The sequence below is a fragment of the Megalobrama amblycephala genome, linkage group LG19, assembly GCF_018812025.1.
Source record: "Megalobrama amblycephala isolate DHTTF-2021 linkage group LG19, ASM1881202v1, whole genome shotgun sequence".
In the NCBI taxonomy this organism is placed as follows: domain Eukaryota; kingdom Metazoa; phylum Chordata; class Actinopteri; order Cypriniformes; family Xenocyprididae; genus Megalobrama; species Megalobrama amblycephala.
Genome location: NC_063062.1, coordinates 28,726,473 through 29,009,113, shown reverse-complemented (window position 1 = coordinate 29,009,113; position 282,641 = coordinate 28,726,473). Strand labels below are relative to the sequence as shown.

The 282,641-nt window shown below is 37.8% G+C and overlaps 4 protein-coding genes and 1 long non-coding RNA gene across 17 annotated transcripts; 2 read left to right on the top strand and 3 right to left on the bottom strand.

Moving 5' to 3' along the window:
- Nucleotides 1-3,523: 3,523 nt before the first annotated feature.
- tnfaip8l3 (tumor necrosis factor, alpha-induced protein 8-like 3) lies at nt 3,524-62,648 on the bottom strand. Its single transcript, XM_048168584.1, has 2 exons — nt 62,316-62,648; nt 3,524-5,730 (listed from the first exon to the last, which is right to left on the bottom strand). Exons 1-2 carry the CDS (start codon nt 62,359-62,361, stop codon nt 5,168-5,170), a joined length of 609 nt encoding a protein of 202 aa, XP_048024541.1. The 5' UTR covers nt 62,362-62,648; the 3' UTR covers nt 3,524-5,167.
- Nucleotides 62,649-97,039: 34,391 nt separating this feature from the next.
- On the bottom strand, nt 97,040-107,776 carry LOC125254507 (aromatase). Its single transcript, XM_048169145.1, has 9 exons — nt 107,572-107,776; nt 106,900-107,050; nt 105,684-105,838; nt 105,326-105,502; nt 103,156-103,270; nt 102,810-102,921; nt 102,567-102,729; nt 100,566-100,807; nt 97,040-97,450 (listed from the first exon to the last, which is right to left on the bottom strand). The coding sequence occupies exons 1-9, from the start codon at nt 107,774-107,776 to the stop codon at nt 97,217-97,219; spliced, it is 1,554 nt and encodes a 517-aa protein (XP_048025102.1). The 3' UTR covers nt 97,040-97,216.
- On the top strand, nt 99,330-107,903 carry LOC125254508. Of its 4 annotated transcripts, XR_007181682.1 has the most exons (6): nt 99,966-99,988; nt 100,675-100,783; nt 101,072-101,158; nt 102,592-102,747; nt 106,969-107,077; nt 107,486-107,903. It is a non-coding gene; the product is annotated as an uncharacterized LOC125254508 (long non-coding RNA). The 4 variants fall into 4 exon arrangements; XR_007181680.1 differs by lacking the exons at nt 99,966-99,988; nt 107,486-107,903 and adding an exon at nt 99,330-99,381 and having other exon boundaries at nt 106,969-107,070; XR_007181681.1 differs by lacking the exon at nt 107,486-107,903 and having other exon boundaries at nt 101,072-101,179; nt 106,969-107,070.
- A 10,544-nt stretch (nt 107,904-118,447) lies between these two features.
- Nucleotides 118,448-127,181, top strand: gldn (gliomedin). The gene is made up of 10 exons (XM_048169170.1): nt 118,448-119,128; nt 120,134-120,185; nt 120,286-120,312; nt 121,802-121,900; nt 122,732-122,842; nt 123,120-123,257; nt 123,961-124,026; nt 124,122-124,247; nt 124,443-124,593; nt 125,584-127,181. Exons 1-10 carry the CDS (start codon nt 118,679-118,681, stop codon nt 126,047-126,049), a joined length of 1,686 nt encoding a protein of 561 aa, XP_048025127.1. The 5' UTR covers nt 118,448-118,678; the 3' UTR covers nt 126,050-127,181.
- Nucleotides 127,182-128,502: 1,321 nt separating this feature from the next.
- On the bottom strand, nt 128,503-227,496 carry dmxl2 (Dmx-like 2). 10 transcript variants are annotated; one of them, XM_048169254.1, is made up of 48 exons: nt 227,076-227,496; nt 207,065-207,190; nt 203,681-203,752; nt 203,356-203,434; nt 202,795-202,942; nt 201,497-201,563; nt 200,341-200,513; nt 197,325-197,502; nt 194,467-194,641; nt 192,627-192,830; nt 192,212-192,474; nt 190,342-191,047; nt 187,536-187,657; nt 187,325-187,414; nt 187,095-187,206; nt 186,893-187,012; nt 186,302-186,532; nt 183,747-185,423; nt 180,694-180,804; nt 177,164-177,333; nt 174,828-174,925; nt 174,509-174,674; nt 173,064-173,328; nt 171,574-172,337; nt 169,080-169,370; nt 168,785-168,976; nt 167,080-167,156; nt 166,835-166,965; nt 164,588-164,836; nt 164,189-164,338; nt 162,753-162,803; nt 156,189-156,224; nt 155,278-155,471; nt 155,020-155,153; nt 149,177-149,262; nt 148,882-149,083; nt 148,653-148,770; nt 145,383-145,448; nt 144,826-144,912; nt 141,967-142,088; nt 141,743-141,881; nt 138,871-138,931; nt 138,667-138,794; nt 135,510-135,587; nt 135,075-135,166; nt 134,917-134,969; nt 131,736-131,953; nt 128,503-130,115 (listed from the first exon to the last, which is right to left on the bottom strand). In XM_048169254.1, exons 1-48 carry the CDS (start codon nt 227,160-227,162, stop codon nt 129,906-129,908), a joined length of 9,369 nt encoding a protein of 3,122 aa, XP_048025211.1. In that variant the 5' UTR covers nt 227,163-227,496; the 3' UTR covers nt 128,503-129,905. The 10 variants fall into 10 exon arrangements, with proteins under 10 accessions (XP_048025211.1, XP_048025214.1, XP_048025212.1 ...); XM_048169257.1 differs by lacking the exon at nt 145,383-145,448; XM_048169255.1 differs by lacking the exon at nt 156,189-156,224 and having other exon boundaries at nt 227,076-227,495.
- Between the last annotated feature and the right edge of the window lie 55,145 nt (nt 227,497-282,641).

Here is a 282,641-nt window from a genome sequence, read left to right as displayed (position 1 = left end):
ATGGGGTTCAAAACAACACTGGACCCCACTGTTTTTCATTCCAGTGAGGTTCTGAGGAATTGCGTCTTGCGATTTTGAAACAACATGAGGGTAAATGATTTTCAATTTTGTGTAAAATCCATTTATCATGTTTTAAAAATGGTCCAGTTTGTCTCTGTTGTCTGTGGATATTATGCTGTGATATCCTCTTGGCAAGTTCATACGAGTTTGAAAATTGTATTACAACATCACTTGTGTTCAAGTGATTTTGGTCGGAATTAAATGGATTTATGGCACATATTTATATTTCTCTCTTTTTTCACTTCCCGCCAAACACAAGAAGCGTATTTAGCACTAATGCAACATGACGCTAATGAAACAAAAGGAATCACATTAGATGTGCAACTGATGTTTTATTCATGTATTTTATCATTCTTGAGTTGCCACAGAGAATGATGGGGAATGTTGGGAAATGGGAAACGTTTAGTCTCCTCATAAAGCTAAATGAATGTTTTCTGGCAGGCTTTTTACAAAATGTGTACAAAATAAATTGTATTATCAACATTCATACAGTAAGTACAACATATTATGATCAATAACAATATGCTTCCATAATAATTCTGTTTGACAAGCCCTGTTTCCCACTGATAATTATGACTTCATGTGCGCTCAACTTGTTTCATTCTGACATGACTTCAATGAAGCTTTGGATGATGTGTCTAATGGGAGTGCAGTTAAATCACTCTATTCTACCAAACTAAAGACACATTTCATACAACACAAAGACATTCTTGAAATATGAAGCAGATCCTTTTAAATTAGAAAAGACTATTTACTAACCATGTCTGTCAGAACTTTAAAACTTCCTTTTCTACTAACATAAAGAGTTCCTCTTTTCTGAACACATAAAGAGAACAGACTGACATTTCTACATATTTGAAAGACCAGGTTTGAAAAGCATTAAGACAGAAATGAATTGAAGACAAAGAAGCTTTTAACGATAAACATATGGTGAACATTTCCTGTATTTCTTGCCATTCATTCACTTTCAAAAGTGACTATAGCACTCATTGGTCCAAATGTTCTCTCATAGCTACAGTATGTGAGCCAAGGGGTCAAGGTTTGGTTGGTTGGCATGGTCCATTTTGTTCCCATTTGGTAGATGTTGTAACTACACAATTATGTGGCAAAAAGCTTCTTTCTCCATTGAAAGCCATTTAAGTATTTTGACAGCATAATAAAACTGACTTGATAACATGCTTCATGTGAAAGGGCTCTTTTGGCATCATTTGCTCTCTGCAACTCTCTGATTGGTGGGAATTTCTGTAAAGCATCATGGGAAATAGAGTAATTGTAGTTGTACTGCCTGTAAAGATTCTCGTGTATCCAGGTCATCCTTGTAGAGCTGTTCTAGTGAAAGCCGGGTACACGCTGTACGATTTCGGCCATGATTTGGGCGACACATTTTGTGAATTCTAATAGATTCCTCTAATCTCAGGCCAAAATGTGTAGCTTTGATCGCTAGTTTGACATGTTCTCTGATAGTCGATTAATGACCATTGCGATCAAATGCGACCAGTGCGACAACAACAAACCACCACTTGCTCCACTCACACCGTCTTCGTTTTTTCCCTCCATTTTTCTTTTCAACACAAGCCATGATCAAAATTAATGCTAGAGTTTGTTTTTGTTTGCCATATCAATCCCGCATGTAAATGCAGCTCATTGTAACTGAATGTGTCAAGGATTGATGATGAAAACTCCAGACGAGTCTTATTGCGTGTGTCCATTTTTAATGAATCTTGACTGTCCTACAGTCTGACATTAAAGGGTTATTTCACCCAAAAACGAAAATTCTGTCATTAATTACTCACCCTCATGTTGTTCCACACCCGTAAGACTTTTGTTCATCTTCGGAACACAAATTAAGATATTATTTATTGAAATTCAAGAGCTCTCTGACACCTCAAGGTTCAGAAAGGTACTAAAGACATTGTTAAAACAGTCGACCTGACTACAGTGGTTCAACCTTTATTTTATGAAGCAACGAGAATACTTTTTATACGCAGAAACAAAACAAAAATAACGACTTTATTTAACAATTTCTTCTCTTCTGTGTCATTCTCCTATGCTGTTTACGTTCAGCGCTTCCAGGTTCTACGTCAGAATGCAGACTTATTATTCACTGTAAACCTGAATAAGTTGGGCTAACTCAAAAAATTTGAGGTAATCAGTTACATCAAATTTTTTTTTGTTACGATGTTCCCAATTTTAAGTAAGCAGAACTATCAAGTTTTGAGTTTGTAGCACTCATGCATGTTAATTGCTCCTACTTGAAGTACTGAGTTAGCTAACTCATACATTTTGATAGCAATTAACATAAAATATTTAGTTAATTAACTTTCTTATTTTGAGTTCTTGCAAATCAAATGAGTTATTTACTTCACTGTAAATGCTAAGAAAATACAAAAAATGCCAACTTGTTAATTTGCTAACATGTTAACAGTAGCATGGTAGAGCACTTACTGAATGAGTAAAGCAACTTGTAACTTACCTGCTCTCACATGCGCTACTTGTCACCATGATGGTAACTCTCCAAAAACCCAACAGAAACTCTTCTAAATTAGCATAACAAAACATGAATCACTACTAAATCTCCCTTACCATTAATCTTGCGCAAAAAAAACATTATATAGCACTTAATTTTAGCATTTACTCTCCCTTTCGAGTGTCATGGGCAAAGCATGCTGGGAAATATAAATCCCAGCCCAGTTTCAGTTACATTTAAGTTAGTCTAAATTAAAAGAAATAAGTTCATACAACTCAAAACAATGAAACAGTTCAGTTTACTTGAAATATGTCAGTGCTGTGAACTCAAAAGAAAAAGAAAGTTCTAAATACTCATAACAGTTAATTTAACTGAACTAATTTGTTCAATTTCAGTTTGTCCTACTCAAACCAGTTAAGTATTTTGAGCATTAGGGTTTACAGTGTTGACCAGCTCCTGCATCAGCATCACACGCATTTGTGCGTAAATTTCTATGGAGGAGACAGAGAACTCTCGGATTTCATCAAAAATATCTTAATTTGTGTTCAGCAGATTAATAAAAGGTCTTATGGGTTTGGAATGACATGAGGGTGAATAATTAATGACAAAATTTTCATTTTTGGGTGAACTAACCCTTTAAAGATGATTGAGATCCCACAGTATGACATGGTTTACAGCGGGGATCATGTTTGTACAGTCTGGCAAGCAATAATCGTAAAAGACTAAATCGTGTGACCTCGGCTTAACTGAACATATTTGTTGAGTAAAATGTTGTGTTCCATTTAACTCGTCCATCCAAATTCCTACTTGGAGAATTGCAATAAAACAGTTTCTAAATTGTAACAGAATGCTTTATGGTTGGAGGAAAGATGTTGAAGTAGAAATATCCCATATCTGATTTTGTATGGAACACAGCATAGGCGTTCTAACTTGCTAAATATGGACTAATCAAACACAGAGCAAGCACAGTATTTGAAATGACAAAAAGACACTACAGGAAGTTAATATGGAACGTTTAATGACAGCTAATAGTGCTACACTCCGGGGTTACTGAACAGGATTATGGAATAGTCACATTTCTTTCCTGCATGTATACACACATTTACATGCTCTGAAACATCAGGATCTGGAAAAACCAAGCACTGCTGTGACACTGAGTCATTACAAAGGCAAAAGCCAAAGAGACCAAAACCCCAAAGTTTATTTACAATCTTTCTGCTGCACTTCAGATGTGTGTTTATTTTTCGGTGAACGCTCTGTTCAACAAAGGTTTGCGCCATATTTTTTTATTAAACTCTAAATTCTTTTGCAATCTTAAAGGGATAGTTCATCCAAAACTATAGAAATCCCGTCATCATTTACTTGCTTTGTTTTGTTTCAAACATGTATGATTTAGACGTGATGTTTTCCATACAAGAAAGTGAATGGGGTGGGACTTCAAATTGACGTAATGATATATTAAAGGTGCAGTGTGTAAATGTTAGGAGGATCTATTGACAGAAATGCAATATAATATACATAACTGTTTTCAAGGATGTATAAAGACCAAGCTTGCATGTTAAGTCGCCATTTTGCTGGAATGGCGACTTAATCTGCATTTTTCTGCAGTAGCCCTAAACGGACAAACTGTTTCATGTTTCATCACTATGTTGTTCTTCTTCGTTGATGTTTTAGAGGCAGCTTACATCATCATGCTCACGAAGAAGAAGTAGTATTAGTAGTAGTCTTCTGGTTTATTAGAAGCAAAGACCGTTCTTTGTTAGAAGTAAGAAGAAACCTCATTGCTTGACAGGCTACTCTCTGCTGTCTCAGACGACGACATCTTTGTCCTGTGTCGGCCACCGTAGTTTCTCTATGTGCTTCGAAAGGGAGGGGTGAGCATTAATAATACCAAATGACATTGTTTTTTGCATCTTTCGTCACTGATTGAGTTTCACCAATTTTAGTATGATGAAAAATCAGTTGTAAGAAGGGGAAATTATCAGTGAATACAGACAAATTTCAGTGGATTATTTTTACGGTACATTTACTTTTTTGTTCCCATTGATTTCATTTTATGGAAAAGAACACCTTGAAAAATTATGCTAAGTACCTCCCTTGTGTTCCACAATAAAAATAAAGCCATACAGGTCTGGAACATCATGAAGGTGAGTAAATGATGACAGACAGTTCATTTTGGGGTGAAATATATCCCTTTAACTTTCGAGTAGATTAACTGGACATCTTAACTGGTTCTTAAAGACATACAGAAGAGAGCTAGGGTTGCATTGCTAGGCCATTCTTAAAGGATAGATAGGTAGGTCAAATTTCATACAGTGCATATAAAGGAGCTCGTAATTTAAAACGTTCCTGCAATTGTACACAAAAGGTAGGTTTTCAGGACACTGACTTCATTCAGGTTTTCCACTTAAACAGATTTTCCCCAAACAATCATCCAGTACGTTGACAATACAGACCAGGATTTGACTTTAATCTGCGTCTGGGTGACCATCCCTACAGGTTGGGTTACAATCACATCATTAAGTTATCATGACAGCCTATATTTCAAACCAAAACCAAAAAACACAAGTTGTGTAAAATCGCTCAGTTCGCATCCCAGCAGCCTGATGGAGTCTCATCTGACGAACTGTGAACTGGAGGTTAAAGTGTGCCTTCATCTAGGAGTTTGTTTAGCCCATCGCAGATCTTCCTCAGGTTAAATCTGTATTCTTCAGATGGGCCGTACAGCTCGGTCAGGAAATCCACGTCTGCGAAATGGTTGAAAACATGGTCGATTCGGCCGTGGGAGCGCATGGTCAAGTGGTGCTCCACCAGCTCGTGGAGAAGGTCCCTACATTCCAGCAGCAGCTCGGAAAGAATGCCGCGGTCAAACGTGTACTCCACCTCGTAAAAGCTCACCACCGTCATGGCCGCCTGGTTCATCTTCTTTTTGAAGCGCTCAACGGTCTCCATCTCATCAGGACTGAACTGGTGGTTTCGGTAGAGAATGCCAATTTTCAGCGCAATCTTGATGACATCTTTGATTATCTTGTGGGCTTCCTTTTTGCTCTTGGTGTATTCACGACTGGCCTTGTAGAGTTCGTCCAGAATCTCGCTGCTGGTGTCGTCTGTGAGGAGGTTTGCCACGGCCATGGTGGCCATTTTACTCAAGATCTTCTTTTGGGCCTGAAGGGCCAAACTCTTGGAGTTGAAGCTCTCTTGCCCTATAAAAGAAAAACAGACAAAGAAAAAAAAAATCAAAGTTAGCCACTCAAAGATTTTTTTTCTCTCTCCCATATAAATCAGTTTGAATGTCAACAATGTTAGATTTTGTAGAGAACATTTTTCTGTAAATAGGTTGCAGTGTTTTGAGCACCCAGGTCAAGGACGGTCTAACAAACATCTACCATGCTGAAAGGCTTAAAACATGAAACATTCAAAGCATTCATCTGTCTTTCAATATATTTTGCTCAAAAAGAAGTGTGAATGTTTTTTCTGAACGCTGATTATTGATGAAACCTCCATTTAGTTGTTGTCAAATGAAATGTTCTAACATTTTTAAAAGACTGATACATTCCTTTGCTGTCGGATTCTGTATGTCATTCCATCTTCGCTTTTTTAATTTCAAATTTGAATGAAATAATGACAGAAAAGTCCAAAGTTCCAAGTAAGACTTAATAAGACTTAAAGAGATTGTTCAACAGGGAAAAAAATAAATAAAAATCTATTGAATGAAGAATTGATTTCATTGTGAAAAGTGGGAAGCGTGAAGAAGCTGAAAAAATAAGAGTGCTTAGTGACATCAAAAAAGGAAAATCATTTATGAGTTTGAACAAGTTTTGATGAAATATTACAAAGACAAACATTGCCACTGAATTTATGTAACACAATGACGTTAATACATTATTTAAGAGGAACTTTATTGAGCCACTGTAGGTGTGTCACCATAACTGTATTGTGTGCAAATGGATGGCAGCAAAGCTGTTGATTTACTGATGATTTATACAGTGTCTAATGGACTGTGATAATTTTAGAACAAGCTTCCTGGTCAGACTGTTATGTTTGACACTGTGGGCAGTACCCAGAGTTCCTCTGAGTGTGTGAGAGCTCTCAGTGTGTTCATTCTGCTGAGGTTTGCTGTCTGTCTGATCTGCTGTTGTAGAGGTGGAAACAGTACGTTCAATAACTCAATAATAAGATTTAGGCCAAAAATAGGAGAATGATATAATGGAGTGTTTTTAGAGAGGGCTGAGGGTTTATGGACCTGGCAATGAATCTCATGCGGGATTCTGTGATCTGGGAAACAAACTGATGATCTTTCTGACCTCCGATAGACTGCAACGCTATTACCACTTTCAAGGCCCAGAAAGGTACAGTATTTAAGAAATTGTTAAAATAGTCCATGTGACTACAGTTTTTCAACCTGAATGTTATAAACAGATGGGAATACTTTTTGTGCGAAAAAAAAAAAACTTTATTCAAACAATTTCTTCTCTTCCATGTCAGTCTCCTATGTTGTTTAACATTGTAAACACAGTGCACAAAAAGTATTCTTGTCTCTTCATAACATTAAGGTTAAACCACTGTAGTCACATGGACTATTTTAACAATGTCTTTACTACCTTTCTAGGCCTTGAAAGTAGAAATAACATTGCACATACCCGTTTACACCTGGTTTTATATTCTCTTTTGTCCATTTTCAACCACTTCAATCTTTCGATCTAATGGACAAAATAAGATTGCACAATTTACATATGAACATGCCTGCAGACAAAGGAAAAACATACTGGAGCATTAGCTTTTGTTTCTGCACTGATAGCTGAAAGACCATGGCGAATGTGGTAAGTGCATGTTAGAATCAGGAATGGTCAAACTTGGGTCAACAAAGTTTAAATCCCGCCTGGCAAGTGCACTTCCCATAATGTTTATGCATTAGGTCAGTAGGCGGTCTTTTGCGCGGTTCGAATACATTCGACCACATAACCATTTACACTACGAAGGCAATCCAGTTGAATGCATTTTTGACTACCTCTGGAAGTGGTCGAAAGTGGACAAGCTCAAAATGTTTTAGACCCAGTTTACACCTGTATTTAGCATCGTCCACTTGTGATCCGATCGACCAAATCTCAAATACCAGGTGTACACAGGTCCTTTGATTCAGACATCACTGAATGTGATCCTGTGATTCAGTATTGATTCAGTAACTGCTAGTGGTCTGATAGATTCAGACCCCTTATGTCCCAATGTTTATACTATCCATCCTAAATAGTATGTGAGATTAGAATAAGTGCTATAAGTTTTCCAAAGCATAGTATGTTAAAAAGTCTACTATTCCCTGTAGATTTTCTAAGTGTGGATCTGTGCAAAAACAAAACATTGCTCAAAAGCAGAGTTCTTCGCATGACAGACCCACGACTGGCAGATCAACATGCTACTTGTTTCTCTCTAATAAGGTGGCAATAATTGCTTAAATAGTGTAAATTTAATTAAATAAAATGTGGAATAAGTATATGAGGATGTTAGTTGTGACAGAATGATTGACATACTGGTTTACGGTGACAGAATGCACATAAACAATTTTATGATGAGGTAGTATGTCCCAAAGTTTGCCTACTCTTCTGACTGATTCAAACCACTAATTCCTGAGTTTGTGAGTCTTTTCAAACAATTAATTGAAAGAACCAGCTTGTGATTTTTTTTTTTTTTGTTGGTGAATCAGACTACACTGTTCGGGTTGGATGCAAAACAAAAACATGAGCACATTCATGAGGACAACTCAATAGAATGATGTGTTTTCTTGGCATTATTTAGCCTTTTTTAAAATTCACATTCAATTCAGACTATGTTACGAATGGAGACTCAGGCGGGAGATCCAAGTGCAGCATTTATTAGAAGTGAGAGTGGTCGTACAGGCAGGGTCAAAACAGGAACAAACAGGAACAGTGAGGAACAGGCAGAGTCGTAGTCAAGGGACAGGCAAAGATCAGGACAGGCAGCAACGGGTCAAAAACAAGAAACAGGCAGGAACGATAACAGACAGGCAGACAGGGAAATAACGCTCGGAATTGTCACAGGGTGAATCAGGACTTCGCAAATGGGTGGTGTGTGTGAGAGTCTTATATAGTCCTGATAATGAGCTGCAGCTGGGTGTGGTGATTAGTGATTAGTGTGAAGTGTGTGCAGGTGAGTGGCAGAGAGGATAATGGGAGATGTAGTCCGGGGAGTGACAGGAACAGACGGTGATCGTTACATAACGCCCCCCTCCCGGAAGGCGCGTCCTCGCGCCGTAAAAGGAACAGCTAGGGAGGGGGGGTGGGTGCATTGGAGATCTAACGGCAGATGGGGACGGAATCTCCAATGCAGCCCCAGGGACTCAGGCAGCCACGGCGGGTCAGGTGCCTCGGGCAGCCACGGCGGGTCAGGAGCCTCGGGCAGCCACGGCGGGTCAGGAGCCTCGGGCAGCCACGGCGGGTCAGGAGCCTCGGGCAGCCACGGCGGGTCAGGAGCCTCGGGCAGCCACGGCGGGTCAGGAGCCTCGGGCAGCCACGGCGGGTCAGGAGCCTCGGGCAGCCACGGCGGGTCAGGAGCCTCGGGCAGCCACGGCGGGTCAGGTGGCTCGGCCAGCCACGGCGGGTCAGGTGGCTCAGGCGACCACGGCAGGTCAGGTGGCTCGGGCGGCCACGGCAGGTCAGGTGGCTCGGGCGGCCACGGCAGGTCAGGTGGCTCGGGCGGCCACGGCAGGTCAGGTGGCTTGGGCGGCCACGGCAGGTCAGGTGGCTTGGGCGGCCATTGCAGGTCAGGTGGCTCAGGCGGCCCCGGCAGGTCAGGTGGCTTGGGCAGCCATAGCAGGTCAGGTGGTCTGGGTAACCACGGTAGGTCAGGTGGTTTGGGTAACCACGGTAGGTCAGGTGGTTTGGGTAACCACGGCAGGTTAGGGTCCATAAACGGCCATAATAGTTCAAAGGCCAATGACGGCAGTGGCCAGGCAGAGTGCCCACCCATAAGCTCCCCGCCCTCAGGTATACTGCCCCCCCCCAAAAAGTTCTTGGGGATTTCAACGGGGTCTGTTGCGGCCTCGTGGGCAAGGAGTTCAGGTGGTTCCGGCAGGGCCAGGCGTTCGGGTGGTGCCGGCAGGGCGAGACGCCTGGGTGGCGCTGACAGAGCAAGGAGTTTGGGCGGCGTTGGCAGGGCTAGGAGCTTGGATGGCGCCGGCTGTTACGAATGGAGACTCAGGCGGGAGATCCAAGTGCAGCATTTATTAGAAGTGAGAGTGGTCGTACAGGCAGGGTCAAAACAGGAACAAACAGGAACAGTGAGGAACAGGCAGAGTCGTAGTCAAGGGACAGGCAAAGATCAGGACAGGCAGCAACGGGTCAAAAACAAGAAACAGGCAGGAACGATAACAGACAGGCAGACAGGGAAATAACGCTCGGAATTGTCACAGGGTGAATCAGGACTTCGCAAATGGGTGGTGTGTGTGAGAGTCTTATATAGTCCTGATAATGAGCTGCAGCTGGGTGTGGTGATTAGTGATTAGTGTGAAGTGTGTGCAGGTGAGTGGCAGAGAGGATAATGGGAGATGTAGTCCGGGGAGTGACAGGAACAGACGGTGATCGTTACAGACTACAAGCTTAAAACTTGGGTAACATTTATTTTGCTGTGGCTCTGTAGATTCAGCAGGGATGGGAAAAGTGGTACAGGAAACATTTGTGTACTGTACACTAATTTCTGAGGAAGTACACACTTAAATGTCTCAGTGAAGAGCATTTTAAGAGCACTCATGGTAGCATGCTGCGGAAATGTTTTCTTTGTCCAGCCATGTTCCTTTTTGTACATATTTGTACTGAATTTTTGAGTCATCTATAATGGGCCTCTGCATATGAGTTAGAAATCAGTCAGGAACTTTAAAGCACATGCTGTCTGGAATAAAATCTCTGCAATATAAATTGGAAAATTGTTTGTGTTGTGAAATAGTTAAGTTCAGAATGTCTTTGTCTATAATTGGGATTTAGACCACATTTTATGTGAGTCATCATTGCAGAACTCTAAATAAACCCAAAGGGATCACAAACATATTTCAGTTAGGATGTTATCTTAGGCCCTGTTTACACCTGGTATTAAAATGCATTTTCGTCAGTGTTAAAAAGGTATAAACAGGGTCTAAAACAGTTTAAGCTTGTGCCATTTTTACCAGATTGTTTTTGTAGTGTAGACGCTCATGTGGTCGAATGTGGTCGAACAGCCACAAAAAAGACCGCCTACATGTTTTAAGAAGGTGCGCCAAAGCAATCGATTCTAAATTCGGTATGTTGTGCCAAAACACACAGATCTGGATCAAAATGGCTTCATTCATTCAATCATATTTGTGTGCTACTCTCTGCACTCCCTCAAAATGAGTGTGACAAAATAATAGGGGAGGGTCTAGACCAGGGATGTCCAATCATGCTCCTGGAGGGCCACTGTCCTGTAGTTTAGCTACAACCCAAATTAAACAAACCAGCACTTTAATAGCAATTAATAGGTAATTTTCTTTGCCATTAAAGTGGAATCACTGAACATAAACATACGAGCTTGATAAAAATGCTTATTTTAGAAGAAAATTTCAGACGGTACTTAGAGGCTTTTGCATCTGAAGACTTCAATTAGAGAATTGAGATGTCCTTTAAATGGGACCTATTATGCCCCTTCTTACAAGATGTAAGTCTCAGGTGTCCCCAGAATGTGTCTGTGAAGTTTCAGCTCAAAATACCCCACAGATCATTTGTTATACCATGTTGTAATTGCCCATTGTTGAGTGGTAGGAAAAACATGCTGTTTTCGTGCATGTATCTTTAAATGCAAATGAGCTGCTGCTCCCCACCCACTTTCCAGAAGAGTTAGAGCTTTACAGCTCTTGCCTCAGTATAATACCAAAAATTAAAACATATGTTTGGTTTTGATTATCATCTCTATCGCGGTTATGCTCACGTGACGTTGATGAACATGGCGGACTGTGTACAGCTCACTGAGGGCGGGGTTTATGCTAACAGAGCAGAGTCTGTCAGCTGCCGTGAGCGTGGTCTAGACATTTTGCGATGTCACAAAACGTAGAATCTACAAACAGCTTGTTCTGAGACACTGCTTATGATTTATGGGAATTAAAAAAAGAGGAGTGGGTGGATTTTAACCGCTATAGGGTGCTTGTGAACACACACTGCTGACACATTTATGTTCAAAAACCATGCAAAAGTGAATTTTGAATAATAGGTTCCCTTTAAGATGGCTGAGTTTGATCGGTTTCTGGGTCACAGGCTGGAGGACGAAAGAGCGAGGAAACATGGAAGTATCAGTTTGAGTACTGAGAAGCACCCCTTAATCATGATCTTACTAGGCATACTACAAACATTCCAGGCAGGTGTGTTGAGGCCTAACCCTAAACTAATGGCCCTCCAGGAACATAACAGAAGTGCATGTTAAGTCCACATTTAAATGATAATGCATCTAAGCTGACCACTTGTGATCAGATCACTGAAAACGGATCTTAATACCTGGTGTAAACAGGGCCTTAGATGGTATCTGCCAATGTAGACAGTAGACAACAAGGCAGCTTGTTTGGGAACAGAGCTATGGTGACCGTATAAGGCCACCATGATGTGTAATATCTCAGAGCGTGTGGGTTTATCTTGAGCTAAGCTGGTGAGATGGCACAGGGAGGAGGGTATTGTTTTGTCGTGTTTATCTGTAGGAGGCGTGGGTAATCTGAGAGCAAATTTTATTTTGATGCCTCCAAGTTCAAATTATACACTACAGAAGTGATTAACATTACAGAACCAAATACAGAGAAGCTGTTCCATCCTCGAGTCCTCTACAGAGAGCCCGTCACTCTCGTTTACTGCCTCACACAAATCACTGTTATATGTCAGCGGGGTGGTCTGGAAAATACGTCATTTGAGAATGCCACTGAATGCCACAGAATGACACGTGAATGCCACACAAATGGCCGACCAGAGCTCCAGTCGCACCATTTCTTATAAAGAAAGCCAGAGTGAAGTTCACTTCTATGCACACACGTCTGGCTGCTAGGTGAGATGACCGAGGCATGACCTTTAGCAAGTGTCTCTGACAGGAATGATGATGTTCACTCTGAATGACAAACTGGTTCATACAGTTGTTGCTCCTGTAGCTCAGCTGGTAGTGCTTGACACTGGCAGCACAGAGGTCCCTCGTGAAAAAGAAGTACACTTAGCATACTTTTAAAAATAGTGTTTAAATTGGAAAAAAAAAAAAAAAAAAAACTTAAAAAAACTAAATGTAATGTTTTCAAAGACTTAACTGCATGCTAATTGCAATTAAATTAAATGTATTGTAGATTATATTTATATTAAATGCAACTCGAACTTAAGGGTGCTTTTTTGATTCACTTAAGTAGGACTTGAGTACATCTTTATATGTAATTTCATAATTCTATTGTCTTTAAAATATGGTTGAACTGTGGAATGTACTGACAAGAATCTATGGTAAGATAAAATATACATACTTTATGTACAGCGGGTAAAATAATACTCCAACGCCTTTGAATACACCAACATTTTTTTTTATTAAACAGTTTCAATGCAGCAATTCACATAAAACTTTGAACAGGCATCGATATTAACTTAAGAAATCTACACAGACAAAAAAAATCCTAATTTTACAATCCATTAAAAAGCTATGTGTAATAAAGGGAAATGACTCAGGAAAAAGTATTGAACACACTAACTGAAATTGTATTTAATAGTTGGTGGAAATGTCTTTTTTGCAATGACAGCTTCAAGGCGCATCCTGTATGACCAAACTTTAAATCTTAAACATTCTGGGGGTCTCTCATGTGAATTTTGATCCTCAGTTCCTTCCATAAATGCTCTGTTGGGTTTAGGTCTGGTGATTTACTGGGACATTCTAACAACTTTATTTTCCTCTTGTGGAACCAGTTGAAACTCTCCTTTGCATTATGTTTTAAATTGTTGTCCTGGTGGAAGGTCCATCAAAGTCTCATCTTAGTGGATGGCAACGAATTCATCTCAAGAATTCCCAGTACATGGCTGCATTCATCTTCCCTTCAATAATATTGATTCTGTCAGTACCATGAGAAGAGAAACAGCCCCATACCATGATGCTTCCACCTCGAAAACATCACTGTTGGTATGGCATTTTTAGGATCACATGCAAAGCCATTTCTCCTCCAAACATGTCATGTGATATTGTTGCCAAAAGTTTGATTTTTGTCTCATATGATCTCACTAAATTCTCCCAGTAGTTCAGTCCTTTCCAAATGTTGGGTAGAAACTTCAAAAGAGCTTCAACATGTCTTTTCTTCAATAATGGAGCTTTATGTGGTGAACGTGCATTTCCTATTGTTTTCTCTGTGACAAATGTACCTGCTGCTTCCAAGTCTTTCTGGATCTCTTTCTGAGTGGTCCTTGGGCTACTTTTCTGACAAACCTTCTGACTCCCTGATCAGAAATCTTGTGAGGAGCTCCTTTGCATGGCCAGTTGATGGTGAAATAATGTTCCTTTTAGTTGTGGAAAAGGGCCCCAAGTGTGCTTGCAGAAACATTTAGGAGTTGGAAAATCCTTGTGTAACCAGTATTGTTGTTATGTACGGCAAAATTGTTGTTGTGAAAGTCTTGAGAGAGCTCTTTGCCTCTACCCTTCATGAGATGTCCAATACTTGCATTCAGAGGTGGGTAAGCCTTTTTCTAACCTAACAACATGCACTAACCCAACTGATTCTAATTTGCACAGGTAGGAGGTAGAACTACTTAGTGAAATCTGTTGCTTTCTTGACTTGCCTTGCCTTAGTGTACTGCTTTTTCTTAGTGTGTACAACATTTTTATCCCGTGTCATTTCACTTTATTACACATCGCTTTTTTATGGATTGTAGTATTATGATTTCCTTATTTGTATTTCTTGAGCTAATACCAACGTCTGGTCAAAATTTTATGTGAATTGCTGCATTGGAACTTACAAAAAATGATAATGTAAAAGACTTTTTCACAAGGGGCCATGGGTTTGATTCTCTCATGTACTGATAAAATGTACATTAGTTGCACTTTAAGTGGATTTCAATTTAATTTCTGACAAATGTAATGAGTCAGTAGGCTATAAAAACAGACTATAATAAGCAGTGCTATTATGTGTAAAAATAGTGGAAAATTAATGGCGATGCTGGCATTTGTGTTTCCTGTGAAGAGATCTTGGTTGGCATATCATGTGACTGTCATATTATAAAAAAGGATGTTCGCTTTGAAATAAAAGGGAATGATTTACTAGGTCAACATAGTTTAAGACCGTGTTCTAACCAGGCGCGACACAATAATTTTTCAGCGAAAAGTACTTTGACTTCCACGCACAAAGCGGAAATGATGTGTGACCCGAATCAAAGCTGATCAGAGCATATTTGATTTTTAATGTATTTAACAATTATGTTCTGATTCTGATTCCACTTTAATTTCATTAATCCTAACTTCACTGTATCATATGATATATTTTGTTTAAATATGTAAACAAACATACTCAAAAAATATTAGTTTTGGTAACAAGTTTTACAACAAAACAAATGTGCTAATTCATATCTTTAATCACATATTGTCCTATTCAGTAATTAACAATCTAACAAACCTTAAGTTTATTTTGAGTCAGATGTGATTGTAAGTAATGACAATGTTAATGGTAACACTTTACAATATGGGTGCACTAATATGCATTAATTCATACGTAACTAATGCACAGATAATCATGTGTTAATGTATGACTCATGAAGAACTAAACCATTAATTAATGATTACTACATCAGCAACTATTAAAGTGTCTATATGATTAAAAGATTAAGTAATATATAAATTGTTATTAATTAAATGTGTCGTAATGTATTAATTCCTTAATAACATATTTTATTATATATTGTTATTAATTAATTAAATGCGGCCTCGCGCCGTAGATGGAACAACCGGGGAGGGGATGTGGGCGCCCTGCAGACAAATACGGAGGTCTCCAGGGCGGATCTAGGGACTCGGACGGCCATGGCGGGTCAGAGGCCATGGGCAGCCATAGCGGATCAGAGGCCGAGGGCGGCCATGGTGGGTCAGAGGCCATGGGCAGCCATGGTGGATCAGAGGCCGAGGGTAGCCATGGTGGGTCAGAGGCCATGGGCAGCCATGGTGGGTCAGAGGCCATGGGCAGCCATGGTGGATCAGAGGCCGAGGGTAGCCATGGTGGGTCAGAGGCCATGGGCAGCCATGGTGGGTCAGAGGCCATGGGCAGCCATGGTGGATCAGAGGCCATGGGCGGCCATGGTGGATCAGAGGCCGAGGGCAGCCATGGTGGGTCAGAGGCCATGGGCGGCCATGGTGGATCAGAGGCCGAGGGCGGCCATGGTGGGTCAGAGGCCATGGGCGGCCATGGCGGGTCAGAGGCCGTGGGCGGCCATGGTGGATCAGAGGCCATGGGCAGCCATGGTGGGTCAGAGGCCATGGGCAGCCATGGTGGGTCAGAGGCCATGGGCAGCCATGGTGGATCAGAGGCCATGGGCGGCCATGGTGGATCAGAGGCCGAGGGCAGCCATGGTGGGTCAGAGGCCATGGGCGGCCATGGTGGATCAGAGGCCGAGGGCGGCCATGGTGGGTCAGAGGCCATGGGCGGCCATGGCGGGTCAGAGGCCGTGGGCGGCCATGGTGGATCAGAGGCCATGGGCAGCCATGGTGGATCAGAGGACGAGGGCGGCCATGGCGGGTCAGAGGCCGCGGGCGGCCATGGTGGATCAGAGGCCATGGGCAGCCATGGTGGATCAGAGGACGAGGACGGCTATGGCGGGTCAGAGGCCGTGGGCGGCCATGGTGGATCAGAGGCCATGGGCAGCCATGGTGGATCAGAGGACGAGGGCGGCCATGGCGGGTCAGAGGCCGTGGGCGGCCATGGTGGATCAGAGGCCGAGGGTGGCCATGGCGGGTTAGGGGCCTCGGACGGCCATGGCAGTTCTGGAGTTCTGGAGACCCACCTACAACTTGGTATATGCCCCACCCCCGGGGTCGTGCTCGTGGAAAGCTGGAGCGGGCTCGTGGAAGGCTGGAGTGGACTCGTGGGCTGCTGGAGCGGGCTCATGGGCAACTGGAGAGGGGTCTGGAGAAGGAGTCCAGGACATCCCCTCATATTCGATTAAAAGCCCCAAGGGTACTGGAGTGGGCGCCGCTAGGAGCAGCAGTTCAGGCTTGGAGGCAGGCTTCACTGGAGACTTGGGCTGGTCGGCAGCAGGCTTTGCTGGAGGCTCTGGTGAGGTAGCTTGGGCTTAGGGTCAGACAGGACCCCCGGGGAATGCCCACTGGAGTGGTAGGTGGAGGAAATCGGCGGCTGGTGAACTGGCCAGGCTGCCTGTGTTTCTGAGAGGACCGGACGAGGAAAATATGAAACTCTGAACCATTTAGAAAGAGAATCAGATTAATAGATTCAACTAGGGAAAAGAGACATGGTTCAATATACCGAATATAAATTCAATATAGTCAGGTTCAATATACCGAATCGTATCCTCATCCAGACCCCTCAGAAAACAGGTGTTAAGAATAGCATCTGGCCAGCTCACCTTGCAAGAAAGCTCAGCGAATTCCTCCACATACTTCTACAGTGGGCGGCCGTCCTGTTTAGCGGTCCTCTGCTGATAGCTTGCGTCAACGGCTCTTTGGGGATACCGGAACCAGGAATATACCCAATCTTTTGTAGAAGTCCAACGGTGCGGTCTGTTCTTCTGTTACGGTTGAGGTTGTGGCAGAGATGAGGCATACACGGACTTCCACAAAGTAGGGTATTTATTTAACAAAAGGAGTAGAACACAACCAAAACACACTAACTTAACAATAAGAACAGACAAGGGAGTGCAGGGAGTGAGTCCATAATAAAGGGTGTGCAGATGATGATGTCCAGGTGCAGATGATGAGTGATGATGGGGACATGACGAGGAAGTGAGTGCAGGCGATGACACAAGGAGGATGATGGGAAGTGGAGTCCAGGAACGAAGGGAACTGTGACAGTAAGTTGGGCTGCACACAAATATCAGCACACCAGAATCTGAACTACAGACTAATGTTGCACTGTGTTTAAACTGGATGCGACCATTATCAAATCATGTGACAGATCATTGCAAGTCAGTTTGTCCTTCATAACAAAAGTAGTGTTTTGTTGTGTTGTGTTGTGTTGCGTCATGCCGCATTCAGTGTAGAATCACTATCACTGATTATAATGAGTTCTATTCTCTTTGTCTGGTCTAAACACAGTGATACGAAATAGCAGTGCCCGGCCACATGTTCCACCCTTGAATTCTAGACCTCAAGCTTAACCTGACACATTCCTGTTATCGTTCTGACACATGCAGCAGCTCATCTAATACAATGGAATCACGGTTGTAAATAGTTGGAAATTGAAATCCATGGCTTAGTGTATATGTCAAAACCATAATGACATATTACTTATCAATTAGTTAAAATAATGATACATTTGCAAATCATTAGCTAATGATTAATTAATGCAGATAATTTGAAGTTAAAATACATGGTTTCAAACCATTGTGATAATTAACACATTCATTTACACTATTAGTTAATAAAATATGCTATTAAGGAATTAGTACATTACGACACATTTAATTAATAACAATTTATATATTACTTAATCTACTAATCATATAGAATCTTTATTAGTTAATGATGCAGTAATCATTAATTAATGGTTTAGTTCTTCATGAGTCATACATTAACACATGATTATCTGTGCATTAGTTAAGCATGAATTAATGCATATTAGTGCACCCGTATTGTAAAGTGTTACCATGTTAATTCAGCAGCCATTTTATACTTTTCACAGAGTTTGTCTATGACTCACATGTGACTTTTAAATGATTCATTAAAAGAGCCAGCTCATGTAAATCTTTTGTTCGTAATTCGAACTACATAGCATTATATATTTATGCGTTCAGCACAGCCTGCACAAAACAAGAAAGATGTTTCGTCTTTGTATATTTTCCACAATTATTGGTGCCAGAACTTTTAGATTAACCAACATGTTTTCAAAAAGCCAATTTTTAAACTATTAAGAATTGGCTATGACTCCCCTGGCAGTTGGTTTTGCAGTGCACAGGCGTTTGACTGTGTCTGCATCTGTGTCAGCGAAGTTGTTTGTTGTTGTTGTGAATTGGGGCTTTGTTTAGCATCACTCTCTGTGATGATGTAAAGTCAGTGAGTGACAGACACGACCTGAGGCATCAACACACACCAGACCAACCTGACACTGACCAGCTACACAGGCGTTTCTCCTTATTTGACTTTGGGCCATGCTGTTGTCAGGGGTAGTAGAGAGTCATACAGGTAAAAACAGAATATATATATATAAAAAAAAAACTCTGCTGTCTGAAGGTGTGTACTAGAGAGCAAGCGGAGTTTACTAATAATGAATTTCATTCACTGACAGTGTTTATGTGCATGAACTGTCTGCATTGTTTGAGAATTCACTGACGCAATATGCAAATCAGTTAAAGGCATAAACAAATCCAACTAAATGTGTGCTTTAGACTGCCAGCACAGTGCAGTTCCCCATCTCGCCAGTTCTGACTGAACGCTAAATTGGGGAGGATGCAGCAGACTATTTTGATATGGCATGTGACACTTTTCTCCATTATTTAATAAATAATTGCTCATGAATTATTGATCACTAAAAAAAAAAAAAAAAATGTGCACAAACATTCCTTTTTATAAATGTTCAGTTTACCATCTGCTTTACCGTGGCTGTGAAAAATTAATTGCACCACAAAATAATGCTGGCTTGAAACTGAAAATGAGCTATTTTGTATGAAAAAAATGTGATTTGTTTAAAAAAAAACGCAAACATGAAGCTGCAGCTCTAAAACTAATCCTCAGTAGGTATATTTACATACACTAGTTTTCATCAATCCGAATGAATCCAATATGATTTCATATTCTGAAAGTTATGAACACATAAACACTAAACTTCACAATCCGATTCACATTTCCTCATGTGCATTTAGGCATTCCGAACAAAACTTCAGCGCATGTGCAGTGCCCCAGTCAATCTTATCAGAGCTGCTATGAGTATAATGGTAGTACTTTACAATAAGGTCTCATTTGTTAACTAATGCTAACAAATGAAATCTTATTGTAAAGTGTTACCAGTATAATTATCGTTTTTGCCTTGAGGACATACCTAAAAAGTAGGGCTTAATCGACCAAATTTGAATTAGTTGGTTATGGTGCCTTCACATACTATCGGAAATTCCCTACTTTCCTAAGTCATGATTATGAGCTCGTCACATTCAAGTGCTTTGTTGTCTGAAAGAACAGGAATCATGGAGGACACAGTTTTATTCTTGGCTATTTATTGGGAAAATCTTGATTTTTAGTGTCCCAATCACTGACAACCATATAAACATTCACCACAGTGAGCATACGGATGATTCGGCAATTTCGGTGAAATACAGGCTATTTTTACAGTGTATAAAACATACTTTAAATAATTATTTAAATCATTATTCATGTTCATAAATATGCTCTACTTTAACAACAAAACAAGGTGATGTAGCTGTTGTGGGGAAAAAAAAAAAAAAAAAAAAAAAAAAAACTAATAAAGAATACCAGTCATAACAGCAATCGTTCTCCCCTAAGCCATGTTTTAGGGGTTAGTTCACCCTCAATGAAAATCCTGTCATTAATTACTCACCCTCATGTCATTCCACACCTGTAAGATCTTCATTCATCTTCGGAACACAAATTCGGATATTTTTGAAAAAATCCTATTGCTCAGTGAGGCCTGCATTGCCAGAACGATAATTAACACTTTCAGTGACCAGAAAGCTACTAAAGACGTATTTAAAACAGTTCATGTGACTACAACCTTAATGTTATGAAGCGATGAGAATACTTTTTTTGTGCGCAAAAAACCCCCAAAATAACGACTTTATTCAATAATATCTAGTGATGGGCGATTTCAAAACACTGCTTCATGAAGCTTTGAAGCTTTACAAATCTTTTGTTTCGAATCAGTGTTTCGGAGCACATATCAAACTGCCAAAGTCACACCCCCCAGTGGTGAACCATTGAAATTTCGAAACTCTTATGACGTAACAAAGCCTTGTTTACTGAAATCACACGAAATCGCCCATCACTAGATATTGTTGAATAAAATCATTATTTTGGGGGTTTTTGCACACAAAAAAGTATTCTCGTCGCTTCATAACATCAAGGTTGAACCACTATAGTCACATGAAATGTTTTAAATTATGTTTTATTAACGTAGTTCAGGAGGAAGAAGTCAAATAAGCTACCCAATCATTACATCATCTCAACCAACTGTCAACAATCTGTAATCAACATATCTACCTAATCGGCATGAGTTCAGGCCTATATATAATCACAGTCAAACCCACCCAAGGATCCTCGACAGTTTCCAGAATCCCTTCACCACCCCGTCCCCTCCTCCACTGGGGGGTAATGGTAGTGTCTTGCTGGTAATGGATTTGATCAAAAATATCTTCATTTGTGTTTTGAAGATGAACGAAAGTCTTACGGGTGTGGAACGACATGAGGGTCAGTAATTAATGACAGAATTTTCATTTTTGGGTGAACTAACTCTTTAAATTTTGTGGCCCACCCATCTCAGGAACTTTGGTATCAAAATTAGCCCCAAACTTACCCATGGTAAATATGACTTGAGAGGGCATTCATGTCTAATTTTTAACTACGAAACTCATATTTATGATCATTCCGATAACCCGTGAAGTGCAAAAAATAAAAAATAAAAAAACTCCACATGAATTGGCGAAGTCACACAGTCCGAGATAGATGGTTGACATGGTTGGTACATGCACTGTAAAAAAAAATCCCAGTAAAATTTACGGTAAAAAAACGGCAGCTGTGGTTGCCAGAACTTTACCGTAAAAAATACAGTAGCAACGTAAAAAAAAATCTGTTAAATTTACGGTAAAATAACGTATTTCATTAACTGATATAATGTTAATTTACCAACCTAATGAAGTACTAATATCTGTTTTGTACCTTTATAATACACTGATAGTCACCAAACACAGTGGTGATAAGAGTCACATGATGAATCAAAGTTCATCACAAGCAGATTTTCCACAAGCTGAGGAGGACAATACTAACATATAGAAGGTGCACAGTGTCATTCACACACACACACTAAACACCATAATGGTAACATGCATGAAATTTAAAAAAATGCAATAAACATTAATTTAAGAACATTAGATGTAACATAAAACCCTAATGTACATAACTGATTAGAAAAAAATGAGAAAAACTAAGAAACAGAGTTATTTCAACGAAATTATATCAAATGTGAAGTGCCACGCAGGGAATTGTGGGAATGTCAATTTATGGTTTTTTACTGTAAATTTTACAATGAATTGTTATTTTTCACTTCCAAAAACTGTGAATTTAACGGTATTTTACCGTAAAATTACATTAAATATACCGTTAGATCTATTACAGTTATTCACCGTATATAGTACGGAAACTTTCTGTAAACCAATTGACAGTTTTTCACCGCAGCATTTTTACAGTCTTTTACTGTTAAAATCACTGTCATTTTTTACAGTGTGTGGTAATTATGTCAGGCAGGAAATCCAAACGTTCGCCCATCGACTTCAGACATGGCTTATGATTTGAAACATGTTAGTAATAGTCTATCCTAGATTAATGTGCTATTATTAGGTGCATTTCCAAGTGTTCCTGCAGAGTATGGAAGCTGTAATGTAGAACAATGTTACATATAGCTCAGCACTGAAACTGAAATCATTTTCCGATGCCAGTCCTGAAGTATAATTAACTAATTAAGTAATATTATAAATGGCCAACTATTCAACTAATGGCTTAAATGAGTGACTACTAGTTGACTAGAAAAATCCATAGTCCTACTACAAGAAAAGCTAAAAAAAATATGTCAGAAGTTCTTTTTTTTTTTTTTTTTGGCAAATATATGTCTCCTCCACTAACCAGTTCCTAAGACATTAGTAAAAATTTGCATGATGGTAAGAAATCAAGCATATAGCGTCAGTTATATTGCTGCACTTCCTGCTTTTATCCATGCAAGGCTACCTGGATGGGCTGGGAGTTCTTGCGCAGAACAAAATCATACTGCCAATCCGAACTGTATGCTAATTGTCAGTTATCTTTATCAGAAGTGGTTCTGACAGAAGTAAAACATATGTAAACATACGCATCACGGCACTGCGCAGTGTGCATAGTATTTTTGAATCCCACTAAGTGTTTACATGCTTAGTTTTTTCATATTGTTTGGATTATTTCAGGCCTACACTATGCCCTTCCAATCCGATTGAAATTTAAATCGGATTGACTTCAGTTTAGCTTTAGACTTTTCAATCCGATTGAGTGTGATTCCTATTTTATTATTTGGGTCAATGTAAACATAGCTATTGAAGAACAACCAGAGCGTAAGAAAAGACAAATGAGATTGTACGATTTAAAAAAAAAATAAAACATAAAATATGTTCAAATTTTCATGAGACTGTGTAAATAATAAAGTGCAAAGATAAAAGCCTGTTTTGAATATGCATGATGCAGTGCTATACCCGTGCATATAGGGGCCTAGTTAAACTGGACTGCGGATGGGTGGTGAAAAAGAACCTGCTGAAATACTCCATGAAAAAGTGTCATGAGTGTTTAGTGAATTTCCCCTTAAGAAAGAAACACACAAGAGATGGGGAAGTGTATAACTTATTAAATAACAGTCGTTCAAATTCTATTGTAACCTATTGGATGGTGAACCAGTTAGGAAACAGTTACTATTTTCCGAAACACAGATACTAGCCTGCACTGGATTTTCCAGCAGGTAAATATATATTATCTCTCAACAAGTAGCCTGTGTATTTTGCTGTCATAATAGTGTGCTGGTTTCCTGTTAACCTTATCTTGTGTTTGGAACACAAGTGCACAACTGAAGGAGAAGAATGAGAAATGCTCTAGATGCCTGTATGACCTCCACATACACAGCAACAAACTAAACCCACTTACAGTAAGTGTATGACTGATTTGTTTGTGCTGTTTTTGAAAAAAATAAAATAAATAATCAGTCAGCATCCAACCAATTAAAACTCTTCTAACTCTCTCCCTTTCTTATTCTCATCTGACCATCTGTTTCTGTTTGTTGTGTTCAGGCTTATATTGAACTATAGCCATGGTTTTAGCATTTGAAACCTAACAGACTTCTTTTGGTGAAACATTTTGTTTGAAAAGTGTGTATAGGGACAGCCAACAGATCCTTTCAGTTCATGTGTTTGCATATTCACCTGTTTCAATCAGCCATCTGTAGGAAAATGAGGTGGGATGACTTTAAATACATGACACACCTTTCTTTGTACGATAGACATGTTTACGTATATTTCATTGATTTATGTCTTTGTAATACTTTTGAAATATACAGTACTTGAGCCAAATGGCTAAACAAAAAAGAAGAAAAAAAAAAGAAATATCATAATATTTGTATTTTCCCCTCATGATTTTCCGCTCTGCGCCATGTCAAATACTTTCATGAAGGGTATCCCAGTCCCAGAGGAAGATTTAATTTCTCATAGAACACTCGCATATAAACATGTAAAAATTGTACCTTTAGGGGTACAACAGCTTGTCACTGGGGCAGTACCCTTAAAAGGACATTTTGTACCTTTTTTACCCCAAAAGGTGCATATTAGTACCTTAGAGCAGCAATACTATGAACCTTTAAGTGGTAAATAAGGTACAAAGACGTCATTTTAAGGGTACTGCCCCAGTGACAAGCTGTTGTACCCCTATAATTTCTGCACATTTTTTTCTGACAGTGAATGCTCTTGCAAAGGTCAGGAAACTTACTTCAATGACAATGAAACATAAATAAAAATGATGTATCATCTCTTTGATTGCAGACTTTGATTTGTTATTTTGGTAGTTACTTACTGAACCAGACTTGTGTTTAGGAACATAATTGCATGTCAAAACAACAAAGTGGTTCACCACAAGTGCTCAGGTTCGTCTATGGTAATGAACTTCAGTGCTACATCCTCTAATATTTTTATCTAGAGCCAAACGCACTTCATTCAAGCCTTTTTCACTCTGTGCACTTTGCTACTCTCTCCCACTAAAGACGTAAAGCACCACATTAAAGGATTGGTTCACTTTAAAATGAAAATTACCCCATGATTTACTCACCCTCAAGCCATCCTAGAAGACTTTATTCTTTCAGATGAATACAATCAGAGTTATATTAATAATCACCCGGTGCACGGAAACCATGTGTTTAAAGCTAGAAAAAAAGTGCATCCATCCATCATAAACGAACTCCATACGGCTCCGGGAGAGTCAAGTTTTAAATAGGAAAAATATCAAAACTCTTTGGTTATTTTTGAGCGAGATGCTAACGGTCTAATCAGATTCAATGAACTATGCTAAGCTATGCTAAAAGGGGTACTGCCAGACCCGGAGATCGGCTGAATGGATTTGAAAACGGTAAAACTCAACTGTAGGGGAGTTGGAATATGAGCCTATTTTCAAAAAAAGTGGAGTGTTCCTTTAACGCATGGTGCCTTTAGAATTTTTTTTTCTCTCCATACATTTAGCATTATTAATTGGAATATTAAGAGCATTTCATCATAAAATAAAAATATTAATTTGGAAAATTATTTAGCGATGACAAGGGAAGACAAAAAACTTTGAAATTTATATTCATATCCAGTTGGGAGAAATATTTACTTTTTTTTTTTTTTTTTTTTTTTCGTAAATATTGATAAAAAATCATAGACATCACTGCTTTGGCTCTCAGGGCCCAAAATTCTCACTCAGAATTTTGAGTGCTTACGATTTTTTCTTTCACAAAGTACTACTATGGAAACGTATAACTGTTCCAAAAAAGTATTGTTCGCTGAGAAAGAAATATAAAGACTAGACCTCTTGGAACTTTAATTGAATACCCTGTACTCAAGCACATGTGAAGTATTTCATTATAATTTCAACATACAAGTTTACTATAAATGCTTGTCAGTACATTCAGCAGTACACTATTTCAAAGACAATAAAAGTAATCATGAAATTACATATAAAGATGTACTTAAGTCATACTTAAGTGGGTCAAAAAATAATGCATTTATTTAGATTTAATATAAATTTAAATTATGTGTCCACAAACAGTTTGCACATAGGTATATTCTTTTAATTTGTATTATTTCCATACGTACTTCTTTTTAAAAGTGTAGTTCTTTTTCACAAGGGATACCATGGTAAAATCATACCTATTCAAAAACATTGTACAATGTCGAAACCTATACTTTTTGTGTCATATTAACAGTGGGTTCTGACTGATAATCTGGATAATAATGACTGCAGTGTATCTCAGTGTGCAAGCAATAAGCCTGGGGCATTCAGTTACCCATAATCCTCCTGTCATACCAGTAATTTATGATGGAGACACACAGAGAGAACTGCTAATGACTACTGTGGTGTCACAACATCACACTTAAATTCACCTGACAAGCTCACAGTTTCGGGAAGTGGTACATGTAGCCGTGGGGGTAATGAGTGTGTGTGTGTGTGATTAACACAAGCTTGTCACAGTGTGTGTGTGCCACAAATAGACATTATTAGGGGTTATTTTTGGTCCTCCAGCAGTGTTTGTGTGTGTGTGTGTGTGTGTGTGTGGGTGGGTGTATTTGTGTCTCCTGAGGGCTTGCCCTAGAATCACTGTAAATTTAATCAGCATTGTCAGCGTGGCCAATTTAAATGACTGATGAAGGAAACAGGCAATAAATAAATAAAAATATCATATTGTAAATGTACTGTAATTCAGTTAACCTCATTGGTAGTATTAGGTGGTATTAGAAAACAAACCTTACTGAGGGAGTGTGTGGAAGTATGTGTGTGTACAGGTTTAGTTATATTAGTTATATATATGAGAGGACCTGTTTTTTGAAAATGTCCTCACATATTTAGTGAAACATCAAAAACCAACTTCTGAAATGTTCCACATTACTTGAAAGACTCATAAATCAGCCAAATCAACTTTTTCCTTAAAGGGACAGTTCAACCAAAAATGAAACTCTGTCATAATTTACTCACCCTCGTGTAATTCCAAACTTGTGTGACTTTCTTTCTTCTATGGAACATAAGAAGATATTTTGAGAAATGACTGATTTCTTGTCTCTCCATACATTGGAAGTCAATCATCACCAAAACTGTTTGGTTCCAAAAATTCTTAAAAATATCTTCTTTTGTGTTCCGCAAAAGAAAGGAAGTTGTACAGTTTTGGATTGACATGAGTGTGAGAAAATAATGACAGAACTTTCATTTTCAGGTGAACTATCCCTTTAAATCAATTGATATCAACAGGTTTGTGAGAAGGTTATTGTTAGTTACAGGGTTAACCAAATATCAACATTTAAAAAATAAATAAATAATTGTCTATGAGAACTATGCAGTAAGATGCATATTCTGTGTGCATTTTGAGTTCACTTAGCTATACATATTTATTATTATTATTTATATACTATTTATATTTTGAATTACCTTTTATTTTTAGATTCTCAACTTTCATTTTTTAGATTACATTTTAATGATTTTGTACGGAAGCCCTGAACCACATGGTGGAAAAAAAGAAGAAGAAAACTTATGGTGTGGAGAAAAAAAAGAAAGAAAGCTTATCTTATTTCGACATAATAAGTCATTATTTCGAGATATTAAGTCGTTATTATGACATATCTCGTTATTTTGACAAAATAACACGTTACTCATTAATTGTTAACAGTTTTTTTTATGCCCTTCCCTCGCTAACTTCCCTTAGTCTCGTTGACTCGGATGCACGTCATTGCTTACGTTGCATGAGTGCCCACTACTGGTGGAACCCTTGAAATGGGCTGAACTGGAACATCCTAAGCTCTTGATCACTTGGAATCCCCTATGGAGTTGATTTATTATTTAATTTTTTCCCTCACGAAATTGTTTAATGCACCATTCTATATGTATATAGGTGTGTTTGGGTTGTTTTAAATATTAAAAAAAATAATTAATATATCATAGAGTGGGATAAATTAAACGTGATATGTAGTGATGTCACAATCATGTCGCATTTTGGTATATGGAGCTGCGTGAAGTGTACATATGAAGTAGATTCAGTCAAAATCGAGGGAGCAAGGGTCTGTCCATATAAACTTCCCTTGTCCACTTCATGAAGTAGAACACACTTCAAAATGGTGGCAGGGATTCCCCCGAGGGGAAGTGTTTAGGGAAGTTTGCGAGTACATGTCTAAAATTGGAGTGGAACACAGCCTTAGAATGTTTTGCTAACATTTCCATTAAAGGTGCCCTAGAACTTTTTTTTAAAAGATGTAATATAAGTCTAAGGTGTACCCTGAATGTGTCTGTGAAGTTTCAGCTCAAAATACCCCATAGATTTTTTTTAATTCATTTTTTTTAACTGCCTATTTTGGGGCATAATTAGAAATGAGCCGATTCAGGGTGTGTGGCCCTTTAAATCTTGTGCTCCACGCCCCAAGAGCTCGCGCTTGCCTTAAACAACATAAAAAAAAGTTCAAACAGCTAATATAACCCTCAAAATGGATCTTTACAAAGTGTTCGTCATGCAGCATGTCTAATCGCGTAAGTACAGTGTTTATTTTGATGTTTACATTGATTCTGAATGAGTTTGAGGCTATGCTCCGTGGCTAACGGCTAATGCTACACTGTTGGAGAGATTTATAAAGAATGAAGTTGTGTTTGTGCATTATACAGACTGCAAGTGTTTAAAAATGAAAATAGCGACGGCTCTTGTCTCCGTGAATACAGTAAGAAACAATGGTAACTTTAACCACATTTAACAGTACATTAGCAACATGCTAACGAAACATTTAGAAAGACAATTTACAAATATCACTAAAAATATCATGTTATCATGAATCATGTCAGTTATTATTGCTCCATCTGCCATTTTTCGCTGTTGTTCTTGCTTGCTTACCTAGTCTGATGATTCAGCTGTGCACATCCAGACGTTTTGCCCTTGTCTAATGCCTTTCATAATGTTGGGAACATGGGCTGGCATATGCAAATATTGGGGGCGTACACCCGGACTGTTACGTAACAGTCCGTGTTATGTTGAGATTCGCCTGTTCTTCGGAGGTCTTTTAAACAAATGAGATTTATATAAGAAGGAGGAAACAATGGTGTTTGAGACTCACTGTATGTCTTTTCCATGTACTGAACTCTTGTTATTTAACTATGCCGAGGTAAATTCAATTTTTGAATCTAGGGCACCTTTAAGTTATAAAAATGTTATTTCTGAATATTTTTAAATTTTTTTTTTTTTTTTTTTTTATCTATTAAGAATGTTTTTTCCTGGTTTATGTGAATGTTAGAGGAACATTCCATGCTATCATTTTTAAAATGTTATGAAAACGTTATTTTTGAATGTTTTCTGAATGTTCAAAATGTCCAGTTTTAAAAGTTTTTCTTGGTTATGTAAAAATTCTCCAAACATTTGGACAGTTGTTTTCAGAAACATAGCTTATACTCATCCATCCATTCTCCATACCGCTTATCCTCTCTGTCCCGAGGTTGCTGGAGTCTGTCCCACCATCTCAGGCTACAGTCAGGGGAAACACCCTGGACAGATGGCCAGTCCATCACAGGGCTCACATACACAGACGATTTGGTATCGCCAATTTACTGCATGTCTTTGAATTGTGGGGAAACTGGAGGAAACTCACTGACACACGGAGAACCTGATAACTCCTGGCTCAGCTGGGACTCGAACCAGGGGCTTTCAGGAATGGATTTCAAAATAACACAATTTTTAACGAGCAAAAACTGTTAAAACACATTTTCCCAGAGTGTTTACATAAAGGTTTCTAAGTGCATTAAATACTGAATTTACGAAAATAACAGATGAGACTTTACTTTAAGATTCACATTTTACTGCAGTAGTACACTAAACTGTGTAATAGATTCTGGGAAGTAAAACATGGAATCATGAAGAGCAAAGCATTTTTCTCCCCTCTCCCCCAGAAGGGGAAGTTCAAAGTCCTGATTGCTTAGTGCAATGCAGAAGGTTCAATAAAGTCATTGTATTATACTTGCTTCTCTGTATATTTCATATACAACTTGCATTAAATGTTAGTTTTCTGTCACGTCTTTTTGCACTTGAATGCTTTAATTGGCAAGGCTAAATACACGTTCAGATGATAAAGTTTTGTGATGATTCCCACATGTCTTTAACGCTTGACCCGTTTAAATGAGAAGATATTAAAATAAAATGTCAAAATAAAGGGTGCCTCTACATTATACAGAAATGTTCCAAGCACCAAGTTCCAAACTAATCAAACTATGACATCTATGGATTTAATCAAACTATCAAATGTGGTGCATGAAAATTTGAAGAACCACTGCTCTATAATATACTGAGCAGTAGATATGACTCATATCCCTTCTTCTGTAGTCTAAGGGATTTTTTTTTCATCCATTATCATCCATCCAATCATAACAACAATCAAAATAAATCTTATTGCCTAAGAAAATAAAAATTGATTATTCCTCAATAAGCTGCACAACTTGAGGCATCATTCTTGACCTCATACTTCAGGTCCCTCTGCATGAGCAATATTAATAGTAATGCTTGACTTAGGAAACACCGCTAATAATATCCTTCTGTTTAATACCTTACAAGGAATCATTTTCCATCCTTGGAAAACTAAATCTATTTCTTTCCTCCTTGTCTCTTGCTTGTTTAGTATGGGCAATAAACATCAGGTACATTCAGTGATTGATTATTACACTTTGAACTTCGATACTGACCTTTTGATATGGTTACAGATGAATGAATTATACGAATGAGAACTATCAGGATGCATGACATTAAATGATGGGTCAGAATAAACACATACACAAACACAAACACACACAAGCAAGCAAGAGACTGTGCTGATGGTGTATTGTCTCTGCTTGTTGCTTTGAGCTGACAAAACCATTCACTGGTCTTTCAATGATATGTAAACACAAAAAGTGAAAAAGGGGAATGTAAAAAAAAGTCCCACACTATAAAGTGATAATATGTGACAAGTTCTTTCCAACTGCTGCGTCTAATCAGACCACAAACCGTCCTCCTATGATCAGTGCCGACCACAACTGGACGCAACGACACACCTGCTGTCAGATCCTGCTGAATTTACTCTCTGACACAGACCTACATCAAAAAGTATAACACTTCAGTGACTGTGACTTTTTGTGTTATGGTACAGGAAGCAGGAAAAGTTACAGGAATAGATCACCCAAAAACGAAGATTTTGTCATCATTCACAAACCCTCATGTCATGATTCACTTTCTTCTGTGGAACCCACAATGAGAAATTTTGCAGAATATTTCTGTTGGAAAGGCTTTTAGACTGTTAATGAGTAAATCCCACTGGGTCCCAATCAGTGCACAAATAATGAGGAGACAGGTAATATTCATATATTTCTGTTTATATTCAAAGATATAGATAGGCTGAAAAATATCAAGTGCAATAACAAATGAGATCACAATGACACAGCAGATAGCAGCAGGACTGTTTCCTGTTTCCTTTGTTTCCCGCCAGTCAACTGTTACCATGGATATTCATTTAATTATCACAGCTGATCATTATTGAGTTTGTTATCGTTGAGTATTTATGTTCCCCATTTCCTTTCTGTCTTGCTGCTGGTGCTTGCTATGCACTCTGTCTCGAGTTGTTCGCATTTGTTAATAAACCTTGTTACTATTATAAACAATTTTTGACTTTAGACATGACAGTCAAAGGTAGGCTTTTTTGTGATCAACCACTCTTACAATCTGTCCCAAAAATACAATTGTAGAAAAGATGTTCCTGTTCCTGAAAATCAAATCTTTTTTGACAAAGTGTACATGCATTACTATCTAAATTAAACCTTACTCTTAGAAATTCGTTACATGGATAAATGTCATCAATTGTTTTGAAGTGTACTACATTTTAGGTATCAACGGAAATGACAAATATCTAATAATGACATTGATAGTGTCAGCTTTTGAAAACCTTGGAGATAAAACTAATTATGCTGCATGCTACTGGGGTATTACTTCAACTATGGTTTCAAAATTATAGTCCCACTTGGAGTACACTTTTGTGTACTTAACCCTTAAATGCATACCTCGGGTCATTCACTACTCTCCTTCTCTTTTATTTTTTAAAGTTAGACTTCAACCTTCTTGGTATTCCTCAATCGATTCATTATAAAGAATATAACATTAAAAAAAATCATAAAATTATAAAAGAATGCCTATTTTTGAATTCATTTTTTGTAAAAATTGTATAGGGTCACTAACGACCCGAGTTGTGTATCAGTGTATGTATATTTTTTCTGCACAACAATAATTGAATCTTAGATGATGGAATAAGTGCAATTCACCTTTATTCCACAAGGTGGCAATGTCTGATACACAATGCTGAAGTGACGACTCTTTCAGACAGAAAACGAAATAATAAGAAAAACATGAAATGGCTCAGCGATTTACTGCAGAGCAAGTACTGAACGCAATCATATATGACTGTCACTGTTACAGGATGGATCTGGTGAAGCTGTTAGCGATCGAAATATTGATTTTGAAGATGTTGAAAATTATATAGTTCTGAGAATATGTTTGAGATTGCGAATAGGCTCATATTTGCGACCTCAAACATAAAACTAGCCTATTATTTGCTGAATTTACTGGCAAATGAGCTCTGACGAGGACAGTGATGATGGCATAAAACATCTGCTCAAACTGAACCCTTTCAAGCTCCAAAAGGTAACAAAATATGATTTATTTTATTCTTCTGTAATTGCTACTCTAATATCAGAGGAGTTTTATATTATCGCGACAGGTAGAGATCCTTCCGTGTTAGATATAGATCCGGGTCGATAAAGACCCGAATATGTAAGAATGATTGGCGAAACAGTCATGCATTTAAGGGTTAAAGAGCGAACACTTTTCAGACTGTTTCTTAACACACTTAAATGCACTTACTTTTACTTTAAAGTACATTTTAAATCATTATGTTTTAATAATCTTTGTTGTGCTTTAAAGCAGTACACTTATTTTGATGTGTTTACTAACATACTAAAGCACATGGGGTACTTGATTATATTTTTAATGAATTCTTTAATTTCTAAATACAAGAAATACCAGTTTCAATAGAAATTACTTTAAAAAAAATTGTTTACCATAAATTTGTCAGTACATTCACATATTTTAAAGACAAGTATGAAGTTACACGTATGTAAACAGGTTTGAATTAACATGAGGGTGAGTAAATTATGTCATTTTTGAGTGAACCTCTCTTTATTCCAATTTTAAGTGTGTCAACAGCAGTAAAACATCATGTTAAGTATATTTAAGTGCTTATATATAACTGAATTCAGCAGGAGTGGTTGAGCATATAAACACTTGCAAATGTAAACTGTAATAAACTTAATCACTGGCAGATGATGCTTTCCACACCAAGATTAAACTAAACGCAGCAAGATGGTGCATCTGATGAACATCCCCTCTGCACAAACACATACTAACAAACATGTACAAGCGTGTTTACTTAATCTAAATGTGACTTTGTAGACTTCTACTGTTTTTATATATAGTTATCAATACTGTAAGCTATCCCACACCCTAACTCTAAGAGACATAGTTCTGCATTTGTACATTAAAAAAAAAAAAAAAAAACCCACACAGGTTTGTTTTGCAATCAAAGTGAGGACATTCCATAGGAGTAATGGTTTTTATACTGTACAAACTGCACATTCTATCCCCCTACACTACCCCTACTCCTAAACCTATCCATCACAAAAAACATTCTGCATTTTTACATTTTTAATAAAACATTGTTTAGTATGTTTTAAAGCTATTTTAAATATGAGGACTCATTAAATGTCCTCATATTTCATATTTACGTCGTAATACCAGTGTAATACCCATGTCACTATACAAATTTGTGTACTCATAAATCACAAAAACATGATATTCTTTTTTTATGGGGCCATTCCATACTGTAAAACTCAATAAGTTCAGAATAAAAAACATTTAAGGAAACTTATTATCTCAAACAAGGCCATCAACAACATACAGAATATGTGGAAATAAAGTTTCGCAGCCCATCCTCAACCTAACCACAGGCTCTATTCTTCACCACAATGGTAACCCTACAAAGCTAACATAACAGAACCCCTTGTAAATTCCAACATAACATAACATTAAAGGATTAGTTCACTTTCAAATGAAAATTACCCCGAGCTTTACTCACCCTCAAGCCATCCTAGGTGTATATGACTTTCTTCTTTCTGATTAACATAATCGGAGAAATATTAATAAATATCCTGATGCATCTGAGCTTTATAATGGCACTATGTGTTACCAAATGAGTATGAGCTGAAGAAAGTGTCTCCATCCACATCCATCCATCACCTATGATGACTTAAGGGTAAGTAAAGTTTGGGGTGATTTTCATTTGAAAGTGAACTAATCCTTTAAACACTAACTTATGTCTTCCTATGTTAATCTTGTGCAAAAACACATAAAATAGCACTTCATTTCAGCATTTATTTATACAGTCTGATGCAAAACATGCTGGGAATTAGAAATCTGCTGCAACTCAACTCATATTAAGTTCACCTTACTACAATGAAATTTTGAGTTCACTCAACTTTTTTTTCTATCAAGTACAATGAACTTTCATTATTATTTAAAGCTGCCGTAACTATTTTTGTCTTCAAAATTTACAAAAATTATATAATGAGAATGTACAACATGAATCCATTTCAAAACAGTGTTTTTGTCTTATTCTGAATCATTATGGTACACTTATAATAAGTGTTTATATTCTGACTATGTTAGACCGGTCTGGTGGAACCGCTGCGGAGTAGCACAGTACCTGCGTGAGTCGCCATAGAGATAAACAGAGAGAAGTAGCTCCGGTTCATGATGTTCATGCATGCAGTTTTGTTTATTAACTGCTAGAGCGCCAGTGAAACTTTAAGTGAAACAAACTCATTTTATTTAATGAATTTCACTGTTCGGTTTTACAGTGTATATGTAATGATTTTTATACTGTAGAAATTGTATATTCTATATACCCTAAACCTAACCATCACAGAGAACTTTCTGCATTTTTAGATTTTCGAAACTCTTCATGATTTATAAGCTGTTTTCCTCATGGGGACCTAAAAATTGCCCCATAAGGTCAAAATTTACTGATATTACTATCCTTGTGGGTCCCCATAACATAGGGACACCTGGTACACAGAGAGACACACACGCACACCCATTATCCAAAACTGCTTCGTTTAAGTCAGCATATGTACTCTGACATTACAGTATTTGGGTTTGGTCTCATGGGTAAACACAGAGCCAGTTCGAAAAACAGGGAAGTTCAACTAATGATGAAATCCTTTAGTTTGTCTGCTCCATGGCCAAGATAAACAAAGCTCAGTTTTTTTTTATCCAAAATGTCTTTTTTACCCTTTCCATGCACTCAAAAAGAGCTACTTCAGCTGTACCCCAGCTAACAGAAAACGTTCCCATAACTTTTACTAATGACAAATGTTCTTAAAATAATGTTTTTGTAACATTCTTATAGTGCTATTAATAGTTAATATACTGTATGTTCTTGTAATGTTGAGAAAATTTTCTTAGAACAACATTCTGAAAATGTCATTATAATATTATTATTTACTGAATGTTTTCATAATGTTATCATAAAACGTTCTGAGTACAACCTTCATGGAACGTCCTTACAATGTAATTTGTACTTGATAACATACTCATAATCAACATTCTCAGAACTTCTTTATGGTGTTATTAATATTTGCTGAATGTTTTTGGAATGTTTGCATGAAACGTCCTTAGAGTGTCATTCATCAAAGATTTTGTATTTGATATAAAATTTCTTGTATAGCACTTTTCACAATACACATTGTCTCCTAGCATCTTTACAGAAAATCATGTTGTAATGTTTATAATATCTTAAAGGTGCCCTAGAATTAAAAATTGAATTTATCTTGGCATAGTTAAATAACGAGTTCAGTACATGGAAATGACATACAGTGAGTCTCAAACACTGTTGTTTCCTCCTTCTTATATAAATATCATTTGTTTAAAAGACCTCCGAAGAACAGGCGAATCTCAACATAACACCGACTGTTACGTAACAGTCGGGATCATTAATATGCACGCCCCCAATATTTTCATATGCCAGCCCATGATCGAGGCATTAGACAAAGGCAGGACATCTGGATGTGCACAACTGAATCATCAGACTAGGTAAGCAAGCAAGGACAACAGCGAAAAATGGCAGATGGAGCAATAATAACTGACATGATCCATGATATCATGATATTTTTAGTGATATTTGTAAATTGTCTTTCTAAATGTTTCGTTAGCATGTTGCTAATGTACTGTTAAATGTGGTTAAAGTTACCATCGTTTCTTACTGTATTCACGGAGACAAGAGCCGTCGTTATTTTCATTTTTAAACACTTGCAGTCTGTATAATTCATAAACACAACTTCATTCTTTATAAATCTCTCCAACAGTGTGTAATGTTAGCTTTAGCCACGGAGCACTATCAAACTCATTCAGAATCAAATGTAAACATCCAAATAAATACCATACTTACGCGATTAGACATGCTGCATGACGAACACTTTGTAAAGAACAATTTTGAGGGTTATATTAGCTGTGTGAACTTTGTTTATGCTATTAAAGGCAAGCGCGAGCTTCGTGGGCGGGGAGCGTGAGCATTTAAAGGGGCCGCAGCCTAAATCGGCTCATATTTAATGATGCCCCAAAATAGGCAGTTAAAAAAATTAATAAAAAAAAAATCCATGGGGTATTTTGAGATGAAGCTTCACACATACATTCAGGGGACACCTTAGACTTATATTACATCTTTTAAAAAGACGTTCTACGGCACCTTTAATATCTTCATCCCATACAGTCACATTTAGCAGATTCCCAGCTAACAGAAATGTTAGAACTTTAGCTAACATTCTCTGGCAAGGTTCTCTCAAAGTTATGAACAAACTTTCTTCCAGTATCATTAATAGATTGTTCGTTCAAAATGATCTGGTCTTTAAAAATGTTCTCAAAACACTAGCGCAAAAACATTATTTATACATCGTTCATGGAACGTATTTTTGGAATGTTTTAGTTGGATGTTCATCTATCTTTTTTTTTTTTTTTTTTTTTTTTTTAATGTTACTGTGTTCATTAAAGATAATTGAAGAGAAGAGAACATGAAGTCACAAGAAAAGTGCCCTGAAAAGTGTCGCGCTGGGCGCTGTCAGCTGTCACACAGTAGAAATGTCCCAAAAAAAATATGTGTTCAACATATTGTTGTCATTGTAAATATTCACTTTCCCATGGCCACGGAGATCAGAAGACCCAGAATCTACACTGTTCATGTGACAAACACAGTGCAGCGCTTCCGGGTTCTACATTAGAACATCGGTTCAGTATTGGCCAGTGGTGTTCATGCGAGCACCACGACGCATGCTTGTGATGCTAAAGCAGGAACTGGCCAATAATGAGCTGGCATTCTGATGTAGAACCCAAAAGCACTGCACTGTGTTAACATAACAACAGTTAAGAAGACTGACATGGAATAGAAGAAATTGTTGAATAAAGTTGTTATTTTTGTTTGTTTTTTTAGCACAAAAAGTATTCTTGTCATTTCATAACATTAGAGTTGAACCACTGTAGTCACATGGACTTTTTTAACAATGTTTTTACTACCTTTCTGGGCATTGAAAGTAGTAATAACGTTGCAGTCTATGAGAGGCCAGAAAGCTCTTGGATTTCTTCAAAAATATCTTAATTTGTGTTCCGAAGATGAACGGTCTTATGGGTTTGGAACAACATGAGGGTGAGTAATTAATAGACAGAAAGTTCATTTTTGGGTGAATTAACCATTTAGTGAAATAAAAAGCCAACTTACTTAAAGAAAGTAGACTTTCATGACCATGCTTAACACAATTAAGTACACGATCTCGATTTTTCCCTACTATGGTAGCCAATGGGGGGCGAGATCTGCTTGGTTACAAACATTCTACCAAATATCTTCCTTTGTGTTCAGCAGAACAAAGAACTAGAGGGGGAGTAAATGATGACAGAATTTAGATTTTTGGGTGAACTATCCCTTTAATGAGAGTATATTATTTCCATAATAAGTTCTCATCACTACTGGTAAGTGGTTTGAATCTGTTTCTCAATATATTTCTCTTTTTATTTTTATTTTTTCACACACTCTCTGTTGTATAAGATGCAGCACAGATATATTAATATGTGTGATTTCTTCAGCTCTATTTTTTTCCTTCCTGTGTATGTGTGTGTGTGTGTCTGTGAATGTTAGCTGTCAACTGGGATTTTTTTCAAACACTGAAGAATTAATTAAAAAGGTGTTGAAAACACATGACTCTAGACACAACACAGACCCTTCTTCTCCTCTGACACCCCCTCCACACTCGTTTCACTCGTTCACTTGTTTCTTGGCTATACCAGGATGACAAATATGTTATTTTACATAAACAAATAATGTTGAGTGTGCGTGGTGATTTGTTTGGACATGAATATATTATAAATATGAATGTAGAATGTAGCTCCCTTTCTATGAGTCAGAAATGATGATGACACATGTCCCATAAGACCCTTGGGGTCAATGCTTGACATTCTGGGGATGAAAACATTTTTTTTTTTTTTCATTAACAAGGGTAAGAGAGACACATAGACAACTATAGTGCATAATAAAGTGTCTTGAAAATTTGAAAAAATACTGTGGCAGTACCGTGGTATTATTCCAGGTACTATTCAAATTTTTTCCCCATTATGTCTATAAAAGGCATCTGTAACATGCTGGTTAAAAACAATAATTTGGACTTTCTGCACTGGGTATAAACAGTGTATATTTGCAGTAATTACAATGGACACATTTGTAATTTAGCAACAAGGTGCTAATTTAGCAACAATTCAATAAACAAGCAGCTAATACTGAATAACAGACATTTTCAACACAATATTGACAATTTGTCAACATTCATTTGTGAAGTAAAGCTTAATTCTATGAGGAATTACCAAAATCTCAATCATTATTTGCCATGCTCACATTTCAATAACAGATTTCAAATCAACAATAAAGTCTGCAAAGAATAAATGTTGTTGTTACCCTCAAATATCACTTAACAAACATTATATTTCAGGTCAGTCCATTCAATGGGCAGGTGTAGAGCAAAGGCTGAGCTCAAGTTTCAAGACACCAATCACTTTAAGGCTGTTTCTATGGTATATGGAGCTTCCAACAGCAGCTGCAGTGATGCTGTCATCAAAAAGCAAGTACTACTGTAAAGATCAAGTAAAGAATTTTGAATGGATATTGTCATAGACTGAATTTCTTAAAAAATTCCAATTACCAGTTAAACCACGAAACTTTGCTATTGTTCCGAAGAGTGTGATGAAACAGCAAAATCCCCAGAGTTAAATCAACTCTGCTCAGAGAACATATGTTCCCTCTCTAAATAGAGTTAAAATAACACTGAAGCAGAGTTAAAGATAATGAGATAATATGCTGTTTGTGGAGTTGTTTATTCAGATCTTGAAAGATTTAATGTCTTTTATCATCAGTTGATTTCATCTAAGGCTGTGGCAGGAAGTCATTTGAAGTTATTGTTTCTCTTCAGTGATTCTGCTTGTTAACAGCAGGTGTTCATCACTAATGCTCAATCATAACTTAATCACTTAATTATCCTATTAACTTTAACTCTGCTTCAGTGTTACTTTAACACTATATAGAGAGGGACCATATGTAATCTGAGCAGAGTTGATTTAACTCTAGGGATTTTGCTGTGTAGTTTTAACATTGATGATATTTGTGGAAATATTTATGTGTAGAATTTTTGGTCTTCTTTATTTGGTATTATCTATTTGAACAAAGCATGGGTTTTTGTATCAAATTTTGTATCAGTAAATAAATTAAAGAAGTGTCCTAAAACATACATAGGATTGATCTAGTTAAGCATATTTTGGAAAGATGTAAGCTGAACATTTCATGTACGTACCTGTGAATTTTGACTGGAAAAGAAACTATTTCAAATTTGTTTTATCCTTGTATTTACTCAAGCTTATTTTGGAAAGATTTAGAAACCTATATTAGCAAAAAAACTGGAGTGTATGATAGAAATGTGTGTATTTAATGTGCTTTTTTATTTTCAGAATGATGATGTGGAAAATAAAGAACAATACATTATACAATTATTTATTTTATCAGGAATATACCATATACATAAACAGATGTAGGTTCTTTATAAACACAGTTTTTCATGTTTTAGAAATGAGAGTAAATTATAGATACAGTAAACCATTTGTAACAAACTATTTAAAAAAGCACAGATTAAAAAAAAAAATAATAATTCTGGCAGCTATTGAATAAAAAAAGATCAATTGATGACTTGTTGAATGGCTCTTTTATTTGGAAGGCGGGACTTTACTAGATCCGCCAGACTGTAAACTTCAATTTAAAACAAAATAAAACCAGCTTTATTAAAATCTTTTTTATATGTATAAATTGTTCTCTCTGAAGTTGAATTGTTTTTCTAGGAGGAGGAACTTCTGGTGATGCATTATAAAAATAGTGTTTACAGTAAGTTACATCACATCCTTTCCTGGTGTAAAATGTAAAAAAAATGTATGTAATGTAACGCTATTTCATGCATTCTGACTTATTTACACTGTTAAAGAGTTGCATTATCATGCTAAACATGGCCAAAGTTTCAAAACACGAGTTGGATGTATGACGAAGTATTTCTGTACCAAATCCACTACTTCCGGTTTCGGTACAGGATTCAGAGAGTTTTTTCAAATGTGCCCTATATGACGTCAAAAGAGAGCGGAATTCCTTGTATAAGCACTTCTCCCTGATAAGCGTGCGCACACACATCACCCAGAGCAAGAGCAAGAGCACGCCCGTCAACGCATTTCGTTTAGGATACGGAAGCCGAGAAATTTTTCAACAATGGCTGTTACCCTTTGAAGGCTGCATACATCATCAAGGCAGTCTTATTTAAGAAAAATAACCGTTAGATTGCAGCGTAAGAAAGAAATTACAGTATTTTACACCTCACAATGAATATCTGTCAATTTTAGTCCGGTTACTTTTCTTAAATAAGACATCCTTGATGACATATTCAGCCTTCAATTGCGACCTCCGGAGGACGCAGCCTCCGAAATGAGACTCAGCTCCTGTCACCGAAGGAGTGTGTTTTAGGTTGTGAGGGAAAGATGACCTTTTTCAGCTTCCCAAAGAACCCAGCGTTAAGGGAACTGTGGATGAAGTTTGTTTTTCCAGGGCAGGAACGGAGTTGTGCATGTATGTTTGTTTGTTCCCGGGAATTCGGTGATGAATATTTCAAGGGTGATGAGTAAAGCTGCATCAGATGTCTGTGTTTTGTTGGCAATTGGTGCGCAAGTGCATATAATGTAAACTTTTCAGAGATATGAAGGATGCATTGTTACTCTAGATGTACTCAAGATTAACATGAGATTGGCAGAAACAGCGTGATACTCCCCCTTTAAATTCTGTAATCTGATTATACAGTATGTTTCTCCACATGTTCAGTGCACAGCAGCATCTCTTTATAACCCTCATACACTAATAATTTAATTAGCTTTAATAGAGATATGTTCAGAACACATGAAAGCTCTCTGCGCTTCTGAGAAAAGATTTGTTCTGAGGGAATTCCTGTTTCTGAGGAAGAGAAGACACATCTTTACTTTCCTATCTCAAACCTAATGTTGCCATAGGCTGCCTCTCTCCTTCCCACTCGTTTTGCTTCCTTTGTCTCTTTCCCTCTTCTGTCTTCCTCTGAGGAGAACACTCTGATTTCTGAAAGCTTCTCCAGTGAGGTCCCTAAGGGACAGACTCGACATGAAAACAGCTTCTTCTGCTCTTATATCTCTCCTACTCTGAATCAGCCATCATGACATGTATGGTAAACGATAAAAACAGAGACAGCAAGCGATGATCTGACTTTGGCAGCTAGAATCCTGTGTAGAAATTGAGAGTTATAATTAGGAAGTCAGATTGCATTTGCAAAGAAATGCAGTATCAGTGCTTGCAGGGAGGAAAAGAAAACTGCAAGTTCAATTCAGTTTGGAAGCACGCTACCATTCAAAAGTTTGAGATTTTGGTTTGTTTTTTTAAGCAATGAATACTTTTCTTGCGCACCAAATCAGCATATTAAATGGTTAATTCACCCAAAAATGAAAATTCTGTCATTATTTACTCACCCTCATGTCGTTCCAAACCCATAAGACTTTCATTCATCTTCGAAACACAAATGAAGATATTTTTAATTAAATCTGAAATTTCTGTCCCTACATTGACAGTCTATGACTCAATCGGACTTGTTCTGAAGATGAATGAAAGTCTTACGGGTTTGGAAGGACACGATGGTGAGTAAATGATGACAGAATTTTCAATTTTAGGAGAACTAACCCTTTAAGGCCTGTTCACACCAAGATCTATAAAGATAACTATAACAATAACCACACCAGCAGACGACATCTGTCTGATTAATTATAAGTGCGTTATGCAGTTTTTGTCATCTGCTGCTTTAAATGCTCAAGCTCCTAATCCAGAATGTATTTGTTTGACTGTCAATGTTTTTTTTTTTTTTTTTTTTTTTTTTTTTCATCATTATCGTCCTTGATGAGAATATATACACACAAAATGCTGTCATGTCATTACAAACTTGTATGATTTCCTTTCTTCCATGGATCGTAAAAGATATTTAGATTTTTTTTTAACTGTTATATTATGGAAGCTTGTTTCTGCCATGAAATAAAAAATAAAAAAGGTCCGAAATTCGCATGCGAAATTTTCGCACGTTAAAAAATAAATTCGACCTCACGTGTCAATCACGTTTGCACACTGCCTCCGAAACTTTCGTCCGTCAAAAAAAAATTCGGATCAGGTTCGATTTTCTGCGTTTTTCGCATCCGTGGCACGCATTTCGAGAGACGTTTTGACAATTCATAGCCACCGTACGCGAACGCAAAAATCCCGAATGCCATCTGACAAGTTGATCCACGTTGCCTACAGCACAAAACAGCAGCACTGAATGACAAACAACGTTAGGAATACAAAGAAACCGAATATAAAGACAGATTGTGCCAGTAGCAAAGCATCAAACTGAGCGTCTGACATCCTGAAGTAAACTGAAACGATCGGGATAATCACACAGCTCCTTGATGAGGTGAATTCTCCTTTCTCTCTATGCAATCTCGAAATTGGATGGACCCAATATTTCCTCTTTTTAAGGAGAGAGAGGACAACTAAATCGTGCTCACTGCTTGAACACTACATTTTGTTTTGCGATTTTTTCGCAACGCATTCATTAATAGCCTACGCATCGGACTCGGTGTGCAAGGTCTCTGTGCGTGACGACTTTTTTTAGGATTACGAATACGAAAAAACGCATTCGAAAATTTCGGACTCAGTGTGCAAAGGCCTTTATTTTCCTCTCAATTTTGAGTTTATGTCTCACAATTCTGACTTTTTTTTCCTCAGGATTGTGAGACTCACAATTGCAAGTTATAAAGTCAGAACTGCATGATATAAAGTCAGAATTGCGAGTTATAAAGTCAGAATTGCGTGATATAAAGTCAGAATTGTGAGATATAAACTCGGAATTGTGTGTTATAATGCCCAACTGTGAGGGAAAAAAGACTTCGGACTTTTATTTCTCAGAACTGTGAGTTTATATCTCACAATTCTGACTTTAACTCGCAATTGCATGTTATAAAGTCAGAATTGCAAGATATAAACATAATTCTGAGAAAAATAGTATTCCAAGTTTGTATCTTACAATTCTGAATTTAAGACACAATTGCGAGTTTATATCATGCAATTCTGACTTTATAACTTGTAATTGTGAGTTTAAATCTCGCAATTCTGAGAAAAAAGTCAAAATTGTGAGATAAAAAGTCGCAATTATTATTTTTATTTTCTATGTTTATTTAGTGGCGAAAACAAGCTTCCATAGTTGATTAAAGTTAATTGAATCCAAAACAACTGACTTGACATTTTTTTTCAGAATATCTTCTTCTGTGTTTTGCAGAACGAAAAGCATTCAAGTTCGAAATGACATAAGGGTGAGTAAATATTTGGTTTGAATTATCCCTGAATGAACAACAAAAGTTTGAAGTTTGAGTGTAAATGTTAAGCAGTATAATAAGTTTAAAAATCGAAGTTAGGGCATAAGAACAAACCTAAAGCAGAATGTTCGAGGAGTATCAATGCATTGCGGTCTTGCAAGCACTGTAATAAAGTTTGTGGTCTGATTAGTCTTGTGTGGTGGCGGCAACACCGTGGGCCTCCTCGTCTGGGATCGCCACCAACTCTGCAGTGACGTTTACTCCTGTGAGGAGCTGTCAACTTTTAAAAGACGCACAGCAGAGATGGTTCGCTTTGAGTGAACACTTGGCACAACGTTGGGAGGCTTCACTCTTTCCATACTGGAAACAGACAGAGAGGAAACACGGATGGAACAAAAATGGGCAAAAAGTGAAAAGAAAAGAGACAGAGAGGGAAATTGTGAGCAATGATGGAGAGTAAAATTCATTGGAAAGACTGATCTAGTCTGCTTTGTTTTCAGTTTGATGTAAAGGTCACAACTTCTTGTACAATACTGACCAAAACACAGATATCAGAGCAGAAAAGTGCATAGATTACAAAAGAGAATGTCAGGAAGAAAAAAAAAAAAAAAAACATTTGTTCTCAGCTGATTGTACACAGTACTGAAACTCCTGAAGGGATGGGAAATATAACTAAAACAATTTCAATATTTTGCCAGTTTTGTTTTTTCAAAGAAGAATCTCTCAAGCAAACAGCTAATTAGATTCAAAATCTTTAATGCAAGCAGTAAAACTCTAGTTAAATTTTAAACTGATGTTTTCCATACTGTTAACATCAGTTTTGCTACTCAAGTCTTTACAGTCTCATACTCGCAAATCATGAGGAAGGATTGTGAAACTAGTGGTGTAAAGTGTCTGAAAACATTACATTCATTGTGCACTTAAGTATATTTGTTTTTTAAAAAAAAACATTATTTCCGTAATAGATACTCATTTTAAAAGTATGGTAGAGTGTACTTTTTCACAAGGGCAACCATGCCCTAAGCAATAAAACATTCTTCTGGCTAGTCTGTAACTAGACCGGTTTCCTTATGTGAACTCTCTAACACACACACACACACACACACACACACACACACATACACACACACACACACACACCACTGCTCTTTTGTAAAAACCATGTGATCTGATCTCTGGCGGTGTAACTATACTAAAATGAGCTAGAAACAAAAGAAATCCCTCCTCTTCTTGTTTTTCTACATGGGATATGATTGTTTTCATTGTTTCTCATCATCTGCAGCCCAAACACACACTGACAGGAAACAATGATTCTGAATCAATACCTGCTTCTCTGACATCACAGTTCAAATTTAGCATTAGCTGTGTTATAAACCCTAGTACTCAGGTATCACAGATGTACTCTTAAAGCTAAGATTGATCCAAAGAGGCTGGAAATATATTATGCTATCTTAAAAGATAGGCTACCTCATTTTGGACTTCTTGGAGAAGCCAATCCCAGAATGCACTGCATTGAGTTTAGTGGAGGAAAAAAAAAAAACACTCAAATGGCTGATCCAAGAAGTTGATGTAAATGTTGATTAGAAAAAAGGATGTTGATTATTTAAATTAGGATTCTGAATGAGCTACCTTTATGAAAAATAAGTGCATTTAATTGTATTGTAGTGTACACTTGTAGTGTACTTCAGTTCTTATATTTTTAAAAACTGTACTTGCAGCTAAGATAATATTCATAAAATGGGTCATTTAAGTACTTAAAGAGAAAACAGTTAATATATTTAAAATGTACTAAATCAACATCATTACTAATGTGTAATTAGAAATGTTTAAATAAATGACATACAAGTTTCAGTAGAAATTACATAAAGGTATATTTTAGTTTACCATAAATGCTTGTCAGTGCATTCGGCAGTACACTTTAACCACATTTCTAAGACAATATAAGTAATTTTGAGATTACATTTAAAGATGTACTGAAGTCATACTTAAGTGAGTCAAAAAGGCACTCTTAAGTTCAACACTGAACACTATTTCACACAATATGTATGCTGTAATTTTTTTGTTTGCTTAGCAACATGCTAACATCAGACTTTATCGGATACAGATGTGTACTTGTCAAGTCATTCACATGAAGTTCTTAGTTAGGCCTTAAGGACACATTCTTGTGTTCCATTTGCACTGTTTTTTAATGACTGTACAAATGCATCAGACAGACGTTTTTTAAGAAATATCCGGATCCCTACATTCCGTTTCCATTCCATTGCCCTCCGTCAAGCTGTATTTGACCTCAAGAACACATTCAATGTGAATTTCCCAGTGGCTGCCTATGTAGTAACCAGTGAGGTGGCTCACTAGGATTTGGAAGAGAGCAAGTATCAATACACATATCTGTGCGATCTGATCTGATATCAGTCCAGCCCAACTCATACTGACCTTTGTCTGAAAGTGCAGAAGGTGCATGGGTTATTCTAAGTGTGTGTGTGTGTGTGTGTGTGTGTGTGTGTGGTTTGCACTAGCCTGCGTTTCTCTAATGTGTGATTAAACATAAAGGTCAGCTGTCAACTCTGAGATGTTGGATTTTGCCCTGTGGTTATTTTTTTTAATCAATTTATTGTGTGGGTATAGAGATATCTCTGATTGACTGACTAAATGTAGGTCATGTGATAACACTGCTACATTAAAGGGCTTGACGTCAGGCTTGTTAAATGTGTTTTGTTTGAGAGAGACAGATGTCCTTTGCTCTCTGAAGGTGTTTATTTGGCTTATGGTGTTTGACTGTACATAGACTGTTGCCCTGCGTTATGCTTTTATGATTTATTTTGGTAAAGAACAGTCAATTCTTTACTGAGAGTCGTGCCATGTGCCATGGAATGAGTCCTATAACCTGGAAATGAGTAAGCATTTATGCACTTCCACTTCCACCAACCCAAAGTCAATGGGGTTTTTGAATGGGTTTTTGGTTGAATGCCTGAAATAAGGTCTGTGGTTGACACAAGCACAATATATTTTTAACGGTTTATTCTATGACATAAAATATTTATAAGTCTTAGGCCGTCGCTTTGACTGTTGACTGTTCACCGGTCCTTAGGAATTTACCACTCTGAAACATCTTGTAAAATCCATGCTTACAAAGGTTCTGCATGATCCTCTTGTTAGTAAAAATTCTCAGGGTCCGAATCGGGCTCAAACTGGTATGGCAAAATTGACGCCATCGTTAACATATGAAACTCATAGTTATAGTAAGGGGCTTATTTTTCATATTTTGTTGAGGGAACCAGGGTGATGCCATCACTTATCATCAATTCTTTATAGTCTATAGACTTTGCTATCTCATGATTTACAGCAAACTTGTGGCCAAATTTGTGTTTTTCAGACCAAAAAAAAAAAAAATTACACAACTTGTGTTAATGCACACTGAAAGTGCTCTTGACTACATTGATGATTGGAATGCATACTAGAGAAAGCATTTGACAGCTAGGAATGAGTAGCATGCGTTCTGAGGGTGTGAAAAGAGCTGTGTCAGTTTGACACCAATTATTTCAAATGGGTTTATGCATCGTTTTATTCCAACTACTTTTTCAAAACAGCTCAATTAAAAATAATAACACAGCGTTCTGTTCTGAAGACCACACTAGTTTGAAGACAAAACTAGCTTAAAATGTGTGTAATTTTGGTCAGTTTCCTTCCATCTAGATGTAATAAACACTGAATATTTCAGAGAAATAACTCTTCTAGTAAGACGAGATACCAGGAACTTGTTTCCCACATCTAGCATGTTTTTGCCCTTTCAAGCGCTCATTGCAGCAACCCGCTATACTTCCTTTTTTATGATTTATGCTTTATTGGGTTGTCTTAATTTTATGAAACAAAAACCATAGACAAAGACACAAACAAAACAAAATTAAATTAATAAATAATAAAAATATTAGTATATAATACATTCACACAAAGAAATATTCTTCGTGCTTCAGACAAAGTTAAAATTCTTTGAAATTACACACCTTTTTAGTATTGACTGCATAACAATAAGTCTTCACTGTTTAAATATTTATTTTAATGTGTGTTACAGTGTATTATGCTCCAATAATTCATCAAAGGATGGCACCATACGCCTCCACAGATGTCTGGACTGAGCCCAGAATATCAACTGACCCTAGTAAAGTCCCACTGTGGGATTGCTCAATGTCATTTGATATCATAGGGAGTTTTTTTTTTAAATTACAATGATTAGTTCCTAACTGTTTAATATCTTGCATATTATTATCAGGTTTCAAAGACCATGATATTTGTCCAATGGTGGGGGCTCAACTAATGATCAGACACTTAGCATGAAATCAGATCTAATTATGGCTCTGAATATACTCAACGCTCCACTCATGACAGATTTAAAAAGTTCAATGTTCATCTGCTGTTTGTGATATCACTGTGAGCAGCTGCTCTATGATTATTTAAACTTTGGTGAGTCTAAAAAAGACAACAAAGGAAGAAAACCATGAGTAGAAAGATGACTGGCCGACCAATGTCAAATATAAGTGTTCTCCTCCAGAAGAGAAGCCAGAACAGCCCGGGGTGATTATGTGGATTTAATGAAGCCTTTGAGGGCAGAGTTACGCTCCCTCTCGTCTGGCACGCACGTGCGTTTTCCAGACTCGGCAGAAACCGCAGGAGGTTTGCACCCGGCAGCTGATTTTTAAATGGAAGCTAACAGTTTTTACGTCCCTCCCAGCAGATCTTGAAATGTCAGACGAACCCTGATACCTTTAAGTTTCAAGCTTTTCCTTCTGCTTCAGTGCTGACGAACCCAGAAAGCAAATATCGTGCTTAATATAATGCAAAAGTTGCTTACATAAGTAAAGAAAGTTTGTCATAATCTGATCTGCCCAAAATCACACTTCCCTAAGATGTATCAACAATTTGGGGTCAACAGAAAGTATTAAACTTAAGAGGAAATTTTCTTTCATTTCTTTCTTCTGTGGAACACAGCAAAAGATGTTTTGAAGAATGTTTCAACTGTTTTTGTCTATAATTTATTGGGCACTATTGACTTCCATTTTTCTTTCATTTCTTTGTTCTGTGGAACAGCAGAAGATGTTTTGATGAATGTTTTAACTGTTTTTGTCAATAAATGGAAGTCAGTAGTACCCAATACAACAAACACTGAGACATTTTCAAAATGTATTCTTTTGTGCTTCACAAAATAAAGTCGTACATGTTTGGAGTATTGTATTGAATGTGCACTTATAGTGAACTTCAAATCTTAAAGGTGCCCTAGAATTAAAAATTGAATTTACCTTGGCATAGTTAAATAACAAGAGTTCAGTACATGGAAATGACATACAGTGAGTCTCAAACTCCATTGTTTCCTCCTTCTTATATAAATCTCATTTGTTTAAAAGACCTCCGAAGAACAGGCGAATCTCAACATAACACCGACTGTTACGTAACAGTCTGGATCATTAATATGTACGCCCCCAATATTTGCATATGCCAGCTCATGTTCAAGGCATTACACAAGGGCAGCCAGTATTAACATCTGGATGTGCACAGCTGAATCATCAGACTAGGTACACTGCAAAAAATGCTGTTCTTACTTAGAGTTATTGACTTGTTTCTAGTCAAAATATCTTAAAGTTCTTAAATCAAGAAGCATTTTCTTGACAAGTAAAAATTATTTTCTTGTTTTCAGGAAAAATAAGTCAAAATTAAGTAAGTTTTTCTTTAAAACAAGCAAAATAATCTGCCAATGGGGTAAGCAAAATAATCTTATTTCAAACCAATAATAAGATATATAATCTTGTTTTCAGTTTGGACTAAGATTATTTTGCTTACCCCATTGGCAGATTATTTTGCTTGTTTTAAGGAAAAACGTGCTTAATTTTGATTTATTTTTCCTGAAAACAAGAAAATAATTTTTACTTGTCAAGAAAATGCTTCTTGATTTAAGAACTTTAAAATATTTTGACTAGAAACAAGACAAAAACTCTAAGTAAGAACAGCAATTTTTGCAGTGTAAGATGGAGCGATAATAACTGACATGATCCATGATATCATGATATTTTTAGTGATATTTGTAAACTGTCTTTCTAAATGTTTCATTAGCATGTTGCTAATGTACTGTTAAATGTGGTTAAAGTTACCAATGTTTTTTACTGTATTCACGGAGACAAGAGCCGTTGTTTTTTTCATTATTAAACACTTGCAGTCTGTATAATTCATAAACACAACTTCATTCTTTATAAATCTCTCCAACAGTGTAGCATTAGCCGTTAGCCACAGAGCATAGCCTCAAACTCATTCAGAATCAAATGTAAACATCCAAATAAATACAATACTCACATAATCCGATGTATGCATGCAACATGCATGACGAACACTTTGTAAAGATCCATTTTGAGGGTTATATTAGCTGTGTGAACTTTGTTTATGCAATGATAGAGTCGAGAGCTCGGGAGGGGGAGGAGAGCGCAAGCAATTAAAGGGGCCACAGCCTGAATCGGCGCATTTCTAATTATGCCCCAAAATAGGCAGTTAAAATAATTTATTAAAAAAATCTATGGGGTATTTTGAGCTGAAACTTCACAGACACATTCAGGGGACACCTTAGACTTATATTACATCTTTTAAAAAAACGTTCGATGGCACCTTTAACAATATATTTTTAAAAAAAATACTTTCAGATAATATAATATTAATGAAATAAAAGGAAACATGTATTTAGAGTTTCTTATGTTCATGAATATGTTTATTAACACACTTAAGAACACTTATAAAAAGTAAAGTTTGTAATGTCAAATTAATTTTTTACTTAAAATAACATTTTAAATCATTGATTTTTTTAGTTGTGCTTTAAAGAAGTACTCATATTTTGATATATTGACTAACATACTAAAGCACATGCAAAGTTCTTGATTAAAATTTTAACTGTAGGGTGTTATTCAGTATTACATTTAAAGTTAATATATTTAAAATGTTCAAAATTGCAACCTCATTATTACAAAATGTAATTACAAATATATTTAAATACATGACATACAAATTTCAATTGAATTGACATTAAAGTACACCGATCAGGCATAACATTATGAGCACTGACAGGTAAAGTGAATAACACTGATTATCTCTTCATCACGGCGCCTGTTAGTGGGTGGGATATATTAGGCAGCAAGTGAACATTTGGTTCTCAAAGTTGATGTGGTAGAAGAAAAATGGGCAAGTGTAAGGATTTGAGTGAGTTTGATTAGGGCCAAATTGTGATGGCTAGATGACTGGGTCAGAGCATCTCCAAAACTGCAGCTCTTGTGGGGTGTTCCCGGTCTGCAGTGGTCAGTATCTATCAAAAGTGGTCCAAGGAAGGAACAGTGGTGAACCGGCAATAGGGTCATGGGCGGCCCATGTGGTCCGATCCAACAGAGGAGATCAGAATACACAGTGCATCACAGTTTGTTGCGTATGGGGCTGCACAGCCACAGACCAGTCAGGGCACCCATGCTGACCCCTGTCCATCGCTGAAAGCGCCAACAGTGGGCACGTGAACATCAGAACTGGACCATGGAGCAATGGAAGAAGGTGACCTGGTCTGATGAATCACATTTTATTTTACATCATGTGGATGGCCGGGTGCGTGTGCGTCGCTTACCTGGGGAACACATGGCACCAGGATGCACTGTGGGAAGAAGGTCCTGCCATCCATGTGGATGTTACTTAGACACGTACCACCTACCTAAGCATTGTTGCAAACCATGTACACCCTTTCAAGGAAAATTATTCCCTGGTGGCCTCTTTCAGCTGGATAATACATTCTGCCACAAAGCAAAAATGGTTCAGGAATGGTTTGAGGAGCACAACAACGAGTTTGAGGTGATGACTTGGCCTTCGAATTCCCCAGATCTCAATCCAGTCAAGCATCTGTGGAATGTGCTGAACAAACAAGTCCGATCCATGGAGGCTCCACCTCGCACCTTACAGGACTTGAAGGATCTGCTGCTAACATCTTGGTGCCAGATACCACAGCACACCTTCAGGGGTCTAGTGGAGTCCATGCCTCGACGGGTCAGGGCTGTTTTGGCAGCAAAAGGGGGACCAACACAATGGTAATATGCCTGATCTGTGTATATTTTAGTTCACCATAAATGCTTGTCAGTTCATTCAACAGACTCTTTAACCATTTTTCAAAGACAATTAAAGTTGAAATTACATATAAAGGTGTAATTGGTGCTAAATTAATTCAGTTGATTTCTTTTTACAGTATGTAAATTTAAACTAAATTTTCATTTAATTGCAATTAAGTGTCCAAAAACATTTAATTCAGTTCACACTTAAGTATATTCTTTTAAAGTATATTATTTTAATAATAAGCATGTTTTTAAGATATAAAGTGTACTGCTTTTTTCACAAGAGTATACATGTACTGCATCTTATTCTGCACCCTGTATGCTACGAACATGAAAGATACCTGAAAATGCAGGTAATAGCATGTGCTATTACTTATCTAAGTAATCTTACTCAGTATAAAACAATATACTGTAGGTTAATGGAAAGTCTCCACCGTGATCGAAAATCATATGTGTGTGTGTTTGTATGCATTCCACAGGTTCCAAACCTGAATCTCTGGACGCTCAAGCAAAACCAATGTTTACTGTCTGCATCTCTGAACAAACCCCTAACCCCAAGTATTAAACTTGGGCTTGTTACTCATTCAGCACTTTTAGTATGTCACTTAAAATTGTGCAGCTTATTGAGGAGACTGGTACTATTACTTTTCTACACAATCAAACACAGTTTTCATTGAATAATGAAATGGATGACAAAATCTCATAGAATTATAACTCTTCCGCAGACAAAAAGTAAGTCATACAGGTTTGGAACAACATGAGCTTGAGTAAATGATGACAGAATTTCATTTTTCATCTTTGGGTCAACTATTCTGGGTGAGCTCTTATGACTTGGGAAACTAAGTAACCACCTAGCAACTACCCAGAACACCCTAAACAACTATCCAGAACAGTGTGCTAAAAACACATCACCCTAGCAATGGCATAGCAACACCCTGGCAACCACCCATGACACCCTAGCATCATGGCAGCAAGTTTTGCAGGATGTTAGCACCATTCATATTTAATTTTTCCCTGAACATTTAAATCAAGTTGTAACTGCAGATAAGCCCCAAGTCAAAACCTAAAAAAACTTTTAGCATTTTTAAAAAATAAAAGACATTATTCAGTCTCTCATGATGCATTTTTTTCTTTTTCTTTTGAGGATGTTAGAAAAGGAGGTTTTTACCAGAGTTAGCTTCTGGGGGCAGTTTTGTACATTAAAGAGTATAGCTGGGTCAGAAGCAAACAAAGCGAATGTCTAGATACAGACGACCCGTGCCACTAGCGTAGACGCTGCCCCCCCCTCCCGACCACAGTCTCAGTCTCAGTGGGTGACTTCCTGTCCAGAAAAGCTCTCAGCCTAAATCAGTCCTGCCAGCTTCCCCATAACCCTGATGTGTTTGTCTGAGGGTTACTGTCTCCACTCTTGGCTCACACACTCTCACATCTCTCCAAATGGATGCTTTTATAATTATAGAACCCATTTATTCTATGAGTTATGCATATTAATTTTGAAAATGGAGCTGTGGAGTACAATTCTGTCAGTTCATCTGCAATATTTTGGATACATAAAACATCAATCCCAGGAGCCAAAGGGCATGAAGACCTACACCAATACACACCCTAACTATAGACCCACAACACATACAAACAGAAAGAAAGGGGATATGATTTCAAACGAGTAGAATTCTGCACACTGTGCAATATATACTGTATACTGCCTACTATTTTTTTTTTTTTAGAAATTGTATGTGAAACAGTAGGCATTATGCAGCAATTTGCAATAGTATATGTTAGCGTCAGATGTAGTATATACTGTAGCAGAGACAGGACATTCATATTAAAATGAATTAAAAAAATTGGAACACCCAATATGGCAGCTCTTTGAGGTCCAGAAAGGCATTAAAGACATTGTTAAAATAGTCCAAGTCAACCTTAATGTTATGAAGTGACGAGAATACTTTTTGCGCGCAAACACAAAACAAAAATAATGACTTTATTCAACAATTTCTTCTCGTTTATGTCAGTCTCCTATGCAGTTGAGGTAGTGAACGCAGTGCAGTGCTTCCGTGTTCTACGTCAGAACGCCAACTCATCATTATTGGCCGACACTGTTCACGTGAGCAGCACAACACATGCGTGTGATGCTGCTCACGTGAACAGTGTCGGACAATACCGTAAACACGGAAGCTCTGCACTGCTTTCACTACGTCAACTGCATAGGAGACTGACCAAGAAGAGAAGAAATTGTTGAACCACTGTAGTCACTTTGACTATTTTAACAATGTCTTTACTACCTTTCTGGACCTTAAAAGGTGCAATGACGTAGCTGCATGGTTCAGAAACCCTCAGATTTCATTAAAAATATCTTAATTTGTGTTCTGAAGATGAACGAAGGTCTTATGGGTGTGGAACGATATGAGGATGAGTAATTAATGACAGAAATTTCATTTTTGGGTGAACTAAGCCTTTAAAGGGATACTCCATCCCAAAATGAAAATTCTCTTATCATTTACTCATCCTCATGCTGTCCCAGATGTATATGACTTTCTTTTTTCAGATGAACACAAACAAAACACTTTAGAAAAAGAATCCATCTCTGTGAGTTCATATAATGTAAGTCTATGGGACCTCCAAAGTTGACACTTCAAAAACCACACAAAGCGAACACAATGGTACAACCCCAGTTGATGAATCAACGTCTTCTGAAGTGAAACTGTAGGTGTATGTAAGAAAAAAACTAGTATTTTATAATTTTTTAACTATAAACCATCACATCCGGCCAACTCATTAGCAGATAGCATTTCCCACATTGTACATTTGAGCAGATGTTGTAGTTGTAGTGTTGGGGAGATCAGATAATTTCACTACTTGGATCTTGGAAGGAAGGTGAACTGATAATTTCAAGCCAATTCAGAGCCTGTCAAATGACAAAGAAGGAAAGACTCGGACCAGCAGACTCAGAAGGTGAACTAATCAATTCTGTTTCCTGTACAGAGCATATGCGTTTTTCACATTACGAAACAAATGAAAGGTTGTTGCATAAATGCGCATGTGTGGCCAACACAAAATGAATGAATCATTCATGATCGACCCATCATTAAAATGTTGGTCATTCTTTATACATAAAATTCATTTTTCCTCAGTATACCTCCTGTGTCACCGTGATTTTGCCAAGTAAGACATGTTCCTGGATCAGCATCTTTGTTGATCCTGGAACAACATTTCAATCAACCAATCAGATTTGAGGGACAAGTTTACTCTTTATGTCAAGTTTAGGCTTGCAACCAGGGTTAGGTGCTTCTACATCAATGTTATTCACCTATCTTTTCCCTCTGATTTTAGGGATAAGTTATGGGTAGGATTAGGATTAGGGGTAGGAATAGGGTTAAGACTAAATTTTCAGACAGGAATGTTGTTCCAGGATCAACAAAATATGTTGATCCAGGAACATGTCTTACTTGGCAAAATCATGGTGACCATACATTCTGATACTACAGAAACATAATATGAATAGTATGGTTACATGCTGTTCACTATTGAGAACACAATCAAACTTTGTTATAATACCTTAGGTACAAAAATGGATAGCACCTTTCTATCATACATTCTAAGAAACATAAGATTAAAATTTTATTAAAGGTGCCCTAGAACCAGTTTTTACAAGATGTAATATAAGTCTAAGGTGTCCCCTGAATGTGTCTGTGAAGTTTTAAGTTTTAGCTCAAAATACCCCATAGATTTTTTTTTATTAATTTTTTTAACTGCCTATTTTGGGGCATCATTAACTATGCACTGATTCAGCGCGTGGCCCCTTTAAATCGCGCGCTCCCTGTCTTGAACATGGGCTGGCATATGCAAATATTGGGGGCATATATATTAATGATCCTACTGTTACGTAACAGTAGGTGTTATGTTGAGATTCGTCTGTTCTTCTGAGGTCTTTTAAACAAATGAGATTTACATAAGAAGGAGGAAACAATGGAGTTTGAAACTCAATGTATGTCTTTTCCATGTACTGAACTCTTGTTATTCAACTATGCCAAGGTAAATTCAATTTTTGACTCTAGGGCACCTTTAAAATCCATTTACTTACATTGAATGTTCAGCATTCAAAATGTAATTTGCATACTGAAATGTTCTTGCATACATCATGTCAAATTATCTTAACTTTAACAAGTCTTTTGCTGCCTTTTGATCACAACTATTTCCCTCTGGAAATGCTAATGTCGTTATTAGTATTGCCATTATCTGAATACTCTGGCCACACTGTAAACATAGAGGCTAATAAAATACTGACAGACACCAGGCAGTTCAATTAAGAATGCTTTACTATAGCATTCCTCTGTTTAATGGGAGAGAGCAGTGGAAATGGCTGTGGTACGCCTCAGGGAGAGTTTATAGTCACTCATACTTTTGTCTGTTTTCACTGATGTGATTCTTGTTAAATGTGGATGAGAAATATTCCCCTATTTCAGCACAATTCCTCTCTTTTTCTCTCTCTCTGCCCCCCCTTACTGTCTGTGAGCTAAAATTATGAGTGTTTCCCCCTTTACGGAATTAAATATAGAGAGCCAGAAAGCTCAAAAGAGTGTTTAGATGATTATTTTTCTCATTTACGCACACATTCTTCATACTGAGGGAGGAAAAACTCTCTTTCATTCTCTCTCACTCTCTCGTTTTCCTTTTATCTTTTTGGTGGGGCTGATTTTCCTCTGGCAGGACAGCAGCACAAACAGAGAGAGGTTTGCCTTCATTCTGGTCCACACGTGGCTTCACTATCTCTCTCTGCAGTGTGTTAGTTGTGCTGGTTGGTCGTGTGGTGCTACAGGTCAGATATCAGTACAAAGAGATCAAAAAGAAGCTTGTTACTGTCTCGTGGATTAAGGTGATGATTCTAGAACAGATGGATCTCACGTGGATCTTTACTCAACTTGGATTTAACTCAGAAGTGAAGTGTATAATTAGGCCTGTCGATTTAAAGCATTAATTTAGTGAGTAATTATTTGGAAAAAAAAAATTATGGCTTTGCTGCGAAAAGCCCCTTTTTGAACCTTTATTTTTAAGAGTGAATCTGACTATATTTCCAGCTAAGCCATTTAAAGGTGATTTTCAGCAAAACGTTGAACAGAATTTTAATGCTAAAGTGTGAATGGTTGAAATATGTTGTAAAATCACTGCATGTATAAATGACAAATGTGGTACATTCACCGGGAAAGGCAATTTTACTTCAATTTATATGTGTAAAAGTGGCTGTTATCTGTGTGTCAGACTGCTTTGGTTCAGAGATAAAGGCTAAAGCCTGCTGACACAACAAACACACACCCACGCTTACCCGTCACATTTCTTGAGAATCTAAAGATGGACACATGTCCCAGGAAGGAGATCAAGACCTTTGATTACTAAAACACACACCCTGACCCAATGCAAAACATTTCAGCAGTATCCACTGAAAACTGCTGGGTTTCGGAAAACAGACATTCCAAACAGTGTCTGCAGTTTCGAATTCCCTACTGACTTATATTGACACACACAGCATTATATCAACAAACAACCTGAATAAATCTGTTCCTCTTGGTACCTGATGCCTAAAGTCAGACATCGGTCTTTACTCAACCCTTGTGAAAAAGAAGTACACTTTTAGAAGAAAAAAAAACCCCAATCCTTCAATGTGAACTGAATGTAATGTTTTCAGGCACTTGAGAGCCTACAACATAGTTTCAATGAAAATGTATTGTAGTTCAATTTTATATTAAATGCAATTAAATAAACTGCTTTTCTGACCAACAAGTACATCTTTAAATGTATTTTCATAATTAAATTTATTAAAGTATAGTTAAAGTGTAATGCCAAATGTGCCGATTTATGGAAACTAAAATATACTTTAATGTAATTTCTTTTGAAACTTGTCATGTAAGGTAAAACTGTTTGTAATACAAAGTTCTGTCATGAAGCTCTAGATGGCGGAATTGGTTACTGCTCTGTATCAGTAGCCAATGAGTTTGGGTGCTCAACCTTCAAAATACTTTGGTAGCATTATTTTGCCTTAAGCCCGGAACACACCAAGCCGATGGTCGGCCGTCGGGCAGTTTTTATTCGTCGGCCGACTAAGTTTTCTCAGTGTGTTCCACACCGTCAGCTAAAGTTGGTCCTCATTGGCTTTTTTTCGGCATGTTGAATTGCCGTTGGAGCTCGTCGGTAAGTCGGGCCATCTGATCATTCTGATTGGCTGTTCAGCTACTGCCACCTGCTGGTACGGAAAGACATTTTTTCTTACGCAGGCGCAGAACAGATGTGCTACTTGGCCGTCGGGTGTCGAGCGTAGGTTTAATGCGTCAGGGCAACTTTGGACCCAGATGCTGCCGACGTGAGCCAACCCCGCAGTACACTTTTGTCGCCACTAGTTCGTCGGCGTTGGCTTGGTGTGTTCAGGGCTTTAGCAGTGCAGAGCGCTTTCAGAAACCCTCCACCTTCCCCAGCTCCACCTTCATAGATCTACTATGGGTAATTCATGTACGCTATATTGTACAGCAGCAGCATGTCTTACGTGCTCACAGTCGTGTATTGGAAGTAGCAAGTCCTGTACTTGCTCTGCAGCAGCAGCAATAACCTACAGCAGCCGCAACAGCGTAGCAGATCTATTCTACCAAGACCAAACATGCAACACTGTCTTGCATTACCATACCAAACACTCCGAGAGTTGTCATGACAGAAATTATGAAGTTGCAATTTAGTCTACTCAAAATGTATTAACATGTGGTTTAGTATGTTAGTCAGCACATTGAAATATCTCTATGTCAAGCATGACAAAAGATTATTAAAACATGATGATTTAAAATGTACTTTAAAAATGTACTTTTAATATGACATTATTACATAAGTGTACTCTCTTTATGTACACTTAAGTGGTGCTTTTATTTCATTAATATTATATTATCTGTAATTACAAATATACTTTCAAGATTTGAAGTACACTTCTTTTTCACAAGGGAAGACACGTTGCAATGTGAATACTTTTGCTATATTGAATTTATCCCTGCTAATCTAAAAGAAGACGGGAAATAAATGAGATCTATTTGATGCCTGATTCACACAGCACACATAAGCAGTGTGTAAGTGAAGCAGCAGAAGAACTGCAATAGCAGGCTCACATTGTTCTTTCAAACAACATCTTCAACTTAAGAAATCTGTGCTATCCTTTAAAAGCCTGTAGCTGTAGATGTTGCCTTGCAAAGTCACATGTGGCTTTGCGTTGTAGTGTCTCTAATCAGCTCTGCAGTTACTCATCATGAGGAGAGCATGTGTATGTGAGAAAGAATGTATGCGTGTAGGGTGGAACGGAAACAGTTGGCCACTATTGCACTGCTCAATGTGCTCCTTATGCTACTGTATACTTTATTGAGATTGTACAAACTCTATAGCATCTGTCCAGCACGGCAGTCGAGGCATGTTTAGGCAAATTCACACTGCACCGAAAGATGCCGACCAACGGCAACAGACACATCGTTGGGTTTTGTCAGATCAGTGTGTTACCCCATCAACGTCTGTTGGCGTTGGTGGGTGCTTCTTTTGAATGAACATGTTCAGTTGTCTGGTCGTGGAATGAAAAGTGACATAGGGGGATAGTGGGGTAAGATGAGCCTCTTTTTTTTTTTTTTTTTTTTTACTTATGTGGTCATCAAGATAATTAAAGTATCTAAAGCAATTTCAGGATGTTTCCTATCTTTTTAAATGATCCGAATTCATCTATGACAAAGAGTTCTAAAAATATGGCTTCTTATATAAAAGTGTTTCTGTGGCTCAATTTACCCCAGGTTAGAGGTAAGCTGATCTGAGTCAGTGGGTAAGTTGCACCACCTGTGTGTAAACTGACCATCTAACTGAATCTTAATCAAACGTGGAATTGTAAAGATAATTGACCTGTTTTAAAAACAAATTTAATAATCAAATTTCCTTTTACACATAATCATATTTCTTTTCTTAAAGCAAACTTAAACAACAACAAAAAAAAAAACAAATAAGGTTGAAATTTCAATATCTTTAATTGTTTGCATTTCTGAAAAAATATGTTGAATACCAAAGTTGTATCCTTCTCAAAAACAGACAAAAACAAAGTTTGTTGAGTAAAATTAAATAAAAGCTAAATTAGAATGAATTAATACATTTCACTGAAACTAATAAACATTTTAGTCAAAGTTGCGTGGTTTAATACCTTGCTAAGACAGCAACATACCTCATAAATATCTTAAGACCTGGACAAATTTGCTTTGATGTAACAGCCATTACATCTGTTATACTAAATTTTTACTTTGACAAGCCAAAAACAGTTTTTAAAGTAAATGGGTGCCTTCCAGTCCTCCCATGTGCTTCTCCTTTTTACAGTCTGGCAGAAATTATGGGTAGTTCCAAAATATATAGTCACATGACAATAAAAGTGTAAAGTTGCCAAGAAACAGGGGGGTGGGTCAACTTACCCCCTGGCTGATCTTACCCCACTCTCCCCTGCTGTAATCTGGTGATTGTCCCAGTTGGTCAGCATCTGTCGGTGCAGTGTGAATTGGCCTTTAAATTAAGTTTCTAAACATAAGTTCTAGGAGAGTAGGCCCATCTAATTTTCTAATTAACCAGAGCATTCAAGCAGCCACTTACATTACTCTGGTGTCAGTTGTTCCGGCATCTCGCCACATCCCCAACACCACCTCTATACTTTATGTGTCTTGCCTATAATCATCTCATGTATTAGTAGCCCCATAGGTAGTCCATATTAGAGCTTGAGTTGACCCTCCTCCATCGCAGACAGCAAGCTAAACTTGTTTAGCCATCCATCTATTCTCCGCATACCCTAAGTAGGATTGCTTGAGCCTGTCGCAGCATCTTGGGCCTTAGGCAGGGCCAGTCCATCACAGGGATAAAAACGTGTTTAAACTTTACAGTTCAATGATTAAATGGGTGTCAGAACTCATGAAACTGCCATTTAAAATGCCAAAAGTGCACTCAACTACACTGCACATCCAGTTATAACAATCTTCTCCATCATATGACAAATTAAAATAAAAAATAAATCAAGAAATAAACCTGCATGCCCTTGTTCCCCAAAGTTGTGCAGACTATCCGATCAGACTGAAACCATCCAATCAGTTCTGCCATTTCTGGCAGAACTTGCCTTTTTTTTTTGCCAATGGATTTGGGTGCTCCATGGCCATGCAATCTGAGGCAAACTGGTAACTTATTCAGCAAAGAAAATGGAGCAAAAATAAACAGCAGAAGTTAATCAGCCAATGGAAGAGCAGAAACATGAAAGAGCATCTCCTTCTCCAGTCCACAGCTGGAGAGAGACCTTTATCCAAACCTCACAGTAGCCGAAGACCTCAAGCTTTCCCTCAGAGGGCCATACAGAGCAGCTCTCAGAGCACAAACATACAAAACTGAGACAGCCTGTCAGACGCCCCTCTAATGTAATGACTTACACATACAACTGACATTACCACATTTAAGCCTCATCAGCAATGGATAGAGGGAATCCTGCAGGAATAGCTCTGCCAAATGTGAAGATTTAGTCAGTATTTATTTACTTATCTATATCTAGTGGTCACAGATTCTCAGGAAGTTTGTTCAGGAACTCAGGAAGTTTGTGGGATTTTTTTTTTTTTTGTGTGTGAGGACTCTTTGCTAAATACAAAAAAACTGCAAAACATGTATTTAATTGTAAGAATACTTGCATGTCATTCAGAACTTCTAAGCTATGTATATCTTTGAAGGTTGATATGTTGGCATACAGTATGAGTATAGAGATATAAAATGAATGTGCATAGTGTAGTTCAGATCATTTGGTCTAGGGAGAATTTGATGAGGAATGTTTAATTTCAAATGAGATTTCTGACTTTTGATGGTAGCCTTTGGTTTCTTGGCAATTCTCAGCACAGTTTGTTGAAATCTCTTCTGGAACTCTAGAAGAGACACGTTAGGTTCTTTTTCTCAAGAAAAAAAGCAGGGGAATCTGTCTAGAATAAACAACTGATATATTAAAGAGACCTCATTTATCTTGTGTCTTTGCTTTGGGTCTTTTCACAACTCTTTTAGGGAGATTATGCTTAGTCTTTATCGTAATCACAAGGTTGTTTTAGGTTTGTCTGCCAGCTTGTATCATAAGCAGTTCAAGTCTGTGAACCTTGCCAGTCATAAACCAAAGTGCTGCTGTTAATTTTTCCACCACCCTTGCGCTCAGCCAGCTCAAATATCACAGATTAACTTTTCCTCAGAGAGCAAAACCACAGATAAAAAAAGCTCTGAAGAGACGAACGAGCACTTAGCGGACGGACGCCCTGTCACAGGCTGTCACGCTGGGCAAGGAAGATGGGTACTATGATGAATGTTAAATGTGTTAATGAGAAAAGTAGCAGCACGTGCCTGTGCTCGCCTGCACTGCCAGAAGCTGCAAACCAAGTTTGAGAAACAGAAGACGAGAAAGGGAGGACTGATCCCTTACCTGGAGAGAGCTCTCCTTCACTCTGATCCCCAGAATCTGAGTCCATCTCTCCACAAAGAACCTCTCCTCTTTTCAATCCACTTCCTCTGTTTCTGTCTGTCTCTGTCCTCTCCCTCTGCACTGGAAACTGTTTTCTTGAGCTCAAATGCACCAGCCGTCCGTGTTCAGAATATAACTGACTCAATGAGTGCGTGCTGTTTGCCGAGCGCCTTTTCTGTGCAGTCAGGCTGCCTTCTTTCACTGACACTCTCTTGCTTCCACTTTCTTCTCTCGTTTGCTTCCTTCCCCTCCCTCTCCTCTCTCTCTCTCTCTCTCTCTCCCTCTCTCTCCCTCTCTCTGTCCCTCCTCCCCCTTCTCCCTTCAGCTCGACATTGTGATGCCTACAAAAACATTAAGAGGAGGAAAACTCTGTCTCTCTCTCTCTCTCTGAGCTGATCTCTTGCCTGTGTGGAATGTTTTGTATGTTGGGGAGGTTTTTTCATTCAGGCATTTTCGTGTGCTATTTTAGGGGCAGGTTTAGTTTTTAATGTTAGAAAATGCTTATTGGATGGACAAGTGACTGACAAATGACAACAGTTCTGCTTTAGATTGTCTTTACCATACCATCCAGCTCAAAAATTAATAAAGTAACAGAGGGACTAGGCACCATCAACAGGTCAAGGTTTGGCTGGTTAGTGTGGTTCAGTTAGCCCCTGCTGGTAGATGACGTAACTACACCATTATGGGGGCAAAAAGCATCTTTCTTCTTTGATGGTCATTTGAAGTGGCTTTTTATTGAGATGAAAGAATTACTTTTTCATTATATAAAGTAGGTGCCATACAGTTTTCTGAATTTTTTTCTCGTCTCCTGCCTTTGACATACAACTCTGTATCATCTCTAGACAAGGGTTTGAAACTGTGTGCATTCTCATTGTGCCATCAGTCAGTTTGTGTTATGATGTAATTTTCCTGCACCTTTAGATTGATTAGTCATAAATCATAAGCTTGAATTTAGATTGATTTTTGTCCCTCCCAAAGTAATAACTACAGATTATTTCATAGATATATCCAAATACTTAGTGCCATATTTGACAGCTCATATCTACTTAAGGCAGGAACACACCAAGCCGATGGTTGTTTTCTCAGCCGACTAAGTTTTCTCAGTGTGTTCCGCACCGTCTGCTGAAGTTGGTCCTCGTCTGCTTTTTTTTTTGGCTGATTCGAAATGTTGAATCGGCGTCGGAGCTCGTCCGTCCGTCGGGCCATCTGATCATTCTGAATGGCTGTTCAGCTACTGCCACCTGCTGGTTCGGAAAGGCATTTCATCTTACGCAGGCGCAGAATGGACGTGCTACTTGGCCGTCGGCTGTCGAGCGTTGGTTTGGTGTGTCAGGGCAACTTTGGACACAGAAGCTGCCGACATGAGCCAACCCTGCAGTCTGCTTCCGTCGCCACTAGTTCGTCGGCATCGGCTTGGTGTGTTCCGGCCTTTAAATGGAAAGTCTAAATCATTGGTAGTTAACATTAGTTAACATGAAATAAGAATTACCAAAACTTCTACAGCATTTATTATCTTAGTTCATTTTAACTTCAGCATTTACTAATGCATTATTAAAATCAAATGTTGAATTTGTTAACATTAGTTAATGCACTGTGAACTAACATATACAAACAACGAACAGCTGGATTTTTATTAACTACAGTAACATTAACAAAGATTAATAAATACTGTAACAAATGTATTGCTCATTGTTAGTTCATGTTAGTTAATACATTAACTAATGTTAATAAATGAGACCATATTGTAAAGTATTACCAAATCATTTGTCGGAATTACGTTTCTATAACATTTAAAATCAGGCATAAAAATCTGACAAAAACAGTGCTCGATTTGAAGGGGGTGTGAGGGGATGGCAACCCCTTTGTTGAAAAAAAAAAAATTGACAAAAATCATCCCCTCTGTAAAACCACCCCCTTACCATCCCATTAGATTAATAGTGTATTGTATTATGTAAAGCATATCATGCAAATTAAAAATTACAATTTTCTACATATGACAATTTACAAACTATAAATAATGGTGATTGGGAAAGCTATGGGAAAAAGTCAAAAACAATCTGGAAAAGACCATCAGTTTTCTCAGTAATAAAGCACCTTTGCTAACATAGTTGGTTCACAAATTAGTACTAAATCGCCGTTTAGTGTTCAAATGTACGATACTTGCAAAATGCCTTTATTCTGTTGAGGAGCATCGGGTCTGCAGGCTGTGGAGAAATCCTTGATGGTTTGGTCCGAAGTTGTAATCAGTATCTTCTGCGTTGGATGAAGAAATATGAAACAACTTAAGCTGTTAATTTGACTCTTGTAGTCGGAAAAAGTTCTTTCTCCCTTCTAGATGAGCACATGGCTGGGGTGCACGTTTAGGACTACAGGCCTTGGCCTGAAGAGGCCTGCAGCAAAGGGGGTCTCTTCAGTCCGTGCAAAGAAGCAAGAGAGAGAGGGAGGGGCATTGTGCAATGACTTTTAACCTCTGGTCAAAGTCTCTTAGGGTTGACCTGAGTTTAATTTCCGGGCGACAACATTCCTCCTGTCGGGGCTTTTACAACCGAGCATGATTAAACTGGCTGAGTTGATGAAGAAGAAGTATTAAAGATTCTTGTAATACTGATGTGTTGCACAGCTATCAACATATCGTATACACAAGCATTTAAATCTTCTCGATACGAACCCATAGACACTAAACATGGCATAATTGAAGTTACATTACATGTATCATAAAATATGTGAATACAATACTGAGTACAATACAACAAACAGTAATAATGGATACCATTTCCTGAGGATATATGTCTTGAAAGTATGATCAATATAAGAATTTTCACTGGAAAATATTATCTGAACATGTAAGTAACATTTCTGCCACTTTTGTTCCGACCAACTGAGGAAAAAAGCATTAGGCCTACAATAAATTGCGCTGCCAATGATGATTAAATCTAACGATCGCTTAGTTCGGATCAAGCCAAACTGTGCAAATTATTATTACTGTTATATTGTTCTCAAATTGTTAATGTTAACAACATCAGCATTGCTATGACTATGTGTATATTAGTGTTACCTGTAGATTTCAATTTCTGTAGCCACTCAACAGTCCAAAGTCTTTTGCTTTTTGACTACGGGTGAATCCCCCGTAAGTCGCTGTTGAATGTCATTTGGATCTTTCTGGATTACAATCCGCCATCAAAATGATGTTTAATTATTTCAGCTGCTGTGAGAAAAGGCTATAAATGATTCGCTACAAGCAGCATCCTCACATCATAAAACCGACTAGCCTGGACTCCTTCCTTTCTGTTTATGGACATGACGTAATGATGCACAGAGGAACTGCTGCATGCTCAAATTTCCCGTGGAAATCCACCATGTCGCTCTTATTATAAAACATTATTACAAGCTTACCATTGTGAATCGAGCTAAGATAATGAGATAGTTTTGAACACTGGCTGGTTGTGTACTTGCTCAAAAATTGATTTTGGATAATTTTTAACCGAAAAAAGTTACGGACTGCAGCTTTAAGTAAATGTTAGTGTGTTTATTTACAAAAAATGTTTAGGTTTTATTGCCTAAAGTGTTGAACTATTTCCTTTCACCGATGTTTACGCAATATGCACAGAAACCACCCAAGCCAAGATTAATAGTTCAACATCTGCACTCAATTTTTTATTCATTAAAAAATATGATTAGAATGACTGTAGAGCATGGCAGTAATGATGGATTTTTAAACCACGTTCCTGGATTTTATACATCTAGGGGGGGATATAAGGATGTAGCAGTTCAGCTAAAAGGTTGTGAGCTTGGTTATGTAGGGATTTGTACACAAATAAGAGAATTAAAAATCAATTCTAAATTGGATAGGCAGCCAATTGAGAGCCCTCAGAATGGGAGTGATGTGATCGCTTTTATGGCTTTTCCATCCTGATCTCACGACAATTTGTACGTATTTTATGAGGTGGCTAATTCGTAAGAATTCATACGACCTCACTCATACAAATTCATATGTTTTTTTTTGCTAAATCCTACGTATTTTACGAGTTGCCAAATTCGTATGAATTTGCATAAATGACCTAACCCTAACCTATCCCTAAACCTACCCGTCACTGGGGTTTAGACAAATCATATGAATTCGTACATGTGAGGTCGTACGAATTCTTACGAATTAGCCACCTCGTAAAATACGTACAAATTGATTGTGAGATAGCATTGGCTTTTCTGTAGCACCATCAGTCTGTACCAGTTGGAAGCAAGCAATTTGTGACTTAAAAATACTGCAATATAAAGAGTTGTGGTAATCTAAATGAGAACTAATGAATGTATGGATAATAGGGGTGTAAATTTACACAAACATGACGGTTTGGTACGTACCTCGGTATTGAAGTCACGGTTCGGAACAGGTCCGGTACAGAAGTGATTAGAAAAATAAACATACAATTGCTTGTAATTTCTTCTTTTTTTTATTAAAGTGGGTTTTTTTTTAACAAATTGTGTCTCTCTCTTTAAATAAATACAATTATAATTAACATTTTCTTAAGGATTAAAAACTATCATAGCTAATGCTGTAAACTAAAATTTCTAAATGTAATTATAAAATTATTTACCAATAATTTTTTCTACTCCAATTCATTTTTGAAATATGATCATTTACACAGTTCCTGTCATAACTAGACATTACTAACAGGAAATATAATGAATATAACCTAATTGTCACAGTCACCAGCTCAGTCACCCTCAGCACTACACTTCTTATCATTCGCTCTGGCTCACACCTGCTTTCACTCCCCAATCACCTGCATCTGCAAACCATTATCCTAATCAGCACTCACTATATTTGCCGTCACTTTCCTCTCCTCAGTGTCTGGTCTTAATGTTGTTGTTATCAACCATACAAGGTACCCGACTCCTTTCCTGATCTTTGCACTAGTGATGGGAAACCGAGGCTTTCTGAAGCGTTTGAGGCTTTTATCAAATTGTGCTGAAAAATGGTTCATTACTCGAAGCTACAGTACACAGTACACATTAGTGACATCTGGTGGTCAGACTTGTTTTCTGCACCATATCTAAATCATCGCGGAGCAGATCTACGGTTTGAAAAAGCACGTGACCAAACAAAGCGTCAGAAGTACGTGACATCTGATCTCATCTAAATTAATTTGTGACAATGAGACCACAACTCATGTCATGTGTAGCCTGGTCAACGGATTCACATATTGATCAAATATATAAAATATACAATGATGTGATCATAATTGACGTGAGTAGTTGAAAAGTATTTTGTTCGGTGTCTCTGAGACCCCAGCAATAAAACATGATTGAATGCATTTTCCTTTTATGCATCAGGTGAAACGCCATTTTTCAAACCAGCTGTCCCAACTTTCCGATACTGCATGACGTTCGAAGCTTCAAACATCATCAATCACGTGGTATTGTCATTTCGATACAAGCATCGGTACAGTGTGTGATACAATAGTGCTATGAAAACTGCGTCGGAGCATCGGAGCCCCAGTATCAACCGTCCCATCACTACTTTGCACCCATTGAGATTCCTGCCCTGTCTTCGTCCTTCATCGTCATTCGTCTTCTCTCCAGATCTTCTGCTTATAATAAGCCTTCACAATCCCATCACCTTCAAAAACACAGAGACTGTTACCTACCAGCTAAGCGTGCTATACTAGCCATTGATACTGAACTCTCACCTGTTTATCCTGCTTGCTCTCTGCCACCTGCAAATATACTGTCACTAGTCAATTGTCTCTTTCTGTAATGCTAACACTAATATAGTGCATACATTTAGTGAAATGCTCCCCTCTAGAATTAATTTTTTTAGTGAACTAACATGCTGTGGACACTAAATGACTTACCTGAGGTAAATGTATTGATATGCTGGATATTACTCTCAAGCTGTTTTATTGATGTCTTTCTGCAGTTGAAACACTAGTTGAGAGATTACACGTAAAAATATCTATGCATAGACTCTGTTCTTTTTCTGTGCTTTTTCCTGTTCTGGTGGTTAGCAAACAGCGTTGCATTACTGCTAGTTCCCCCTTCTGGATTGGAGTGTGGATCACCTTTGACTGACTGTATTCGTCGTCTGACTGTGTGAAGCCGAACCTTGACGTCCGTACTGTGACAGTTCAGGCTGAATAAATGTACTGTTATACCTCTAATGGAAAACCATCTCTAAAGTTTTAGCAGTTAGGAAGTGTTTAGGAAGATATGTTTGTCAGGTTTTAGATAATTACCAAAAAGAACGCTCCCGATCACACAGAGAGTCAGGGGTGTCAACTACCTCCAGCGAAGGTACCTCTTTCCCTCCAGCCAAATCGTTACATAAAATGAAGGATACACCTTTCACCGGTAAAACAGGGCATACTCCTACCTCCACAAAACCAGACACCATGTCTGTCTGCAGATGAATACGGTGAACTGGGACTCTCATGACCTTCATGCTGAAACTCTGTACGAGTATACTGGATCCAACTGATGTTTGATCTGAACAGGGCAAAACATCTGCAAACACAAACGACTGGGCAGCGCCCGTGTCTCTTAACACCTGCACTTCTACCTGATCTTCCTCTTTACCTGATAGTGATACATAACCTTTAAAAAGAAACAGTAAGTAAACACTGTCAACTTCATCTTTAGTCTGTTCAAAATGCACACTCTGAGTAACGGCCTTCACAAATGCAATTTCTTTTGTTTGGGCCTGCTGGGTACACTTCAGGGACAAACACTCTGCTATAACATGTCCTTTCTTATGACAGTAAAAGCATTCTTGCATTTCTTTAGGCTTTCACAACTCAATTTGGACTGCTGAACCTTCGCTGGCGCTTTCAAAAAACTCTTTTCAACGCTTTCTGACTGAAAAACATTTCGGTGCGTGAGCACAAATTCGTCTGCTAACACCACTGCCTGAGGTAATGGCGTTACTTTTTGTTCATTCAAGTAATACCAAATTTCAATCAAATACCATTCTCTCTGGAAGACACTGTTTAAAGTCTTCAAGTAACACAAGCTCTCTAAGCATTGTAAAATCCTCCGCTTTACTAGAAGCACACCATCTATCAAAAAGAATTCCCTTGTCTCGGACAAATTCAATGTATGTTTGACTGGTGTTTTTCTTACGAGCACGGAACTGTTGCCTATAGGCCTCTGGGACTAACTCATAAGCTTTGAGTATTGCTAACTTAACCACATCATACTTAAGGCTGTCTTCTAAAGACAGGGTTGAATAAGCCTCCAAAGCTTTCCCAGCCAATTTGCATTGCAACAACAACAACCGTACATCTTTTGGCCAATCCAAAGAAGTTGCAATCTTTTCAAAAGCGTTAAAATAGCTATCCACTTCCGATTCACGAAAACTTGGCACTAAAGCAATGTGCTTGCCCACATCAAAAGTGTCTGAACTCGAATTAGCTGAATTGTCACTTACCGATGAGGAGTTCCGCTGGACGGAGGAAACCACTGCGCCTTTGCCGCCTCGACGTCCAACTGTCAAAGCTTAACTTCTTCATCGGCTTCAATTTCAAGCTTGAGCACTCGTAGACGCAGATCTAGCTCTGCCTGGTGGACTTGTGCTCTCTCTTGAGCTTCCATATGGAGCTGTGTGATCCGCACTCTCAACTGTGCCTCCCCTGTTGACCTGGGAGTGCCTGGTGAAAAAGGTTCGAAAGGTGGAAGAGTTGCCCCAACGTTAGCCTCCACCTCTGCTGCCACTAACTCGCCCTTACCTTCACCTAATTTCCCAGCATCCTGCTCCTCGCAAGCAAGATCTGCCCCTCTGTCTACATTAGGCAAGCTTAAAACTCCAGAAAGAAGCAAGTTTGTTTTGGAATCGCAATTGGTCAGCTATTTTTAACAACTCGTCCTTCCTGCCCTTTAATGAGGGATGATTAACAAAGCTCTTTGTAAGTTAAACGCCATCAGACCTCATCACAATGTGCCACAAGACTAAATTAGCTCAACCTAACATACACAAAATTCTACCTGTTACAAAAATAACACACATCTCATTCCTCAACAAAAAGAGACAGCATCCGCTTTTTAGGACGAGCCCCCAATTATGTTACGTACTCAAAACGAGCTATAAGCAGATAAGCTTCCCAAATCTATGTTGTTGGCCTAAAAAAAGTCAGTGGGACCAAAAATAATCAACTCAGTTTTATCTTTAAATCTTTAAAGATTACATATTTTGCTAGCCAAGTTTTGACCTCTACCGAGCACATTAATAGAGACTTTATTGCCGAAGGATCATTTCTTTTGATCGATAAGTAAATCTGGGTATTATCATCATAAAAATGGAAAGACACCCCATGCCTTATAAGTATGGAACCCAACAGTAGCATGTACAAGGAAAAGAGAGTTGGCACCAGAATTGAGCCCTGATGGAGACCACAGGTGAGATAAGCAACAGAGGAAGAATGATTACCTAACCTGATCAAGCACTTTTTGTTTGATATGATTGAAACCACTTAAGGACAGTTTTAACCCCACCCATGACTCTAATAAAGATATCAATGTAGAGTGGTCAACATTATCAAACGCTGCAGATTAATCTAAAAGAACTAAGACCACAAAGTCACCAGAGTCAGTATAGCTAATAAAATATAATTTAACACTTTCAAAAGAGCAGATTCCATGCTATGCGCAAACAGTTAAGAAAAGACCGAAGCTGCCCAAACACAGTTTTTCCCCAACTGAATACTTATTATAGAAAATAATATACTTTACAAGAATATACATAATCCTACTGAATGGAAAGTTTGATTGTATGTTGGTAACAATTAAATGAAAATGCATTATAGTTTACATTTACATTAATTGTAAATAATTGTAAATAATTACTTCTATTGCCTTTGGAATACTGTATGATTAAAGCTTACTGCTGAATGTGCTGACAAACTTTTATGGTAAACTAAAATATACATAGTCATGTATTGTAAGTTTTATTTATTGTATATATTTAAATATATCTGTAATTACACATTTGTAATGATGAAGTTGCAATGTAGTACATTAACATAGCCTATATTAACTTTAAATGTAACATCAAATAACAAAAAATTTACAATCAAGTACTTTTTAAAGCATGAAAAATTTTTTAAAACTTAATTATTTAAAATGTACTTTAAAGTAAAACTTTTAATTTGATATTACAAAGTGCACTAAGTTTGTTAAAATAGTCATGAAAGAGGACTCTCTTTAACTACATTTAAGTGGCCTTTTTCATTTATATTATTTTAGTTTTTAAAGAATCTACTTTTAAGATTTGAAGTACACTACAAGTGCACAGGCAATACAATTAAGCACACTTGTTTTTTCACAAGGGCATGACAAATTGCTAGTGATGTTCCTCATTTGTAAGTCACTTTGGATAAAACGTGTCTGCCAAGTGAATACTCGTACATTTTATTTTTTAGTCTGGTCCAGATAATGCGCATGTGTGTTCTAAAGTACACAAACAGAAGTTTGGCTCTTTTAGCTCTTTTCTTCTTTGGCTGCTTCAGCCTTCATATTGAGCATTACAATTTTTCCTATTCATAAATCTAAGAGGACCACATGCCGCCTTAGTCTCTGATATAACAGAAAACAATTAAATTCAAATAAACCTCTGAATGTCTTTCAGAACAGTCTTACAAACACAAATTTGTCTACAGAGAACCCCACCCATAGTGAAATGTCATTGGTCCATGATCCTGTTCCACATTACTGTAAACGTGTTCTGATTGCTGTGAAACTTGCAGATTTGAGTTTTCTTTATTAGCTTCATTCTATCTGTCTGTCTGTGCAGCTGTCATTGTGTCTGTCTTGTGATCTGTTTGTCCTTCAGGAGTGTCTGATAGCTCGTGGCTCTCAGCAGGGTCAGTGTGGTGGCAGATGGTGTGGAGGTGCCTCAGGCTGAGGGTGTGTGTGGTCAGCTGTCACATCTTAATAGACAGATGGTCATGAACTTTCTCTCTTTGAGTCCAATTTATGTCCCAGTTCAGTCCAGTGAAGCAGTCAATCATCTCGACCCACTCACGCTGAAGCTCAGTTTAAGATTGATGGTAAAAACGCTCATACTGTTGTCGTTTTTGTCCAATCAAAGCTGACTCTTCATCATTCACGGCATTTTCTTTTATTTGGTGGAACGTGTTTTATTCCCTGTAGGGTTTTCAAAACTACAAATGTTTTGGAGATATATATATATATATATATATATATATATATATATATATATATATATATAAATTAGAAAATTAGAAAATTAGAATATTGTGAAAAGGTTCAATATTGAAGACACCTGGTGGCACACTCTAATCAGCTAATTAACTCAAAACACCTGCAAAGGCCTTTAAATGGTCTCTCAGTCTAGTTCTGTAGGCTACACAATCATGGGGAAGACTGCTGACTTGACAGTTGTCCAAAAGACGACCATTGACACCTTGCACAAGGAGGGCAAGACACAAAAGGTCATTGCAAAAGATGTTGGCTGTTCACAGAGCTCTGTGTCCAAGCACATTAATAGAGAGGCGAAGGGAAGGAAAACATGTGGTAGAAAAAAAAGTGTACAAGCAATAGGGATAATCGCACCCTGGAGAGAATTGTGAAACAAAACCCATTCAAAAATGTGGGGGAGATTCACAAAGAGTGGACTGCAGCTGGAGTCAGTGCTTCAAGAACCACTACGCACAGACGTATGCAAGACATGGGTTTCAGCTGTCGCATTCCTTCTGTCGAGCCACTCTTGAACAACAGACAGCGTCAAGAGTGTCTCGCCTGGGCCAAAGACAAAAAGGACTGGACTGCTGCTGAGTGGTCCAAAGTTATGTTCACTGATGAAAGTAAATTTTGCATTTCCTTTGGAAATCAGGGTCCCAGAGTCTGGAGGAAGAGAGGAGAGGCACAAAATCCACGTTGCTTGAGGTCCAGTGTAAAGTTTCCACAGTCAGTGATGGTTTGGGGTGCCATGTCATCTGCTGGTGTTGGTCCACTATGTTTTCTGAGGACCAAGGTCAACGCAGCCGTATACCAGGAAGTTTTAGAGCACTTCATGCTTCCTGCTGCTGATCAACTTTATGGAGATGCAGATTTCATTTTCCAACAGGACTTGGCACCTGCACACAGTGCCAAAGCTACCAGTACCTGGTTTAAGGACCATGTTATCCCTGTTCTTTATTGGCCAGCAAACTTGCCTGACCTTAACCCCATAGAAAATCTATTGGGTATTGTGAAGAGGAAGATGCGATATGCCAGACCTAACAATGCAGAAGAGCTGAAGGCCACTATCAGAGCAATCTGGGCTCTCATAACACCTGAGCAGTGCCAGAGTGGCATGGCATGTAAAAGAAAATGACTATAAATATGATACAACAAACAAATGTACTGTAAATACAATGCCACAAATTTCATATTTATAGACATTTTCATATTGGTACACTTTCTTTGACATATTGGATACTTTCTTTGACAAGTCAGATATTTAGAATTTTCTCTGCAAAATTTTGGCAGTTTTTGCCATTACCAGACGTTGTACTTTAACTCCTCCTCCTAGAGTTTTTATGAGATCAACATCATATTTGGTCAGTCTAATCTAAAGGCCTTTGAGACATTCATTCGCAAAGATCTAGAGTTTTCCCTGAAGGGCGTGTCTGTAGCGGCCTGACAAATTTCGATGTTTCGCCATGAAACAGGAAGTTGTTGTAACTCAGGCATGCAATGTCTGATTTGCCCCAAACTTCACATGTTTTATTAGACCCTGCGTTCCATTCAGAAGGGCTCATCCCTATGCCTAATCCCTTCAAAGGGTTTACCCTCCTGAGTGAGAGCTTCGAAGGGATGAAGGGTGTAGGGGTAAAAAAAAAAGTGCGTTCCTCTTCTTTTGGAACGCACTTCTGAAACACATTTGTATATGCCACGAAGTACCAAACATGCTAGAAACACGTTGCATCATACAACACTTGGCTAAGTGCTAATGTATGCGACTGATGCCACGAAACAGGAAGTTGTTGTAACTCAGGCATGCAATGTCCGATCTGCCCCAAACTTCACATGTTTTATTAGACCCTGCGTTACCCTGCGTAGACATGCTAGAAACACGTTACATCATACAACACTTGGCTAAGTGCTAATGTATGCTACTGATGCCACTTGGCTAAGTGCTAATGTATGCGACTGATGCCACGAAACAGGAAGTTGTTGTAACTCAGGCATGCAATGTCCGATCTGCCCCAAACTTCACGTTTTATTAGACCCTGCGTTCCATTCGGAAGTTGTTGTAACTCAGGCATGCAATGTCCGATCTGCCCCAAACTTCACATGTTTTATTAGACCCTGCGTTACCCTGCGTAGACATGCTAGAAACACGTTACATCATACAACACTTGGCTAAGTGCTAATGTATGCGACTGATGCCACGAAACAGGAAGTTGTTGTAACTCAGGCATACAATGTCCGATCTGCTCCAAACTTCACATGTTTGAGAATAGTACTGGCCTAAAGACATCTACATGGCAATGTTTAGTTATTATAAAAGCGCCACCTGCTGGCAGCAGGAAGTGTGGTGCATCAAAATGACTTTGCCATATTTCTCCTCTATTTATCCGCTTAAATGAATGTCGCCCACTGTTCACAGTTTTCCTAAGGCCACCAAATGGCGGTGAGCCCAGGTGTGAGGGACCTTTCATCGCTGCTTGCTGCTTTAATTTTGTTTTATTATTTTACAAAACTTAAAAACAGCTGGACAATAAACTATGCAACATGGGAAATGTCATAGCATATTGTTTCACAAAATAGGAGGCAATACTGTACATTAAACAGCACGCTAGTATCCCATTACAAGCACAGCCAGGGTTACTGCCTTGTGTGACACAGCTAACAACATTCATTAATTACCATTAATCCTGTACACATAAATACAGTCTATTATAGTGACACACACACACTTATGCAGCTTGCCAGTGAGACAGAAAGAGATGAAACCACACTTTAATGGGAGTTAATTGCTGTCTAATTCACTCTGAGATTAAACCCTGGAGGGAACAGCAAGGCTCAAGGAGTTATGCCAAAAACATTCCCTGAAACCCCACCATAAAAAATACAATTCAAAATCTGCAATGCCAGAACAATCCTGAGAACAGGCGAACCACAAACTGCCTCTGATTTTCTGGTAAATGGCGAATGAACGTGCATGTGGGTGTGCGACTGTTATTATATCTGATAGATTTCCCGGTTATTCATAGAACTGCTTTTACAGGTCGTTTAGTTTAGGTAAGCTTATGGCTCACTTTATATTTCTGTGTGCGATTTTCACAGCAGGGTTGTTTTCTTCATTGAGGCAAGAGAGGCAGTGCTACCTCAAAAAAATCAGATGAGAAAATAATTTAGAGTACAAAATAAAACAATTATGACAAAAAATGAGACTCAGTTTTTCATAGAGATGCGTCTGTGAAAAGTGGCATCAGTAGCTATGTTACATCCACCTATTTGAATGCAGTTTTGGGATGTTGCATTAAAAATATGCAGAGAAACACATAAGTTCTAAAAATACGCATAACTGAGATAATAAGAAATGCGCGCTACGATGGAAACGTATACCAAATAAAACCCCCTGATGCACAACAAAAACTCACATGACTTTCCCTCAACAGAGAATGTGATTGGTCCACTAACCAGCAGACCAATTTCATTGCACAGCATCTCAAATGTTGGTTTGGTCATTCTGAAATGCTTGAGCCTAAGCATCAAAATGGTTAGGTATTGTTTTCATCCAGAACTATCTCACAGCATTCCCAGCATCTTCATCTGAAAGTAAGATAACACGAAAACGTTTATTGCACAAGTCATTTATCATCTAAAAAGAGTCACAGTTGTTTCCCCAGTTGCTGCAACTTCCATTTTTATTTTATTGATACTTTATGCCAGTTTCCCAGAAGTCACAATTTTGTTCTCTTGAACACATGGGATGGAGACTGTGCTTTATTCGCAAATAGAGGGACCAAGGTCCACCCACTACAGTTTCACAAAATCCTGTGGGAAACACTGGAATGAGTTGTCAGAAGCTTGGTGGTGGTGACGTTGAAGTGAAGAGACTGTGGTATGGTTCGTTTATAGCCTAAGGTTAGCTTTTTATTTCTGCCGATTTAAGCCTCAAATTTCATTTGTGAAAATGTTCATGATGGACAATGTGTGTATCAAGTTCTGGGTTGGCCTACAAAAATATGTCATCCCTCCATCACTACATCCCATTACAGAGTTAAAGGGATAATTCGCCCAAAAATAAAAAATTACCCCATACTCACCCTCAAGCCGCCTTATGTGTATATGACTTTCTTCTTACAGACGAATACAGTCAGAGTTATATTGAATAATGTCCTGGCTCCTCCAAACTTTATAATGGCAGTGAATAGAGGATGAGATTTTGAAACCCAAAAAAGTGCAACCATCCTTCATAAAAGATATCCACATGGCTCTGGGTGGTTAATAAAGTCCTACTGAAGCGAAGTGATTTTTTTTTTGTAAGAAAAATATCCATATTTACAAACTAAAATAACTAGCTTCTGACTAGCTTATGCATCTATTTATGGCGAAAGAGTGAACTGACGCATGACGTATTGTAACGCCAGGCCAGCAGAGGGAGCCGTCACCGGAATACTGACCATGTTCCACTCCCTCAGCTTCCTCTTCAGTCACTTCCTGTTTGTTGGCTTTTTAACCAGAGACCATGCTGAGCCTCATTGTGAAGTATTGCCAGTTTACCTGCCTTACCAAGCGTTATTTTCCCTGTTGATTTTGTCTGATTACCTGTTTATGATTTTGCCTGCTTCTCTGTTTACCGATTACCTTGATTATCCCTTTTACTTTGGTTGCCCTATCGGACTGATGTTTTGGTTTAGACCCATTGCCTGCCTTCTCACTATTGCTTCTTGGACTAACCCTTTGTACGTCGACGGATTGGACTGCTCCTTTGGTTTTGACCCTCTGCCTGTTTTTCTGAATCTGTTTATTGCTATTGTCTACAATAAACAACCGCACATGGATTCTAACTCAGTCTCACTGTCTACGTTACACGTATTGAGAGGAGAGAGCAAAACAAAACACCATTCATGAATTAGAAGTCTAAAACAAGAATTTTTAAAGAGAAATGTTCCCTTTTGAAACTACATTCGTACTGCGTCGCTAGACGCATATGAGGAAATCTCCTTTTTCTCCAATTACTGAAGCCTTTTTCAATTACGTTGTGTAAATGCACGGCCATTGGTTCGGGCACTAGAGAAAAATTAACCGATGACGGTGCGGTGGAGCTGCACAAGCCCATGGCGAGAGCCTGCCAAAATGGGTGGGGCATCTGGCCATATAAGCAGGCATTTCGCCATAAGATCTCAGATCATTTCTCCTTCAGCGACGACAGTCATCTCTTCGCTGTTACCAAGACAACTCGCAGTTAAGATGCCTCACAGCGGATATGGCTGATCTTCGCCTGCCTGCTTCAGCTTCAGCCCTCACGCAGCCAGCTTGCTCTCTGGCGCTGCTCGCGAGCCGCTTTGTCGCCTGCAAGTAGCCAGTCAGCGCTTCCCCTGCTTCCCCTGACTCTCTATCTAAAAGAATAATTTCAGCGGCGTTGTTTCAAATGTTGTGCCATAACTGTGGCAGCAGATAAAGCGTCTCAGCGCCTGCTCTGCTCTAGTTGATCGCCACTCTCAAGCAGCCTGATCAGCTCACCGCTCACGAGGCGCCTTCAGCATCTGAGAGCACCTGTTTTAGCTCATCTCCTGCCGTCTTCCATCAGGTGAGAATACAGAACTTATTTTTGTAAAAGAGCATATTTTTGCTGGCGTAATGCCGAGCCTCTGAGCACATCATTTGCCAGGTTCCTCCCCCACAAGCAGCGTACATTGATGATGAGCGCTCTCACTACGAGAGCACAAGAGCGAGCTCAATGCTGACAGTGCTCAGCTGAATATGACATGATGCTCTCCCCTGACTCAGGTGAGACTCATGGAATATATTCACTCTAGAAGAACATATTTCTCCGGTGTTTGTTGTAAAATGCCAAACCTCTCAGCGTGTTGCTTGTCGGCTCCGCCCCTGCAAGCTGCGTTCATTGAGGACAAGCGCTCTCACTAAGAGAGCAAACTCAATGGTGACAGCGCTCAACTGAATGACATGATGCTCTCCCTTGACTCAGGTGAGACTCAAGGAATATATTCACTCTGAAAGAGCATATTTCTCCAGCATTTGTTGTAAAATGCCAAGCCTCTGAGCGCATCGCTTGCCGGCTTCGCCCCCACAAGCTGCATTCATTGAGTTCGAGTGCTCTTACGTCGAGAGCACAAAAGCAAGCTCAATACTGACAGTGCTCAGCCAAATATGACATGACGCTCTTCCCTGACTCAGGTGAGACTCATGGAATATCTTCACTCTCAAAGAGCCTATTTCTCTAGCGTTTGTTGTAAAATGCCGAACCTCTGTGCGTGTCGCTTGCCCCCGCAAGCCACGTTAATTGAGGACGTCTTGCCTTGCTGCGTTCACGGAGTGCTTTTTCTAGAAAGTCTCTCCTTCCCTCGTTTTCCTCTGTTCTTTCACACAAACTGAGATGAAAAGCAAAAGGTTACAGGGTGTTGGAAATCTCAGAAGCACAGACCAGGAGACTTGGATGTATCTTTATAGCAGGAATCTTTATTGAGAACACGTGCTGTCGGTAGCTGCAGTCATCAAGCCTAACTAAGGCAGTGTACATTGCAGTTTATATACATTCAAGGGAGGGATACATACAGTAGAGGTTGAGACAATCTAAACAAAGCATGCAAATGCAGTGCAGGAATCAGCCCATTCCCGGCTGATTCCCGGCAGTGTAATTCAAATGCATAGGTGCTAATCCAATCAGTATAACTATTCAATAAATGGGACAGGGGCTCCAAGAGCCATTAAAGACAAAAGGTGAGAATCTCAGAAATCAGACTCATTAAACATACAATAAAGAGAACAGGAAGTTCGGGTGTTGGAAGCAATGTGTTTGTTGCAAACATTGGGCCCGAACATGTTCACGTGCCCATGCAGCCTGTCGCTGCTATAGCAAATACAATAAAATACAAACACTCAAAAAGAGAGCAAATTTCCTCTTCCGCATTTCACGAACGCCAGGCCCCTACACAGCGGCCTGTCATCCGATCTGATCCAACACCTTGCCACGCGGGCCGAGGTCTGGCAGGCCATCCCCGGAGTGTCAAGCTGGGTGTTGGGGATTATAAAACGAGGTTCTCCACTCATGTCCTCCACTCCGAGGTGATGACTTTGCTGGCGAAAGGATCCATAGAAATGGTTCCCCCAGCCCAGAGCGAGTCAGGCTTTTACAGCTGCTACTTCCTCGTCCCCAAAAAGGATGGTGGCCTCAGGCCCTTCCTTTATCTCAGACACCTGAACCGTAGGATGACTACACTAAAACAGATCCTCAGTCAAATATGCCCAGAGAACTGTTTTTTCTCGCTGGATCTGAAAGACAGCATTGAGCTACTTTCACATCCAGATAGCCCCCCCATCACAGGCGATTATTTGGATTCGCCTTCAAGGAGTGGTGTATCAATATACAGTCCTATTGTTCGGACTGTTCCTAGTTCTGCGCACTTTTACAAAGTTTATGGAAGCGGCTCTTTCTCCTCTGAGACAGATGAGAATCTGCATCCTGAATTACCTCGACGACTGGCTCGTTTTGGCCCAGTCAGAGGCCGAGCTAATGACACAAAGGTCTGTGCTCCACAGCCACCTGGAGTGCCTGGGACACAGGTTCCACCTCGCACCTGGTGGCACAGTCGCATAAGCATCAGGGTGAGCCAGACCTGCTTGTGGCCCTGACAAACTGGAAGGACCCACATTGGTTCCACCGAGGTGTACCCCTGGGAACGGACTCCAGAAATAAGGTTGTCTTGACTCATGCGTCCAACACAGGTTGGGGACGGTGTTAATTTTTGGCAGCCATTTTTGATTTAGTCTTAGTCTTTATCTTCAGACGAAAATGCTCTTTAGTCTTAGTCACTTTTTTATAATTTTTGTCTTTCATATTTTATTCTTGTGTATTTCAACACTAATGCATCTTGTTTTGAAGCATCTGGAAAGCCCCGTTGCCTATGCTAGGTTGCTTTTTATAGATTTTAGTTCTGCGTTTAACACGATTCAACCACATATTCTGCTGGAGAAATTAGTTAATTTAAATGTTAATTCTTCTTTGATACATTAGTATTATTATTTCTTGACAAACAGGACACAACAATGAACTCAGTCTTATCTGATGTTGCAGTAAGCAGCACAGAGGCCCCACAAGGATGTGTAAGTTCGCCTTTTCTATTCACTTTATACACAAATGACTGTATTAGTCACCAATCAAATCCATTATTATTGACATTTTCAGACGAAACGGTAATTGTGAACCTGTCAACAAGAGATTCCAGCATTGATGAGTACAGAGCAGCTGTGGAAGGGCTTGTGATGCTCATCACCTCCTGATCAATGTTAAGAAAACTGAAGAAGTCATTATAGATCCCAGATCAGTGGGTGACAGGAGCTCTGTTGTAATATATGGACAGGAGATTAAACAGGTGGCTTCTTACAAATATTTGGGAGTCCACATTGACAGCGAGCTCAAGTGGCACACACATGTCTCAAGTGTTTGTTCAAGAGTTCATCAGCGATTACATTTTTTAAGAAGACTAAGATTATTAGGAGTGAGTATTATGCATTTTTTTTTATAAAGCTACGATAGAGCATGTCTTGCGTTACGGAATCATCATTTGGTTTGGGAACCGAACTGTGAAAATGAGAGCTCAAATAACTAACTTAGTTAATGTAGCAGGAAAAAAGTATGGGGGTACGGACACTAAACACCTTACAAGATATTTTTGAGATGTCTATGACACAGCAGGTTAATAAGTTTATACTAGATCCCTCATATGTGTTGTACTCTGAGTATGTGTTGATGAACTCTGGAAGGAGAGCATAATTGTAACATGTAAGCATAATTGCTATAAACTTAATGAGCTCCAGTAAGGTGGTGACACAACTGCATGTACCGTTGGCAGTTTAAAATAGATGCTGTACACTTTTAAGGTAATTTATGTGTTAAATCAAAATTATTTAAATTATTTAATTAAATTTGTATTCTTTTTTTTCTTCTTCTTTTTTTAGGGCAGAGTGTTTTATGTGGAATGGATGTATTTATGAAATGTATGTTTTAGTGGGCTGATGTGCAGCAGTTCTCTCACCCAAGACAAATTTCTCCTAAGGGAGACAATAAATAGTACTTTGTACCTTGTACCTTATAAAAGAACGATTTGGCACCCCCAGCCCAAGCTGTGGGCACGGCACCTTTGGCCTCTCGATGGGAGCCTGTGGACCTCCCTGAGAACGTTGAACACTATCTCTCAGGCTAGAGCCCCATCTACAAGATGCTTCTATGCCCTTAAATGGACTGTCTTCTCCGCCTGGTGCACAGCTCGGTATGAAGACCCGGCCTCTTGTGACGTATCATCGATCTGTCTTTTCTCCTGCACCGTTTTGATTAGGGCCTCACCCCTTCCACTACCAAAGTACATGTGGCAGCCATAGCAGCCTTTTACACTCCCATTGCCGGCCAGTCGGTTGGAAAGAAAAACTTAGTTGTTCGGTTTCTGAGATATTCCTGGAGGCTCAACCCGTCTCGTCCTCTTACCATTCCTACCTGGGACCTTTCCACGGTCCTGAGGGCTCTCAAGGCCACACCAAGGGGCTTCTGGTCACTAAGAAAAGACTTTCCCGTTGGATTGTTGACTCAATCGCTCTCTGTTACTCTTCTATGGGCCTGCATTGCCCCATTGGAGTAAGTGCCCATTCCACTAGGGGTATGGCCTCATCTTGGGCCTGGTCCAGTGGTGTTTCCATTAGCGATATCTGTGAGGTGGCGGGCTGGTCCTCGCTGTCCACTTTCGCTAGGTTTTATAACTTAGGCAATACATGCATGGGTCCTTTCCTCAGCTGAGCCCGTCTAATATGCAATATTGCTTCACAGAAGCTAGCTCTCCTATATCTGTGCAACCCTGAATACTCCGGGTCACACCATTAGGGCCTCAGCCCCTCTGTTACACGCGCTGGACCCCGAGTACTGCGTAACTTGTCGTGCTATGAAGCTGCACGACTCAGAGTCATTGCTTAAGTCGAAATGACCTGAGATCCTATGGCGAAATGCCTGCTTATATGGCCAGATGCCCCACCCATTTTGACAGGCTCTGGCAGGCTTCCTTGCCATAGGCTCGTGCAGCTCCACCGTGCCATCATTGGTTCGTTTTTCTCTACTGCCCAAACCAATGGCTGTGCAGTTACACTGTGTTATTCAAAAAGGCTTCAGTAATCGTCTAGCGACACAGTACTCATTCCCATATCCCAGGGGACCAAGGTTACGTACGTAACTGAGTTTGATTTCGATATAAGAGAAGAGGAGCTTGAGTTTGTTGCCCAGTCCTATTTGTTTGAACAGCGAGAGGCATCAAAGCTTACGCTACTCCTACATCGCCTCAGGGGTTATTCTTTTGGCGCAAGTCGGCATGTGTACGGCTGTCTGCCGGAAGCCAGTTATTTAAGTTTTTAACATGGATATTTTTCTTACACAAACACATTGCTTCGCTTCAGAAGGCCTTTATTAACCCTCACCCACTTGGAAATCACCACATCATCACGAACACAGAACTGAGGAAACGGAGGGTCTTAAATACACTGGGGTAAACAAGGAAACTAAATGAGGAACAGTTGAACTTAATTAGAGTATAACTGGCACACACAAGGAAACTAGGTCAATGTACAAATGCAGGGAACAGAAACAGAACAGAACCAAACCAAAACACAATGAAACTAAGCAGAACAAAACATAATCCTTTTATCGTAATGCTACAATTATTATTTTAAGTAAAGTAACGTTTGTTTAAAAAAAGCATAAATCTGATGAGATTTTATGTGTCTTAGTTTTTAATATACTGTATTATATATATTGTAGACCTATATAAATGCTGTTTTATATGCCTTTAAGCGAGAAACATCAAATGGAACTGAAACGTGAATTTATTTGACTATGTAGAGAGTGGACTTCCTAATTTCATAATATACCACACCACTGGATCCCAGAATATATATGGATTTAATTAGAAGGCAAATTGCTTCTAAAGGGTTGTGACTCTAGTCTCATAAATTAAAATAATAATAATAATGATAATATGTGGGATGTTGTTCTGGGTTAGTTTCACACAGAATCAGAGGGCTCAGCATTTATAATAGGCTTTCTAAAACCACAGAGTATCTTGAGGATTTGACCTCTCTGACGCCAAAGCCAGATCTGAAGTGAAATGTAACTTTGATGTGATCTCAGAGCTGGAAAAGTGCCCATGCTGAATGAAAGAGCTAATGGTTTTTTATTTCTCTCTGTCTCTCTGTGCCAGTATGATTTTAATAAAAGGAAATATGTCCCTTTGCTTTGATTAAATACAAAGCAAATGTTCCTGTTTGTCTTTGCCACAGAAGACAAATATGTTAGGCAAACTTTACTTAAAGGAATAGTTCATTAAAAAAATTATGGTTTTACATTTATGGTGCTTTTTCAATTTTTTGGAGCTTAGCATCCCTCGTTCCCCTCGTTGGATGAAAAAGAGCAGCCTGGACATTTGACTAAAATTCTCAACAAAATTAGGGTTTTCATTTTTGGGGGAACTTTTTCTTTGTCAAAACATCTGTTTTACAAGAAACACCTGTGATGCTCAGAAAAGATTTAAGGATACAGGAATCATTCTGCTTTCACTTCTCAGTTTTCAAAATGAAACAATGAGACAATTCAGAAGACTCAAGGATTTGTTATATTCGCAGATGCCGATGATCTCCATGGTAACCAGCGCTAACATTCCTGCAGCAGTGCTTAGATCAGTACAGCCCTGTATTAATACAAAGAAGAGTCATTGGAGGGCTGTGCAATAATGCTTACAGGTGTCCAGCATCAAAGTGCAGTGTGTGCTTGAATATACAGTAATGCTTGAAAGTTTGTGAGCCACTTGCAGAATCTGTAAAAATGTGAATAATTTTAACAAAATAAGAGGGATCATACAAAATGCATGTCATTTTTTATTTAGTACTGTCCTGAATAAGATATTTTACATAAACAATGTTTATATAAAGTCCACAAGACAAAAAATAGCTGAATTTATAAATATGACCCCATTCAAAAGTTGAAAACCTTTTGAATTTGAAGATCAAGGAATATTGTACTTAATTTGTCTTCTGGCAAACATTTAAGTGTCTTCTGTTGCTTCTGAAGGGAAGTACTAAATGAAAAAAAAAAGATATTTAAACAAAATAAGAAAAATTTGGACATCTTTATCCTGTTCAGAAGTTTTCACCCACTGACTCTTAATGCATTGTTTTTCATTCTGGAGCATCAGTGAATGTTTGAAACTTTTTTAATACTTGCATTTGAGTCCCTCAGTTGTCTCAAAATCATACAGTCACTGCTGGAAAGGGTCCAAGTATGCAAAAGATGCTGGAAATCTGAAGAATTTTCAGGACCTGGAGGATTTTTCTGAAGAATGTTGGGCAGATTAACTGCTCAAGACAAACAAGGGACTCATGAACAACCATCACACAGCAAAAAAACAGTCATGGATCATCCAGGTAACCACACACAGTATTAAGAATGAAGGGTTCACAAACTTTTGAGAGGGGCGTTTTTATAAATTCAGCTATTTTATCTTGTGTACATTTTTTATGTAAAATATCTTACTCGGGACAGTACTAAATAAAAAATAACATGCATATTGTATGATCCCTCTTATTTTGTTAAAATTATTCACATTTTCATAGATTATGCAAGAGGTTCACAAACTTTCAAGCAGCACTGTATGTGTGTTTGTGTTATAAAATACTGTTTCTCTGTGTAATCCATCCCTTTCACTTCACACACTCTGCACGTTACATCGCCCGCCACCCATCACATTATGAAAACACATACAAGCGCCTCGATCAATTACTATCAGTACAACTGAAGATGTTTTCTCTTTCACATCTGCAAAATTTCATGAAATGTGAATGTATAAAGCAGTGTTTCCCAGCCCTTTTCCTGGAGGCACACAAACACTATTTTCAAACTTTTCCTAATTAAAGGTAGGGTAGACAATTTCAGACAGACTAGCAATAGCAAGCTAGCTTTGAAAACATGAGATCCCACCCTCTCTTCAGAGCTGTCTCCAAAGCCATGCCTCCCCCAAACCACATGAACAAGTACAGCCAGAGTCTGCAAAGTGTCACAAGATGAGAGTCAGCATTAAATTACCTGTCTCAAAGCACATAACATTACAATTAGGGGTGTAAAGATATTCAAACTGAACCAAAAAACTGCAATACACCACCCACGGTATGTACCACGGTACTCTCATGGTGTACCGAACGCACCACACCCCCTGCTGCCCCTGTCCAGCCTTGGCCCATTGTTGAGGTTGGCCTCACTTATGTCACAAAACTAAATTCTTCCATATTTGATTAAATAGTAATTAGGGCTGTAGGTACACGTATTCATCCTGCAGATTTTCTGTATGTGTCTTATGTGTACACGACGAATACAGCGTTGTAGCCTATAACTAGTGATGTTACGGTCTGTGCCGAGGCTTCGGAGCGTGTGTCGAGAAATCCCGGAAGCTTTCAGTGAAGCGCGTATCGAGGCTTGTATCGCTTTAGATCAATGACGTCATTGATGACGTTCGAAGCCTCGCTTCTGCCTGACTGGTTCGAATGGTTCGACTGGATGTGGCTCAAATCGTGACGCGACATTTTGACAGACATATAAACCATGGGATCCCCTCAGAATTTGTGGTTTTAGAATAATAATATCGCCCCTCCTGCCTGTTATGACCAAAGAATTTGTTTACACACATTTGATAGCCCCATTCATTTGAAGCCAATACGTTTATTACACACTTATGTTATACAATCATTATATACAACCAGAAAATACACATTACATTCAAATAAATATATAAGTCTTTGTGGAAATTGATTTTTTCTTCACCGTTATTTCTAGGCCATAACTGCCGCAAAATACAGTGTATCACAGATCACATCGGGTCATCTGTAATGTATCTACTTGTTTTACACTCTTTGACCACCAGGTGGTATTGTGAGCAAATGAAGCCTCGAGAAATGAACCTTTTTGTGAACCACTTGGCTGAAAAGCTTCAATGCTTCATGAGGCTTCATCTCGCCATCACTACCTATAACCACCATTATATTTAATTTATTTAAACAGTCCCAGGTGAAAAAATACTATAGTAAATACTATAGTGTTTTTGAACCATACTATAGTAAAGTACTTGAATTCATTTGTTGTGGTAATTCTGTATTTGCTGTGGTAATATAACAACTATAGTAATATAAACAAATTACTTTACCCAATACTGTAAGTTTTATACAACTATAGGGTATATTATATGACAATACACTACAGTTTACTGTAGTAAAAACTAAAGTATTTATTACGGTTTATCAGTTCAATATAGTTAATACTACAGTATGCTGTAGCATTCATTAAAGGTGCCCTCGAATGAAAAATTGAATTTATCTTGGCATTGTTAAATAACAAGAGTTCAGTACATGGAAATGACATACAGTGAGTCTCAAACTCCATTGTTTCCTCCTTCTTATATAAATCTCATTTGTTTAAAAGACCTCCGAAGAACAGGTGAATCTCAACATAACACCGACTGTTACGTAACAGTCGGGGTGTACGCCACCAATATTTGCATATGCCAGCCCACGTTTCCAACATTATAAAAGGCATTAGACAAGTGCAGCCAGTATTAACGTCTGGATGTGCACAACCAAATCATCAGACTAGGTAAGCAAGCAAGAACAATAGCGAAAAAAGGCAGATGGAGCAATAATAATTGACATGATCCATGATAACATGATATTTTTAGTGATATTTGTAAACTGTCTTTCTAAATGTTTCGTTAACATGTTGCTAATGTACTGTTAAATGTGGTTAAAGTTACCATCGGTTATTACTGTATTCACGGAGACAAGAGAGCCGTCGCTATTTTCATTTTTAAACACTTGCAGTCTGTATAATGCATAAACACAACTTCATTCTTTATAAATCTCTCCAACAGAGTAGCATTAGCCGTTAGCCACGGAGCACTATCAAACTCATTCAAAATCAGAAGTAAACAATATAACAGTATACAATACTCACATAATCCGACGCATGCATGCCGCATGCATGACGAACACTTTGTAAAGATCCATTTTGAGGGTTATATTAGCTGTGTAAACTTTGTTAAGGCACTATTCAAGGCAAGCGCGAGCTCTGTGGGCGTGGACCACGGGATTTAAAGGGGCCGCAGCATAAAATTGGCGCGTTTATAATGATGCCCCAAAATAGGCAGTTAAAAAAATTAATTAAAAAAAATCTATGGGGTATTTTGATCTGAAACTTCACAGACACATTCAGGGGACACCTTAGACTTATATTATATCTTTTAAAAACATAATCTAGGGCACCTTTAACAAAGTGTTGTAAATACTATAATATATACAGTATACTACAGTTTACTATAGTATGGTTCAAAAACACTATAGTATTTATTATAAATTACTATAGTATCACCTGGGGTGAGACACAATTTGTTCAGTAAACCACTGTTATTATTAAAAAAATAAGCAATTTTATGTTTAGTTTTCTTCCCACTGCTGTACTGAACTGTACCAAACCGAGTGACTTCAAATGACTTCAAAACCGAGGTACGTACTGAGCTGTCAGTAAACAACTTACAGAGCTCTTACTTATATCCCCTGACTGCTGCAGATTAATTTTGGTGTGTTGACATAAAAACGCATAAATCCGAGTCCCAGGATGTGAACAGCTCCGTCACGGGTTGCCACCTCGTAATTACAATGATATGGCGTGAACGCAGCATAAGCTCGTTGTTTTGGTTCAGGAGGAACAGTAAAAGGTGGTTGCTGTTTGTTTGTGGCTCTTGGTGACTGTCTGTCCACAACTCTGCATAGCCTTATAGAATGTGAGGATATGGGATGTCTGCAAGAGCAGGGTACGTGGAGGTATGGAAATACATATGTTGACAGGCAGGTAGGACATCCTTTTATTGCATTTGGATCGAATGCAATGTTTAGACTAACATTTTTTTTTTTTTTTTTTGGTCCTGAGACTTCCACAGAAGACATACAGTATATATATGTTTTAATATTTAGACCACTTCTATTATTGATTTCTATCAGGATATGAAAAGAGTTTTAACCAGTATAACAAAAGGTACTTATGAAAAAAATGTTTGCCTACCCTACCTTTAAACACACTAGTTTATCATCTCATTAGTAGAGACTCCAATACCTAAAATAAATGGGTTAGACAAGGGAGACATGATCAGATATCCAAAATGTGTACTGCAGTAACAGGGTTGGGAAATATAGGTATAAAGCACTGAGCATCTTTGCCTTTTCCCATTAAAACAAATACACCAACCAACCAACAAACAAACAAACAAAAAATACATACAGTCAGGGGCTTTTCTTACCCTAGCCTACTGGCGCAGGCCCACATGATTCACCTGTCACCTCTGCACTACATTTCCCATCATCCTCCCTGGCTTCCACCTGCACACACTCCACAATCACCCGCATCTGCCAGCAATCACCCTCATCAGCTCCACACCATGAAAGCACACACCTCGAGCTCAGTTTGGTTTTGTTTAGAGAAGAACTGTTTTCTCCATATTCCAGTGACAAATTTCCTATGATAAGGTTTGGTTAGGTTCTGTTCTGTTCTCCATTTCTAAGCAACTTACCTGGATACCTGCCTGGATCTCAACAAGGTGTGTGCTCATTCCTGGTTTTCTATGTCCACGATTTCCACTCCACCTGCATTCTATCATCTTTCTAAACTGTTCTCAAAGACTCACTTACCTTTTTATTCCTGTACATCTGCTGCAAAAAACAATCACTGTTATTCAACATCCTCTGAGTTGTTCCACTAAAGCCCCCATGTTTTATTTATTTATTTATTTTTTTTTTTAATCCTGTTATGGATACATGGATATAAATTGTCTTTACCTTGTCATTCACAAGCTTCACGCAAAAAGATCTGCTTAATTGCAGACAATGATAGAAAGCGTTTCCAAGTTTTGTCTTTTATCAGTAATTATTTGGCAGCAGTATTTTACTGGGGTTCGTACCCCAGTCAAAGGGTCTAACGATGACCATGCATACAACAAAATTAAAACTTAATTAGTGGGGTTTGCATGAGGCAAATACCCAGCTAACAAAAATTTGTTCTAAGAGCATTTGCTAATGCCCCCAAAAACTTTATTTCTGAATGTTCAAAATGTCAGTTTATTCATAACTTTAGGAAAACTTGGTCAGAAGTTCTGAGAAGTTAGCTATTGTAGTTATTGCTCTTACTAAGCCACCTAGAAACCATTTAGAAATAGCATAAACGCATTTGTAGTCACTGTCATTGTCAATTTAGTCAAACTATCACCGTGTCATATTTTGTTGAATAGTGTATGGCAACACTGTTTCCTTGTGCTTTGTAAAGCACATTTGGCAGAATTGTAAGGCACATTTTCAGTGAAATCATTTTTAGTTTTTTTCTGTTTATCTTATCGGTGAGTTTCTTTCTGTTGAACCAGATAATTCTGTTTTCTTGTGCTAAAATGTATTTGCTGCATGATTGGTGTTTGAGTGTGAAACTGATCTGGTCTGGTAAATGTTATCTGAGAGAGCAGCAGTCTAGCAGGACATTTGTAGATTTCATCTTTCAAATCATTGTGGGATTTACTGCATATTTAAATAGAAGCTTAACAGATTTTTTTTTTTTTTTCAGGTTCAAGACCTCTCTCATCATAGTTTCCTTTGAATTGTTTCTCACTATTTTCAAGACAAGTTTAAATTTAATTACTCTGAATGCAAAGTAATAACCTAACACCTTGAATACATGAGTGTAGGCCTACACATCCTAGTCATTATTTTCAAGTAAATAAATATTTTAAAAGCCTTAAAACATAAAAGCATTGTTTTTGGTGGTTGTAACATGACATTTTACAAACTGAACCAACCTTATCTCGCCACAAAATTATCTGATATTTTAAGAGGCTTTACTGACCTTTTACACACAATTATAGAGTGCCTCGGAGATGACGTGTTTTTGTAGGCCAACCCGGATGTTAGCACGGGTTCCCTCGTTCGAAAGCCTATGCATTTTTCCCATAGACTTTTGGAAAATCGCAAAAAATAAGCTCTGTGTTTAACAAAGGGTTACACATTTTGTCTATCAAGATAATCTTTATAAGTTAACACAACATTTATACATTTTGAAGCCTAAATAAAGTCGTCAGATATAAAAAGCTAACAGTAGGCTATAAACGGACTACAGCACACCATGGTTGCGGATCAACGTCACCACCACCAAGCTTCCTCAAACTTTATTTAGAAAACAACTTTATTTAAAAACATGCTCGCTGATTATGATCTGTGCTGTGTATAAATACTTATCCACTTGTTCATGAGAAATGCTGTCCAAATGTCCTGTTTGTTATGACGTCTCCGCCAAAGGAAGTAGTCACTTTTAACAACTTGTTAGCAACCGCCGTTTTTAAGACACAATAAAGGTTTAAAAAATAACAAGCGGGTTCTAACTGGTGTTTTATGTCATAGATCAAAACGTGAAAATATTTAAAGGCTTTAACTACAGACCTTATTTCAGGCAATTTAGCAAAAAACATTAAAAAACCCATAGACTTTAGGGTGATGGAACCGGAAGTCCTGAAATGCTAACTCGCTTCCAGGTTTTGCATACAAAAACACGTCATCTCTGAGGTACTCTACAGGTGCTGGTCATATAATTAGAATATCATCAAAAAGTTGATTTATTTCACTAATTCCATTCAAAAAGTGAAACTTGTATATTATATTCATTCATTACACACAGACTATATATCACTTTCAAATGTTTATTTCTTTTAATTTTGATGATTATAACTTACAACTAAGGAAAATCCCAAATTCAGTATCTCAGAAAATTAGAATATTTTGAAAAGGTTCAATATTGAAGACACCTGGTGCCACACTCTACTCAGCTAATTAACTCAAAACACCTGCAAAGGCCTTTAAATGGTCTCTCAGTCTAGTTCTGTAGGCTACACAATCATGTCCAAAAGACGACCATTGACACCTTGCACGAGGAGGGCAAGACACAAAAGGTCATTGCAAAAGAGGCTGGCTGTTCACAGAACTCTGTGTCCAAGCACATTAATAGAGAGGCGAAGGGAAGGAAAAGATGTAGTAGAAAAAAGTGTACAAGCAATAGGGATAACCACACCCTGGAGAGGATTGTGAAACAAAACCCATTCAAAAATGTGGGGGAGATTCACAAAAAGTGGACTGCAGCTGGAGTCAGTGCACAGTACTACGCACAGACGTATGCAAGACATGGGTTTCAGCTGTCGCATTCCTTGTGTCAAGCCACTCTTGAACAACAGACAGCGTCTGAAGTGTCTAAAGACAAAAAGGACTGGACTGCTGCTGAGTGGTCCAAAGTTATGTTCTCTGATGAAAGTAAATCTGTTCTCTGATGAAAGTAAATTTTGCATTTCCTTTGGAAATCAGGGTCCCAGACTCTGGAGGAAGAGAGGAGAGGCACAAAATCCACGTTGCTTGAGGTCCAGTGTAAAGTTTCCACAGTCAGTGATGGTTTGGGGTGCCATGTCATCTGCTGGTGTTGGTCCACTGTGTTTTCTGAGGTCCAAGGTCAACGCAGCCGTATACCAGGAAGTTTTAGAGCACTTCATACTTCCTGCTGCTGACCAACTTTATGGAGATGCAGATTTCATTTTCCAACAGGACTTGGCACCTGCACACAGTGCCAAAGCTACCAGTACCTGGTTTAAGGACCTGTTCTTAATTGGCAAGCAAACTCGCCTGACCTTAACCCCATAGAAAATCTATGGGGTATTGTGAAGAGGAAGATGCGATATGCCAGACCCAACAATGCAGAAGAGCTGAAGGCCACTATCAGAGCAATCTGGGCTCTCATAACACCTGAGCAGTGCCACAGACTGATTGTCTTCATGCCACACCGCATTGCTGCAGTAATTCAGGCAAAAGGAGCCCCAACTAAGTAATGAGTGCTGTACATGCTCATACTTTTCATGTTCATACTTTTCAGTTGGCCAAGATTTCTAAAAAGCCTTTCTTTGTATTGGTCTTAAGTAATCTAATTTTCTGAGATACTGAATTTGGGATTTTCCTTAGTTGTCAGTTATAATCATCAAAATTAAAAGAAATAAACATTTGAAATATATCAGTCTGTGTGTAATGAATGAATATAATATACAAGTTTCACTTTTTGAATGGAATTAGTGAAATAAATTAACTTTTTGATGATATTCTAATTATATGACCAGCACCTGTATAGGCGCATTGCCTAATTTTTCTTTTAAAGTGACATCGCCAACTACTGGCCTGGCAGCATAATACAATCATTTTTGCGTGGGAATGTTTTGACAATAGTCTGTATGCAAAAAATTCAAAGGAAAAACTTCAGTTTTTATTACAGCGTTGTCGTGTAAACGTACCCTAGACTATGTTCTGCTTTGATGCTGCTACTATTTTGTGGAGCGCTGCAGCATCCATCCATCCCCAATCACCTTTATTGTATGGAAAAGAGCAGTGTGAGCATTCTTGTTAATAATTAGAGAACTGTTAAGAAAATGGTCAAATTACACTTAAATTGATGAGAAGAGGTAGACAGACCTGAGCTCTCTCTCCTTATTAATGTCTAGTATTCTGCTTTTGTGCAACTCTGGAGGCATGAATATCTCAATGTGTTTGGTGATAAACGTTTTCCTGTTTCCTGTTTAGACCGCATTGACATGGAGATCTCTGGATCAGGCAGGTGTGCGATTTGTTTGACCGTAACAATGTGTATTTGTCTACAGTGACGTCTAGTTGCCACTAACACAGCTGTGCAGGTTACCACGGCAATAATGTGGCATGCGTCATATTTATTTCCATGTTCGTCTAAGGGTTGGCCAGTGATTCTCACAGAAAACAATAAGCAGTTCAGATCCGGTCTGTCTGTCTGAATTCTGTGCTTTAGGCAGCCTGATTATGATAATAATACATCAAAACAACCAATGCAAATGTATCTTGTGAAATAATTCGATATGCATACCAAGTATTCTCTTAAGTTAATCTTGACTGTTTACAGCTCATGATATATTAAGCTAAGCAGTGGTGTGCGTATGTGTCCATGCTCTCTACGTGTTGGCTGATGGCTTTATGGGCCCCATATGGAAGAAATGGCCCCTGAAAACTAATGGACCCTAAGACACTTATGCTGCCTGCCAGCTAAACACAGAAGCTGTTCAAATGGGGTGTGCTGAACATCTGTTTTGAGTTCAACTAGTTTTGAGTTCATTGAACTCATTTAAAACTCGACAGCTCTGAATTCATCTAATCATCTAAATCAAACAGTTGTGAAGTTTGGATGATTTATTTACAGTATGCAGCACTCACAGTGTCTTGACATGGAGTGACAGTGCCCTCTGCTGGTGAAAATGACTTTATGGCTGCCTACATATAATGCTTCTTCTGCTTGGAATAATATAATGCTTCTTCTGCTTAATTTACAAAACATCTTAAAACTGACTATGCTTCCATCACTAAACAAGTTTAAGTTACTTTTAACCAATTATGTGTTTTATCCTTTGGTAAAATGCTGTTGTGATCCATGATTGTGTTTCTATGTTTTGATGTGTATTTGTATGTTTGTTACTGTAGCTGATTTCTTGGCCAGGTTACTCTTGTAAAAGAGATTTTAATCTCAATGAGTTTTTTTTACCTGGTTAAATAAAGAATAATGATACACAAAATACAGATATAGGCTACTAGAGGTGTTTTATCACATAGGCTAAATAAACACATGCAGCACATGTGATAATTTTAAAACACTGCTTCATGAAGCTTCGAAGCTTTACGAATCTTTTGTTTTGAATCAGTGTTTCGAGCGCGTATCAAACTGCCAAAGTTACGCCCCCCCAGTGGTGGACCATTGAAATTTCAAAACACTTATGACATAATGAAGCCTCGTTTACTGAAATCACGTGACTTTGGCAGTTTGATACACTCTCCGAACCACGGATTCAAAACAAAAGATTCGTGAGGCATCGAACAACCCCATGTAAGACTTTCATTCATCTTCGGAACACAAATGAAGATCTTTTTGATGAAATCTGAGAGCATTCTGTCCCTCCATAGACATCTACATGACTACCACTTTGATGCTTCATAAATCTAATCTATTTTTACATTGTAAAAACTAATCCATATGAATTGAGCGGTTTAGTCAAAATTTTCTGAAGAGACACGATCGCTTTATATGATGAATAGTTTGAATTTAGGCTTTTATTCAGATATAAACCTTCATCAACTCTCACATCAGTTGTAGTAAACAGAAGCTCAGAAGCTTGACGTGTGCGAGAACCAATGAGGTTCGTTCTTGTGTGTTACGCAGAATGGTTGAGGCCAGTCATTCGTTCTGTGGAACAAGTTTTGTACACACTTTTCTCAAGTTCAAATCACTACTTCATGAGCAGTTGACTTGGTAATTCCCATTTCCTCTGCAATCATTCTGATAGTGAGCCGTCAGTCACAGTTGACAACAGATCTCACTGCATCCACATTCTGTTCCATTTTTGAAGAAGAGGAGCGTCCTGATCGTTGTTCGTCTTCAACACCTTCTCGTTCTTCAATGAAGGCCTTGTGCCATCGGTACACTTGTGCAGATGATAGCCCAGCTTCTCCATAAGTTTCTCACCATTTCCAAAGTTTCTCTACCCAATATCACACAAAATTTCATCGCGTACCGCTGTTCCAAACTCGCTTGCATTTTTATTAATACAAATCACTTGAACAGGGTGTCACAAAAAAGAATGTGTCGACTCTGACAGGGCTGGAATGCAGCTGGTCAGTGTTGTACCGTATACCTAGCACCTCACCCCAAGTGACCTTGGCCAACTTCTCCCTTCACAGAGCCCTTCTCGAGCACAAGAACTTAATTCTCATTACTTTCTGGACACACCTTGTATATTTTGTAGTATATTGACAATTATCCACAAATAATGCCTTTTTCATGCAAAAACTGTGGTGCATAATCTCAGATCAGTGAGGCCTACAATCAATCAGTTCCAAAATTAAATACAAAACCTTTACATGCAAAAATGTTGCTTTGTACTTTTCTTTAAACACAGTAAAATTACAATTACAATAACACCATTTGAGAATACTTTTATTAACAAAAAAATAAAACAAAACAAAAAACAGGCTGAAGCAGTAATTCACAGGATGCCACAATATCATTAATTATTACAGAGCCCCTAAAAGGACATGGTGAAGAAAAAAAAAAAAAGAGAAAAATTTGCCTATTTGTCAATGCTTTTGCGTTCCCCCAAGAAACGTTGCGTTCGCTCACAAAACTTTTGAGTCTTTGCAAGAGAATGCATAAGCATTGATATATTTTTACCCACATCTCATATTTTTTCCATCGCCATCGTTTCAAACTCAATTCCTGGAAGGCCACAGCTCAGTTTTGCTCCAACCCTAATCAAACACACCTGATCCAGCTTATCAAGGTCTTCACGATTACTAGAAACTTCCAAGCAGGTGTGAATTGGAGCTGGTTGGAGCTAAACTCTGCAGGGCTGCGGCCCTCCAGGAACTGAGTTTGAGACCACTGCTTTAGGGACTCTGTACTTTATAACAACAATTACATTCACACTAAATACAAATTTAAACACAAACATCCAAAAGACTGATAATTAAAAGCAGTAGATAAATACATGGTACACTCTTAAAAATAAAGATTATTTTTTGGTTTCTTTTGTTCCATGAAGAACCTTTAACATCCATAGAAACTTTCCAGTAGCCTATACAATTAGTTCTTTATAGCTAAAAGGTTCTTAAAGGGTTAGTTCACCCAAAAATGAAAATAATGTCATTAATTACTCACACTCATGCCGTTCAACACCTGTAAGACCTTTGTTAATCTTCGGAACGCAAATTGAGATATTTTTGTTGAGATCCGATGGCTCCGTGAGGCCTGCGTAGGGAGCAATGACATTTAAACATATTTAAATCAGTTCATGTGAGTACAGTGGTTCAATATTAATGTTATAAAGCGACAAGAATTTTTTTGGTGCGCCAAAAAAACCCAATATAACGAATTATTTAGTGATGGCCGATTTCAAAACACTGCTTCAGGAAGCTTCGGAGCACAATGAATTAGCAGTTAGGAGCGCCAAAGTCACGTGATTTCAGCAGTTTGGCAGTTTGACACGTGATCTGAATCATTCGATATGCTGATTCATTATGCTCTGAATCTTCCTGAAGCAGTGTTTCATACTAAATAAGTCGTAATTTTTTTTTTTTTTTTTTTGCCGCACCAAAAATATTCTCGTCGCTTTATAATATTAATATTGAACCACTGTACTCACATGAACTGATTTAAATATGTTTTTAGTACATTAATGGATCTTGAGAGAGGAAATGTCATTGCCGGCTGTGGAGGCCTCACTGAGTCATCGGATTTCAACAAAAATATCTTAATTTGTGTTCCGAAGATCAACGAAGGTCTTACGGGTGTGGAATGCCATGAGGGTGAGTAATAAATGACAGAATTTTCATTTTTGGGTGAACTAACCCTTTAAGATTTTTAAATTCTTCTTCAAACTAAGAAAAATAATGCCTCTTTTAAGAACTGAAAGGTTATTTGGGGAACTAAAAATGGTTCTTCTATACCATTGAGTGTACTAGAGCACATATGATATGGTGAATCAGAGAGTGTTTCTCAGGATGAGCTGCACGCTGAGGCTTGAGGGCTCCTCCACCGGCTGCTGCGACAGGTTGTTGGTTTGCGGGATGCTTTCTACAGTACAGCCCTTCAAAGGACACACGGAGAAACGAGACAACAGCGTCACAAGAATGGACTTCATCATCACCATAGCGACGTGCTTTCCCACACATGACCGCGGGCCTGATCCGAACGGCTGAAAGAAACGACTCGGCACCTTCAGAGAGAGACAGAGAAAGGTATTACACTGTTGGTGTTGCCATGGTCACAAAACATTGTTTCTACTTTTTATGTATCGATTTAATGTACAAAAAAAAAAAAGAAATATTAAGAAAATGTATAATTAATTTAGTTTTTATTTTATTTTATATTTTCTACTAAATATATAAATATAAATATAAATATATATATATATATATATATATATATATATATATATATATATATATATATATATAAAATATTATCAAATACACATTGAAAAAAATGGTAGCATCTATATTAACTTTCCAAGTCAAAAATATAATTTAACATCACTGAATCAACCTAAATCCATTAATTTGTACCAATAAAACTAATTTTACAGGCTAGACTTAGGTTACTACATTTTACAGTGCATTAGTAGTAATATTAGTCCTAATACATACATACATACATACTAATTTTCCTTATTTTATTATGATTTTACAATAGTAACAATAACTTTTATATGTATGGTACTTTGGTGAAAAACTATAATTACCACAGTGCATTTTTGTAAGTTTGTAAGAGAGATACACATTAAATTGGTAGATATTATACAACTGTTGTATAAAATGATATTAATGAAAAAATTACAGTTTTTAAAGTAGTGAACATTGATTCTTGAACTATATATTTTACGAATTTTCTATTATAAAATCAAAGTTAAATAGCATAACATTTAAATACAATCACAAAAATAAAATAATTATTTTTTAAAATAATACATTTAAAATGGGATCTCCATTAAATAGTCTCGGAACCTTTCTTATTTGTTTGTTTGTTTGAATGATGCCTAATATAGCATGGAAAATGTTTGTAAGGCCATTAAAGGGGTGGTATAATGCCATTTTTACAAGTCTCTGATGTCCCCAGAGTGTGTATCTGAAGTTTTAGCTCAAAATACCCCACAGATAATTTTTTATAGCATGTTAAATTTGTCACTTTTTGAGGGTGAGTAAAAACGTTCAGTTTTTGTGTGTGTCCCTTTAAATGCAAATGAGCTACTGCTTCTAAGCAGAGGTCGGAGTTTCAAGAGCTTGCGTTAACAGTGCCGATTACCTCACTGAAAATGTCAGAAACTGTTCAGCTTTTTATGTTCAAACCAAAGTCTGACAATGATGGAGAGACTCAAGAAGAAGTGACAATATGGAGTCAAATTAATGCCTTAAAGTTTTGCACAAAAATAAAGTTTTGCAAAACAAAAAAAAGAATTGAGCAATAAAAAAATGTTTTGCAAACAAAAATAAAGAATTGCAAAGGAAAAATAAAGTATTGAGCAGAAAAAAATAAGTTTTGCAAGCAAAAATAATAAATTGCAAAATAAAATAACGTAGTGCAAAAATAAAAATATAATCAATTACAAAAATCAATGACAGCTGTAATCCTATTTTATCTTTGTCACATATTTTTCATGCTCAAACCTACTAAATCATTTGCAACGCTCATTTTATTCTGCGTTTCAGTCAAGCGTGCACTCACGATACCGGCTTTCGTTTGCGCTGCACTGTTCTGTGCGGTTCTCTTTATGGCACTGGTTTGACGTGGGGGTGGAGTCAAGAAACGGGGGCACGCCCCCGCGAAACACGTCATCGGCAGGAGACGCAGATCGCAACAGAACAGATCAAGCATAGAGACAGAGCGCATTTATTATAATCTGAAAACCATGCCCACCGGGGGAAAAAACAATCCAACCGTCTCCATTGACTTTGTAATGCATGAGACTGCCTCCTTGTCTTTTCTGACTCATTACAAAAAACAGAACAATGCCTAAAAGCTGCTGTGTGACAAGGTGTATAGCTAACAAGCTAAAAAACCCAGAAATAAGTTTTTATAAGCTGTCGACCCCAAAAAACGAATGTTTAAGGACACAAAAGTGGATACAGGCAGTGAGACAGAGCACAACAGGTAATATTACTATAAGAAATGCATTGGAGGGGGTCGTAATTGGCGACAACATATGCTAAACAAACCAACAAAAACAAACCATTCATTATTTTTAACCATGTCAAAGAATTATTTCACCTGTCGCTGATTACGTTCCCCTCCAATGCATTTCGTGGGGGCGTGCCCCCGTTTCTTGACTCCACCCCCACGTCAAACCAGTGCCATAAAGAGATCCGCACAGAAAAGTGCAGCGCAAAAGAAAACCGGTATCGTGAGCGCACGCTTGACTGAAACGCAGAATAAAATGAGCGTTGCAAATGATTTAGTAGGTTTGAGCATGAAAAATATGTGGCAAAGATAAAATAGGATTACAGCTGTCATTGATTTTTGTAATTGATTATATTTTTATTTTTGCACTACTTTATTTTATTTTGCAATTTATTATTTTTGTTTGCAAAACTTATTTTTTTCTGCTCAATACTTTATTTTTCCTTTGCAATTCTTTATTTTTGTTTGCAAAAAAATTTTTTATTGCTCAATTCTTTTTTGTGTTTTGCAAAACTTTATTTTTGTGCAAAACTTTAAGGCATTAATTTGACTCCATATGACAACATGTAGAATGCAACAGGTAATTTCTGAATGGTTAGTTGCTTAATTTATGTAACTGATGTGGGATATCTTATAGTCATAGATTAGCATATTCTGTCATGATAATCTATAAATCGCTCATGTGGGAACTGTTGTAAAATGCCTACAGAGACAGAGAATATATTCTGCATGAAGATAGAACAGGTATAGTTTAGTTTAATTATGGTTATAACTTATGTTGGCATCTTGCTTTTATGACATGCTATTGTATTTGTGTTATGTACTGTATTGCAATAACATGGCCTCACCCCCTTTGTTGCATGTTCTCAGGGGCAGGGTTTATGTAAATTTTATGGTTAGTGATGTCACCAACCCGGGAAGAAGCTCGTTGTAGTCCCTACCAGTCGTTTGTTTGTAGTCCTTAAACAGAGATTCTTTAAAAGAAAATATCTCCCTTTGCTTTGAACTTTGAGCATCGTAACTTTGCAGATGTTGTTTGTGCTCTAACAGCAACATTACACACTAACTAAAGTAAAAAAAATTGAAATCATAATGAACCACCCCTTTAAAGACTGAAAAATAAGACATAAAAAGAGATTTTATAATAATAAACTCACGTTCTTCTGGAAGTTGTCAAGACTGAACTGATTCGGTTTGGGGAAGAAATCAGATCGGTGCATTCGACCCACGTTTAATATGATGTTTGTTCCTTTCTTCACTTTGTAGCCCTCGATGACATCATCATCCAGCGCCCGCCGCATGGTGAAGTCCACGACCGGGTGGAACCGGAGCGACTCGTTGATAAAACTCTCCAGAATGTTTAACCTGGACAGATGTGAGTTCTGCAGGCTCCTACCAGCTACAAAGCACAATCAGAACATAATGTTTAAATAACCAGAGAAACATCTGGATGAAACAAACACTGACTACACAATCAAACATGAATAATTCATCCGAAACTGAACATTCTGTCATTCACTTATTTTCATGTAACTTCAAACTCTAATAAAAGAACATGAGCTACTTTCATGATACTTTAATGTTGTCTTTAATGAAGTCTGTCATTAAATGGAAAAGAGTTACAAAAATATCCTTCAACACTTTTCTTTTTTGTGTACCACAGAATATTTCTGGAAAATACTGGTTTGAAATGACATGACAATGAGTAAATGATTCCTTTAAAGAAGATGAAGATGAAGATGAAGATGAAGTAGGACTTAGAACTTTATATGTAATATCATTATTCTATTGTCTTTAGTAAATGATTAAAAAGTACAGTAGTCAACATTTTAAGTGGATCAAAACCTTTCAGCAAAGTTGTCATAAAACTTTCTTCTTAGAACAGCTTAGTTCTTAGGACAACTTTGATTAACTTTTTTGATCCACTTCAAATGTTGACTACTATATTACCAAATACACTAAAAGCATTTATGGTAAACTAAAATATATTTTAATGTTTCTAGTGAAACTTGAATGTCATGTATTTTATTTTCCTTCTTTAAGTCCTATTTCAACAAATTGCATTTAATTTAAACTGAAATTCATTTAACTGTAAATAATGTGCAGTTGTCTGAAAACATTACATTCAGTTTGCACTTTCTCACATAAGTACTCTTTTTAACCCTTATAGGGTCTTTGGGGTCTTATTAGAAAGTTGTTAACACTTTCTAGATCTACAAATAATAATAATAATAATAAAAAATAAATAAATAAATAAAAAAAAAAACATTGGAGCGATATCTTGTTTTTATGTTAGTGTAGAAAAAAAAAGTCACACTCAGGGTCTTTGGGGTCTCCAGAGACCCCAGGCAACAAAATGTAATTTTGTAACAAAATAATTGTTTTTTAAAAAGCAAATGTAATTTTACTCTGTTTATTAATGTTTTTACTTCATATTTGTGCAGTTTTTGGAGGATTTATCATATCTTTTAAATTTATATAAATAAATAAATATTTTGTTGAGTAGGTTTTTATTCAAAAACAGCTTTTTATGTAAAATTCACTTTATAAAAGACCCACATTTCTAACTTTCATTCATGGGGATAACATGGATAATTTGACATGGTTTAGTGTAAGATTTTTGCCCCTTTTTTGGAAAATGCAGTTTTAAAAGTAAAAAAAAAAAAAAAAAACTATCACTTTTACCAGTAAATGCTGTAGAGCTCCACTATTTGCTATGTGCTATTTGACAAACTGAAAGATATGTTTTCACAATTATTTTTCAGTTGGATTTGTATCTAAATATTATTAAATCACAATTATGACAATAAAAAATACTTTTTGTCAAAGTTTAGCATTTTTTCATACTTTATTTTTTGTACTTTATTTTTTGTAATTTATTTATATAAATGTAAAAAATATGATAAATCATCCAAAAACTGCACAAATTTGGAGTAAAAACATTAATAAACAGAGTAAAATTACATTTGTTTAAAAAAAAAAAAAAAATTATTTTGTTACAAATTACATTTTGTTGCCTGGGGTCTCTGGAGACACCAAAGACCCTGAGTGTACTTCCCAAACGAAGACCGCACAAGGGTTAAAAGTATGCTAAAATGCACTTTTTTCACAAGAGGTGAAAAAGACTGAACGATTGAATCTTGTGTGTGTGATCAGACCTAAAACAGTTTCCATTTCCTGCAGGATCTTCAACTCGACGTCTGGATTCTGTTTGAGTAACAGCAACATGAAGAACAAACTGATGGAGAGAGTATCTGGAGCCGCGATCACCATCTCCAACACACACTGCCTGACGTTCTCAGCGCTCAGCTCCCCGTGGTTCTAAACACGCATACATAGGTCAGTCATTCTCATGTATGCTTCATAGGTGTTTGTGTGACGTACTGGCATGTCACATTCACCTGAGCGAATATCAACTCTGCTGTGAAGTTGAGCTGGTCGAGTTTTTCTGCATGTGTCAGCTGAACTTTCTTCTGCTCGATCAGAGCCGTGATGGCGTCCTGTAACTCCTGACTGAAACACACACATACATAATAAATAAAACACTCACTATAAATAAATAAAAAATCACTTTACAATTCAGTCCTAAAAGTAGGACGGAAGGACTTTCAAAGCTAGATGCAGCATTTATGACAAAGTGTTCCTTACAAAAAAAAGCACTGTGGTGGTACCAATATCATGATTATCATATTCATATATGATGATAATTTACATCTCCAAAACAACATGACACTAGCATGAACTCACGCTTCTCTCTTGTGCTTCTTGTGCAGCCAGTGCAGTCTGAAGTACACATCGGGTTTGATTAATACTGTCTGCCAGGTGTCAAAATATTTCTGAATCTTCTGAAGCAGATCACACTCTACAACACAGCAGCAAGAAACCAGCAATTATATATTAACTATATCAGTTATTAAAAAGCAATATTAACCATATGATCACAAACAATAGAGAGAACAAAATGCCCTTAAGCACATGCTTATACACTACTGTTCAAAAGTTTGGGGTCAGTAAGATTTTTTAATGTTTTAAAAGAAGTATCTTCTGCTCACCAAGTCTGCATTTATTTGTTTAAAAATACAAACAAAAACAGTAATATTGTGAAAAATTATTCCAATTTAAAACAGCTGTTTTCTATGTCAATATACAGTAAAGTGTAATTTATTCCTGTGATCAAAGCTGAATTTTCAGCATCATTACTCCAGTCTTCAGTGTCACATGATCCTTCAGAAATCATTCTAATATGATGATTTGATGCTCAAGAAACATTCATTATTATTATCAATGTTGAAAACAGTTGTGTACACTTTTTTTTTCAAAATTCTTTGATGAATAGAAAGTTCAAAAGAACAGCATTTATTTAAAATAGAATATTTTCTAACATTATTATTGTCTTTAATGTAACTTTTGATCAGTTTAACTCATCCTTGATGAATAAAAGTATTGATTCATTTTATTTCTATCCCCCAAAAATAAAATTAAAATTCTTACTGACCCCAAACTTTTGAACGGTAGTGTTTAATGTTACAAAAGATTTAGATTTCAGACAAATGCTGTTCTTTTGAACTTTCTATTCATCATAGCATCATGAAATAAAATTGTACACAACTGTTTTCAACATTGATAATAATCATAAATGTTTCTTGAGCAGCAAATCATCATATTAGAATGATTTCTGAAGGATCATGTGACACTGAAGACTGAAGTAACAATGCTGAAAATTCAGCTTTGATCACAGGAATAAATTATACTTTACTGTATATTGACATAGAAAACAGCTGTTTTAAATTGGAATAATATTTCACAATATTACTGTTTTTGTTTGTTTTTTTAATCAAATAAATGCAGGCTTGGTGAGCAGAAGATACTTCATATAAAACATTAAAAAATCTTACTGACCCCAAACTTTTGAACGGTAGTGTACATTTTGCCAATATATATAGCATATAAAAGGGTTCACTTTAATTTCGATGGTCCACTTTAGACATTCTATTAACTATAAGTAACTTTGCAACTACATGCCAACTAACTCTCATTAGAGTATTAGTAGACTGTAGTAGACTGTTAAGGTGATGATACACGGGGCAACTTTTTGAGCAATGTTGCCGGGCAGTGTTGTTGAGCGATGGTGCTTTGGCATTTTCCTTTTGAGAATGGGCAACAAATTTCGATCTAAAGTATCCAGATAGAAATCTGTTGCCATCTGGATACTTTAGATCAAAATGTGTTGCCCATTCTCAATGGGAAATTGCCCAAGCACCATTGCTCAACAACACTGCCCAGCAACATTGCTCAAAACGTTGCCCCATATATCATCACCTTTAGTTTAGGGTTAGGTGTTATGGTTCAGGTTAGCAGACGTGTAGTTGCAAAGCTACTTATAGTCAGAAGAATGGGGAACCATCACAATAACGTGTTAACAAATGTTAAGTAGACAGTCCACTAATACTCTAATGAAAGTTATTTGACATGTAGTTATAGTTAGTAGAATGTCTAAAATGGACCATCGAAATAAAGTGTTACCTATAAAGGACACACCAGATTGGAGTATAAGTAAGTTCCCTTTCAGTCGGTCACGTTCGACGCCACATCAGAACTGAACAGACAATTTGGGATCCCAATTCGTCGTTTCAGTTACGACGTGACGTCTCCATTCTCTCCTTTAGAGAACAAGGGTTGCATACGTAACCGAGACGATTTCATTGTATGGACAAAAAAAGAAAAGAAAAGAAAAAGACATTTTTCTTTTGTGTTCTGCAGCAGAATAAATGTCATACCGGTTTAGAATATGGGTGAGTAAATGATGACAGAATCAAAAATAAATGTAACAAGACACAAACAAATTATTAGATGTGGTTTAAGTGCCTATACCTTTTTGAGCTGTTGTATGTTAGTGCAAATGTTTCTCATGACTGACCATTAAGAGGAACTCCTAGAAACAGTCTGTTGGAAATGTCCACCACAATGCAACGCAGTAAGTTGAGAATGTCCACCTGTCCCCGAGCATCCGTCAGGTGAGACAGATCATCCAGGTGTGTGGTTGTGGAAGTGGTGCAAATCTCCAAAGTTCTCTGAAGCCCTGGACCTGTTAGAGCTGATAACACACAAAAACATGCTTAGTACCTCTGCTAATGCAAAAAACAATGATAAAATCCAGTCAAATGAAATTAGACAACTAAAATAATAGCACATAGAGATGTCAAATGTGATCATGCAGTTTAAATAAAACATCTAATGCACTTTTAATACCTTGCATATTACCAAAGCATGCCCACCTTTAGCATAAAAGGTGCGGATTTTTTTCCAGAGCACCACATTTGAGTTGAATATGATGCCCTGTTCATGCATCCCAATACACTGCAGACCTAGTTTGCTCCCAAAGCGTGAGGTGTACAGAGATCTCCTCAACACATGATGCACAGCAGATGGCCTGTAACGCACACAGCATCAGAATAACACATTCATGCCACATTTGGGTTCATTTGTCCTGGAATATTGTATGATTAGTGCTGGTATGTTCTGTCCCTCATGAAAGAGACATTTAATTGTTTTGAATGTGCACTTATAGTAATTATATTAAATAGAAATTATATTAAAGCATATTTAATGTTCGTCAGAGGTACACTTAAACCATATTTCAAAGTCAATAGAAGTAATTATGAAATTACATATAAAGATGTTTTTATGAGTCCCACTTTCAAATGAAAATTAGCCCAAGCATTACTCGCCCTCAAGCCATCCTTGGTGTATATGACTTTCTTTTTTTCTGATGAACACAATCGGAGAAATATTAATAAATATCCTGACGCATCCGAGTTTTATAATGGCAGTAAGCGTTACCAAACGAGTATGAGCTGAAGAAAGTGTATCCATCCACATCCATCCATCATAAACGTCTACTCAACACGGCTCCGGAAGGCTAATAAAGGCCTTCTGAAGGGAATCGATACAAAAATATCCATATTTAACAAGTTATGAAGTAAAATATCTAGCTTCCACCAGACCGCCTTCCGTATTCTACTTACGGAGCCGTGTGGAATATGTTTATGATAGATGAATGTGGATGGATACACTTTTTTCAGCTCATTTGGTAACGCTTACTGCCATTATAAAGCTTGGATGCGTCAGGATATTTATTATTTCTCTGATTGTGTTCATCAGAAAGAAGAAAGTCATATACACCTAGTATGGCTTGAGGGTGAGTAAAGCTTGGGGTAATTTTCATTTGAAAGTGAACTAATCCTTTAAGTCCTACTTAACTAATTGAAATTAATATAAATTTAAAGTATAGTAAATAACATGCAATGCATGCGTGTCTGTCTGAAAAGATTCTAATCAGTTCACACTTAAGAATATATATATATAAATATATGTATATAATATATATCTATATTATTTAAAGTATATTATCTTCGCAATAAGTACCTTTTTTAAAGGAATGCAAAAGTGTTCTTCTTTTTCATAAGGGGTGATGTGTGTGTTAGGACTTACCTGCTCAAGATGAGAGTTTCCTCACCGTTGATCCAGACCCGCACAATGTCTCCATATTTGCTGTTGTAGTAGTTGCTGGCTGTCCCGATCCCAGACCAGATGAACCGACAGTAAGAGAGAAGAGGACCCAGACCCAGGAAGAAACAAGGACCTGAATGAAACACATTGCAGCAAACAAGTAATTGACATGATGAGCATGTGACAAAATATAATTCATCTAAATCAAATTCAAGCAGAGAATTTATGACCTCATTATGACATAATTATATGTGAAAAAGACATCAATGTTTAGTAAATAGATGCATTCATTGCTAATTATTATGTTTATAGTGGCATTTAGCAAAACAATGTATCAATTTAGTGCATTAATATTGAATGTGCTCACAGGTGCCTATTTATAGTCATTTTACATTTATTGTGAGCATTTGATTATTCAGTCAGAATTTATACCATCCGTTTGATAAGTATACTTTACATGTGACTACACTGTTTCCCCAAAATGTAGATAGCATAGTCAATAACAAATGATAAAAAGGCAAAACACCACATGACAGGAGATGTAACTATTTGAAAATCCTCTCTCCAGCAATCATCAGTTCAAAAATGATGAATGTAAATCAAGAACATGCTGCAAAATAATAAAGGACAAAATTCCAAAAAAAGCCTACCGACCCGGCATATGAGATTTCTCTGGCCGGTGGTGTCTGATGGCCAGCAGCAGGCAAAGTAACATCAGCAGTAGTGTGGCCGTGGCTCCACACACATTGTCTTGAGCCCCTTTAGTGCCATTACGGGCGCCTTCGACCAGAAGATCAACCGCAGCCTCGCCGAGACGCACCGGCTTCATTCCACAGGGCTGGAGCAGTTCAGCTGCCATAAGAACAGATGGGGAATTACAGTCTCTTCAAGTCTAAAGCATCAGACTTGCAGACATACACTTTTATATCTGAGTGGTTGCATGGGATTGGAGCAGGATAATCCAAAAGTCAAAATAAAAACTCAGCGTAACCTTGTGTGATCCTCATGTCCTTGCAGTTTGAGTTTCCAAAACATTATCATGACACTCGAACTCTCAGCTGTGCCTAACTCATCTCTGCATTTTCATTAAGACATCAAAGACTTTAAGAGATATGAGACATCTGCGGCATGGCCTTCAGGCATACGGGCTGCAAAAAGGGGCAATTTTTTATTGATGGTGCTAGCTTAGACAGTAAGCATATTTGGGGTTACTCACTTAAAGGGTTAGTTCACCCAAAAATGAAAATTCTGTCATTTATTACTCACCCTCATGGCGTTCCACACCCGTAAGACCTTCGTTAATCTTCGGAACACAAATTAAGATATTTTTGTTGAAATCCGATGGCTCAGTGAGGCCTCCATAGCGAGCAATGACATTTCCTCTCTCAAGATCCATTAATGTACTAAAAACATATCTAAATCAGAATATTTTTGGTGCGCCAAAACAAAACATAATAACGACTTATATAGTGATGGCCGATTTCAAAACACTGCTTCAGGAAGCTTCGGAGCGTTATGAATCAGCGTATCGAATCAGCGGTTCGGAGCGCCAAAGTCACGTGATTTCAGCAGTTTGGCGGTTTGACACGCGATCCGAATCGTGATTCGATACGCTGATTCATAACGCTCTGAAGCTTCCTGAAGCAGTGTTTTGAAATCGGCCATCTCTATATAAGCCATTATTTTGTTTTTTTGGCGCACCAAAAATATTCTCGTCACTTTATAATATTAATATTGAACCACTGTACTCACATGAACTGATTTAAATATGTTTTTAGTACATTGATGGATCTTGAGAGAGGAAATGTCATTGCTGGCTATGGAGGCCTCACTGAGTCATCGGATTTCAACAAAAATATCTTAATTTGTGTTCCGAAGATTAACGAAGGTCTTACGGGTGTGGAACGGCATGAGGGTGAGTAATAAATGACATTATTTTCATTTTTGGGTGAACTAACCCTTTAAACCCAATGCAGCTTGTTGTGAAGTATTACTGTACTTTTGTTTTTCTCAACAAACAAACTTACAATTTTCCAATGGTGGAAAATAAAACAGAATATCAAAGAGACTTGAGGGTGGGCACTTTTGGCCAGTAATCAACCACTTACAGTAGCTATGGTGGCAATAGTCTCACGTACAGTGGCCAGAAAAAGTATGTGAACCACTTGCAGAATCTGTGAAAATGTGAATAATTTTAATAAAATAAGTGAGATCATACAAAATGCATGTTATTTTTTATTTAGTACTGTCCTGAGTAAGATATTTTACATAAAAGATGTTTACATTTAGTTCACAAGACAAAACAATAGCTGAATTTATTAAAATAACCCCATTCATAAGTATGTGAACCATTGATTCTCACTACTGTGTGTGGTTACATGGATGATCCACAACAGTTTTTTTTGTTTTGTTTTGTTTTGTGATGGTTGTTCATGAGTCTCTTGTTTGTCCTGAGCAGTTAAACTGAGCTCTGTTCTTCAGAAAAATCCTCCAGGTCTTGCAGAAATTTCAGTTTTCAAGCATTTTTGCATATTTGAACCCTTTACAACAGTGACTGTATGATTTTGAGATCCATCTTTTCACACTGAGGACAATTGAGGGACTCAAACTCAACTATTAAAAAAGGTTCAAACATTCACTGATGCTCCAGAATGAAACAACGCATTAAGAGTCGGGGGGTGAAAACTTTTGAACAGGATAAAGATGTCACAATTTTTCTTATTTTGTTTAAATATTGTTGTTTTTCATTTAGTACTGCCCTTCGGAACCAACAGAAGATACTTGCTTGTTTCCCGAAAAAAAAAAAAAAAAACATTAAGTAGAATTTACCTTGATATTTGAATTTCAAATTTTTTATCCCTCGGCTCTTAATGCATCATGTTTCCTTCTGGAGCATCAGTGAATGTTTGAACCTTTTTTAATAGTTGAGTTTGAGTCCCTCAGTTGTCCTTAGTGTGAAAAGACGGCTCTCAAAATCATTCAATCACTGCTGGAAAGATTGAAAACTGAATAATTTTTGGGACCTGGAGATATTTTTTCTGAAGAACAGAGCTCAGAACTCAGAACAAACAAGGGACTCATGAAGAACCATCACAAAACAAAAAAAAAACAGTTGTGGATCATACAGGTAACCACACACAGTATTGAGAATCAATCATTCACAAACTTTTGAATGGGGCCATTTTAATAAATTCAGCTATTTTATCTGTCTTGTGAACTAAATGTAAAAATCTTTTATGTAAAATATCTTACTCAGGACAGTACTAAATAAAAAAATAACATGCATTTTGTATGATCTCTCTTATTTTATTAAAATTATTCACATTTTCACAGATTCTGCAAGTGGTTCACATAATTTTTCTTGCCACTGTAGCCAGACCTACAGACTGACAGCAGAAGGTCTCTATCGCAACTTTCATTGGCCAAGGACCACCCAAAAGGACGTTTGACTGACATGTAATGCAACCAATCACAGTTCATTTTGTTTTGCATTATGTTTAGGGGCATGAAAATGAAAGTCGATGTCCCTACAATAACAGACTGGCATGGATCTAATAAATGATTCATTCAAGAGCGTTGTGCAAGTTTACTGCAACAATGGAGCCGTGAACATCCTGGAGAGCGCTCATTGTCAGAAGTGTAAACATGACAGCATTCTTCTTAAACTAGGCAGACCGTTAAAGAACATGACAAACACGTCTCCCGTACGTCCTGTAGAATTCAACCAACCAGATGACGACTTTGAAAATCCTGAAGTGTTTCCAGTCAGGTGTTCCATATGCATCAGACGTTCAGCCAACGGTCCATGGGCATGACATCTGAGGCTGAGACTATGGTGGCCGTAACAAAAGAAGGACACTTTGCAGGATAAAAACTTGAAAATAATCCCAAATAGTTTTTTCCTAACCTTATTAAATGTGTAATCTTTTATGTTACATTCTTACATTTAATTAAAAACAAATTTAATGAATTTGTAAATGCATTTACACTGCAATTACAAGTGCATGAATAATGTTATGGTGTTAATGTTTTAAATATAAATAAAATGAATATAGAAATATGAAATGTTGAAATATGAAATATCAAACTAAACCATAAGTAGATGGCGGCAACTCACTTTGAGTCACTGAATCATTCATTTAACCGATTTGTTCAAAATGGCTGATTCTTTCAAATGACTGTCTAATTGACTGTCTTTATTAATTGAATCATTAACTCACCCAATTCATTAAACGCAAGATGCAAAGGTTTTGCGTTTTGTTTGGAACTTTTTTCCTTGGCGAAATAGAACAAAACCAGTGAATATTGGCACTGTTGTAGATGTATGTCACATGATCTTACCATTATTAACTTAATATTAACACACCCATGAACAGCTATTTATTTATTCATTCATCTCGCTCAAGGCTGGTAATGGTATTTCGAAATCGGACAGTCCGACCTAAAACCAGACGAATGTCAACTGATTCCTAGAACCCCTGTCTCAAATCCATTATTATGGTTATTTTATTATTATGTACAGTTCAGACACACTTTACCACTGAATGTTTACTTACATTTTGTGTAACATGGACACTTACATACACCAATATCATGTGGACACAATTTAAAATGTTACCAGCCATTTAAATTTGTTTTTATCTTCAACAATCTCTTCTCAGATTTATTGTATTAAGTCTTAAAGCATCAAGATAATTTAGGAATTTGATGGTTTTTATTATTCAATTTAAAACAGAAACAAATTGTTACAGTGAACACAAAAGCTATTTTGTGTCTTCAGTTTGCCCTCTTTGTGTGTCTCTATCAGATTCAGAGACGTTGTGAATTCACTGAACGCCCACTTTAATCGCTAAAGAATTTATGGAAATAAGCTGACATCTTAGTCAGAGCAGATGCATGCAGCATTCTGGCATTTTCTTTGTAAAGGGAGGGAAACTTTAATCAATCCCCCATAGTTCATGTGCCAAGAGGTGAGTGTGTGTGATACCTTCATTTCACACATAAATTCTCTCACATTGAACTTCTCATCTACAATCCCAAATACAATTTGATGTAACCCTGCACCATTTGCTGCATTGACTCTCATTTTCCTCAATTGTGTTTTGATTCTTAGTTATGATGTACAATTAACTTACATAACTAGATTTTTGCATTCATCCATGCAAAACTTTTAGCATGTTTCTCCTGTAAGTGTGTTGATTCTGTAAGTGCTTGTTAAAGTCTTCTGGGTGTAAGTCAAGTATGCTTATCTTTAATGTAATCTTCTGGTCCAAAGATATAGTTCTATGCTTTTTTTTTTTTAATTTTTATAAAGTAATAGTAATAACGCATCTCTACTCATTGCCTTCTTAAATCATATATCAAGTAATGTGACTACATGGAGGTGTACAGGGGGGATTTCCTTAGATGTCAGAATCTCAGGGTGGTCCTGGTAAAGACTCTGACCTTCTCATAAAGGAGGAGTCAACCTTTTTGAACATGCAGCAACGTATTTGGGGCTGGAATGTCTTTCTCGGAAAGAAACAAGGAATCTTTAATTCATTGGAGAACAAAGTGTCTGCACATTGAAAGCCACGTCACTTAAATATGTTGTCACTTCAATACAGCCTTTGTGGTCCTTGAGTTTCGCAATTCTTCAAATAAGTTGTTTGTCCCCTGTAGCAAAACTGGGCAGGAAGCCACAATGAAGGGAATTGTGGGTACTGTCAACTATAAATTTATAGATCATTTACATTTATGTTGTTGGCTGGTGCTTTCTTACTAAGACATCCAAGACAGTGCTTATTGTGTTTGTGGAAACTGCATTTTGTGATTAATATTAGTTACAAAACTCAGTATAGGCCTATGGGTTCATTTTTCATGATTGTCACACATGTCTGTAATGTCTTTCTTTATTGTCTATCCGCCGAATTACTTTGGCAGCCCATCACAACACACCTAGCATCCTGAGGAGACTGTGTGTTGATCTCTGGGATGGTTGTGTGTTCAGCCTAATGAAAACAACGCTAGCCGTACGACTTTTGTGGGTGGACGTTTGTTCGGTTTCTCATGAGGAGTGCCAAGTGACAGAGAATAACAGCAATGTTTGAGACACAACGCACAGGGAGAGAAGCCAAACCACTTCCCTTTACTGAACACAGTCCAATGTCCACTCTACTGACCCCTCTGTGGTCTGAGGGCCTGTTATATAAAAGTCTTGCATATATTGCAAGTATCTTATTTCATTTTACATTGTTTAATAATTCACGTGTCACCAATTTTCATTAAAGGTCTTGCTTTTCATAAAAAAAAAAAAAAAAAATGTGAAGATTTTAAATTGAAAGGAAAATATTAGTTAATGCCTACTTGTTTCCTAATGTAGGTAAAATATGGAGTGCCCTTTGTGCATGTTCTCTTTAGGTGATGTTATTATAAAACATGGCATTAGTGTTAATTATTATATAGATGACATACATCTTTACATCTCCCCCAGACCCTTTCCAAAGCACTGTGTTAAGGATGTTAAAAAAAATGTATCTCCTTCAGCTAAATTCCAATAAAATGGGAATATCAATCTTTGTACCAAATCCTTCAGAAAGTATGCGGTTTGACTACCATCTGTGCCTAAATGGCACCACTGTTAGGACATCAGTAGAGCATGTCAAACAGTCGAACCATCTAGATGCATGTCATTTTAAATTGGACATTTTTTATGCCTCTAGTACAGCACAATTTAACTTTATTACCCTAAAGGAACATCCTCTCTATTCATGATGCTGAAAAGTTAGTTGACATTTTCAAAACTTAAAGATATGATAATTGAAGAGAACTATTGCTGTCTCCATAAATAAGTTGCAGGTAGTTCTAGCAGCAGTATAAGCAGCCCAAAGTGTAACTGTATCAGCCAAATTGAATCATTCACTGGTTATGTGTTAGGATCTGTATCAGTTATAACCTACATCTAAGCTTTTCATGGTCTAGCCCTTCATTATCAGTCAGGGGAGTCAGTGAAATATAAAACTCTTGGCTGACCTCAAATATTTGAGCCTTAAACCAGTTTAAAAGGTTAGTTCACCCAAAAATGAAATTTGTGTCATTAATTACCCTCATGTCGTTCCAAACCCATAAGACCTTTCATCTTCAGAACACAAATTAAGATATTTTTGATGAAATCCAAGATTTTTTTAATTGCTCATAGAAAGCAACGTAATTACCGTCATTCAAAGTCCAGAAAGGTTTAAAGTTGAATTTAAACCTTAAAAATTGTCCATGTGACTACAGTGGTTCAACTTTAATGTTATGAAGTGAAGAGAATTCTTTTTGTGCACAAAAAAACTAAACAAAAATAACGACTTTATTCAACAATTAATGATAGAAATTTCATTTTTGGGTGAACTAACCCTTTAGGGTTACTACTTACTGAGGGGAACTAACCCCTCAGTAAGTATTGCAAGTTAGATTTAGCCAGCATAAAGTCTGCCCAATAATTTGGCCAAGAATCACCCAAGTCAAGTCAAGTCAAGTCAAGTCAAGTCACCTTTATTTATATAGTGCTTTTTACAATGCAGATTGTGTCAAAGCAGCTTTACATTGATAACTGGTACATAATTTGGCTGCACAGCAGCTCTTAAATAATAGTGTCAATGCAGGCAGATCAGAAGCACTGTTGAATAAATGTCAAGAATACTATTGAATATCAAATGTCAAGTGTCCCCAACTAAGCAAGCCAAAGGCGACAGCGGCAAGGAACCCAAACTCCATCAGGTGACATCAGGTGGCAAACAAGTGGCAAATAGGTGTTAAAATGGAGAAAAAAAAACCTTGGGAGAAACCAGGCTTAGTCGGGGGGCCAGTTCTCCTCTGGCGAACAGTGCTTTGTTACAATCAGGTTGCTATCATAAGTCTGATAGGATCGCAACAATCAAAGTATTTATTTCAGTTCCATCCAGTTGAGGATCATATTCATCATACCGGTATGGACGGTCTGTTGAGGAACTGTGCTACTGGCTGTCGTGTCGATGAGGCCTTCACAATGGATGATCTAGTTGACTCGATCTCTGCTGATACTTCAGGGCTGCTTTGTGGTCGTGTCCAGTTGAGGATCGTATTCATCACGCCGGTATGGACGGTCTGTTGAGGAACTGTGCTACTGGCTGTCGTGTCGATGAGGCCTTCACAATGGATGATCCAGCTGACTCGATCTCTGCTGATACTTCAGGGCTGCATTGTGGTCGAGTCCAGTTGAGGATCGTATTCATCACGCCGGTATGGATGGTCTGTTGAGGAACTGTGGCACTGGCTGTCGTGTTGATAATGTCTTCACAATGGATGATCCAGTTGACTCGATCTCTGCTGATACTTCAGGACTGCGTTGTGGTCGTGTGAAGGCGCAGATCCTTGGTCTCAGCTGGATACGGCCCAGATCCGGTTGACTACGGTAAACCTTGGGATAAACAGAAAGACTAATATTAGCGTAGATGCCATTCTTTTTCTGATGTAATGAGTACATCTGGTGTTATAGGAAGTGTTCCCGGTTCCGGCTGACCTAATTTATGCAGCCTAATAATCCTTTAACGGATTTGAAAATATAAATTGATAATGTGTTATGTGTATGCCAGGTTAAAGATCCCACTAAGATAGGAAGAGACATTGTGACTCGTGTGCAGACTTTCTAATCAGGATTTCTGAAGTAAAAAGTAGTAATTTTTCACAAACATTACTTGTAAAATATACAGTTGTGAGCAAAAATATACAATTGACTTAGTTACAAGGTGTCTCAAAATTATGTTTTTAATTTTTAATTTAGGGTATGTTTACACGACAACAATGTACTAAAACGGCAAAGTTTTCCCTTTGTGTTTTTCACCTACAGACGATAACGTTCACACTGATCTGCAAAAACGTTTAAAAATGCTGTGTTATGCTTGCCAGGCCAGTAGTTGGCGATGTTACTTTGTAAAGAAATAGTATGTGCTTATAGACTGAGCAAGTAATATGCATGCACATGATGTCACCAATTTCACAAATTTGTGTTTTTGTAGTTTACACTGAGGCAATAAAATATTGTTTTCAAAAACCTACACTTGAAACCCGTTTTCTAAATTTTGCATTTTCAGACCCCCAAAACGCCATTGTCGTGTAAATGAGCGGCCAAAACACATAAAAAGTTTTCCATTTTTAGTTGAAAACGGTGTTGTGAATTTACAACACCGTTTTATTAATTACACAAACCTCACAAATTACACACCCTTAATTACACAAACCTCACAAACTTTCTTAACTCCAGAGATTAGTTACTTCTCTTAAATACTTATTGTAGCAGCAACACAACTGATTTATTTATTCGCCTATGCACCACACTGTAAAAAATGACCGTGATTTTAACAGTAAAAGACTGTAAAAATGCTGCGGTGAAAAACTGTTGATTGGTTTACAGAAAGTTTCCGTACTATATACGGTGAATAACTGTAATAGATCTAATGGTACATTTAATGTAATTTTACGGTAAAATACCGTTAAATTCACAGTTTTTGGAAGTGAAAAATAACAATTCATTGTAAAATTTACTGTGAAAAACCGTAAATTGACATTCCCACAATTCCCTGCGTGACACTTCACATTTGATATATTTTCGTTGAAATAACTCTGTTTCTTCTTAGTTTTTCTCATTTTTTTCTAATCAGTTATGTACATTAGGGTTTTATGTTACATGTAATGTTGTTAAATTAATGTTTATTGCATTTTTAAAATCTCATGCATGTTACCATGATGGTGTTTAGTGTGTGTGTGAATGACACTGTGTGCACCTTCTATATATTAGTATTGTCCTCCTCAGCTTGTGGAAAAGCTGCTTGTGATGAACTTTGATTCATCATGTGACTCTTATCACCACTGTCAGTGTATTATAAAGGTACAAAACAGATATTAGTATTTCATTAGGTTGGTAAATTAACATTATATCAGTTAATGAAATACGTTATTTTACCGTAAATTTTACTGGGATTTTTTTTTTACAGTGTACTGAAATCCAATGTTAAATATACATATTTAAAATGTAAAATTCACATGTAACTCCATAAGTATGTTTACGGTTTGATGTCATTTTTACAGTATTGTTCTGGTAACCACAGCTGCCGGTATTTTTCCGTAGAAACAACGGGATTTTTTTTACAGTGCATGACTGTCAAAAATTATGTACCAGCCAATCAAAAAGACATTATGTAAAGTAAAATGTGTTATTTTGTCATTTTAAGTTTTGTAACATATGTATTACCTTCAATTGCTGATACTAACTGCCTCATATATAAACCTCTTTAAAGGGTTTAGATTATTTGAACAAACAGTTGCCAATCAAAGTGTTGTTATAATATCCAAATCATTGTGACTATTTATTTACCATTTTTAATTGCTTTAAGTGAAATATAACTATCTTGAAAAGGAACTTGGCTGACCTCAAAAAAGCCAATTAGTCTCACAAGCCAGACTTCTGGCAACTGGCACCTTGTTTGTCAGTGAAATTGTACCCAAGTAACTACTTAAAGGAATGACAGAAATACTTAACTGTACTGAAATGACCTCCACACTCCCCTCAGCTTAAGCACATGCTCAGTACAGTACAGACTCTAATCAGCACTGATACCTTGTTCATGGCTTGAGTGATCACACAAACCCAACCAAGGAGCTTGTAGCCCAGCTTGTATGTTTTATTTGGCAATGACCTACAACTGCAGGGCAGAGGAACACAAAACGCAACATACTTCACGGCTTCAAACAGCAGTGTACTGTACCAATGTTTATCTTTTTTAATGCACAAATCGTATGATTACATGACTACATATATTTATATATTTTTATATATATATATATATATATATATATATATATATATATATATATATATTTGTACAACCAATACTGGCAGTTCCTGCTATTTCCAATTATAGCAAGTGTGGAAGTATTCCACATTCATTATATAACTACAGAAAGTGAAGACTCAGTCTCAGTGAGAGCGAGGTGCTAACTGACATCAGATCAAAACGAGAATTAAAACTACAGAAGTGGGTCATGTTGCGTGATAAGGGCAATATAAGAATTGCATGTCAGGCCTTAAACTCCAGAACCAGCCTGAGTTCCCTTAAGGGTCTCGGCTCCTTTAGCCGCTGACATTTACTCACTCTGACATGTTCATGAAATCACCTTGGAGCTGAATAACTTTTTTTGTCAGCAGTGTTTTGTCTATATTGTTCCATTGTCTCATATATGGTTATAATTTCAGATTTTATCAACTAAAATGTTTAGTACAATGTACATGTTCCGGTGTTTAGCAACCTCTGCCAAGAAAGCTTTGAATGGTCTAATAAAAAAAGTATATAAAAGCACTACACATGTGATATGTGGACATAGTCTTCATAGAATTTGGAAAACTGTTTACTGAAATCTTGCTCTGGCTCTCAAATTGTCTTCCACATCATTGGCTGTTGGTGTCGATGTGGATTATGCTGGTCAGCCCACGGTCATGCTGAAGAATGGACTCTACTGCATATAAATCAGGTGACTGCACAAGTGGGGGGTTCTTCTCCAGCGCATCAGGACGGCACAAAGCCGAGCAGCCCTCAGTCGCACATAGACTCGACTGGAAACAAGGACTTCAATTGTCTTATCGCATCTTCTTTTTTAGGGGAATATTCTAGACTTTTATTATCCAGCCTTATTGTTGAAAGTGTTGATTTGTAGTAAATTTTGCTTTTAACACATTCCGAAATTGAATTCCTGAGAAGTCAGAATGCTGGACCCACTGGCAGAGTTGAGAAGAACCGGAGGATTTAGGCAATGTGGTGGCCGGTTGTCCTGGCAGATACGTTGGGTCTTGTACAGCGTGTGCGTACTGGCGGTAATAAACTGTGCCGGCCTGGTGCTGCTCCTGGTTCAGCAGAGAGAGTTGTGGGCTCATCTGACAGAGCTTGAGAGGCAGATGGTGGAGATATCTCAGAGCTCTGTGGTGGAGTTCATGACACAGGTGAATGAAGATGAGGCAGAGTATCAATACTCCAGAAACAAACGCAGACGGCAGCATCGAGGGACACGACCCTTAGAGGAGCATGAGGGGAGTGTGGGAGAGGAAGTCTTGGGAGATTTCCAGTATCATTATCAGCAGACGCATGGGCCGGTTTACCAGCACAAAACAGAAGAGCAGGATGGAATGATGATGATGATGACTTACTCCATGGTCCCAGTAAGAAACTCATGCTGACATGATTGATTTATTTATGTATATTCATTTCAATTTTCCACAGCAAAGTGTGGATAAAATGTGGACCTGTGGTTGTCAATCATTCAGTTTCAAAAACACGGTGAAGTCAAGTACGACATGTTTCTGGATCAACATCTTTGTTGATCCTGGAACAACATTCCAATCAACCAATCAGATTTGAGGGATAAGTTATGGATTAGGTTTAGGGGTAGGAATAGGGTTAAGACAAAATTTTCGGACAGGAATGTTGTTCCAGATACAAAAAAAAAAATGTTGATCCAGGAACATGTCTTACTTGGCAAAATCACGGTGTCCCAAAAACACCTTTACAGCATCATCATGCTGTTTTCCAAGCCGAAAAAAAAACCGTATAGTAAAGCATTTTTTTCTGTAGGTTCTTTTTTCCCTCTGCTTTAACTGCACCTAGCTTTTAACTGTATTATGTCTGAATTTCCTGATAAATGGAAATGTTTCTTTAAAAAACAGATAGTTACTATATACACTAATATTTTGCATTTTAACATACACTCTAACAAAAACATCCATATGAAAACAGAAAGGTACTAAACTACTAGTAATTTTCTGCCAGGACAATTTCCATTAAGTTTACAGATATTTTCTTTAGCACAACACAATGCAACAAAATGCAATGCATAATTTAAAATATGGATAAAATACTGGTAAAAAAATCTGTAGCCAACGGTAAAAAATGCTTCATATGAACACAGTACATTGTGCTAGACTTTTCTTCAAGTTTAATGAAGAAATAATATATGATTTATCTGTTGTAGATAGCTTTTCATTAATACATTTACAGCTTTGTTTTCTATGTCTTCTATTCACAAATGTACTTATGGTAAATGTTGTTTCACTCCTTTAAATTGATGTTTCTAGATTTGCTTCAGTGGTTACATAATTGGATTCTTCTAGATCGTAAAGACTTGAAAAGACTTGACTACAATTATAATATATATATTTTTTAAACAGGTAAAGATTCTGCTGGACATTTGCAACAGTTCTAAAGGAGTCTGTCTGACTGGTGAGCATTAGGATATATTGGGTCATTTTTATTTTCATGACTTTTCTCCTGAATCTATTGTCTTTAAGTTTACAATTTGGTTTGTTTTTGGCTTCCACAGGGCCACCAGGACCACCAGGAATTCCAGGTAGGAAATTAAATTCTAATTTTGTTTTTATGGGTTATATACTACAAGAAAAATAAAATAAAAAGAAATACAACAGATATTATACACTCTAAAAAATGCTGGGTTAAAAATAACCCAAATTGGGTTAAAAATGGACAAACCCAGTGATTGGGTTGTTTTAACCCAGGAGTTGGGTTAAATGTTTGACCAACCTGCTGGGCAGTTTTATTAAACCCAACTATTGATTAAAAATGAACCCAAAATATGTTGGAAATTAAAAATCAGACACATAATTACTAGAGGCAACAGTAATAATCAAAAGGTGAACATTTATTAATAAGCATTTTAATGAATGTTTATTGTTTAATCATTTTTAAACTTATTAATATTAATAAATGTTAATTTCCAACCTATTTTGTGTTCATTTTAAGCAAGCAATACAGTAATTTTTATTATTTAATACAGTTAAATAAAACTGTCCAGCAGGTTGATCAAACATTTAACCCAACCACTGGGTTAAAACAACCCAATCACTGGGTTTGTCCATATTTAACCCAACTTGGGTTGTTTTTAACCCAGCATTTTTAGAGTGTATTTTGCATAAATTAAAGGCAGTACAAAAATATCCCCATGGTGTATACATCTTTAATCTTTAAAGCGTTAGTTCACCCAAAAATTAAAATTCTGTCATTAATTACTCACCTCGTTCCAAACACGCAAGACCTTCATTCATCTTCAGAACACAAATTAAGATATTTTTGATGAAATCCGATGGCTCAGTGAGGCTTCTATTGTCAGCAAGATAATTAACACTTTCAGATGCCCAGAAAGCTACTAAAACATATTTAAAACAGTTCATGTGTTCATACCTTAGTATTATAAAGCAACGAGAATACTTTTTGCGCACCAAAACAAACAAACAAACAAACAAACAAAATAACGACTTTTTAACAATATCTAGTGATGGCCGATTTCAAAACACTTTTATGAATCTTTTGTTTCGAAACAGTGGTCCGGAGTGCCAAAGTCATGTGATTTCAGTAAACGAGGCTTCATTACATCATAAGTGTTTCGAAATTCCAATAGTTCACGTGACTTTGGCAGTTTGAAATGCGATCCGAACCACTGATTCAAAACATTCGTAAAGCTTCGAAGCAGTTTTTTGAAATCGGCCATCACTAGATCACTTATCTTGCTGGCAATGGAGGCCTCACTGAGCCATCGGATTTTATGTGTTACCATTTTGTTACCGTTTTTTTCTTTTCTTTGCATTGCGGTAATGAGAAATGGGAGAATGTCATAATGGAAAATACATTTTTTGCAGCCATCCTCATAATAGGCTTCATTGTATTTTTTGTCTTCAGATTTTGTTGTGAAATACAGTATGACACTGTCATGTTCTTGACATGTTTCATTCGATTCATCTGGATACATCATTGAACTTACACATACAGTATGTAGTATTCCAAATAATGTGTTCCTCAAATAATGTCATTTTGTGGAATTCTAGGCTTGCCGGGTGAGGACGGAATGCCGGGGTATAATGGAACAGATGGAATTCCAGGGTTGCCAGGAGAGCCTGGAGCACATGGAAAACGAGGAAAAAGAGGTCAGCTGTACGCAAAAGAACATGGAAATCCATCATGCACATGAATGAATTTAGTCAAAAAAAGCCTTCTGAAAGAAAATGTTCTCTTTTCAAAATTCGGCTGCTTTCCATGGCTTTTATTATCCACTCAGGAAGAGGAGAGGGGAAATTTATCCTGCTTCAGTCACACAGCAGGATTCAGAGAGACTCAGAGATTTCCCACTGAATAAAGTAGAGCTCATGATAACAGCTGACTGACTGCTCTGTTCTGAGAGCACAAGAGCCCACAGACATTCTAGAAGTATCATTCAGCAAATCAATTATGAAGAAACTGAATGAAATTCTTTGTAATGTGGTGGAAAGGATACCGGAAAATATTTGAATACAGTTTAACGATGATTTCATACATTAAGTTTCACTTTTACAACAACATAGCAAGTGATTGTTTATTGACTAGTTAGATGTTACAATGCCTAGCAACCAACCACCACTCGCTTCAATTCAGAAAATGTATCTAAATATTCATGCAATGTTGGTAAGTTTATTTTAAGGTGTAGTTACATGTTACATGTACTTACTTAACAGTAATTTATGTGTAATTACAAGTGACTAAACATAAACCAAAATCTAACCTAACTCTATAGTAAGTCTATGTAGTTAATTATCCAGTAATATTACCCAGTTCCTATTTATGTAATTACACTGTAACAACGTCACCATAAAATAAAATGTAGCCTTAATGTTTATTACATGATTGTAATAATGTAATAAACCCAGGGCTCTGAATGATTTGAGAACTGTGTAGCATGGAGCTATGAATGTGATTTTTTGCTTCTTTGTGCTTGTATGCAGGTCCTCCTGGTGAGAACGGTGAGTCTGGTGAGAAAGGAGAGCAAGGAAATCCTGGACCCCCAGGACCTCCTGGAGAACCGGGTGAACCTTCAAATGATGTCATTGTAGAGGGTAAAGACCATTCTAGTTCTGTGGGAAAAAGTTAATTCGATATTTTTAAGCAGTACAGTATGTGAAGCTGTGGATAAGTAGTTGTAGCTAAAGGGTCTTGTTAGACATGACTAAATGAGTAGCACTTTGTTGCTTTTATAAAATGGCTTCTGCATTATAAAGTTGTTCAGAACACATTTTCATTACTATGTTATTTTATTATGTAAGTCCTGCCATCCATATGGATGTTGATCGCAACAATGTTGGTGTGACAAGTAAGCTTTGTTTGAATCTGCAGGTCCACCTGGTCCAATGGGTCCATCTGGTCCAATGGGACCCCCTGGCCTCCCAGGTCCTCCAGGTCCCCCTGGGCCTCAAGGGCCACCAAGACACAGGAGCCACCGAGCACATCTTCACATGGGGAAGGAATCTGTGGGTGAGTGAGTTGGGACTGAAAATGACTAAATTGGTGAATTGTGCATATTCATATTTCAAAAAGAGCATTTTATGTTTCACAATTTGACATGTTTTGCTTTAAATCATTTAAGAAATTATGAAAAAGATACATTTAAATTGAAATAAAATTGTAAACTACAGTTATAAGTAGTTGTGCTCCATTATTTTTTTTTTAATTCTTGTATTACAGTACTGTAATACATTTAAAAAATATATTATTTTGTATTACAGGAATGAGAATTAACATTGATAATAATAAAAGTTGTAAAACACTAAACATCCGAACTCATTGCATTATTTACAATAAAATTTTCTCCACAGCATTACATATTATGATTATGATACAAATTTGATTTTGTCACAATGCAAAAGATCTTTAATCTTTTTAATCTTATTTTTTTTTTTTGCTGTTAGTCTTTTTTCCCTTTTGAATTTGGGTTGAAAGAACCCCACCTGGCAAACAACCACCACTCACTTTACTTCAGAAAATATATCTTGATTATTATGTAATTTTGATTACATTTTCTTTAATGATTCAATAAATTCATATTTTCCCCTTTTGATTTTGAGGTGAAATTTCACCTCAGCATCCAAAATTGGAAGCCTTTTTTTTTTTTTTACTTTTCCCCTTAAGATGCATCATAATATGTAATATTATATGTTATGTCTTTGTTTATCTTTAGGTCACCTTAATTCAGTCCCAAATGATGATACCATCAGCCAGAAAATGGCATCATGGAAGATAAATGGTACCAACAAGAGCAAATTATTAGGTGTTCTTGTACTTTTTACACTAGTACAGCCTTTATTAAACTTTATATTGGACTGTGTTTGTGTTTGGCAGACTGTGTTATAAAGGCAGTGCAGAACCCTAGACATCTAATGAAAATGAGCAGCACGTTTGGAGCGTGGATGATGGACACTGCCGCTCATGACGATGAGAAGATTTGGGTAGCAGAACATTTCTCAGGTACTGAAGAAAGAACAAATACAGCACTTAAACCCTGCATTTAAACTCTTGAAGAGCATGACCCCATTTGCAAGTTGTAAATTTAACCAGAATTTTTTATCTTTAATCTAAATGCCGTCACAGAGCATGTCTTGTGTTGAACCTGGAGCATTCCTTTGTTCCCCATTTAATGTTTACGAATGCCAAATTTTTCAGGTCGTATCATAAAGCAGTACAACAGTATTGCAGCGTTCCAGAACAGCAGCAGTGAATCCATTGATGTCCGGAAGTTTTTCCAAGGTTGTGGCCACGCTGTACATAACGGTTCCATATTCTACCACATCGCTGGAACGTCCAATATTGCTAAGTATGGTTGAAGACAGCATGGGTAGATTTCTTTGATTATATTATCATGGTTATACATGATTTAATTGGAAAAAAAGAATGAAAGAAAATTCCTTCATAATCGGAACAACATGAGACAGAAAGCTTTTTCTTAAATATATCTGTAATACGTAATCTTCTTATTACAGAAGAGGATTAGGGCCAAGCAATAATAAAAAAAATTAAACCATCTCGAGATTAAAGTTGTTAAATTTCGAGAAAAAAACTCGTTAAATTTCGAGAAAAAAGTCGAGATAAAATGTTGAGAATAAAGTCATTAAATTACGAGAAAAAAGTCATTAGATTATGAGAACAAATTCGTGAAATTATGAGAAAGAAGTTGTTAAATTTCGAGAAAGAAAGTCGAGATAAAATGTTGAGAATAAAGTCATTAAATTACGAGAAAAAAGCAGTGTGATTATGAGAACAAATTCGTTAAATTATGAGAAAGAAGTCGTTAAATTTCGAGAAAAAAAGTCGAGATAAAATGTTGAGAATAAAGTCATTAAATTACGAGAAAAAAGTCGTTAATTACGAGAACAAATTCGTTAAATTATGAGAAGTTGTTAAATTTCGAGAAAAAAAGTCGAGATAAAATGTTGAGAATAAAGTCATTAAATTACGAGAAAAAAGTCGTTAAATTATGAGAACAAATTCGTTAATTTACGAGAAAAAAGTCGTTAAATTATGAGAACAAATTCGTAATTTAACGAATTTTTTGTTCTCGTAATTTAATGACTTTTTTCTCATAATTTAATTACTTTATTCTCAACATTTTATCTCGACTTTTTTCTCGAAATTTAATGAGTTTTTTCTTGCAATTTAACGAGTTTATTCTTAACATTTTATTTCGACTTTTTTCTTGAAATTTAACAACTTTAATCTCGAGATGGTTTTATTTTTTTATTATTGCTTGGTCCTAATCCTCTTCCGTATCTTATAACTCATCGTGTCAATTCTCCAATATTTTTAGGTTTGACCTCCAGACCAAGATCTTACACATGCTGGGCATTGACAACGCCCTCTATCACAATCTGTCCTACCTCCTTCAAAACTCAAAGACGTACTTCAAATTGGCAGTGGACGAGAACGGTATGTGGATCATATTTGCCTCCAACATTGACGACAACATCATGGTGGCGCGACTGGATGAGAAAACGTTTTCCGTCACCACCTACATCAACGCCACCTATCCCAGGACCAAGGCCGGTAATGCGTTTATCGCCTGCGGGATCCTCTACGTCACGGATACTAAAGACACAAAGGTGACGTATGCCTTTGACCTCCTGAAAGAGAAACCTGTTGGAGTCAGTTTGGATCTGAGGGCACCTGGAGGGCTTTTGTCCATGATCTCCTACAATCCCAGAGACAAACATCTCTACATATGGGACAGCAGCTACGTCAAATCATACCAAGTTCAGTTCCTCTCAGATGAGTAATCAGAACTGAGGGTGTGTTCACACTTGGCAGGTTTGGTTTGATTAAAACCCTGACAGCAACATAGTGTCAGCCTAGATCCGGCCCGCATCTGGTCCGTGTGAAATCCACATGTACCAGATATGGGCCGGATCTGGGCCACACTATGTTTCTGTCTGGGAACAAACTCAAATGGTGTGATTGTTCTGTTAGTGCGGTTCATTTTAATAAGTGTGAACGCCAAACCCTATTGCGCACCAAACAAGCAGACCATGACCCCTGAAAAGTGGGGTTCAATCCACTTCCAAACGAACTCTGGTTCGACTGAAATATGAACGCAACATGGACCAAAGACATAAATGAACAGAATGAAACAGAAGGACAGAATGCTCAAGGGTACATGTTTTTTTCTCATCATAGTTGTCCCATTACAGTTCGCTGTAGGTGTCAGAACCGCTGGCTCCTTGGAACAGATCTTCGTTTGTGTGTAACGGAGGAATTCCTGGTGCTGTTTTGACTCTTTTACATGTTTCATAAGCAGTTCTCAGCTGGTAAAATACCATCATATTTATGCATATACTGTACAACAAACGCATTTAGCCCATCACACAGTTTTGGATGTTTGGTAAGTCAGAAAATGTACATCATAAAGGAACCAAGAGAACTAAACTATAAGTGTGAACACACCCATAATTGGAATGCTTTGTGTTTTTTGTTTTGTTTTGTCATGTTCATGTATATTTATAAGCAAATAATAACTAATGCTTCAGTTGTTACCCATACCATTTTAGTGATACCGGTAAGATGTTCATGTAAAGTAATATGGACACTTAAGCCATGCTTAAATCTCAATATCACTGCATTAGAAATATCAAACCTGCAAACAATTTTGTAACGAGAGCTTGCTTTTCTTTCTTTAAAATAAATGCCACTTGGTTTGATAACTGTTACCTAATGTAATGATATTCAGGCATTTTTTAACATGACTTGAGTATTCAAAAACATTTTGGGGCTATATTTAAGTAATATTTGGTATAATGTTTCACTTTTAAATGTTGGATTTTCCTTCTTTTTGGCTTATATGCATTTCATTCTCTTGTTAAATGAATGAGGCCAAATGTGTGTATAATAAATGGAATCTCTATGTGCGTCCTATGAATTTAGTCATTTTATGTAAAGTTTGTCTGTCTTTCTTCAGTCAAAAAGAAATTAAGGTTTTTGAGGAAAACATTCCAGGATTTTTCTCCATATAGTGGACTTCAGTGGGATTCAACGGGTTGAAGGTCCAAATTGCAGTTTCAGTGCAGCTTCAAAGGGCTCTACACGATCCCAGATGAGGAATGTGTCTTATCTAGCGAAACAATCTGTCATTTTCTAAAAATTTTTTTTTTAATATACTCATACTTATATAACTTATATAACACGTGTGATGTAGCCGGAAGTACTGATCCAGTGTTTAAAAAGCGAATGTGCAAAGACCAAATCAAAGGTCCTTTACAAAAAAAGATAAAACAACGATGTCGGACGATTTTGAAGTTGAAGGAGAAAATGAGATGGTGTTTTTCGCTCTACCGCGATATTTCCTACATCATGCGTGACCTTTCCAAAGTGATTAAGTAATGCGCATTGCAGAGCAGTGCAAGACGAGCATTTGTGGTTAAAAAGTATATACATTTTTCTTTTTTTTTGGAAAATGACCAATCGTTTCGCTAGATAAGACACTTATTCCTCATTTGGGATTGTGTAGAGCTCTTTGAAGCTGCACTGAAACTGTAATTTGGACCTTCAACCCATTGAACCCCATTGAAGTCCACTATATGGAGAAAAATCTTGGAACATTTTCCTCAAAAACCATAATTTCTTTTCAACTGAAGAAAGAAAAACATCTTTGATGACATGGGGGTGAGTAAATTATCAGGAAATTTTAATTCTGAAGTGATCCTAATCCTTTAAGTAAGGATTTTCAAGTAGAAAAAGTCAACATGAAACAGCCGTTACAGTGCTATTTTTCTTCCTTAACTTGACCCATCTGAGAAAAAACCCCACCGGTAGACTATTTTAGTGGGACATAGTCTGATGGTCAAACTAACCATCCAAAGAATCTTCACAAACCTAAACGGCAGTGTACCGTTTTCAATTATTTTGCTATTTTCTAGTATTGCTTTATTATTATTATAGCCAACTGGAAAGAGGTGGAGTAAGACAAAAATTATATTTCTTGGGAAATGCACTGCTGAACTCTACATAAGATCAGACACGTACATTAAGTAAATAAGGTACATTTTGATTTCATGTTGACTTATAGATGTTGTGTTGCACTGCTAGCATGTATGAAACAAAATTTATTTGCTAAATATTGTTTAATTTATATTGCATGAATGGATGTGCATCTACAAATGACTGGAAATCCTGAAATAAACCCTGAAACAGGTTAATCTAAAGGTGTGTTGAGTTGAAACAGTAAAGGTGAAATGGCTTAATTCAAATAAAAAGAATTTATTCAACTTACAAAGGTAAAACTTTGACCATGACAGAACTACCTGTTCCTTCGGAAATATCAACCAGTGTTTTTGGGGTTTGCATTTTCACACACGCAGACAGATCAGGCTGTTCAATAAATACACATCAGACCATCAGTTGAACATTTAAAATACGTACAGTTGACATGGTGCCCAGCAAATCAGACAGAAACACAAATATGATTTTAATAAATACCACATACATCAAACCAAATATACGACTATTCCAGCAGTTAAGATAAAATCAAAAAATAAACTAAAAGCATTATTATGTTTGTACAAGCTATTGTTGTAGTTCAATCTTATATTTATATATATATATTTATATATTTATTCATTTAAAACTATTTTCACTTTTTACTACTCGGCCACACACAGCCAGACATTCATTTGTAAATAACAGTTTCCTCTAATAGAGCTTTTACCACTTGTAACGTAAGATTGTTATTGTTTCCCCAGATCTGAGTGCAAATATTTAGAATAGATAAAACATGAAAAAATAAATATGTAAATAAATAAAACACAAACCTATTCAGTGTTGCACTTTGTCCCAGACATCTAAAACAAACCATAAATTCCTAAAGCTAAATATAAATACAAGCTTTTGTAAAAGAACAAACAAAACAAAAACAAAAAGAGACATCAAGTAAAACAAGCAAACAAACGAACAAATATTTTGTGCAAAAACGAAACGTCGTCTGTTAAAAGTGAGAATTTCAGGGCTTGAAAGATGAAGAGGTGAAACACGTCATTTCCAGAAGCAAGCATCGTCGTCTCGCGTGGAATGTTTAGCTGTTTGGCTGCTACGGAAACAAGCGTGTCAACAGCAGCATGTGTGCGCGTGGAAGGAAAGGGGGTGTGTCTCTGGGGCCGCGGCGAACCGCCGGGCCGCCAGGGTACTGTGCCATTTTACACTCCGCAAATACATTAGCAGCCAAGGAGAAAACGTACAGTAAAAACAAAATCCAACAACTGGACTTACACTGATAGCAGAAGCACAGTGCTGGTATTTTAGATGCTAAAATGGCCACAAAATGAAGACACACACATACACACTTAAAAATGGAGCTTTGAGCACTTTTACAGAGCACGATCAATAACCTGGGAATGGAGTGCGATGACTCAAACAGCTCATGCATACGGCTTTCCTACGAACACATCATCCGGATCCGTCTCCGGAGATTACAGTAGTCGACTGTTAGAATCGAGTGACCTCGTGCGTGTTTTCCAGTGTCTCTAGTGGGGGCGGGGTGGTAAAGAGATTCTGCAGCGCGAGATATTTGTTACCGGTTTACAATTCACAGCTAGGGAAACGCGGAGGTGCCGATGAAAGCGTTAGTGTTCTACGGCAGCTCCCGTGTTAGAGGATCTGGAATATACTGGCCGGAATGTTGTAGCGGTCGGGAAGGACCCTCATCTTCAGGGTCCCGTCGGCTCCGCAGGTGAAGATCCGGTTACCTGGACAGGTTTCGATCTGCATCACCCCAGCGCCGATGTTTCGGAATATGGACTGTTTAGCGTGCTCGGTGCTGAAGGAGTGCATGAGACTGTTACCCGCAAACTTCCAGACCTGAACCAGAACAGGAATATCATAATTAGTAGTGATGTAACAAAATGCACTTTTTGCTGAAACACTTAAATTAACGTTTTCATTAAATCATTGATTCAAACATACATTAAATAATGAAAACAACAGGTTAAGAAAAATAAATAAATAAATATGTACACTCTAAAATGTAGTTCAGGGGACCGTTACCACAACTTAAATAAATTCATGGTTGCAAGTTAAACATTCAACAAATTTATTGATTTAATTAAACCTTTTAAGTTGCAAACATTATTTTGTTGAGTTCTGTTAACGTAATAATGTTGATCATTACATTAACTTATATTGTAACTTAAACTTAATTTTTTTTTTTACAAAAATCAATGCAAAAATTTAAGATGTAGTAACTTCATGAATTTTTTTTTGAGAAATCAACTTAAAAATTTGCATTCATGCTGCAAATTATTAAGTTCCTTTAACTCAGTGTAGTTTGTTGGATGAACATAATTTCATTATAAGTTGAGTTATAACTCAAAACAATTGATGCAAACTTATTTTTTTAGAGTGTAATGTAGTGCTTTGGCAAAATGCTCCTCTCTAGAGTACTGGATATTGAGTGGCTTTCCTGAGGTAAAAGTAACATAATTGACGTCTTTCTGCAGCTGAAACTCTGAGCGATTACATGAGACATGATATATTTTGGTAAGTTGTACTGTATCTTTCAACATATCTTTTGATGTTCATTCATGTTTATTCTGTGCTATAAATAGTAGTAAAGTAAAAGATGATAGGTTATAGTGCGCAAAGTACTGCCACTATGCTTGAACTGAGGCAGCAGCAGCAGCGTTCTGTCACGCCACATTAAATAGTGTCAAAACATATATTATTTGAAGTTTATTATAAAAATGACAATTTGAAAGTTGAGACTTTTTTATTCATATCAAAAGTAACAAAGCACAAAGCTTATTGCGTTTAGGATAAAAGGTGCTACCAATAATGTTTAGTGAAGTTTTATTCATGCATCAACTGAAAACAGCATAAAAGATCTTGGTTCATCAAAATAAAGATGTATTAAAAATGACAAAGTGATACTGTCAACTCAGCCCTAGCGTCCACACAGCTGACATGTTTACCTGTTGATGCTTATCTGCATTGCTTGCACAAAATAGACACTGACGCAGTCAAAGCATTTAATTGGAGAAACACTAATTAAACAGCACCATTTTGATCACTGGTTTCAGTCCTCCAAAACAATTTAATTGCATTGTAAATAATTTGTTATAATAATTAGAGACAAATTTAGAGAATCTACTGATAGTGAGCCATAGACAAAACATCATAAAAGGTACTGCTTGCTAGTTTGTAATTTGCATAAAGATAAAAGGTAGGCTATTGCTTGCTAGTTTGTAGTTTTCACACACCCTACTGAAGACGACAGATTCTGAGGAGGAGGAGATCGCAGCACCGACTTAGTGAGAAACAAAAAGATCATTCATTTGGTAATTTGGCGATACTTTAAATTCAGTCTATTTTTTTGTTATCAAATATTAAATGTAACTGCTTTTTATGCTTTTAATCTAAATATCCACCTTGTGGCAACATGAGATGATTTAAGGTAAAGTGCGTCATTCTAGGGAAATATACCTTCATGTTCCCTTCGGCTGAGCCGGTGACAAAGAAGTCCTCAGTGGAATCCATGGCCAGTGCTTTGATGGCCGAATCATGTGCCTGGAATGTGTGGAGCAGCTGTCTCTGACGGATGTCAAAAATACAGATGAATCCCTTCCTGCCGCCCGTGATGATCAGCTGCTGTTTCGGAGCATATTGAAGAACTGTTGCACCATTCTCATGGCACTGGAATGCTGGATATAAAGAAATACCAGAATAAAACCCAAAAAAATTTGTACTGCATCTCAGATTCTTAAAGGTGCAATAGGTAATTCTCTCTTTGTTACACTGTTTGAAAGTCTTCACACATCTTGATAGCAGTCACTATGTTTAACAGTCTAAATGTAGTTTTATAAATATATGTTGTCTGTGGAAGGTGTAGGACCATAAAATGTTCATGCAATCTTTATATTCATTCCGAATGAAATAATACAATGTCCTACCTGCCTGTCAGCTTATGTTTTTACATACCCTCACGCACCCTGTTCGCACAGACATCATGTTATCAGCGATTTTCATGCTATGTAGATCGATACTTAGTCACAAGTAGGCATGTGACGGTATCAAATTTTCAGGTTGCGATTAATTGATGAAGCTTTTATCACGGTATACAGTATTATCACGATATAAAAAAAAACAATTTTTGTCATAGTTTAACAGGTTTAAGAACTCTTTTTGTAATAAAACAAAAACAACTGACTGAAATTTTATTATAAAGAACAACAGATAACACTTTACTCTATTTAATGCATTAACTAAGATTGAGCAATAGCTACATTTGTTACAGAAAGTGTTATTTTTTGTTAACGTAAGTTTAGACAACTGATAATTGATAGTTTTATCTCAGGTCCATTAAATAATTTATTTTGATTTTAGTAATGTTATTAAACAGTAACTAAGAAATTAACATTAATTAATAATAATTAATACTTTATAAGTATTTTTATTGTCAGTTTAGTGATAATGAATTAACATGTTAACTAATGAAGCTGTATGTTTTCAAAGTTTTACTGAACAATAACAAATAATCAGAACATTTCTAATCATTAGGGCATGTTGTAGTCCAGACTAAAATATAAAAATGTTTAGGTCTGAAAATAAATATCCTTTTAAGTCTTTTTTAAGTATTCAGTATTTGGTGCTGTGATGAACAACACTGAGATTACAAAAAAATGAATGGCTGTTTGAAGCATTTTAAAAACTTCACTAGCGCAGTTACTTTGTTTGCACGGTTTCCGTGGTAACCGCTGCACGCTGCTGTTCCATCAGCGCCCTCTGCTGTCAGAGAGTGAACGCGCACTTTCATTCAGCTCGTCTCCTTCACTCGTTCTGCCTTGTGCCACATGCACGTTGGGATAGTTTACATCTGAGCGCGTATCCTTTTGACGCAGAATACAGCGGTGTTGTGCATTTTATACGACTGATGGGCAAAGTATTCTTAATTGCCTTATAAAAAAAATATAATTGGTAATAAATTATTATTTATGGTATTCTGAAGTGCCCACGATTACAATATCGTGCATATTCATTATCGCGATTTATCGCATTACCGAATATCGGCACAAGTCTAGTCACAAGCATCGCAAACAAACAGCAGCCACCTTTTACAGTTACTACCAAATCAAAATAACAAGCCTATGCTGCGTTCACGCCATAACTACCATTCTGCCATGACAACGGGATATTGATATGATAATTGAGATGTATTTGGTCTTAACGGAATAGATCTGCTACGCTGCTGCTGCAGAGCAAGTACCGAGACTTGCTACTGCCAATACATTCACAGACATTGCTGTGAGCATGTAAGACATGCTGCTGCACATGTAAGACACATGAATTAACTCCGTAGCAGATCTATACAGGTGGAACTGAGGAAGGAGGAGGGTTCTGAAAGCGCACTGCAGACTGCTAACAGCAAACAATGCCAAATATTTGAATGTTTGAGCAGCATGCTCACACCGATCAGCTGTGCTGTGTAGATAATGATGCTACCAAATGAGTTAAAGACAAAATCAGCCTGCATCACCAAGAGTTTCAAGCCAGAACTAGGTAATAATTAAGAGATGGCAACCCATGACATTTTAACCGGAGCTATTCACGTCCTCAGACTCGGAATTATGCAATCCCATGTCAACAGAATCAACACCGAAATTAATCTGCAGCAGTCAGGTACAAGCTCTCTAAGTTATTTACATTCATTATTATTGTAATGTTATGTGCTTTGAGACATAAGTTAGTTTTTAACGCCATCTCTTGTGACGTTTGCCGAGAGCAGCTGTGTGTGTGTGCGCGTTCATGTTTTGGAGGAGGCGTGGCTTTGGACAGCAATTTGCAGGGAAAGTGGGATCATATGCTTTCAATGTTAACAGGCTAACGTTAGCATTTCCCAGATCTCCTATTGCACCTTTAAGTAAAAAGGCTGGGGTACACATTCAACTGTAAAAGAGGGTAACTGCAAGTTTAAAATTCTAAAGACACGTTTTATTCAATATTTATTGTACCAATAAATCATTACATGTGAATCAGAGGATGATCGATATTTGATTTTGCTAATATGGTAATAATGTGTTTAAAGAAAGGCAATAAACAGTTCTTAGTGCAGCCCAGAACGAAGCCACAAGAGTTTCTGTTAAATTAAATGCCAGATACAGTTTAATTGTGTAACCTAAAATACCAATAATATCCAGAAAAAAGTATGCATAATGATTCCAACTGCTCATTCAAAAAGATGAGGGAGCTAAAATACAGTATACACTGTCACTCTATCATAAGCAATCTCTCGGCATAAATGAACAGTATTATTGATTAAAATATGCTCTGAAAGCACAAGCCTGTAGAACGTGCAACAACATCGCTTTTTGACCTTGTACGACATGAAGCTCTAACACTTATTATTAAATTATTAAATCATCGCCTTTTTAACTTTAATATTCACATTAGGCAGTATCCTCTTCTTAAAATGATAAATCAGACCTTTGTTGTACCATTTAAGATTTTAAGACCTTAAATTTGATCAAACTGAATTTAGGACTTTTTAAGGACCCGCAGGAATCCCTTAAACCTTGAATAACAATATATTATATATAACAAAATAAAATAATAAAATAAACTCCCTTATTCAACATTTTTTTAATAAACATCTTTCCTAAAAACTCACCGTGTATCATAGAGTTACTTGGAGAGATCAGAGTGTCCCATAAACAAACATTCCTGTGGAAGAAAGGGAAACATTTCCTTAAAACATTATATACAGTCTATTTCTATATATTTCTATTATATACAGTCTCTGTATATGACATTAATCATTTAACTGACCTGCCATCGTTGGACTGTCCTGCTGTGGCGATCAGACTGGAGGATGTAATGAAGGCAAAATCACCACAGCTTTTACTGTGGCACTGCCAGTTCTGAGACAGACACACAGAGATGCTTATTCCTTCATATTATACAGTCACACTGCATTACACAAACTATGAAACAAAGTGACTACTTAATAGTAAAGTTAGTTTCGAGAAAAGCTCTAGTATCTTTTGTTTGCAGATGACACATGCTTGGATATTACAAAATATCTAATTCAAAGTGTGGCCTAAATGTCACAATATTTTTGGCTACTGTATAACATATAGTCATTCATAAAATAAACATTCTAGACATTTACAAGTGCATTATTTAACACTATGAAGGCAGACATTAGATGTTAGTGACTGTCAGTAATAGAAGGCTTGTGTGATACAAAGATAAGGCTCTTACCAAATACGGTTTGGGGTTTGAGGAAGTCTGATTGACTTGCCAGAGGCTCAAAAAGCCCTCACCATCTGCAACGCCACACTGCAGACAGACAGAAAGAATGGAGATATTTAAGAGTGCAGACAGTATTTTCCGCTGCATATTGCATAATGATTCAAATACAGTACAGAAGAAAGAACAGGATGCCCTTTCCTCTCATTACATAACACCACAGACATTAATAAACAGCACTGACATATTCACTTTACTATGTAGACAACAGCACATAAAGAGACACTAAATGAGCCTGGAAATTATTGTATAATACATAAGTAACAGTTACCAGAGGTCAATATTTTTGGTGTGCTCTTTCAATAAATGCTGTGTTAAAATTTAAGTTTAAATTTAAATTAATTACATTTCTGTAGATCTTATTGGTTGTCAATAAATTATATCATATAAAAACAATAACATAAGGACGTATACTTTATTTACATTTTTTGGTTAAACTTCAGAGTGCCAATGTGTGATGTCAACTGGTGTAATGTTTTTTTAAAGTGTACACTAAAATCTAACTCAACTTAAAAACGAATGAATGAACCAGTAATTGATATAATAGTCTTATATTAATGTATTTATTATATTTTATACTTGGGAGTTGTGGGAGCTGAACGAGGCCGCTGGAGCGATTGTGCAACACACGCCTCACGAGCAGCGGAACTTTTATTATGCCACAGTCGCTGATGCCGCTTCCGCTTTTCCGGTCATGAGTATGAGGTAACGCAGCTCTGTTTATCATATTAGATACATTTGAGAGTGTCGAAAATAATGTTACAACATTACTCGTTCGCTTGGTGGCTGCTGTGAGACACTTGTTGCACACTGCAGTAAGCTAGATCTCGATTTTAGAATGTCATATTAAATGCTGGATGGCTTGTATTGTATGATAGAGAAAATGCTGTATTACTGTTACTAAAAATAAAGCTGCATCTGATTATGCTATGTTAGCTACTTCACAAAATAGTGTTTTTCTCTGAGGCATGGTAAAACATGGTACTCGCAAAAAAAACAAGAAAATTAGATTTAAACAATAAGACTAAATGTGTTGAGGTATATAACAATAATTAGTTTTCTGTCTATAAATATATCAAAACAGTTGTTCCCTTGTCTATTAAAACATGTAAATATTAAAGCGACAAAATAAAACCGGAAACCGAGGGTAACGTGGGTATGATGACGCAATTGACAGGGGACTCCTCACATGTCCCGGAGCCTTGGTTGAAATTGCAGTTTTCTCATGCTTTACAAATAGTTGCAAAAATTTGGGATTTAGTAAGTACTCAAGTGAACAAAATATATAACACTAGCCTAGTGGTGTTTGGATATTTTACTGCAAAATTATTACATATTGCACCTTTAGTTGATGCATCCTTGCTGAATAAAAGTATTAATTTCTTTAAAAAAAATCTAAATTTTAAACAATAGTTTATGTACACTGCATCCCAAATTATTATGCAAGTGACATATCAGTAAGATTTCTGTACAAAAAAACATTCAGATTTTAGTTTTTCTAAGAAAATGTATGTTTGTTTATTTATCCATGTCTTTTTAGATAACTGGTATCAATCTCAGACTAAATAATTTGCCAGGTCTACTTAAGTCTACGGAAACCTTACTTAGAGGTTGTTCCACATTATTACGCAAGTCACAGTTATCATGCCATATGGAGAGGAAGAGAGATCTTTCTGAAGATGAAAAGCATGAAATGGTCCAATGTTGTGCAAAAGGCATGAAAACAACTAATATTTTGTGAAACTGAATGAAGATTATCAAATTATCATAAGATTTGTGAGTGATTTAAAGCACAGCAGAACTTGGTCAGATAAAGGCTTATTAATGAAAGTTCCTGTCAAAAAAATTAATTGTATTAAAAGAGCAGCTATAAAAAAGCCAGTGTTGAGCGGCAAACAGGTATTTGAAGCTGCTGGTGTCTCTGGAGTCTCAAGAAGCTCTCCATGCAGGCTGGCAGTTGTGCGTAAAGATGCATTTTAGCCACTACAAACCAAACCTCACAAAGAGAAACATTTACAGTGGGTGTAGAAATACAATTTCAAACAGTTTTATTGCTGTGGTGTTTTTTTGCAGCATGGGATAGTGCATAGTGCATTGTATTTCAGAAGGCACTATCCTCCTTTTTATATCATTAGCTGAAAATGGCCAGTTATGAACTTCACATATCTTGCAAAAGTCATTTTAATACCCTCAGAGACCCTAAAGGGACTTTCCATCTCACTTCCCAATATTCCAGCCCAAATCATCACCCACCAGCTCCTTGCTGACGTCGCAGTTTTGTTGGAACGTGGTGGCCATTCACCAACCATCCAGAAATCCATCCGTTTAGACCATCTATTGTAGTACGGCATTAGTCAGTGAATAAAACTATTTAAAAAATGAGTCTTCATGTATTTCTAAACCCACTGTAAATGTTTCTCTTTGTGAGGTTTGGTTAGTGGTGTCTAAAATGCATCTTTATGCACAACTGCCAGCCTGCATGGAGAGCTTCTTGAGACTCCAGAGACACCAGCAGCTTCAAATACCTGTTTGCTGCTCAACACTGGCTTTTTTTTAATTTTTAATTTTAATTTTTTTAATTAATTTTTTTTGACAGGAACTTTCCCTAATAAGCCTTTACCTGACCGAGTTCTGCTGTGCTCTAATCACTCACAAATCTTATGATAATTTGATAATCTCCATTCAGTTTTCACAAAATATTAGTTGTTTTCATGCCTTTTGCACAACATTGCACCATTTCATGCTTTTCATCTTCAGAAAGATCTTTCTTCCTCCCCATATTGCATGAGAACTGTGACTTGCTTAATAATGTGGAACAACCTCTAAGTAGGGTTTCCATAGATCTGGCTTTTTTTTTTTTGTCTGAGATTGATACCAGTTATCTAAAAAGACATGTATAAATAAACAAACAAACATTTTCTTAGAAAAACTAAAATCTAAATGTTTATTCTACTGAAATCTTACTGATATGTCAATTGCATAATAATTTGGAACACAGTGTATAGTCAACAAAAAGTGAATAAAATGCATGCATATATATATATATATAAACACACTTGAGTCATTTGGTTATGAGGTTTAATAATTCTGGTAATGGATGCTTCAATACCTTGTTGCCCTGTGAGTTGAAATAGAGGCGTGTGACCCGAGCATTTCCGGCCTGTCTGAAACAGATCAGCTGCTGTGGACGATTCCACTCAAACATCCTCACACTGCCGTCCTGAGCTCCCGTCATATCTTCAAATATGACAAAGAAGTCAACACGAGTTTCATCAAAACACTACTGTGTTTGTGTGTGAAATAAGAGACTTACAGTACTGATAGATGGGATGAGATGTCATTCTCTTCACGTTATTCAGGTTCCTCTTCATGATCTGACAGAAATTACATACACTGTTAAACACACCAGAGATTCTCTCAAACACACGCACAATACACCGATTTTTACTCAATTTATTCATATTTTACGGTAAAATTCACTGTACTATATATTCTGATTTTGCAAGTGATTTGTTTGCATAGCTCATTTCAAATGAACCATAAATAAGTATCAATACCATCTGATATCATCCATGTACCATATACCACCACAATACTCTGCAAGGTTATCAAGGCTGTTTTTGTGTTTGTTAATAGTTTGTAGCATAGCTAATTACACAAAATGATAATTTGTCTGATAATTGTACTACTTGAATCGATCAGTAGCATGTAGGGCTTGCAACTACAGTTTGAAAGTAGTTCCCCAACTTCATTGTGTCATCTTTATCAGCTGTGAATGAGAAAAGATTGGAGGTTGATGACGCAGGTCTGTACCTTGGGCAGCTCGGACTGTCTGCGGTTTACTCCACTACCTCCAAATGCTCTTATCAGCTCAATACAGACTCATCAAGAGCTGTGTTGAGACCACGACTCATTGTTTGTGTTCTGCTGATAATAGCCAAAAGAAAACACTGAGTAGCCGCTCTTCATCTGTGGATGGAGCTCTGTGGGAACGTGACCGGCATGAACCTGCTTCAGTGTCCAGGACTAACAAAAATGCTTGTTTTTCTAATATAATATAAACTATACTTTACAAATTATATTGAACTGAAAAAAAATAACATGAATTTGTTTGAGTATTTGGTTTGCAGTATCAAAACTGCATGAACAAAACCCGAAGATCATGTTCTCCAGCATGAATTGAGAACCATTTAAGGAGCTTATTTAATTAGTCAACTAAAAATGTCTTCATTTTATATAATTTATTAATTTAAAGGAGATATATGTAATAATTTTCATGTATTAATCGCTTTTTTATTGCCAAAGTGTGAACAGCCTGTAACAAAACTTAAAAAACGAGACCTTCTATGTGCTTGTCTATGAAAGCCTGTAGACTGATTTTTATGTGAAGGACTTTTTTGCCACGAAAATCAAAAGGATGTAATGTTTACGTGCTCCCGAGAGCCTATATTCAGTTCAATGAAACATTAAAAGGAATGATTAATACAATGTCGAGGATAATGTTGATGTTTGTTAATAGTATATTGCTGCAAAGGCAGTAGTATATTGCTACAATAGTAATAGAATATTAATAATATATTGCTGCAAGCTTCTTTTTACTAAGTGAAGAATGCCTTGAATTATGTTCAGTCTCTTGTACATTACGTGTGCATGAGTGTGAACATGAGAAATAAGCAGTTCACTTAACAGCCACCAGTGTTGGCAATAACAAAGGCTTCTGAATTCTATATACAACCTCTTTACATTTTTCTAAATCTTAAAATGCTCTTTATTTACAGATTTAATTTTTTAAAAAAAATCAATTTTTTTTTTATTGTGGTCTGAAAATTGTTGGTCATGACATAGTAATGTTCCAATAACTATTTAAATACTTTCTTTTTGTAGCAAAATAAATTTTGTTGGTTTGTTAGCACGTGCCAGCATCCACAGCTATTTCATATCAAAAATCAAGTGAAAATGTAATTAGTTATTAGTTCTTATGTAATTAAATTATTTTCATTAAAAATTAATGTAAGTTAGGTTAAAGAGGCATGGGAAATAGAATTAGGTTAAAAGAATGATTCAGATAGTTGGGAAAAACGCCTTTGGAACATGCATGTTCCACACACACACATTATACACACAGTACAGTCCAAAAGTTTGGAACCACTAAGATTTTTAATGTTTTTAAAAGAAGTTTCGTCTGCTCACCAAGGCTACATTTATTTAATTAAAAATACAGTAAAAAACAGTAATATTGTGAAATATTATTACAATTTAAAATAACTGTGTACTATTTAAATATATTTGACAAAGTAATTTATTCCTGTGATGCAAAGCTGAATTTTCAGCATCGTTACTCCAGTCTTCAGTGTCACATGATCCTTCAGAAATTATTCTAATATGCTGATTTGCTGCTCAATAAACATTTATGATTATTTTCAATGTTGAAAACAGTTGTGCACTTTTTTTTTCAGGATTCCTTGATGAATAGAAAGTTCAAAAGAACAGCATTTATCTGAAATACAAAGCTTCTGTAGCATTATACACTACAGTTCAAAAGTTTGGGGTCAGTAAGAATTTTTATTTTTATTTTTTTGAAAAGAAATTAAAGAAATTAATACTTTTATTCAGCAAGGATGCATTAAATCAATCAATAGTGACAGTAAAGACATTTATAATGTTACAAAAGATTAGATTTCAGATAAACACTGTTCTTTTGAACTTTCTATTCATCAAATAATCCTGAAAAAAAATATTGTACACAAATATTTTGTACAATTGTACACATTAAATGTTTCTTGAGCAGCAGATCAGCATATTAGAAAGATTTCTGAAGGATCATGTGACACTGATGTGACTAATGATGCTGAAAATTCAGCTTTGCCATCACAGGAAAAAATTACTTTGTGAAATATATTCAAATAGAAAACAGTTATTTTAAATTGTAAAAATATTTCACAATATTACAGTTTTTTACTGTATTTTTAATTAAATAAATGTAGCCTTGGTGAGCAGACGAAACTTCTTTTAAAAACATTAAAAATCTTAGTGGTTCCAAATTTTTGGACTGTATATATATATATATATATATATATATATATATATATATATATATATATATATATATATATATATATATAAAAACTTTCATATAGGTTACATTTCAAATAGGTTATTTACAGACCGAAAACAGTCTAACATACCACACTGGCACCCATGCTGGTCTGTCCGCTGCCCAACCAGGGCATGGAGGACGACGCTGCCATCTGTTGGGGGGCAAAGGGTCCGGTGCTGGCCTGGGCGATGTTGGTGTGAGATGAGCGGTAATCCACGTCATCAGAGCTACACAGAGAAGACAAGATGCTCAGAGCAATCCCTTCAAATCTGTCAGCTGAATGCTCCAAACACACACAGACAGGTGACAAACCTGCGAGACTCCTTGTCAAATTCTTCTCCGATCCAAGTGTAAGGCTGAGCTGCGAGAAGCGTGGACACATCCACTTCCTGGACATCATGAGTGGACGCCAGCACTATTTCATTAGTGTTAGCCTGAGAAAAAGAAGACAAACACAAGTTAAATGGGACGTTAAACCATTATTTTTATTTTTTCTCTTTCGAAAGAGTTTGTTGTAGCATGCAGAAATAAAAAAATTGCATTGTTGAGAGAAGAGACATTTTATTATCACATCCAGAAATACACTACCTGTCAAAAGTGTGGAAACATTTATTTATTTTTTATTTTTTTAAAGAAGTCTCTTATGCTCCCCAAGCCTGCAATTATTTTATCAAAAATACAGAAAACAGAAATATTTTCGAAATATTATTACAAATTAAAAACTGTTTTATATTTGAATATATTTTAAAATGTAATTTATTCCCGTGATGGAAACACCTCTGCAAAAAAGTCCGATTTAGAAAGAGATTTGGTCCCCCTTTGTACTAACATTTAAATTAATCATTTTGTACAATGCACTTATTGTAAATGTGTACATACATGTTTTTACATTGTACTTGTATTTAAAAAATAAAATAAAAAAAACAGCTGCATGTAATTACAGCTGTAATTTCTGTAATTAAATCTACACACTGTTGACCCTTCCCTTACACCTTAACCCACCCTTAAACCTACCCATACCACCAAACCTGTCCTAACCTTACCCGTATCCCACCTCAACAGCAGCAAAGTGTACTTGTTCATAGTAGTTAAAGACACCTAATATAAAGTGTGACCAGAGATTCAACGTGTAGTCCATTGGAAAAACTCGGATTATTGTTAAAATCATGAAAAACCAGTTGAGCAGCTCACAAAACAGAATAAATGGGCTCACATTCCTCTCATTCGGCATTCATTTATTATGCAAACAAGGCTTTGTACTTCACACGTGCCCCAATATATCTACATAAAACAGCAACCTTCACATGCAAAAACAATGTGTTTGGCATATCACCATGATGGGCCAGCTGTCACGCTGACCGGCACAGCCCCACTGTACACCTTTTTATGTTTGGCATTTTGACAATGAATAGGCTGCAATGTGAAATTAACAATGCTAAAACGGATATGTTGTGTGTGCGTACATATTTGTGTGTGCTTTTTGATGTAATTTCATTATATAGCTAATGTTGCAGCATTTAAAAAAAAAAAAAAACGCTACTATTTTCTGGAAAATACAGTAGTTGGAGAGTGTCACATGTATTTTATAATAACATTATTGATAATGTTAATAAGTTAATACAAAGCATATATGCAGACAAATTTATACAGAAAAGTTACCAAAGGAATAGTTCACCCAAAAATGAAAATTCTGTCATCATTTACTCACCATAAATTTGTTCCAAACCTGAATGAATTTCTTTCTTCTGCTGAACACAAAAGATTTTTTAACACACATATATATATATATATATATATATATATATATATATATACATTTGATGGGCCCATAAACTGACATTCTTCAAAATATCCTCTTTTGTGGCAGAAGAAAGAAATTCATACAGGTATTAGTAATTAATTAATGAACTAATCAACTATATATATATATATATATATATATATATATATATATATATATATATATATATATATATATATATATATATACACATATACACACACACACACAATTTTCACAACCATGAGCTTATTAATAAATGGCTGCCCACATTTACATTACATCTTTTTAGTATTCAGCAACCTGGTCTCTATCAACAACAGAGCCAGTTAATAACAGATGTAATTTGCATAAAGTTGTGTTAAAGTTACATTAGCAAAAACAATGGGTCTCGTTCACTAATAATTGCATGCATTATTTCGTATTTGTACGCACAGGGAAAAATCTTAAATCTTAATTCACAACACGTACATAAGCACATGAATTTGTCCTTAACCTCGCTCTTATTTTAGGAGTACTCTAAATGAGCGGCCACACGCATGAGGTTAGTCATTTGCATAAAACACGTCCAAACCATGTCCATATAAGGACTTTCCGCACGCTTTCCTTATAGGCTTGCGTCACTCTCGTCAGACATGCCGCTGTTTAAAGACACGCTCTCGCCTGATCTTTGAACAATACACCTTTTATACAGACCCAGATTACAGACCTCTCATGAGCCAGCTGTCATACGTGTATATCTGCGTTATTCAGAGAAACTTTGGAGATACTTTAATGTAATTATAGTCTTGTTAGGATTAAATTTCATATACAACTTCTTAACATGATTATAAGGCCGTAAAGACTAAGTCCTTTTTTCTGCATACAAGTGCTTTCAGTTGTTTGCCACCTGATATCACCCGTTGGAGTTTGGGTTCCTTGCCGCTGTTGCCTTTGGCTTGCTTAGTTGGGGACACTTGACATTTGATTTGACATTTGATATTCAACAGTATTCTTGACATTTATTCAACAGTGCTTTGATCTGCCTGCATTGACACTATTCTTTAAGAGCTGCTGTGCAGCTGCTGTGCAGCCAAAATTATATACCAGTTATCACTGTAAATCTGCATTGTAAAAAGCGCTATATAAATAAAGGTGACTTGCGTTGTTCCTATATTTTGTCATAAATTTAGAATGATTTTTAGTACGAAATATTTGGTGAATCGTGATTGTTCTTAAAACCATTGTACGCATGCTTAGTGAATGAGACCCAAAGTGATGACTTCTAAAGGTCTGAGAGAAGGCAGACAAAGGTCACAAAAAAGTTATTGTGTAGAAAACATTAAAAGTGGACTTCAAATGTCTAGAACAAACTCTCTCTATAATAGAACTAGATATAAAAATGTCCTAACCTTGTTAATTGCAAATGCCATGATGATGTCAGATTCTTTATGGATGATTTTGGCTTTGCCTCCTGGGTAACCCATATCAGCCTCCACCTGTAACACAACACACACACACACGTATATATATAAACACACACTCATATTAGTCTGTTCTGCTGCACTGCTGTTTTTATAATAATTCCCCAATCACATCCACACACACATAGCGGCAGTAGCAGGAAGTTTGCTGACATGCAGTTGAGACCATGTACACACCTCCACAGAAGGCAAAACATGAATTAATCGCTGTTATTGCTTGATCTTCTAAACAAGGTGTCTGAAGCAGAATCCGTCTGATAAACCACTTTCAGTGCCATCGGCGGTTAGTGAGGAAGAGCAGTGCCGAGCCAGACGAGTTAGGGAACGTGAGGAAAGAGATGAACGTGTGTGTGTGTGTGTGTGTGTGTGTGTGTGTGTGTGTGTGTGTGTGTGTGTGTGAGGTAAAAGCAGGTTAACAGAGGACAGAAGCCCAAAGCTTTAGGAGGGTTTCACAGAGAGACGAGTCCCATTCTGTGTCTCAGTACCTTGTTGTTTTTTCGAGCTCCAGTAATGCCGTTTTGTATGAGGTGGTCCACATGATCATCTAAAGACTACACAATACACACCACAACACACACAAACATTAACAAAAACACATGGGGCACAGCAAAAAACACATGCCCGAGTGACAGACAGATGGAGAAAAACAAATGAAATAATAAAGAGCAAAATGAATCTCATTTGGAGCTCAGACAGAAAGAGATTGTCTTGAGATAACATGCACATTCCCTTCAGTACTTACCCTCAACATATAAGATGGCAACTTTCTACAGTTCTATATTTATTTATTAAACCACATGAGCACACAAAACAAGCTCCAAACCTTTAACAACAATTCAATCTCACCAGTCATACATTTTGGTTTGGGACTCATACTTCTAAAAAATATTGTCTTTTTAATGATTTTATCATTCTGGCCCCATCCCCAACTCCATTGCCCCACCCCTTTTATTGCTGCAGTTTGCGGCACTATTCAATTCCTTCACTCTGGGCCCGCTATTTGTATTCATAGTTTTCACGTGACGTCACACCCTTATAGGAACGGTCCGCTGATAGACGCCTGCTTTCAAACGCACCCGTGTTTATCCGTGTAAAGCCGGGTGCACACTGTGTAATTTATAACAGTCCTTTACGATTGTTGCTTGTCAGACTGTGACAGTCAAGTCACGTTAAAAATGGATGCGGGCATGAAAATTTGTCCAGAGTATTACCATCATCAACCCTTACACGTTCGGTGACTGTGAGCTGCATTACACGCGGGACTGAAATGGTGGCTAACAAAGATATCTCTAGCGTTAATTTTGATTACAGCTTGTCTTGAAAAACAATTTGACATTCGTTTAGGAGAAGTCACACTGCAGGACTGTGTGCCAAATCTTCTGACACTGCCAGTAAAATTTGATTGCAGCGGTCATTAATCGGCTGTCTGTGAACATGTTAAACTAGTGATCAAAGACTACAGATTTTAGCCTAGGATTATAGGAATCTTTCAGGATTCTCAAAATTTGTCTCAGACGACCAAATCGTGGCCAAAATCGCACAGTGTGCACCCGCCTTAAGCGCTCGGTGAAGAGTGTCATTGATGTGTTTTTACAACATGTTTTGAAGCGTTGATCATTATAGCCAATCACAGACATATACTGTATGTTGAGCACGTGAACACAATGGCCAATCAGAGGTGTTTACGAATCCACTCAACAGCGCTCAAAGGGTCACATTTTTTGGTATCAACACTAGCGTATAGTTAATCTGATATTTTAATACCACTGTTTTAGTACATTAAGACACTTAGGTGATTTTCACGTTAAGCATTTTAGAATATGTTTTTAGTGATTGAAATACTGCAGCAGGTGCTGTATATGGATCATATGTAGCCAAATCTTGCATTTTACTCATATTCTTATTTTTCTTCTTTTGAGATAGAAAATTGACAGGTCTGTAACACAGTTCTGTTGATGTTTTGTCCGGCAGGTCTCTGTACCAGTTACTTGACTGAAAACTATGTATTACCTCTCATCTGTCCCAGCACATTTTGTTACCTAAAGATTAGGGCCCTATGAAATCCGTTTAATTTTTCCCCAAATTCTGTTTTTTCCGTTTTAATTTTTCTGGACTTTTTTCAGTTTTATATATTTTTTTGTGAAATTTTAAATAAATTTTTAGTAATCAAAAAGCATGTCTAATTAATTGAAATAATGAAACATCCAATTTATTAAAAGTTTAACAAAAATTATATTCTTTAGGGCCCTATGATATACATTTTATTCTTTACCCTCAAATTCTTTTTTTTTTTTTTTTTTCTATTAAATTCTGTTTTCTGTTTTAACTTTCCTGGATTCCATTTTAATGGTTTAATCACATTTCAATAATCAAAAAGCATAAAAATAACAACAATAATAAAATATTATTATAATAAAACATGTTATAAAATGTTATTATAATAAAAACAACAACATTTATTAATTAAAAAAGTATTTTTATGAAATGTTTTGTTTTTCAGAAATTCTGTTCAGTATTTTCATTTTTCCGGCAATCAAATCTTTTAATCATGAAATTAAACTTTTTTGTCAATGTGCTGCACAACCAAGCTTTACTTTTAAAATTAAAACATGGAAGAAAAACTGAGATTATTCCTTAAAAGATAGTTTTAATAATTTATTATTAAATTAATTTATCTAAATTCTACTGTGCAACACTAATAAGTTTCTGTCAAGTTAAATCGAACTTTTATTTTGACGGGTTGCCGAGTGTGTGTGTGTGTGTGTGTGGTCATTCATTTCAGAGGCACACAGACATTCAGGATTCATATTTAAATAGTCTATTTGTGGTTTAATGTTCATGGACACTAGTCTATATCGCGATTTGATTTAAGTGTACTGACCTGCTTTTTATTCATTCATCAAAATTAATTTGACAAATTCCGTGACATTCCGCGTTATATACTAAATAATTTTTTTATGACTGGATTCTGCAATTACGTCCACGTTTTCTGCATTGCGGAAATCATATGGCCCTAAAAGTTGCAGTCATATTTACTGTTGTTTGGCAAATTTTTGTGGGAGAAATCCAGTTGTTTCAACTAAAATCCACATGATCAGGAATTTCATGCGAGGCCAAAAGATTTATCCATGCAGATTTCGTTCGCTGCACTGACCAACAGAAAGCTTCTTGATTTGAAAGTGACTTCTGCGTGAGCTGTGCTTCATATATTGCTACATTACTGACAAAGGATTTTTGTAACTGCAAAATTTGGCTAATTTGAGCACCTTAACTCTTACAATGTATCCACCCCTTGCCTTACGTCACTCTTGCATCATCCCCACCTCTTTAATTACCTCACTCTGGCTCCTCCCATTTCTCCCTAAGGGGGAAACCTTTTCCCATGCAGATTTCACAATAAAGTTGGTCACTTTCATTTCTCCACATTGACCAACAGAAAGCTGCTTGGTTGTAATTCATACATCGCTACACTATTGACAAAATTTTGCTAATGTGATTGCACCCTCAACCCCTTTTCTTTTCTCTTGCACTATTCCCACACTTTTTGCTGCCTAACTCTGGCCCACCTCACTCCACTCACCCTTCGTTGCCTACCTCACCCTGCCTACCTCATTCTTTACCTGGTTCCACCCCTTTAACGACCTCACTTAGCGATTTGGTATACGGTACCTCACTCTGTGACTGGTCTTGCCCCTTTAAATATCCACCCATTTATTCTATCAGTGTGTGGTCCCACCCCTGTGTTCTATAGTTACCTCACTCTGCTTCCTTTTCTTAGTGAAGATGTATCGAATCAAAGTCTCTTGAAGCACCTCCTGTTTGACCAGGAAATGCCACAGACGGCGAGCAGGGAAGGAGAGATGGTGCTTTGACCTGAAGAGACAAAAAAAAAAATATCACGTACATTTGTTCACATTTTTACATAATTATTTAAATATTCTGTAATTATTTGGTGTAATTGAGATATTTGGAGCAAGTACTCACTTGAACGGTGTGTTCTCTGGCTCTAGCATGGCTTTGTGTCGGAGTATAGCCGGCCCCCCACCTGAACTCAGGTCCGTCGGGTAGGTGTTTATGTAGTTTGGTGGAGGGCCGTCAAATTTGTTAATCTTTTCCAAGAGAATCTGCTCCCAGTTTTCCAGTGTCTTCAGCACAGCATTGGCCAGGGGAGACGTCACTGGCAACTCTAAGATAATACAAGGGATGCACAGGAAGTTAATGATTTAGTTTACCTTCTGCCAGTTTGCACGTTAAGAGTACCTTTATACTACTCCTGTACCTGTAAAGTCCAGTCCTGTGAGTGGCAGGAATGTCTTGACATTGTGAAGGGCAAGTTTGACCATCACTAGGCGGATCAGAGACCAACTGCAAAAACACAAACACACAATCATCAGGATATATACGTATCCTGACCAGTGTCTTTCGTAGTGCTCTTTTTCATGAATAATTACAATTAACTCTTTCCCTGCAGCATTTTTGATAATTTTCACAAAAGTTTTTGTGAAATGGAGTTCTGGAGTTTTTGGCCTCCAGAATATTTTGTTGTATGATTATTGGAACATATATCAAATGATAAAACAGACACTCTGCTTAAAAAAAATAAAATAAATAAAATAAATAAATAAATAAATAAATAAATAAATATTCTAGCTTCATGCATTCTTTTTTTAATCAACACTTGAATGTGGGCGAGTTTCATTAAAAAAAAAAAGCAAAAAGCTGAGAAAAATCGTTTTGTCAGATTACGTCTGGATTGGATTCAGAATGATGATCAAAACACAGATGGAGCAGATTGAATCCATCAACACCCCCAAAGCTTACACAGTCCTATACCTCGTCCTGGGTCGACATTTCATTTGGTAATGTTAGGCAGTTTTGATTTATATGCTGTTTAATGTTGAAGATCACAATATATATAATTTTTACATTTCATTTGTGCTTCTTCACCTGTGTTTTGATCCAGAGATTCTGCACTCTTTCAGAAGATGCGTAATAGTGCCCCCTATCATATAACAGTGAAAACATGGAAAGCCAGAAAATTCCGTCAATGGCGGGGAAGCATAGTCTCATAAATGACGGAAAATTCTGTCAATGGCGGGGAAAGAGTTAATAATTATTTTTTGTCAATAAAGGATTAGTCCACTTCAGAATTTATTTATCCTGATAATTTACTCACCCCCATTTCATCCAAGATGTTTATGTCTTACTTCAGTCAAAAAGAAATTAAGGTTTTTGAGGAAAACATTCTATACATTTTCTCCATATAGTGGACTTCAACAGGGTTCAAAGGGTTGAAGGTCCAAATTGCAGTTTAAATGCAGCTTCAAAGGGCTCTACATGATCCCAGCCGAGGAATAAGGGTCTTATCTAGCAAAACAATTTTCTTAAAAAAAAAAAAAAAAAAAAAAAAAAAAAAAAAAAAAAAAAAAATATAATAAAAAAATATATATATATATATATATATATATATATATATATATATGAAGTACAGCAAATAAAGATAATATTAGGAGAGGGACCGACAGTAGCACTGGCTGCGAGATATGTGTGGATGTGCCACAGCCTGATGGACAGCAGGTGAATATGTGTAATGTGTGTGTTTGACCTCAGTATGTTTCCCTACCATCCACTACAATGTTAGTGTGTGTATATATTTGTTTAACCACTGTGGTACTAAATGTTCAGACATGTTCTATTGTGTTACACTGTTAATTTAAGTTTAAGTTATGTTGTAATATTTGATAGCATTATAATATTTGATATTATACAGATTGTTTATTATACAGTTTTTATTATTGTTTTATGTATGCTTTGGCAATATTGTATGATTTACAGTCATGCCAATAAAGCAATTTTGAATTTGAATTTGAAATATATATATATATATATATATATATATATATATATATATTTTTTTTATACACTCACCTAAAGGATTATTAGGAACACCATACTAATACTGTGTTTGACCCCCTTTCGCCTTCAGAACTGCCTTAATTCTATGTGGCATTGATTCAACAAGGTGCTGAAAGCATTCTTTAGAAACGTTGGCCCATATTGATAGGATTGCATCTTGCAGTTGATGGAGATTTGTGGGATGCACATCCAGGGCACGAAACTCCCGTTCCACCACATCCCAAAGATGCTCTATTGGGTTGAGATCTGTTGACTGTGGGGGCCATTTTAGTACAGTGAATTCATTGTCATGTTCAAGAAACCAATTTGAAATGATTCAAGCTTTGTGACATGGTGCATTATCCTTCTGGAAGTAGCCATCAGAAGATGGGTACATGGTGGTCATAAAGGGATGGACATGGTCAGAAACAATGCTCAGGTACTAAGGGGCCTAAAGTGTGCCAAGAAAACATCCCCCACACCATTACACCACCACCACCAGCCTGCACAGTGGTAACAAGGCATTATGGATCCATGTTCTCATTCTGTTTATGCCTAATTCTGACTCTACCATCTGAATGTCTCAACAGAAATCAAGACTCATCAGACCAGGCAACATTTTTCCAGTCTTTAACTGTCCAATTTTGGTGAGCTCGTGCAAATTGTAGCCTCTTTTTCCTATTTGTAGTGGAGATGAGTGGTACCCGGTGGGGTCTTCTGCTGTTGTAGCCCATCTGCCTCAAGGTTGTGCGTGTTGTGGCTTCACAAATGCTTTGCTGCATACCTCGGTTGTAACAAGTGGATATTTCAGTCAAAGTTGCTCTTCTATCAGCTTGAATCAGTCGGCCCATTCTCCTCTGACCTCTAGCATCAACAATGCATTTTCGCCCACAGGACTGCCGCATACTGGATGTTTTTCCCTTTTCACACCATTCTATGTAAACCCTAGAAATGGTTGTGCGTGAAAATCCCAGTAACTGAGCAGATTGTGAAATACTCAGACCGGCCCGTAAGGCACCAACAACCATGCCATGCTCAAAATTGCTTAAATCACCTTTCTTTCCCATTCTGTCATTCAGTTTGGAGTTCAGGAGATTGTCTTAAACAGGACCACACCCCTAAATGCATTGAAGCAACTGCCATGTGATTGGTTGATTAGATAATTGCATTAATGAGAAATTGAACAGGTGTTCCTAATAATCCTTTAGGTGAGTGTATATATGAAGAGTTCAGATGCAAAAGCTGCTAAACGCCATCTCTGTCAAAAATGAGATAATGACATTGAACGAATGCTTACGGCACGTAGTACACGTTCAACAAATCACGTGCTTCAAATCCTCTAAATCGCAGCGTCAGCCCATTCAGAAATATCGGTTTGTTGGCAAAAGCCTCTAGACGCCACTTCCCTTTGGCAGCAAAAGCCGCTATATTCCGAGAACCAATCAGAAGGCGCGAATCGAATCATATGATTCTGAGCGGTTTCAATATAGCGGCGCGCTGAGGAGATTTTTTTTAGAGTCAGATTCAGATTGAGATTTTTAAAATAAAAGATGGAGTACGATGAAATGGATCAGCCTGTCCTACTAATATTGAATGGCAGAAGAAAACGTTATTTACCTCAAAATCCACCTCTCATAAGGCATAATAGCCTACAGTGGAAATGGCTTGGTCGCAATTGTATCATGCACTCATAACAGTTCTACGTGCAGTGCCGTTACTTTGAAGGAATCGGATTTATTATACATCAAACAACAGCTCTATTTCGCCAAAGACAAAGTCAAACAAGATGCTATTCTTCTGTCTCATATGGAAGCTGTGCCATTTAAACGGAGGAGGCAAAAAGTGGAGGCTGAATAGAAGAGACGTGTTAGATCCCTGTGTAAAGAGGTTTGTCTACTGTTTAGTTTTTAAGTGATAAGTGCTCTCATCTTTTTCAGGGTTTCTAGTTGCATCTTTAGTGATTTTTCAACTATTTACTATGTCTTGCCCCAAATAGGTGGATTTCTAGGTTTTTGCAAAATAAGCACAAGTGGATTTAGCTGGTTTTGACGCAAAAGAAAATATAACTTGTTAAAAACCAATAAATTGTCTAGAGTGACATTTTTGAAAAAAAGTTATTTTATTCACAAGCTAATAACCTTATCATTACCTTTAAAATGAAACTCCTGAACTTGATCGTAAAAGCCTGGTAAAAATGCTAATTTTAAAGAAAATAAGTCTGATGGATTTAGAGCATCTTTTGCATCTGATACATATATATATATATATATATATATATATATATACATATACATATATATATATATATATATATATATATATATATATATATATATATATATATATATATATATATATACACACACACACACACACACACTTTTTAACCACAAATGCTCCTCTTGCACTGCTCTGTGGTATGCCACGCATTACGTAATAACTTTGGAAAGTCACGCGTGACGTAGGCGGAAGTACCATGATAGGGTGAAAAATCTCATTTTCTCCTCCAACTTCAAAATCGCCTGACATCGTTGTTTTACTCCTTTTTTTGTAAAGGCCGTTTGACTTTGTCTTTGGACGTTCCTTTGTAAACACTTGCTTGGTACTTCCACCTACGTCACGCATGGCCTTTCCAACGTGATTATGTAATGTGTGGCGCATCGCAGAGCAGTGCAAGACGAGCATTTGTGGTTAAAAAAAATTAGATTTTTTTTTTTTTTTTTGAAAATGACCAATTGTTTTGCTAGATAAGACCCTTAATCTAGAGGGCTGCATTGGGTTTGGGCTCCCGCGGGACCCGCGGGACCCAACGCAAATCTCGCGGGAGAGGGCGGTTTTACCTTTGCTGCGGGCGGGAGTGGGCGGTCAGAAAACTTTGCGGGAGACCCGCGGGGAATGGTGGAATTTGGCGAGTAATAGAAACGGTCAACAAATGAAGTTGAGAGGAAAATTAAAGCGGCTCTTTAATAACAAAAGCAAAGCAAGACAAGTCAGACACTTGGAAACAATTCTTAAAATTCGCACGTTTTATTTTGAGCATTCTCGCATGATCTAGTGCACCGTCAGAGAGGGCATTCGCGGGATTGGGACCGCAGTCGATCAGCAACATTCTCTTCCTCCACAGCAATATTGCAAAGTGATTCATTTGTTAAATTCATTCGTTAACGTTGTTTATTTTATGTTATTTATTAATGTTGTTTTTTGAGCACAGCCCCTCGTTGCCATTTGTTAATTAGGTCAAGAGGCGTGATGATGCCAGTGTTATTGAGCAGGCTGCCTAAGTTTGAATGTTTTTATTCTTATTTGTATTTTTCAAACAGAATACCTGCGACATTTGGCTAATAATTGTAAAACTGCTGTTTTTCATGTAGCCTAGTTTATCATATTATGTATATTTTTTTTGCAAAGCAGTCTATTTTTATGTGCAAAGTTTTTGATAAAAACGAAATTATATTTGAATGTATTGTGTGTTTTGTCTTTTTTTTTTTTTTTTTTTTTTTTTTTACATGCAGGCCAGGGAAACGAAACAAACAACCCCATGAATCTCTTTAATAATATCAATACAAATACATGTTTTTTTTTTTCCTGCGGGACGGGAGAAGACACAAAATCAATGTATCTCTATTATTGTGCGGGAATAAATTCTCAGAGTTTTGCGGGTGCGGGCGGGAGTGGACATACATATTGCGGGAGCGGGCGGGAGTGTAACACATACGTTGCGGGAGCGGGCGGTAATGGTCAGAAATTCGGCAGGCGCGGGCGGGAGCGGGATGAAGAAAACAGTCCCGTGCAGGGCTCTACCTTATTCCTCAGCTGAGATCGTGTAGAGCTCTTTGAATCTGCATTTAAACTGCAATTTGGACCTTCAACCTGCAAAACCCCAGTGAAGTCCACTATATGGAGAAATATCCTGGAATGTTTTGCTCAAAAACCTTAATTTCTTTTCGACTGAAGAAAGAAAGACATAAACATCTTGGATGACATGGGGGTGAGTAAATTATCAGGAAATTTTAATTCTGACGTGAACTAATCCTTTAACACATATTATGTCATATTTCATTAATTTCTTTAACCACTGTTTTAAGTTTTTTTTAAACTTTTCAATTAATTTTCACATTGTTAATTAATTTCAGTTTATAAAATGCATCACATTCATTTTTAGTTTAGTTTTACTTCTCTCTGTTGCAACCCTGCTTAAGTCTACTTTTTGATGTGTTATAATCTCACCTGTAGGAGTTTGGATCGGAGTGTTCTGTCATCTGTGTGTCAGAGAGGAAGGCATCATCATCATCCTCATTGTCACTAGCACCGCTCTCATCTGAGTCGTACAGCGCCCCGCTGTCAGAGAGGGGAAGGAAAGGCTGGAGGAAACACACAAACATACACACAAACAGAAAGCAATGAGACACTCTGACAAATGCTTTCTAAACTGAATAAATAATTCAGATTTGCATCAGTGTAAATAAGCAGTTGTCGTGGTCTCACTTTGGCCACAAAGTAATCCCACATGCTGAGCTCAGGTGGGATGAACTTCTCCTTATAGGTGGGCCGCTCTACAGGGACGGGTGGAGGTGTGGCTGGAGTCTCTTTAACGGGACGTCCAGGAACAAGCATGCGCATGTTAAACCTGCGTCGCTGTCGGTCCACGTCCTCAGCAGGAGGGGTCGGGGGAGGGACTGCTGGAGGACAGAGAAAAACAGAGTGTGAGAGACCAGTCCACTACCTACATAGCAAGTAAAGGAGAAAGAGGTATGTTTGGAATGGCATACAACCTACTACTTCAGAAAGAAAGTAGTATGCAGTATTTGTACTGTTCACAGTATGCACAGAATACCCAGATAACTTACTATATGCCCAAAAATATGCCCAGATTGTGAATCTCACAATGCAATGGACTCAAATCCCTTTTTTTTGACAAAATTTGATGCCATATGATCAATGGCCACCACTTGCTGACTCGAAAAACATAGCATACTACTGCTTGAAATGTTTAGGGCAGCATACTGCATATTGTTTCACATACATTTTTACATAGCAGTATATTACTACTCCATTCCGAACACAGCCAGAGAGGTAAAATATTTTTTAAAAATGGAAAAAGTCATGCCAGTAAAGTACTCAATTTAGGAGAGAAAAGACAGAGAAACTGAAAGAATCCTATCTGAACACACACTGATCCTAAAATGAGAGTAGATGGTCATGATTAAACACATCTACTGAACAGAGATGTGAGGTTCATCATTGGATTCAGGTTCATTACAGATGTTAGTAGGTCGTGCAGCTGCGTCATGGGTAATAAAGCTGAGAGGGTCCCTGTGATCTTACAGAGATTACAGAGTGATATCAAACTGCTCACACACATACATACGACACAGCACACTATCAAGAAAACAAACCTTCTCCATTATCCTGTTTCACTTCATCAGGTACAACTAAATATCACAAACATAAAAACGTATTTAATACTTTAAAATCACCATTAAAAAAAAAAAAAAAAAAAAAAAAAGATTTTTTTTTTAATGGAATACTGCAATATTTATTATAAATGATTTATCTGTGCACATTTTTTTTTTTTTTTTAAATTCTTGTGCCCTCATAATCTTTAATCAAAATAATTTCCCCTCACACTTGCAATGACATCTCCTTCTCCTCTTCTCTTCCTGCTTACAGGCAAAAGGTCAGGACAACCTGTCACTCACAATAGCAAACCACAATGATCCAACAATCTAATTTCCAATGGACCAAATCAAGTCCTGCCCTACATTTTTTCTTGTTTGAGAAGCTGTTTCACATATGTCAGAATAGGAAAGAAAAGACTACCACAGCCTCCACTGCATGCAGACTAAAAGTACACTGTATGTTACTTTAGTGTCACAAGCCTTAAAGGGTTAGTTCACCCAAAAATGAAAATTATGTCATTAATAACTCACCCTCATGTCGTTCCAAACCTGTAAGACCTCCGTTCATCTTCGGAACACAGTTTAAGATATTTTAGATTTAGACCGAGAGCTTTCCATTGAAAATGTATGTACGGTAGACTGTCCATGTCCAGAAAGGTAAAAAAAAACATCATCAAAGTAGTCCATGTGACATCAGTGGGTTAGTTAGAATTTTTTGAAGCATCAAAAATACATTTTGGTCCAAAAATAACAAAAACTATTACTTTATTCAGCATTGTATTCTCTTCCGGAATCCTTTCCATTGAACTGATTCCACTGAATCCTTTCATCAGCAGCATCACTGTGGAGTCATGAACCACACTCCGGAGCAGAAGGGGCGGTAATGCACCAATAAGCTGGATGCCAACCACCGTAAAACAGGAAAGAAGAAGAAGAAGCGGAGTCGTGAACGCGGATTGACAACAGACCCGGAAGAGAATACAATGCTGAATAAAGTCGTAGTTTTTGTTATTTTTGGACCAAAATGTATTTTCGATGCTTCAAAATATCGCGGATGTCCTAATCGCCAAAAACAACCACAGCGACGTAAAAGTGCATTACCAATGCCGACAGATGAAAGGATTCAATGGAATCAATTCAATGGAAAGGATTCCAGAAGAGAATACAATGCTGAATAAATTAATTAAATAAATTAATAATTAATAATAAATTAAACAAATTCTCACTAACGCTCTGATGTCACATGGACTACTTTGATGATGTTTTTATTACCTTTCTGGACATGGACAGTGCACCGTACATACATTTTCAATGGAGGGACAGAAAGCTCTCTGGCTAAATCTAAAATATCTTAAACTGTGTTCCGAAGATGAACGGAGATGGGTTTGGAACGACATGAGGGTGAGTCATTAATGACATAATTTTCACTTTTGGGTGAACTAACCCTTTAAGTACACATAACACAGCTTTCACACAGCTGTGAAAGAAAAGAAATGTGGTTCAGTTGGTCAAAAACTGCTGGTGAGTCGATGAGTTTATAAATCTTTATGATTGATTAATTTATTTGTGGAAAATGCAGATGTTCAAGAACCTATTTGTGGAACCTGACACATTTTTGAAATCATTTGATTCCATTATTTTTGAAAATCGTTTATGATTGTGGTGTTTCAGATTACTTTGTATTATCATAGATGGGGTGGGGAATGTAACAAGCCCACAAAAACACACATAACTAAAAGCTTTCATTTTCAAACAGTTTTGAAAAATGCAGCTTACACATGAAGTTCAGTATCTCATCTCTTCAGGTGTCTGTTGTATAAAGATTCTCTCTATCTCTGTATTGATGTGTTTTCTTTTGAGCTGGAGCGCATTTTATTAGCATTTAAAGCATGTTTTGATTCAGATAGTGTGGAATGTTTATCTCAAATGTAAAGGAGGACACATTTGAAGAGAAGAATCACCTCAAAACATAATCCTTCAGAAGTCATGTTCAAAGAGAAATTCCTGCAGTAAGATGTGAGTCTGTGAGTGTGAGTGGGGTTTTATTTTGGAACAAAGAGCTGATAGGAAAACACAGACAGATTAAATTTACTGTGTTGATGATCAAAGGATCCACTCTTTGAGCACTGCCAGACAACACCTTGACAAAATGCCAAGAGCCGACAAGTATGAAAACAAAACCTTAATCATTGGGTTTTTACTTTGTTTTATGAATGTGGTCCTTTTATGTGTCACCTGAACCACCTTCCAAGTTTAGAAATGCTAGATTTTGGAAAAATAAAATTAAATGGACCATTTTCTTCACTTTATAACATTTTCTGTGAAGTTTACTTAAAGGTGCCCTAGAACTTTTTTTAAAAGATGTAATATAAGTCTAAGGTGTCCCCTGAATGTGTCTGTGAAGTTTCAGCTCAAAATACCCCCTAGATTTGTTTTTAATTCATTTTTTTAACTGCCTATTTTGGGGCATAATTACAAATGAGCCGATTCAGGGTGTGCGGCCCTTTAAATCTCGTGCTCCACGCCCCAAGAGCTCGCGCTTGCCTTAAACAACATAAAAAAAGTTCAAACAGCTAATATAACACTCAAAATGGATCTTTACAAAGTGTTCGTCATGCAGCATGCCTAATCGCGTAAGTACAGTGTTTATTTTGATGTTTACATTGATTCTGAATGAGTTTGAGGCTATGCTCCGTGGCTAACGGCTAATGCTACACTGTTGGAGAGATTTATAAAGAATGAAGTTGTGTTTATGCATTATACAGACTGCAAGTGTTTAAAAATGAAAATAGCGACAGCTCTCTTGTCTCCGTGAATACAGTATAAAGATTAAAAATATCATGTTATCATGAATCATGTCAGTTATTATTGCTCCATCTGCCATTTTTTGCTATTGTCCTTGCTTGCTCACCTAGTCTGTTGATTCAGCTGTGCACATCCAGACATTCTGCCCTTGTCTAATGCCTTTCATAATGTTGGGAACATGGGCTGGCATATGAAAATATTGGGGGCGTACACCCCGACTGTTACGTAACAGTCGGTGTTATGTTGAGATTTGCCTGTTCTTCGGAGGTCTTTTAAACAAATGAGATTTATATAAGAAGGAGGAAACAATGGAGTTTGAGACTCACTGTATGTCATTTCCATGTACTGAACTCTTGTTATTCAACTATGCCGAGGTAAATTCAATTTTTGAATCTAGGGCACCTTTAAAAGTTAGACATTAAAATGGTAATTCCACCAAAAATCTAAACTAATTTAGATTTTTCTTTTTCGTATTTTCTGACCCTTAGAATTAAACAGCTGTTATTAGTGTACCCTTAAAGGTGCAGCATGTAATATTGACAGCTAATGGTTAAAATGGGTACTGCAGTCCAAATTCAAAATATTGGAGAGAGTTGTTTCTCCCGCCCCCTCCCTCTCAGACTCGATGCTCACGCGAGTTGCCAGATTGACACGCAACAGGAATGAGTGAAATTGACAATGGAAAGCAACAAGCCTTAAACTGTAAGCTGATCAGCTAATGCAGTGGTTCCCAAACTGCGGTACGTGACGTGACAAAAGGGGGTACGCGAACAAAATGTTGAGTAGTTCATTTAATTCTACCTTAAAAAAATATTAAAATCGAGCATGTATTTCTAACTGCCAAAATGTTGTAAATCTAGTACATTTAATCAGATTACCTCATGATTTGCAGTCAAAAATGAAGTATCCACACAAGCAGCATGGCATGCGTATGACAGATTGCGTAGACTGCACGCTGCCGCTAAATTACTGTCGTTCTCGATAATGCACCTTTGTTAAAGTGGGGATTCAGCACTTACTCGCATGAAGAACAAATACAGACACAGATAATGGATTAAATTCGATTTAAGACTCAAACTTTCTCCGATACAAAAACATACTTTGTGTGAGGACTTGTATTTAACGATGATAACGAGCAAGAATGCAATTGTTCCCAAATATCCACATGACTGCAAACGTGACATTATACAACAGGTCAAAAAATAAAACATACATTTTAAACACAGTACTGTCATATTTACTCTATTTTGCAATGAAATAATAGTTCTAACGAAAACCACAGCAGAACTACAACACATTTTTACTGAATGAATGACTCGATGACTCACTCATAAAAACAGTGACTTGCTGCCACCTACTGGCGGTTTTAGTTTAATATTTAAAAGTTTTACTTAATTTTACCATCATTGCATATTTCTCTATTGAACATTTTTTATTTAAAACATTATAAAATAAATAAAGTTATTCATAAAGGTAAAAAAAAAAAAAAAAAAAATCAATTTAGGGGGCAAATATTGTCCCTTAATGGTAAAGGTGTGACTGCAGTCGAAGTGGAAGAGAGGGGGTACGCAGAAGGATGGTAATCCCTTCAGGGGGTACTCCAAGCTAAAAAGTTTGAGAGCCACTGAGCTAATGTATTATGGTATTTTTATGCTTTAGTACAGTCAAAAAAATACATACAGCACCTTTAGGAGTTCTACATGTAAATGACATCAATTATGATTGGCTAACCTCTTTTTATGTGAAATGACAACGCCCCCACCAAGTTGCTGAATATTGAATAGCCATTCTATGTTAATGTTGACGATCCTGTGTAAATGATCTCATGATTGTGATGGCATAAACCATGACAATTACTGAATAAACCATTTTTGGAGCTTAATTTCAGTAAACAATCTGGGTTGACTGGGGGAAAGCTTACACTTACAGTAGCGATAAAATGCTACCAGTGTTGTTCTAAAACTAAATCTATAAAAAATAGTTTTTGGTAACTGAAATAAAAAAAAAAAATAAAAAATATTAGTGTGTGGTGACAATGACACATACAAAGTCAATATGCAAAAGCAAGGTTACAGCCTCAAAATCAGCTTGGCATCATGCCACCAATTTCATTGATTCATTATTTAAGAACTGTTTGGTCAATCAAAAATATTTTAATAACTTTTTTGTAGGCATGGACTCACAATGATCTGAGCTGATTTTGGTAAAAATCAGACCAACAGTGTAGGAGTCAGAAAAAGTTGGTTTTCAAGAAAATTCAAAATGGCGGACAGACATTTTGACCGACTATGGCATAATTGGTATCATTGTTTTAGATATGACTCAAGAAATCTATCAACTATAGTTTCATTAAAATAGGCAAAATTAATCAAAATCTATTAGCAATGTTGGAAATGTCCTTATAATTTTTAAACACAAGGTGGCGCTATCTCAAAACGTTTTGAATACCTTCGTGGCATGTTGCCGCTGACATATTCAGAGTTTCATAACGATACATTAATGAGTTCATAAATACAGCATTTCACGACAAAATTCAAAATGGCCAACACCCAAAATGGCCGACACGATCAGAGCCAATTTTTGTGAAAGTTGGACTGTCTAGGACAGTGGTCAGGAACCTATTACTCACAAGCCACATGTGGCTCATCATGTGGCTCACTAGTTGTCTCACCATTCACCAGCATGAGATCATTAAAAACTAAGACACATCACTAGAGATCAGTTTCCTGCCGAAAATGCAGTCAATTACAATTCCTTTGTTGTACAGCCTACCAAAAGTTAATTTAAAGTCAATTTACAATAATATTTCAAGTTGTTCCGACCAATTTGCGTATTGCAGTGTTGTGCACAACATCAGTCAATGGCAAACCATTTACCTTTCAAACGGGTATGCTCACATTGTTCGGTAATGACCACATTTACTTGCATATCTGATTCTCAAAATGTTCTGTTTATACAGCAGCTTACTGTGGCAACTCGAACACATTCTGTATGAATGAGCAATCAAAGTCACAAGCTATTCTATTCTATTCTAGCACTTACCATGACTATCACCTGTAACCGTGACATGATTAAAGTAAATATAAAAGACGTCCATAAAACTGGAAATTATCACAGTCAACGCGGCACAGCTTTTATACAGACAGAAGCATTTCAGTCACACACAGATCACACAATATTCAGCTCCGATGGAAGACAGAGACTGAATCTGAAACCTTCACGACACAGCCCATTTCTCCATCTCTGCAAGTTAACGAAACGACACACGAAAACACGGCACATACACACACAAAACATGTTTGTGTGCAGCACAGGGCGGTTCTTTCGCACTGTATGACGTGACAGACAACTAGCTGCCCAGTCTGGTTCACACAACAAGGGTTTGTAGAGACTGCGCTTGTGAATCACGAAATTTACTGTGTGAACACAGTATCTGTAAAAAAAATAAATAAATATAATAATATATATATATATATATATATATATATATATATATATATATATATATATATATATATATATATATATATATATATATATATATATATATATATACAGAACAAACTCTGAATGTTGACCTCAGACAGCTGGTGTGCACCTGAGCCTGAGGCACTCACTGTATCTCTACACATGCAGCGGGGAGGTCGGCTATCTCACACACACACACAGACACACACATGTCCACATTTAGACTGGAGTTTAAAACAGGCTAAAAGGCTAAACAGTGAGACAGGTGGAGGGAGACAGTGTGTGTACCTGATTTATTCTCAGACTGGAGCTCTGCCTGCCTGTTTGACTCCACATTTGCTGTGATGGTCACACACACACACACACATACACATAAGATGATGAGATGAAAATGAGACACAAAAGCAAAATATGCACACAAACACAAAAAAAGGCCGAATGAAAACACACACACAACAAACTAAACATAATAAAGTAACAAATGATGATATATATATAATATATGAAAAAGAACAAACATCACCAAAATCACACATAGCACCTCTCCACACACTAACAGGGACTGACACACATGGCCTGCCATCTAGAATATATATCGGTAACACTTTAAAATAAGGTACAATTAAAGGGTTAGTTCACCATAAAATGAAAATTAAGTCATCATGTACTTGCCCTAGTGTTGTTCTAATGCTGTATTCTCTTCTTTCTTTTTCGGGCCAGAAATGGAGTTTTTTTTTTTATTATTATTTCAAGTCACACTCGCAGTCGTCGTATTATGATCATGTTATGGCAGTTAATAGCGACCAGCCTCAAGCTTTAAAAAGGATGCAAGTATCACAAAATGGTCCCATGCGACACTTGCTGTATATTCCAAGTGTTCTAGGGGTATATGATTTGGTGAAAAACAAACTGAAATTTAATGCATTATTTAACGAAAACCCAGAAAAAGCACACAAGTTGCGAGAAATCAAAACGAATAAAAACACGACATGAAATACAATCCATGTACTATCTTCTCTGAGGTGAATATATCTGTTGTGTTCGTTGCAACAAGAAGTAATCACGTTCACAACTGTCATTCTGACTGTCATCTAACAACCGGAGTTCCAGTCAGGAGATATTCAACTCAATGAAGAAAGTACACATACTTTACTGTGGATTTGTAGGCATTGTATTCCATGTCGCATTTTTATTAATTTCTCACAACTGTGATTTTTCTGGGCAAGTTGGAGTGAATTGTGGCGCTAATAGAGTCTCATGAACTTGCACCGTGCACAGAAAGACCAACAGCCAAGGTCAGGATTTTTGTTAAATAATACATTAAATTTCATTTTATTTTCCACCAAACACATCAAATATATGATGTGTCACATGGGACCATTCTGTGATAATGTTGTGTCATGGTTACGATTCACTGCCATTATATGGATGACCGTGTGCGGGACATTTTTTTAAAAAATTCTCCTTTTGTGGTCCAAAAAGGAAAGAAGGGCATACAGCATTAGAATAACACCAGGGTGAGTGCATGATGACTTAATTTTCATTTTAGAGTGAACTATACCTTTAACTAACATTAACTAACAATGAGCAATACATTCGTTACCATATTTAGTAATCGTTAGTTAAAAAAATAACACTTTCTTGTGCCAATTAATAAAAACTCCATCATTCACATCTTATTTCCTGTTCCTGTGTGGATGAAGTGCCGATGAGCTCTTACTCACAGCTCTCTGGCTGTGCTGTTTCAATGGTGACGTTACCGTGGTTACCAGCCTCAGTCTGAGGTGGTGCTTGGTTGACGGTCAGGGTAGGGGGATCAGAATCCATGACCTTTACAACCTCTGACCCCTCAGACCCTGCTGCCTTGAGAGCAGCTGACAAGGGAGGAAATCTTATCATCAACTGGAGGACCCAGAGACTGTTTTCAAGATCATTTTAAAAATCACATGGAACCAAAAACAGTGCTTGTCTGAACATGAAAAATGTAAAACTCTAACATAAAAATATTTAAAAACTTCTGACAAAAGCTGTATGTAATGTACTTATTATGGAAAAATACTTTCTTTACAGATGTAATGGGATACCATATCATCAAACCCCTCTGGCAGGGGTAGAAGACTCACCTGGAGTGATTTCAGGTGCCCGCTTAGGTTTAACAATGAGTTTGGCTCCGCCCCCAAACACGGCAGCCCACATGCGGTTGTTGAGGGGGTGAGCGGCCAGCCGGAAGAGCTCGTTTCCAGAGTGTGTGCCGAGACCGTGAATCAGCAGACTGAGATACACGGCCACCACGGCCTCACATAACATGACGTTCAGACGCACGTGATCATCACCCTGAGCACACGCCAACAGATTGATCAGAGACGACACACCTGGGAAAGAAAAAACATACACAATGAGCAAGTGATGAGTGATCCATATATCCTGCATCTATCTGTTCTTTCATTCATCCATATATCAATCCTTTCTTCTATGCTTCAATATATCTCCAGCTATATGTCCAACCAATTTATGGCCATCCATTCAATCACTACTCTATCCATCCATCCATCTATCCATCCATCTATCCATCCATCCATCCATCCATCCATCCATCCATCCATCCAAACATCCATCCATCCATCCCTCCCTTCTTCGGTCCGTCCATCCATCCATCCATCCATCCATCCATCCATCCATCCATCCATCCATCGGTCCATTTATCCATCCATCAATCATTTTATCCAACCATTCTCTCCTCCATATATCTGTTCATTCATCCATCCATCCATCCAGCCATCCATCCGTTCCTATGTCCATCTGTTAACTCATCCAATCTCTCATCCATCCATCCATCCATCCATCCATCCATCCATCCATCCATCCATCCTTTTTATCCAACCATTCTCTCCTCCATATATCTGCTCATCCATCCATCCATCCATCCATCCATCCTTTTTATCCAACCATTCTCTCCTCCATATATCTGCTCATCCATCCATCCTTTTTATCCAACCATTCTCTCCTCCATATATCTGCTCATCCATCCATCCATCCTCTCCTCCATATATCTGCTCATCCATCCATCCATCCATCCTTTTTATCCAACCATTCTCTCCTCCATATATCTGCTCATCCATCCATTTATCCATCCTTTTTATCCAACTATTCTCTCCTCCATATCTGCTCATCCATCCATTCATCCATCCATTTTATCCAACCATTCTCTCCTCTATATATCTGCTCATCCATCCATCCATCCATCCATCCATCCATCCATCCATCCATCCATCCATCCATCCATCCGCTCATCCATCCATCCATCCTTTTTATCCAACCATTCTCTCCTCCATATATCTGCTCATCCATCCATCCATCCATCCATCCATCCATCCTCTCCTCCATATATCTGCTCATCCATCCATCCATCCATCCATCCATCCATCCATCCATCCATCCATCCTCTCCCTCCATATATCTGCTCATCCATCCATCCATCCATCCTTTTTATCCAACCATTCTCTCCTCCATATATCTGCTCATCCATCCATCCATCTATCCTTTTTATCTAACCATTCTCTCCTCCATATATCTGCTCATCCATCCATCCATCCATCCATCCACCTTATCCAACCATTCTGTCCTCTATATATCTGCTCATCCATCCATCCATCCATCCTTTTTATCCAACCATTCTCTCCTCCATATATCTGTTCATTCATTCATCCATCCATCCAGCCATCCATCGTCCCTCCCTATGTCCATCTGTTAACTCATCCATCCATCCATCCATCCATCCATCCATCCATCCATCCTTTTTATCCAACCTCCTTTTCATCTTATCTCCTCCATATATCTGCTCATCCATCCATCCATCCATCTTATCCAACCATTCTCTCATCCAAATATCTGCTCATCCATCCATCCATCCATCTGTCCATCCATCCCTCCATCTGTCTGGCCATCTACTAACCCATCCAATATCTCCACTTATCTGACCATTCATTTACCCATCATGTATCAGACCATTCATTCTTCCATCCATATACTTATCTATTACTATACTATAACTTCCATAATGTGAAATAGGATATTCAGTGCTTACAAAATAAATAAATAATAAAAAATAATCAATTTTTATTTAATCAAAAGGTACCAATATAGAATCAGATCTGGATAAGAGTTTGTATTGTGCGAATATTATTGATTAATATTATTTTTCACCAAAAGTCTGAACACCAGAGATTTTATGAAGAAAGTGAATAGGGCAAGTAGTCTTTACAGATGTTACTTTCCTCTCCACATAGAATGACTCATTACTAGATGAGGATGATTTTGAAATTGCTATTTCTCTGCATATGTTCCATGCAGTCTGATCTGATGTTTGTTACCTGGCCACTGTGCAGGGGCAGAGGTGGGTGTTGCATGTTCCTCGATGCTCTCGGTGCGAAGTCTACGCCTGTCGCTCAGTAACAGCCCCTGATACACCATCCCAGTATACTGATTGGCCTCCGACTGGCTGCTAAACATGCACATCAGCAGGAGGGCATTCATAGTAGTCAGACAATCGAAGCTGGTACAACATCAAGCATTTTAAGGTGAATAACCAGTGAGTTTATCAGTAGTGTGTTTGTACCTGTAGCTGTGGCTGTCACACAGTGATTGGTAGATACAAGCCGATAGAGAAGCAGCGAGAGTGTGTAAAGCATTCACCTGAAATACACATGCAAATATTAGTAGAAGCACATACAGGTTACATCTACATTTATCCAGATGCATTTGAAAAACGCATTTTAGTTTCAAAACGCTCACAGTGTTTTGAAAATGTTTAAATCATCTTAATGCACATGCATAAAATGAAATAAAAGCTTGCTGAGCTGATACAGAGAGACAATACGTAATACATTTCTCACACTATTCTTCTGGCACAATACATTTTTTTTAGCAAAATATCCCACTAGCCTATTTACTTGTGTGTCCTAGTCACTCAACTCGCACCAGTTTTCAGAGAATTATTTATTCCAGTGTCTGTTTAGCTTTAAAACACGAGCTCTGTCATTTTCTGTCATTGTTTCTGAAGAGCGCACACCCTTAAGCCGCGCACACACTTAACGATTGTAAGGCCGATTATGAATGTAAATTGATACTTAAGACTGATCGCGCTCAAACGCGTCCAGTCAGAGCCAGTTGCATTCAGTCTGCGATTACAGTCGGTGTTCAAATTCCATGTGTGAGTATATAAATCGGCTCCAGTCGAAGGAAACAATCGGTATGTGTGTTCAGTTCAGTCTTAGAATGTTTCAGCTAATCTTTAGGTGTGTCCCCGGTTTTAGGCATTGCGCTGTGTGAAATACAGACTGAATGGGATGTCAAAACATCCCACTGCTATATGGCTAGATGATACGCAAACTATGTAAACCAGCCTCTCGCTACTAAAGTTTAAATGGATGCAGATTGTAATCAAGGTAAAGATGATTGCGGTGACATACAGGAGTCATATACTAGCCTAAGCATGCATGAAGTCGTTATATTGATCCACAAACAAACTATGTATTTGCGCTCTCGACACACTGATCGCACATTGTATTTACATACAGACACATTTTAGTACATTCAGTACATTGTTTCCACACACATTCAGGATAATGTTTTGATTTGTCATGTGTATGTTGCTGCGTTTAGTAATTCTGAATGGATCCGTGTATTGTAGTAGGTATATTCAGTCAGGTCAAGGAGGTTGGTTTAGGGTTTTTTTTTTTTTTCCCTGCATGTGGTCTAGGGCTGTCAAATGATTAATCGCGATTAATCGCATACAAAATAAAAGTTTGAGTTTGCCTAATATATGTGTGAGTACTGTGTGTAATTATTATGTATATATAAATACAAACACATTCATGTATATATTTGAGAAATACTTACAAATATATGTATTTATTTATATTTTTATATAATTTCTATTATATATATAAATAAAAATATTTTGTACATAAATAACACATTTCTCTTAAATATATACATAAATTTATGTATTTATATATACATAATAATTATACACAGTACTCACACATATATTAGGCAAACTCAAACTTTTATTTTGTATGCGATTAATCACGATTAATCGCGATTAATCGTTTGACAGCCCTAATGTGGTCCTATTCAGTATTCACATGTCTAAAATGTAAACAAGCTCTAAAACATCCTAAACAAGCTCTGTTGATGTTCACTGAATTCTGAAAAGTTTTGTTCTGGAATTTTTTTTTTTTTTTTTGGGTAGACATAGCCACAGTTTTAATTTTCACAGCTTACAGTTTCTAATCTGTGTGTGTTTGTGTGTGTCTCACCCGGTCGTCCAGTATGTCTGGGTGTGGCGGAGCCTCCATCTGGACAACGGTGTATAGGATGTCATGTATGTGGTTTCCAAGGTGCAGGACGGGGTTGGCAATGACGGTCTTGGTGGGGGCGATGCTGGCCGACAGCAGGGGCAGAGTGGTGGGGAGGGGGAGTGGCGACTGAAGCTGCTTCACTGTCATTTCCTGAGGACACACAACCAATCAAATATGTGAAAAGATAATCAACCAACCAGTTGCTTGAGAGCACAATATAAATCAATCAACATGTGGAGATGTAAGGACATACTTGCTGTGATTCCTGCAGCAGGAAGAGCAGTTCCATCCTTACAGATGTCACTCCTCCACCCTTGGCCCCATGCAGACTGCAGTAACTGAGGAATACTCTGAGCAGAGCCTGATTCTTTCTCAGCCAGGCTTTCCTCCGCTCTGCATGCAGCTGCTTCGCTTGCAGACGCCGTCGCTCCATCTGGTGACGTTCATATGCACCTGCTTCACCACGGATTTGTGAGTCTTCCAGGTCAAGAGATCCATCTCCACCCCATTTCTCCAGCTGACCTACAAGCGCTTTCCCCTCAACCTGACACATTAGAATATTGAAAACAGACAAGATCAGTATATTTAATGTTTAGTATTAGGGCTGTCAAAATGAACATGTAAACACATACGTTTTTTTTTTTTTTCTTCAGTTTAATGAGTTAAAATATTTAACACAATTAACGTAGCATCTGTTTTTTCCATCATCTTTTAGCCAGCGTTACATTATGCTTTTAAACCATACAAGCGATACCAAATAAGACAAAAGAGAACTGTGAATCTCAATTGTGAAGATGACCGGTGAAATCCTGTCACCATTTCCACTGGAAAATGTAGTTATGACATTTTGATTAAACATTACAAAGTCATGAAAAAATAAAATAAATAAACAAACATATGAATGGATAAATTGTTCACAATAAGATTGTTCACTACACTGCATTCCAAATTATTATGCAATTGACATATCAGTAAGATTTCAGTACAATAAACATTCAGATTTTAGTTTTTCTAAGAAAATGTTTGTTTGTTTATTTATCCATGTCTTTTTAGATAACTGGTATCAATCTAAGACAAAATAATTTGCCAGGTCTATGGAAACCCTACCTAGAGTTTGTTCCACATTATTAAGCAAGTCACAGTTCTCATGCAATATGGGGAGGAAGAAAGATCTTTCTGAAGATGAAAAGCATGAAATGGTGCAATGTTGTGCAAAAGGCATGAAAACAACTAATATTGTGTGAAACTGAATGGAGATGATCGAATTATCTTAAGATTTGTGAGTGATTTAGAGCACAGCAGAACTTGGTCAGATGAAGGCTTATTAATGAAAGTTCCTGTCAAAAAAATTAAGTGTATTAAAAGGGCAGCTATAAAAAAGCCAGTGTTGAGCAGCAAACAGGTATTTGAAGCTGCTGGTGTCTCTGGAGTCTCGAGAGCCTCACCATGCAGGCTGGCAGTTGTGCATAAAGATGCATTTTAGACACCACTAACCAAACCTAACAAAGAGAAACATTTACAGTGGATTTAGAAATACATTTTCAAACAGTTTTATTGCTGTGGGGTTTTTTTGCAGCGTGGGATAGTGCATAGTGCATTGTACAATAGTGCATTGTACTATGCACTATCCTCCTTTTTATACCATAGCTGAAAATGGCCAGTTATGAGCTCCACATATCTTGCAAAAGTCATTTTAATACCCTCCATCTCACTTCCCAGTATTCCAGCCCAAATCATCTCCCACCAGCTCCTTGCTGACGTCGCAGTCTTGTTGGAACGTGGTGGCCATTCACCAACCATCCAGAAATCCATCCATTTAGACCATCCATTGTAGTACGGCATTAATCAGTGAATAAAACAATTTAAAAATGAGTCTTCATATATTTCTAAACCCACTGTAAATGTTTCTCTTTGTGAGGTTTGGTTTGGAGTGGTTGAAATGCATCTTTACGCACAACTGCCAGCCTGCATGGAGAGCTTCTTGAGACTCCAGAGACACCAGCAGCTTCAAATACCTGTTTGCTGCTCAACACTGGCTTTTTTATAGCTGCCCTTTTAATAAAATAAATTTTTTTGACAGGAACTTTCCTCAATAAACCTTTATCTGACCGAGTTCTGCTGTGCTCTAAATCACTCACAAATCTTAAGATAATTCGATAATCTCCGTTCAGTTTTCACACAATATTAGTTGTTTTCATGCCTTTTGCACAACATTGCACCATTTCATGCTTTTCATCTTCAGAAAGATCTTTCTTCCTCCCCATATTGCATGAGAACTGTGACTTGCTTAATAATGTGGAACAACCTCTAAGTAGGGTTTCCATTGATCTGGCAAATTATTTTGTCTTAGATTGATACCAGTTATCTAAAAAGACATGGATAAATAAACAAACAAACATTTTCTTAGAAAATCTAAAATCTGAATGTTTATTGTACAGAAATTTTACTGATTTGTCTCTTGCATAATAATTTGGAACGCAGTGTATAACATGCATTTAAAAAAAAGAAAATATATCTTTATTGCATGCCAACTTTAAAGCTTAAGATATACTGCACTATACTGTCAAAGAGCTGAATAATAGTTTCAGCGCATGCATTGGATTTTTCGAAGTGAAGAACCATTGTATTCAATTATCAGGTTCAAGGTCAATCTCAATACTGGTCAGCTTTAGGTTTTTGGTTCATCAAAATCCCAATAAAGGTTCAATCTGAGATTAAAATCTTGCAATGAGATGGAGAGCACCAACCTTATAGTTGCAGATGTGGTGCACGGCCTCAATCTCTTTCTCAAGCCAGTTGTAGAGCTGAAATCGCAGTTTGCCACCATCCACCTCATATCCTGTCGCCAGTGTCCGCAGCTCTGTCATGAGAATCTTCAAACAGGCTCGGAACTTGAGCTGTTCGGCGATCACGTCCACCTCCGACTCGCCCCCTGAGTCTTCACGCTGCAGGGCTGCTGATTTGGATGGCTTTTTGTCCTCTTCATCCTCCACTTCCGGCTTTTTCATGGTCAGCCCGCCCTCTTCATCCTCATCTTCCTCCTTATCATCTCCCCAGTCCAACTGTAGATTATCATCCTCCAATTTAACCAGTGGTTGACTCCAGTCCAGGCTGGTGGAAGAGTCGGCTCCCCAGGCCTGGCTGGGGATGGAAGGAGCTCCCCAGTCAAGTTCTGAAGCCTTTCCTCCATTCTGCTGTGGTTGGCCGGCACTGATGTTGGCCACAGATGAGCCCTTACTAAGAGAAGATGCTTTCTTAATGACTTTGGGGATTTTGGATAAGACCTCAAGGGCCAGGAGTGGACAGCCCACCTTAAAGTGAGCATTAGCAGTGGTGAAGAAGAGCTTTCGCTCTATCAGATTGATTTCGTCTGCACTGTTGCGTTCTGTTAGACCAACTGCAGCCACAAACCCCTCGGGGTTGGCGAAGTGCCGGCGAATGATCAGAGGGTGCGTGCGCAAGTAGTTATAGAAACTAAAGACGACAGGATTGCACGACTTCACCAGGACATCTGAAAGAAAGAGAAATGTTGTTTTTTGTGATTATTACTCTTAACATTTTTAAGTATTTATTGGTAGCTATCATATTGTTATTTTATTAACCCTATAAAGCTATTGCATCATAATTGATCCGCATTTTTTTAAGGCCTCTAAATTATCAACAATCAAAACTTCGTCATGGTTTCTGTCGTCTGATTAACAGTTTATACTTATAGCAAATAAAAGGCCTTTTACATGGTAAACATGTCTTTTTATTAAGTAAACATAAGAATAAATTGTATCCATACTTCACCTTTAGAAAAATCATGTTAAAATGAGATTATCAAATATGATACAATAAGCTTTTGATGATTTTTTATTTTCACATCTTTCAATCATCATTGCATTGCGTTGCATTATTTGTTTTGCACTCCACAATAAATACTACAGAGCCTTGATCATAAAACTAAGCATTTAATATCATCTAAGACTAATAGTGACAACTGATTTCTATGCATTTTATGTAAATAGTCCTCTATACTGTTATAAAGATCTGATTGATTTACATTACAATCTGTCGGAATTTCATCATACTTTTTGGCCATATAAATATCAGCAACTGCACCAAATTGCATATCAAATATGATACTCAAAAAAAAAGCAAACTTTTCTTCTTTTGTCTACAGGATCAATAAACTGTTTTGGACCATTATTTCATATGTAAGACTTTACAAGGTTAAAGCAATAAAGATTCTCACCAGGGTTCTCATCATCCTTTTTGTAAATCTGTTCCAGCAGTGTGTCCAAGGCTCTGGTGTAGTCCTTCATGATCCAGTATGCAATGCTCCTCAGGAACGGGTCGGGGTGTAGTTTGGTACATGAGAATCCACTTCCATCTCTGCTGCAGCCAAGAACCTTCTCATACAGGATACCCTGACAGGTGGATGAACTCTCATAATCAGCCTCGTAAAGACGAGCAACAATCATCGCAAGCTGGATGTCCTCCATTTTCTCCAGACAAACCTACCAGAGAGACAGACCAACTTGTCAACAACATGTCCTTTGCACTTAATATGCACATAAAAGTGTTTACATTGTACTTACATTTAAAAATACAGCTGTTACACCTGTAATTAATTTCTGTAATCACATCTATATATATTACACTTTTGATCTTTTTCTAACACCATAACCCACCCTTAAACCTAACCATACCACCAAACCCATCCCTAACTTTACCTGTATCCAACCTCAATAGCAGCAGTGTTTTGCAATTCAAGTACAGTGTACCAAACAATTTTTTTAATTACATAGTAAAGACACCTAATATAAAATTGTGAAACTTCATTCACATTGTTTTTGCATTATGACATTATTTTAATCATAATTAAGCATATTTCGACCTAAATTCTCACTACTATGTAAAAAAATACTAAAAATAATTTAAAAATGATTTAAGTGGTAAACATTTACACATTGTTGTTTTATTTGTAATGCCTTTAAAACATGCTGATTTAAAAAAAAAAAAAAAAAGTAATTATATTTTTATGAAAATCTAAAGAGAATCACAATAAAATAATACTACCAAATGAACGTAACAACAATTATTTTCAAAAATAAAATGTAAAATGTCCAGACACATTACAATACAGGAATTTGATGGTTAAACATGCTGAACTGTCATGAAAATAATTACTATTTTTACCATTTTAATATGGTAATGAAATATGACCCAGACATATATTCATGAGTTTAATAAGTCACACAATTATAAATGATCTAATATTTGTGAATGCTAGACTGAGGAACATTAATGATTTTACAGAACACTTTTCATTAATCTGTTCAAAATATAAATAGACTAAAAACAGAAAGCTCATTTATATTCCTAAAGTATCTCCATTTTTACAACCTATCAAATGGTGCAATCTTCACGAGTGTTGCTATCACTGTTTTGACTGTTTGCTGTCAGACATCCAGCCCAAGGTAAACTAAAGTTGTCATATGTCCATCAAGGGAGTTTATCAGTGATGTTTAGACTAAACCAAACCACTCAGGGCTGTTATATCACACTCCACTCTTCACAGACGACCACACGCTCTATGACGTCACAAAGCCAAACCAAAAGCAGCAGACTCCACATCTAAGAGATCAACAACACACGGTTTCCTGAGAGTGAATTTCGAAATAGGATGATGCAAACCTCAATGGCGTCTTTCAGGGAGCCAGCGAGCAGGAAAAACGCAGCCGACTGCTCAAAGCGCTGTTTTCCCAGGAGAGAAAAGGCGTTCTTTAAAGCCGCTTTCCTCCAGCGGTCCTCCCTGAAGTTATGACTGAAAAACTGGGTCATCTTCTCATCGTGTTGAGACCTACACAGAAATCAATATATAAATAAACAAGCAGAAATTTTACAGCTCCTTCAGCAAAGAGCTTCAAGCAGCATTAAGAGAATAACTGCATATGAGATGCACCTATGTGAAAGTAACTGTGTATCTATGAATAAGAGAGTTTGAAGTCAGTACCTGAAGAGACCCCAGAGAACGGCTTTCTTCTTCATGGCCAGATAGAAGAGAGCTGCATCCAGTGGATCATTATTCCTCTGAAATGCTGCTTTGGCTACCTAATGCAAAGTAAAGAGGCAGAGATTTTCTTTTCTTTTCTTTTTTTTTTAAATCATATTTATGAACTGTAATATCACCAATGCCATATATACTTATACACTTGGAATAATAAAGCTTCATTGAATTGAAATTAAATTAAAATGAAATTAACTACAACTAAAATTAACTAGATTAACTGAACTACAGTGAAATTTTATTGAAGTGAATTAAAGCGAAGTTTAATAAGATTAAAGCAAACTGAAATTTCAACTGTACTAAGCTACAGTGATGAAAACTCCCTTTATTATTGCATTATTATATTTATTCATTTATTCTCTTGTACAGCACAATGGCCAACTGCTGTTGTATTTATTGTGCTATATAAATAAAAAAAAAAAAAAAAAAGTTTGATTTGTGGACTAAGTGTGCACAGAGCGCCCTCCGGCTGCAGGTATGAGTTGAGAAAACAGTAGATCTGTATATACAGCGCTCATATGATGACAACAGCGCGTTTTGGGTAAAAATTTAATAAATATTACTCCTCTGTATAGAAAATTGACATAAACTTATGACAGTCCATCAATATTTCTCCAAATGTGCATGCTTTTAAGCTAAAAGCCCTGAGGGATGCTATTTTGTCGAGTTTTTTCATGATGATCTCACAGGAGTTTTTTTTCTCATTGGCTGAGGCTGATGCTCATATTTCAATGAAAAGATAACGACTCCGTTTCTCATATTCATAACTCCCAGCGCATATTAACAAATAACGGACACCATGCGATATTAAGAGTAAAATAGAGATTAAAAATTGAAGCTTGACTCTTAGATCTTTTTAATGATGTATAGTTTGTCAAGGTAATTACATTACATCTAACAGTACATTTGATCTAATTTAAACAAAGAAGCGTCGGTGCACCAGTGAAGGTTAACAGGTTAACTGAATTAAAATTAATTGAAATTTCAAAAGAACAAAATTAAACTAACTAAAGTGAACTGAAATGAACTGAAATTAGATTAACTGAATTGCACTGAAATTTTATTAAACTGAATTAAAGCAAAATGAAAAAAATATATATATATACAAATGAATTTCAAAGCTAAAATGATTTAAACTAAAGTGAAAATGAATTGAATTGCACTGATATCAACTAAACTGAATTCAACTGAATTAAAAAGAACTGGAATTTCAAAAGAACAGAAAATTAACTAAAGTGAACAAAAATGAATTGAAATTAAATTAACTGAACTGCATTGACATTTTATTGTACTGAATTATATCAAAGGTAAAAAAAAACTAAACTGAAATTACAACTGAAATAAAATGATCTGAAGTGAAAATGCATTGAATTGCAGTGATATCAATGGAACTGAATTAAAGAGAACTGACATTCCAAAAGAACTTAAATAAACCGAAATGAACTAGTGAACTAAAATGAACTGAAATTAGATTAACTGAATTGCAGTGAAATTGAATTAACTAAATTAAACCAAAGTAAAATAAAATTAACTAAGCTAAAATGATTTGAACTGTAAAAGTAAAAGGTAAAAAGGCATTGAACTGATTAGAAATTGAATTAAATTTGAACTGAACTTAAGTGAAATTAGCCAAACTGAATGCAAGCAAAATTTGTATTGAACTAGAAAAAAAAAAAAAAAAAAATTAATGGAGACTAAAAATCAGAGCACCAGAAAAAAAAAAAATCACGTTTTTGAAGGAGGGAATCAGAAAAATTGAATTGTGTTAATGCAATTCATGAGCACTACTGGTTTTCTTGGAGAACAACTTTTTTTTATTTTATTTTTTTTTTATTGAAGGAGTAAAACAACATACATTAAAACAATCAAAGATACATTTTAGTTCCTTCTATTTTAAATATAACAACACCACCCCCTCCCCCCACCCCACCTACCCAATCCTATCACTTCCCTAGACAGCTTAGCTACAACAAATTGACATAATGTCTGACATCTTTTCAAGGCATGGACCCATGCATACCACTACATAGTGATGATTCTTGGAGAACTTCTAATCATCAAATTGCAGATGTCTCCCATATCTGGCACATCCATTTCAGGTCTAACAAGCTGACTGATTAAAATGCTGATGAGTTCTAATAAGAATGACTATCAAGTGTGCTTAATTTTGGAGACATCCTTCAGAGACAGGATTGAGAACCTGGCTTCTATAGAAACGTTGATCCAGAAACAACTTTTGTGTAAATAATGTTATGCGCAAGTGTGTTTGTGTGTGGTCTCACCTTCTCTACCATCCGCCTCAGCGTGTTAATGTTTCTGATCCACCAGCCGACGCCCACCGCCCTGAGTTCAGACCACTGTGGATCTCCTCTCTGCATGGCAGGAATCATGTTCAGCATCTCCTCCTCAGCTTCGGAATGGAACGCCCACGCAAAGTGACAAGTGGACACTCCTGGACATACAAACACAGTATAAAAGCCTATTCACCCAAGACCAAAAAAAAAGATATACAACAGGTGAGTGCTGAATGCAGCACTCAGGACCCCCTCACAGACAAGGCTTAAGCTAGTAAGCTAGTCCCAGACTAAAATGTATATTTGAGCTGTTTTAACTGAAAGCAACTTTGTTTTGTCTTAAGATGCACATCAGTAATGTTTTTTTTGTTTTTTCATAAGACATTTATAAAAGCTACTTAAGTGAAACTGGGCCTAAAACTTCTACAGTAAGTAGGGCTGGATGATATCACCTTATGATTTTTATGAAATCAAAATCTCGGTTAATTAAACATTTGACCTCAATTAAATTAATGAACCATTGTTTTGTTTTTGTTTGTTTGTTGCTTTTGTTTTGTTTTTTTTCTTTGCCCTCACAGTTCATTGACAAGGTTTGTACTATAAATATGCTTGACTATTAAAGGTGGGATATTTGAATGAAAAGAGTGCTCCGACATAACAGCTCATTTTCAGCAGTTATTGTGTCTATGGTTTGTAACATTTCTTCCAGATTTCAGCTCATTGTAAATCATTTGAATGCATTAAGGAGAGTGATTGAGTGTGAATTAGTCATACCGTCTCTCTATTAATTGTGAAGCAGTGGGTTGTAAGTAGTTACTTCAAAAGTAGAAAAATATATGCTGTAACTTTTGAGTTTCTAAGCTACATCGGTGATAATAAATCACAGGACAGCGTTGACAACGAGTTTCTGCGCTCCTCTCTGTGTGCGCGATCTTCACGTGATGTGCAGCTACTATATGTATGAGTGTTCGTGTGCCACAATGCATCAGCACAGTAGCTATCTCAATATAATGATACACATCCAATGGTCTAAAATCGCTTGAATGTCCAAACTAGCAAGCCTTAAAAATACATACAATTGACAAAGTTTAGTGAAGATGCAAGTGAAAGTGATCTCAATGCTGTCTGTGTGTGTGGACTCGGCGTTTGAGTCCGCCTCTGTGTTGCTTCAATATCGCTGACTGGACGGGGTGGAGTCACGTGACTACACATGCAGTAATATGTTTTTAAGGGGAAAAGTATTAACAGAATTTTAAAAAAATGAAATAACAGACATGGGAAAATTCTGTCGGTTAGAGTTTCTGAATTTCGGTTTCGATTACTTTTCGATTAATCGTCCAGCCCTACTTCTTAGACTCATGATTCTCCTGATTTCTACAAACCTGATTCCAAAAAAGTTGGGACACTGTACAAATTGTGAATAAAAACAGAATGCAATGATGTGGAAGTTTCAAATTTCAATATTTTATTCAGAATACAACATAGGTGACATATCAAATGTTTAAACTGAGAAAATGTATCATTTTAAGGGAAAAATAAGTTGATTTTAAATTTCATGGCATCAACACATCTCAAAAAAGTTGGGACAAGGCCATGTTTACCACTGTGTGGCATCCCCTCTTCTTTTTATAACAGTCTGCAAACGTCTGGGGACTGAGGAGACAAGTTGCTCAAGTTTAGGAATAGGAATGTTGTCCAATTCTAATACAGGCTTCTAGTTGCTCAACTGGCTTAGGTCTTCTTTGTCGCATCTTCCTCTTTATGATGCGCCAAATGATTTCTATGGGTGAAAGATCTGGACTGCAGGCTGGCCATTTCAGTACCCGGATCCTTCTTCTATGCAGCCATGATGTTGTAATTGATGCAGGATGTGGTCTGGCATTGTCATGTTGGAAAATGCAAGGTCTTCCCTGAAAGAGACGACATCTGGATGGGAGCATATGTTGTTTTAGAACTTGGATATACCTTTCAGCATTGATGGTGCCTTTCCAGATGTGTAAGCTGCCCATGCCACACGCACTCATGCAACCTCTTTAGTCCGGATGACATGGCGTCCCAGTTTTCCATAAAGAACTTCAAATTTTGATTCGTCTGACCACAGAACAGTTTTCCACTTTGCCACAGTCCATTTTAAATGAGCTTTGTCCCAGAGAAAACGCCTGCGCTTCTGGATCATGTTTAGATATGGCTTCTTTTTTGACCTATAGAGTTTTAGGTGGCAACGGCGAATGGCACGGTGGATTGTGTTCACCGACAATGTTTTCTGGAAGTATTCCTGAGCCCATGTTGTGATTTCCATTACAGTAGCATTCCTGTATGTGATGCAGTGTTATCAAGTTATCAAATTGCTTAAAGCTAAGAATCACTCTTACTCTCCCAGTTATTTATGACAGCTCGAGAGGTCTCTCAAGTGGTTAGGAGTTGCCAGTAGGGGCTTGTCATGGCACTGAGCAGACAGAGACATAGTGGAAAACGTGTTTATCTTTCATTTCCAATGTGTATATCATAATGTGTTCTCTTGAAAATTCTTAATTGTCAAATGTGCGTTGAATGTAAACTCATCTTAGGAATTTCACCATCCAATGTGAATTTATCTGAGAATATTCTTAAATAAGGAAATCTATTCAGTGATTGGTCCATGCCTATATCGTCATCCAAAATCCCGTTTGTGGCACAGCGTCTAAGGGCCCGAAGATCACAGGCATCCAATATGGTTTTCCGGCCTTGACCCTTACGCACAGAGATTGTTCCAGATTCTCTGAATCTTTGGATGATATTATGCACTGTAGATGATGATAACTTCAAACTCTTTGCAATTTTTCTCTGAGAAACTCCTTTCTGATATTGCTCCACTATTTTTTGCCGCAGCATTGGGGGAATTGGTGATCCTCTGCCCATCTTGACTTCTAAGAGACACTGCCACTCTGAGATGCACTTTTTATACCCAATCATGTTGCCAATTGACCTAATAAGTTGTAAATTGGTCCTCCAGCTGTTCCTTATATGTACATTTAACTTTTCCGGCCTCTTATTGCTACCTGTCCCAACTTTTTTGGAATGTGTAGCTCTCATGAAATCCAAAATGAGCCAATATTTGGCATGACATTTCAAAATGTCTCACTTTCAACATTTGATATGTTATCTATATTCTATTGTGAATAAAATATAAGTTTATGAGATTTGTAAATTATTGCATTCCTTTTTTATTCACAATTTGTACAGTGTCCCAACTTTTTTGGAATTGGGTTTGTAAATATTGAAAAAATCCTAAACCAGTGGATATTAACCTCTTTGACAAAGTTGAATTTTACAACATTAACACTTATTTTCTTGTGTATTCATGTTAATCTGCTTTGAAACAATCTGTATTGTATGAAGCACTATATAAATGTGACTTGACTTGATTGCCTTTGTTGGAAAAGCTTTAGCGCCACCTTATCTGAGGGAATCACTTAGCACTGCATGTGCACATGGGAGTGTGATTTGTGTATATGTTTATGTAGGTTAGTGTGTGTTACCCTGATGCAGTAGCTGCATCCTGTAGAGGGGGGGCAGGGAGGTCAGCAGACAGGTATGTAATCTCATGGCCAGCAGGTAACGTAGGCCACACTCATCTAGAGCATCTCCACCTGCAAAAACACGCATTTACAAAACTATAACCCGAGTAAACCTTGCATTTTTAACATCTGATTCCTTTTCTGCATGGTGATTTCATTGCTTTGGAGGTGTTTTGAAAGCGTACCATGTGATTTTCACTCTCAGTCATATAGGTCTGTCATCAAAGAGTGTTAATGATGTTCAGAGCACACACAATCGTGAACATATTCCCGACCATGATCTGCATCACCTTCTAATGACTCTGATCACAGCTGATCCAATTAAACATTTAACAGCACAAAAATCCAGCACATCAACACTCAGAGACTAATTAAAAATGCCTCCTCTAGGGGGAAAATGAGGATTGAACTCTGAAGTTCATCAGCAACCCAATTTTATGTGAATTAGAAAGTATAAACACATAAACACGAGCCGTATGATTTATCCTACTGTCCCTGAACCTTTCTCCTTGCATTTTGGCTCTAGCAAGCACTGGAACACTGTGTTAAGGTTTAGTACTAAAGAGACTAAATAAAAAAGATCGGAGCTATAGGTAACATGGATAAAGCCTGATATGTTCAATGTTGACAATAAATAATAACATCAAGGTCATTATCAAGTTTTATTATGGTTCTCTCTTCATGTACTTGGTTAACCCCACTGACATACTAGACAGTAAGCCAACACAAGAATTACATCACATTCGCAAGATATTCATGTGTATTACAAGAGACAAAAATTTTAATCTAACTGGATTGTTAGTTTATTCATTCAATGATATTTAAATGTATTTACTTGAACATTTGGCAATATAACATATTGAACTGAAATACAGTTTCTATTTTAAACTTTGTGTTCTTTGATATGTTAATGTGGCTTATACTGCCAGTCAATGGAAAACGATGCTAATTGCTGCCAGCTGGTGTAATGACTAAATCTTCCAGCAGGGGGTGACAACAAAACCTAGACCTTAAGACATATGCTTCAGTATGTATAAATTGTGTCTTGATACCACAGGCACCATTGTTGTGTACCTTAAAATACATTTTTTAAAACTGCCAAGAAACAAGAGGCTAAATGTCACCGCACTTTTACACAACTAAAAAAAGTAGAAAGATTGCTGCCAAATGGCAATATCTTTAGCTGTTTGTCTGATAGATCTGCTAATCATAGGTCATTATGGAAGGAGACACCAGTACCAACAAAGAAAGGATTCATAATGTCTGGCTGTTTATGTGCTGTGCTCACATCATGTTAGAATTACCATAATAGAGTGCTGCAGGGATGACATATTTTTGTAGGCCAAAACCTGGAAACAAGTTAGCATTTTAGCATGCCCGGTTCCATTGTCCTGAAGTCAATTTGAAAGGATTTTTGGCTAAGTGCCTGAAATAAGGTCTGTGGTTAACACAAGCTCAACAAATTTTCACATTTTATTCTACAATATATCAGTAATAACCAATTGCAATTTTTTCAAAAGCTTTTACTTGTCTTGAAAAAGACAGTTGCTAACAAGTGGCTAATGGAACTACAGAGGTTGTAGGGAACATTAAACGTCATCACACCGAACAGGTACACTCATGTATACACTACTCCACTTTCACAGCCTCACTAGGTTTATAATCGTGCTCTTGGAAACTATTATAACTCAAACTTTCATGGAAAATGTTTTTAAATAAAGACTAAAAGAGTTGTCGGAAGTTTAGTGATGGTGACTTTGAAGTCACGCGAACGTTGTGTAGTTCGTTTATAGCTTACGTATATAGCTTTTTTACTTCTGACGATTCAAAATTCATAAAAGTTGTCTTCAAGTTGTGTGAAGATTATCACGATGAAAAAAAAACATAAGAATAATAAACTTTTGTTAGTCACAGAGTTTATTTTCTGTAATAATCCAAAAACTAATGGGAAAATCCTTACGTTTTTTGTTGAGGGAACCAGGATGATACTAACTTCTAGGTTGGCCAACAATACCCTATCTAAAATGGCAGTAAAAGGTAGTCAGGGCCTGTATTTATCAAGTTTCTCAAAGTGCCATTTTAGTCTTAAATGCTTAGAATTTATGAAATTTACTCCTACTTTCAAACTTGCGTTTAAAAGCAAGTTATCAAATTGCTTAAAGCTAAGAATCACTCTTACTCTCCCAGTTATTTATGACAGCTCGAGAGGTCTCTCAAGTGGTTAGGAGTTGCCAGTAGGGGTTTGTCATGGCACTGAGCAGACAGAGACATAGTGGAAAACGTGTTTATCTTTCATTTCCAATGTGTATATCATAATGTGTTCTCTTGAAAATTCTTAATTGTCAAATGTGCGTTGAATGTAAACTCATCTTAGGAATTTCACCATCCAATGTGAATTTATCTGAGAATATTCTTAAATAAGGAAATCTATTCAGTGATTGGTCCATGCCTATATCGTCATCCAAAATCCCGTTTGTGGCACAGCAAAGTGTCGTGAATCATCTCTAAGACTGACACTTAAGATTTAGTCCTACACTTCACTTAAATTACGACCGAGATGCTTGATAACTAACTTTTAATCGCAGCTTTGAGACAAGATTTTTTTTTACTCTTAAGTCAATTCTTAGCAGTGTTCTTATGAGTAATTCTTGATAAATACGGGCCCATGTACGAGAATACATGAATAGCTCAGAATAGAATCTTCAAGTTGATATTGTGGACATAAAGTGGACATCTTGACATAATTTTCAAAAAAACATCTTCACTGTACAGTACATCTCTATCCTACTCAAGGTCCACTGCCCCAAACCTAATCAAACACACTTGAAAAATCTAACCAAAGTCTTCAGGGTTACTAGAAAATTACTGAGGTGGGATTTGTTTGTTTGACCAATAATAGATGGGGGAATGTTTAGGAAGCCTGTGAACCCGTCATTATTTTCTTAGTTTAGTGACACTAGTGGTGCAGAAATTACATACTTCAGTTTTCAAGTTAGTACGAGAAGTAAACTCACCAGAGTACTGCTTATCCGTGGGTCCTGCAACCTCAGCACTAGTGGTCGCCACAGTATCGGCAAGTGCCACAAGGAACATCTGCTCGAGGCGCGTGAGTCCCGGCAGGCTAGAGTGCATAAGATGTGAAGACAGCACCTGTGCGTGTTCAGGGCCAAAGTATGTGGGGCCGTACTGTGATAGGTTAATAACACGAGACTTCTTCTCTGGTTTCTCTGCAGCAAAGCTCACAAAATCATCGGTGGTGACAGCCTGCACCTGAAACAAATCAGCATACTGGTCCTCTGACTGATTCTGCATCTCATTTTCTGCCCCTTTTCCAGCTTTTCCCATTTCCTCTCCTGCCTTATAAGATGTGTCCTGGTCTGCGGACAGCAGTGCATATAGTGGAAGAGGGGGGATAGAGTTGATTTCAGTGTAATCTCGGCCACTGTCTCGGCCAGCAACGATAATGTCTTTGGCTGTGCTACCCGTCACGCTGATGGTTCGAGATAAGTGCCTCCTTGCACCACCTTCACCTGCTTCTACATCCCTCACCACCGCAACTTCTCCAGCAATGCACTTGACTAGGTGCGCCAAGATAGCCTTGGCTCGGCGTACCCTTCCGAGGTCCATAAGCTCTAGCAGCTGGGATGGATGGTATTGTGGGAGAGTGGGCGACAATGAATGGGCTGCCTCAAACAAGCCGCCATCTTGGATTACAGCTGGGGGGCGGAATGCATCGTCGATTCCCGCACTGCCCTCAAAGACACTCTTAGATCGCGCTCTGCCCTCATTTGAAACGGAGACAGTACGACCTCCAATGGCCTCTGGGGATAAGATGCTGTTGTCTTCCGAGTCACCCGGTTTCTCGTCCTGCCTCCACTGCGCGTAAACCTGCATCTCACAGTCCATGCCCACCACCAGGATGCCATCACGCACCCAGGATAGGGACACTGGCAAGGATGGGGTGCCATCCACAGAAGAGACTAGGTTTACAGACCTCAGCAACACCCAACGAGAGCGAATTCCCTGTTTTATGCTTCCCCCTAGAGGCAAAGTGACTGCCATGCCATCCTTCACTCTTGTCTGCTCGGTGACGACCCCTGAGATGCGTCCGTACATAAGGATGTTGGATCCAACCCCAACTGTCAGGATGTGGGAGCCATCTTCTTTAGACAGCCAGTCTAGGTGCACAAAGTGCTTGATATTGGGGCTGTCTTTGGTTGCAAACAGATCCAACTTGCTATAGACAACCAAATTGCTATCGACACTAACACGTGGATCTAGCGTTTTCGCGGGTTTGCTAAAATCATCAAGGTGAATCGTCTGTTCTAGGACCCACTCCGAGCCGCCCGTTGACTCACACTCATAGATTGATACAAGCATGGAGAAGTCCTGAGACATATCACCTTCATTACCAGGCAAAATTTGTTTGAACGATACTGCAAGTCTTCCTGTGTAGGAGCAACTGACAGCAACAGGTCGGCCCGCAACACACACAGAGCTGTCGTTGTCCTCTTCCTCTTTCAAGAGGCTCCAGTGCTCCCACCGATATGAACGAGTCTCTTCGGGGTGTGGTGCTGACGAGTCCATGTCTACCCTACAGTGCCAGAACCTGACACGTCCATCAGAACAGGTGGTCACAATCAGGTATGGAGCCAAACAAACAGGATAGATAGACGAGGAGCTCAAGTGGCCTTTGAAAAGAACAACAAGTACAGCAAACATGTGAATAGAGTAGTAAAGTTTAAATCATTTCCATTAATCAGTTCAAATGTCAATATCAAGGATTCCATTTCATGTTAATGGAAGCCCCCATGTGCAATTTTGCATGGAAAGCATGTTGTCTTACATTAAAAATTTTAAACTAATTGATCACACTGAAAATTACCGCTTGAGATCAAGTCCTCTAGATGCACTCACGCATCAAATGCATCTTTCTGTGCTCACAGAGATGGAGCGGAACATGGAAAATTAAGTATAGGAAGGTTGGGCTAAAACTTTGAGTGTTTAAATATAGTTCAAGTGCAGCAAATTATAACACTTCTAATGGACAAATTTTATTTGTCATTATTCTGTTTATTTTGTACTTTTATAATGCTTTTCAGTTTTGTAGCAAATTGTGACCAAATATCTTTTGTTTTTTATCAGCTCTACAAACACATGGCCTTTGCAAGAGTGCAAGAGTAATTTGCACAACTGTCTATTCAAAATAAATGAAAAGAAACCTAGCATTGTGGATTTTTTGCTTTTTCCAGTAACACTTTAGTTAAGGGTCCAATTCTCAGTATTAACTAGTTGCTTATTAGCATACTAAGATATTGGCTGTTTATTAGTACTCATAAAGCACATATTAATGCCTTATTAATGCACTTATAAATGCCATGACTACATTCCTTACTCCTTCCCAATACCTAAAGTTAACCTTAATAAACAGTAATTACGGGTTTATTGAAGCAGAAGTTAATAGTTAATAGTGAGAATTGGACCCTAAAAATAAAGCGTGACCATTTTTCCTATTCTACCTGAGGCAATTCTAGGCTGTAACAATGCATATATGAATATATGATCATACCAGCAGAGGGCGTGGCTCTGATAAGCTCCACCCCTGATGGCAGCTCTAGCCGCTGACTGTAGACCAGTTTAGAGCTCAGGATGAGTTTGCTGGCTGATTGCAAGTTGGCGGAAGAGGAGGACCGGGGCAGCGGACTATGACCCGGAGTGATTTCAGGAGATGAGTCAGCATTGTTTTGACTCAAAGGAACCGTCAGCTGGTTCTGAAAAACTTGGTCATTTACTGGCTCTTCTGTAAGGACACAAAAAGACAGGAAAATGTCACAATAATCAATAATGACACCAATTATCAAAATACATGATATATAGAATGCATTTCAGATAGAGGGAGAGAGAGAAAGAAAATTAGAGACAGACAGATAATCAGAAAGCTTTTTGTACAGTACAATACACAGTACAGATGTACATTATTGATGTACAATGGGTAAATTAAGGCCTCATTTCCTTGTAAATTATTTCCATCTCTGAAAAGGAAATTAGTCATTAGAGGAAGTGTGAGCTCTCCATTCATGAGACTCCCTTCACAGTTTCCCCTCATAAGCTGTCTGCTCACAGCTGTCATCATTTCACAAATAACCCACATCATACGCACCCACACAAGCCTGCACCGAGCGCAGATGAAGATGCCACATCTGTAATACTGAGTTCCGATATGCATCCTTCTCGATCACCACCAGGTAGAACTTTTCTGAGAAAGGAGGGGGCTGGTACTCTAGAACAAAGAGAACCCAAATGTAATATTCTGTTAAAACTGTGTAGACCATACTTCAAAAGCAAAAGAATGTTTTTTGTACCTTCTGCAGTGGGAAAGCTAGTAATGTTGAAATCTGGAATGTCTTCATGTGGTTTGTATCCTAAAATAAAATCCTCTTGGAACACGTGGAGCAGCTGAGTGTTTGAGCCACACTGGGAGACAGTATACACACACAACATATTATATTTGAATAGTAAAAAATTAGTCACACAATGTCAATCTCTCATACACAAACTTGCTTATGCACACACAAACAGACGTAGAACCCACCTGGTTGGTAATGACATCCAGCTCGATGATGCAGCCGGGTCGGGCAGTGGACTGCTGACTCACAATGTTGAACACTTCACCCACCAGTTTCTAAATACAAAACCAACCATCAGAGATCAACAATCAGATCAACTCAAAATTACATTTCTTCTACATTAACTGGCAGATAAGCACTTTATTTTTTATCAAATCTTGTCTTAGAAGCTCTTACAGAGGTCTCTGGGTCAGAGAGTTCATCCAACAGTTTGCGGGCATCCACCACAGCCTGATACAGACGCAGGTTTTTACCATCAGACGCCACAAAGCACGCACTTGCTGAGTTACAGTACGTTCCTGACACAAACACAAACATTTTTATTAAGCCCAATATAGAAACAATGTAATAAATAACATAACTATACAAGATATTTCCATTTTCAAAGAAAAAAAATTGGGTTTGTTCAGAGAAAACTCTCCATCATGAAGCAAGGGAATTTCAGGGAGTTGCCAGCGGTGTTGGCATGTGGTTACTAATGTGTTTTGAGTTATTTTAGTGCATTGCTAGACAGTGGCAAGGTGTTCTGGGTGGTTGCTAGGTAGTTTCTTCTAATCTAGGGTGTTCTGGATGGTAAGCTGGAGTGTTGCTAGGTGGCTGTTAAGGTGCTCTGAATCTTCCTTGGTGGTTACATGTGTGTTTTGAGTGGTAGCTAGGGCATTGCTAAGCAGTTTCAAGATGATCATTGTGTCAGCACTATTTACCATTGAGAAAACTAAAGTTTCAGTAGATTATACACTCTTAAATGGATGGTTTGATGAACAAAAACTGCTTTTTGTAACTAACAAATTTTTGTAACTAATCTTTTCTAAGAGCTAACTAGATTTTTCAGTGCCGATGGTCTGCACCCCGGCAGAGTCTGAGCAGATCTCCTATCGGACAACATCTCCAGTACACAACCTACCATATGACTAGTATGTAAAATTTTAAACACCCAGTACAGTTATGATGGCCTATGTTCTAAGCACTTAAATGTTACTATGGCATTTATAGTCCATTCTATAGATTGTGTCTGTTCCCCAAATAGTGAGAACAAACAAGAAGATTACAGGATCTAGAAAAAATCTGATTGCGATTAAAATGGATAATAACAAAAACTTTTTTTTTTTTTAAAGATTGGGCTTATGAACAGATCTCTTACATCTAAGGCGGTTTTTGTAAATGAAATCATCACAGATAATGGTTTTGATGCACTCTGCTTGAACTTGAACTTACATTGGTCTAAACAAGTGTAATCCATCAGGATACTGTTATAAATGTTCATAGGGGAGATGCTACAACAATCTATAGAGATATTCTTAATGTTACTCTGAGAACAGGACACAGGTTTAGCTGATCTGAAGTTCTTGTGCTTAATTTTACACTTTCAGTTATAAGAAAGAAAAAAAAAACCTGTGCTATCTCTTGCTCTGGCTACCATGTATAGACCCCCCGGGCCCTGCGTTGATTTTATAAAAGGCTAAAAAGCTACATGCAGACTAGATAATTAGATTGAAGAAAGAAAAAAAAAAAAAAAAAAGGTTTATGCATTCATGACCTCAAGACTGAATTATGTTGTCCTCCACATTCAATCAACAAGCTCCAGTTAGTCCAATGCAGCTACTGACAACAAACTCTTTGTATTTACTCTTGTGTACTGTACGTTCATTTTTTGTGCTTCCTTGTCGTTCGTTCATCAACTGCGTTTTTTTTCATGAAGCATTTTGTTGCGCGTCAATTGTGATACACAGACATCCACTCTCGTATTGCATGTGTAACAGTGGCTAGATAGTGAGAATTGAGTGTACACTGCACACTGATGAACGCTAGAGAATGCTGTGTTTAGCGTCATTCATAGTGCACTTGTCTCGCATGCCTGAAGCGGACGTACCGGGGTTCGAGACCGACTCTGAGCAGCGTGGTTAAGATTGGAGAGTGAGTTTTGGAGGCGGAGCAATGAAGAGAGGGGTGGGTTTGTTTGGGTTGATTTCAAATATCAACAATGTACAAAAGCGTAGTTGAAAAAATGGATACCCCACCTTTAACTGCATTCATGATGCTAACCACATAACTTTAATTTTACTATAGCTGTACTGTATATTACTGCAATATTGACATTACTTTGATGCACTCTTCTCTGGTTGTTTCTATGGCAATGTTAGAAAGTTTCTGTGAGTTCTGGGTGGGCAATAAGGTGTTGCTAAAAAGTTTCTAAGGTATTCTAAGTGGTTGCTAGGGCATTTCTAGGCAGTTTTAGTGGTTGCTGTGGCATTGTTACATAGTTTCTGGGAAGCTGCTAGAGCATTGCTATGTAGTTTCTGGGTGTTTTGGGTGGTTGATGGGAGTTTTGCTAGGCAGTTTTTAAGGACTTCTGGGTGGTTGCTAGGGCATTGCTATTCAGTTTATGGGTGGTTGCTATGACATTGCTAGGTAGTTTCTATGGTGTTCTGGGTGGATGCTAGGGCATTGCTAAGCAGTTTTTGTGGTTGCTATGGCACAGCTAGGTAGTTAAGGGTGTACTGGGTGGATGATGGAGCGTTACAAGGCAGTTTCTAGGATGTAGCTAAGGCATTTCTACACCGTTTCTGGTGGTTGCTAGGATGTTATCATGGAGATTTGAGTGGTGGCTAAGGTAGGCAATTTCTAGGGTGTTCTGGGTGGTTGTTAGTGTGGTTCATGAGGTACTATAGATAGTTATAAGGGAATTGCTTTGGTTGGCTCTGGGTGGTTGTCTGGGTGCTACTAAGCAGTTACGAGAGTGTTCTGGATGACTGAAAGAACATTGTTAGGGTATTCTGATTTTTCATTTGTCAGACGAAAATTGATAGTTCTGATGATTTTAGCATGCTTCTCCTTTAAAAAAAACGTTTACAAATCAAAAGGTACATATCAAAGTTTAGGGGTTTCTTTAAATCACTCTCTATAACTATGAACAAAAATAACGTATGCCAAACATTATGAGTTTCGTAGGTTGGTATGAAAACAGCTGTGGTGTTAAACTCACCGAGCACTGAGCTGGGGACGAGTGTTGGTAGCCAGGCCACATTGGAGAATGCAGATGTGTGGAGAGAGTTGATTCGTGCCAGCTCGGACACGCCCCCTGTGCAGGACAGTGGGCCAATGTGATCGACCCTCCAGAGGATCAGCTCACTATAGATCGCATTTGGGTCGTGGAACGTACGTGTGGCTGCATTCCGCAGTTGTTTACGAGGAACGCCTCTCATTGGCCTGGTGGGTTGTAGAGCCACACCCCCAATCTGATCTCCATCAATACTTCCAGATCCAGAGGGTGGAGTTAACAGTGCATTGTGATGTGATGATGTTAGCAGCAAGGGAAGGACCGTGTGACAAGCCAAATCATTGAGATGGAAACGGTGTCCACAGTAACGGAACTTGTGCGAAACTGTGAGGACGTTTGAAAACGCAGACTTCTCTGCAAAAGTCACAGCCCATTGGTTGAGCGAGCCATCTACATGTTTGGACACCATCATGACGGCAGGGCCAATGACAGCAGCAAGAGAGTGTCCAAGAGAACCAAGCCCCGCGGACGCAGACACACTCTGTGGAACCCGCCGCTCACTTCGTTTCTCCTCCAGAGCACTGCAGCTATCTTGGTCCATGAACGTACATGCGTACATCATGATGTTCTTACTGAGGGAGTTAGCATCGCCCGTGGGGAACGCCACAGGGATACGAGAGGAGAATGATACCTGAAGGAGAAAACAGGATAGATTTTATTTAGTTTATCAGAGTAATTAGTAGTCTTTGGCCAATATGAGTTTTTTAAAGGCCATTTCCAGCATCTAGTAATTATAGGGTGGCCGATGTTTATGAACGAGCACTTACTGAGGTACGCCATACCACAAAACTAATTGAAAATCACATTTTTTTATTCTTTGTCATGGCATGAAGACATATTTATAGATTTATAAAAAAAAAAAAAAAAAAAAAAAAAAAACATACTTTGGATAAGCACATGTAATATTTGTATTCATTATAACTGATGCGCTGATAAATATGGATGGCTGTATGCAAATGAGCTCATGGTCATGATGTCATAACTAGCGATGCACCAAAATTTTGGTGGCCGATAGAAAAAGTGACATTTAATAAGCACTTTTCCGAAGGCACCTTTTGATTGTCAAGGTCTATTTCAGCTGTGTGTATCAACTTTTTCATTTTTAGTGGATCTTCATTTTGATGACCCAAGATCTAAGACCTTTTAGTCTATGCTGTTCTCAGTTTATGAGTGAACAAAATGTCATTAAACATCATTTGTGGCACACCTACCATCCATTGAATACAATAAGCTTTGTACTTCCTTATGAAAGAAGTACATAAATATAAGTCTGAACTTTCGAATTCTGTCGAAATTCAAGCAAAAATTGTTATCTTGACACTCCTTAATGTGGTGTGACAGAACGTAACGTCACGTAACGTTACATTTAACTCAGAAAAGTAATTCAATGTCCACAGCTCATTAGTCATCTAGAAAAAAATAACTCTAGAGTGGACCATTTTGCTAAATATATGCAGTATATTACATATCATTATATTTGTATTTAAACTCTTAGCTTCATTAACATATGTTTGAATAAATCAAAAACATAAAACAAGTTATTATAGCGACTGTTTAAATGTTTTTATTTCAAAAACAAATTGGAGTAGAAACAATTATATCATTAAAAAAATTTACAAAAACTACATGTGCAATTTAAATATTATTATGTAACTGTTTTGAGTGTTGATTATTAAATAAATGTGATTAATTTATTATGAAAAAAAAAAAAAATCAAATAAATTAAAACTTTAATTTCAGTTGTGGTAAAACAATTATTTTGGTGCATCACTAGTCATAACCATGAGTGTCTTACCTGAACCTGTCTGAAGATGCCAGGTATGAACTCATCCAGGTACTTGACGTGCCAGACGAGGAAGGATCCGTCATGTGGGTGAATGGTGAAGAGCATGTCTGGACTCTTGTTCCACTCCAGAATGAGAGTCTCCAGCTTTCGATCCAGCAAAACAGAGGGCAGAGGAACACTGCTGCTTGAACCTGGAGAAGAGGCCTTAGTGCTTCCCTCCTGATCTCCCTCTTCATGTTCTGATGAACCCTTATCAGACATCTCATCCAGATCTAACAAAAACACAAAGATCACATCGGACAATATAAATATGCAGCAGTTAGTGGACACAGTAATGCTATGGTTAAAAACCCCATGGATTTAGCCAATGTTTGTTAGCTTAAGGCTAATCTATATGCTAAAAGGTTTATTCATAAGTCAGTACCGAAGTCAAACTTGGGAGCTCCCTCCTGCTCAAAGTCATCAGTGGCTTGTTCCAGGTGCTGCTCAGAGAGTTTGCGTAGCTGCTGCATGAAAAGGTCCATGGAGGTGGTGAAGCTCAGATCTTTATTATTCAGCCAGTGCACCACAAACCCTCCGCTGACATCCTCAGAGAACAGGCCCGATCCAGCCAGTGCTGCAGGGATATCTGATGACAAAGAAAAATATCATGCCGCTGTCCGTGTGTGTATTTTTTTGATTTTCAAGCCTATAAAGGTCTGCTGTTTCATATTTGATATGCATGTTTCTAAGACATCTAAATTATCAACATGCTTAAAATTTTACTGGAAAACTAAGCATTTAAATATCTATACTATATCTTACTTAAATACATATTACTGGGAAATATACAGTGACAACATTACAAGCTATCAGAATTTCATCTTACTTTCGGCCATTTAAATATCAGCAATTGTACCAAAATGCCTACTGTATGTCTGAATAAAACTGAGGTGTTTTTTCCTCCTCAGATTTGAGCTTGATATTCTTATATATAATACTATATGAGCCATATGGTATTACATAGGAGAAAAGCATGATGTATCAAATAAGATACTCAACAAAAAAGGGGACCTATTATGCCACTTTTTACAAGATGTAATACACAGCAAGTCTCAGGTGGCCCCAGAATGTGTCTGAAGTTTCTGCTCACAATACCCCACAGATCATGTATAAGATTTGAGTACCCACTTTATATTAAGTGGCCTTAACTACTATGTACTTACATTTAAATTACTCATTTGATACAATGCACTTATTGTGTACATACATGTTTTTACATTGTACTTATATTTTAAAAACACCTGCATGTAATTACATCTGTAATTAATTTCTGTATTTACATTTATAATTACACTGTTGACCCATCCCTTAACCCTTACCCCTATCCTTAAACCTACCCATACCACCAAAGCTTTCCCTAACCTTACCCGTACCCCACCTCAATAGCTGCAAATTTGTTTTGCAATTCAATATGAACCCAATAAGTACATTGTACTTATTTTTTGATGTAAGTACATAGTAGTTAAGGCCACTTAATATAAAGTGGGACCAGATTTGATTATCATCTGTATCACGGTCACTCTTATGTGACATTGCAGTTCTTCATCATCATGAAAGTTTATTATCTGCTTGCGTTTTAAAGCCATATCAGTCTAAACTTTTGATATATGGTTTTATGAGTGCACATTGTCAGTTGGTGCATCCCGTGCAACCGAATTCTCTATTGAAATTGTATGTCTGTGCGTTGTTTTAAGGGCGTTGGAGTGCCAAAAATTGAATGTACAGGGGTGGAAATCAACCTGTACATTCTGGGTGGAAATCAACTAGCCAAATTCTGCGGGAAAACCGCGGACTTGGCAACACTGCAGTGTACAGCTCACTCAGGGCGGGGTCTATGCTAATAAGGCAGAGTCAGTCAGCAGTCATGGGCGGGGCCTGCCCTGTACAATGTGACATTGCATAGAAAGTGCGAACGGCTTATTCTGAGACCCTGCTTACGTTTTATGGGGATAAAAAAAAAAAAAAAAAAAGGAGTGGGTGGACTTTTATCATTACAGTTGTGTATAGGTGGTTGTTTGCACACTGCCGACACACGTTTATGTTCAAACACCATGTAAAAGTGAATTTTGCATAATAGGTCCCCTTTAATATTTCAGGCTTTACAGGGTTAAGCCTTTTGGTATAAGAGGACAGAGGAAGTGACCTCATAAACCATGTTTACTCTCCATGTAATTACACATGAATACAAACACAAGTATGTGTGTGTGTGTGTATATGTGCACCTGTGTTGGGATTGATGCTGGCAGAGATGTGGAAGTGGCAGAGGGCATTGGCGTGGTGCGAGATGTGGCGGTGGCTTTCGTGGGACCCCAGCTGGCTGGGCAGCAGCTCAGTGTGGGCCACCAGGGCGGACGATCTTCTGCGGCCCCTGCGCAGGTGTTTGAGGTGGTGGATAGACTGAATGGAAACAGACAATTTTTCACAATCACAACTCGGGTACAGAAGGCCAATATGAAATTTTTTGTAGTATTTTCAGCTCCACTAAACACATTTTGTCATGTGTGAATAAATTCATTCTGACGATTTCCCCCCCAAAACAAGTGCCGAAAATGCAGATTCCATCTGGGTCTACAGATGGCACATGGAGACAGGTGTGTGTGTGCGCGTGTTCAATATTAATTAAAATACATTGAAGGTGTGACAAGGCCTTGTGTGATTACTTAATTAAAAATCATCAGCCCATGATTTATTTAAAGAAAAAATAGTTATATTGTGAAATACAAACTCATACGCTATTCTGTCTAGACTTCACAATCTCCATGCACCTAACATTAAATGGATACAAAGTAGTTCACCTAAAAATTTAAATTTTACCATTATTTCCTCATGCTCAAGTTGTTCAAAAACCTTATTAACAAACTTATGTCACGATAACATAATAAGAATTAAATTAAAGGTGCAGTGTATAAATTTAAGTAGCATCTAGCAGTGAGGTTGCGAATTGCAATATAGAGAAGCAACGGTGGCCAACACAGGACAAAGATGTCATCATCTGAGACAAGCAAATGTGCTCTGTAGAGCAGTTTGTCCATTTAGGGCTACTTCAGAAACATGCCGGCGCAAAATGACGGCTTAACATGTAAGGGGACCCGCAGTGTATATAGATAGAAATGGCTCATTCTAAGTAGGGCTGCACAATATATTGTTTTAGCATCAAAATTGAGATGTGCGCATCCACGATAGTCACATCACAGGATGTGCGATGTCAAGCATAGGGTTTGTTAATCCATTACGGACAATTACTGTTAATCCGTACGGACCAGACACCACAGTTCAAAACCCACCCGATTCTCGGATTAATTGCAAAGTTTGACCATCCTACAATTACAGTTTATCATTTGACAGTGTTTTAGGTCCTGTCAGTTTAAACATTCATGCAATTTTAAACCATTTGGGCGCACGAAGATGCGAAAGAGATCTCTATTCTGAATGTGCATCTGTTTCTCGCACACGCGCGCACACACAGAGTGGCACAGATGCACGTGAATGTCGCTCTTCTGTGTCTATTTGTGCCTGAATGGACACAAACATGCAACAAAAACAAAAGAAAATGGTCAAAATGCACATAAAACAGAGTATCCTCGTAAACACATTTGTTGAGATTGAGAAAGAAAACCGGATGTGTAACAGTATTTTGGGTCAGCGCATTCAGTCTTAAAGTGAAAGTAGCCCTGCTGCTTTCTGTGTCATGAATGTTAATCAAACAAAAAAGACAAAAATCACTTTAGTAATTTTAACACAGATTAATTATGTTTAATTTACAAAGTGAAGACTATGAAGTGTTATTTTACACTTGATTATTCAATTTCTGTACCAGAATACTGTTAGGCATACCTGAAAAATATAAAGCACTATTTCTTTCATTAGTATCTTTGTTCTATTATATTTATCTACACTTTTTTCTTTGCGTATTCGCTCACCAATATAATCACCCCAATCGTCCTAGAATGATTAATTCGTTCCAAATAGAGCTATTTAAGTCATCTGGTGATTTTTTTTTTTTTTTTCATATCATATTTGTCACAATATATATCGCAGAAAACCAAAATATCGCAATGTCAGTTTTTTTTTTCCAATATCGTGCAGCCCTAATTCTAAAGTAATAAAAATATAACGGTTCATCATGTAAGGTCTTTATACACCACTGAAAACAATGTATATTATATTGAATTTCTGTCAATAGATCCTCCTAAAATGTACACATTGCACCTTTAAGGAAGAGATAAGCACAATAATAGTATGCATGATTCGATTCCGATGCTTCCTGAAGCAGTGTTTTGAAATCGGCCATCACTAAGTAAGTCGTTATTTTGTTTTTTTGGCGCACCAAAAATATTCTTGTCGCTTCATAATATTAATAATGAACCACTGTACTCACATGAACTGATTTAAATATGTTTTTAGTACATTAATGGATCTTGAGAGAGGAAATGTCATTGCTCCCTATGAAGGCCTCACAGAGCCATCGGATTTCAACTAAAATATCTTAATTTGTGTTCCAAAGATTAACGAAGGTCTTATGGGTGTGAAACGGCATGAGGGTAAGTAATAAATGACAGAATTTTCATTTTTGGGTGAACTAACCCTTTAAATATCACCAGACTCGTGGCAGAAAAAAAATATTTAGATAACATGTACTGCTTGTTAGTTTGTGGTTTACATGGAGACAAAAGTGTGTAATTTTCACACATCCTACTGAAGATGACAACAGCTGAGGAGAAGATCTGGTGCAAAATAAAATCAATTACTTCTGGATAAAACATAACATTGCACATTTATCTCCATTTTAATGTGATGATATTGATATTGATATTGATAATGTGATGATATTGAGCCTTGATATCCAAACAGATATGATTTAATACGTAAAGAATACACACACACATAACAATGTGATTATTTGACCAAACTGCAGGCGTGGTGTGTACATATAATTAGCAAGGAGTAGTTAATTTTAACAAGTAACCCAGCTAACACGCATAGCATGTTATTCTTTATTATGCCTTGGCATTCAGCGATAAATTAGGCCTACATCATTTTATTGTGTGTTGTTTGAGCATGTGCATTTCTGCATGCTGACCTCCAGAGCGTGCTGTATCTTGTCTTTCTGAGCGATGTTTGGCAGAGAGGAGCTGAAACTGGTGCTGTTCTCAGAGATCTGCCCTCCCAACAGACTGTCCTCAGGCAAGAGGGTCTCACTCCACAGACGACAGATGCCATCCGCACAGGACGTCAGCAGCACATTACACACAGAGCCCCTACGACATACACACACAATGAGAAATGCACACAATCATGGGTGGAATTCACAGTGTGAATTAAGTGTGGGTGGTAAGACTAAAATCTGTTTGCAGCACTGCTAAATGCACAGTGCATCAGCAAATGACATCATATTGCACTTTAGATGTAGGGGTCTGAACTGAATGAAATGAGATATATATATATGACAGATGACTGAACATACAAGGCTGAACACCGAAACTGATAGTTTCTGACATTTTCAGTGCGTGAGATTGTCCTGTTTTGTTGTTGCCGTAATGCTAAAGCATGAGCTCTTGAAGCTCCGCCTTCTTGAAAAAAGGGGGCTGGGAGCACCAGCTCATTTGCATTTAAAGGACACCCCAAAAAAGTGGCAATTTTAACATGCAATAAAAAATGATCTGTAGGGTATTTTGAGCTAAAACTTTACACATACACTCTGGGGACAACATCTTGTGAAAAAGGGCATAATAGGTCCCCTTTAATTAAACGTGTTAATTAAACAAGTAAATGCAAACCAGCTGCATGCTGCAATGCAACTGAACTTATGTTTGTGAATCAAAGAAGCTGTCTATATAATGCCATATCTACACTGTCAATTGTTCATACTACAACACGATTGACCAGAAAGATAGCAGCAGCAGTAAAATGTGTCTAATGCTAGGAGAGGGTGAAGAAGGTTACTTAAAACAGCCTTCATCATCACCTGGGAGCTCACCTGTTACATTACTGTTGGTGTTACTGGTTATATACTCTTTTAAAATCAAACTCTCTTACTTTTTTTTTTTTTGTAGGCTATTTCACAACAAAAATAACTCCATAACGCCATCTAGCATCCAAGGTATATGCTGTTAATGGCAAATGTATGTATTTTCTTATTACAACAATATAAAAGCACATAATTACATTTCATAACTGAATACTACCACCTTCAGCTCGCTCACTAGGATGTTTGTAAGGTTTTCTTTGCAAAACTGCATAAAACAATATTTACTGTAAAAACAAAAACATCGAGTGGGAAATTAACATTGAGTGGGAAAACATTCAATTTCTAAAATAAGTTGTCTAAAATACAAGAAAGGAAACTATTGAACAAGGAAGGGATGAAGGAGATATGAAGATCTGAAATGAACAGAATGAGAACTTTACCTTATTAAATAAAAAAATATATATGGACAAAGTTTTCCTTTGGGGACATTTGCAGTTGAAAAAAGGTGATAAACCGCAAGATATCGTAATAGTCAGCATAACACAAAATGTTTTAAAATCGCAATAGTATTGTATCATGGTTTAAAGGTGCCATCGAATGTTTTTTTACAAGATGTAATATAAGTCTAAGGTGTCCCCTGAATGTGTCTGTGAAGTTTCAGCTCAAAATACCCCATAGATTTTTTTTTAAGTAATTTTTTTAACTGCCTATTTTGGGGCATAATTAGAAATGCGCCGATTCAGGTTGCGGCCCCTTTAAATCGCGCGCTCTCCGCCCCCGGAGCTCACGCTTGCCTTAAACAGTGCATAAACAAAGTTCACACAGCTAATATAACCCTCAAAATGGATCTTTACAAAGTGTTCATCATGCTTACTGCATGTATGCGTCGGATTATCTGAGTATAGTATTTATTTGGATGTTTACATTTGATTCTGAATGAATTTGAGGCTGTGATCCATGGCTAACGGCTAATGCTACACTGTTGGAGAGATTTATAAAGAATGAAGTTGTGTTTATGAATTATACAGACTGCAAGTGTTTAATAATGAAAATAACGACGGCTCTTGTCTCCGTGAATACAGAAAGAAACAATGGTAACTTTAACCACATTATCATTACATTAGCAACATGCTAACGAAAAACATTTAGAAAGACAGTTTACAAATATCACAAAAAATATCATGTTATCATGGATCATGTCAGTTATTATTGCTCCATCTGCCATTTTTCGCTATTGTCCTTGCTTGCTTACCTAGTCTGATGATTCAATTGTGCACAGACAGACGTTAATACTGGCTGCCCTTGTGTAATGTCTCGATCATGGGCTGGCATATGCAAATATTGGGGGCGGACTGTTATGTAACAGTCAGTGTTATGTTGAGATTCGCCTGTTCTTCAGAGGTCTTTTAAACAAATGAGATTTATATAAGAAGGAGGAAACAATGATGTTTGAGACTCACTGTATGTCATTTCCATGTACTGAACTCTTGTTATTTAACTATGCCAAGATAAATTAAATTTTTAATTCTAGGGCACCTTTAAGTATCATGATAATGTATCGAATCATGGGGCCTCTGCCAAATTGTGCATATATTTTTTGGGGGAAGGGGAGGGGTGTTGTTGCTTGTTTGTTTGTTTTATTCCCCACTGCAAATATAAGATTCTGTTAAAATGCATATAAATATTTCACACAATAAATAAGAAAATATAGAAATTTTGGCTAGAGGTTCAATGAAAAAGTGGTTATATTTTTAAATAATGGATATATATTTTTTTAAGATGGATGTAAACCAAAAGACATGATCATTCACTAATGAATGATCAGTCTGGCATCAGTGCAAAACTGCTTCACATTATGTGACACCTGAGTTAAAAACAATATACTCAAAAAGCTAATATTATAAAACAGGAAGTTCTGACTCTAAAACTGACTGAATGAACCACATTTGAAGTCACTGTAAAACAGCTGTGACTGCACATCAGTTAAACCCATATAAATATATCTACCACAGTAAAAACAGTTAGCAGCTTATCTACTAGTTGACACACTGCTACCATTAAACGGTACATATTGTCATACCGCACACCCTAGTATAATTGAAGGAATCTGTGGACCTGTTTAACATACTTGGGCATATATTTACTGGTTTTCCTCCAGGAGAAGCCTGTAACCGTACGTGGATGGGCCAGATACACGAATGAGAAATGAACCGCTGGGACCTTTTTATCAGTCACGTCTGGCATCACAACTGCAGACTTCCATCCTGTGGTGGGATACCACACCTTCAGCAGGCAGTCATCCTGAGCAAGAGGGAGAGAAATGGTTTTTCCATCAGAAATGGAAATTACTTTTCTTGTTCAGGGTATAGAAATGAGAAAAAAATGAGTGATTAAATTTCCTAAAGAACCACATTTAAACTGATCAATATATTTAGACACCCAAGTAGGACAGATTATTTTTTAATCCTTGTGGGGATCAAACCTACATTAGGATCAGTGAGTAAAGGCCCGTTCACACCAAGAATGATAACTATAGAGATAACCATAATGATAACTTTCTTAGCGTCCACACCAACGAACAATCACTGGAAAAAATCTCTCTGAAAGTGATTCCAACGATATTGTTTCTCTGTGCCGTTATCGTTACTGTATGGACTCTGCTATTCTTTTATATTTAAAATGATTTTTAGAACTGTATCTTCATCGTTATCATTATACTCACTGTCCTTGGTGTGAACGGGCCTTTAACTATAAAACCAAAGGTATACTTCTTTTGTCTGCGTTTGGCTCTGGTTGATGGACGACATAATTTTCTGGAACGCAATGTAATTTTCGTCATCAGACCTACATGCAGCTTGATTTCTTTTTTGCCCGTATGGATTATTTTTTCTTGTTTGAGAAGCCATTTCACTCGGATTTACTTCCAAAAAAGGAAAGAAAAGACTATCACAACTTTCATTTCATGTCAACTTTAAAGATATTATACATATAGCTACATTTTGCTAATAGCTTGTAGTGTAGCTAACATCTAGTTTAAAAGTGTACCCTGATTGTAGTTTAACTACTTTGAATCCATAGCTACAAATGCTACTCATATTACTCATATGAATTAGCTTTCCGATACTGATAGGGCTCTACCTTTATATAGGTATAAAATACTGGTAAAACTTTCTGTAAGGTATAAGTCTAGGGTTTAGAAATTATAATTAGCATAATGTAAGAACAACTGAAGTCCACCGTGGATCCACCATGATATAAAAACATGACTTGTATGCGTGTGGTACCTTTCCAGCTGTGGCAAAGTATTCTCCATCTGGAGACCATTGAGTGATGTGAACAGCAGCAGCGGTCCTGAGACAAAACAAGCAGAGAGTAATTTACATGCAAAAATACAGGTAAAAATGTCTGTGTACATGGTGATGCATATATTATAAAAGGCCCTCTAAAGTGGTGTGTTTTGAAGGCCCACATTATACCTGCATGTTCATGTTCAAGGGCCGTAAACACCATCCCACTGCACTACTTTTTCATTGTTATTCTATGTAAATGCAGTAGACGGACGTGTTTGACCATTGTGCTTGCCTCTCATTTCATTTGCAGTGTCTCTCGACGGCCCCGACTATAACCATACATTTTTGAAAAATTGAAACACTAAAATAATAGCAGAATCCACATCACAACTATAATCATGACTGCACAGAAGAAAGAATAGATCACTTTCAGAGTGTTTTTTTTTTTTTCTTTTCTCGAGATGATGATGAATGAGAAACACGGGCTGCAGTTACAATGACAGTCCATTTAAGCGGATGTTAATATAGTTATCATTACAGATTCCATTCTTGGTGTGAACGGGCCTTAAAGAATTAATCAGTCTGCTTTGCTACTACACCTTCAAGATTTCTATATGTAAATGACCTGCTATGATTGGCTAGCCACTTGACATATGAAATAAGCAACAGTGCTCCTGCAGTTACTGAATGTGTACTTATTTGAAAAGGTAGCCACCATATGCTAATAAGCTAATTGTTATTATTTTTTAAATCATGAAGATTTCTCAATTTTTTAATGAATGAGGGGACATGGGGAAGAAACTGACATTTTAATGCTAGAGCAGGGATTCCCTAACTTTTTCATCAGAACCCCTTCGACCTAAAATATTTACCCCTTGAGAAGTTAATATTTCAATTTAACAACACATTTGCATGTTAATGGTTTTCTGACATATGATGTAAGTAAACATATTATGCAATATTCCATATTTCTTCTTTTTTTTCCATTTTATTTTATTTTATTTTATTTTATTTTATTTTATTTTATTTTATTTTATTTTATTTTATTTTATTTTATTTTATTTTAATTTAATGAACCACCCACTGTCCCCTCACAAAAACCCTATCCTAGAGTATGCCTACATATTACATGAAACTTTTATTTAGGAAAAGCAAAAGCATTCTTTTTTCCATCATATGACCCTATTAAATACTTTAATTCATCAAACGTGCATTAACGTTCAGTAAATCAACAAGCGACATTAAAGATTTAGTATGTAGGCAGACGAGTGGTTAAGTTAAGCTGCACTCACTTGCACTCCCAGACACACTTCCAATCATTGAGTACGAGCTCATGAGCTCTGTCATCATTCAGCTGACATTCCTCTTCCTCTATCAGCGTGTCACTAGTTGGAGGAGCCCACAGCTGCAAACGCTCAGTCGCCGCCAAAATACGATTGCCTTTAGACAAACAGATGTAATAATTACACATACATATTTATTCATATATACATCTTTATGTGTACCACCATTGGACAAACCTCCTTGTTCTATAATATTATTACAATTATTATTATTATTTCCCTCATTTTAGAATAATAGTGGATTTATCAGAATTCTAAAATAACACAAATGGAAATAAGGGAATTATGTTGTGACCAATATAACAAACAATGTCTGCCCCATTCACCACTTCAAATGTCAATGGATGTATCATGTTTTTAAGATGCTTATTAAAACATGAATAATCCAGAGATTGCACTCAAGTCAGAGAAATATCTTTTAAATGTTTTTTTTTGTTTTTTTATTAGAAGGTCCAAACTAGTGAAAATATTTAGTTTTACACCGATTTACAGTGTATATTTCACACCAACCTTGGGGGTCCCAGGCAAGATTGTAGGTTATAGCACTGAGGAAGAACTGACCAGTCTTTTGCCATTGGTAATTCAGTTGCTTTAAAAACAAAAACAAAAAAAGATCAGTTGCATTAAGTGCTTTATTAGGAAATTAATTTTACAAAAATTAAAAAACAAACAAAAAACAAAACTTTAGAATCAGTAATGTGCTCTCAGGAAAATATAGAAAGTATTTGGGTAAATCACCAAAGATGTCAAAATAGCTATAATAATTATCATTATCATTATCTCTAAAAAATTTTGATTATCAATATCATATGATCTATGATCTTGGGAAACTCACCTTGTGACGTTTGTTTGGGTTGGAAGTAATTGGTTCGAAAATACAAACAGTATTTCCATAAGACGCAGCAATCTAAAAAAATAAAGTACCATTATTATACAACAGCACCATTAGCAAAGAGAAACTGTGATTATAAAAGAAATCACATTAAAAACCCAGTCAGTGCAGATAACTGGATATATGTTCATTTATCCATGTTCATACTATGTCAGGAGTGAGTTGTGGCTTGTCAGATCCACAATAATGTCTACTCATTGATGAATGATGCCAGTGTCTAGAAGGTGGCTGAAGACAGACATACAGACGTGGACAAAATTGTTGGTACTCCTGATAAATATGATCAAAGATGACTGTAAAAATAAATCTGCATTGCTTATCCTTTTGATCTTTAATTCATAAAACCAGCAAAAATCTAACCTTTCATTGAAGGAAAAGAATTGAAAGTGGGGGGAAACTCACATTATGAAAAAAATGTTTTTCTCCAAAACATGTTGGCCACAATAATTGGCACTCTTTTATTCAATACTTTTTGCAACCTCCTTTTGCCCAGATAACAGCTCTGAGTCTTCACCTATAATGCCTGTTGAGTTTGGAGAACACCTGACAAGAGATCAGAGACCATTCCTTCATGCAGAATCTCTCCAGATCGTTCAGATTCCCAGCTCCATGATGGTGCTTCTTCTCTTCAGTTCACTCCACTCATTTTCTTTAGGGTTCAGGTTGGGGGACTGAGATGGCCGTGGCAGAAGCTTCATTTTGTGCTCAGTGACACATTTTTGTGTTGGTTTTGATGTTTGTTTTGAATCATTGTCCTGATGGAAGATCCAACCACGGCCCATTATTGGATTTCTGGCAGAAGCGGTCAGGTTTTGATTTTTTATCTGTTGGTATTTGATAGAATCCATGAAACCATGTATCTGAACAAGATGTCCAGGACCTCCAGCAGAAAAATACGCCCACAACATTAAAGATCCGGCAGTATATTTAACCGTGGGCATGGGGTACTTTTTATTCATGTGTGCACCAAACCCATCTGGTGGGTTTGCTGCCGAAAAGCTCTTTTTTTAGTTTCATCTGACCATAGAAGCCGGTCCCGTTTGAAGTTCCAGTCTTGTCTGACAACTGAATATGCTGGAGATTGTTTCTGGATGAGCGAGGAGGATTTTTCTTGTAACACTCCCAAACAACTTGTGGGGATGTAGGTGCTGTTTGATCATTTTTTTAGGCTTTCTGAGACTCAAGACTTCACTAATCTCTGCAATTCTCCAGCTGTGATCCTTGGAGAGTCTTTGGCCAAACTCTCTTCCTCACCGTGCAATAGGACGATTTAGACACACGTCCTCTTCCAGGCAGATTTGTAACATCTTTAGTTGATTGGAACTTCTTAATTATTGCCCTGATAGTGGAAATGGGGATTTTCATCTAGTCAAACATCTTTTCAGACATGAGATGCATTTATTAACATCTTGTCCAACAAAAGACAACATTTAATAACATGTTTTACTCCAAACTCCCTTCATAATGACAGTTGAGCATCCTTTTAATTAATCAAAGCATTTCAATCTTCTGTTTATTCAGCTGCAGCGATAGGATGCGTGTTATCTTCTGAGTTTCTGCCCAAGAGCGCCCTCTGATGGAGAAGCATTTACTACTGATCACAGAGCCGTAAAGCTCTGACAAGTCGCGCATTAAATAATCACAGCCTTTGCAATATCGTGTGCGATTTTATCATGATAAATCATGCAGCCATGGTGGCCAATGTGTTATGGAGAAAAACATTTATTTCATGATGTGAGTTTCCCCCCTCTTTCAATTATTTTCCTTCAATGAAAGGTTAGATTTTGCTAATTTTATGAATTAAAGATCAAAAGGATAAACAATGCAGATTTATTTTTACAGTCATCTTTGATCATATTTATTAAGGGTACCAACAATTTTGTCCACGTCTGTATATTTCATATAAGTTGATTTCCCTAAACGTTTAAACACTGCTCTTTACTGAAGCCTCACCATATTTCTTTGTGTATGCCTTTGGGTGGCAGGTCTTTTTCTGTTATGGCACCTAAGCTATGGAACTCACTCCCTCTGATACTTAGGATAATTACCTCTATCCAAGAATTCAAATCACAACTCAAAACCTATTTGTTGGCCCAATATTATCGGTCATAATGTGTTCTTCCAATATTATCAAGTCATATTGTGTATTTGCTTCATGATTGTGTTTGTATGTTTTATACTGTCTACCTTCTACATTGTCTACATGGTGTTATGGTTCTTTGTCATGGATTTAAAGGGTTTGTTCACCCAAAAATAAAATTTCTGTCATTAATTATGTCACTCTCATGTCGTTCCAAACCCATAAGACCTTCATTCATCTTCGGAACACAAATTAAGATATTTTTAATGAAGTCCGAGAGGTTTCATAGTATAAGCACTGTGCTTATTACGTAAACTGCATAGGAGACTGACAGAGAGAAGAAATTGTTGAATAAAGTCATATTTTTGTTTTGTTTTTGAAAAATATTCTTGTCACTTCATAAAATTAAGGTTGAACCACTGTAGTCACGTGGACTATTTTATCGATGTCTTTACTACTTTCCTGGACCTTGAATGTGGTAATTATGTTGCTTTCTATGAGGGATAAAAAAACCTAAATATCTTAATTTGTATTCCAAAGATGAACAAAGGTCTTACGGGTTTGGAACGACATTAGGGTGAGTAATTAATGACAGAAATTTCATTTTTGGGTAAACTAACCCAAAAACAAGTACTATATACTGTAAATAAAACATGATTATTAATATTATTATTATTATTAAGCGTTCCAAACAGCCTGACATGGCGATTAGCTTAAGTGAGTTTGGGGCGGGACTCCCTTTTGTCCATCCAATGATTTGGTGAAGCTAGTGATGCAGCAACTAAACACTTCACCTAAATTACAGCAATTGAAATAGCCTATATGTACAACACTGCAAAACTTCAATGAACATGTACACAACATTTACTCAAAATCCACTCAAAAATACAGGAACACATAAAATGTTAATTATCCATTAACATGTTTGTTAGCAGATTTTGAAGTACAAGGGAAAGCACTTCTGTTAATTGTCCAGATGGACTGGAGCTGATCATTTCAAAATGGCCAAATCAAATAAAAGCTGATATATTGGTTTAGTAATGTTTAAACTCTTAGTCATCATCACCGGTAATGCGTACTCGATGCTTAAGTAATGTTAGTTTGTATTATATAGCATCACTGCTCATGTTACTGTTTCACTAGGATGGATTGCTTTTGTTACAGTATTCCTCATTTGTTCAGTGCTTTGGATTAAAGGTCTTCTATAAGCAATAATGTAAATGTCAAGATATGTAATATGGTCTTACCCGGCCAAGCTGCTGAGAACACTCCACACAGCCCACCTGGATGTTTCCATTCTGAGCTCCGGGAATAATTTGAACACATTCAAAATCACTTGCGAGGATCACAATATCACAGCCTGAGCCATACGCCTAAAGAAACAGAAATCACACAATTAAAGTCTGTCATTTTTCAAAAAAAAAAAACAAATAAATAAAAAATTGACTTGAGCGCTTGAAAGTCCACTAGAGAGTGTGCATGAACTCTTTCCGTGCTCAAGGCCAAAGGAGTATAGGCTACTTTGAAAGGCTTGCGCGCTCAACTGTGCACGAGACGGAGCGGGACGCAGAAAATGAAGGCCTCTACCCAGGCCTTAAGACAACTTTTATTTTCTTTCACACGCACCACAGAGAAAGAACTTTCTAAGAAAGTGACCAAAACTGCCTGTCAAGTGATAGACGAAACTGACAATGACTTTTTATCTTTTTTAAATTGAAATGAAAGACAATGTGGATAAACATTCACAGCCACGACGTACAGACCACACAAAGATATAGAAGAAAATGAATAAAAACATTTTGAATCAATAACCTTAAAAATATATATATATTATATTATATTATGTTATATTATTTATATATAACTGCAGAAAGGCCACACTGCAGAGGTATGCATTTCACATGTCGGCAAATCAAATTAAATCGCTAAATTGCCTGTGCAAGCATGATTTAACTATAGTCCACAGCACAACAACGATGCACTGAAAAACAATCAAAAATTAATTTACAGAATTGAATTAGAACAGATTATACCATTCTAATAAATAAAAATAATAATAAAAAAAAAAAATAGTTATAATCAAGTCAAAAATCATATTAGATCCAGCTGAAATGTTTTGAAATCACTTATCGAAAAAAAATAAAATAAAAACCAGTCTTTCACACGATATGCCTGTGTCCATTTGAGTCTTCAAATAATGCACTAGTCAACTTGTTAACGTTGGCCAGCAGAAATGTGCTGCAATGGTTGTTGTTGTTGAGCGGTAGGGCATAAGCTGTTGGCACAACTTGAGTCTTACTTTTTTTGGATCATCTTTTACCATTTCAAAGTTCATCCAATATCACACTTTAGATTTTCTTATCCCAGACATTGTTAAAGATTTAATCCCTGCCACCAAGATGCCCTCTGTCAGTAACGGATCCTGGAAAGTGAAACTTAACTCTGTCACAGGGGTGGTTGGATTTATTCACGCACAATAAAAACTTCTTTCTTTTCACATTTTTATTTACAGCATTATCATAATAGGCTGTACATTATCTTATTGGGAGAAAACCGGTAGGTCTATGTAAAATCAGATATTGAGCACCCCCATATCTCGTTTCATAACACCTCTGTTAGGCTCCTCCTAGGGCTGCACGATTAATCGCATGCTATTCTCACGCGCATTTCGTCAGTAAAGCCGGTTCCCTGATTACCGCTAAATCACCATCACCTGCTTTCAAATGAAGCGGCATTTAATAGACGGAGCCGTAGGTCACTGAAAAGCCACGCAATATCGCGTTCATATCGCAGATGAATCGCCTGCGATAATGAACGCGATATTGCGTGGCTTGTCCGTGAACTACGGCTCCGTCTATTAAAAGGCGCTCCGTTTAAAAACAGGTGATGGCGATTTAGCGGTAATCAGGGAACCGGCTTTACTGACGAAATGCGCGTGAGAATAGCATGCGATTAATCGTGCAGCCCTAGCTCCTCCTATCAACGCATCGAATCGTCGATTATTCAGAGTCACCCCTAGAGAGCGATATAATGTTAGTGAACATCCGACGCCACATACGCTGCTGAGAGAGCGATGTTTAGATGAATGTTATGTAATATGTGTTGCACGCTTTCGTATCAATAACAAAATAAACACACAACAAAAATAACAGCGATGAGAAAAAGTTAAGAAAGCATCTGATCATAGCGATGTGGATGTTTGCATAATTTATTTACCACTTTATACAATAAATTGTTTAAAAGTAAGTAAGCAGATTCGACTGATTCACTGATTCAAAACAAAAGATTTGAAGCAGTGTTTTGAAATCGGCCATCACTAGATATCATTGAAATGTCATTATTTAGTTTTTTTTGCTGCACAAAAAAGTATTCTCGTTGCTTTATAATATTCAGATAGAACCACTGAACTCACATAAACTGTTTTAAAAATGTTTTGAGTAACTTTCTGGATCTTGATAAGTACAGTGGCATTGCTGTCTATAGAAGCCTCACTGAGCCATCGGATTTCATCAAAAATAACTTAATTTGTGTTCCAAAGATGAGCGAAGGTCTTACGGGTGTGGAACGACATGAGGGTGAGTAATTAATGACATTATTTTCATTTTTGGGTGAACTAACCCTTTAAGCAGCAAAAACTGTTTTCAACATTGATAACAATAATAATAATAATAATAATAATAGTAGAATGATTTCTGAAAGATCATGTGACACTGAAGATTGGAGTAATGGTGTTGAAAATTTGTCAGCTTTGTCATCACAGGAATAAATTACATTTTTATATTTATTAAAATAGAAGACAATTATTATAAATTGTAATAATATTTCACAATATTACGTTTTTTCCTGTATTTTTGATTAAATGGAGCCTTGGTGAGCAGAAGAGCTTTCATTCAGCAAGGATGCATTACATTAATCAAAAGTGACAGTAAAGAGACTTTTATATTGTTACAAAAATAAATGCTGTTCTTTTGAAATGTATATTCATCAAAGAATCCTGGGGGGGAAAGTATCAGAGTATCCACAAAAATATTTTAGCAGAACAACTGTTTTCAGCATTTATAATAATAATAATAATAACAAATATAATGTAATGTAATTTTAATCAAATAAATGCAGCATAAGAGACTGTGAGCATAAGAGACGTCTTTTAAAAACATTTAAAAAATTCCATCTTCAAACTTTTTGAACAGCTGACTGGGAACCATGAAACAAAAAATGGGGAACTCAATTTTCTCTTCCTTATTTTGTATTTTTATTTTTATTTTCTTTGTATTATTATTTTTATGATTATGATGATGATGTTACTTTCAAAGTTCCCTTACAAGTTTTGATGTTTCTACATTGGCTGTGGTTCAAGTGAAACTGCTTTGGCAACACAAATGTAGCAATGTGTGTCATAACACAACTGAGAGAGAGAGCACCAAGTCAGAAGGGTCATCATAACCACACACTTACATACATTTACATTCATTATTATATTATCTAAACACAATGTGTTGTGACAATTTTCAACGTTGAGGTAAAAATACAAAAGTACAGGGTTAAACAAGACCATGGGCGTAATGCTCTAAATAGAACAGGGAAGTACAGATCTATCCACACACACACACACACACACACACACACACACCTACACACACACACACACACACAGTGTCCTTCTCTCACATGTCGGACTCTAAACAGATGTGCCCATTTGATGATCTAAATATGCTTACTGATGCATCCCTTTTTTTCTGGGTTACATTTCCTCCTGAAGCTCATCTACTGCACAATGCTCAGTTCAGCATTTTTGGTTTTGTGTGGGAAAGCAAAGCACAGTACTACTCATACTGTTAATGCAGTCTGAAAAAATGTTCTACGCATAATATATCTGGATGATCTAGATCAGTGCAGAACAGAGCAGTGTTATTTTAGTTTCATTTTTTATTTCAGTTAGTTATTTTAGTACATCAAGTTAAACTAAAAAATAAAAGTAGTAGTCTTGACAACTAGATGAAAAAAGTTTTTACGTTGTATTTTATTTCAGTTAACATTTATTTTAATTTATTTCAAGTAACAAAATTATTATTATTATTATTTATTATTATTGATGGTTTAATAGCCCTGCAGCAGACACTGCACTGAATACAGTGACCCACAATGCAACATGCTCGACATTCTGTCTAATGTGACAGTGGCCGTTTCTCAATATGCGTACTTGTCTGTACTTGTGTTCTTGTGGACTTGTGAAACGTCATCAGTCGCTGTCCAAGTTCTGTTCCAATTCAAAGTTCGCATCTAGCCAAGTTCAGTTCAAATCCCCGGATGTGTTCTTGATCCGCCCATTTTATCGAGGATGCATCGAGAGGTGACTTGTGCAGACTTGAGACAGCCAGGTATCCCAGAATGCATCTCGCAGCAAGCGTCAATAGTAAAGGAGAAACCCCGCATAATTTAAACATATTGTTATTATGTCATGATATGTAGTTTTAAGAGTTTTTCAGGCGAGAATGTGCTGGTTTAAAGCTCAAATTTGTGGTTTATTGATAAAGACTGCGCCTTTCTGACAATTTGATCTGACGTTGTCGGAGTTGTGAGATCTAGGCGATCACCGGACGCTCAGCGCTCATGTGCCCAGCCGAGAGCAGCCTTACCTCGGCTAGTCCTTCTGACGTTTGCCGCTGGCTCCGTTTTGGCTGAGGGCAACGTGACGTTTCATAACTTTATATATGGCTATTTAACTTTTGTATCATACTAAAGCGCTGATTTTGTACGCTTGACTGAATTGTTTGCTTTATTTCTTATTGTATATTCTTACCTTTTATAATGGCTATTATTGATCATTAAAACTGTCATTTAACAAATAGAGACAGGGTTGTGTTTTATGTTATAGCCTATTTCATTTCATTACAGTGAAGATAATCAGAGTATGCACAAATAGTATTACATTTAATATTTTTTAAATATATATGAAAAGAGGCAGGGTTATTTAAAGGTCCCGTTTTTCGTGGTTTTTTTGAAGCTTTGATTGTGTTTATAGTGTGCAATATAACATGTGTTCATGTTTCGCGTGTAAAAAAACACAGTATTTTTCACATAATTTACTTATCTGTATACCGCTGTTTCCACTGTCATAAAAACGGGCTGATGACTTCCTTGTTCTATGAAGTCCCTCCTTCAGAAATACGTAACGAGTTCTGATTGTGCCAGCGGTTCCTGTGTTGTGATTCGACAGCAGCTTAGCGAACCTTGCCCGGAAAGGTCACGCCTCTTACCATAACGTGGAGATGCACGCGCTCAGTGTTATTGTAAACATGTCTTTAATTTTACCCTATCAATTTGAGCCGGAATCAGACCCGGTGATTGGACTGCGGGATGAAAATAACAGCGTTTCGACGACATGGCGACAAACACACTCTACAAACGCAACTCTTGTGTATTCCTGTGGGCGGAGGTTAGTCAAAAAACTGTTTTAGTGACGTCATTAAAGAAGGAAGTAGAGGGATGTAGTCCAAACTGGCCGTTCGATGTAGGCGACTTCTGTTAAATAAAATATCTCGCTTGGCATTGAACTTTGAGCTTTAAAATTTTACAGATTTTATTTATACTCTAACAACAACATTACACACTAACTAAAGTTTGAAACATGGGATCACGAAGAATGGGACCTTTAATATTTCGTTTTGTTATAAATATATGCATATATTTATAACAAAACAAAATATTAAACAACCCTGCCTCTTTAATCAATCACTCGTTGCCTGAGGCTATTAATATGTTTTTGTTTGTTTTTTAAATAAAACGAAAAGAGGCAGAGTGGTGTTTTATAACAAATTTCGTTTTATTGTTGGCTAAAATATACATACAGAAATAACCGGAGAAGCCTGAGCGAGCTGAGTGACGTTATCAAGTACGCTGCTGTTCCATTTGCAGAATCACTGGACTTGTGTTCTCCCGTCCACGGGAGTTCGTTCTCCTGAGTCGAACTTGCCAAGTCCTAACTACCAAGGACGCAAGTCCGAAGTTTGCGAACTTGGTTTTGAGAAACGGCCAATGTGTTTACTTTTTAATCAATTGTTCAAAGGCTCAAACTACTAAATAACTTTTTTAGATGATAATGGGACGCACAAACATAATGAGGTCATGTGTTTGAAAGATTTATCACTACTATGTAGTGTTGTCACGATACCAAAATTCCAGTAGTCGGTACAAATACCATTGAAATGTTACGGTTCTCGGTACCAATGTCGGTACCACAAGAAAATCTGTTGGAACCATTTTACTATTTTATTTAACTACTATTTTAAAAACAGATTAAATATGATGGTAATCATACATTTGGAGTGTCTGTGTATGTTTTATATATATATATATATATATATATATATATATATATATATATATATATATATATACATATATACACACACACACCCAAGTACCGGTACTTTTGACAACATTACTACTGTGCCTGCTGTTCCAATATTTTTTTAAATAAAACAATGTTCACTATACAGTAAATAGTATGCAGTAGTAAGCAGTACACAAGTATTCAATTTTAACAAAGCCTTGCATATACATTCACTGCAGCAATGAAGCCGTGATACAATGTAAACGCACATGCACATACAGGTTGCCACAAGCCATTAATCAGTCCAGACTGAAGAGCCGAATGCTGCACCTGTTGTTCTGAGCAGTGTGTGTGTGTGTGTGTGTGTGTGTGTGTGTGTGTGTGTGTGTGTGTGTGTGTGTGTGTGTGTGTGTGTGTGTGTGTGTGTGTGTGTGTGTGTGTGTGTGTGTGTGTGTGTTCTCATCCTCTCTATGACTTATTAATGGGAAGAGAGCACAGAGGTACTGAAAGCAAACAAGCTCAAAATGACACTCATTCCCATAATAGACACGACTGGGCAAACACATACATCACTATGAGGTGTGTGTACACAGAAAACAGAGAAACTCCATAATATGAATGTATAATTCCATTTAGATTCTGCTTTTAACCAGGGCCCAGGGCTGAATTTATGAATCATTCGTACAAGTAAAATTGTACTTAACTGTTATTTTCTAGGGGTGTGTGTGATGATACACTTAGCTCAGGAGAAGATACACGATACTCGGCTCACAAGAACGAGATGAGACAATATTTTTAAGGAACAATCTTCAATGAGAAAATATGTCTGGAAAAATAGTATTTTGACTGAAAGTCACAAAATGCGAAACAATGCAGGTGCATTTTATTTATTTAGCTAATCTAGGGCTGTCACTAACAATTATAATCGTATAATATTTTTTGCGGTAATATACTTAAGTGAATAGCCTCTAAAATTACTTAAAATACATATACAATAACAATGAGGCAATAATAATCGGATTAAATAAAGTATCAAAAGCAAGTAGTTTTATGGTTTTATTGAACAACACCATTTTTCACAAGAAATACCATCGCATTTTAATATCGCGAGATCTCGTGGAATGAGATCTCGTCACACCCCTACTATTTTCTAATTTTCTAACTTAAAGGGGGGGGGCTTATTTACACTGTTAAAGAGTTGGATTCTCATGCTAAACATGGCCAAAGTTTCAAAACACAAGTTGGACATATGACGGAGTATTTCTGTGCCAAAAATACAGAAATTCTATTCCAAATCCTCATAACCTTCGCTGTCTTTTTTGAGTATAAGCCTGTGTGACGTCAAGAAGGTCACATGTCCACCAGAGCGAGAGAGCAAGAGCACGCCCATCAACGCGCATTCGGCTTTACGGAAGTCGTCGGCAGCGCTGCACAGGTCACAGGACTTCACGAAATCAACAATGTCACCAAAGAAGTGTGTTTTTGGTTGTGAGGGAAAGATAACCTTGCTTCCCAAAGAACCCAGCGTTAGGTGGAGCTGAGAATTTTGTGCTCACACATTACATTAATGTGCTCTCGATATTTGTTATTAAAATAATCATAGAAACTGATAGTTACAATCACTTTTTTATTGTTTAAAATGAATGGAGAATATCTTGTGTTTTCCGTGGCTGCTCGAGCCCCCAGGATCGGCACTTATTGTTTTAGAAACAAGGCCCAGTTCTACGCTGGATTTACAGATCGTTTGAAACTGAAAGATGGAGCGGTCACATCCGGTCATGAGTCGGAACCGCAGGTGGTGAGTAAAACTGCTTCAGATGTCTGTTTTGTTGGCAATAGGCACCTAAGTGCATATAATGTAAACAACGCGAACGTAGTGAATTCATAAATTCATTATTCATCATTCACTATATTCATTATAGTGATTCAAAAGTTATCCAGGGATAATGCGATGGTGTTTTGTGTGTTTAAATGCATTTGTTTAGCTGACCATTGATAGCTTGCAGACGATCGCTATGCAAAAGCATCGCGTGCTCGTCACTCTTTAGCTCTGCTCACATGGCACGCCTCCAGGAGCTCAGCTGTTTTCGGAAAGACTCGGTACTGCGTATGTATCTTTTATAAATATGATAGAACTAAAGACTTTTTGGATATATGAAGGATGTACTACTACTCTATAGGTACTCAAGATTAACATGAGATTGGCAGAAACTGTGTGTGATACCCCCCTTTAAGAAGAAAAAGAATATTTGTATTCCCAAAAACTTTTCTTAAGATTGTTCTTATCTTTTTTTTTTTTTAAGACAAAATTAACAAAGTATGCATATTCCTGAAAAGAATGTTCTTCAAAAATCTTTGTAAATAACTTCCTAAAGTTAGGATAACCTCAAACCTGTCTTAAATCCCCAAACGTTAGTCGTTTAATTAAACTTATTGGGGGTTGTTTCAAATATTAAGCACTATAACATAACACTAGCTACATACAATACATATTACCAGTACCAGGAATGTGGACGAGTACTCTGAAGTGACACCGATCTATCATTAAAACAGTGATCTAGGGCTGCACAACGATTAATCGTTTGCAAAATAAAAGTCTGTGTTTACGTAATAAATGTGTGCGTTCTGTGTATTATAATTATGTATATATAAATACACACACATATGTATATTAAAGAAAAATTGTATATTTATATATATATATATATATATATATATATATATATATATATATATATTATATATACACATGCATATATTTCTTAAATTTATACATGTATGTGTGTGTATTTATATATACATAATTATTATACACAGAACACACACACATTTATTACGTAAACACAGACTTTTGCAAACAATTAATTGCGATTAATCGTTGTGCAGCCCTACGTGTGATCACTAGTGAATTCTAGCTAGAACTAAAGCGAGACAGCACACAGAAATAGGACGCATTCACTCTAGAGAGAGTGCAAGAAAGAAGACACCAAAAGCCTGTCATTTTCTTAAGAATTTTTTTTTTAATTAAATGTATGAATTAGTTTCCTCAAGTATTTAAATTGAATAACAATTTAAAAATTTTGATGTAACTGATTGCCTCAATTTTTGAGTTTTGCCAACTTATTCAGGTTTACAGTGAAAAATTAAGAAAACACTAGTAAAACAACTAGGAAACAGAACCAAACCAAGTAACAAATATGTGTACCAGTATCACACCAGACAATGTGTGTGTGCAATGTAGTAGACTATCATTCATGTCCCTCTGCACTGTGAGACTGAACACGACTAGAGCAAGACATCATTCATCAATCTCTGAGAACATGATCCTCTGGGAGAAGACAACTCGACTCATCCTGCCCGATTCGGCTCTGCGTGGCTGTCAGCGTTCCTGATCCGACATGTGTGCAGTGATTGTAATACCCTTCAGAGATCAAGACTAGTCCCAATGAACGGTTTAATCTCATAAAGAGCTATTCCACAGTACGTTAACACCTACTGACAAACATTACCAGCACTGTTTAAATACTAAAAGACCTTCATTTGTAAAATATAAGCTTTATTACACCCAACTCAGACGGCTCTACAAACAAGAGCAGATAAACTTACACTAACATCAGCTATTGACTTTACCAGGTTTGAAATAGTAAGCTTATATATTTGTTAAATAATTTAAAATGAATTTTTCAGTTTTTAAAAAATTAAAATCTGTTTAAAACTCCTGTAGATACAATCTGCTCTAGGAACTTTATGGTGGTAACTACAACTGAAGTCTCTTTCTGGTATCAACAAGCAGAACTAGCCAGGTTTACTTTTTTTGCTTTACCGAAAGTAAAAGTGAATTTTTGTATTTATATTTGTACAGACAGGTTTGGTCAGTGGTTTTATCAAACATCAAGTCTCATGCTAAGCTTTATTGTTATACTTTAAGACAGTGTACCAACTGAATATTTAAAGCCTTTATTTGTGATATATAAAACTGAGACACAATTCTAAATTATTTGTAACTTTATCTGAGGCAACTGACAGTAGGCCACAGATGCCAACCATTAACATTATGTTAAAAATAATATGGAATATTCCTTTAACCAGGAGATGTGAAGAGTTGTGAAGATATTTCCACCATTATCTGTAGATCAAAGGAAGAACAAACCTATTTGATGTACATTGATCAATGTTTATAGGCAAATAAAAGCTTAAATTACATCTGTTCATCAAATAAAGTAATTGCATCTCTTCAGTAGACTTGAAATAAACCGCTCAATTCATATGGATGATGTTTAGTCTTTATAAATTCAATGGAGGCACAGAAATCGCTTAGGTTTCATTAAAAATAACTTCACGTAGCGCCAATGCGCTTCGGGCAATCTGAGTTCGAGTCTCGGCTCGTTGTCCTATCCCGATCCCGTCCTCCTCTCTCTCTCCCACTTCGCTTCCTATCTAATCACTGTCCAATCATAATAAAGGCAAAAACGCCAAAAATAAATCTTAAAAAAAAAAAAAAAAAAAAAACTTCATTTGTGTTTCGAAGATGAACAAAAGACTTATGGTTTTGGATGACATGAGGGTGAGTAAATATTGACAGAATTTTCATTTTATATGAATTATCCCTTTAAAATACCATAGAAAACATAGTGCTGTTCATGTAAACAGCTATACAAGCTGTTCGTCTAAAGAACCCGGAAGCACAGCAGCTTGTTATGCTATGTGTCATAAGCTCTGTGATAAACATCAGCTCAGTTCTGGCAGACATTAGCCACATTTCAAGAATATCCAGGGCTCCAGACTAACATTTGAAAGCAAGTTCTACAGGTGCTGAGGGATTACATGCTTTGTCTCTTGGAAATGCACATTTGACAGTAACTTAAGTTGACAGCAACAATAGCTTGAGCTTGAGTTGGGATGCAAATGTACATTTATTTTCTTTAAAAATTAATATCTTGTTTAAAAAAAGAAAAAGAAAAAAAAAAGATGACTGAGTTATTAAAATTGAGAGTTATTAGTTATTACTGTTAAAGGTGGGGTAAGTAGATTTTGAAAAACACTGTTTGGAAGTTAGTTTGGGAGCTGCTGTGCTGTTGGGGACTAACAACGAACTCTTGTTTGTATTTACTCTTTTGTACTGTACATTCATTTTTTGTGCTTCTTTGTCATTGTCATTCATTCACCATCTGTGCTTTATTTTTCGTGAAGCATTGCGCATCAGCTGCGATAAACAGACATCCACTCTCGCATTGTGTGTAACAGTGGCCAGATAGTGAGAGTTGTGCAGGTAAACCACTGCAAACTGACGACCGCTAGAGAATGCAATGTTTAGGATTGGAGAGTGAGTTTTGGAGGCGGAGCAATGAAGAGAGGGGTGGGTTTGTTTGGGTTGATTTCAAATATCAACAATGTCCAACAGCGTTTTTCAAAATCTACTTACCCTACTACTTTAACTTATTAAATTAACCACTGGTCTTCCATATAGTATCATACATTTGTAGATCATAATCACAGGTAAAACCACGCACCTCATGGATTCTATGGTATTTCAGTGCTTCCCATACATAGACTTCACTTGGGTGGGCCGCCCACGTATAATAACGGCCGCCCAAGTATTTTCGGAGACACATTTTTGCTTTTATTATTTTTATCCTCTTATACTTTTATATCCATGCAAGATAATGAAACCATCTGCGATCGATTAACTAGTCGTTTCGTACCTGCTCGTTATGTGTGAGTCAGAACTGTTTACTCCCGCTAACATTCAAACGGGCGCTGAATTTTGCAAAGTCACAAGGGGGCGCTGTTGCGCTTTCTACAGGCTCGCACAACAGCGCTTCAGACTTCTTCAAAGTTATAGAGGGTATGCATAGACGTCACTTTCCCGCCGAATGCACTCCCTCAGCTGGACTGAGTGGCAAAAGAACCTGCTGCATGACTGGATTTAATAGGGGAAACTGTGAAAACGCGAGTAAAACAAACGATTACACTAAAGGTTGGGGTCAAAAGTGTTCCTTATGACGTCAAAGAAACCTAACCCATGGATATTGACATGCAGCCAGGAATCGTGTTTCCTGACATTTATATGTGCCTGATTTCAACGCCGGGGAAACACATAAAGCAAATCTGCCTGTGAATGCTTTATATAACTACAATATAGGTCGATTTAAATCGCGAGTAATCACTTATATCAATGTTATATATTTCGTCATATCGTCTAACCCTAAAACTTGTATAGTTTTTGTCAGTGTTCATTTAAAAACTCCCAATTATGCAGAATATAAGATGGTAAATATTTAATTGATGACTTGCCAACACAATATATAACAATACAATATATAGGGTATGATTTTACCCCAAAATCCAACATTTTGACACAAAATGATAACTGCAACATGTTTCTTTGCCTGGAGTCCAGCTGTTTCTGTGAATTGCAGCAATCCATTTGCTACTTTTTTTCTGTAGCTTTCAGCAATCTGTAAAAATATACCTCAGGTTTTGTGTCAAAGCTATTTGTACAGTCAGTCGCAAAGCTCTTTCCCGTTTTGGATGTGTTTTGTGTGTTTTTCGCGGCATTCACGCTGAAAACCAATGCTGCTGCTCAGTCTTTTGACACTCAGTGGGCGTAACCGCAGTCATAACGGTCGACGGTGACGTCACACGCATACCCTCTATTCTCAAACAATGAAAAGCGCAGATTTATGCCAAGCGATTGCTAATGAACTCAAGTTGATGAATTATTACAATGACTACTTTATGGCCTTTATATAAAATGTTTTAGACGATTGTAAGAATCTGAAGGATCAGCCTGCAACAGTACAGACATTTCAAAATTTTGCATAATTTACAATGCATAATAATGCATAATATTAGTATGTAATTAAAGGTAATATGTTATTTAATTAAAATTAATTTCAATAAATAAAAATACTGTAAAAAAAAAAAAAATCACACACTGTTTGTTTGTCACATGTAGTAGACCATTTTTGTGTCGTGGGTAATAGGAAGATTTTTCGCCAGGGACAGAAAGCTCTCAGATTTCATCAAAAAGATCTTCATTTGTGTTCCAAAAACGAACAAAAGTTTTACGGGTTTGGAACGACATGAGGGTGAGTAATGACAGAATTTTCATTTTTGGGTGAACTAACCCAACTCATTTAGTATATATACACAAATGCACAAAAATTGATATAGCTTAATAAAAAATACTGTAATTTATATTCCATTACTCTTCATCACCAAGACATTTGTAGTTTAAGAACTCTGTGCCGAACTTGAACGCTTTTGACTGGATCTCACATCACCGTTTAGTGATCGCGATCGAGACCGGTCACTGAGTTAACACACTCGTTCTGAGCTCGCGAGAGCTAACGACAATTATTACCAAACAGAAACTGATCTCCTGAACTCTCCGAACTGACCTAATCATGTGAAAGCCTGTGTGTGTACTTGCTGGTGGAGAACCCGTGTTAAAATGCAGAGAAATATTCAGATTGTATGTCAGGTTTCAGTTCTTGTTTCTGCTCTGTGGAAGCCGCTGTCTGACAAATCAAAGCGCACATCAGAGCAACTTTCCTTAAGACATAGCCTGATTGTTTCAAAAACACAACTGTCTTCTACCCCATATCATTTGACAGCAGATATTTGTGAGCTGCCAGTAATATTCCAGCGCTGATCACTGCAGTCTTCATGATGAGCTCAATAAAATCGAAATGGCGAGAGTGGAGTGCTGCCAAACAGCTTGCTGAATCACATTTCTGTGTGCTTTGTAGATATATAGCCAAACAAGCAAACAACAGTGTTGTATTTGGTATTGGCCACCTGATCGGGCTCCATGAGGCATCATCCTGCTCTGTCTTTTGAGGCAAGCTGACAAATGGCCCATGTGGCACGGTTCAAAGGAGTAGCTCTGTTTCGTCCCCCTTTAGGCACAATTGTCGTTTAATGTTTCTCATATTTAACAGAAATGGCATTGCTTATCAGTTAGGCAAATTGGTAGTGGCACCAGTGTGACCTCTAACCAAATTCAGTCGCACCGGCAGGAAAAAAAGAATGCAAAATGCAACCATATATTCACAGTCTAAAGCCCTGATATGCTGCAACTATTGAAGATATCGTATTCCAGTGAGGTTTCCGCACTCAAATAAACCCAAAGGCATTGAAATCCTCTAGTGCTATGATCCACCCTCCATTCCTGCTGGCTAATGATCCCAGCAGGCCCCAGGATAAGGCGTCTGCAGGAGTGGAAGTGTGTCAGCCTTGAGTATGGCGTGAGCGTAATATATTCAGACATGCCGCGCTAGGCTGTATTTTTATGCCTTGTCTAATGGCAACTAGCATTCAAACACACACTACGATCCCACTCCACAAGTCCAAAAACACCACTCCTTCCTGCAAAACAACAAAAGATAATGGAAAGATAAACAAAATATCTTCCTTCTTTGATGGCCTGTGGGTTTGCCATATCATGTGCAAGCCTCACGCTGATGCAGTGAGCAGGAAGCCAAAAAGTCAAAAGGCTTGACACCCGAAAAGTGAGACTGACAACTCTCAAACTCAGTGCTGAGTGTTCTAAAGCTTTTCATCTACTCAATGCTTTACTCATCTGCTACGATAATATTTGAAAAATATTTTAATTTGGGAACTTTTCTTAACAAAAACTGACATCATGACTAATTAAATTAATCACAATTAATGGAATTATACACTACTGGTCAAAAGTTTGGGATACTTAAAGGGATAGTTCCAAAAATAAATATTCTGTTATCATTTACTCACCCTCAAAATATTCTAAACCTCCATGTGTTTCTTTGTTCTGTTAAACACAAAAGAAGATATTTGGAAGAATGTTGGTAACCAAACAGTTTCTGGTCCCCACTGACTTCCATGTTGACTGTCCCTTTAAGATTTTTTTTCATAGAAGTCTCTTATGCTCACCAAAGTTGTCTTTATTTGATGGAAAATAGAGTAAAAAAACAGTAATATAGGGAAATAGTATAACAATGTAAAAGGACTGTTTTCTATTTTAATATATTTTAAAATGCAAGTTATTCCTGTGATAGCAAAGCTGCAATTTTTGCTGCTTAAGTAAGATTTATAAACGAAAAAATAAAATGAAATTAATAATTTTATTACACAAGGAAAAAAGATGAATATGTTACGAAAGATTTATATTCCAAATAAATTTTCTGTTGAACTTTCTATTAAAAAAATCCTGGAAAAAAAAAAATGCATGTACAGTTTCCACACAAAAAAAAGCAGCAACAGCCATCATAATAAGAACCATTATTAATAACTCAGCACCAAATCAGCATATTAGAATGATTTCTGAAGGATCATCATGTGACACTGAAGACTGGAATAATGATGCTGAAAATTCAGCTTTGCGTCACAGGAACAAATCACATTTCACAAGAATATACAGAATACACTGTATTCAAACAGAAATCAGTCCTTTTATAAATATATGTGATATTATTTCACATTACTGTATTTTTTAATCAAACAGTTGCTGCCTTGAATATAATGAGAATTCATTTAAAAACATAAAAAATATATATATTTTATACCAAACTTTTGACTGGTAGTGTATAATTAATTGATATTAATTTAATAAAGGTAAATGTATCTTAGGTCATATAACTCTGACAACTCTGAAAAGTACAAATATTAAATATTTTTTAATATATTAGGGGCAATGACATGACAAGTCATTTTTTTGTCCAAAGGCCTTAATACTAATAAAAAACAAAGATATGACATCCAAAGTATGTAACTAGATCTAGTTTAATGAACCCAAAAGGTTTTAATTATATTTTGCTACATATAAAGATATTTTAAAGATTCTGAAGTGTCAAATGGTCATTTGGTTTAACCGTCCAAAGGCCAATACAGCCATTTCATTTGTGATTAAAATATCTTAAAATGTAATAAATGTATTTTATATCAACATAGTGCAAAATGGTATTAAAATTATGGGTAAAAGTCGTTCTTTTGTTATGAGAAAGAATGTCTGGAAAAAATAATTTCACTGATGTCATTTGGAGTAACTAATATAAAGGGACCATTTTGGATCAAGCCATGCAGTCAATCATGTGACAGGATGTGACATCATTCAGACTCTTAACTATTTGAAAAATTCATGTTTTCACTTGCTCATAGGCATTTCCCGAAACATCAGGTCATTCGATACAACTGCTATAAAATATTGAAAATGTTGTAATATTTTAAAAACTTAAATTTAAAATGTTTGATTGTCCTTTTGCTGGCTAGCTAGCAAGTTAACTAGCTAACTAGCTAGATATCAACCTGTTAGCATTGTTTGAAAATATCGTCAATCGGTATAACCAAAAGTTTTATTCGGTAAAACCGAAACTTTGGTTAAACCGAATGACTTTTTTGGTGACAAATTTTGTCCATCTTGTAAAAAATGACAAAAGCAGTGTTAATTTATTTATTTTTTTAATTTTTTTTTTTTTTAAATAATCTCATTGTTAACACTTAATAAAACTTCAAAATTAATTTTATCTCCATTAGTTGTTTTTTTTTTTTTACACACTTTTAAAAGCCTTATTCGTCAATGACCCAATAATATTATTAATTGTACTATGTTTTCTCCAAATAGCACGTGAGACCATACATGTCAACTACCTATTTAGACCAGTGTTTCTCAACCAGGGGCCTCAGTAAACATCAGATAGAGCTACAGGATGTAATTCATATTATTTATTAAATTTATAAATTATTATTAATATATTAAAACAGTCTAAATCTAAATTGATATGTAAACTGAAATCAATTTTCATTTTTTCCACTTTTATAACTATTGTTTTTATTTAAGAACATGGAGTTCTTAAAACTTCTTGAAACACAAAATTAATGGTGTTTTTATATCTAATTTAATATATCAATACTCCCAGTTTCTGTTCACAAAAAAAAATGAAAACAAGCAGCTTTGTCATATACAACAGATATACTGAAAATTAGGGCTGCACGATTAATCGCATGAGATTGTCATGCGTGTCTCGTCAGTAAAGCCGGTTCTGTGATTAGCGGTAAATGTCCATCACCTGCTTTCAAATGGAGCGGCACTTAATATACAGAGCCGTAGTTCGCGGACAAGCTACGCAATATCGCGTTCATTATCGCAGATGAATCGCCTTCGATTATGAACGCGATATTGCGTAGCTTGAATATTGGCTCATTTTGGATTTCATGAGAGCTACACATTCCAAAAAAGTTGGGACAGGTAGCAATAAGAGGCTGGAAAAGTTAAATGTACATATAAGGAACAGCTGAAGGACCAATTTGCAACTTATTAGGTCAATTGGCAACATGATTGGGTATAAAAAGAGCCTCTCAGAGTGGCAGTGTCTCTCAGAAGTCAAGATGGGCAGAGGATCACCAATTCCCCCAATGCTGCAGCGAAAAATAGTGGAGCAATATCAGAAAGGAGTTTCTCAGAGAAAAATTGCAAAGAGTTTGAAGTTATCATCATCTACAGTGCATAATATCATCCAAAGATTCAGAGAATCTGGAACAATCTCTGTGCGTAAGGGTCAAGGCCGGAAAACCATACTGGATATGATATGATCTTCGGGACCTTAGACAACACTGCATCACATACAGGAATGCTACTGTAATGGAAATCACAACATGGGCTCAGGAATACTTCCAGAAAACATTGTCGGTGAACACAATCCACCGTGCCATTCGTCGTTGCCGGCTAAAACTCTATAGGTCAAAAAAGAAGCCATATCTAAACATGATCCAGAAGCGCAGGCGTTTTCTCTGGGCCAAGACTCATTTAAAATGGGCTGTGGCAAAGTGGAAAACTGTTCTGTGGTCAGACGAATCAAAATTTGAAGTTCTTTTTGGAAAACTGGGACGCCATGTCATCCAGACTAAAGAGGACAAGGACAACCCAAGTTGTTATCAGCGCTCAGTTCAGAAGCCTGCATCTCTGATGGTATGGGGTTGCATGAGTGCATGTGGCATGGGCAGCTTACACATCTGGAAAGACACCATCAATGCTGAAAGGTATATCCAAGTTCTAGAACAACATATATATGCTCCCATCCAGACGTCGTCTCTTTCAGGGAAGACCTTGCATTTTCCAACATGACAATGCCAGACCACATACTGCATCAATTACAACATCATGGCTGCGTAGAAGAAGGATCCGGGTACTGAAATGGCCAGCCTGCAGTCCAGATCTTTCACCCATAGAAAACATTTGGCACATCATAAAGAGGAAGATGCGACAAAGAAGACCTGAGACAGTTGAGCAACTAGAAGCCTGTATTAGACAAGAATGGGACAACATTCCTATTCCTAAACTTGAGCAACTTGTCTCCTCAGTCCCCAGACGTTTGCAGACTGTTATAAAAAGAAGAGGGGATGCCACACAGTGGTAAACATGGCCTTGTCCCAACTTTTTTGAGATGTGTTGATGCCATGAAATTTAAAATCAACTTATTTTTCCCTTAAAATTATAAAATTTGATATGTCATCTATGTTATATTCTGAATAAAATATTGAAATTTGAAACTTCCACATCATTGCATTCCGTTTTTATTCACAATTTGTACAGTGTCCCAGCTTTTTTGGAATCGGGTTTGTATCTATCTACCTGTGTTGGACAACAAGGGGCCTTTGGGGGAAAAAAAGAGAAATAAAAATTCACACAACAGGAATCTACCAGCTCCTACACACACATGCATTGCCCCCACACAGCAATTGCGAAAGCTAAAGACAATCATTTCCAAAGAGAAACTGATCTCCTGAACTGTCCGAACTGACCTAATCATGTGAAAGCCTGTGTGTGTACTTTCTGGTGGAGAACCTGTGTTAAACCGCAGAGAAATATTCAGATTGTATGTCAGGTTTCAGTTCTTGTTTCTGCTCTGTGGAAGCCGCTGTCTGACAAATCAAAGAGCACATCAGAGAAACTTTCCTTAAGACATAGCCTGATTGTTTCAAAAACACAATCATCTCCTACCCCATATCATTTGACAGCAGATATTTATGAGCAACCAGTAATATTCCAGCGCTGATCACTGCAGTCTTCATGATGAGCTCAATAAGATCGAAATGGTTAGAAAGGAGTGCTGCCAAAAAGCCTGCTGAATCACATTTTCACGTGTTTTATAGTTTTATGGGCAAACAAGCAAACAATAGTAAGGTATTTGTTATTGATCACCTGAACAGGCTCCATCAGGCATCATCCTAAACCTATAAACATGCAGTCATTCTGGTGCAAATTTTGTTGTCTGAGTTCACTACATATTTATGCAACACTTTTTGTTGTACTAATGCATATTAAGACACTGAACTGAATAAACATTCTTAATAAAGGACTAATTCATTGTTAGTGCACAACATGCAGTGATTACATCTTTACATTAGAGATTCTGGCCTGTCAACTGTACTCTTTGACGTCACTGTGTGCACAGCTGATGGGCTCAACATCCAACCACAATGGCATTGTCTCATAACCTACTAAGCAAGCTCCATAGACAGCATTTTTGGGCATCACACTCGTCACTGCTGTGTAGGTACTAGGCAGCTGACTACCTAGGTTGTGAGCTACAGCAAAACGAATATCATCACCCTTTGCTGCTATGCATCAACATCATGTGTGAGCACTGCAACCGACTATAAACATGCATTGCATGTCAAACAATCGTGCATGTTAGCGTTTGCATAGATAGAGAAACGCACCACAGGGGTGTGTGTGTGTGTGCTCCTGATCTGCAGGGACACACACACACCGCAGATAACCTTGAGGATGACAGATGGCACAATGAACTCATACACGCATCATGAGGATGATGATGGTGGTGATGATGATGCCCACAGGCTTCATGCACACGCGTCACGCTTAAACATCGATCACGCACAAGCGTAAAATAACGCGCCGCGCAGGTTTATTTCTCACTCACCGTGAACGGGACGTCGTGGACGCTTCCCACGGAGTAGCAGCAGTCCCCTGGGTTAACGGCCCCCGTCAGCACCTGGTGCAGATGCATTTTTGTTGATCACACTGATGTTAAATTATTTACAGCAGCGACGCTTCTCCGCCCGCTAGGTTTCTCTCCATCTACACCGGGAATCCCATCCGCCCGCGTCCGGCCTGGAAGCCGCTCATTCGTCTCTAAACACCCCGTGCGTTTAAACACACACGGGCTCTGCTGAAATGTGTGTCCCGGTGTCTAATTTCCTGCATAGAACGGTTAAAATCGCTCGTGTCGCGTCGCTGTCAACATTAACGAGCGGATTATACGTCTCTCCTCCTCCTCCTGCTGCTGCTGCTGCTGAAACTGGAGCGCGCGGCACGATCACCGCAGCGGCGCTCGTGCTCCTCGTGCGCGCGACCTCATGACTGCGAGAGTGTAGATGTACAACAACCAGACGCTACATAGTTTCATAAACATTAAACTTGAATTTGTAAGGTTAGGATTTGTGTAATAATAAGAAGAAGAATATAGCATAATTGTTTCTACAACAAAATGTCAATAAATAAATAAATAAATAAATAAATAAATAAACTATCTGTTCCACAAATCCATGGTTCACAAACCGTCTCGTTGTTGTGGATATATGTGCTTGGTTTTACAGATTATATTAAAGAGGATAACAGAGAGAATGTACATTGTGTTTATTATGGGCGTTTATTATTTTACAATTAATTCTCGTTTTAGTGATAATTTCAACGTAAATGTTTAAACTCGTTATATTGGTACAATTGCAGACGAAACGCTGTGATTTTATGACATTAATTGTTGTAAATTTAGATGTGTCAGCTACCTCGTTCTATTGTGTCTACATCTATGGCATTTAAAGCGCTTCCATGTTTTCGTGGCGCGCGCACGAGCGTGACGCGTCTGTTGCACGCGGTCATTGATCGGTGAGCTGCTAGGGTGAGGAAAATTAAATGCGGGGGTGTTCGGTGGGTCCTGTTCAATATAGATCACACAGAGCCCAGGTGAATAATAAAGACGCTGAGTTATTGGATCTGATTTCACACCGTTCTGGAGGAATTGAGGCCATATTCACACTCAGCGCTTCCGTTGGTCACGCGCAGGGAATCCCAACACCCCTGCACGCGCCGGTTTGGTGTGTTCTGAAAACATATTACATGACTTTCATAACATTACATGATGTTCATAATGTTATATGACATTTAAACAATTGACAGTCATGGCATGTCATTCCTAATGTGACAAGACAATAACATTAGCCTAAATATAATAAATAGAAAATGGCATTGACAAATGATTAAAATGCCATATTGACTTTCAAAGAATTCATATTCATGACATTCATGTCATGACATTTATAACATTGACAGTCATGGCATGGCATTCTTTACATTAAATGACATAGATAATAATCCATGCCAGTCACAACATATGACATTTGTAACATTGTGACATAAAAACATGATAAAACATTATTAAATGAAAATTATAATAATACATGACAACACCATAACTCATAACACCACTTGACTCAAGTTATAGCAAACATAACATTACATGACATTCATAACATGACATTAAATTTATAACATGGCTTGATATTCTTAACATGGCATTCATAATAGGCTAATACATGACATATGTAACATTAAATTACATTCTCACTAATTCATGGCATAACATTACATGACATTCACATAACAAGACATTAAAAATAATATGCTGCATAATACTGCATCCTTTTTTTCCAAAACAGTTATTTCTTTAAGATTTTAAGATACATGCCTTAGAACTATAACAATAAAAGTGTCATGAAGATGATTTTCACATTGTACAATGTGATACAGTGACTAAGCAAGTATTAATGGCAGCCGTCTCTGATCTGTGCCTTGTGTAAATGTCCATATGCACCGACAGGAAAACACCTGAAGGAAAGAGTAGAGCGTGCCACACACACATTTGCTCAGTCTGACTGATTCAGTGACCGAAGGCTCATGATCATGTGATCTGTGTGTCCCAGATTGTGTGTGCAGAGGTCACTCATGGACAAAACATCCTCTCTCGTGAATTCCACTTTACAAACAGCTACTACTGAAACCTTATCTGGGTTGAACATTGACTTGTGGGATGTGCTGGAAGTTCTGAATGAATCTTTGTAATTTCAAGAATGTGGTTTAGTTAGCTTGAATTGTGCATCACATGGGCATTGTTTTAAACACCACCACAGAGTATTTATAAATGTGTGAAAATGGCTCTTCTGCTGTCTCGAAAGCTCATGCACACAAGTGTTATACAGTATATGATCACCGGAATGACTCTAAGAGGAAGTGACAGTCATGTGCTACAGCCTACAGCAAAGATCACCCTTGGTTCTTTTGACATAGGGGATTCCTCTACACACACTTACAAACACACATTTAGCCTCTAGTGAATCAGTATTTCAGTAGCCTCTCCATTTCGCCTCTCATTTTGAATTATATTCTTTATCCAATATCCATTGCTGGTAAATGCTATGTTGCACTCCAGGCTGTGTTTGTGTAAAAAAGGCATAGTTTCTTCTTAAGAAGAGTCTTCAGAGAGCTGCTGAGATGCAGAAAATCAGTTTGCTATGGAACTTTCACAGATTAATGTCTGACATCTGTATGACCAACAACTTTATACAAACAAAAATAAGCATTTTTTTTTTTTTAAAGATGATCATATAAATACATAAGAGACATGTGCATGAAGGAAATAGGTAATGTTTAAAAACAAAAAGACTGTAATTTATTATTTTTCTGTTTCACAGACAGGGCTTAGACTAAGCCAGGATTAGGGCTTAGTTCAATTAGGGCATTTAAGTAGCTTTTAAAGAAGTACCCAAAATAAAAGCATTGACATATTTTAAGATATATCAGTGTAAGTTGCTCTCAGTTAAAACAGCTCAAACATGCTGTGACGAGCAGGGCGGGCAAGAGCCGTGAGGGAACGGTGTGAGGCCGATGACGCGAGTGATAATGAGCATCACCTGGGAGGCGCACCAGCCTCGAGTCTCTCACGGAGGAGCTCCGGAGGCATAAAAGGAGGAGTGATGACAGTGAAGGACGAGAGAGGACCAGGCCTGGACTTTATGTTAGGTTTTTTTATGGTTGTGTGGCATTACTTTCGTTTTGTATTTGTTTATTTTGAATTCAAGTTTTGTTGAATGTTCGCCGGTTCCCGCCTCCTTCTTCCCATACTTACGAACTGTGTTACATTGGTACCGAAACCCGGGAGGAAGGAGGGACATGCTGTCGGAGAGCCCTCGCTGCTGAGGGGGATCGCGGTGCTGCGGAGTTCAGGCAGCACGGGAGTGTGAAGACCGCGAGAGGCTGCCCGAGGCGGTGGTGCTAGAGCATAGTGACAGGTGGGACGAAGAGCTCAGTGCCGTGCCCCTGGGACGAGGTGGGGTGGCTGCCGTCCAAGAGGGAGCGGAGGAGTCGCCGCTGTTCGCCATGGGCCGGAGCCTGCTGCCGTCCCCCATGAAGGGGAGGAGCAGGGAACGGGGAACTCGCTGCCGGCTGCCCTCAGTCGGAGGAGCCATCACCGGCCGCCAGGGGGCGGAGGAGGATCGAGCCGTCCACGAAGCGTCCAGTACCATCGCATGGCACCGCGAGGAAGAGCCTCCCGGCTGGCTGAGGACCGAGCGGCAGTGTGTCTGGGCACCGGACCAAGAAATTTTTTTTTCTCTTTTTCCTCTCTCCCCTCTCTCGTTCTGTCGCTCCCCTTGCTCCCGTCTCCTTTCTCTCGTCTCGTCTGTCCTTACCCCCAGGTGCTGCGGCCGCCGAGACAGGCCCCGGGGGGGGGGAGTAGAGTGCAGTCTCGGGAGTACCCCCCGGCCTGCGAGGGGCGATGGGGGTATGTGACGAGCAGGGCGGGCAAGAGCCATGAGGGAACGGCGCGAGGCCGGTGACGCGAGTGATAATGAGCATCACCTGGGAGGCGCATCGGCCTCGAGTCTCTCACGGAGGAGCTCCGGAGGCATAAAAGGAGGAGCGACGACAGTGAACGACGAGAGAGGACCAGGCCTGGACTTTATGTAGGTTTTATTATGTTTGTGTGGCCGGCAGACGTCCGCGAGGGTCTGCTGGCATTACTTTCGTTTTGTATTTGTATATTTTAAATTAAAGTTTTGTTGAATGTTCGCCAGTTCCTGCCTCCTTCTTCCCATACTTACGAACTGTGTTACACATGCATTTTAGCTAGAACTAGCTTAAGCCTTGTTTGTGGAACTGGGGGAATGTTTATTTTATGAGGGGTTAAGGTTAAATGTATTTTCTTGGTTTGAATGCACTGTATTGGTAATGTGTTTGGTGGCTGTAATGAATTAAAGGGTTAGTTCACCCAAAAATGAAAATTCTGTCAATAATTACTCACCCTCATGTCGAGAATATTTTTGTTCGCCAAAAAAACAAAATAACGACTTTTCAACAATATAGTGATGGGCAATTTCAAAACACTGCTTCGGAGCTTTGCGAATCGAATCAGTGACTCTGAGCGCCAAAGTCACGTGATTTCAGCAGTTTAGCCATTGGATAGGAGATCCAAGTCACTGATTCGATTCACAAAGCTCTGAAGCAGTGTTTTGAAATTGCACATCACTATATTGTTGAAAAGTCATTATTTTGTTTTTTTAGTGCACAAAAAGTATTCTCGTCACTTTATAATATTAAGGTAGAACTACTGAACTCGCATGAACTGTTTTAAATATGTTTTTAGTACCTTTATGGATCTTGAGAGAGGAAATGTCATTACTTTGAATGCAAGCCTCACTGAGCCATCAATTTTAATCAAAAATATCTTAATTTGTGTTCCGAAGATGAATGAAGGTCTTATGGGTGTGGAACGACATGAGGGTGAGTAATAAATTACATTATTTTCATTTTTGATAGAGAGTCTAGGAGTAAACATTAATAGATAGATAAATAGATAAATGAACAAACTTAGATAAATCCAACAGGAAAATGCAAGAAAAAGGAAACACTACCACTTTATATAGACGAGAACGGACAAAGAAACAGACTGAAACTCAGGCTTTAAATACAAGAGGGGGAAAAGGGAACTAATTAGGACACAGCTAAACAGAATAACTAATCAATCAGTAACTAAGGAGACTAATGAGAACAGGCAGGCAAACGGGAAAACAACCAACAGAAACAGAACATGAATGTGACATAGCGCCCCTTCTGGAAAGGCGAGTCCTCGCGCCTTAAGGTCCAGCTGAGGAGGGAGGGGATCTCGAGCAGGACAAGGAGCTGGCGAAGGGCTGGCCAATAATGGAGATACAGACAGAAACAACCATGGTGTGGTAGGAGGAGCCAAAGAGAAACCAGGAGCAGATTTAGACTGACGTGAGCCCAGAGCTCAGCCTGGATGACATCCCACGGCAGAGTCAAAGGAGGGAGGAGCCATCCCCCATGCCAATGGACGATGACGCAGCTGATGGTGGAGGAGCCCAGTGCGTAGACGAAGAGCAGATGGTCCTGAGTGAGATCGCAGACTTCGGAGGCCATGACAGAGCAGCGACATTCCCCAAGGTGAAGCCAGGGTACTGGAGTCCTGAGGTGGAGACAGGGCAACTGAGGGCCAAGGCAGAACTGGCGGGAGGGTGAAGCCAGCGGAGCCATAGGGGTGGAGAGATGGAGCATAGTGGACAGCTCGTAAGTGGCATAGATGAGGTGACATCCGACCAAGGTGGAGCCTAAGGATCGAGGGAGCCCGGTGGAGCCGAAAGGTCAATCGTCCCTGGTGGAGCTGAGGGAGGGAGGAGCAAAGGCAGAGGAGCCTGGATGACAGGCCGAGGTAGAGCGGCAGGAACAGCGACTGGAGGCGGAGTCAGGACATCCATACATTCAGGTGGCACTGGTAATGGCCTGAGTTTGATCCACACCACTGAGAGGAGGCAGTGGAGAGGCAGAGGGGCTGATGGGGGACAGAGGGAACTGATCAGAGGGACAGGCTGAGGTCTGAAGAGGAGGTGGGAGAGGAAGGCTGGGAGGGCATAAAGCACAGGAGAATTATAGCTGGGCGGAACCAGCGGAAATTCATGAGTTCACACTTACAAATAAGTCAGATAAATAAATAGAATGCTTATTTGGTGTGCTGTCCGAGTAGAGGGCTCCAAGCTCGGTATTTGGCCCGAACCCGGAGTACTCCCCCCGTATTTCTGGTTAGGAAGATAACCATGCGAGTGTGAGGAGACGGGGTGGTGAAGGGATGCTGAAAAACTGTCAAGTAACATAAGTGAGTCGACTGCGTATTTATGATGTCCTCCACTTATACTGATTGGGTAGACATGTTGATTACTGATTGCTGACAGCTGGTTGGAATGACATGAAGATTGGATAGATCATTTGAAAGTACTCCTCCCGAACGTTGTTAATAAAACGTCATCACAAGAGAACTATTGCTGGGCAGAACCAGCAGACACAGGAGAATTATTGTTGGGTGGAATCAGCAGGGACAGGGGATTGTCCTCTTTAAAAACACAAAAAAAAACTGTCCACAGAGTCCAGCAGCAACTCACTCTCTGTGGCTTGAGTGTGGGTGGGGCTCCTATCCATTCCCCCATACTCCACGATAACTCCCTCAAAAACAGGCGATGCTACAGGCACTCGCGCCTGGTCAGACGTGTTTTGAGGCTTAGGCTCTGGGGTTCAGTCTGGCTCAGTCAGGTTTTCTGGCTCTTGCATCATGGCAGGCTTGGGCCTTCCATCCGCGCAGCAGGGTGATGGCTAGTTGGGCTCTGAATTGTGGGCTGTAAATTAAGTCCTCCGCATGGACCATCCACCTCTGGTAAATCCATTTTTATGTTTAAATTTACAAGGAGTTATAGAACACAACCACAAACACTGAACAAGAAACTGAGGAAATTTAGGGCTTAAATACACAGGGAGTAATCAACAGAAACTGAAAAAGATGCGGAACTCATGAGTAACTACGAAAACTACTGTACAAGACAGAACTCAGGCAAATCAGAACATGGCAATGAACCAAAAACAGAACAAAACAGAACTAGACCGTAACAGAAATGTGTTTAAAAATATATTTTAAAATATATTTTTTTGCCGTGTGGGAAGTTTGGCATAATCTTCAATAATTATTTCTTAACAATAAGATGAATAATAAGCAGTTAAGCAAGTTTTTTTTTTTTTAAACATTAGTTCAAAACAATTTCACAAAAAGTTAGTGTGATATAACCAAAAGGCAGGTGGCTTTCTCCAGGTATTATAAGGTCCATGATAATTTCATATGCTCTGAAAATCATATTGTCATTTGACAGGAAAACCAGGAAATTATATCACAAGAGCACCCCTGCAGACCCCCATAAGTCTCAGATGTATCAGATCATTTGACCTTTGTAGGACTTTGCATTAGTAGGTTATGGTATAACCCTTAGAAAACTGTCAAGAAAAAAAAAAAAAAAAAAAAAAAAGTGATGTTTTGTTCATTATGAAATATGCTTAAAATGTAAAAAGTAAGAAAAAAATATGTGGTTATTTTTTACATGATGGTTGCGCACTTCAAGCATTTTTTTGAAAATTGTATAAAAGACCTATATGAATAAGACCTAGATTTCTAAGAATCTGCCAAATGTTTAGATTTTTACTAGATCTTTAACTATTTTTTCATAATTGTTAACAATTGTCACCGACCCTCATCTTTTAAAATGTAATCACTTTGCAAAGAATGATTTATACTTGAAGATGTCATCATATATCTTATGAGAGCTGAGCTCCTTTTTCTGCCAACTGAGGTCATCTCACTAAAGGCATTAGTGAATGAACTTTGTCTAATATCACTGATAGTAACTATGATTAACTCTAGTCTGATTGAATCTCTTACAGTTGGTGTAAAGAAGCCCATCTTCACTAAACTCACCTGATCTACTGACCTAAACACAACCCTAGAGATCAGAGTGACTTTGGTGGTTTGGTGGGGTTTTTGCGATCCTCTGATATAGTGAATTAGTTGTCGGGTTGATGAAAAGCCAGTTATAAACATTGCACATTTTAACCCAATGCTATACACATCTACTCTCAGTCTGTTTCTGAACTTGGTTCACACCACTCACTTCCCTCTGTAGGACTATTCTGATGCTAACTCCAGTTTTCAAACCAACCCAATTAACGAATTGTTGGTCATTATTATTTATATTTGCCTGTTTGACATTATCATAAAAGTAAAGTAGTTTCAGAGAAGAGTTTCATTCTGATGACAGTTTATAACATTTTCTCTTCAGAATATGATGCATTTATGTATTCTTAGACAAGACATTTATAAATAGGATGAATTTTTATTTCATGTTAACATTAATCAGGTTCAGTGGATTGTGTAGGATACAGAGCATGCAGTATTCATTCTAATAACAATCACGTCAGGATCAATTATTTCTCCTCTTTCCCCAGGCCAGAGTCATCGGCTCATTTATTTCAATATTGCTGTGTTTGTTTATCTGTTTCAATGTTTGAATGAGGTTGCTGTGCATGTTTGATGTTGAAATGTGAATTATTTTGTTTGAGTTGTAGGCCTACTGACTTTGTGTAGGGTATTTTGCTTTTATGCTCCAAATGTGGGATGAAACTGTGCGGTACAGAACTTGTGCCACAGGGACCTGTCATCTACTAGACCGACTAAGTGTGGCGCGAACAGCATGCGAAATGGGCCGTGGCTGCACTTGTCCGGGACTACACGTGTCACTCACTCCACCAACAATCAGTCGTATACTATTGGGGTATTGGTTCGTGGCAAAGTAATGACGTCAGCACCTCAGCAAGTTTTCATTTCCGCTGTTCATCAATGTTTAATTACAATTGCTGCGTCCGAAAACTGGAAAATGCTGCTTTCGGAGGACACATTTCAAAGGTGCCCTAGAACCAGTTTTAACAAGATGTAATATAAGTCTAAGGTGTCCCCTGAACGTGTCTGTGAAGTTTCAGCTCAAAATACCCCATAGATTTTTTTAATAAATTTTTTTTAACTGCCTATTTTGAGCCATAATTATATATGCACCGATTCAATGCGCGGCCCCTTTAAATCTCGCGCTCCCCCGCCCCCGAGCTCTCCACTGCCTTAACCAGCATAAACACAGTTCACACAGCTAATATAACCCTCAAAATGGATCTTTACAAAGTGTTCGTCATTCAAGCTGCATGCATGCATCGATTCCTTTGAGTATAGTATTTATTTGGATGTTTACATTTGATTCTGAATGAGTTTGATAGTGCTCAGTGGCTAACGGGCTAAAGCTAACATTACATACTGTTGGAGAGATTTATAAAGAATGAAGATGTGTTTATGAATTATACAGTCTGTAAGTGTTTAAAAATGAAAATAGCGACGGCTCTTGTCTCCGTGAATACAGTAAGAAACGATGGTAACTTTAACCACATTTAACAGTACATTAGCAACATGCTAACAAAACATTTAGAAAGACAATTTACAAATATCACTAAAAATATCATGATATCATGGATCATGTCAGTTATTATTGCTCCATCTGCCATTTTTCGCTATTGTCCTTGCTTGCTTACCTAATCTGATGATTCAGCTGTGCACATCCAGACGTCCTGCCCTTGTGTAATGCCTTGAACATGAGCTGGCATATGCAAATATTGGGGGCGTACATATTAATGATCCCGACTGTTACGTAACAGTTGGTGTTATGTTGAGATTCGCCTGTTTTTCGGAGGTCTTTTAAACAAATGAGATTTACATAAGAAGGAGGAAACAATGGAGTTTGAGACTCACTGTATGTCATTTCCATGTACTGAACTCTTGTTATTCATCTATGCCTAGGTAAATTCAATTTTTCATTCGATGGCACCTTTCAAGGTAGGAAAGCATCAAGGCACATCCGAATCCAATGTTAGCTTCACTTCCTGTTTTCTGAGATACCTTCCTCTGATCGATTTTTGAAGGCAGTATAGATGTACAGTATCCTTCGCTGTCTTTAATATCGCACAATCCTGTGCGTTCCATTCTGTGACAGTTGAGCTAGTAAAATAAAGATGGCGTCCAGAAGTTGCGTTTGCTTGTCAGTTTCCCTGCTGAAAAATCCAGCTAAAACCAGCCTGACCAGCTAACCAAAACCCCTCTAAAACCAGCCTGAAAAAACAGCTATCTCCAGGCTGGGAGACCAGCTAAAACCAGCCTGACCAGCTTAGGCTGATTTAAGCTGGATTTTTCAAGGTGACAAATTTAGAGTTTTGGGGTCAAATTAGGGCTGGGCGATCCCTATTCTACTTACGGAACGAACGCGGCGCCAGTTTTGTTTTTTTCCGTAACTTGAATAGGGAAGGCGTAGGACATTCAGCGTAAGCGTCATGAAGAATGCGGAAGCGGAAAGTACGTTCAAGGCGATATTTTGTTTATAAAGCATAAACGGTTGTATTTTTTTCGAAAATGACCGATCGTTTTGCTAGATAAGACCCTTATTTCTCATCTGGTATCGTTTAAAGCCCTTGAAGCTGCACTGAAACTGTAATATGGACCTTCAACCTGTTGGTAGCCAATGAAATACACTATAAGGAGAATAATCCTGGAATGTTTTCATCAAAAACCTTCATTTCTTTTCGACTGACGAAAGAAAGACATGAACATCTTGGATGACATCGGGGTGAGTAAATTTATCAGGAAAAAAGTGTATTTAAAAGTGGACTACTCCTTTAAGGTTTACTATTTCAGAATTCACTGTGCCTTGTGACATCAGGGGCCTTTGATTTTACAGAGGTAAGTGAAATCTTCAAAGGCAAATCCCCACATTTTTTAAAAAAGCAACCAACTTATTGAGTATTTCTTTTTGTCTCAGACTGACATGCCCTGCAATAGCAGTTGTTGTCTCCTTTTGGAGAATATCCCCTTTTGAGTTTTTTTTTCCTATCTACTTTTTGCTGAACTGCCACCATTACATTATACAGCGTATTAAATCTTTAATGACTGCAGGCTTAGCTTTTCTTCTCTTGAGTTTGAAAACTCAGATGGCAGTTAAGTTAGTAGACAAACAGTGAGCTGTATTAGGTGACCACTCTATACCATCAAAACTTAATGAATATAAATGATACTCTGATTCAGCAGAAGTAGAAGGTCATCTGGGGACCAGAGGCTGTTTTAATTTTTTTATTTAATAATTATTATTATTTATTTATGTTTTTTTGAATGGATGTCAGTAGTGAGGAGAGTCTTCATCCTGAATAAACTTGTGGGAAAACGGCTTATCATTTACCAAGGCTCCATGTATTTTTCTGTAGATCATTAAACCGTTATGCTGCCTCAGAAGTCTGTCCGAGATCAGTTTTGTGGGGTACCTTCTTGCACAAACGCTGCCTGCAAAGTCATTAGGCTACCTGATAGGGCAACAAGGCTACAAGTCAGACTGTAATGCGATTGGTTATCAAGGCACACGTGATCCAAGCCATTACGTCAGGGGTGCCCAATCCTGTTCCTGGAGATCTACCTACCTGCAAAATTTAGCTGCAACCCTGATAAAGCACACACATCAGTTAATTAAGATCTTCAGGAGCACTTCATAATTACAGACATGTGTGTTGAGCTGGGCTGGAGCTGAACTCTGTAGGAAGGTAGATCTCCAGGAACAGGATTGGGCACCCCTGCATTACGTTTTCTCCAATGGTAAAGCTACGGATCCTTGTATCTCCCAATAATGACTATCTCTGGTGGGATCTTATGATTTAAAACTAGTTTGCTAATGCTATCCTCTCTGAAATTGCATACCTTTAAAAAAATAACTTTGTAAGGAAAGCTATTCCACCCCAAAGGTGACTTTTTACTGTAAACTTTATTATGTACTATTATAAGAAACATGCGCTAGCAGGATGTGCAGAACCGTTGTGCTCGCGTCTTGCAGCATCTCGTGCATGACATGGCGTTCTAAAGCCATGAATCAGTTCAGCTAAGTTAAAATCAGTTAAAAAAAGTTTTAAAAAGCGTCTTGAGACCTTGTGGTTTCCCCCATTCCACTGCCGCGTCTCACAGTTTTCAAAGCAAAAACACGTTCTGTGTGAACGAGCCCTATGAGTGTACGCACACATGCAGCGCCACTGTCCGTGTATCCAGATACTGATACAGTGAGTTGCTTGCTGCTAGACACGGCGTGTCTTGATGCACTTCACGCGCAGGACCGCACATGTATTCAAAGCAAAAGCGATGTTAAAGGGACAGTCATCACATTATAAAATGTAGTTATATTTTTTCCGGCATCACCGGGGCCCTCTCTCAGCCCGGGGCCCTGGGCTTAAAGCGGAACTCAGTAAGATTTGCGAAGCTCCCCCTACAGGTTCGTTCAGTGAATCACACTGTCATAAATATTCCAAGCGCAGCTCTGGACTACAACGCTCACCAGCGCAGTAGTTTTGCAAATACAGTACAAGAAATCTCGATGGAGGTGGGTAATTTTCGAAATTGTCTTATAAAGTCAATATATACATTGGTTTTGAATTACCGTAAAGCATTTTGTCAACGTGAACATGAGGCGAGATTGTGTCGGGTCGGCGAAGCTCAACTTGCAAGTGCTGTTTTCTGGCGTAGACGTGCCAGAGGGGGTTAGTGCTCGCCTCAAACACACCACTACAAGTCAATTAACCATCGTAAGGACTTAGAAAACTATTTATGAAGGTAAAAAAGTTACTTAGTTCTGCTTTAAGCCCGTGCATCAATGCGGCCCAGCTTGAATAGCACACTTGAATAAACCAGTCTTTTGTAAGGGAAAGACAGAAATCTCTAATATCTGATCTCTAATATTTTCATTTGTGTTTCGAAGATGAATGAAAATCTTTTGGAACAACATGAGGGCGAGGAACTGATGACAGCATTTTTATTTTTGGGTGAACTAACCCTTTAAGTATCCTGTTTCTCATATTGTTTTTGCTAAGAAAAAAATCCAGTAACTCAATATTTCAACAAATTTGCCAAAATATCAAGTGCAGTCACAAGACCTAATATGAACTCAAACATTTCTCAGCAATTTTTTAGGTCAAATGAACCGAGGTATTTATTTCATCTTACTCTTGGTCAACAAATGTCTAATTTGAGTGGAGTGACACAACTGAGAACTGAGTCTCCTGAGCTACAAAAGATCAATAAACCTCTGAGGATTAAACATTTCCCCTGATGGTTTTCTTTCATTATGTGCTTACCTCGCTTCTATCCTCAGATCCCTCATCCTGATCTTACCACAGAGCCCCGATTCCCCTTTCGCATTCCAGACGTGTTCTATATCACATCCCTCTGTGTGTGTTTGCTGTGCCTATTGAGTTGTTTTCTAATTTAGACGATTTATTTCCTGCCCTCTCACCTGCTCATCTGTCATAAACAGAACAAAACAGAATCATCCCTCCTCCCTGTGGTGAAATTAGATCAGTGCCGTTACCACGAGGATAACCCTGCTCTCATAACTCTCATCAAATCACAGGTCACATCAGCCTGATAAAGAAGAGCAATAATATGAGCGCTCGCTCTTTCTCTCGTGTGCTTTTCGTTTTAGAAGTGCTTGGGGGGAAACAGATGGGCTGCCAGAGAAGTCTGCAATCTTATGCCCAATAAATTCTTTAATGATTTAATATGTACTCAAAGCAGGGCTAATTCTTACCCCTCAGAGTACACTACTCAAGGGTGATAAACGCTGCTAGAGAGTGCATTAAACTAGTTTAAACACTAACTGCTTTACCTTTAACTCAGAGGTTTTAACTGTTTCCCCACCAACCTGAATTATTTACAGGTTTTAATCAAACCTGCTGGTGCCACGTGATTAGAAGCACGTCACTTCAGACATTCAATGAGATATAACAATTTATTATTTCTGCTCCAAAAACCTACACAGCATTTTCCAGGCATCACAGTATGTAAATGCTTTTACAGAAAATGTATACATTCTAAAATATATAATATAAAATTATAGCCAAGTCCAGTTGATTTCTGGCAATGTTGCATGTGTAATTACAAAAATGCATTGATTATGGTGGATTGAGTTGAGAAAGATGCTGTTTATAAGTACACTTTTATTTTATTTTATTGAGATAAAGGTTAATTTGACTGAAAATGTACCATTCACTCACTATTTGTGAGTGTTTGGGCTCATCACAGTATTTTGTCACTAGCTTAGCAAAATGCTAACATTCTACTCTAGCTGCATCCAGAAATTGCATACTGTATATTTGGTTTGAAACTTACTTAAAGGTGCAATATGTAATATTTTTGCAGTAAAATATCCAAAAACCACTAGGCCAGTGTTATATATTTTGTTCACTTGAGTACTTACAATATCCCAAATGTTTCCAACTATTTGTAAATTGTGAGAAAATTGCAATTTTAACCAAGGCTCAGGGACGTGTGAGGAGTCGCCTGTCATTTGTGTCATACCCGCGTTACCCTCGGTTTCCAGTTTTATTTTGTAGAAACCATGGAAACACCAAAGATGCTTTAAAATATTACACGTTTTAATAGACAAGGGAACATCTGTTTTGATATATTTATAGACAGAAAATGAATTGTTTTTATATTGCTCAACACGTTTAGTCTTATTGTTTAAATCAATTTTCTTGATTTTTTTCAAGTACCATGCTTTACCATGCCTCAGAGAAAAACACTATTTTGTCAAATAGCTAACATAACATAATCAGGTGCAGCTTTATTTTTATTAACAGTAATACATAATTTTCTCCATCATACATCATTTTAAAATTAATTGCATGCCATTTATTAACACAAGACAACCAATATAGAGTGCCCCAGGGATGACGCGTTTTTGTAGGCCAACCCCGAAGTTAGCGGCGCACGGGTTCCCTCGGTTGAAAGCCTATGCATTTTTCCCATAGACTTTTGGAAAATCGCAGAAAATAAGCTCTGTGTTTAACAAAGGGTTATGACACTTACACATTTTGTCTATCAAGATAATCTTTACAAGTTAAAACAACATAAATACATTCTGAAGCCTAAATAAAGTGGTCAGATATAAAAAGCTAACAGTAGGCTACAAACAGACTACAGCACACCATGGACGCGGAATAACGTCGTCACCATCAAGCTTCCTCAAACTGTATTTAAAAAACAATGTTATTTAAAAACATGCTCGCTGATTATGATCTGTGCTGTGTATGAATACTTATCCCCTTTTTCATGATAAATGCAGTCCATATGTCCTGTTTGTTATGATGACGTCTAAAGTCCCCGCCAAAGGAAGTAGTCCCTTTTAGCAATTTGTTAGCAACCGCCAGTTTTAAGACACAGTACAGGTTTAAAAAATCACAAGCGGGTTATATCTGGTGTGTTTTATGTCATAGATCAAAACGTGAAAATATTTAGAGGCTTTGTTAACCACAGACCTTATTTCAGGCGATTTAGCAAAAACCCATTCAAAAAACCCATAGACTTGACGGCGTTGGAACCGGAAGCCCTTAAAATGCTAACTCGCTTCCGGGTTTTGCCTACAAAAATGTGTCATCCCTGAGGTACTCTATAATAAACAGAGCTGCATTACCTCATACACATGACTGGAAAAGCGGAAGCGGCGCCGGCGACTGTGTCATAATAAAAGTCCCGCTGCTCGTGAGGCGTGTGTTGCGCAAGCACTCCAGCGGCCTCGTTCAGCTCCAACAACACTCAGTCCAGTTCTGCTTCATACTACAGTAACGTTAATAATCTCATCCATGAACATGATTTCTTCCTGACTCCAATCCCTATTCTTTTGCACCGTCGGTTGAGATGGAGACCACATGTCCCAAGATTCTGCTCTAAAACTTCATTAAGTGTCATTAAGCTACACCTTTGTTTTGAATAGGCTTCTAGCAGACAAAATTATTACATATTGTACCTTTAAAAGTATGAATGTGTGTAGTATGAATGAAATTCATTTTGCCATTGTCCTGTGACCCCTCAGTTGTATCGCTTCATTTCCATTCACAAATCCTCTCCCGTGGCTTCATGGGAATGTAAAGTGTCCATCGGATGTACATTTCAGAATCTTGCCGGAAGTAATAGGTCATTCAGATACTTTTCCCCTTTTTTACGAATACTATGAATTCGGAAATACTTCTCGGCTCACTTACTGTTTTTCACATACTATAGTGGGAAGTATGCATATTTAGTCTCAGGGTCTATAAAGCACAAGTAGTGAACAGTGACATAGGCGTACATTCACGCAACCTGTTCAAATAACAAGCTTCTCTCACTTTTGCGCATCCTTTGTGCTTTTATGTACCATGCAGTTGATTTCATCCACCACATGATCTCTGCCACTGTTTGACCATTTAGATTTTCCCCAAAAATGAAATTTTATGTGTGACAGCACATAAAAGTTACTTTGATGTACAAAGCATGTAAATATTTAATAAGGCAAGCAATGTTTCTTTGCAAGGGCACCAAAATGACAGATTAATGGTGCATTCAAGTCCTCTTGGGGAGTTAATATTTTACGAATTAGGAAGTTTTAATTACGACCTCAGGTGCACTAAAATCACTTTGGTCAGAGTAAGATGATGCTGTACCTTTTGTAGAAAAAAGAAAAAAAGATGGGGTTTTAAAGAGACAACCTGAGATTAAACACAGTGTGAAAAGCCCAAGAAATGTACCACAACATTTTGTTTTTGAGGCTAAAAATGCAGTGTCCTACCTAGTTAAGAGTTATAAGTTTCTGAAAATGAGAAAGCAGAAAGTACAAACCCGATTCCAAAAAAGTTGGGACACCGTACAAATTGTGAATAAAAACAGAATACAATGATGTGGAAGTTTCAAATTTCAATATTTTATTCAGAATACAACATAGATGACATATCAAATGTTTAAAATGAGAAAATGTATCATTTTAAGGGAAAAATAAGTTGATTTGAAATTTCATGACATCAACACATCTCAAAAAAGTTGGGACAAGGCCATGTTTACCACTGTGTGGCATCCCCTTTTCTTTTTATAACAGTCTGCAAACGTCTGTGTACTGAGGAGACAAGTCGCTCAAGTTTAGGAATAGGAATGTTGTCCCATTCTTGTCTAATACAGGCTTCTAGTTGCTCAACTGTCTATTTGATATGTTATCTATATTCTATTGTGAGTTTATGAGATTTGTAAATTATTGCATTCCTTTTTTATTCACAATTTGTACAGTGTCCCAACTTTTTTGGAATCGGGTTTGTATAAAAGTTAAAAGGATGTGTATAGTTATTTTTTTCACGCTGATTCAAATCAAGAACTACAGTTCAACAGTGTGTTCTCTGATTGGTGGATCGCTCTTCAGGATTATGGGTATTGCAGTTTTTCATCAAGAATTTGACAGTTAAACAGTTCTTTAAAACTGAAAATGAAATCACACTTGTGGTTTATAGAGAAGTGCTTTATAGTCTTGGAGCTCATGGTTGGTCTGTCATAAAATGTTTATACATTATCATTATATCAAAAATACATTGGTCAATTGAAAAAAAAAATAATAATGTGATTTTTACTTCCTGAACCCTACTGTAAACTGTTGCCTATAAAGAGCATTTCAAAGCAGTCACTTGAAAGGCTCCATGTCGACGTGCACAGATGCCAGAATATTGCTAGTTTCTTAGCAATACATCTAGTCTTGCATGTCTCTGTATGAATTTGGCCTTATGCCTGCAGCCACTGAGATCTCCTACTGTATGACTGCTTCTCATTGACAGGTTTGTGGATTAGAGTACCAACAGAGCTCAGTTTTCTGTCATAACCCTTGCTTTTGCTAATTAATGTGAGCTGTAAGTCAGCTTGAAATATGACCTAAAAAGACTAATTGTTTTTGTAGATATAGAGACACATGCTGCTATGACAACCTGAGAGCAAAGACCATATGTGCACACCCTAACTGTGCTGCAATTTGAACATTGCTCACCTAAGATAAAAGTCCTCTGCCAAATGTCAAGAAACTAAGAAACAAATATTCCTTTGACCCTTGGTCTAACCTTCAAGGCCATAGAGCTCTTCGAAATGCAAGACAACTAATTGTTAAGCCCAAAGTATAGGCCTACACTTTTCTTCATGTGTACTCTTGCACAGTTGTATGCATAGCCTTTCAAAGTATACTCAATTTGACATGTACCTACACATACACTGGTGGTTGACGCATGCAGGTATAACAACTTGCACTCCTCTTTAATGTCTTCGTAGCCCTGACAATATTTTGCGATAATATTTCCACCCCTGTCAACAGAATGTTTTAATCTTGCAGTACTTGGATAATCTATAGCCACAAGTTATAATACATTTAGACATCGTTATAATCTTTTGGCTACAGTTGTACAAATGAGGGAACTTTCTAACCTCCCTACATAGTCTCTCATCCACGTACAACATTGTTGTTGTAGCTTACACACGTTTATCTCTTCCGTTTATTCAGATTTTCTTCGACTACCTTATGAATCAGTGGCCCTGGGGCACTTTTGCCACCATGTGGACAAACTTATTAGTAGAATTTATTTATTTATTTATTTATTTATTTAAATTAATTTGTACAAATAACAATTTAGTTGTATGAACAAAAGAAATTAAAGTAAAGATGACAAAATTTCTTTGAGTAAATACAAATCATCTGAATTTGTCGTGGCTATATCATATTTATATGTGCAGTTTACTTAATAATGTTATGTTATGTAAGGTGAACATATTTATTGACTTAATTTACCTTTTTAGATGAACTATTTGCTCTAAAATGCACTCAAAAATAATTCATTAAACAAACTCAATTGAATTGAGAGCAGGAATTGTGTGTTTCACTCAGCAATGTTAAGTTGACTGAACAAACACTTAAGTAAAGCCGATAATACTCATTTTTAGTAGAAACAACTCAGTTAAATTAAGTTCATGTTAGGTACATGAGTTTTTTAAGTAATGTGAACAAGGATGGTTTGAGTAAAACTAACAACAGTGAAAGTTCATTTTTTTGAGTGATTGCTGCGGTCCAGACGAGGTTGGACGTAGGAATATCCCAAATTAAATGTCCCACCTCAGACCTCAGTAAGTTTCAGGCAATTAGACATCACGTTCAAATGTTGACCACATGATGTTGCCACGACATGAGAGCATATCGTGCTTTCGTGTCAATTATGGCAAAAAAAGAATAAAAACAACATAAGATTGCTTTGAAAACAGCTGACGAAAAGCAAAAATGAAGGTATTATTACATAAACTTAATGTCTAATGTTAAAGTTTGTTTTCATGTTTATGCTCTAGCAGATCTTGGAAGTGACGTCAAATGACGCATCTCGCTGAGGTTGGGGTTGAATGATGCGCCCCGAGTTCACAGGTCGAATGTCCGACTTTGAGTGGCGTTCCAGACATTATTTCCAAGAACGAGGTGCGAAAAATCCATATTCTGAGCTGTCTGGAATGCAGCATTAATGTACATGTAAAAAGTGAAGTACTTTTTGCTTTATATAAAAAAACTGCATGCCACATTTCTGCAAGCAAAATCACACAACAAAATGTTCCATTTTAAATATGCAGAATGGATAATCAAAACATTTTGTTCTGTACAGGCTGTGACACACCAAGATGAAGTCAAAGAACTAGCGCCGACGAGTGTTGTTGCCTCACATCGGTTGCGTCTGTTCCAAAAAGCTGTGCTTGAACACAAAGACTACACCCGACTGCAAACTATAGTATGTGCGTTCTGCGCCTGTGTCTAAGGAAATAACTTTATCAGCAGGTATTAATATATTCATCATTAAAAAAGGGAAACTGAAACTAGGGCTGCAGATATGCAAACTGAAAAAGCAGAAAAGCTGCAAAGCATCACTTGCTTACCATTTTAAATATCAATCATGTTGATCACAGGCAGCTCATGTTGTTATGAAAATGTTTACGTATTGGAGTGCTCAGGTAAGATTACATAAAATCATTGCTCTCTTTCATTCTTGTGCACTGACTTGTTCACTGAGTGATCTCTCATCAACGTCCATGACGCAGATTCGACATGCTGAAGCGGGCAAACTGTCGCCGACTTGAGCCCGACCATTGGCTTGGTGTGTCACGACCCTTCCTCAAACAAAACTGTCATAAAGTATGACTTCAGAAGACTAGAATTAGTATGTAATTATATAAAAAATGGTTAGGTACAGTGTACTTATTTTATTCATATTGTATTGCAAAACACTTTTGGTGCTATTAAGGTGGGGTACGGGTAAGGATAGGGGAAGGTTTGGTGGTATGGTTAGGTTTAAGATTGGGTTAAGGTGTAAGGGAAGGGTCAAGAGCATAATTAGGGCCCGAAAACCATTGGTGTGAGGACCCTATTATAATTGCTCGGTCAATTCTTCTTCTTTTCCGAAAAGAATCGCATTTTTGAGGGCCTAAACATGCTCGAAAACGCATGAAACTTTGCACACGGGTCAAAATGGCTCGATAGCACCACCTACAAAAATTCAATTAAGTGCCCTTCGTGCTATGTTTCACGTACAGGTGTGAAATTTGGTATACACATGTAACAGCAAAATACCAACAAAAAAGTCCCTGGATGCAAAATCTGTAAACCCAACAGGAAGTCAGATATTTCGAATTTTCTCTGCAAAATATTTGCAGTTTTTGCCATTTCCAGATGTTGTACTTTAACTCCTCCTCCTAGAGTTTTAATCAGATCAACATCATATTTGGTCAGTCTAATATAAAGGCCTTTGCGACTTTAAATTACGAAGATCTAGAGTTTTTGCTGAAGGGTGTGTCTGTGGCAGCCTGACAAATTTCGATGTTTCGCTCTAAAACAAGAATTTGTTGTAACTCGGGCATACAATGTCTGATCTGCCCCAAACTTCACATGTTTTATTAGAGTCCTGGCCTGAAGACATCTACTTGCCAATATTCTGTTACAGTCATAGCGCCACCTGCGGGCAACAGGAAATCACATGTTTTACACTATGATTAAGGGTGTTTTCACACCTATGGATCGCTTGTTTTGTTCCGAAACATGGACTAAATTTGTTACAATGTTGCTTTTTTTTCTTGGTTCGGTTCGCTTACACATAGCAACATTTCAAAGCGTACCAAAATGCGTTAGGCAAGTCACATGCGAGTAAAACTGTCCTCTTATTGGTCAGAATTTTCTCTGCGTCATCCATCAAAATAATGATTGACAAGTTCACTCCATGAGTTTATTGTGGCTTTATTTGTAACTGTCGAGACACATGCAAACACTTTATAAATGTAGCCGTCTTTCCCGCTTTTAAATTATACTACATATATTAATGCTGCGGCAAATTCAAACGCGCTCTCTCTCTTTCTCTCTCGGTCCGTCTCTGGTTTCCCAGCGCTGTCTAGTAGTAGGCGAACTGTTGTCAGTGTGTCGAGAGAGACCATATACATTTTATAATGAAACAGAGCGGGGAAAGGCTTTGTCGGGACAGCATTCTCGCACAGAGAAGTGCAAATACACAACAGAGGCGCTCGTTGGTTTTCAGCTATGGTAAATAATATGCTCACTCACAGAATCAGACACGCTTTTTATATCAAATTTCCCGTTATGAATTATGACATCATTTGGTTCGTTGGTCCGTTAACTGGGTCGGATTGCTTTCACATCTCAAGCGAACCGCTCCAGAGTTCGTTTGAAAGCGTACCGAGACCACCTCTTCAAGCAGGTCTCGGTACGCTTGTTTGGTCCGCTTTTGGTGCGCACCCGAGTGCGATTGCTGCTTTCACACCTGCCCAAACGAACCGCACCAAAGGGGGAAACGAACTCTGGTACGATTCAACCGAACTAAATGAGGCAGGTGTGAAAGCACCCTAACTCATAGAGACTTAACCAGATCAACATCATATTTGGTCAGTCTAATCTTAAGGCCTTAGCCATGTTAAATTACAAAAGATCTTGAGTTTTTGTTGAAGGGTGTGTCAGTGGAGGCATGATAAAATCTGATGTTTCACCATGAAAGAGGAAGCTGTTGTAAGTCAGGCATACAATGTCCAACCTGCCCCAAACTTCAGATGTGTGATAAGAGTCCTGGCCTAAAGACATCTATATGCCAATATTCAGTTAGTCATAGCGCCACCTGTTGGCAACAGGAAATGGCATGCTTTACACTATAATTCACTCCCTGAAACACATTTAAATATGCCATGAAGTAGCAAACATACTAGAAACACGTTAAATCATGCAACACTTGGCTAAGTGCTAATGTATGCGATTAATGCCACGAAACAGGAAGTTGTTGTAACTCAGGCATACAATGTCCAGTTTGCCTCAAACTTCAGACTTTGCCATAATTCTCCTGTATTTACTCGCTTACATGCATATTGCCCACCGCTTTCCTTTTCCTAAGGCCAATGGGTGGTGGTGACCCCTGGTGTGAGAGCCCTTTTATCACTGCTTGCAGCTTTAATTATATATGTAATTAGAGAGATTAATTATAGAATTTAAAAATATGTATTGACCCAATGGGTGAATGTGATTTTAACAAGTATGTTCCTGGATCAACATCTTTGTTGATTCTGGAAAAACACCAACCAATCAAATTTGAGGGACAAGTTTACAGTTTATGTCAAGTTTAGGCTTACAACCAGGGTTAGGTGCTTCTACATCAGTGTTATTCACCTTTCATTTCCCCTTGATTTTAGGGATAAGTTATGGGTAGGGTTAGGTTTAGGGGTAGAGATTTTCAGACAGGAATATTGTTCCAGGATCAACAAAATATGTTGATCCAGGGACATTTCTTACTTGGCAAAATCACAGTGACCGTCCAGAATAAATGCATTGTATCAAAAGATTAATTTAAGTGTTAGTACATAGTAATTAAAGACACTATATGAAGTTAAACCCATGTTTCTTTTTTTCAGCTTTTATGACACATAATAAACATTAAGTTGGAAGTTGTCCATTTGCAGGGTGTCTGACCTAGTTCTGTTTAAAAGCACCTGAGTGAGCCGACTGTGTTAAGAGCCGCTGAAAATGGAGTGAAATGTCTCTTATATTTTATTTAGGTCTCTCTGTGGGGCACTGCCACATTGCAAACATCAGAACCTTCAGCCCTATTACACTCAAAGAAATATCTTCTGCATGACAGTATTATCACTTTTCATTGACAACAAATTTGTGTATGGAACCGAACCAACTGTCTGTAGACTACTTGTATTATAAGACTTTCAAAACCTGTTTCATAAATTCTCCAACTGTCACAGGCAAATATCTCCAGGTATCTACTGTTAAAATACAGATAAACATATATCAAAATAATTAACAGATCCTTGACTGTCACATAGATTGCTTTATTCTCTATGTGCCACCAGAGGGTGCAATGACACCATTTATCACAGACTGTCTCAGAAAGTGAGACAAGACATAGTAAACAAGTAGCCTAATGAATTTGATTATATATATAGAATGAAATGGTTTTCACAAATGTATTAATGATTAGCTATTCATTAATGTTTTTTGCAATTATAGATGTAAATGAATGCTCACTGCTGTTTATTAACGTTCTTGTTTGGATGAATGATCATTGTGTTTATGAATATGTAGTTGTTTATGAATGCTCAGTTCATTATTAATGATCAGTGTGTTTATTAATGTTCTTTGTTATGGATTTATAGTGTGTATCACCTGAAAGTCCAACAGACGAAACTTGGCCACTGTAGGGACTTCAGACTGTCTATCGACGCAATCTGTCCATTTACACACAGACTTAAAATTTAATTATAAGAAAGCCTATTGGGCAAAGCAGTCTACACAGCCACAGGAACACACACACACACACACACACACACACGCACACGATGGGTTTTTATACCGTGCAAACTGTATATTCTATCCCCTAACCCTACCCATCACAGAAAACTTTCTGCATTTTTACATTTTCAAAAAAACAAAACAAAAAAACTAATTCATTATGTATGATTTATAAGCTGTTTTTGTCATGAAGACCAAAGCATGTCCCTACAAGGACAAGGATTTTGCATATTGCCATATTTGTGGGGACCTGAACCACACACACACACTCAGAGGAAATGTACCTGCCATATGCTACTGTGCATTTCTTCCCTTTACAAATGTTGTTCTCTTCACAAATCTCTCTCTTTCTCATCTTGTTGTTGGCAGTGCACTTTAGCATACTTTTATAAAGAGTACTTATTGCAGAAATAATATTATTACAGGTTTTTAAAACATTATTACAGTTTTTTTTCAAATTGCACAATAAAAGTGGTACTTGAGGCTGACTCAAACCACTTACTCATGTACGGAATCTTCAGACCAAGTCTGCAAAACTACAAGCACATTACATGCTTTACACCCAGTTTGCATTTGTAAAACAAACTTTTTGCAAAACTTTAAACACAGTTCTCTAGATTAGACACATCACTGAAAACTAACAGTTCTTGTGTTTCATTTGGGAAACACTGCCATTTAAATGCCCCAATCATTTCCCAATTAACTATCATGCGTGAAAACTCTTATACATAATTAGTTCACTTAGAAATCAAAACTCAGTGATTTGACAAAGAAATTATTCTTACCCCTTGCATTTCTGTTTATAGTGTGTATATAGTAGTGCTTTACATTTTTCACATCTGTGTGTAGTTTGGCGTGTATGTGGCTAATCATTTTATGTTTGTGTGTTATTAAACAAAAATGCAATTTTTAGAATAGTTAAAATAGTTTTGAATGAAGTGTTTGCTTTTGAAAGATATGTGTGATGTTTTGCTTGTGTGCGTGTTTTGTGGTTTTATGTATAGAGTTTTGTGAAATGGAGCCATAGTTTCAAAAACTGTTTGTAAGCAATTTGAAAAAAACTGTAAGAACGCCTCAGTTATGACTGTAACCTTGGTTCCCTGAAGAGGGAATGAAATGCTGCATCATAAGTTTACGAAGCATGTGTAAAATCAGTCCAATGCCATGACCAGGAAGGTATAAAGCACCCCTGAACCAAACAATGCTTCTGATAGGCTAAAGCAAGACGGTCACAGGCACTCAAAATTGTGTGGAAAGGACCAGCCTGCTGTAGCACAAACATCATGAAGAGAAGGCCCTGAAAGCAAGGCTTTAGAAGCCGCCATACTCCTGGTAGAATAGACCTGAACAGCCAAAGGAGAAGGGTGACCGGTCGATTCAAAAGCAAGAGAGATAGCCTCAACTACCCACTTGCTCATTTTCTGCTTAGATCCTGGGTACCCCTTCCTTGGGTGACCCAAAGCACAAAAAAAGTTAATCAGACTTAGGCCACAAGGCAGCTCTGTGAACATAAGCATCAAGTGCCCTAACAGGGCAAAGCAGATATAATTTCCCCTGGTCTGATGTCCAAAGGGGCAGAGGACAAAAAGCCTGCAACACTATAGATCTGGTCACATTAGTGGGACCTTAGGAACATAACCTGGCCTAGGATGAAAAAAAGCCTTCACCATGCCAGGTGCAAACTCCAAACATGAAGGAGAAATCGAAAGTGCTCGTAAATCTCCAATTCTTTTGAGAGATGTAATGGCCAACATAAATAATGCCTTCAAGGTCAGAAACTTCTCTGAAACCTCCTCGATGGGCTCAAAGGGACCAGCCGAAAGGCCCTCCAGTACTAAGGCCAAATCCCATGCCGGAGCCCTTGTGTGAGCTGCAGGCCTGAGCCTCAAAGTGCCACGGAGGAAACAAGATACTAATGGGTCCCTCCCCAAACATAAACCACCCAAAGTAGTGTGGTAAGCAGCTATGGCTGCCATATACACCTTTAGCGTAGAAGGGGATAAGCCTACAGAGAAATGGCCTTGCAGAAACTCCAATACTGTACCAACCGGACAGTTAACTGGGTCTAACTGATGACTCTCGCACTATGAAGAGAGCAGTCTCCATTTAAAAACATAAAGTTTCCTTGTGGAGGGAGCTCTGGAGTGAAGAATGGTTCTCAACAACTTCTGAGTTGAGAGACCAGCCTCTATGAGTTGGGCCCCCTCAGTGGCCATACCCACAGCTTCCAAAATTCTGGGTGGGAGTGAAATATTGAGCCCCCCACCTGAGATAGAAGGTCCCTCCTGATCGAAATCTCCCAAAAGGAGCCATTGAGGAGGGAAATCAGGTCCAAGTACCACACTTGAGAAGCCACTAACAACGGGTGGGCACCCTCTTGACAAACTCCACATCTGCACCATGGCATTCAGTCCCAGTGGTGCTGGATGCACTAGAGAGAACCATAGCAGACAGTCTGTCATTTCCTGAGATGCAAAAATATCCACTTTGAATTGCTAAATGCTCTGAATGAGCTAATATCAACCAATTGTTGAAACAATTCAACACGCGAATGACCTGGAGTCGCAGTGGAGCCAGTGCAGCATCCACACATTTTGTGAAAGTGCGAGGTGACAATGCTAGGAATAACCTGGTACTGGTATGATTCGTCCCCGAAAGCAAATCTGAGGAACTTCCTGTGATGTTGAAGGATGGATATATGGAAGTACAAAATCAGTCCTCAGATCTGATTTGAGTTACGATTTCCTCTAAAGTTAACATTTTGAATCCTACCCTGTTGACCACACGATTTAGATGCCGCAGATCTAAAATATGGACGCAACCCTCCATCCTTCTTTGGAATGATGAAACACCGGCTGTAATAACCGGACTCTCTCATTGTTGGAGAAACACATTCCAAGAGAGCTTTTACTTCTTGTTCCATAACCAGAGCCTAAACAGTGATCGTGAGTCTCCTAGCGCTGCTATATTTCTGGGCAGACACTGGGATAGTAGTCTCGCGTAGCCAGACCTTCAAACTGACAGCAGAAGGTCTGTACTCTATTGCAGATTTCATTGGCCAAGGACCGCCAAAGAAGACGTTTAACTGACATGTAATGCAAACAATCACAGTTCGTTTTGTTCCACGTCAGGATTAGGGACGTGAAAATGAATGTCGATGTCCATACAATAACAGACCGGTGTGCATCTAATAAATTATTAATTCAAGAATGTTGTGCAAGTTTACTGCAACAATGGAGCCGTGAACTTTACATACTTTTGAAAATCTAGCGTTTCTTTGATCCTGGTAAGCACTCAATGTCACAGTTGTAAAAATGACGCCGTTCTTCTACGAGGGGGTTTGGCGTCAGGGCATTTGTTTCCAGGTGGACCATTAAAGAACTCAAAACACATGTCTCCCGAAAATCCTGTGGAATTCAACCAACCAGATAACGACTTCAAAAATCCTGAAGTGTTTCCAGATAAGTGTGCCATATTCATCAGATGTTCAGCCAATGGTCTGTTGGTGGGACGTCTGGTCTGAGGATGAGACTACTGGGATAGTGACTTGCTGGGAACCGCTGTGCACCAAAGCAACTGATGTGGCGGGATTGGCAGGACGGCCCTCTGAGGGCATATATACTTTGACAAACAATACCAAATATGACAGATAGAGTAACACAGACCACTTGCTGAAGACACAGAAGCTGACATTTTTTGGTTCGGGGGTGCTTTATACCTTCCTTTATACCTTCCTGGTCACCCGGCTATGACGTTCCGGCACACCATTGGACTGATTTTACACGTGCTTCAAGACGCAATCACACAGAGGCGTTCCCATAGTGTTGTAACCTTATGACGCAGTGCAAGTTCCCTTGAAAGGGAAGTGCACTTTTTAAAAGTGTATACTCAAGTGTATTAGGAAAGTAAAAATGTGCCATTTTTTCATTAAACCTATTATAATTTTTTTTTTTTTTTTTTTTTTTAATATATACTTTTAAGATTTAAATACACTACAAGTGAACATTCAATACAATAAGCATACTTATTTTTTCACAAGAGTGGTTATTGAGGATATTTTAGCTGTTGTTTTATGTTGTTTTTTTAGATTGTTTGATTACTGAAATTGAACAATTTAAAAAGAACAAATTATTAAGTTTATTAAGTTATTAAAGTTTTGAAGATAAATGTTGTATCTATTGAAATTGTTGGTTTGTTTATTGAGATTGTTAGTTTGTTTATAGAGATCTGTGAAGGCATTTTAGTGAGAGTCTTTAAAATACCTGCTAGATCTCTCATTCCAGCTGAATTGTCCACCCCTAAATCTTACCAACAGACCCACAAGATGGCTTATCTCTGCCCCACAGAATTCACACAATAGCAATAGAGAGACAGCAGAGATAAATAGGGCCCCACGGCCCCATTGGAGTCGCGGGGTGGAACGCATACATTAACATTAAACAGCAATATATTACAGTGATAACAGTCCCCGTGGTGACACTGGAATTTGTTTTGACTTCAGAAGAAATAAAAGCCTTGTCACAGCAATTCGGGAAAAGATGGAGGGATTTTCGGAAAAAAGAGAGAATTGGCTCCTTCAGTAATTGGTATGTGCAGTGATTCCCAGTTACATTTCAGCTGCTGGTGGCACCTTATTGAGCTCCAGTTTAAAAATTCCATGCCAACCATGAAGGATTGTGCAACTTTTGTGTCTTTTAGCTGGTGTTTTATACAGAGTTTAAGACAGGTGCATAAGTGACAGATAGGGGGCAGCAAAACCCCAAAAAAGGAATAATTCACCCAAAAATTAAAATTCTGTATTGTTTCCTCACCCTCATATCTTTCCATATCCGTCTTTTTCTTTCTTTCTGTGAAACACGAAAGATGTATGCTGCATGTTTGCCAAGCTGTTATTTTTATTCTACTAAACTTTTCATTTTGTGTTCAAGAAATAATGTCAACAGGTTTTGCACAATAAAATATGACAAAATTCTCTTTAAAAGTTGGAACCTCCAGCACATTCATTTAGCTAATCAAATGGGATATTCCTTAGACTTTTATTGTTTGTTATACAACTAAACATACATATTCATAAGCACATCCTCAGAGAAAACAATCTGCGTTTTAGAAACAACCTTTTTTTTATTATTTATTTATTTATTTATACATTGTCTTAAAAAATAAGGATGTTCCAGGATTTAGCTCACTTTTGGGTACAAATTTGTTCTTAAGGTATGGTTAAGTTGGTACACACACACACACACACACACACACACACACACACACACACACACACACACACTTTCCATAGACATTAATGGTACAAACTGTATATTATATCCCATAACCCCACCCCTAAACACAACCCTCTGAGAAAACCCTGCATTTTTTCATTTTCAAAAAATGTAATTTTTTTGTGATTTTATGATTTATAAGCTGTTCTTATCATGGGGACCAAAAAAATTTACAAACAAGGTAAAAAATTACTGGTGTTACGATCATAATGTAGGTTTTACCATGGCCACACACACACACACACACACACACACACACACACACACACACACACACACACACACACACACACACAGACACACTGAACTATAAACCTATACTCATTATAACCTCTTATTGCTGTTCATTAGATGCTTGGTTAGTTAATTTGTTTATTCATTCAGTGTGTTTATTTGATAATTAATTAATCAATCAGAAGTTTATAGAGTGATTTAGCACCTATTTGTCAGAGGGTAATAAAACACACACACACACACACACACAGCTCTTGTTTTCATTACCTTGTTCTATCTGCCCAAAGACTTCTTCACCTTGATTAGAAAAAAGAGGCCTAACATGAAAGTCCTCCGGCTCTGTTATATCCAGCACAATACACACACACATACACACACACACACGCACACACACGCACACACACACACACACACACACACACACACACACACACACACACACACACACACACACACACACACACACACACTCGTTTCACACTCCTGGAATTCTGGGTAAAAATAACCTCTCAGATTCTAAAGGCGGAACACATAATCAATTGCTCTGCTCATATTGTGAATATTGTGTGTTTGTAAACACTGAACCCAGTCACTGAATTGGCATTGCTGAATGTGGACTTTCTATTTTGACAGTATCATTATTCATTTCTGCCTGTCATCCTCTTTCTCAATCTATTGGAGGGGAGAATGAGAAAAAAAAAGTTTGTGGAGCACATTCAGAAGTAACACATACAGAGATCCATCACAATAACAGTTCTGTCAAAGAGATAAAGAGCTCAATGTGAGTCTTCATTTCGCACTGCTTGTCAATCTTTTGTCTCTAATAAACTCATGATCATACAATGCTTCTGAGAAAACACATCAACACTTTATTTACCCTTGCCTAAATATTTCTTCTTTGATAAGCGGGTGGATTTTGTTCACTATGGTATGCCTATAATAAGTGATTACATTCTTACTATTTTAGACCAGGCGGGACGACAACCACTGTGGAGTATCCCAGTACCCACATGACTCGTAACATAGATAAACTGAGAGAAGTAACTCCGGCTACTATGTTCTATGCAAGACGCACACAGTTTTGTTTTTTAGAACTGGTGGAGCGCCAAAAGTACCATAGTGTACCTTTAAAGGGATAGTTCACCCAAAAATTTAAATTTTATGTTTATCTGCTTAACCCCAGGGCATCCAAGATGTAGGTGACTTTGTTTCTTCAGTAGAACACAAATGATTTTTAACTCCAACCGTTGCAGTCTGTCAGTCGTATAATGCATGGCAATGGTAACAAAATCTATGAGAGTACAAAAAAACATGCACAGACAAATCCAAATTAAACCCTGCGGCTCGTGACGACACATTGATGTCCTAAGACACAAAACGATCGGTTTGTGCGAGAAACCGAACAGTATTTATATAATTTTTTATCTCTAATACACCACTATGTCCAGCTGCCTTGAACGCGCGCAAGGCATCCGGTGCGTGAGGTGTGTACGCGCTCTGGCGTAGTTTAAACATGGTACCTGTGGTACAACAGTTGTTAAATCCGGTGTGTGAGGTTTGAATGCACGCTGATACCGGAAGTGATCGCTCACACTCATTGACATATACACGTGAGAGATCACTTCCGGCATCAGAGCGCGTTTTCAGACCTCACCAACCGGATGCTTAAAGGGATAGTTCACCCAAAAATGAAAATTTGATGTTTATCTGCTTACCCCCAGCGCATCCAAGATGTAGGTGACTTTGTTTCTTCAGTAGAACAGTAGAAAATGATGAGTTTTAACTCCAACCGTTGCAGTCTGTCAGTGGTATAATGCAAGTCAGCGGGAACTTGGACTATAAGAGTAAATAAAACACGACAGACAAATCCACACCACTATGTCCAACGGCATTCATTATTCGATTTGTGAGGTCTGATCACGTTCTGATAACGGCAGTGATGTCTCGCACATATACTTCAATCACTGCCGTTGTCAGAGCGCGATCAGACCTCACGAATCAAGTGATGAATGCCGTTGGACATAGTGGTGTATTAGAGGTAAAAAATTATATAAATACTGTTCGGTTTCTCGCACAAACCAATCGTTTCGTGTCTTAAGACATCAATGTGTCGTCACGAGCCGCAGGGTTTAATTTGGATTTGTCTGTCGTGTTTTATTTACTCTTATAGTCCAAGTTCCCGCTGACTTGCATTATACCACTGACAGACGGCAGCGGTTGCAGTTAAAAATCATAATTTGTGTTCTACTGAAGAAACAAAGTCACCTACATCTTGGATGCTCTGGGGGTAAGCATCCAATCAAATTTTCATTTTTAGGGTGAACTATCCATTTAAGGCAGTTGGACTTAGTGGTGTATTAGAGGTAAACAATTATATAAATACTGTTCGGTTTCTCGCACAAACCGATTTCTTCTTAGGACATCAATGTGTCATCACGAGCCACAGGGTTTAATTTGGATTTGTCTGTGCATGTTTTTTTTTTTGACTCTTATAGATTTTGTTCCTATTGACGTGCATTATACGACTGACAGACTGCAACAGTTGGAGTTAAAAATCCTCATTTGTGTTCTACTGAAGAAACAAAGTCACCTACATCTTGGATGCCCTGGGGGTAAGCAGATAAACATCAAATTTTCATTTTTGGGTGAACTATCCCTTTAAAGGTACTTTTATATCACACTTTAATGTGCACTGTAACCTTTTCTTTTCTTTTTTTTTTGTTGTAAATAGTTGGTCCACAAGGTGGTAACACTGTCCTCATTTGCGGTTATTTCTGTGACTTAGCTACATCATCATGTTATATATTTGCATAATGTCGGCCAACTGGCTGCTTTTGACCCTCGAAGAACAGTCAAGTCAAGTCAAATTTATTTATATAGCGCTTTTACAATTGGTAATTGTTTCAAAGCAGCTTTACATATTAGAAGCACAGAAAAAAAAAAGGGAAGTGGTTAAAAATAAGCTGTACAAACAAGCGTGGTAATATGTAACATATACAAGATGGTGCTATATTAAGCCAATGTCGGCTGACTCCCAGGGGTGGAAAAAACCCCCTAGGAGAAAACCCAGCGTGGGAAAAAAGTCCTAGGAGGGAAAAAACCCCTTGGAAGATATATATAATATATGTAAATGGATATGGAGATCAAAATCTGAATTATACATTTTTATTATAGAGATTAAAAATAGATTATATATATATATTTGTAAGCGGATACGGGGATTTAAAAATCTATGCAGCCAGAACTGGATCTGTAGGCCCATTGTCTCCTGGGCTGCGTTGTAGTCAGGTCCAGACACAGGTTCTCCATCTGATCTGGATACGGCCTGGATCCAGCACCCGGAAAACCTCGGGATAAGCAGAGAGACAGATATTAGCGTAGATGCCATTCTTATTCTGATGTACAGGTATATCCAGTGTTATAGGAAATGTTCTCGGTTCCGGCCGACCTAATTATTGCAGCGTAACAATCCTTTAACGGATTTGAAAAATGTTAATGTATTGATAATGTGTTATGTGTATGCAAGAGCAAAGAGATGTGTTTTTAGTCTAGATTTAAACTGACAGAGTGTGTCTGCTTCCCGAACAATGCTAGGAAGATTGTTCCAGAGTTTAGGTGCTAAATAGGAAAAGGATCTGCCGCCTTCAGTTGATTTTGATATTCTGGGTATTATCAACTGGCCTGAATTCTGAGATCGCAATAAACGTGAAGGACTATAATGCATTAAGAGCTCACTTAGGTACTGGGGAGCTAAACCATTTAGTGCTTTATAAGTAAGTAGCAAGATTTTAAAATCTATACGATGTTTAATAGGGAGCCAATGTAATGTTGACAGAACTGGGCTAATATGGTCATACTTTCTGGTTCTAGTAAGAACTCTAGCTGCCGCATTTTGGACCAACTGTAGTCTGTTTAAAAGCCGAGCAGAACAACCACCCAGTAGAGCGTTACAATAATCTAGTCTTGAGGTCATGAATGCATGAATCAACTGTTCCGCATTTGTCATTGAGAGCATATGTCGTAATTTAGATATATTTTTTAGATGGAAGAAGGCGGTTTTACAGATACTAGAAACATGACTTTCAAATGAAAGATTGGTATCGAAGAGCACACCCAAGTTCCTAACTGAGGACGAAGATTTAATGGAGCACCCGTCAAGTGTTAGAGAGTATTCAAGGTTTTTTCGTGAGGAAGTTTTTGGTCCAAAGATTAGGATATCAGTTTTTTCTGAATTTAATAATAAGAAATTTCTTGTCATCCAGTTTTTAATGTCAGCTATGCATTCTGTTAGTTTTGTAAATTTGTAGGTTTCGTCAGGGCGCGAGGAAATATAGAGCTGAGTATCGTCAGCGTAGCAGTGAAAACTAACACCATGCTTCCTAATTATCTCTCCTAAGGGCAGCATGTACAGAGTGAAAAGCAACGGTCCTAGTACTGAGCCTTGTGGTACTCCATACTGAACCTGTGATCGATACGACATCTCTTCATTAATTATTACAGACTGATAACGGTCAGATAAGTACGATTTGAACCATGCCAAAGCAATTCCACTAATGCCAATATAGTTTTCAAGTCTTTTTAAAAGAATGTTGTGATCGATAGTGTCAAAAGCAGCACTGAGATCTAATAACACTAATAGAGAAATACAGCCACGATCGGATGATAAGAGTAGATCGTTTGTAACTCTAACGAGAGCAGTCTCAGTACTATGGTACGGTCTAAATCCTGACTGGAAATCCTCACAGATTCCATTTCTTTCTAAAAAGGAACACAGTTGTGATGAAACTGCCTTTTCTAGTATCTTTGACAGAAAAGGTAGATTCGAGATTGGCCTGTAATTTACTAAATCTCTCGGATCTAGTTGAGGTTTTTTAATAAGAGGTTTAATAATAGCCTGCTTAAAGGTTTTTGGCACGTATCCTAGTGTTAACGATGAATTAATTATATCAAGAAGTGGACCTACGACCTCTGGAAGCATTTCTTTCAGTAGTTTAGTCGGCATTGGGTCTAACATACATGTCGTTGATTTTGATGATTTGATAAGTTTAGATAATTCTTCCTCTCCTATAGCGGCGAATGATTCTAGTTTTACCTCAGGGACACTACAGTGCACTGTCTGAAGCGAAACTGTAGACGGTTGCATGTTTTTAATTTTCTCTCTAATATTATCAATCTTGCAAGTAAAGAAGTTCATAAAGTCATTACTGCTGTGCTCTATGGAAACGTCAGCAGTTGAATCTCTGTTTCTAGTTAATTTAGCCACTGTGTCAAATAAATACCTAGGATTATGTTTGTTTTCTATTAAGAGATTTGAAAAATAAGTAGATCTAGCATTTCTTATAGCCGTTCTGTACTTAATCATTTTTTCTTTCCACGAAAGGCGAAAAACTTCTAGTTTTGTTTTCTTCCAACTACGTTCAGCTTTTCTAACAGCTCGTTTTAGAGCCGAGTGTGCTCATCATACCACGGCGTTGGATTAGTTTCCTTAATCTTCTTTAGACGTAAAGGAGCGACTGCATCTAATGTGCTGGAAAAGAGAGAGCCAATAGTTTCTGTTGCAGCATCGAGTTCTTCTAAGTTGTCAGGTATACTAAGGCGATGAAACTGCTCGGGGAGATTATTTATAAAGCAATCTTTAGTGGTAGACGTGATGGTTCTACAATATTTATGGCTGGGTGGTGGTTTTGTAGCCTTGGCTAATTGTATTATACACGAGACTAAATAATGATCTGATATATCATCGCTCTGCGGTAGGATTTCAACAGCATCAATATCAATTCCATGCGACAGTATTAGATCTAAGGTATGATTACGACAATGAGTGGGTCCTGACACATGTTGTCTAACTCCAATAGAGTTTAAAATGTCTGCAAATGCCAATCCAAATGCGTCTTTATTATTATCTACATGGATATTAAAATCACCAACAACAAGGACTTTTTCCGCAGCCAGTACTAACTCTGATAGAAAATCAGCAAATTCTTTGATAAAGTCAGTATGGTGCCCTGGTGGCCTGTATACAGTAGCCAGCACAAATGTCAACTTACATAATGTTACATAAAGCACCATCACTTCAAAGGAATTATATTTGAAATTCTTTTGAATGATTCTGAATATATTACTATAAATTACAGCAACACCTCCCCCTTTGCCTTTCTGTCGAGGATTGTGTCGATAATCATAACCTTGAGGACTAGATTCATTTAAAGTAATGTAATCGTCTGGTTTTAGCCAGGTTTCTGTCAAACACAGCAAGTCTAGTTTATTGTCTGTGATAATTTCATTTACAATAAGTGCTTTTGAAGAAATAGATCTAATATTCAGTAACCCAAGCTTTATCATTTGTTTATCTGATTTATCTGTGATTTTCATTTTTTGAACATCAATTAAATTTTTACCCTTAAAAGGTTTCGGAAGTTTTTTGTATTTACTAGTTCGAGGTACAGACACAGTCTCTATGTGATAATATCTAGGTGAAAGAGTTTCTATGTGCTGTGAATTATCTGAGTTCTGTGACGTGAGGCGGCTAGCAGACGGTCGGTTTAGCCAGTTTGTCTGCGTCCTGATCTGGGCCCTGGTTTGTCATGGTTTAGCTCTAAGACTATTTGCCAAATTTCTAGATAGAAGAGCAGCACCATCCCGGGAGGGATGAATACCATCTCTTTTCAACAGATCAGGTCTGCCCCAAAAGCTTTTCCAATTGTCTATGAAACCTATATTATTCTGCGGACACCACTTAGACAGCCAGCCATTGAGTGATGATAACAGTTGGATATGTGATTTTGTTATGTTGAGGAGATACTGTTTTTCCACTGCAAGGGCAAAAAAAAAAAAAAAAAGGACTTTCAATACTTTCATAGTTAACATATGGTGAATTCAGGGTGACTGGGACACTTAAGGTCTTGTCTTCTGCCACACAACAGAAGGATGCAACACAGATAATTTCCAAACAGCAGGTTTATTGAGCAGATTTGTGCAGACAAGCAATGTAAGCATGTAGGTAACTGAGACTTGCATAACTGTAACAGTCCTATCTGTTGCAGATGAGAAGGCGGACCGGATGACTGAAGCAGATGGCAGATGACTGAAGATGGATGAAGATGATCGCACAGGTAAGTTTCAAACAGGCAAGTAGACAAGTAATGACAGGCATGAATGACGAGAACAGACAATGGTGAATTGTAGAGTGATTTCTTATATGTGTGTCTTGATGCGGTGACATCTTTTTCTTTAAATTTATTGGCGGTTGGCATACCAATTTGGTGCATTACCGCCACCAACTGTTTGGGGTGTGGAGCTTCAATGCGGATTAGATGCTTATACATATATATATATATATATATATATATATATATATATAAAATGTATTCTTAGTTGTTCTTAATTGATGAGGTGACAATCAGTGGCAGGTGTGATAATGGCTGACTGAGTGCAGGTGGAGACCAGAAGGAATGCTGGGAATTGTAGTTCGGTGGTGACTCGGCTGGTGACTGAGGATTGTGACTGGGCTGGTGACTGAGGATTGTGACAGTGGTTTTACAAATATTAGAAATGTGGCTTTCAAATGAAAATTACTATCAAATAACACACCCAGGTTCCTAACTGCGGATGAAGACGTAACAGAGCAGCCATCACGTGTTGGACAGTATTCTAGGTTATTACATGCAAATGTTTTTGGTCCAATAAATAAAACCTCTTTTTTTATGTCAACTATGCATTCCATTAGTTTTGTGAATTGGTATATTTAGTCAGGCCACGAAGAAATATCTGCTGAGTATCATCAGCATAACAGTGAAAATGGCATGCTTCCTAATGATAGAAGGGTAGCTTGTACAAGGTGAAAAGTAACAATCTTACTACTGAGCCTTGCAGTACTTGATACCTCTTGATATGATACCTCTTCATTTACTGCTACAAACTGATAACAGTCAGATAAGTATTATTTGAACCATGCCAATGCAATTCCACTAATGCCAATATACAGTACAATGCCAGTATACTGCCTTTTCTAGTATTTTTGACAGAAAAGGGTGATTTGAGATTGGTCTGTAATGAACCAGTTCTCTAGTATCAAGTTGTGTGTTTTTTTTTTTTTAATGAGACGTTAAATAACAGTCAGCTTGGAAATTTTTAGGACATATCCTAATGACAATGAAGAAGAGGATCTACGACTTCTGGAAGCATCTCTTTCAGTAGCTTATAGGGTCTAACATACATGTTGTTGATTTTGATGATTTAACAATTTTAGACAATTCTTCTGATTCTATAGCAAAGAATGAATGGAATTGTTCTACGATGAACAAAAGAGAGTAATCCAATGAGAGACGAAACAACGAAACAATGTGCTTAGCACAACCAACACTAGACAAAGATTAAACTGAATAGAAGTCAATATATACAGAGGGAACCAATGATCTGAATAAAGAACAAAGTGTGTAAAATTAAACCATAAGTAACTATGACAACCAATAAAAACATGCTTGGCAACCAAGGAAACATGGGATATAACATGGGAACATATCCATAAAACTGATAGTATTGAAATAAAATAAATGTAATAAAAAAAGAAATAAAAACCATTGCATCCTTGCAAATGCAAAAATTACATGGCTTATGCATATTCAGACTAAAGCAAAAGTATAGTTCACTTTTTACACATAAGCGAGGGTCAGCATTTTTTTTTTTTTTTTTTACAGTAATTAGTTTATCCACAAGGTAGCAACTGGTGCCATTGAAATAGTCAAAGAAAAACTGCATAAACAGAACAGAACGCATGCATGCTACAGCGACAATGGAGGCCTACATAGACAAGAGCTTGTGCGAAGAGGTTAGAAAGTACTCTCATTTGTACAACTCTAGCATTAAAGAATACAAAGATGTTTACATGGGTTGTAACTTGTGGTGAGAGAGGATGCTCAAAACTGTGCATGCGTCGAATGCCTGTGTATGCAAGCCAAATAAAGTATACTTTCCAAGGCTGTGTGTTTGACTGTGCGTGTAAAGTATACCCTGGGCTTTGGTGCAAACCAATGCATGCATCTGCCCCAGTATGCATATGTATAGACTCCTTCTAAGTATTATTTTATGGTTGTATTTTGTGGGTGAACTATTATTTGAATAAAATCCTGATGCAATCCTTCTACAGGGTTAGGTTCAGCTCTCTGGTCGTCATTAGATTTTAATGATGTTCGGCTATGACCTGTGTTTCATCATACAGACATCTATTACAGCTTTCACAAACCACAGCAGAGTAACACCATGACCACTTATACTGTATTAATACAGATGTTTTGCATAATCTATTGAGACATTAAACATATTTATTATGTGTATCATATGAGGGTGACATTAGTTTTATAATGCATGATGAATTGCAGAGGCCACTTTTGATTTCAGATGAATGGAAATCCAACAGTTTCTCCGAGAGCTCTTTAACTTTGCTCTTAAAGAGCACTTTTGCAGACAAGAGGAAATGTCAGCATGGTTTTGTCACAGCTAATGTGTCCTCTCTGACCTCGGAGCTGACTCTCATTAAAGCAGGTACAGAGGAAGCGACCCCAGGCTTTGGTGTATTAATATGGAAATGAGCTTAGAGGCAGATATCTGATGTCCTTCTCAGTGTACGAGAACATTTATGGACATCTATCTAATCACATCCTCAACAAAGCAGATCAATGCAGAGGACTGACAGAGACAAACTGCTCCATACGGCACAAACCCCTTTCTGCAGCCATTCATGAAAGCAGAGGTGTAAGAGAGCTGTATGGATGGGGGAGGGTGAAGATATAAGCAAGAGTTATCGTGGTGTGATCAGGGGAATAGTACTGATACATATGTTTATGTAAAAGTGCCCATATTATGCTCATTTACAAGTTCATAATTTTATTTTTGAGGCCTGGTAGAATACATTTATATTATTTAGAGTTCAAAAAACATATTTTTTCTCATACTGTACATTGCTGCAGCACCTTTTTTTTACCCTCTGCCTGGAACACTCTGTTTTAGTTCCTGTCTCTTTAACCATTTGAGCAGTACGGTCCCGCATGTGAGATCGTTATCTCCATGCCTCTGGGAGTACGGTCCCACATATGGGATTTTAGAAATGTACAGTGACATACTGCCAGATTCAAACGTGCTTTAGCGCTTTGGCTGGTGCTGAGCCAGAGTCAGACGAAATCAGCACTATATCACAACTATGCAGTGTTTTCAACAACATAATGTTTATTTTAGGTTACAGACATTTAAAAAGAAAAGTACTAGTAAAACAATGTATATTTTGTAAAATACACACTGATGTCTATGGAAGCGGCAAAATCCAATCAGTTATAATTTGATGACATGTTTTGTTCATATCAGATACACATTGTGTGGGTAACTATAAAGTTCACTCTATTCTTCTCCCAGTTCACTGGCCACTTAATTTCATGTATTTTGAGAGAAATGGACGAATTTACGTGCTCTGAATTGCAGCTTAATGGTGGCACCCATCGCGCATTATAGATCAACTAACAAGATCATTATAAAGGATTGTAAACCACAAAACACATTCACTTACACGTATTTGAGAATTAAAAATATGTATACTTAACATAACCATGTTTCAGCTCCCCAAGGCTTCATGAGCAGCTGTGAACAGTATTATATCTAGGGTGAATTCAGGTTAATTGGGACACTTTTTCCAATTCATCTCAATGGCAAAAAGCGTCCCAGTCACCCTGAATTCACCATATGTTAACTATGAAAGTATTGAAAGTCCAATTTTTTTTTTTTTTTTTTTTTTTTTTTTGGTGTGGTTTGGACAATCACCTTTTATCAACAAGTTCCAGCAGCTGCAACATGTTCATTGAAGAAATATATTGATTATGTTCTATGGTTCAGTGGATTATCTTATACAAGCACTTCCAGAGTTTGTTCCACTGAGTCATCTTTCTGAGTCCGTTCCAGTGAGTAACGTTCCTGAGACTGCTCCAGTGAGAGAAATTTCCCACTCCATTTCAGTGAGTGAAATTCATGAACCTGCAACCAAATCCTCCACATCCCTGAACATCAGGACCATCTCATCCACTCCAGAATGCCTCCAGTCTGCTTCAGCCCCAGGGTCCAGTCGCAAGCCTGTTCCAGCCCCAGAGTTCAGTCCATTCTCGCTCCAGAATCTGCTCCAACCCATGAGCCTGATCCAGAGTCTGAACCAAGTCCAAGGACTACTAAAGCCTCAGCACCTCATTTAACCTCAAAGGAGGAGGCAGAGGAAGAAGAAACGGCCCTCTGCAAGTTCAGCCCCTGATCACAGCCCAACCTTAGTCTAGTGATGGCTCCAGCCCCTAAGCATAGTACAGAGATGACTCTAGTCCCTAAGTTCAGCCTCATCCCAGATTTCAGTCACAATTCCGCTCAAGCCCGTTCTGACCCCAGAGTCTGCATCTGAGTCCACTCTAACCCCTGAATCAGCATCAGAGCCCACTCGTATCTATGAGTTACCTCTACATTTACCTCCAGTCCTTGAGTCTGTACGAGAATTCCCCACAGACCAAAAGTCCACTCCAGAGTGTAGTCCTGTGATGGCCACCATGCCAAAACCCAGGCGGATACTTCCAAGCCCAGGGGATTCAGAGACCTCTCTACCAATGATTGTTCTCCCTGTTTTGGCAGTGGCCATAATGTGTGTTTGGGCTGCACACTACTCTCTCAATAATATTGAATTTCCTGTTCCTGAATTTCCTGTTTGCCCAGATGTGACCATGGACGTTGCATCCCAGTCTTACGTCTGTCTAGATGCAACCACGGAGGTCATTCCTGAGTTTCCTGTTTGCCCAGATGTGACCACGGAGGTCGTTCCTGAGTTTCCAGTCTGTTTAGATGCGACCATGGAGGTTGTTCCTAAGTTCCCTGTTTTCCCAAATATGACCAAGAGGGTTGTCCCCGAATTTTCTGTTTGCCCTGATGTAGCCACGGAGGCTAATCTATATTCCTTCATCATGGCCACAGAGGTTGTTTACGAGTTTCTTGTCAGCCTTAATTCAACTATGGAGAAGGTCCTTGAAATTCCTTTCTGCCCTGATACGACCATGAAGTTTGACCCCAAGTTTGCTGTCTTCACCAAGACCGCAGAGGTTGTTCCTGTCTGTCTGCCATAACACGACCATTGAGGTCACACACAAGTTTTCTGTTTCCCCCCAACACAACCACAGAGGTTGCTCCTGCGCTGCCTGTTTGCCTCTGCACAACTACAGAGGTAACTGATGAACTTCTTGTCAGCCCTGAGATGACCAAAGACACCTTACCGGTCTCATTATGACCATTGCTAACCTTTCTGTATTCTGTGTTCCATTTCCTCCACATCTGCCACGGCGGTCTTCTGGGGGGGGATTACTGTCACAAAATACTTAGTCACCAGCCCAGACACAATCCTCAGTCACTCACCCAGTCACAATCCTCAGCCACCAGCCCAGTCACCACAGAACTACAATTCCCAGCATCCCTTCTGGTCCCCACCTGCACTCAGTCAGCCATCATAATACCTGCCACTGATTATCGCCTCATCAAGACACACATAAAAGTAGTCACTCTTCAGTTTACCATTGTCTGGTCTCATCATTCATGCCTGAACCAATTACCAGTCTACTTGCCTGTATGAAACTTACCTGTGTGATCCTCTTCACACATCTTCTGTCATCTGCTTCAGTCATCTGGTCCATCTACAACATTTGAAACTGTTATTCTTTGCCATTTCAACTACAATTATCCAAGTCTCAGTTACCTACCTGCTTACATCGCTTGTCTGCACAAATCTGCTGTTTGGAAATTCTCTGTGTTGCATCCTTTTGTTGTGTGATAACTACATTTTCCCTTATGAAAAATATATCTAAATTACAACATATGCTCTCAGTATCAGATGCAGAAAAGTTAGTTCATGAGTTAATGACTTCAAGGTTAAATTATTGTAATCTTCTCCTGGGTGGTTGCCCTGCATGCTGCTTAAACTCCAGCTTGTCTAAAAAGCAACAGCAAGAGTTCTACTAGAACCAGGAAATATGACCATATTAGCCCAATTCTGTCAACACTGCATTGGCTCCCTATTAAACATTCACCCTCCATAAATCTCAACGTCTTCACAAAACAAGTTTCCTTTTTAAGCTCTTTCAGTGTTTCCCACAATTTGTGGATGGAAAAACATTAGATCGCGATACCTGATGTGATTACATTTCAAAAGGCTATATTTCAAACATGCGCCGCATGTTTCAAAGTTAAATGTGGTGCTGCTCACGCAGTGCTCAGACTGCTTCTAAGTGGTTCGCAATCAATGTATACTATAGTGCACGTTCATGCTAAGCGATTGCTTATACTCCTATGACTAATGCTGTTCAATATTGACAAAAGTTTACTTTATGGTATTGTAAAATATTGTAAATGGTTGTAAGAACGTGTTAATATCTACCTCATCTAAACATGAATGAGCAGCCCTCAATAGTAAGCATACACATTTCAAAATAAGAGTCTGAATGTATTTAGGTCTTGTCCATAAATAAGTCACTAAAAATGTATACTCCCCCTGGTTATTATTTGGTTACACAACTGTATTTAATTTGATTTAAATTCAATTAATTATATTAATTTCATTTCATATAATTTTATTTCTCGTTTATTCAAAGTTAACTATTGTAGCTTCTGACCATTTTTTGTGCTGTGGGTAGAAGGATTTTCCATACAGCTACAAGTATTTCAAATCTGTGGGAAGCACTGTTTTGCTGAATGCTATCAGGTTATTGACAACATGATTTTTAAGGCATCTGTTTCCTAAGGTTATTATCCAGCTTGTTTCTCAAGCTTTATGGGTATTGGCCACATGCTGTTGTCTTAAGCTCATTCAGGTAACTGCTTTTAAAGGGACATGCAGCTCTCCTCAGCTGCTTGTAAGAAGAGCCCTCCTCGCTGCTACTCTCCTCCTGTAAGGGTCATGCTGCTCTTCTCAGCTGCTTGTAACAGAAGTATACTTTTATTTTATTTTTTCATTCAGATTTCACAGTCAATTTGTGGTTGGGGGATTGCCAGCATATGGTTTTGTTTTGGGGGGTTATTGCTGATCTTCCTGCTCTCATCCATGCTAGGCTGCATGGATGGGCAGGGAGTTTTTGTCCAGAACAGAACCATACCACCAATCCAAACTGTATGCTAACTGCCAGTCATCTTTGACGATAGTGATCCTGACAGAAATCAAGCTTAGCGTTAGTTCTGGCAGGTCACATTAGTCAAGCTCGCATCAGCTGACACTCAGCTGATTCACATTGACCTATAGGAATACGACGCCTATTACCATGTTCATATTTATATGGTCCATTTAGTATTATCAGCAGCTTTATCGCATTGCTCAGGAGCTAATTACCCTCCTCCATCCCTAGCTCCTCCTTTGTCCAGTCAGGACTTGCCCTTCTGATATTTCTCTTGATCAAACTCATTTCTTCAGTTATGTTGTTATATTAATTATTGTCATTAGGAAAATTAATAATATTGCAATACTTTGGTTCTGTTCTGTTTACTCTAAGGGTGGTTATTGCTGATCTCCCTGCTCTTATCCATGCTAGGCTGCATGAATGGGCAGGGAGTTTTTGCCCAGAACAGAACCATACTGCCAATCCAAACTGTATGCTAACTGCCAGTCATCTTTGACGATAGTGATCCTGACATAACTCTAAATGGTTTAGCTCCTCAGTACTTGAGTGAGCTCTTAATGCATTATAGTCATTCACATCTATTGCTGTCTCATTTCTGGTCAGTTGCTAATACCTATAATATCAAAATCGACTGCAGGCGGTAGATCCTTTTCCTATTTAGCACCCAAATTCTGCAATAGTCTTTCTTGTGTTGTTAGGGAGGCAAACAGGTTTAAACACATTATCCTAACATACACATAACACTCTATCACATTTATATAAATTCAAATCTGTTAAAAGATTGTTAGGCTGCATAAAGTAGGTTAACCGGAACTGGGAAGACTTCTCACAACATTCAATGCACTTGTTTCTTCATAAGACGAAGCCTGAGGTTTTGTCAACTAGACAACCCCATTGTGAAGACTTCATCGACACGACAGCCATTGGCACAAATTCTCAGCAGAGACCATGAGAACCAGACAAGTGCTCTGCACAGACCCCGATGGCCAGCTTCATCTCAATACTGCCGTGATGAATCCAGTCCTCAAGCAGAAGGAATGGATGAAATATTTTGAATGATACCAATCCACAATCTGACTTCTGACTTGTCATGCAGCCTGGAATTAAAACACACCATGTTGCTCCATTTGGCAGAGGAGAAAACTGGCCAGTCTTTCCCCCTACACTAACCCTACCCCTAAACCCATCACAGAAAACTTTCTGCATTTTTAGATTTTCAAAACACTTAATTTAGTATGATTTATAAGGTGTTTTCATCATGGGGACCAAAAAATGTCCCCATAAGGTCAACATTTACTGGTATTACTATCCTTGTGGGGATATTTGGTCCCCTTAACATTGGGAATACCAGGTACAAACACACACACACACACACACACACACACCTGCATAATATCATGTGTAAATTCACTGTTGATATCCGGTTCAAAATTCAAAATGGTTGTATCTCTTAAAAACTCTTTTACAAATACTGTTAGAGACTAAATGTATAAACCCAAAGATAAACATTCAGTTTAAATTTAGTTGCAGTGCTTTTCAAAATAATATTTCCAGAAAAGATTTACAGTTAATTTTGACAACCCTAGAAAAATACTTTTGAAGTAAAGACCCCTGAGGAAAGAAGCCACATCTGTATCAGCTCAATATATCTACATTTATTTATTCTCGTGCACAGTCATCTTTTTTTCTTTATGATCGCCATGGCACAGTTTAATGTCACTCTAATTTAATTTCAGAAGCTGCATCATAAGAATTGAGCAGTCAGTGTAGGCTGATGTTATTTTGAGGTTTTAGTATTTTCTATTCATCCAAAACAAACACAAAATATGATGCAAGGACTTGTGCACATCTGGCAATACTTTCAGCATCACCCCTCACTCTATCTCACCATCTACCTGCTCTTTCCTCAGTCGCTTCTGAATAATTCTCTCTCATTAACAGCCGATTTGAGCCATGGGATCTCAAGCTTTGACTCAAATCAAATATTTAACACAGGCTAAACAGCTCAAGAATCAACGATGCAGTCCGGATCTCACACCTGTCAGCCTCATCCAGTATCTCAGTGAGTTAGACTATCACAGTAATGTGTAACGGAATAGATATGATGAGAAATAGTTGATAGTGATATTCCTGTCAACCTGACAAATATCTCATCTTGCCTGGGTAGGGCGACTGTCCGTCAGTAACCCGGTGATCTAGTGTATCTGTTCTTTCCAGAGCTGTATAATTCAACAGCGACACTCTGAACTGGACCTGTCAGTTGGCTCATATCAAAAGACACACAGACAGACTAAACCTCACAAAGATAAGCTCCAGAGAATCAATACTGAGACAGCTCAACTGAACATAGTCACAATGAAATGACATAAAACTGACTTAAATGAAGTAAAGAAAAAGAGTTCAGGAAGCTAATATGGAAAAGTGTAAATTCTGTCACTATATTATTAAATTCTCTGAGGAAAACTTACCTCCACAAAGTACAGTGTTCTGACTGGGTTTTAGCGCAATGCTATCCATTTTCTAGGGTGGTATAAGTGGTTGCTAAGGTGTTTCTCACCTGTCCATCCCAAAATCATTGGTTGGGACAGAAGTTGACATGTCTCACTGTTAGCCCCTGCTGGTAGATGCTGTAACTTCACTATCTGCTCTCAAAAAAACATTTTTCTCATTATGCTGGCCATTAAAAAGTATCAAACAAATGGTTCTAATCTAACTAAATAGCAATAGCAATCTTAATTTTTTATTTAATAAATTAATTTATTATTAATTAATTGCATTTTATGCTTATTAGAGCACATTACTGGCAACTCTCATGCATTCAATATGAGACTCACACAGTTGAAAGTGTTCTCAGTCACACATCCATTTTCTCAAGCAATGAAAACATTGCAAAGCTAAGAGGACACAGACAACAAGTTGTGACAGACAGAGCATGTTACAAATTCGGTAAGTTTTCTTACGAAAATCAAACAAATACTGTTTTGGCACTCTATAATGTGGCATGACAGTTTGCTGTTGCAAGTGGGAGCACACAAGTAAACATGAATGAACATCAGAAGGTATGTTGAAAGATCTGTGAAAATTGTATTGGAAAAAACCCTGTTGATTTTATTAGAAGCAAAATTTCAAAACACAAGTGAAAAGGTTAGTTTACATCACTCCTTTAGATCATAAATAATTTACTATTTTATAATGTTTTATAGTGTAATAAATAAATTAAAAAACAGACTATAGGACAAGGGTACAACAACAAAATCTATACATAAAAGGCATTAATACGTAAAGATGATTAGGACATCCCATAACAGTTTGAGAGTTTGTGACCTCCATAGAACAATAATAATACAATAATAATAATAATTATTATTATTATTATTATTATATCAATAAACTCAACCCCTGTGTTCCCCATGTTATTTTGGCTGTATTTCATCTCCTAGGTTACTAATTATTTACTAATTATATATGTTCCTTTTTAGTTCCTTAATTTGCTATGTGTATATATTTTCCCCGTTCTGTGCACTCCTTCATTGGTTATTGTCTTGTATAATGTGTCGTACTATTCCTGTGTTTATCAGTAATGTCTATTTTGAAGTGTTATTCGTTGTTTGTAATGGGGTCTCGCTTGGCAGCCCAAACACCTTTAAAGTGGTACAAAGCAAGTCAATGGGAATTGGCCAGTGAGATTTTCATGCTGAGCCGCACCCACCTGGCACATCCGGGTATAAATAGAACCGGCATACTCACTCCATTCATATTTTGCTGAGGAGCCGAGACAATGATCCCGTCCGTTCAGCGGTGATTCAGGGCTATGGCAAGGGGACGTAATGTCTCTGTTCCCTCCTTCAGGGTTACAATAGTAACCTAGACATTCCCATTCAGTCAGTCACATTCAACGCTGCATCGATAATGACGTAATGGGGTCCCAATGGAAAACGCCATAGCAACTGAACCACATTACGAGTGTTGGGGAAGCAGATGCTGGCAAGCCGTAGCGTGCCCAATGCAAGTGCTACCACAGATGTCGTAACCTTCCAGCGTCTGGAGTAAGCCCGAGGAGGTCTTCTATACTGATGGGATGGAGAGGACAGGGCGTTACTCAGGGGATGGTCAAAGCTGCTGTTCCTTACCCCCGGGGAAGAGTGCTTCGGGACTTGATTCCCATGTTTTCTCAGCCATGACCAAAGCCAGGAAAACGTTCCCAGTCCAAAGTAGGGGAAAGCTACGGAGACCATACCCTGCCCGAAGGGAGGTGGCATGTGGAAGACACATGTGGACTGACCCGTGGGGCAGTAACGCATATGGAAATCTCTGAGGTAGGACCTACCTAACCAGATCCAGTCCAGGTCCTTCCTCAGGGGAATCCGCCAGGGAGGAGCTGTCTCGAGAAGCATCAGTTCTGGGAACCAGGTCCGGTTGGGCCAGTATGGCACAACTAGCAAGACCACCCTGGTGGTTGATGTACTCTACGGTGAATGTGTTGTCCAACCAGACCAGTACAAGCTTGTCATGCAGCAACTGTCGAAACCGGCGCAGGGCAAGGAGTACTGCTAGCAACTCCAGACAATTGATATGCCACTGTCATTGGGATCCTGTCCAGGAGCCTGACGCAGCATACCCATTGCATACAGCACCCCAGCCGGTGGTGGAGGCATCTGTTGTGACAACAACATGCCTGGACACTTGTACTAGGCCCATAGAAAAGCAAGGTCCGATCACAGGCTGAATGTATGGTGACAACTCAGTATGATGACCATACGGAGCGTGCCATGGCACCATGCCCACTTCAGGACTCGGCTGTGTAGCCAGTGCTGAAGTGGTCTCATATGCAACAATCCGAGTGGCATTACCGCGGCTGGGGATGCCATATGCCCCAGGAACCTCTGATATTGCTTCAGTGGAACCGCTGTTTTCTGCTAGAACATATTCAGGCAGTTCAGCACTGACTATGCGCGCTCGTTGGTGAGACGCGCTGTCCAGCTCCACACTGAGAAAAGAGATATTCTGCATGGGGGAGAGTTTGCTAGGACCTTATACTGATATGCCCGACCCTCGAACGCAAAGCATAGAAACGGTCTGTGTTGATCGCTGCAAACCAATCCTGGGCACGAATGCACGATAGGATGCGCTTCAGCGTGAGCATCTTGAATGGGAGCTTATGAAGGGAGAGTGTCCCGAGGTAGAGGCAGTGAGTGGGGTGCACTCACATGGCTCCGAGTGTCCCCTGGGGGATGGGGCAGAAGAAGGGTGTGGCTGAGAGTGAGGAAGCGGTGCGTCGTTTTTGGAAACTGCTCTTTTATAGAAAAGGTGGGTACACGGCCAGTGGTGGAACAGAAATAAAACAAACAAAGTAAAATAAATAAAACAAAGGATTCTCTACCCGGTCCTCTCCCAGGGGAAGGAGCAGTGCCTTCACCATCTCCTGGGACAGAGCAGTACCCTCCATCTCTGGGCCACCCGTCTCAGGACAGCTTCGGAGGCTTCTTTTTCGAGGGCTTAGCGGCCTGGGCGGGCTATGTCACCTTTCTACGGGAGGCTTGGGGAGGATGGGAAGGTTCTAATCTCCCGGGAGCCTGTGCAGCCGCAGGAGGATGCCCTCATCGACAAGCAGGTTGAGGGCCAGCCCGCAGCGGATTGGTGGCAACATCACGCCGGTGCAAGATGTGTTTTATGGCCTCCGTCTGCTTTTGTAGAACCATGCCCCGCACCAAAAAACAGTCATCTAACCGCGAGCGCTTGGGACACGGTGGAGGGTTCCACTCGAGCCTGATGCCTGCGGCGGCCCAGGCAAGCATGGCTGTTGACTCTGAATCCGATTCAGCCTGAAAGACCACCCCAGAAGGCGGAAGTTTGGCTTCCTCATCCTCTTCAGAGTCCAAAAGCCCAGTCTCCGATGCAGCGATCGACATCAGATCCTCATCTGGAGCGCCGAATGTGATGCGGGGAACCTCCGATGAGGGTCCCGCGGCAGCAGCCGGCAACTCGACGGCACATGGCATGCTAGAGGAGTGGAGGTTTGTGAGGACAGGCCCGACGAAGAAGCTCCCACTGTAACCCTCAGATCTCCCAGAGTGCTAACCAGACCAGCGGCTTTAGAAGTCACGGGCGGCTGGGAGCAACGGAGGACTCGTGCCTCTGTGTTAAAGAAGGAGAGTCGCAATCGAAACACCAACATGGTCATGTCCTCACAGTGAGGGCGTGTACCATCCACGAGCGCAGACTCAGCATGCTGTTTGCCCAGGCATGCACCAGCTGAGAATTCCCATGAGCTTCGAGGCCGAAAGCAATGAAAATTGCTGTTGAGGAGAAACTCCAGGTAGCTATTAAAATTTGCTGTTTTGCTCTCTTAGTTGAAGGAAATTTGCACTTCAGTATTGAAGGTGAAAGGAAGAGCGATCAGTGTGACCATTCGGCTCCAAAGCAAAATTATGAATGGAGTGAGTATGCCGGTCCTATTTATACCCGGATGTGCAGGGTGGGTGCGGCTTGGCATGTAAATCTCACTGGCCAATTCCCATTTTGTACTACTTGGAGCTGATTGGGATCCCAAGCGAGACCCCATTGCATCAGTATCGATGTAACGTTGAATGTGACTGACTGACTGACTGAATGGGAACATTATTTCCAGTCAAAGTGGGTTGTAGAAGGTTTGTATCCAGCGTCAGGCTACTGAATCAGATGTGACGTAAGATGTAGCCTATGGCAGGCTCTCAGGTAGCTCTTCGAAGCTGCAGAGAGAAGCAGCAACTGACTATAGCTTAAAACAAAGGATTATACATGTGCTGCAAGATAGAGGAAAAGGAAAAAGAAAGAAAATAGAAAAAGGGGAGAAATACAGAGGGGGGTGACCTGTGGCTGCAAGATTCACCGTTGAACCCTCTGGAGATGTCATGGACTTATCAACAAAACATCAAGGAAAGCAGTTGCACAACTGATGATCCCAATGAAGTTTTTTAAACTCTTGATTCCCCCTCCTTTTTTAACCCTCTCTAACTTAATTTGGTATCTCATTAAAGACGATTTATTAGGAATTGTAACATCTAGTCCTATTTGCTTTTATATATTTCTTCATTGCAAAATGGTGTATTAAGAGGATAAAAGAAAAAAAAAAAAGCTGTCTCTCAGCTTGATAGCCAAACCACTTTTGCACAAAAAGACAGAGAAAGTGAGGAAATCATGAAGAAATAGACAAAGTAAATAAAAGAGGGGCTTGTGTTTCTTGTCGTTTGAGAGGATTGATCCCTGAGAGCCATCATTTGGATCAGAGACTCTTCAGATAATTGTAGAGCTGCATGTGACACAGTCTTAAATCTCACTGCGGTAATATGGATGAGAGAACAGCCTCATCCCTGGTGTCACTGTAGAATGAACATCAAACAGTTTTCTCAAACACAGATCCGATCCAGCGCCTCTGTTTTGGTTTGAGATGAATCCATTTTCTAAAGCCATTAACACACATGAATTAAGCGCTCCAAAATATCACTCATATTCTTCAGGAGAGCTCAAGCATTAAACGTGTGACAACGTGTAACAAGTGTTGATCGTGTTCATCAAGCAGAAACAGGTGTGACATTTGTTCAGATAGTTCAAAAATGGCCTCCTTGGCCGATACTGCAAAATTTTTTTGTTTTGTAAATAAGACAACCTCAAATCCCTCCATGTTGCTGTTGTTGTTTTTTGAGTATGCTTACCAAAGGTATAGAAACCAATGCAGATATTCCTGACAATTAAAGAGCACCCCAGGACACACAAATCAGATCTGAACAGAAATTGCAATTAACAATGTGGACAGTAAGTAATTTGGATCAGATTCCAATCAGATACACAAATAATTTGGACTCACAATGTGAACATAGACAGTGTGGTCGGTCAATAATTTTAGATAAGATTCCAATCTAATACAAAAATAATCGGATTTGGACTGACAGTGTGAACGTACTGTAGCTTTAAATCCAGTCTTTATTGCTTTCTTGCATCAACCACTGCGTGACAAGAAGTATATTCAAGTCATTGTATTAATTGCATTTTTAATGTGTTTTTAATAGATAAGGACATGAGTGTCATGCCATTGACCCACAAAGGAAAAGTAACAGATACCACATAACAATAGCAATTGTTTGCTATTTCAGCAGCTTTTTGGACATCAGCCAGGCACAAATCAGAGTCTTATCACTTAGAAAAGTAATAGCACACCTCCCCTTAACAAGCTGCACAATTTGAGGCAGCACAATCAGTAAATACGAGCAGTACTGATAGTGATGCTTACCTTAGAAAACACCACAAATCTAAGCAAACAGTGCAATGCTTGGGTCATCAGCCCTTTCTACTCTCAGGACCCCTGTTTCACCCTAATTGCAATTCTTCTTGCTTATCCTATTGCAGAAACCCATTACTTTAACACCACTGACATTGTAGTAAACACACATACACACATGTGCAGAATTTTGCTCTGATCACAACCACATGCACTCAAACAGTTTTTTTTTTTTTTGGGGGGGGGGGGGGGGCATGGAGGCAGAATTTACTGCAGTGGACTTGCACGCACACATACACACACACCCCATAACTATTTTTAGAGGGGTTTAGAGGTGCAGTCAGGGGCAAGATGGGTGGTTGGGCAGGGAGGAGGATTAATACTTATTGCCGGGCAAGTCAGGGTCATTCTCTGCTTTACATTAACCTGCTGCCTCTGGCCAAACACACTCTATAATTACCACTTTTTAGAACTTTCCAAACAAAACCCCGTTTCTAAGGTCTGGAAAAAAATTAAAAAAAGGAGAAAAAAAAAAACCTGATGTCAGGATTTGCTGCAGTTCTATTAAATCAACTGCTATAGACTATGACCAATGGTTTCACCAACTGTTATTGTTAAAACAATCATCTGTTATGAGGCTTTTCAGTTGGGCCATACATCACTGTTTCCGTCCGGATATAGGCTAATAATGATAATAAAAACAGCAAATGACCATAAAACCACTGCAGCAATTTTCATTGCAGCAAAAAATTAGAGCAATCTGACAACATTTTGGGGATGTCCTTATTTGTAAAAACAGTAAAACATAATTTTTTCATTTGTAAAACTTCAGAAAGTTTCCTGTTTGGGTTCTGAAAGTGAAAGTGAAAAAGTGTCCCATACTTGCTCCCATGCTCTGCATTTTACCTATCCAAGTGCACACACAACAGTAAGTATTGAACACACACACATACACCCAGAGCAGTGCTGTGGTGACTAGGGAGCGAGTGGGGTAATGCGATTGGGTAATATGAGTGGAAGAGAGCACTGTTCAATCACTCCCATTTTCTGCCGGTCCTGAGACTCGAACCTGCAGGAACCTTCAGGTTACAAGTCCAACTCTTTAGACCACAACTGTTATGGTTAGGTTATTGTCGCAACGTGTATTGTAAAATCCAAAAATGCTATAATAAATAAATAAAGTCTTTAATATATACACAGAATAACACAGGAGAAAACCAGGGGCTTTCTGGGGTATTCCAGAAAGCAAGGTTAACTTACTGTCACATATACCCTGAACTCTCAGTTGAGAGTGGACAGTTGGCAGCAACTAATCAGAGAGGAGCAAATCTATTGCCAACCCAATAAATACTTTATTATTAAACACTTGTTAGGCACTTTATTTCAACTTTTCAAATGTTTTCTTAATTTTTATTAAATATAAATGCCTTTTTGATCAGATTTGTGATGGGAAAAGGGAGGAGAGCGAGTATGGCAAAAGGCAGATTCAAACCTGGGTCGATCACTTCAAAAGCTACTTTCACATGGTGCCCACAACTTTGGACATCTGTTGGTATTTAAATCATTAAATAAAGTAAATTTCCTATTTTGGGTTGACACATGACAACTTACCAGCATAAAAATATATAAGTTCACACTCCTTTTCTTCACTCCACTGCCGCTAATAGGCCGTCATCTTGTTTGAATTTTTTCTGAAATCTCCAAGATGGTCATGTGATTGGCTGTTAGCATTCTGATTGGAGGATCTCAAAAAATTGCCCAGACCCGGTGCCAGACACAAATTCACGGACGGGCATTACATTTTTTTCAGGGGGGCACAAATGAGATCAACCTTATTGCATAATAATATTAATTATGAATTAAATGGACAAAAAAAAAAAAAAAAAACGAGGAAGAACTAAACACACATTGCATGGGCTCGACATTGCCCGGGACAAGTTGATTTTTTAAAGGGGCAAGTGAAAGAGAATTTTACTTGCCTGGCCTGATTAAAACGGCAATAACAAAAAATGACTAGAGAATCACCAAAATGCGATAATGCTTCTGCATTCATTTAGTCTAAGTGGCTTAGTGCATAATAATATCGATATTATCGATAGTGCATAATAATATATAGGCTGCCGCTGATGTAATGTACTGACGCTAACAAAATTTTGCGCTGTTGAGGCGCTCGCGCTGCCTCTCGAGGAGAAATCGAAACAAATGGGCGCAGCATGACAAATGTTGTTTTAGGATGTTACAAGGTATATAGGAATTCCAGCGAAGAAAAAAGTCATGTCTATTCTCAGAAAAACATAAAACAAACACAACAGAACTACTGTATGTAGAAGCTATTCACATGAACTAAAGGGTTTATCCTCTCATTTATTTAATACGCTACTCCACATAGGAAGAACAGACATGCCAACTAGTTACTGACCTGATACAGACACATATGTGAAACGGACTGATGTTGTCTTGACCTAGAGCGAGGTTTACGTGACATAACGTCACTTGGAAGTAAGCGGGGCAGCCAGAAATCTGCTCAAATGGCTGCTCAAATGGGTGCTGCAGTTCCATTTTTCACCACAGGTTTACATCATAGGTTTACATTGGAAATTTGTGGGGCGCTGTAGAGCTGGGAGGGCTCTGAGACAGGCTGCCCCGCTTATCATGATTAATGCCTGCCGAATCCTTGCGCTATATTTTAATATACCCTGCTCACTTTACGACTAGAAAATCTGAAAAATATTTGTTGCAGAATGCTGGACACATTTACAATATATTATTATTTCGGTCTATTTTTGGATGAATATTTTGTTGGGCTATGCCCCACCCAGACGCGCCGCGGCTGAATACTGCAGTAAAAATTCAAATGTGGAGTTTTTATATTTATGACATACAGTTAAGCAACATCACACGACCAAGAGTGCCGAATAATACCATCACCACTGAAAATGTGACACTTTTTTCATATGGCAGTTCTATAAACAAGTAATTAATATGAATTTACTTACATTTTAGACGCAATATTGACTGTTTTTGTTCTGTTTTAGCAGCGAAAATAGTTCAGACAAATATCATAGCAGAAGCGCGTCAGTCTTTGCGGCTGCGGTTCTGAAACTGTGGTGCTGCGGGTCTGCAGCTGGTTATGTCTCAGTCTCACAGCAACACTCGGGCTTTCACCTAGCATTACCTCGCTGATCTCTCCTGCCAACTTTGGTGGCCGTATATCCTCAGACACTGTCACACGAGATAGTTCAGCAGTTGTTTAAAAAATGACCGCTAACATTAAGCGGCAGCACTAATGTTAGCGGGTCACAACCAAACATTTCCGCGCTCAATATTTACAAACCAATCAAATCCGTTTATTATTTTATTTTATTTTATTTTATTTTATTTTATTTTATTTTATTTTATTTTATTTTATTTTATTTTATTTTATTTTATTTTATTTTATTTTATTTTATTTTATTTTATTTTATTTTATTTTATTTTATTTTATTTTATTTTATTTTATTTTATTTTATTTTATTTTATCAAACACATTTTTATCCGGTAGGCTAATTATGATACAAAACGATACATTTTGATGACAGCAGCCTATTGATAAAAAAAGCAAGGACTGGTGGTTGGTGGGACGTGGAGTTGTCGACTCGTCCAAAGCGGGCACTAGTGACTCACAGGGCGGGCCAGGCCCCCCAATGCCCGCCCATGGCGCCGGGACTGCCACGACCTATCTAAAGTATCCAGATAGAAAATTGTTGCTCACTCTCAATGAGAAAGTGCCCAAGCAACATTGCCTGGCAACATTGCTCAGAAAGTTTCCCTGTGTATCATCACCTTCAGAGTTAACAGTGACCACACAAAGACATTCTCAACAAAGTGCCAAATCCATGAGTCACCATGGACACTAAGAAAAAGCTT

Coding starts and splice junctions, on each gene's coding strand:
- tnfaip8l3 (XM_048168584.1), bottom strand. CDS start 62,361: ATGGACTCAGATTCTGGGGATCAGAGTGAAGGAGAGCTCTCTCCAG. Junction 5,731..62,315: donor TGAAGGAGAGCTCTCTCCAG/GTAAGGGATCAG, acceptor TTTCTTTTATAG/GGCAAGAGAGCTTCAACTCC.
- LOC125254507 (XM_048169145.1), bottom strand. CDS start 107,776: ATGGCAGCTGAACTGCTCCAGCCCTGTGGAATGAAGCCGGTGCGTCTC. Junction 103,271..105,325: donor TCTAGGAGTTCCTCTTAATG/GTCAGTCATGAG, acceptor GCTGTGTTGTAG/AGTGTGATCTGCTTCAGAAG. Junction 102,922..103,155: donor AAGAAGCACAAGAGAGAAGC/GTGAGTTCATGC, acceptor TGTGTGTTTCAG/TCAGGAGTTACAGGACGCCA.
- gldn (XM_048169170.1), top strand. CDS start 118,679: ATGCTGGACCCACTGGCAGAGTTGAGAAGAACCGGAGGATTTAGGCAA. Junction 120,186..120,285: donor TAAAGGAGTCTGTCTGACTG/GTGAGCATTAGG, acceptor TGGCTTCCACAG/GGCCACCAGGACCACCAGGA. Junction 124,027..124,121: donor GGCATCATGGAAGATAAATG/GTACCAACAAGA, acceptor TGTGTTTGGCAG/ACTGTGTTATAAAGGCAGTG.
- dmxl2 (XM_048169254.1), bottom strand. CDS start 227,162: ATGCATCTGCACCAGGTGCTGACGGGGGCCGTTAACCCAGGGGACTGC. Junction 203,753..207,064: donor GTTCTCAGCAGCTTGGCCGG/GTAAGACCATAT, acceptor TTATTTTTTTAG/ATTGCTGCGTCTTATGGAAA. Junction 200,514..201,496: donor ACTTTGCCACAGCTGGAAAG/GTACCACACGCA, acceptor CCTCTTGCTCAG/GATGACTGCCTGCTGAAGGT.